The 288,358-nt window shown below is 37.2% G+C and overlaps 2 protein-coding genes across 13 annotated transcripts; both read left to right on the forward strand.

Moving 5' to 3' along the window:
- The first annotated feature begins 20,916 nt into the window (after positions 1-20,916).
- Bltp1 (bridge-like lipid transfer protein family member 1) lies at positions 20,917-224,046 on the forward strand. 10 transcript variants are annotated; one of them, XM_077803394.1, is made up of 87 exons: positions 20,917-20,985; positions 21,959-22,055; positions 38,204-38,333; positions 41,064-41,180; positions 43,735-43,813; positions 45,173-45,237; positions 57,724-57,910; positions 58,438-58,519; positions 58,869-59,062; positions 60,861-60,940; positions 62,829-62,979; positions 69,315-69,471; positions 69,916-69,994; positions 72,374-72,465; positions 73,640-73,757; positions 80,006-80,161; positions 80,446-80,543; positions 82,343-82,521; positions 82,684-82,790; positions 83,756-83,964; positions 91,706-91,933; positions 92,632-92,769; positions 97,606-97,785; positions 99,745-99,873; positions 101,845-101,964; positions 102,623-102,903; positions 104,370-104,623; positions 107,001-107,259; positions 108,218-109,055; positions 111,196-111,266; positions 111,791-111,964; positions 114,967-115,087; positions 116,377-116,523; positions 116,880-117,007; positions 117,296-117,495; positions 119,618-119,815; positions 120,523-120,734; positions 123,646-123,797; positions 124,392-124,542; positions 124,708-124,860; positions 126,709-126,949; positions 128,120-128,262; positions 130,775-130,994; positions 131,436-131,594; positions 133,106-133,281; positions 142,751-142,926; positions 146,637-147,343; positions 147,954-148,199; positions 150,221-150,314; positions 152,604-152,654; positions 155,094-155,300; positions 156,681-156,919; positions 158,941-159,185; positions 160,767-160,872; positions 163,085-163,182; positions 164,325-164,510; positions 165,649-165,817; positions 168,505-168,716; positions 172,462-172,660; positions 176,715-176,774; positions 177,764-177,990; positions 179,090-179,220; positions 181,099-181,222; positions 187,950-188,059; positions 188,709-188,799; positions 189,309-189,371; positions 191,602-191,855; positions 193,989-194,204; positions 195,411-195,591; positions 196,133-196,334; positions 197,958-198,119; positions 198,627-198,766; positions 199,841-200,036; positions 203,554-203,754; positions 204,496-204,675; positions 205,975-206,112; positions 206,808-207,065; positions 207,971-208,121; positions 208,486-208,643; positions 208,771-208,963; positions 209,381-209,598; positions 213,603-213,854; positions 214,896-215,099; positions 217,115-217,309; positions 217,713-217,847; positions 220,149-220,311; positions 223,196-224,046. In XM_077803394.1, exons 3-87 carry the CDS (start codon positions 38,237-38,239, stop codon positions 223,329-223,331), a joined length of 14,994 nt encoding a protein of 4,997 aa, XP_077659520.1. In that variant the 5' UTR covers positions 20,917-20,985; positions 21,959-22,055; positions 38,204-38,236; the 3' UTR covers positions 223,332-224,046. The 10 variants fall into 10 exon arrangements, with proteins under 10 accessions (XP_077659520.1, XP_077659514.1, XP_077659523.1 ...); XM_077803388.1 differs by having other exon boundaries at positions 223,115-224,044; XM_077803397.1 differs by having other exon boundaries at positions 107,127-107,259; positions 223,115-224,044.
- Positions 224,047-230,071: 6,025 nt separating this feature from the next.
- Adad1 (adenosine deaminase domain containing 1) lies at positions 230,072-267,041 on the forward strand. Of its 3 annotated transcripts, none has more exons than XM_026381709.2 (12): positions 230,072-230,192; positions 230,717-230,896; positions 231,643-231,831; positions 233,538-233,705; positions 238,746-238,814; positions 242,279-242,404; positions 246,871-246,994; positions 248,995-249,165; positions 250,070-250,299; positions 254,896-255,133; positions 259,124-259,256; positions 266,928-267,041. In XM_026381709.2, exons 1-12 carry the CDS (start codon positions 230,072-230,074, stop codon positions 267,039-267,041), a joined length of 1,863 nt encoding a protein of 620 aa, XP_026237494.1. The 3 variants fall into 3 exon arrangements, with proteins under 3 accessions (XP_026237494.1, XP_026237495.1, XP_026237496.1); XM_026381710.2 differs by having other exon boundaries at positions 230,072-230,183; XM_026381711.2 differs by lacking the exon at positions 230,072-230,192 and having other exon boundaries at positions 230,740-230,896; positions 249,028-249,165.
- The last annotated feature ends 21,317 nt before the right edge of the window (positions 267,042-288,358 follow it).

The raw sequence follows: 288,358 nt of genomic DNA on the forward strand, positions 1-288,358 counted from the left end.
CAACACATGGCCTTTTAAAGGACACTGGATCAAAAGCAAAAGCAAAAGCAGAAGAAAACATCTAGAAGGCATATTTTGGAGATATTGGAGAAAACTGAGTAGTGGACACTGCATCAGATAGAACTATCGTGTTAGGGCTGGGGTTGTGGCACAGTGGTAGAGTTGCTGGCTTGCCTAGCAGGTGTGAGGCACTGGGTTCTATCCTCAGCACACATAAAAATAAATAAAATAAAGGTATTGTGTCCATCTATAACTAAAAATAAAAAATGTAAAAGTAATGCAAAAACACATTTTAAAAAAAGAACTATTGTGGGGCTAGGGATGTGGCTCAAGCGGTAGCGCACTTGGCTGGCATGCGCGGGGCCCTGGGTTCGATCCTCAGCACCACATAAAATAAAGATGTTGTGTCCACCAAAAACTAAAAAAAATAAATAAATATTTTAAAAAATCTCTCTCTCTCTCTCTCTTAAAAAAAGAACTATTGTGTTAAAGTCCTGTATATACTAATGATATTGTAATTATGTAGTTATCTCCTTATTCTTAGGAGATTCTTATTGAAGTGTGTAGGAATGAAGTGTCATGAGATAAATCAGGTCAAAGGATATGTGAGTGTTAATTTCCTATTTGTTCAACTTTCTATGGGTTAGAAATTTTTCAAAATAAAGGGTTAGGGGCATAAAATTTCAAAACTAACAGGACATTCATACACATTGTAAAAATGATTTATTCTATTAATACACAAAGTAGAAGTTTTAAAGTGAAAATGATTTATTAAAATAGCAGTGCACAGGGCTGAAAAGCTAATGGCCGGCAAGGAAGGAAGGTGTACCATCACTGTGGTGGCCGGGGCAGGGAGAGGCGGCAGGAAACTGCGGGCGTGGTTCTGTGTTCCTGCAGCAGGAAGGACAGTGGTGTGCGGAAGTGGTTTTGATAAGGTTGACCTAAGACTCAGCCACCTTCCAGGCACGCTTGGAAGATGATGCAAGAGGGTGAGGGTACCCGGCAGAGGAAGGAGAATGCAGAATGAGGAAGGTTAGGTCCCTGTTGCTGGCTGTCAGCGTTCTGTAACACTCAGGCGGTCCGCGGCTCCTCTCCTGACTCCTGATTCCAGTCCCAGGCCACAGGAAACCCAGGACCCTCACTGTTTCTAAAGTCATATGACAAAGTCCTCCCTTTGCAAGCCTGGAGGGGAAGTTCCAGCGCGTGGCAACACAAGAATGAGATCTGGAGACGAGCTACTGGAGACACGGTGTTTCCTAAGCAGCCGTGACCGTGGGATTAAGTCTAGAAAGCACAGACAGCTCTCTCCAGACAGGAAAGGAAACCATCAGCATCCAGCGCGCCTTTCTCCTGATGCGTCTCCTCACCACCAGCACGTCAGGGTGCAGCCGACCAGAGGCCTGAGTTTGCCTGCTCCCAGGGCAGGCCCACTCTGCTTGTTGCTAGTCTTCCTGGGGCGGGGGACTCTTTCTTCAGGAAAAAGAGACATTCTGTACAGCTCTTCAATGATCTCATTTGTTTCCTGTGCTTTTCCTTTGGTGAAATAATATTTTATACGTTACATATTGGCAATTCTAGTCAGATTCCCTTATTTTTTTTTTTTTATATATTTTTTTTTTTAATTTTTTTTATTTTTTTTTTTATTGGTCGTTCATAACATTACATAGTTCTTAATACATCATATTACACGGTTTGATTCAAGTGGATTATAAACTCCCGCTTTTACCCCGTATACAAATTTCTGTATCACATCAGTTACCCTTCCATTGATTGACATATTGCCTTTCTAGTGTCTGATGTATTCTGCTGTCTGTCCTATTGTCTACTATCCCCCCTCCCCTCCCCTCCCCTCCCCTTTTCTCTCTCTGCCCCTTCTACTGTAAATCATGTCTTCCATTTGTATTCTCTTGACTTACCCCTCCTTACCTCTTATATGACATTTTGTATAACCCTGAGGATCGCCTTCCATTTCCATGCAATTTCCCTTCTCACTCCCTTTCCCTCCCACCTCTCATCCCTGTTTACTGTAAATATTCTTCTCAAGCTCTTCGTCCCTACCCTGTCCTTGTTTACACCCCTTATATCAAAGGAGTCATTTGGTATTTGTTTTTTAAAGATTGACTAGCTTCACTTAGCATAATCTGCTCTAATGCCATCCATTTCCCTCCAAATTCTATAATTTTGTCATTTTTTAATGCAGAGTAATACTCCATAGTGTATAAATGCCACATTTTTTTTATCCATTCATCTATTGAAGGGCATCTAGGCTGGTTCCACAGTCTTGCTATCGTGAATTGAGCTGCTATGAACATCGATGTAGCAGTGTCCCTGTAGCATGCTCTTGTTAGGGCTTTAGGGAATAGACCGAGAAGGGGAATAGCTGGGTCAAATGGTGGTTCCATTCCCAGCTTTCCAAGAAATCTCCATACTGCTTTCCAAATTGGCTGCACCAATTTGCAGTCCCACCAGCAATGAACAAGAGTACCCTTTTCCCCACATCCTCGCCAGCACTTGTTGTTGTTTGACTTCAGAATGGCTGCCAATCTTACTGGAGTGAGATGGTATCTTAGGGTGGTTTTGATTTGCATTTCTCTGACTGCTAGAGATGGTGAGCATTTTTTCATGTACTTGTTGATTGATTGTATGTCCTCCTCTGAGAAGTGTCTGTTCAGGCCCTTGGCCCATTTATTGATTGGGTTATTTGTTATCTTATTGTCTAATTTTTTGAGTTCTTTGTATATTCTGGTTATTAGGGCTCTATCTGAAGTGTGTGGAGTAAAGATTTGTTCCCAGGATGTAGGCTCCCTATTTATCTCTCTTATTGTTTCTTTTGCTGAGAAAAAACTTTTTAGTTTGAGTAAGTCCCATTTGTTGATTCTATTTGTTAACTCTAGCGCTATGGGTGTCCTATTGAGGAATTTGGAGCCCGATCCCACAGCGTGTAGATCATAACCAACTTTTTCTTCTATCAGATGCCATGTCTCTGATTTAATATCAAGCTCCTTGATCCATTTTGAGTTAACTTTTGTGCACGGCGAGAGATAGGGATTCAGATTCATTTTGGTGCAAATGGATTTCCAGTTTTCCCAGCACCATTTGTTGAAGATGCTATCCTTCCTCCATTGCATGCTTTTAGCCCCTTTATCAAAAATAAGATAGTTGTAGTTTTGTGGATTGGTTACTGTGTCCTCTATTCTGTACCATTGGTCCACCCGCCTGTTTTGGTACCAGTACCATGCTGTTTTTGTTACTATTGCTCTGTAGTATAGTTTGAAGTCTGGTATCGCTATACCGCCTGATTCACACTTCCTGCTTAGTATTGTTTTTGCTATTCTGGGTCTTTTATTATTCCATATGAATTTCATGATTCTTTTATCTATTTCTACAAGATATGCTGTTGGGATTTTGATTGGCATTGCATTGAACTTATAGAGAACTTTTGGTAATATCGCCATTTTGATGATGTTAGTTCTGCCTATCCATGAGCAGGGTATGTTTTTCCATCTTCTAAGGTCTTCTTCTATGTCTTTCTTTAGGGTTCTGTAATTTTCATTGTATAAATCTTTCACCTCTTTTGTTAGGTTGATTCCCAAGTATTTTATTTTTTGGGGGGATATTGTGAATGGAGTAGTTGTCCTCATTTCCGTTTCAGAGGATTTGTCGCTCATATACAGGAATGCCTTTGATTTATGCGTGTTGATCTTATATCCTGCCACTTTGCTGAATTCATTTATTAGCTCTAATAGCTTCTTTGTAGACCCTTTTGGGTCTGCTAGGTATAGAATCATATCATCTGCAAATAGTGATAATTTAAGTTCTTCTTTTCCTATTTTTATGCCTTTAATTTCTTTTGACTGTCTAATTGCTCTGGCCAGTGTTTCGAGGACTATGTTGAACAGAAGTGGTGAGAGAGGGCATCCCTGTCTTGTACCAGATCTTAGAGGGAATGCCTTCAATTTTTCTCCATTCAGAATGATGCTGGCCTGTGGCTTATCATAGATTGCTTTTACAATGTTGAGGTATGATCCTGTTATCCCTAATTTTTCTAGCGTTTTGAACATAAAGGGATGCTGTACTTTGTCGAATGCTTTTTCTGCATCTATTGAGATGATCATATGGTTCTTATTTTTAAGTCTATTGATGTGGTGAATAACATTTATTGATTTCCGTATATTAAACCAGCCTTGCATCCCAGGGATGAATCCTACTTGATCATGATGTATAATTTTTTTGATATGTATTTGAATCCGATTCGCCAGAATTTTATTGAGGATTTTTGCGTCAAGGTTCATTAGAGATATTGGTCTGTAGTTTTCCTTCTTTGATGTGTCTTTGTCTGGTTTCGGAATCAGGGTGATGTTGGCCTCGTAGAATGAATTTGGAAGTTCTCCCTCTTTTTCTATTTCCTGAAATAGCTTGAAAAGTATTGGTGTTAGTTCCTCTTTAAAGGTTTTGTAAAACTCTGCTGTATACCCATCCGGTCCTGGGCTTTTCTTAGTTGGTAGTCTTTTGATGGTTTCTTCTATTTCCTCTATTGTTATTGGTCTGTTTAGGTTGTCTATATCCTCCTGGCTCAATCTGGGCAGATCATAGGACTCAAGGAATTTATCTATGCCTTCACTATCTTCTATTTTATTGGAGTATAAGGATTCAAAGTAATTTCTGATTATCTTCTGTATTTCTGAAGTGTCTGTTGTGATATTGCCTTTTTCATCCCGTATGCTAGTAATTTGGGTTCTCTCTCTTCTTCTCTTCGTTAGCATGGCTAAGGGTCTGTCAATTTTATTTATTTTTTCAAAGAACCAGCTTTTAGTTTTGTCAATTCTTTCAATTGTTTCTTTTGTTTCAATTTCATTAATTTCAGCTCTGATTTTAATTATTTCTTGCCTTCTACTTCTTTTGCTGTTGTTTTGCTCTTCTTTTTCTAGGATTTTGAGATGAAGTATGAGATCATTTATTTGTTGGTTTTTTCTTTTTTTGAGGAATGAACTCCAAGCAATGAATTTTCCTCTTAGAACTGCTTTCAATGTGTCCCATAGATTCCGATATGTTGTGTCTGTGTTTTCATTTAACTCTAGGAATTTTTTAATTTCCTCCTTGATGTCTTCTAAAACCCATTGATCACTCAGCAACCTATTGTTCATTCTCCAGGTGATGCTTGCTTTTTCCTTTCTTCTTTTATCATTGATTTTCAGTTTCATTCCATTATGATCAGATAAGATGCATGGTATTATCTCTACCCCTTTGTATTGTCTAAGAGTTGCCCTGTGACATAGTATATGGTCTATTTTTGAGAAGGTTCCATGTGCTGCTGAGAAAAAAGTGTAGCTACTTGATGTTGGGTGGTATAGTCTATATATGTCAATTAAGTCTAGGTTGTTGATTGTGTTATTGAGTTCTATAGTTTCCTTATTTAACTTTTGTTTGGAAGATCTGTCCAGTGGTGAGAGAGGTGTGTTGAAGTCTCCCATGATTATTGTATGTTGGTCTATTAGACTCTTGAACTTGAGAAGAGTTTGCTTGATGAATTCAGCTGCACCATTATTTGGGGCATATATATTTATGATTGTTATGTCTTGTTGGTGTATGGTTCCCTTGAGCAGTATGAAGTGTCCTTCTATATCCCTTTTGATTAGCTTTGGCTTGAAATCTATTTTATTAGATATGAGTATGGACACTCCTGCTTGTTTCCGCGGTCCATATGAGTGATATGATTTTTCCCAACCTTTCACCTTCAGTCTATGTATATCTTTTCCTATCAAATGCGTCTCCTGTAGACAGCATATTGTTGGGTCTTGTTTTTTGATCCATTCTACTAGCCTGTGTCTCTTAATTGGTGAGTTTAAGCCATTAACATTTAGGGTTATTATTGAGATATGGTTAGTTCTTCTATCCATATTTGTTTATTGATGTTACTAAACCTGATTTGTTATCCTCTTTGACTACTTTCCCCCCTTTACTGTCCTACCTCCCATTGTTGGTTTTCAATGTTGTTTTCCATTTCCTCTTCCTGTAATGTTTTGCCAAGGATTTTTTGAAGAGATGGTTTTCTAGCTGCGAATTCTTTTAACTTTTGTTTATCGTGGAAGGTTTTAATTTCATCTTCTAACCTGAAGCTTAATTTCGCCGGATACACGATTCTTGGTTGGAGCCCATTGTCTTTCAGTGTTTGAAATATGTTATTCCAGGATCTTCTAGCTTTCAGAGTCTGTGTTGACAGATCAGCTGTTATCCTGATTGGTTTACCCCTAAATGTAATCTGCTTTCTTTCTCTTGCAGCTTTTAAAATTCTCTCCTTATTCTGTATGTTGGACATCTTCATTATAATGTGTCTAGGTGTGGATCTCTTATGATTTTGCACATTCGGCGTCCTGTAGGCTTCTAGGATTGGGGATTCTGTCTCAATCTTCAATTCTGGGAAGTTTTCTCGTATTATTTCACTGAATAGACTGTTTATTCCTTTGGAATGGAGCTCTGTGCCTTCCTGTATCCCAATGACTCTTAAATTTGGTCTTTTGATATTGTCCCATAATTCTTGGATGTTCTGCTCATGGTTTCTTAGCAGACTTGCTGAGCTGTCTATGTTCTTTTCCAGTTGAAATACTTTGTCTTCATTGTCTGATGTTCTCTCTTCTAAGTGATCTACTCTGCTGGTAGTATTCTCAATTGAGTTTTTAAGTTGGTTTATTGTTTCCTGCATTTCTAGAATTTCAATTTGTTTGTTTTTTATTACCTCTATCTCCCTGTGAAATTGATCTTTTACTTCCTGGATCTGTTTTTCAATGTGATCTTTCATTGTCTGATTTTGCTGTCTCATGTCTTCCTTGAGACTCCAGATCATCTGAAGCATATATATCCTGAACTCTTTATCTGATATTCCATCTGTTGCAGCTATTACCTCTTCTAAAGTTGAGTTGACCTGCATTGCTTGTGGTCCTTTCTTTCCTTGTCTTTTCATACTGCTCGCGTTTCTTTCTGCTTGGTGCAACTGTTGTGTTTTGAAATTTACCCCCTATTTATTTATGTTGCTCTTGTATACTTGAAAAGTCTCCCTTGCAGGTGCGGGCGGCGGCTGTGCCCCAACTCCAATTGGGGTGACGTGTCTACCACGCTGGCGGCTCTCTGGGCCTGTTCCGGGAGTGGAAGGCGGCTCTGCTCTGTCCCTATTCCAATTGGGGTGTCCTGACTACAATGCTGGCAGATCGCTGGGCCTGTTCCGGGCGTGGGCGGTGGGCTTGGCTGGCGGGATTCCACCTAATGGCAGTCCCTAACCTCCCTGCTTGCTAATTAATGGCTTCTCTGAGGCGCCACGCCTTCTGTAGCTGCGGGGCAGGCCGCGCGAATCAGTTGGCCTGGATCTCCGGGGTCCTGCTGCTGGCTGTTTTGATGTTGCAAGCTGTTGGAGAGTGGTGGTGTATTCTTCAGCTTTCCCGGATGGTGGCCACTGACTGCCTGGATGGAGTGTCCGCTGTTTTGATGTTGCACTCTGAAGGAGAGTGGCGGTGTATCCTTCAGCTTTCCCGGATGGAGGCCGCTGACTGCCTCGGCGGAGTGTCCGCTGTGGGGGATGGGACTGTACCGCTTCCTTCCCCTTCTGAGAACCCGTGCTCGGCCCAAGGGTCCGTGTGGGCTTGGCTGGTGGGATTCCACCTAATGGCCTTCCCTAACCTCCCTGCTTGCCAATTAATGGCTTCACTGAGGCGCCACGCCTTCTGTAGCCGCAGGGCAGGCCACGCGAATCAGTTGGCCTGGCTCTCCGGGCCCTGCTGCAGGCTGCTGGGATCCCTGGCACTCTATCACTTTGATTTTTTCTGCTTGCCCCTCCCCCAGCGCTGGCTAGCCAGGTTTCCTTTTGGCTGCTACTGGGAGGAGGGGTTGGAGGTCAGGTGTCTCTGGTTTCCCCCTAGCCTGTATGGAGGCTCAGCTTGATACTCCCTCTCCCGGCAAGCCTAGGAGAGATTTTATGCGAATTCCCGCTGTCTGGGGGGTGAGCTGAATGACACCGACCTGTTTTGATGTCGCACTCTGAAGGAGAGTGGCGGTGTATCCTTCAGCTTTCCCGGATGGTGGCCGCTGACTGCCTCGGCGGAGTGTCCGCTGTGGGGGATGGGACTGTACCGCTTCCTTCCCCTTCTGAGAACCCGTGCTCGGCCCAAGGGTCCGTGTGGGCTTGGCTGGTGGGATTCCACCTAATGGCCTTCCCTAACCTCCCTGCTTGCCAATTAATGGCTTCACTGAGGCGCCACGCCTTCTGTAGCCGCAGGGCAGGCCACGCGAATCAGTTGGCCTGGCTCTCCGGGCCCTGCTGCAGGCTGCTGGGATCCCTGGCACTCTATCACTTTCCAGATTCCCTTAATGTTGCTCTGGACAGCACTTTTCTCCACTATTACAGTAAAAAAAAAAAAAAATATATATATATATATATATATATATATATATATATATATATATATATAATTTAGAGAGAGAGAGAGAGAGAACGCGCACAAGTCTTTTATTCACACAGAAAGCTCCAATAGCTCAGGGCTCCTTGTCCGGATGAGTCTGATTCAAGTCTTGGTGGGCCCACACCTCGAGAGAGTTCTCCCGACATTGCTGTTTGTGCCTGGAGGAGAAGCGAGGGCAGCTACCAACAAGAGCATAGGCCAGCACAGACCTGCTCTGCTGGCTGCAGGCTGCGACATCCTTGTCTCCTCTTTCCCATTCAAGGTCTCTTTCCACTTCCTCTCTAACGCCTCCACTCCGCCCTTGCTGGTGAAAGACGGTCAGAACTCTGCGAGCACACTGTTCAACTGTTAGTTACACCCTTGGCCTTCAATCCCTCTAGAAGCTTGAAATGCGAGGGAAGGTTTTCAGGTGAGACAGGAGTGGGGCACTCAGGGCTGCCTCAGCAAGAAGGCAGGGGTCGGCTTCAAAACTACCTTTCCTCAAGTTTTCCTCAGGATTGAAACGGAAAATTTACCCCTCTTAATGAAGCCTGAGTTAAAGACAGGCAGTCAGCAACTGGGTCAGATAAAGACAATGGAGGCCAATTTGGGTCCAGCAAGTTGGAGACCAGCCTGAGGAACTGCAGTGCTAATGTCTTCAGAGCCCTTTCTCCCCCTTTATCAGGATAACCTGCCCTGCTCTAACCCGTTGCTTAGGTAACCGGTCCCAGGAATTGTCCCCTCCCTACAGGGAGTTGTAAAAGTTGTTAATCATTGTCTCCTGGGCTGCTTCCTGCCTGGGTCACTCCATTTGTCCTTCCCCTGCCCTTCTGCTTCTCACCTGGTGGCCACCCCCTGGGCATCTCCTGGGCCTACCCTGTATGCAGGAAGAGAGACAAGGGGGCAGACTGCAGCAGAACAGAGAGAGTCTAGGACTGTCTAAAAAGGGGCAGGACACCCTCACTTCTTGGGACACCAGGATACCTGCTAGGCCCCCTTCTCCTTCCCGGGAGTCTGTGTTACTCCTTTTTAAATAAACCCTGCTTTACATGCTTGCCTCCTGTGCTTCTCTAATGTTCTACCTCAACATGGGAGGAAGCAGCCTGTGCTGATAACCTGCACTGTCGTCATCTCACACGCAGATATATTAACTATTGTTTTAGCAAAACATTTTGCTGTCTAGAAAATGTTTGGCTTTATTTTTTTCCATTTCATTTATCTATCTATCTTTCTATCTATCTACCTATCTATCTATCTATCTATCTATCTATCTATGTATCTATCTATCTATCTATCTACCTATGTATCTATCTATCTACCTACCTATCTACCTGTTTATTGCAGTACCAGAGGTTAGACCTAGAGACATTCTACCATTGAGCTACCCACCTCCAGCCTTTTTGTTTTTTTTGAGACAGGGTCTTGCTAAGTTGCCCAGGCTGGCCTCAAATTTGTGATTCTCCTGCCTCTGCCTCCCAAGTTTTTGGGATTACAGGCGTGCACCACCAGGCCTGGCTAGAATGGCTGACTTTTTAAAAATATATTATTTCATTCACAAAATTTTAATTTACTATTTTTCTCATAGGAACATAGAGCATTCTGTATCAATTGAAGCTCAGAGGAGGAAAGGGATTTGAAAGGGATGGTGTGGTGTTGGTTGCAGGGAGCTGTGTGGGGTCATTCCACACAATCCTTCCCAGGTTTATAAAACTCATATACGTCCTCAACTAGGTCAAGATCTGAATTGAAAACACACACACAAGGAAGTCAGTACGAGGGCTACATGCTGTTCAGAGGTCTTGAGAAGGAATTTGACTTTTCCTTTGAAAACTTTGAAACTGGTATGAGAGGAATGACACAGTATTTCCAAAACTGTAGCAAGAAGCCAAATGTCCTTTTAAAACAAAATAATTTTCTTGCTTGATTAGCATAATGGGCCTCCTAAACCTCACAGTCTTAAAAGGTTTTTATAGATGACCAATGTAACTCTTACCCCTAGGAATCAGGTATTCCTGTTTCCAATTATGCATTCATAGTTTTTGTTTGCTTTCATTTATTTCTTGGGTGCCTGTGAGGTGAAGCTGAGCTTACCCTGCTTCTCAGTTCTTAGTTCATACCCTTACTCATGTGCTTATCTAACTTTAGGCCTCTGTTCTACTTGAAAATAATCTCAAGGATAAGTGTCCTTAGCTGTATGCTTATTCCTGTAAAATATGTTATATTGGGTGTAGTGATTTTTTCCTTTTTTTTTTTTTTTTGTACCAGGATTTAACCCAGGGGCACTTTACCATGGAGCCACATCCCCAGCCTTTTTTATTTTAGTTGATTTTTGTTTCTGAGACAGAGTCCTGCTAAACTGCTTAGGCCTTGCTAAGTTGCTGAGACTGGCCTTGAACTTGTGATCCTCCTGCCTTAGAGCCACTGGGATTGTCCTGTGCTCCACCATACCCAGATATGTAGTGTTATTTTAATGTGTATAGTTTTCTGCTGCAAATCTCATTCTTAACTCTTAATAATTGTTGACAACTAAGTTGCTGTGTATTAACATAACTTGTATGTAACTATACAGAAATAGGTATTTATATTCATCTATAATAGAAGTTATATGAGTATACCTGCCGCAGTCCGGCTGCAGCAAAATAACCCGGGGGGTGACGAGCAACTTATGTAGATTGATACAGCAGGAGTGGGAGCCGTTTATTGTAGGACAGGAGCAGTATTTATACATTCCACACAGCTTATCTTAATTAGCATAAACTAGATACATCAGTCAACCAATAAGGAATCTCACACTTAATGGCTCGCTGGCGTTACTTCACAAACCACTCCCTCTGGCAAAATGCCAGGCATCATCCTGACTTGTTTACAGACCCTAACATATACCCATCTACCTGTCCAGGAGTGTGTATCTGATGCATACTAGGCCACAGTGTGCCTCTATCATGTTTTGTAATTCCATTCCTCTTGCAGATGGCTTGGCAGCAATGCCACTTGAGAATCTTCAAAAAGAGTCTACCAAGGACCTGTGAGAGTCTTTGTGGGAGGCTTCAGGATGGAATCACTGGATCATGAGGGTGGGCACATACCTATTGATTTTAAGAAGGATCAGACGGTTTCAGAACGGAACTCTGCCAGCTGCACTGTTACTCACTAACGTGGAATCAGTCACCCTTCTTACTTTTGTCACGTGGTATGTTCCTATGGCATCCCATTTGAGAATCTTGTTAGAGTCTGCATTCCTGTGTCCTTGCTATGCCCTCTGCCTATTTTCCAATTATTCTCCCATTTCATTTATACCTCACTCCCTTTTGTGTTCCTTTGTCTTGTTTTGATATTGATCGTTTGTTGATTTTAAATGCTGCAAGTATCTTTTCTAAGACGGTCCACTATCTATCACTGTGATGACCTAACCTGAACAAAGATTGTTCACTTTCTCCTTAATTTTAATGTGGCAAATATCCATTTTTCATTCTGGTTTGTCTGGTGGGAAAACCTTTGTCTAACCAGCCATGCATCACGATGCATTCTGCCTATTTCTCTCCATTAATCTATTATTTAACTATCATCTGTGTCTGTCCATTTGTGAAGGACAAGGTAGGGCCCCAATTGTGGGTGTCTAACGAACCAGTCCTCTCAGCACCCCTGGGGTGTGAATTTCACAGACCAGTTTTCAACATGCACAACACCGCTCACATATTCCCATTTTGTTTCACTGGCCCAATTATTTGTTCTGCTCCAGTATTGTATTGTTTCTTTACTGATGATGATTAATTTTTCCTTAATACCTAGGAAGGCATGCCTTGCTCTTTCCTCTTGTTCCTAAAATTGACTTAGGCATTGTGGGCTTCTACTCATCCACATATAATCGACATGAGCATAGCAAGTTCCTCAACACATCAGCTGGATTTATCAAGGGACTGTGTTGAACTGTTATGGTAAATAGAGTTCATGCTACTTTAAACAGAACATTAGCAGCACAGTTCTCTCTCCACTTGCATTCTTGTTCATGGCTTGCTCTTGCTGGTTTTGTTAATGGCGCCCTATTTTCCATAATAGTTCAAGTTGGAGTGGTGGAGGTGTATTATAGTATTGATACCCTGTAAAAACATCAGTTTTTGAAAGAAAACTCATTTTTGTAGTAGGTTCATGTTTGCAAAACGAAGACTTTTGAAAATCACTGTGTGTGTGTCTGTGTCCTTTGTGAGGCATCTCGTGCCCGGCCTCTGTCTCCAGTGTTGCCCTGTTCAGGGTCCCAGGGCGCTTTCTTTTCCCCAGTATTGGAAACCTGCCGTTTGGACTGTGGGGGTGGCTCAGTGGTCAAGCGCATGTGTCTCACTCAGAGGCCCTGGATCCATCCCCACAACATCCCCCTTAAAAAGAAGCAGTAAAACCACATATGCCCTTGAATGAGATCAAAATGACATGGAGTCTTAAGTAACTCCCATAGGTCCATATATTTAAGGTTTTTCTTTCATTCAAATTCTTGTTGAGTCTGATATTTCTTAGCTCAAAAGAGAGGGGCTTTCAAGGTATTTTCAGATCCAAAAGAATCTTACCAATGTTCACGTTAGCTTCCAGGGAGAAAATTGGTTTATATGAGCTAAGATGAATCATGTTATAAATTTTTGGTTTTTCTAAGAATGACTATTACAGTTTAGGGAAAAAGTGACAGTGGCTTGCTTATGATAGTGTATGAATGAGGCAATAATTCAATTCCATGTTATTGCAGTAGGACTTAATGGAAGTGAAAATATGATTAGAGTGTAAGAAAAGTATATGTGAGAGAATTGTATCCTTGTGTGTAGTAGCAAATAGACAAATTATAATATATTTAATGAAGATGCTAATACTTTGATTTGTGACCTTAACATTATTTACTGTCTACCAGAAAAATTGCAGTTGAGAATTGTATCAACTGCTGTATAATTTTAGTAGAAATTCAATGGTAGACTGCCCAACATTTGAACCACATTGAAACAGGAAAAATTTAAGTTTCAGAATTATTCAATGGGGCATACATGTATTAACTGAAATATATTTTTCTTGTGCTATTTGTGGAGTGAAGAAGATAGTTTCTGTTTCTCAAGATAGTTTGATTCCAATCATCAGAAATGATGGGAGAATTAAGTGAAATTCAGAGAATTTATAATTTTAGTTTGCATATTTATAACTTATAAAATTACAATCAAGGGTGTAGCTTAGTGGTAGAGCCCTGGCCTTGCATGTGTGAGGCACTGGGTTCAATCCCTCAGTATCACCTAAAAATAAATCAGTAGAATAAAGGTATTCTGTCCATCTACAACTAAAAGAAAGATTAAAAAAAATTTTATCTTCATAAGTGGTCTCCTAGAGTGTCTATCTTTAAAAGATCTGTCTTCCAAAAGACTTACGCTCTTCCTCCAAGAGATCAGACTCCTGTTTCCCCGCTTTGTCCTGCTGGGATGAAAATGAGCGTCTTCCAGCTGGAACTGTTTTTTCTGACTGTGGAGCCTGTGACAGCGGCATTTGAAAGGTTCACCTCTTGGCTTCCTGGCTTTCCTCCCACTGCCTGGCCACCCTGTCCCCTTTGCTGACTCCTCTCCCTATCTACCTGATGGATGCTGGGAGGCCAAGCAGCAGGTGCGAGCTGCCCTTCAATACCAAGTTCCAGGTCCCGCGGGCGATCCTTCCCCTTCTGTCATCCACCATGTGCAGACGGTCACTAACATGGAATGTGTCAACTGAAACCTCACATCGGACTTAGAGAATCAAAGGAGTATGAAGGAAAATGAGCTAAACAAGGACAGATTCATGTGTGAACAGAGACCGGAGGCTGCCTGGGTCCTGAGAGCCTTTTGCCATGTGATAAAGGAGCAGGAACACTCGAGGCGGAACTTTGCTGCAACGGGGACAGACCAGTCATTTCCGGCACTGAGCCACCATCCATGCCCGTTGCCCTTCTGAATGTACATTGCTTCCTTTTGTACTTTTGGTACTGAGGACTGAGCCCAGGTATGCTCTACCATGGAACCACAACCCTTTTTATTTCATCCTCTCTGAAAAGCCTCTTCCCTTCCCCTGGAGCCCAGGACTATTCACTTTTAGAACAATTATCAGTGTCCTTAGACTATTATCCATTATGTTAGTGATTTTTAAAATTCTTTTAAAATTTGTTCTAATTAGTTGTACATGATAGTAGAATGCATTTTGACACATTATACATAAATGGACTATCACTTCTCATTCTTGTGGTTGTACATAATGTAGAATCACCCTGATCATGTAATCATATATGTACATAAGGTAATAATGTCGGAGTTCTTCTACTATCCTTCCAACCTCCATAATCCCTCCTCTCCCTTCACTCCCCTCTGCCTAATCCAAAGTACCTCTATTCTTCCCTAGCCCCCCACCCCTTATTGTGAATTAACATCTGCATATCAGAGAAAACATTTGGCCTTTGGCTTTTTGGATTGGCTTATTTGCTTAGCATGATATTCACCAGCTTCATTCATTTACCTGCAAATGCCATCATTTCATTCTTCTTTAAGGCAGAGTAACATTCCCTTCTGTATATATTTACACCACAGTTTCTTTATCCATTCATCTGTTGAAAGACACCTAGGTTGGTTCCACAGTTTGGCTATTGTGAACTGGGCTGCTATAAACATTGATGTGGCTGCGTCACTGTAGTATGCTGATTTTAAGTCCTTTGGGTATAAACTGAGGAATGGGATAGCTGGGTCAAATGGTGGATCCATTCCAAGTTCTCTGAGGAATCTCCATACTTCTTTCCACAGTGGTTGCATCAATTTGCAGTTCCACCAGCAATGTATGAGTGTGCCTTTTCCCCATATCCTAGCCAAGATTTATTGTTCTTCTATTCTTGATAATTGCTATTCTGACTGGAGTGAGATGAAATCTTCTAGTAGTTTTGACTTGCATTTTTCTAATTCCAAAAGATGTTGAACACTGTTTCATATATTTGTTGATCGACTACATTTCTTCTTCTGTAAGGTGTCTCTTTGGTTCCTTAGCCCATTTATTGATTGTGGGCTTTTGTTTTGTTTTTTGGTGTTAAGGTTTTTGAGTTCTTTATGTATCCTGAAGGTTGATAACTCTACTGAGATGCATGTGGTAAAGATTTTCTCCCATCCTATAGGCTCTCTCTTCACTTTATTGAGTGTTTCCTTTGCTCTGAAGAAGGTTTTCAGTTTGAATCCATCCCATTTATTGATTCTTGATTTTATTTCTTGTGCTCTAGGAATCTTGTTAAGGAAGTCAGGTCCTAAGCCAACATGGTGAAGATTTGGGCCTACTTTTTCTTCTATTATACACAGGGTCTCTGTTCTTGTGCCTAAGTCTTTGATCCACTTAGAGTTGAGTTTTGTGCAGGATGAGAGATCGGAGCTAATTTCATTTCTTTGTTTAGTTTCTCCGTGTTTTCCTGCCTTCTCTCATTTTGCTTGAGAACTTTACATAATTCTATTTTATCTACATTGTTATAATACCAACTATACTCTTTACATGTTCAAGTGGTAGCCAGGCCTGGTGGTGCAAGCCTGTAATCCCAGTGACTTGGGACACTGAGGCAGGAGGATTGTAAATTCTGGCCAATTTGGACAACACAGAGAGACACTCACTCAAAATTTTAAAACAGAAAGTTTCTTAAAGGGCTGAGGATGTAGCTTAATGGTAGTAGAGTGCCCCTGGGTTTAATTCCCAGTACAGCAAAAGAAAGAATAAATTCTAGTGGCTGTCACAGTATGTGTAAAATACATGTTTCCCTTCTCCTTTGTGGGTAGTGCTAGGGATGGAACGCAGGGCCTCCTGCACAAGTGCCCTACCACTGAGCTCCACCCTGGCTTTCCTGTATTTCACAGTGTTCCAGGTCTACCTCTGAATTACACCCTGCTGGGGCACACACAGTGCAGGGACCTGGAGCGGTGTTTCTAATCCCTCCGCCCAGTCCTCTCTGAATGTCACTCTTCTCATTTATCTGTATGTCATAATCGTCCAATACTGTTACCACGTTACCTTAGACAAAGTTATTCCTACATCAATTAAGAATAAGAAACATATAATTTCTTTTACCTTATGAATTTATTCTCCCTCCAACACTTTTTAAATGTAAATCCAAGTTTATGTCCCAAGTCATTCTCTCAGTGACTTTAATTTTGGTGCTAATTTACACTTCTCAGGGGTAGCCTCCCAAGTGCATATCAACAGTTATTTGACATGAAAATTAGTGTCAATTTTTTTTTAATCTTAAAGTAAACCTATTTTGGCTAACTGATGGAAAAATGAAGGCTGAATCTGCTATTTAGGTTTAATGTAGAAATTTTTCACAAATAAGCCTAATCTACAGCTATAGGTTTTGACAAAGAATGTATTTAAAGCTCATGAGATGACAAAACACTTCAATTGGATATCATATGAAAAACTATGATGAAATTAACAACTGACCCACAACTCTTCCTGAGTGTGATGGGTTCAACAGGGTGGCTTGGTGAAAAAAATAACAAAAATAATTACCATCATCTGCAAAGTTTTAGTAAATTTCTTTTGGAATAAATGACTGATTACTAGGTAATAAATCTTTTTAAAAATTTTTTTTAATTGTAGATGGACACAACACATTTATTTTATTTTGCTTATTTTTATGTGGTGCTGTGGATTGAACCCAGTGCCTCACACATGCTAGGCAAGTGCTCTACCACTGAGCTATAACCCTGGCCCCAGTAATAAATCTTTTTGCAGCAAAAGATTTCTGATTGGTTTCTAATTCTTAATATTACAAGGACCTAATTTAAACATAATTTTTAGGTAGGTGTGGGTGTGTTAGTGTGAACCTGTGGTCCTAGCTACTTGATAGTTGAGACAGGAAGATCGCATAAACCAGGAGTTCATGGCCAGCCTGGGTGACACAGTGAGTCCCTGACTCAAAATAATAATAGCCATAATAGTAATTTTGATAATAGATTAAAATTCCATTTTTTGGTATATAACTCTGAAGGAGTTCAAATAAGTAATAATGATGCAGTAAAACTTCTTTCATCTCCATTTCTTTGTTTATATGAACAGGGTTTCTCAGTCTCCATAAATTCACATGAGCTATAAAAATAATAATTTTTACTCACATTTTTTTCTTTACATTTATTTTTTGGTGTAGATGGACACAACACAATGTCTTTATTTTTTTTAATGTGGTGCTGAGGATCGAACCAGGGTTCCGCCCATGCTAGGCAAGCGCTCTACTGCTGAGCCACAATCCCAGCCCCTAAGAAATAATCATTTTTTCTTTAAGCCATTTATAAGATTCAGCTGTAGATACATCAATTAATTTGAACAAAACTAGTTTTTTTCTAAATAAGATCTATATTTCTAGTACATTTTACTCTCAAAATAATTTTTATCAAAATTTATAAAATAATCATTTCATTTAATTGACTTTCACTGATAATTGTAATTGTAATTTAGTCCAGAAAAAATTTTAACTATAAGAGCTTTATGGTCATAAGAAATTCTAAAATAAAATTTATATTTATTTACATACCAAAGGTGTAGCTCAGTGGTAGAGCATGTGCCTAGCATGAGCAAGGCCCTGGGTTCTTAGCAGAAAAAAAAAAAAAAAGAAAAGAAAAAAAATATCAACCTCAATAAAAGACTTTTAAACTTTAAGTATACATTATATTAGGACTATGTTCTGTTGGGTAAATACCATAAAATTTAATTCAGAAAGAAAAAGAAATGATATAAAATTTGCAACTATTAAAGAAAGCTTGTCCATTATTCAAGTGAAAGTTAGTTGTTATAAATGATTATAGTATTTAGATCCCATTGAATATGTTTAAGAGCAATGTTTTATTTTAAAATTTCAATATTATAATAGTCTATATAATTGCATTCTTTATAACAATTTAAAGTCACACCTCCGGGTAAAATGGGGGGCTGTCTCTTCCATTCCAACATGGAAAGCAGCCTTGATCACCAGAGACGTGCTGACAGGCTGCAACAAACTTGGGCAAGTAAGCTGGTGAGAGGAGCTCTCGTCTTCCAATAGTTTTTTTTAAAATTTTCTATTTGTTCTTTTTAGATAGACAGTAGAATGTATTTTGACATATGAAACATATATAGGACATAACTTATTTTAATTAGGATCTCATGGTTGAACATGATGTGGAGTTTCACTGGTCATGTATTCATAGATGAACATAGGAAAGTAGTGCCCAGTTAATTTTACTGTCTTTCCTAATCCCATCCCACTCCAACTTGTTTTTACACTTCCTCTCTTAGTGACATCACTGGGATTTATCCTAGGCTAGAGGCTGATTTGGCTTCTCCTTCCTTCCCAAGTTTGTTGTTCTTTGTCTAAAAAGTATAAAAGCATTGAGCTTTGGCCACTCCTTCAGAATTCACTGTGTTTTGAAGGTCCTCATGTACATGGAAATTTAATAAAATTCTGTCCTATTATTAATCAGTCTTTAATTAATTTGATTTCTAGACTCGAGGAGCCCACATAAGATCTGAGAAGGCAAGCATGTTGGTGCACACTGGTAATCCCAGCTACTCAAGAGGCTGAGGCACAGGATCACTAGTTTAAGGACAGTCTGGGCAATTCAGCGAGACCCTGTCTCAACAGAAACAAGGTGGGCGTGTACTCTGTGGCAGAGCACTGAGACTACTATCTTGGCAACTTCCTGTGAATCTAAGATTATTTCACAGTAAAAAGTTAAACATAAACAATTATTAGAGGGCTTGCATTGTTAGAGCAATACTTGAATTCTCTGGAGGCACCCGCTGGTATCCTTACCTTGGCCTGCTGATAAAAAATGTAGGAGACTGGAGAAGGCGGTCAGCCTGGCTGTGCTAACTTAGTGATCCACAGGAAATGTCAGAGAGTTTAACGATTTTCACAAGATTAAAAGCCTTTGCCATAGACAGGCTCTAAAATAAAGAATTCATTTTTATGATGCTGCCTCATGTACACTTGTAGTTACAGGGTACACTTGCTCTTAGGAATGGGAAGGAAGCAGAGGCAGACACTTTCATATCCCTGCAGCCCTCACCTGGTCAGATGAAAGTCAGAGTGCATTTGACCTCCCTCTCAACCCTTTCACCTCAGCTCCAGGGCAGCTTAGTTTCAGTTTGGTTTGGGGAATCTGAGTCATATCTAGGTAATTTCTTGTTCAGAGAACTTGTACTGGGACAATTTCCCTTTTGGACAAGTTGGAAGTTTGGATGCAGCAAACCTGAATCTTTGTGGGGGTCCTAGCCTTACTAGAGATTAAGAGTAACTAGAAAAAGACAATTGAAATTGCTCTTTGTAAAGGCGCAGAAAAAAAATTCTGAAGCATCAGGGCAGTAAAACTGTCCAGGTGGCAGTTGAGTGTAACTAAGACAGGTGCGTTTCTTTTTGACTTTTCTTTAGTCTTTTAAAACCATTCCTGCCTGGCGTTATTTCCATATCCTACCTTGTATATTTTCTGCCTTTAGCTGAAATTTGGTTTCATATTTGTTCTTTTTGAGATTGGAGCTTCCATGTGTCAATCCTTCTTCTGGGAGGAAGTCGGAACGCGAGGTGTCCATGTGCAGAGGCAGTGCACTGTAATGCTTAATGGAACAAACGTTGGAGCCAGGCGGCACGGATTTAAATCCTGGGTCTCCAGTTTGCCAAATTATTTTACTCCTTTGAGCCTGAGATATTCAATTTGTGAAATTTAGAAAAATGGGGATCAGAATACTCTTACAGGGGTTTGAGAGGACTAAGGAGCCAGCTAACTCTTCACCAAGGCTAGTAAATCACGGTTTGCATCCCCGGTTGCCTTCTGTGCACGTCCCACGTCTGCCCCAGGGAACTGAAAGCGTCCAGAGTCCGGCTGTTGCTCCTTTGTTCTTCCTAATGCAGTTTGCACGGGAGCAGTGTGGGAGAAAGCTGTTGGCCTTGGTTCCCCAGCCAAGTCACAGTAAGCGCCTCACTCCTCTAAACGGGTGAGTACCGACCCACTTTCACTAGCACCACAGGAGGCTGGTCCGAGACGGCGTGGCAGCCGTCCACACCACCAGCTCCCGCACTGGCGGGGCAGAGGAGACTGCGCTCTATTCGGGTGGATCCGTTTTATCTCACTCACCGATTCTTCTTCTTGTGGGCCTCCTTTCCCACGGGGGCGCTTCCGTCCCCAGCATCCGGAAGGCCAACGCCTCCTCTGGGGCGGACAGCGCGCACCGCCCAGCGCACCCGCACCGCCGCCGGCTCCCCGGCCCCCAGACTCCGCCCAGGCCGGGGCCGGGGGCGGGACCACCGGCTCGGGGGCGGGGCCCGCGGGCCGCGACCGGGCTCGAGGCGCCGGCGTGCAGACGGCGACGTCCGCTGACGCAGCCGCAGTGCGCCCGGCCGGCGCGCGGACCCGCCCCTGTCCCCGGGCGTCGGAGGCCGCGGCGGGCGCTGACCGGGCGGCCGGCCGGGCGGCGGGACCGAGGCGTGGGGGCGGCGCGGGCTCTGGGGGCGTGTCCGGCGCGTGCGGCCGCCCACGGCCCTCCGCGGGCGGGAGCGGGCGGAGCGGTTCGGCCCGGCGCCCAGGTGAGCAGGCCCGCTGTGTTGCGCCTTCGCCCGGCGCAGGGCCCAGGCAGCCCGAGGCCGGTGGGGCGGGGAGGCCGGGGGCTCCGACGGCGTCCGATACGGCCGAGGCCTGGCCGGCGGGTCCCGCTCGGGGGTCGTCCTCCGGGGGTGTGGCCGGCCCCGCCGCCGCGCCCGGGCGGCCGAAGAAGGGGCCCGACGTTGCGGGGCGAGTGGAGGCCAGTTTCCTCCGGGGGAAGGAGAGGTCTCGCGGCGGAGCCGGTCCGTCTGCCCGGTCCTGTCCTGCTGTCGCTCGGCGGAGCCCGCGCCTGACTTACGCTGGACGCCACTCTTTATTATTGGAGGCTTGGTGCTGGGCATCGAAGCCAGGGCTCTGCCACTGGGCTGCGGCTTGCCCAGCCCTTTCAGTTTTCATCTCGAAACGGCCTCCTGCGTGGCCCGGGCTGGCCTTGATTTTGCCACCCTCCTGCCTAGCCTCCTGGGTCGCGGGGATCCTAGAATTGCGCCACCGCACAGGGCTTCATTCATGGCCTCTTCGTCAGGTCTGATAAACATCTCCCAAGCTCTTTAGGGTTTGCAAGGTGATTTTCATTTGAGAAAAAGTGAGCCAGGTGCTGCCCTAATACAGAGAGGCACGGTTTTTGCCAGCAGGGACCCAACAGTTAGAAAGTTTTCCAGTGCCACACTGGAGTATGCTTTGACCATACAATTTGACCTCCAGAACCTCTGACTCCCACATTCATGCTCTTTCCAGAGAACAGTGTTCTTGAAACTTTTGGAAGACCTTAGTTTGGAAATTCTGTTCTTATTCTAGTTTTAGAAGTATTTCTTGTTTAGAAACTTGAAACAAGGAAATGTAATATTGGACTAAAATTTAAGTATTTCCTTGTGCGTTTGTTTAATTATTTAATTTGAATTTGTTGCACGGCTAATAAAGCCAAAATGCCTGTGTAATTAGTTAAAATGTTCTTTTCAGATTTGTTAAGATGGAACATTGCAGCAGGGCCTTCTGAAGAGAAGATGGAAAAATAGAACTTTGGAGACTGAGAAAAAACTTCACTAAATATTTTAGGGTAAGATTCTTTTAAAAATCTCATTTCTAGTTAAAGCTCTGATGATAGAGCTCTAACTTTTGTTTCTTTTGTGGTTTAATTTGTGTGGTTAGGGAGTGGAGGTGGAGTAGTGGTGATCTGACTGTTGACATGTGATTGACAACTAAGTCATGTAGGTGGGCCTGTACCTTGGCAGGAAGATTTCAGGAAATTCTTGATTTGATCACTAAGTGTCAATATTCTTTTTGCTATTTTGCTTACTGTATAATGTGCCCATGTTTATAAAGGAGTTTTTTAAAAAGTGAAAAATTTTGGTTTGTTATTTGTAGAAAATTGTATATGGGTGAACTCAGATCTATTTTTTTATCATGAGATCTGTGAAGAATAGTAGGAGACATGGTTAAAGATGATTCAGAACCAGTTCATTTAATAAATATTTGTTGTGTTCCATATAGCAGACATTATTCCAGGCTTCTTGTAGTAGAATAGCGGTTGTTATGACGCTGGGGAATACTAGAGTAGTGAATATTTTTGTCTAGAAGGTAACGTTTTGGTAAACTCAATATTTTCGTATTTTATATGCAAGGATATTTTTGGTCTATGTAGAAGACTAGGAAGTGAATACTACTATGTGGTAATTGCTTATATAATCTTTCATCATTTTTTAGTTACTAAAGTAGGGATCTCTACTAGTGCTTTTGGGTACAGTAGGAAACTAGAATTCCTACAGACTTTTGCATACCCTTTCATGTTAAAGATAGTGATAGAATTAAATTTTGAGAAAGATATAACAGAGAAGTGAAATGGTGATGTGGACAACAGTCTGGGTAAGGAGTTGGGGAGTAGTGCACTGGAAAGCCTGGGGAGCAGTCAGAGGCTGCTGTAGTAGTCAGCTGAGGAAGGAGAGCCAGAGTGAAGCAGTGCAGCCAGTGGGGAAGGGTGGAAATGGGTTCACAGATAGAAAGAAGGTAGGATAGATAAGGTGTGTGGACTGAAGGAAAGTGAAGAGCACTTACTTGTAGACACTCCCCTGTTCACGCACATTATTAATGATCAGTAAGTATTTGTGAAATGAATTCTGATACCTGGATTGGGAACATGAGTGGATTCTGGGACCATTTATTGGAGTAGGGAGCAGAGAAAGAGTGATAGATGAGAAACATGATTGGAGGAGATGAGTTCATTTGGGCTGTTAAGTTTGAGGTATTTGTGCCTTCTACGAGATGTCATTAAGTAGTGTATACACATATATATATCTGAGTTGAGAAGACGACCCAGCTTAAAATGTAAATTTTAGAGTTAACATTTTTCTGAAACCTTTTAAGAGTTTTTAAAAAAGTTTATTTCAAGTAGGTGAGCCAGTATAAATTTCTGGCTACAAAAAGTGAGGCTTGATAAAGTGCAACATTTTTCTTGGATGGTATGATTTCTTAGATGTTAAAAATTATCATATATATAGCATGAATCTATATATATTTAGTGCTGGGGATTGAACCCAGGGCTTCACACATGGTAAGATTGAGCTCTACCACTTAGCTACATCACCTGCCCTATGAGTAATTTTTTGTAGAATATATTAAAAACTACCTTTAATTTTTTGATGTGTAATGTTTGTCAGTTGTCAAATCTGAATATTCCGTTTGTCTTGTATTTGCTTTGCTTTTAAGAATCATATTCACTGGTGTTCATGGAACTATTCATATTAACTTAATACTTTCTTGATCATTACTTATGCCAACTAACTTCCTTTGGTGACAAATTTCTGTTATCAGTTAAATGTATGTTTTCCTTTTACCTATTGTAAGGAATAAGACAGATTTTAAGCATTATTCACTTGACATGTATATTTCATTATTTGTGAGTGAGATGTATGCTGTGGGTTTTATGTTTGCTTTATATTTTTAATGCTTTCAGCATTTCTTCAAGGATGAGATGGCCACTTTACTACTTGGAACCAGGGGCAAAGAGATTCAATAACTTTGCCTAAGCTCTCACAGCTTAGGAAAAGATAGAGGGGATGGAACAACATTGTATTTTATTTATTTATTTATTTTTCAGATGAGAAGTTACTTAATAGTCATCTAATCCAATCCTTCATACTTTATAGGTGGGAAACTGAGGCCTAGAAATATGCCCAAAGCCACAGAACTAACTGATGGCAGGTTGATAGATCAAGTTTCTTTTTTAAGAACTTATAGTCCATATGATTCCATTGTACTCAACCTGCTTTCCTTTATTTATAGTAATGAGACAGGAAAGGAGAGAAAGAACCTACTTTTTCTTTCTTCCATGAATATAGAAAATAATAACTTGAATCTATTCAGTCTTGGTAGTGAAGCTGTTGTATATCAATAGTTTTGAGAGTCTTCCATACATCACAATTCTTATTACACATATAGAACACAATTTTTCATGTCTCTGTTTGTATATAAAGTATGTTCACATCAATTCATACATGTACTTTGGATAATGATGTACATCCCAATTCACCATCATTGCTAACCCCTGCCCCCTCCCTTCCCCTCCTACCCCTCTGCTTTATCTAGAGTTTGTCTGTTCCTCACATTCTCCCTCTCCGTACCTCACTATGCATACATTGTATTTTAAACTGGCTTTAAGGCCTAGTCTGTTTTTAAGATACCAAAGGATTTCCATTATTTCTGTTGACTGTTATTTGCCACTTAATTCTATTAGGCTTTAGAACTAGTTAGAAGGTGAAATTATGTTACATATACAATCCTGAGATGAAAGGGATCTGCAACAAGGATTATACTTAATCTGTTTGACCTAAGAGGATTATTTTCTGTTTTGTTTGCTTAAGTGAATAGAATAGGGCATTATATAATTTTGATTTATATACCCAAAGCTGTGTGCCCTGGCTAAAATTGCTAATTTAAATTTGCTTTTGTTGCCTAATATCTTCTTTTAATATTTTCCTCATCTTTAGCAATCTCACGGTTTTTGTCATATTTGTCATTCCTGCTTTACTAATGAGAAAGGTACTCTAATTTACACCAATAATGCATGGTAATGGTCAGTGGTAGATAGTATTGACATACAGTTACATGCTGAACAATGACGTTTTGATCAACAGTGGACACATACTACTATTGTAGTCTCGTAAGATTATAACAGAGCCAAAAAATTGCTATTGCCAAAAGACATCATAGCATTTATAATGTTTTAGAATAATGCATTCCATATTTGTGGCGATGCTGTTGTAAAAAAACCTACTGCACTGTTTGTCCTATAAAAGTATAGCCTGTACACTTATGTATTGTACATAATACTGGATAATGATAATGACTATTACTGATTTACACATTTACTATACTATAATCATTACCTTAAAGCGTGTTCTTTGTATTTAGATATAAAAAAAGGTATGCTGTAGAACTGTCATGTGAGCAGCAGCCTCACGCATCTTGGGTTTATAGTGTCACTTTCTCTTGGGTTTAATTTAGTCTTGTTCTGATCATGAAAATCACTGCTAATTTTTCCAGTCAGAGGTCACATTGAGTGATTAACTTGGAAGCAAACTTAAAGGTGATTCAGGACTTAAAAGGTGGAAAATTATTGGTGATTATTGCTCATCAGTCAGGCATGTACCATTCCACCATAGCTATGATCTTGAAGAAAAGACAATGTGATAAAAGCTGCTAAAGGAACTACTTCATTGAAGGCAACGAGACGAACCAAAATTTGAGAAGGCCTATGTTAGATATGGAGAAACTTCTAATGACCTGGCACAGAAGCATTTCCTTCTCTGCACCCTGACAGTCCTGCCAGAGCAAGTTTGTTTACTATGTTGAAAGAAAAGGACCCAGCTACACTGTTGATTTATTGCTAGCTTGGGGTGGTTTAAGTGATTGAAGAATCTTTCTCCATTACATAATGTGATGGTGAATGGTGAATGTGTGAGATCTGATGTGAGGCAGCTGACGAACTTTTGGATATGCTAGATGAGCTTATTGTGGAGGAAAATTACTTGCCAGAACAAATCTTCAATATGAATGAAACCTCCCTGGAAACAGATGCCTGAGAGGACTTTGATCCTTAAGGAAGGTGAATCAGTGCCAGGTTTAAGACTTTTAAGAACAAGATAACAGCAGGGGCCAGTGTTGCAGGCTTCAAATTGGAACCCATTATGACCTGGCACAGTGAGAGAAGCTCAGGGCTTTCAAGCATATTGATAAGTTCACACTGCAGTGTGCTCCTGTAGGAGCAGTAGTCAGTCATGGGTGACCCACTTCCTCTTCCAGGGTGCCTTCTTGAATTACTGTGACAGTGAAATAGAGAACTACTGTCTGGAGGTAATATACCTTTCAAGATTTTGCTTATTCTTGATAATGGCGACCTGGCACAGAAGTGAATCCCTCATCAGCACCCTGACAGTCCTGGTGAATTTCATAATATCAAAATGTTATTGGTGTATTTCATAATATCAAAATAATCTTTCTCCCTTCAGACCACCTCTTTGCTCCAATCAGTAAATCAAGAAATTGGAGCAGTTTTTAAGATGTAATACCTGAGGACCTTTATCCTGGTTATGGCAACTTAGGGAGACACTGATGTAATTCCGGAAGGGTTACATCTGTCGCCTTATCAAGAACCTTGCTTGGTCTTGGGGTGATGTCCCCAAGAGGGAATGGCATCATTTGGAATAAGATACTCTAAAAGTTTTTTCATGGCTTCAAAGGATTTGCCATAGGTGAAGAGGTTGTAAAAATCAACATGACTATGTTTGAGATGTTGTATTAATCAGCTTTCTATTGCTGTGACGAAATATCTGAGAAAATCAACTTGGAGGAAAGATTTATGTTGGTTACTGGTTTCAGAGGTTTGAGTTTGTGGTAGGCTGGCTTCATTGCTGTGGGCCTGTAGTGAGGCAGCATGGCAGAGAGGACATAGGGAGCAGAGCTGCCCACCTCATGGTGACTGGAAGACACACACACACACACACACACACACACACACACACATACACATTCAGGGACATGATTTGTTTTGTCTCAAGGATCTATACCCTTCAACCAGGTCTCACCTCCCAGTAATGCCATCAAATTATAATCCCTCAATGGATTGATCACTGATGAGGCTGGGCCATTGTGATCCAATCACTTCTAAAAGTCTCACCTCTGAACATGGCTGCATTGTGGACCAAGCCTTCAGCACGTGAACTTTTGTCAGATTATTTTACCCAGGTGTGATTGGGGAGTTCCTAGAGGTTATCCTGAGAAATTGATTAATAAAGAATTATTAGAACCCCAACAGGATCACAGAGCCGAAGAAGCAAGATTAAAGGAAACTGTATAAGAAAAAGAATCCCCAGGAAATTCACAGAGAAGGATTTAATAGAAGCTTTTGTAGACCTCGATAAACACCCTAAAAATTTTAAAAACGTGGACTCCACAATTGAAGGTTTTTATTAGAAGCTTTTATGGTATATAATCTACCTAAAACAGATCTGTGATGAGAAAAAACAACCACAACCAAGCAAACCACAGTGGACACATTTCTGGGAAGAGAGACTTCAGGAAGACCCCAGGCTGGTCCCTCAGAAGGGATCCAGAAGAAGGTTCTGCCTTCCTAGGAGACAGATGACAGTGTTACTGCCCTGAAGACCTTCCATGGGCAAGATGTGGAGGTGGAAGGCATGGTCCTGGTGACTGACTTGTGTAGGCCTCAGCTGAGGTGTCTATATCTTGTGTCTTAGTTTTTAACAAAAAACATTAAAAAATAAAAAAATTAAAAATAAATAAAAATAGAAAAAAGCTTATAGGATAAGGATGTAAAGAAAAATATTTTGTATAGTTGTGCAATGTGGTTGTATTTTTTTCAATTAGAGCATCATAATTTTACATAGTAATTGATTCATTTTGACAAAATCATGCATGCAAGGAATTTGAATTCCGTTCCCATTTCCCATCCCTTTCCTCCCTTCTTCCTTTCTCCTATTCTCCCTGCTTTACTCTATTAGACTTCCTTCCTCCTACACATACATAAAGGTGAAATTCCCTTTGGTATCTTTATATATGAATATGACATGATTTTGTTAATTTCATTCCATTTATTTTCCCCTTTCCCTTCTTCCTCCCTTACTCTTTTTTTTCTTTCTTAATTAAAATTTATTTATAGGCAGTGCTGAGAATTGAACACAGTGCCTCACACATGCCAGGCACGCGCTCTGTCCCTGAGCTTCCACCCAACCCCTCCTCTTACTCTTGTTCTTCTCCATTGCCTTCCCTTTATCTTTTTATGATATTTGATTTCTTCCTCAACTGCCTTCTTTCCTTTGTTTTGCTTTAATTTCCACATATGAGAGAAAACATTTGACCCTTGATTTTTCTGAGTCTGGCTTATTTCCCTAGGCATAGTTTTCTTTAGTTCTGTCCATTTACCTGTAAATGCCATTGTTTCATTGTTTTAGATGGATGAGTAAAACTCTGTTGTATATGTATACCAAAGTGCTTGTATTTTAAGCAAAGTGTTAATGTCAAAAGGTTAGAAAAAGTAAAAAATTGAAGTAAGCTAAGGATAATTTATTATTGAAGAAAGAAAACTGTTTTTTACACGTTAGTGTAACCCAAGTTCACAGTGTTGTTGAAGTCTGCCATGTGCTATGAGTGAAGTCCCCGGGCTTTCACATTGGCTCACCACCCCCTCCTGCCTCACCCAGAGCAACTCTGAGTTGTAAGCTCCATTCATGGGAAGTGCCCTCCTCAGAGGTACTGTTTTTAAAAAATCTTTTATACCATATTTGTACTGTTATTTTTCTGTATTTAAACACACAAATAATTAACCAAAGTGTTGGAATTGCCTTTAGTATTCAGTAGCATGCTGTATAGGTATGTAGCCTGGGAGCGGCAGGCTGTGCCATATAGCCTAGGTGTATAGAAGGTGATCCCATCTAGGTTTTTGTAAGTACACTCTGATATTAGCACAAAACCAAAATCGTCTGACTACGCATTTCTCAAAACATATCCTCATGGTTAAATAAGCATGACTTATCATAAAGATGTATTTGCATTTTAAAAGAGACTTGATTAGTATTCTATTTAAAGGAATGAATGGTGGAACTTGAGGCTCTGATTCTGATGAGTAAAATTTTTGGGGGCAGAGAGGCCCCTTCAAATCACTATGCACCCAATCAGTAATTCCAACTTTTTATAAATTTATTTCAGTACCATCCTAAATGTATAAAGCTTACATATTTATTTAAGTATTTTTTATAGTAGATGGACACAGTACCTTTATTTTATTTTTATGTGGTACTGAGGATGGACCCCAGTGCCTCACATGTGCTAGGCAAGCACTCTACCAACTGAGCTATAGCCCCAGCCCACATATTTGTTTTTTATGAGATGTCCAGTTGCAGTAGACCCTTCTGTGTTTTGTATACTTCTTTGTATAGCATCATGGAGTTGGGAGGAGCATCCCAAAGTCATCAGCCATCATGTCATCTGAGCCATTGGTGAGCGCTCAGACTACTTGTGTCATGTTAGAAACACCTAAACACTCCCTGAAACTTCATTTGGATAAAGATGTTGTGTCTTGTTCTTCTTCACTTGACTTTTGTTTTGGGATGTCCTTGTGCTGTAGGAAAGAGAAGCAGTCTGTCTAGACGGTTCTTCTGTGTTGGTGTTGACTGAGATCTTTGGGTAAGCTAGCTGTTTACTCATTGGTAAGGAGGGGATAGATGGCTTTGAATTTGGTTACTCTGAACGTACCTCCAGAGAGTTTATCATGCAGGTGCACAAATGGGACAGTTGACAAGTTTTCCTCTGAGTGAGTGTTCTGTCACAGGTGACAAGGCTCAGTCTGGCCTGTGGTTAGGCGACATGGAAGCCCGATGGTGACAAGCGCACCACTGGCAGAACTTCTGGAAAGCCACAGTGACGAAATCCAGGAAATCTGTTTATAATGGTGTGCAGATTTGTGGCTTTATTGTATGAGGGATTTGAGTATGATTAATTTTTTTTTCTTATTTTTTTTATACTTGGAGTTAGGTTAACTAAATGTTAACAATTCTCTACTACTTTTTAAATTTTAATTTTAATTTTTTTGTGGTGTTGGGAATGGAACCCAGTGCCTCACCCACGAGTGCTCTTCATTTTTATTAAATTTTATTAAATTTTTATTAAATTCATTTTTATTAAATAGCGTGTGCTTTAAATAGAATGGATTCTGAAGCACAGGTTGTCCTCTGATTTGTTAGGACTAGTTATAAAAAAATAGCGTGTTGGGTTTAGATTTCCCCAGAAGCAAACCATGGGGCATGGTTTTAGAAAGCACTGGTAGGAGAGTGGGGAAGCAGTGCCAGTAAAGCGCATTGCGCTGCAGTCACCACTCAGGGCATCTGCAGCTCCTCGCACTGGGGGACTCTCAGAGGCCAGATAAAATGTCTGCCTTATCGCCAGCCCAGACAAGGGAGATTGAGTGCCGTGCACTGGCATCCTGGCCCTCACTGACACCGAGTCTGCCATTGCTGGCTTGTCCTGGGAGTGCGAGCCTAGCACATCTCAGTGGTCAAAAAGCAGCGCTCAGCAGAGTGTTCCTAATGAGCAGTCTCCTGTGCTCAAGGCACAATAGCATTGGCTGCTGTTAGCAAGCCTTTACAGTGTCCATCATGTGCCAGGCAGTGTTCTAGGTGGCCTGTCTATGTGAGCTCATCAAGTCCCCACATAAGCTTTAGGAAGTAGGTACTGTTAATGTCCTCATTGTACACACGAGGAAACAGCACAGAGATGTTGGGCATTTTGCCCACAGTTACACAGCTATAATGCCAACTGCTATTGAACCCAGGTGGTTTGGTATACAGTCCATGCTTTCAATCTAAACAGTGGGCTCCTTCTGGAGCAATGGAGTGTGAAGCAGGGCCTTTTGGTTTTACTGTTTTCCTTTGCAGCTGCCTCTCTCTCTTTCCCTTCCTCTGGTCTTCCCTTCTGGTGTTCTTTGCCTTCTTTGTAGAAATCCTCTCCTCCTCCTGTAACACAGGCATGCCTCCTCCCATTCATGCACTAAAGGCTAGCATGTAAAGTAATTCTTTTTTTTTTTTTTTTTTTTTTCAGTCCTGGGGATTGAACCAGGGCCTCAGGCATGATAGGCAAGTGCTCCACCACTGAGCTACATCTCTAGCCTTTTTAAAAAAAATTGAGTCTGAGCCATTGGTGAGCACTCAGACTACTTGTGTCATGTTAGAAACAGTTAAACACTCCCTGAAACTTCACTTTGGATAAAGATGTTCTGTCCTGTTCTTCTTCATGCACTCTATCCCTGAGCTTCCACCCAACCCCTCCTCATACTCTTGTTCTCCTTCTTCTCCTTTGTTTTGCTTTAAAAAAATTGAGTCAGGGTCTTGCTAAATTGTTCAGGCTGGCCTCTTACTGTGATCCTCCTGCCTCAGCCTCCTGTGTAGCTGTCATAGAGAGTAGTTCTATACTAAAATGTTGATTGATTTTTTTTCAGGTTATGTAACAAATAACGAAGACTTCTGGGCTTGATAATGCTCAGTGGTTATTTTCCATTTCTTTTTTTTTTTCACGTAGTGCTGGGGATCAAATCTAGGGCCTCATGCATGCTAGGCAAGTGCTCTGCCACTGAGTCACATCCCCAGCCCTTCTTTTTTTTTTTTTGACAAGTGTTTAAGAACCTAAGAAGATGTGATGGTCGAATGATAGGTAACCAGGTTGGTATTTTTGGCCATGGTTGTAAGGAGAGAGAGGCTGAGAGATGTATGCTTGTGTTAAAAACAAAACAAAACAGAACCACAACAACAGCAAAAAAACCCTTTCCCCTCTGTCTTGTTTTATCCTCCAGCCCTCATGCTCGTAGAACTATCACATGCCATTTGTAAAACAGTTGGACAGTACCTATGTCAAGAATAGAAAGTCCTGCTTCATGACTGCTTCTTTCCACAAAGTCTCCTCCCTCTGTTTCTCCCAAAGGTGACTCTTGCTTAGCTTTGCTAATGTTTTTGTAGGTTAAAAGAATCATATCTGGTGTAGAGGCACATGCCTGTAATCCCAATGGCTTGAGAGAATGAGGCAGGAGGATTAGGAGTTCAAAGCTAGCTTCAGCAAAAATGAGGTGCTAAGCAACTCAGTGAGACCCTGTCTTTAAATAAAATTCAGAATAGGGATGGGGATGTGGCTCAGTGGTCAAGTGCCCCAGAGTTCAATCCCCAGTAAATCCTGCCCCTCTCCAAAGAGACTTATATCTGTGTATCTGTAACAAATTATATATAAAATATGTTCTGCATATGCACAGTTGTGAGTTGGGTTTTTAAGAAACATAAGTGGGACTCTATATATCTTGCTTCTCAGCTTGCTTTATTCTACCAGGTTGCCTTCCTCCCAGACATGTCCCAATCCCTATTGGAAGTCTCTCATTCTTTTAAAAAGGCTACATATTACTTTGTAGTAAGGGTATACCATAATTTAAATATTTTCTTATTGATATTTCTCTCCTAATTTCTTGGTTCATTACATATAATGCTTCTGTGATTGTCCTTGAAAAAACACTTTTGTGCCTGAGGAAGTATTTTTGAGGAATGGAGTTATAAAATTAGAATGTCCCAGACAGAACATCTATGCACATTTATAGTTTTTATAGTATCTGAATCATTTTTCTTCTGAAACATCCACCACTTGAGTGATGGGGATGTAGCTCAGTGGAAGAGCACTTGCCTAGCATGTGCAGGGCCCTGGGTTTGATCCGCAGGAGTCCCTCCCAAAGTCTAAGACACTTTCTTCCCATTAGCTCTGTATAAGTGCCCATTTTCCTAAACATCTGCCAGCATAGTTGCTTGCAGTTTTTACTTAGTTCCTTGATGGATGACAAATGGTATTTATCTCTAATCACTAATGATGTTAGTGTCTTTCTTTGAGAATTACTTGTTTGAATATTTTATTCATTTTTCTATCAGATTATGTGTACCTTTCTTATTGATTTTTATTCTAGCATGGCCTCCCTTTTTGAAGGGTCAAATAAATATTCAAAATTCTGTCTCTAAAAGTTTGTTGGTTGCAAGTAGTGGATGTTAGATATTTTTATTTCTTTTATCCAATGGGAGAGAAATAAGATAGTTTTTAATGTTTTCTAGAATTTTATGGGTAATTTATTTTGAAAGAGAATATTTCTTTACATGTTTCAGTACATAAAATGTAGTGAATGTTTCAGTACATAAAAATTGTACATATTATGGGTTACCATGTGATGTTTTGTATATGTATATGTTGTGCAATGTTCAAAACAGAGTAAACACATTTATCTCCTTAAACATTTACCGTTCTTTGAGCAAAAATATGCAAAATGCTTTCTTCTAGGTTTTTTGAAATATAGCATGTTATTATCTATAGTCATCTTAAGGTTCAATAGAACAATAATTTATTTATTTCTCCTGTTTCAACTGTAGCAGTACCCATTGAGCAATTAGAAAGATATTTCATAAAATGGGTGGCAGTAGCAGAGGTGGTAAATAAGGAAGTTTGATAAATTTGTAGTTTTTATAATGTTTGTTTCAACTATTGAACATTCTTATGCTAAAAATTATACCCCTTTTCTAATGCTAGAGAAAAGTTTTGAAATGAACACTAATTTAAGGAAGAATAAAGAAGATATTGTTGAATCATAAAAATATTGATAGTGCATGTTTCATAACATGTAGATTAGTTATTAAATAACAGCTAAAGTACCATTTAAAATGATATATTTGGATACACTGTGTTAAAAAAACTCATTAGCATTGTGAATACAAGATGAATACAACCTACTGATCGTAATCTATGATGAGATGCAAGTCTCGGGCATCTTTGGCCTAAGTATCACAGGAGTGGAACCTTTCTGTCACGAGGCACACAGTTTTGATTTATCCCATTACTGATGGTTCTTACTTTGATCACTTAATTAACTGTTGGCTTTCTCAGGGCTCCTCTTCTCCTTTGTCATTAATAAGTATTTTAGGGAGTGTACTTTGAGGTGACGACTCTCTTGTTGCCAGTCAGTGTTGACTTGATTTTGTGTGTTGGTATGGATTTGTGATACCTTTCATATTAAATGGGTTGTAATCCGTTTCTGTAATTTATTTTTAAGTTGTCCTAGATTTTGTGCTTAGAAATCTCTTGAAGCTGGCTGTGTCCTTTTCACATGTTCCTGTCATTCTTGGAGCCGTTCTTAGCTTTTTTGAAAACAAGGCTCCTCTTCACTTTCCCTGTCTTAGTTGTGGGTCATTTCTTCTAGGGGCTATGATACGTCTTTGAACAGAGCGTTGTTTTTAGAAGCAAGATCTTTGTCATTTTTAGTGGGGTGTTGCTTTTATTTACACCTGTTAGTGAACTTGCACACACACACACACACACACACACACACACACAGAGATAGATTTACAACTCTGTTTATTTCTATATTTGTTTATGTTGAAAACCATTCCTCCACTTCTCATAGAGCCTCCAGGGTTCCTTCAGATTCTCTTCCTTTGCGCATCCTGCAACAGTGAGAAACTTGACCCCATTGTCCTTTTATATACTATTGACTAACCCTTCTCCCCTCTTTCTGGGCCATCTTCCAAGTGGAGGTCCTCCTCCTGCTCCTGTTCCCACATCCCGTCCTCCCTGGCAGCCCTCGTGCCTCTCAGGTTTGATGCCTTCCTCTGGATGCTGACACACAGCACCCGTTGCCCTTTGTGTGCACATGCTCTTTTGGAGAACACTGCCGCGACTTTTCCTCCTCTTGGGCTCCAAGAGCTTGAGCTGGATGGCTTCTCTTTGCCATTGCACCTCCTTCCACTTGGGTTCCACACCCCGTCCCTGGCCTCTTTCCTGCAAGTGTGTCCTTCTCTTCCTGCTCTGGATCTGACATGCTGAGCTGCTGCCTCTGGCCATAAGCCTGTCCACACAACAGGATTCTAAACCTACCCTTTGAAGTTGTGACATTCCATACTGGGCCACTGAGTCTCCCTCTCTTCCCCAAGAATAGATGTGTGCTTTACTCCTCTCCACTTACAGCTTTTAGACTGAATTGTCCAGGAAGGGTAAAGAGGAAGCAAACATTCCTTTTCTATTCACATCTGTTCCTTGAAGATTGTGCAGTGGGTCCTTGTATCAGGCTCCACTTGTTCTTCTTGGACAGCTGTTGGGGCACTACTAACGTGACTGAGCACATAGGAAGTGAGTCAGCACATCATGGCAGAAGGATGTGGCGGAGAAAAGCAGCTCAGGAATGGCCACTAGGAAGCAGAGCTCTCTGGATACTCCTTATACCAGAATATGCTCCTCTGCTTAAGGGCCTTTAGGAACTTTGAGCCAATACTTAAAAGTATTTTTTTTTTAAGTATTTGTTGATTTCTCTTAAAGGCTTTGCATTAATCTAGTATTTGGGGAAAAGTTGGTTAAACTGCGATACTGCAGTTTTCCATCTCTGCAGCTTGAACACTGTTCCTTTGGCTGTGAGTTGGTGTAGCAGGATGTAGTGGTGAGTTTGGATGAGGACTTGGATCTGGATAGATCACCACTTCTTGGGTTTGATTAGAAACAAATGCCCTTTTTTATGTAGAGACCTGATTGCCAAGACATGTTCCTCATTTAACACCTCCTAGGAGTCTGTATGTTTTTCCTCCTTGGGGTGTGCTGGCTAGGCAGTCTTCAGGATGTTAAAAGTAAGTATGAGAGGTTTATTTCATAGTATCAAACCATCATAAAAGTGTTTGTTTCCTCTTTCTCTATCTTTCCTGGATAATTCAGTCTAAAAGCTGTAAGTGGAGAGGAGTAAAGCACACATCTATTCATGTGAAGAGAGGGAGACTCAGTGGCCCAATATGGAATATATAAAAATATATAATATTTGTAGCTTGTTTTTAAAATATCTTCTCACATTTTGTGGGGAAAAAGGCACACTCATACATTGCTGGTGGGACTGCAAATTGGTATAGCCAATATGGAAAGCAGTCAATATGGAAAGCAGTATGGAGATTCCTTGGAAAACTTGGAATGGAACCACCATCAGACCCAGCTATTCCTCTCCTCAGTTTATACTCAAAGGACTTAAAAACAACATACTGCAGGGACACAGCCACATCAATGTTTATAGCAGAACAATTTACAATAGCTAAACTGTGGAACCAACCTAGGTGCCCTTCAGTAGATGAATGGATAAAAAAAAATGTGGCATATATACACAATGGAATATCAGCAATAAAAGAGAATATCAGCAATAAAAGAGAATAAAATCATGGCATTTGCAGGTGAATGGGTGCAATTGAAGAAGATAATGCTAAGTGAAGTTAGCCAACCCCCCCCCCCCAAACAAACAAAGAAACAAACAATTGGTGAATGTTTTCTCTGATATAAGGTGACTGACTCATAGAGGGGTAGGGAGAGGGAGCATGGGAGGAATAGATGAACTCTAGATAGGACAGAGAAGTGGGAGGGGAAGGGAGGGGGCAGGGGGTTAGCAATGATGGAGGAATGTGATGGACATCATTATCCAAAGTACATGTATGAAGACATGAATTGGTGTCAACATACTTTATATACAAACAGAGATATGAAAAATTGTGTCCTATATGTGTAATAAGAATTGTGATGTATTCCACTGTCATATATTGAAAAAATAAAAGCAACTAAATAAATATATATATATATATATATATATATACACATATATAATATATATATTCTGGGTGAATGTTTTCTTCTGAAAAAAAATCTTCTCCCTTAAATTTTTTTAAATTTTATTTTTGTTTAAAAAAGTAAAAAGAATGAAAGCAGAAAATGAATCACCAAATTTTAAGGTACTGGTTGACATAGACTTTTTTAAAGCTTTGAAAAATATGAAAGTGTATTTTACTCATCCTTACACTGTAGAATATAAAGGATTATTAAAAAATGAAAACAGTCTTAATTGTAGCTTTTTTGCCTTTTAATTTTTATACCACTGTTATTAGAAAGCTTTTTGTTATTGAGGTCTTATGTTTTGAAGAAGTGTTTAATTTGTCTCTGTAGGTCATACTATGATTTGGGCAATGTGGAATATGGAACATTATAGTCTGTTGTGGATGATATCTGCCAGTGTTGTCTCTTCCAGTTTTTAACTTATTCTGTAATCATCCAAAATTTAGTGGTGAATAAGCAGAAAATATTTTTAAAAGATTAAAAGTCAGCCATGGTGAATTTCAACGAAAATATTGTCATTACACATTCTTCTGTATCCAGGAAAAATCTACTATTTTTCTATTTTTTATATCACCCATTTCTATTACTCTTAAAGGAATATTAACTGTGCAGTCTCCTTATGATTAAATCTAGTTTTTCCCTCTTTTCTGGTTTATTATAATTTTATTACAGGTAGGTTGGTTTAATCATGTTGTTACTGTATTAACAGCTTTTTTGAATCATAAGAGCTTTACTTTTTTTTAAATAATTTTTTTAAAATGTTGATGAATCTTTATTCATTTATTTATATACGGTGCTGAGAATCAAACCCAGTGCCTCACAGATGCTAGGCAAGTGCTCTACCACTGAGCCACAACCCTAACCCCTTTTAATTCTTTCTTGTAATCCAAATATTCTCATCCTGCTTGTGTGTGTGTGTGTGTGTGTGTGTGTGTGTGTGTGTATATGTATGTATGTATGTAATATATACACATTTGTCATATCTGGTGACAATTTGACAGTATATTGTAGTTTATCCTAAGCATCTGATAGCAGGAGATCTGCTTATTGTTCAGATTCTATCCAGAGTGAATTTGAATTGGGAAGATGATTTCCCCACGGAATAACGAATACACAGAAATGATGACAATTAAGAGGAATTTATGTAACTTAATATACAAATATAATTATTAAGTGGCGGCTTTTGAGACAGAGTGGGTGAATTTGTTTACATGATTAACATATACTCCTTTTTATTGTTAATATAGATATTTCTTATTAGATTTAAAAATAATCATATCTCTCTTAGTCTGCACTCATATTTAGAATGCTAAAATGAGGATGTTACAAATTTGATGTCTTATATTTCAGACAGAAATATAGATTGTTGTTTATTGTATTTTCACATTCTCATTATTTAAAGAAACAAATTGATTTAATATTAAATTCACCTCCGCCCTTACATGATTCTCTGGGAATTTTAAAATTTTGATTCTAAATTTAACCTTTGACCTCTTTTAGGCCTTTAAGTTCTATTCTGGAAAAACTTCAGTAATGGATCAAAGGAAAAATGACAGTATTGTTCCTAGTATCACTCAATTAGAAGATTTTCTTACAGAACACAATTCCAATGTTGTTTGGCTCCTTGTTGGTAAGTAAAAATGTATTTTCCTGTGCTTCATTGTGTTTCACATATGGTTTAAGGATTGCTAGGTTGTAAGCAGTGGTTAACTGAAGTTGCGATACTTAGAATACCATTTATTTATTTATTTATTTATTTAAAGAGAGTGAGAGAGGAGAGAGAGAGAGAGAGAGAGAGAGAGAGAGAGAGAGAGAGAATTTTTTAATATTTTATTTTTTAGTTCTCGGCGGACACAACATCTTTGTTGGTATGTGGTGCTGAGGATCGAACCCGGGCCTCACGCATGCCAGGCGAGCACGCTACCGCTTGAGCCACATCCCCAGCCCACCATTTATTTATTTTAAGTAAAGATTTTAATCTCTCTGTGTTTCTTGAGTATTTACTCTGGAAGCCTCTTTGGAAAGCACTGTACTTTTTCTCAGGCTCCACCTTATCTTAGGCAGGGGTGATGGGAGGAGGAAAAAGACATTGCACTTGAGGTCCTTTTCCTATTTAAGATCACCTTCCTTGGGCTGGGGTTGTGATAGAGTGCTTGCCTAGCACGTGGAGGCACTGGGTTCGATTCTCATTATCACATAAAAATAAATAAGTAAAATAAAAGTATTAAAAAAAAAAGGTCAGCTTCCTTACCTGTACTCAACAGACACAAATGAACACTTTCATTTGTTTAAATATAGAAGTAATAAATCCTCATAGTCGGTCTGTTTTTATAGTAGAATAGAATGTATATGCCTGATTCATCTTTTAATATGTATTCTCACTCCTTGTGTACCTGGTAGTGGGCTCTGCTATTTGTAATTTTTGTATAATATCCTAGACGTTTTCTAGGTGCACGCAAATATTCAAAACAGAATATAACTAAATGGTAGGAGAGCAGAGGGTGGGGAATACGAGTGAATGAATATGAATGAATGAGAGGAAGAAATAGAGAAATAATAGCAGGAAAGGGAGCGAGTACCATAGGCTGTTATTGCCCAGGAAATTTTCATGAAAGTGTTATATTTGATTTGAACTTTGGCTCAGGAACTGGAATGCTAGACAGGAAAGCAGGAAGGGTGAGGTAGGAGAGTGAGGGTGGTGACATTGTTGGTCATCTGTGTGCCTGATGGCACAGCTTGTTGCAATTGTGTGAGGTAGGTTTTTTTTTTTTTTCCTTAAGTTTGTTGGGCACTTGAGGCCTGCAGATGTTAAACTACCTAGCTGTCTTTCTCTGAGGACAGCACAAAGGGTGGGGCTGGGCTATGGGCCAGGCTATAGTGAATGTAGAAGAATTTAAAATACTTAATGATTTATAAACACCTCGTGGTAATCGAGTTACCATTTTCTGTTTGATGGAGTTGAACTCCTATAAATTATTAAAGGAAGTTAAAAAATTAAAATGAAATACCAAATAATAGTATGGAAGAGAACTTCAGAAAAGAAGTGTTGGAGGTTACCTTCTGGTTTAATTAAGGACAGAATTCTTCCTTAATTCTCATGTGTCCCCTTTCTATCACTGACGATATAGCAATAAATAAAATCATTGAGTTAATTAATTTTTTTAATTCCCTCTGATGTTCAAAGTGTGGTTGAGGTCATGCTAAAAGCGAAAAGGCCACAAGATATGTAGTATTAAAAGCATATTTCTCAGCAGATGCCTTCTGTGTTTCTGAAGGGCCCATAACAACCTGCTGCTGAAACAGTGATTTATAGTAAAAATTTGTACAAAATAACTTTAAACTTACAATCCAGTGTCATAGCATCAAAATAACTTTTTAATAAGAGTTTTTAGAAATAATCTTTTGGGCAGATTATAGTAATTTCCTACAACAAAATTGTTACCCTGAGAATTATTACATTTTATTATGACTCTCTCTTGACTGTTTTTTCACATACCTCTTAAAACGTTAGGAACTTCAAGTGATATTGCTAAAAGGTTACACATGTGAACTTTAAATTATTTTTTCCCAAATATAGAAGATAGTTACATACTTTTAGAAAGGACAAATAAAGGAATATTTATTATCGAAACAAAATGCTTTCTTGTGCTATGCTTTTTGTATATTCATGTATATTTTTGTATACTCATGATCTCATTTTGGGGGGAATACAGATTTTATAGGTAACTAAACTTTTTATAAAAAAACTAGTCACATTTGAATATCATTTACTGTAGCATATTTGATAGTATCCATCAGAAGTAGGTTACTGTTACAGCAAAAATTACTGCAAAATATTTAGTATAAGATGATCTGTTGATAAGTGTGCTTTTAGATGAAAATTCTGACTTTTCTGATTTTTTTCAAGCAGAGATTGTTGACTTAAAAAAACTGACTTGTCTCTGATTTAAAAATATCTTCAGTTTTCATTGTTTTTCAAGTGATTGTAGCCTGTTTTGGGAAATAGCTTAGGAATAAAATTATGTGTGAGCATTTTGCTAATAGAGGTGGATATTTTTCCAGTTGTTCACAAATATGGGCTTTCTCTTCCCAGAACTCATTACATGTTTAGCAACTAAAACAGTACAAAGCAATGAAAAAGTAAACAGGGAAGAAGAAAAAAAAAAAGAAAGTTATACTTGAACATGATTTAACTGAACTGATTGGGAAATGTTTTTCTGGCTAATGACTGAAAAGATCTCTAGAGGAAGATTGGATAAGGTAGAATCAACCTGTAGTTATAAAATTCCAGGTACTAAATTTTAAGAGGACAAATTACCATATGGAAGTAAATCTTATCATTTTTTTCCCCTCCCAACAGCTACTATTTTGTCCTGTGGATGGATCATTTATCTCACATATTATAATTCTCGGAATGTTGGTCTTATTTTAACATTGGTTCTTAACAGATTGTACAAGCATGGCTATATCCATATTGGTAAGTTTGTCTAGCACAGAATTGTTTTTCTTTCACATAAACTTAAGATGTGTATTATAAATCTATATTTTATAAACACATACCAGCTTAGCCTTTGTTTTGTGAGAGCTGAAACCGTCTTTAACGCCTTCTCTCTCATGCAGCATTCCATGACTAGATGAATTACCATTTGATTGTCTTTTACCCCATTCTTACTTTTTTATAGTGCTTGAATAATAACTTTTTGACTTTTTTTTTTAACTTAGAAAAGATGCTTATTAAAAGTATTTTAAAAGTTTAGACACATATAAAACATGGAGCCAGGTGTGGGGTGCATACTTCTAATTCCAGCAATGCCAGAGGCTGAGGCAGTAGGATTGGTAGTTTGGGGTCAGCCTGGGCAATTTGAGAAGATCCTGTCTCAAAATAAAATACAAAAAGGACTGGGCACTTGCTTAGCATGCTCAAGAGCCCCGGGTTCAATTCCTAGTATCATAGAATTTCTTATAGAAGTCTACCTTCCATATTAAATTTTGGATGTTCAAAGTTGTAGTTATTTTTTTTTAACATCTGTAAGATGAGATCATCCTGTGTATTTCACTTTGTGCCCTCCTTTATTAGCTTAATTTCTGGTTATTTAATGGTAGAAAGTTTGCAGGTAGATAGAAGAATGTATTTGGGAAAGTGGGACGAGGGCTGACTGGATAGAACCATTCTCATCTTTCTTATATTTGGATACCTTAGTGGACATAAATAAAACTTATCTCAAACATAAGTCATCTTCCATTAATTTGGTTAATCCAGTGATTGAAATTGATGGATGGTGAATTGGTTACTGCTTTGATTTTTTAATGGCTGAGTATATATACTTAAGGGAATTAGCCACATAAATTTCCTACTTGAACCAATGTTCTCATGTAGTGGTTAGTTGCTCAGTACATAGTGATTACACATATGACATTTTTTGTTAAAATGGTCAAAGAATAATGGAAGTCAAGACCTAGAAATTAGACCAGAAACCCTGCAACTGCTAGAAGAAAAAGTAGGTCCAACACTCCAGTATTTCAGCAGAGAAATGACAGGCACGAAGCAACTCAGATCCTGTCTCTAAATATAATACAAATAGGGCTCGGGATGTAGCTCAGTGATCAAGTGCCCCTGAGTTCAATCCCCTAGTTCCCCCCATCCGCCCCCAAAAAGCTTCTGCACAGCAAAGAAAACAAGCATGAAGAGAGAGCCTACAGAATGGAGAACATCTTTGCCACCTGCTTCTAAGATAGGGCAGTTAATATTCTGAATATACAAAGAACTAAGAAAACTTAGCACCAAAAACAAAGCAAAAAACAAAACAAAACAACAAAACCTACAAATAAGCCAATCAATAAATGGGCAAAAGAATTAAATAGACATTTCTCAAAAGAAGAAATAAAATTGGCCAAAAAATGTTAAAAAAATATTCAACATCTCTTGCTAGAGAGCAATCAGGGAAATGCAAATCAAAATTACACTAAGATTTTATCTTACTCCAGTCAGAATGGCAATTATCAAGAATATGAACAGTACATGCTGGTGAGGTTGTCGGGGAAAGGTACACTCAGACGTTGCTGGTGCACCTGCAAATTAGTACAATAACTCTGGAAAGTAGAATGGAAATTCCTCAGAAAACTACAAATGGAACCATCATATGATTTAGCTAGCCCACTCCTCAATTTATATCCAAAAGATTTAAAATCAGCATATTACAGTGATACAGCCACATCAATGTTTATGGCAGCACAATTCATAAAAGCCAAGCCATAGAGTCAACCTGGTGCCCTTCAGCAGATGAATGGATAAAGAAGAAGTGGTCTGTACACACTATGGAGTATTTCTCAGCTATAAAGAAGAAGGACATTATGGGACTTGCTGATAAATGGATGGAACTGGAGACCATCATGCTAAATGAAACAAGCCAGTTCCCAAAAGTCAGAGGGTAATTGTTTTCTCTGATATGTGGAAGCTAATCCAAAATAAGGGGAGAAGGCGGCAACAACAACAAAAAAATAAAACGGGACAAAAAGGGGAAGAGGGAATTTCATCAAAAGAGAGGAAGGATCAGGAGAGTAGATGAAGGGGATTGAGGAAGAGAAAGAAGGGACAGGAAAAGGGAAGAACAGGGCATGAATCTGACCGACATTTCTAATATGCACACATGGATGTGGCATGGTGGGTCCCAGCATCCGTGTATCCATAGGACACTAATAAAAGGAAAAAGAAGTAGACTTTACTTAAAATTAAGTAAAGATTGAATTGACTGAATTGGGATTGATGGAGTGTGGAGGGTGAGTGCTGGGGACTAAACTGGAGCAGGGTGGACACCATGCTGTTGTGATTATGTCAGGGTGTATTCTGGTGTTGGATATTACTAATAATAAAACTGGAAAATCTGTAATACTATAAGGATAGGAATGGAGTGTGAAGAGATTAATTATCGATTAAATTGAATGCTTAAGATTTTAAGCTTTAGGTGCTTTATCATATATAAGAATTACAATATAAAATAATCAATTACTGTTATTCTTCTCTCCTACAACAGGATCCTTCTCTTTCTCTGTTCTTTCTGGAAAAGTCATGGTTCGTGAAATCTATTACATCACAGAAGACATGTCTATTAGGTAACACCATTTAAAAAGGACTCAAAACATGAAATATTGTAAAAATGTTCTGTTTACAATGTTTTATTTAATATGACTTCTTCAAGTAAGCCAAAGGTTAAAATCATTTTCTTGAGTTAGGTGTGGTGGAATGTGCCTGTAGTCCCAGCTGCTCAGAAGGCTGAGGTAGGAGGATCATATGAGCCCAGGAGATTGAGAGCAGCCAATGCAATACAGAGACCCTATCTCAAAAAAATCATACTTGATGAATTGATCTTTTAAAATGGTTCTGTCATTGGATTAATTTAGCTATATTTTATTTAGAGACAGGGTCTCCCTGAGTTGCTTAGGGCCTTGCTAAGTTGCTGAGGCTGGCTTTGAACTCACTGTCCTCCTGCCTCAGCTTCTGGAGCCACTGGGATCACAGTTGTGCGCCACCACGTCTGGCTGCCTAACCATTTCTGATGTAGAATTCCTGGTGGTTATTTGTAATAAAATACAAAGTTCAGAGATGTTGACCATCCATTATCAACATTGGTCATTAAAGTCTTGTCCATTTTTAGCTCCTCTTTAGAGATAAGCTCATAGAATTATTTAGCATTTGTTACAACTCTAATTTTACTTTTAAGAAATACAAATCTGAACGTAATAGGAAATTGTAATGTTTGTAATCTCCTCTTCCATAAGCCTTGAAGAAAGGCCTGCATCCTTTTTGTACCTCTTAGTATTTGTTACTTAGATATTGAAAATTTGGCATTTATTAAGAGGTGCTAGGATTTGTCAGTACTCCTCTCCTGCCTCACTTAAAGCTGTAGGAAGCAGCTTCTGTGCAATTCTAAAATATTTCCAAATCAGAAGAAAGAAAAGAAAAGGAAAGAGGTTATGAGTACATGCTTTTGGAGCATGAGGTAATAGATCATTTATAGAAATGAAGAAGTATCTTTAAAAGTTTCCCTTTAGTGTGCTAATATCATATCCCCTTTTAAAATTTGGCTTATCTATTTAATTTTTATATTTAAAAAATATTATTTAAAATGCAATAATTTTTAGCACTTCATTTTCCTGTTACATATAATGTAGTATTTACACTTTACCCTATTAGAACAATTTCAAAATAATACATATGTGATAAATATATATAATTTTTGTCAGTAAAGAATTTTCAAGAAGAATTCCCTCCCTAATTTAGAGCTACATATGTCTCTTTTCCTTTTTTAACTGGAAGGCTATAAAATATTTTGTTCAGAAAAAAAGATGTCTATTTATGTATGCTAGTACTCTTTTGAGAATTTTGTTTTTTCTTTGTTTTCAAAGTCTACCTAATTTAGAAATGAGTTAAGTAAATCGCTACTTCTCATTTTTGTAATCTACTTTTCTTAGAATTCAAGATGGATTTATCATTTTTCGATGGTGGAAAATGTATAACCCCAAGCAGAAACAACATGGTAAGTGTTCATTTTTCCAGTGTTTAAAATTTTCAGTCACAGCAAAATTTTCATTTACAGATATTTAAATATTGCACATCTTATAATGGATGTTTATAAGAGCAGCAATGTTTAGAGAACTCAGTTTTACCTCTGATTCATTGAAAATTTGTCGGTAGCTTTCCTGCCGCCTGCTTATGTCCAGTAACTTGAACCTACTGTTCCTGCAGGGTTACCCTGTACCCACGCGTCTAGCCTTCCCTCCTGTTCTGTCTGTGGACCTAGTGCGCCTTGACACCATCCCCTCAGCTCCTGTGGCTTTGGTCATTCTACCCCACCTGCCACTGGTTCTGACTCCTCAGTGAGCCTATGGTGAAGAGAGGGGCAGTGCAGGCCCCAGGCTGCACTGGGCTTGCTCTCGCCATCAGAGTTTGCTTCCAAGCCATCTTTTGTGTTCTGGAACAGCTCCTGTCTTTGCCCCAAGCCTCTTTCTACATTAACTGTACAAGTGGCTTTAAGGAGAGTAAGCCCTGTCTTTATTTTCTAGAATTGTGCTTCTCAGACTTTCGATCTCAGAAACGCTTTACATTCATCTAAATAATTGAGGATTCCAAAGCACTTAACTTATGTGAGTTCTGTCTGTCTGTATTTACTGCATTAAAAATTAAGCTGATTATTTTAGAAATACTTTTTATTCATTGAGAATATTGATATCCATTATATATTAAAAACATAATTTATGAAAATAACTTCCAAAACCAAAAAATAATTTAATAGCATTGTTTTATGCTTTTCAGATATTTCTCCTGTATTTTGTACTAGGGATTGAACTCATGGCCTCATGTATGCTAGACAGGTACTCCACCACTGAGCTACATCCTCAGCCATTTTTTAAATGTTTAAATTTTGAAACAGGGTCTTACTAAGTTGCTGAGACCTGCATTGAACTATGATTCTCCTGCCTCAGCCTCCCAGGTAGCTGGGATTACAAATGTGCCTGTACTTGTCTCTCTAATGTTCCACTGAATAGAAGACAACTGGAATTTCACCTCTGCGTCTGTATTCATTCTGTTGAAGTGCCGTCTGTCCTATACCCTTTGGAAAAACTCTACTATCCACTCATGGGAAAATGTGAAATAGTCAAATCTGGATAATATATAATCGATAATATATAATATATATTATATAATCTATAATAATGGATATAGTTTGAACACTTTGGACCTCTGGAAAGGGGTCTGGGGATTCCACCAAAGGCCTCATACTTTTGAGAACTAATGTTCTCGAAAATTGTAGGTGGGGCGTCATAGCATAGGGTCTGAAAAGGATATTAAAAAGATTTTTAACAAAATCTGCCTTTTGTTCCTTACCAGGATCATCTGTGTTTCTTGCACTTGATCATGTTGAGATTCTGAGTCCATTTTTTTCCCTCCCTGTGGTTCTGGGGATCAAACCAGGGCCTGGTGCATACTAGGCAGGTGCTTTACCGTGGAACTCTGCCTCCATGTCAGGATTCTGAAATGAGGGTTAGATTCTCCATTTCATTTTGGAACTTTCCAATTAAATGTTGATTTTTTTGATTTTTGGTGGGCTCACCTAGGCATTTTACCATCATTTATAACTTTATTTCTACAATAAAATAGGTTTAAAATTGTAAAAGTTTATGTGCTTTTCACAAGTTTGAGCCAGCCTAAATTCCTTTAGATTTCACTGTTTGTCCTTTTGACATTACTCCCTTCCCCATGTGACTCCTGCACCCCCTTATATAGTGTGTGTGTGTGTGTGTGTGTGTATATGTGTATGTATGATACACTCTTTCTTGATGAGGTTGGCATGAAGGGTTGGTGTTTGGCATCTGTAGAATTAATGAAATCACAATGATTAGAAATTAGAATAATGGCCAGGCTTCACGTTTGGGAAAAGTTTTTAACAGCTGGAGTTGTTCATTAGATAAGTTTGAACTGATATTTAAGTTTTATCCTATGGAAAAGTATTGTGAGGGCATTTGAAATGGCCTTTTGCAGTTTCCCATCTGTCATTTAGAATGCTGTCTGTAATCAGAAGTCTTTAGACTGGGATTTGAGATTATCTGTTATTCAAGTAGCATTATAACCACGTCTTCATAATTGCCGCAAACATTCTCAGGGGGAAAATTGTTCTTTTTGTCAATATGTTTGTGTACTGGGAATCTTAAGTTTTGTCTTTTTATAAATATGAATAACATTCTAAATGTTGACACATTTTTCTACGTTATTATCCATGCAAGTTTTGTGGAGAAAATATTCTTGATTGTTTTTGTATTTTATTTGGCTGTAAGCCATAAAGGTAGCATTTAAGTAAAGGTATGCTACAGATTTGCTTATAATGCATAGGTGGTTAAAAATCTTTCCTAGGAGCCAAGTCTGTTTGATTCGTCCCAACTTTTGACCCATCCACTTGATAGTGAGATGACCTAGTGTGTCTACCTCTGATGCAGTTTGTAAAGTCTATCTAGTTTGTTCCTTAGAAATGGGTTTACTTTAGGATTGTATTTTTCTGTTAGTCTTGCAGTACATTGGTTATATAATTTGCTCTTTTGACTTAAACTTCTTGTTTTTATGTTTCATTAACATAAGCTATGTTGTTAACAGATTACAGTGTAGCTGAACAAAAATCCTCTTTGTTTATATAACTGGTTTATGATTTTAAAAGAAAAATGTAACTTCTTGCATATTAGGAATTTTATGCTAAATTATTTTCAGTGTTCATGTGAAGGAAGAAAGCTTTAGAGGAATGAGGAAGTTGGGAAGTAGAGGAAGAGGCCCTCTGGGCCTGCTGTCTCCCCGTGCACTTTTATCCCAGGATTCCAGAGAACAAAGTTTCAAAAACACTTGATTTTAAAGCCTCTTGTCAGTTTGGAAATTGCCTAATCGTTTCAAAACCCTTTGTTTTGCAGATTAAGAAGTAGAAATTCCTGTGATTATAAATTGTAGTGCTAGAATAAAAACCTTGTTCTGCTCACTTTGAGTCTAATTCTCCTTATATTATTAAGCTGTGTGTGTGTGTGTGTGTGTGTGTGTGTGTGTTTTGTGGTGCTAGGGATCTTGTTATACACCAGCCATAAAAACATTCTTGCCAATAAGGTCTAAGTAGTTTGGGAATTCTCATCACAAACAGCGATTGTAATGTATGAGAGGAATGAAGACATTCACATTATCCAGAGGCCACCGAAAGTTTGAAGGATAAGCTTAATGGGATTGCTTGCTATAGAGTTTTCATAGCTAATACATAACAAATCTCTGTTTTTCTTTTTTGTGTTTTTGGTGGTGCTGGGCATTGAATCCAGAGCCTTTCTGCTGGAAAGTGGTTCTTTTTCAGCCCTGAGAACTACAATCTTATATCATTTACAAATATTTTTTAAAGAAAGTAGTTAACCTCATTTTATCATGAAGTGTTACATCTTCTTAGAGGGGATTGCTCTTTATCAGAATATGTGAATGAGGTCAAGAGTAACTGACTGAAGTTCTTTATAAAAGAGATAGTTTTTGACAGAAATCTTTAATAGATATTTATTTTGTTTTCATTTTATTGATTATTCTCTTATGTTGAGGGAAGAATTAAAAAATAGGAATGAGAAAGTGGGTGCTGCTCAGATCTGTTTGGAGTAGATATCCCTAAACAACCATAATTAAAGGGGAGTGGAGTGGGAGTGTGGGTGGAGGAACATCACTGAGCATTATCTTAAACATTTCCAGCTTTGAGTTGTCACACAAGATTGTGGCAGGGGGCAGAGTGGGAGGTAGAAGGCTGTTGGGAGTGCCCGTGCCTAGCAGCATGATGGTGTTGGCAGTGAGGAGGGAGCACCAGACCAGTGTGGTGGTAGGGAATCGCAGGTGCAGTGGCTGGTGTGACTTGTGGTGCTTAGGAATGAATCAGCATGTGATTGACTGTGGTGCTGAAGGAGCAATAGAGAAAGGTTTGGAGGAATGTCTTGAGGCAGGCAGGTGCTTAGCTCCTTTCAGAAGTCATGGCAAAGCGCAGTCACAGCTTCCAGTCACACACTGGGGGTTAGTCCCCAGAGCTCAGCTACTGCCCTCCTGGCCTGGCTGCTCCCACCCTCCTGGCCTGCTGTTGGCGTTTCCTCAGTGTCTTCAGTTCTTTTTGTTACTCTTTAAATGTTAGCATAGCTTTGAAGTTTTGAATCTTTCCGTTCTGTATCTGTTATTGTCCATAATTCAGGGCAGAAATGTTGTAAGTTTTTAACATTTTTATGTTTTTAAAGAATATTTGAATTGTTTTGATTTGATTGTTATTTTTCTGTTTACCAGTGGTTTCCAGTGGTGTCTATTTTACAGTGATGTTAGGGGTTGACCGGCTCTGTCAGCTGTCCCTTTCTTAGCTTCAAATTACTTGTCACACATAGTCTTACCCATTTCATAACATTAAGCCTTGTGTACATCAAAAGTAGCAGAGCTGTGATGGAAACAGTCAAACAAGTTTTTCCTTTAAGTTTTTCTTTATTGTGTGGTTGACAGATTCTTATTGTATGTATTTATAGGGTACAAAATGACCTTATTAACTTTGAATACAATGTGGAATGATAAAATTAAGCTAATTAACTTAAACATTTAATATTTTGTGGCAAGAGTATTTGAAACTTATTCATAGCTGTTCTGAAATGTACACTACTCATTGTTTAATTGTACTCACCACACAATACAATTTATCTTAAAAAAAATCAATTTTATTCCTTCTGCATAACTGAGGCTCTATATTTGTCATCTTGTACCCGCCCCCATTGTCCAGTGTCTGGTAACCAACATTCTGCTTTCTACTTCTTTGAGTTCAGTTCTAGATTTAACATAGAAGTGAGAACAGACAGTATTTGCTTTCTCTTTGTTGGTGTATTCATTTAGCACGGTCTCCATTTCCACCCATGGCTGTCACAAATGACAGAATTTTTTCCTTTTTTAAGGCTGGCTAGTATTCCACTGTATGTGTGTTCCACACCTTCTTCACTCATTCACCACCTGGTGGATGGTTAGATCATTTCCGCATCTTGACTGTTGTGGATGGTGCTGCAGTGAGGGTAGGAGCACAGACATCTCTCTGATGCACTAATTTCAGGAATATTGGAGTTTCTGGGTCATGTGGTAATTCTGTGTTTACTTTTTGAGGAACCCTCCCTACATTTTCTCAAGAGGCTGCCCTCATTTTTATCCCACCAGTGGTATACAGGAGTTCCCTTTCTCCACACCCTTGCCAGCAGGGTTTTCTTCTGTCTTTTGAGGGTAGCCATTCTAACTGGTGTCAGGTGACATCTCTTGTAGATTCCCTTTGTGTGTCCCTGATGGTTCCTGATGTTGGGCATTGCGTCTTGTATTGATTAGCAAGTCGGGTCCTTTGAGAAGTGTCTGTTTGGGTTCCTTGCCCTTTTCTGAATCAGATTGTTTCCTTATTACTGGGCAGTGAGAGTCCTTTACCACAGGTGCCTGGGGTCCTTCCTGTTCTGAGCACTCTCTCTCTCTGTGGTCTCTTGTGGCCAGAACCATGCTGTTGCAGATACTATTACTTTTTAGAGTAGTTTGAAACCAAATAGTAGATGTCTCCCAATTTGTTCTTTTTGTTCATAATTTCCTTGGCAATTTTTTTTATGGTTTCATATGAACTTTAGGATCATTTTTCCTGTGTCTATGAAAATTAATGTTTAGACTTTTGATAAGAATTCATTGAATCTGTAGATTTTTTTTGGAAAGTAAGGAGAGTTTAACAGTGTTCTTCTAATTCATAAACATGGAATATCTTTCCATTTATTTGTCATCTTTGACTTTTTTCATTGATGTTTCACAATTTTTATTGTACAAGTGTTTTGTCTCTGGCTAAATTCATTCTTAAGTATTCGGTTTTAAGGGCTGGGTTGTGCCTCAGTGGTAGAGTGCTTGCCTCGTACATTGAGGCACTGGATTTGATACTCAGCACCACATAAAAATGAATAAACAAAATAAAGATAGTGTTTATGTGTAACTAAAAAATATTTTTAAAAAAGTATTCAGTTTTTAAGCTATTGTAAATGGGATCGTTCTTTTGAATGTTTCTTATTAGCATAGAGAAATGCTTCTGATTTCTGTATGATAATTTTTTATCTTGCAACTTACTGAATTTATCAGTACTGTAGTTTTTTTTGTAAAAATCTTGAGGGTTTTTTAAAAATTTAATTTCTAAATTCATTTCATCAGCAAACATTTTCCTTCTCTTTCCTTATTTCTATGGCAAGAACTTTAGTACTTTGTTGCATAGAAATGGTGGGAGTGGTATCCTTGTCTTGTTGTGGATCTTAGAGGACAGGGTTCCAGTTTTTCACTGTTGAGTTAATGTTAGCTTTGGGCTTATTATATATTTCATGTGCTTCTTGAGGAAATCCTGCTATGAAGGTCAGTATTCTTAACAACAAGCTGTCAAAGGTAAAGACATAATGCCAAGTAGCAATGTAGGAATGAACAGTTTGGTATAAATACCTTATTAATCTTGCATCATTCAGGAACAGAATTTAGAATAAAGTATATAGAGGAATGAGCAGGCTGCAAACTAAACTTTTAATAATAGCTGGATAATATTAGATTGTATATAATTATATGTAACATAATGGTGGGCTGTACTTATTATAGTCTAGAAGTTATTTCTTACTGCTTAAGGGTAGATCCATGTGCTTTGATGATTCACCAAGTACTTAGAGATGGTTTACATTTCTTAGTGGAAAATTTAGTAGCCTTGTTGGGGCACATACTGAATGGAACAGATGGCCGCCCTGCCTTTCTAGGAGATAGGTGGGGCTGGTTTTCATTAGGGAGTTTTAGAATTGCTCCATTAGAAGAAAAGTGTGGTATTCAGTTGCCTAAGTCTATACCATAGAGCTTGTGTGGGAACATTTCAGGGAGTCATTTAGATATTTAGGTTGTTCAGAATAGCCCTATTTTCAGGGTAGTTGATTTTAAGCCATTATTTTGGAAAATAATGAAGTATCAGGACCAGTTAGTTGATCTTAGCCTGTGATGATGCATCATAGTGTTTAAATGACTGTGGACCTGGATAAATAGTTGTACATCTTTCTTTCTTTTTCTTTCTTTCTTTTTTTTTTTGGTGCTAGGGATTGAACCCAGGGCCTTATGTATGTGAGGCAAGCACTCTACCAGCTGAGCTCTATCCCCAGCCCCCATATATTTTTCTTAATGAGAAGGAATTCTTAAATTAAGACGTGAAAGGATAGCTGACTGGGTACAATGGTGCATGTCTGTGAGCCCAGCAACTTGGGAGGCTGATGCAGGAGGATCACAAGTTTGAGGCCAGCTTTGCAAATTAGCATGGCCCTATCTTGAAATAAAATAAAAAGGGCTGAGTGGTAGCTCAGTGTAGAGTGCCGTGTTCAAGCCCATGTACACAAAAAAACCAAAAATAAACTACAATGGTAAAAACAAAAAAAAGGATGCCTCTTTCTGTTGTTTTATTTTGTAGACGTTTTAGCCTAATAAGATCTAATACTTTTAAAATTTGTTACATTTGAATCTTATTTGTTGAATAAATTAAATAAATAAAAAACCCTGAGCAGTTTTTAAAAGGTCAGCAGACTGTTTTGTCTTTGGATTAAATATCAATTCTATTCCAAGGCTGTTTGGCAGCATTTCTGTACCTTAGCTTTTGCTTTTTTTTTTTTTTTAATTACAAACAGCATGTGTCTCTATTACATAATTAAATAGCTGTCTTTTTATTCTTTGGAAAATGAGATATTTCAGTGGGTTATTTGCCTAAGAGAGTTGTGTGATTTTATAACATTGATCTGTTTTTTTCCTTAAATTTAACTGCTTAAGTCAAGACTTTTTGTGTGTATATCCTTTAGTATTTAGGAATTTTATTTATCAAATATTTTTTGGGGGCCCATTATGTGATGCCATCATGTTACATGATAGGAAATCCGAGAAGATTTTTGTTTTCAAGGTAGATCACCCTAGCCTTGTAATGTAGGGATGAGATTTCAAAGAGGTAATTGGATCTTTTTTAATAAAAATTTTAATGTAAATTTTTATATATATATGACAGCAGAATGCATTACACTTCTTATTACATATATAGAGCACAGTTTTCCATATCTCTGGCTGTATACATCATATATTCACACCAATTAGTGTCTTCATACGTGTACTTTGGGTAATAATGATCATCCCATTCCACCATCATTAATTACTCCATGCCTCCTCCCTTCCCTTCCTCCCCCTCTGCCCTATCTAGAGTTCGTCTGTTCCTTCCATGCTCCTGCTCCCTATCCCACTATGAGTCATTCTCCTTGTATCAAAGAAAACATTCGGCATTTGGTTTTATTCTCATAGATGAGAAAAATGAGGCCTTAGGTCACAGCATCAGTAAATGATCATATATTCCTTTTACTGTTTATTTACCTCTTTATTTAGTTCTGGAGAATCATTGCAAACATCCCCAACTTACTGTTTTTAAAAGAGCTGTGTGTTTGTGTGTGTACTTAGGCATGTGTGCATGTTCCTAAGTGGGAGATGCATGCCTTTGGAAGAAGTGGTGGTCAGTCTGTGAGGGTACATGCACCCTGCTGGGGTCATGCTCTTGCTGTTCTGGGATGGTGCCCTGTTTGTCGTGGGCCTTTGTGTTCATCTGTGAGAATGGAGCTGAGTGCGCTGGTAGTTGCAAATGTACATGGCAGGCTCTGTGAGAGTATGTGCATGTGTGTGCTTGTCTGTTAGTTTCTGAGTCTGCACATGAGTATACCGTGTGTACTTGCCCACTCTGTGCAAGAAAGCCTCTGAACATGTGTTCTTTTCTCTGTGTTTCTGTCTGTGTGGGTATCTTCAGACACCCTGTCTCTGCATCTCTCTGTGATATTGGGGTAGTATTGGGGGGCTGGAGAGGGCATTTCCAAGTAGAATACTCCTGGATGGCAGGAAGCCTGGTACATTGACAGAAAAGGTCCTGGGAAGAGACCCTGCAGAAAACAGCAGCCATGTCAGCTTGGAGAGCAGTCAAGCTTGGAGATCTGATTTGTTGTTTAATTGTACAGCTCTATGGCTGGAATATTACTAATGCAATATAACAAACAAAAAAGGTGTGATGTCAACTCAGGGAAATGTTTCTTTAAAATATAAGACCAAAGGGTACATTATAAATATTGAGGAACTTGCTATTTGATACTTCCCAAAGTGAATTTTTGAAGGAAAAGAGTGATCTCTAGACCACTTGAAGCGGTTCAGTACAATTTACATTTTGCTCAGTCTTATTTAAAATTTCCAAGCCCATTTTAAATTCAGTGATTCAACAAATATTAATTGAGTATCTCCTATGTACCAGAGACTATTTTAGACACCAGGGATATAATAGTGAATTTAACAGGGGGGGGGGGAACTTCTCTAGTAGAATTTACATTCCAGTAGAAGAAGTGACAATATATGACAAACAATGTTAAAAAGAAGCAAGAAAAACGTGGTAAGGAATGCTGATGGCATCTTGCAGTGTTTTGGTATTCAGTACTTAGTGTACATCAGTGTGCCGTACATAACACATTAAAAAATTGATACACTTATCTCTGTGCACTCTTTTAGTAAATTAATGGTGCTCTTTTCTTATTCCTGTTTCATTAAAAGGAGGGAGTCTTGTGCATGTACAGCAAATTAGAGGTGAAATGGAGAGTAATACTGTTTCTATTTTATAATCCCCGTTTGCTTATTCATCACTGCTGTTCCAGTTAGGGGAATCTGGGTTCTTAATTGTCCTCATTGCTGCTTCTCCATCTTGTCCACTGCCCTTCAGAGCACATTCTTAATGATCAGGTCATTCTGGGATTGTTAGTAAACTGTCCTGTGAGTAAATTTGAAAACAAATGATGTAAATGAGTTTTGAGGTAAAGTTCGGTTATATATAAATTTGAAGAATTTTTTAATCATTCCTACTTATATAGGTCTATTTGGGAATAAATTATAATATTCTATTTGTTGGGTTTTATACATTGTCAGATCTATTTGTTGGCATTTTGTTTTGCTTAGGAGTATGATGCATAAGAAGGTGCTTCATTTTTCTTTGTGAGCTTTTGTGTACTAAGCCTTTTGTGTACTAAGCCTTGTTCTAGGGACTGAGAATCCAGCAGTGGGAAGAGTAAGTCCTGTCCTTGTCAGAGCTGGCTTAATTCAAGTTGGGAGGATTATGATAATAAGTAAGTGGCATATATAGCATCAAAGAGTGCAGGAGGGGAGTACAGCAGAGGAGAAAATACAAAGCTCATGAGCCCCTGGGTGGGAGTGCTGACTGTCAGGAAGTGCTGCTTGATAGGGAAGCCATGGTGGGCTTTGTGGTCGAGCCCAGTTGAGGAGAAGCACGCAGGGAGGCAGGGAAAGAGCCTTTAGAGTAGAAGGCAGCACAGGGAGTCAGGACCGTGGATCCTTAGCATTCTATGATCACTTAGGAGATGTGGGGTTGTCATAAGATGGGAAAGCCACAGGAAAATTTGGGAGCAGAGAGGACAGAATAATCTTAGGATTTAAAAACTCTGGCTAGTGTGTTAGGTTTAGGTGTGAGGGAGCAAGGCAGAAGAGGGCCGCTAGCAGGGCTAGTGAACTAGGTGAGCGAGACAGGGGCAGAGAGTGGCTGCATTCTGGACATAGGCTGAAAGAAAAGCTGGCCGACCAGAGTGGCTGGTGATCTCTGAGCATCGAAGGAGACAGGCAAGGTGTTGGGACCCCAGCAAGAGAACCCACTGGCTGCTGATAGGAGGGGGTATGCGAGATAGTCAGGTGTGTGCGGGTGTGAGGAACCTGTGAAGCAGAATTGGAGATGTTGAGTCGGTCTGCTGCTGGGCTCTTGGCCTGGCATCTGAGGAAGGGTTTGAACCTAGTGGGTGATGGAGTTTGATTTACTTGCTTAAAAATGTGTGATGTCATTCATTGTTCTCAAGCAGTGTACGTACTGATCTTTTTATTTCAACAAATTTGACATACAGCAAGTACTGGGATGAAATGCTTGATGTGATTTAGGGGTTGGCTTGGCTGTTAGTCCTGTGGTAAATCTGAAGAAGTAGGAGGACCATAGGTCAAAGAACTACTTAAGAAATTACTGGGAAATTCCAGCTCCTGAGCATTAGTTTCTTGAAGGGTTGGGTTTGTCATGTTTTCCTCGGTTGTTCTAGGAAGTGATGAAATAACCTAGATTGGAGTACAGGTAATAGGATCACTGTCTGGAAAAGAGCGTTGCTGCTTCCTTTTCCTTAGTTTATTTTAAAAACAAGTGGTATATTATTTTTAATTCGTTAGTTTAAAATCTAAATTTATTTCAGTATTTGGCATGTCATATATCTTTTGCAATAGCTTCCAGAAGTCATTATTTTTGGTGAAGCTTGGTATTTTTGAAGGGTGGGCCCCCCTTTTTAAGTCACTACTTCACCTGCTTAAACTGAAAGTCCATGACAGCTCACTGAGTTTCAAAATTGAATGTTTCTGACTGGTCATCTTATTTCAGTTTTTAGTTGAACTTGGTAGAGGCAAAAAAGGATGAAGAGTAAAAATCATGTCTCAGAAAATGTGCCTGATTTTCTTTCAGAACAAGGAATCGTTGTCTGTGGTACTTTTCTCCTGACATTCTTCATTTGATTTGCGATACACTGCTTTCAGCAGAAAACAGTGCCATCCATCACGGTATAGGCAGACTCATTAATTAAAACAGGTTGAGTACTCCAATCGGAAAACCTAGAATTGGAAATGCTCCAGAGTCTGGAAAGTTCTGAGCACTGACATGAAGTCCTGACCTCAAGTGGTGGGTTTCAGTCAAGTGCAGATGCACAAAGTATTGTCTAAAATCGCCTCCAGGCTGTTTTTATAAGGTGAAAATTAAACAAAGGAATTTTGTGTTTGGATGTGGGTCCCAGCTCACATTTATTTCTCATATATTCGCAAATATCCCCAGATCTGGAAAAATCCAGAAGCCAAAACACTTTGTCTCAAGCATTTAGGGTAAGGGATACTCCATCTGTTGTTGTTGAGACTTAATGTAATTATGTCTTTTATTTGAGAAGGTTATTGCTCAGTCTTATCATTCAGAAAATGTTCTAGTTTTGTGTGGTTTTTGAAAAAATTTATGAAAAATTCTAGTTCTTATGCAAAAATTCAAATACTAATGTGACATTTAAATGTATTCAGAATTATTTACTATGTATATTTTAATATAAAATGGCTATATAAGGGCAGCTTTACTCCGTAAGTGGCACTTTATTTTTCTTAGGATAAACTCTTTAAATTTTGTCACTATATAACCAGAATCTAGAAACTTAGTTGTTCATAAAGTATTAAATTATAACAATGATATCAGCATTTTTCTTTCTGTTGCTGTTGTTTTGTATTTTAATATGTGTTTCTGTGTTATAGAGTGATACTTAAAACAATAATTTGAGTTACTTCAACTGTGAAAAAAAATTAGACTAAAATTGTTAAAAATTTAACTGAAATCTTTTTTTGTAATTGGTATCTTTAGATCCAAAGGCAGAAACCAGATTATACATCACAGTTAATGATTTTGAATTTCATGTCTACAACCGTTCGGATCTTTATGGACACCTTCAAGAGTTGTTTGGTTTGGAGCCAACAATAATTCCACCTAAGAAAGATGATGATAAAACCCGGGAAAATGGGAGAACAAGAACCCAGTCCAAAATTGAAAGGTTCAAAATCATACTTGAATTTTACCAATTTCTAGCATTTAAACCTTTGCCTTTATTAGAATGTCATTGGTACTGTTCACCTAGACACAATCTAATCTTTCTTTTTAATTTAACTAAAAACTTTTTGTTTTTTAAAATAATTATCTAATCATTGCAAATTAAAATAATACAGAATTATATAATGTCAAAAAAGTTGTTTCCCTACAAATCGTTTCTACTTCACTCCATATTAAAAACTACTGATATTAATTTTTTATGATTTTGAGTTCATTTACATGAATGTTTAAGGTACATATGCAAATATTTGACTTTTTTGGGGTGAGTTTCTGAAAATCTATGTTTCCCATATAGTGTGTGTAGTTTGCTTGTACTTCTCCATATCTGTATATATAAGTCCATTTTGTTTTGCCTGCTGGCCACTCATTGTATACTGGGAAGTGCACAGCTGATGTTAATAAAGTATATCTGAGGGAGTATCCTTCAGGTATTTAAGCTTTTCTTGGTCTTAGTTTTTTTCTTCTCTTTAGAGTTAAAGTAAAAACAGAATCTCAAGACCCTGCATCTTCATGGCGATCACTTATTCCAGTCATAAAAGTCAATGTGAGCACAGTAAGTAAATTGTGTTATAGTTAAATGTTTGGTGGGTTCAAAACATAGAACGTTTTATTTTTGCAAATATAACTTTCATTTCTCTAAGTTGTGAAAGAATTTTAGCACCAATACTGTTTTAGGATAAGTTTCTTAGATTGTAAAGCTTATTTATTTATAAGTGTTTAAACTAGTTTGAACTTCACTTTAAATTTCTTCAAATACTGGTATACATTGACCAGCAGAATGATTTAAATAGCATATAGTGCTGAGCTGGAATCATTTACTTGTTCCTTAAAAATGTTTGCTGTTAGGTCAGCTTAATGGAGAAAAAATGTGTAATATATGTCTTTTTATGTACTTTTTTTAGGGACGTTTGGCCTTTGGAAATCATTATCAACCTCAGACTCTGTGCATCAACTTTGATGATGCTTTCTTAACTTACACCACAAAACCACCTTCAAGTCACCTTGACCAATTCATGCATATTGTGAAAGGAAAGCTTGAAAATGTTCGAGTCATGCTTGTTCCTAGTCCAAGATATGTTGGTCTTCAAAATGATGAGTAAGAAAGCCTGATGGAAATAGTAACTTCTTTTGAACTAAGATGGGCATCACCTGGAATCTTCAGTGATCCTTATTTTCTTGCTATAGTTGTGTGATAATAGCTATATTTCTCAGTCTCCTAAACAGTGAACAAGTGATCTTCCTTGTGGAATCAATGGATATGCTGTCTAGCAGTAACGTGTGCATTCAGATATGCTTCTGTATGCCTATAGCTATAGCTCTTCTCCTTCTCTCTGTAGTTTGGAAATTTATTTTGGGCAGTTAAGCCCTGATGTTTGTATAAGAAATGTACATTACAGGTGGATTTTTCTTTTCAGAAGGCATGGATAAATAAATTGAAGAGATTGAAGTACCAATTTTGAGTTAGTGAATGTTGAAAATGAATCAGAATTACTCTTGAAAAATTGGTCAAGTTAGGGTGGTGCGGTTTTGAGACCCATATGACACTTACATCCCAAATTGTTTTTTATCTAGTTTTTGAGGTGTGATTTTGTATTATTCAGTGAAAAGTAGCAGTGTGTATTTAAGAGACATGTTGTGTGGATGTAGCACACTAGACCCACCTCACAGTGGTGAGATGCCCATCCTAGACTGGACTGGTCCCTGAGGAAACAGCAGACTCATGACTCCTGCCTGACGCCAGGCCATATATCCATAGATGGGATGATGGGCTTTTAGGACCTTTGTTTTTTCTCAGCCTCTCTTTGTTTTTGTGCAGGAGCCTTTGGATGAATGTGTGTGGTTTAAGTGTTTATGGGTAGAGTTCCACTGTAGTGCCTCAGCGTTTATCCTTTTATTTTTTGTGCATAGGCAATATGCAGTCTTATAAGGTTACAAGAAACACAGTTATTCCTTTTAGTTCTTACTCTTGACCTCCTTGCTATTACATTTCCCAAGAACTATCTAAAATGATAGAGAGAAGGTTTTTCCTTTTCTAATCCCAGGTGGCCATGGGTCTGCCTGGCCGTGCTTTTCAAGATCATGGATTTGGTTAAACCTCTTCTGGAGTGCAATCAAGTCTGTGTTTTGGGGTACAGGTATAATACTGAATAAATCTGGATTTTTTCAAACCCCAAGTTACTGGAGAGTGAGATCAGAAAGTGTTCTGCTATTAGTAACTTGTGTAAAGAGGTTTAAAAGTATATTTTACATTATTCAAAAGTGTGGAGAGTCATTAATTTTTTTGATTTAATACATATTTAGAAGAAAATTTAGTTTGTATATATTATCAATGATTGAGAAGTTAATTTTGATGAAAAAGATAGATATTATAGTATGTGACAGAAGTTGTTAAAGTTTGTGGGAAATTGAAGATAGAGAAGCATTCATTCAGAGTTAAGTTCAAGGTATTTGCTTTAAATTTATTTCAAGCTGTTCAACTAAATATTCTTAGAAATAAGCAATATTAAGTTGTTATTTTTATTATTTTTTCTTATTTCATGTTTCTGAATGATTACAGCTTATTCTGATAAATCACATGATATTTTGTGTTTGTTTTTAATAGCAATGATTTTAATTTTTTATTTCAAATGAAAACTGTAATTTTTTTTCCCCCTCTTGAGCTACCAGTAATTTACCAATACATTTTCAGGGTCAATTTTATTATTTACCATAATATAGCATGTACCTGGGAACAGTTATTTGGATAATTGTATAGGTGAAGGATATTTTTCCCTTTTTAAGATGGTTCTTGGGTGTGCTTTCCATTTTTCACCTTTTACCACCATTAAGTAGGATATTGAACGTTTTGCTTTTTGGAGGTGTATTCAGCTTGCCCTCACCTCTGCTTCTTATAGACCACCAAGACTGATGGGAGAAGGCTTTGTGGTGATGCAGTCCAACGATGTCGACATCTATTACTACATGGATGAGCCAGGTACTGTGTTTTTGCGAGTATGTTTCATAGTGACAGTTCTCTTCTGTGGAATGTACATATCTGATAATCTTTCTAATCTTCTTTCTTAGGGTATTAAAGGGATCAATAAAATGATAAATGTGGTTATGGGAATGTCTCTAAAAATATGTGTCATTTCTTAGAAGTGTTTTAGACTAAAGAGAACAACATAGCATGTTACTTCAGACTCTGCTTTCATCCATAGACTTCAGCAATTTAGAATGCAGGCAGCCTCTAGTGAAGACCTTGAGGGGGTGCTGTTATAAGTAGGTAGTTTGTCTAAGGATTGAAAAATCAGAATCTTGCCTAGTGACTGTGCTTTGTAGGTGGCTTCCGTGCTTCCATTTGATAAAAGCTAAATGCTATATCTTTTTTTAATGTATATATATATTTTAATTGTAGATGGACACAATAACTTTATTTTATTTATTTTTATGTGGTTCTGAAGATTGAATCCAGGGCCTCAATGTGTGAGGCGAGCGCTCTACCACTGAGCCACAACCACAGCCCCAGTGCTAGATCTTTTAAAGCCCTTTTTTGTACTTCAGCTTTTCTGACCTTTCAGGGGTTTTTAAGGCTCTGGGACTTTCTGGTCTCTTGAGCTGATGTGGGCTCTGATGGTGCAGAAGCAGGGTGGGTGCCTGCAGGGAAGCTGCAGCTCCCTGTCCTGTTAGCCGGCCTTGCAGTTTCTGCTGCCACACTCTCCCAGACAGAAGACTGGCTGATCTGGTAGAGCTTCCCTCGATGAAGCAGTAAAAATTATTAGTTTTATCAAATATTGACCCTTGACTAGAGTCGTCTTAATATTTGGTACGATACAGTGGGTTAAACACAAAGCACTTCTGCCACATACCAGATATTCTGGTGTCTTGAAGAGAAGCATGTATGTGATGGAGTTGCACACCCAGTCATTTCCTTTTTACATGGAACACCGACTGATCTTGAAAGATGAATCAGAGACTTTGTTTTTGAGCTGACATGTGAAGTTAAAATATTGGAAAATTTAGGACTATTTGGCAATATCTCAATAATTAACAGCTTTCTAATGAAACTACCAGTGACACTAACAAGTGTGATTATAAAAATGTTTAAGAGTGAGTTTATCAACATTTGTGAAAGATCAGCGTGGTTATGTGAACTGCTGTTTTCCACATGACCAGTGTGTGCTTGTAAGGGTCATGTGTGGACAAGAGATGCATTCAGAATGCAACACCAGCATAAGACTGCCCAAAGTGCAGTGATCTGGTTTCAGATTACACATTGCGACTCATCTTTAAGAAGGTCTCACTTATTGAATTTTGCTGTCATGTCAAAGAAGAATATCATCCAGCATTAGGTGAAAAGTCTACTGAAATGCTGCTCCTTTTCTGAGTATATGTCTGTTGAGGCCAGGTTTTATTCAAGTCCTTCAACAGCAGATTGAATGCAGAAGCAGCTTTGAAAATCCACCTGATTTCTATTAAGCTAGACACTACAAAATGAAGAACAATACCAAATTTCTCACTAAATTATTTTGGTTTTGAAAATGTAGTTTTTCTTCATTAAAAATGAAATGAAAACTCCGATTTCATTAAAATAGTTATTTTTCATTTTCATACTATTTTTATTTAGTATTTTATTATGTTGATATATAGTGAGTTGATTTTTAAAATAAAATTACTTAATGTTTACAACAAAAATTTATTATTTTGAATAGAACCTTAAGTGGGCTTAACTTTAGTCTCCTTTGGGGATCCTTTTTGGGGTTCTTGATTTTTAAGAATGTAAAGAAAGGTTCCTGAAGCCAACACGTTTAGAACTGCTTATTTAAGGAAACTTCCTAATGGTCTTTTTAAGTAACTGCTTTTAAATTGTGTGTTTTGGAATACAGGACTTGTTCCAGAAGAAACAGAAGAAAGCATTGAAGGAGAAATAAGCAGTGAAGATTGCAAATTACAAGACTTACCTCCATGTTGGGGGCTCGATATAGTCTGTGGCAAAGGAACAGATTTTAATTATGGACCCTGGGCTGATAGGCAGAGGTACTTAAGTAAATTATATCTCTAATAAAGTCTTTCAAATGCATTGAAATAGTAGCTTATTTTTTTATGTGCTGTCTTATGATGGCAGAATAAATTGTCACTAAATATTTTGATCCAATAGTAACTTGTTTTATGGAGAAACCTCAAGCAAGTTGTCTCCAAAAGGAGGAACTCATTTATCAGAAAGATTCATTAACAGCATATTTATTCATTTCTTTGATTTTTCTTTTATATTTATTGAACAGTTTATTTATTAACTCTCTACTATGTAGCAGAGTAATAAAGAGATGGGGGTTTAAAAATAAAAGACATACATACACAGTTCAGTTTTAGTGGGGGAGGAGAAAGCAAGTTGTGTGAAGGGCTGTAAGTAAAGGGTCTTGAAGATGTGCCCAGGAAGGCACTGCATCTGTTCCCAGGGAGGCCGAAACTGATCACTGCCCACGGGGTAGCTTAACCGAAGCTTCTTTCTCACAGTTCTGGAGGCCAAAGGCTCTCCATCAAGGTGGTGGTGAGGCTGGTTCCTTCTGAGGACTGGGAGGGAAGGAGGTGCCCCTGGCCTTTCCCTGGGCTTGTAGATGGCTGCTTTCTCCTGGTGTCTTCATGTGGTCTCCCTTGTGTATGCTGGTGGCCAGACTTCCTCTTTTCATAGGGACACAAGCCATACTGCATCAGGATGTACCACAGTGGCCTCATTTTAATGCTATTATTCTCTAAAGACCCTTTCTCCAAACACAGCCCCGTTTTAGATACTAGGGTTAGGATTTAAACATGAAATTTTAGGGTACAGTTCAGCTTACAATAGGTACATAATTCATATTGAAGATTGGGGAGAGAAGACTTAGAAAAGGCTTTTGTAGAGGTAGCAGTTTAGAGTTTGCTAGGCAAAGAAGGGACTGAGTAATTGAGGCAAATACATGAGAAAAGTGGAGAATTATCCTGTGTTCTACAGGTAAAAGAGTTCTGTAGTAATAAGAAGTAGGGATCTATACTGAGAATAATGTAGAGTGTCTCATAGTTTTTCGTTTTTCTTTCTTTTTTTTTTTATTTTTATATTTTGGGACAGTTTTGCTATAATGCGCAGGCTGTCCTTGAACTCCTGATTAAAGCTCAACTGCTTTTCTGCCTCAGCTTCCTGAGTAGCTGATTCTGTAAGCTTGTGCCACTGTGCCCATCTGACTCAAAGATTTTTATTAATCATTCTATTACCTTAAAATAATTTTTTATTTTTAATATATTATTAATGTTTTTCCACTTATTAAAGAAAACAAAGGGACATTTTTCACTAATTAGGAATTAATTCAAATAGACATTGCTTAATGTTTTTCTCTACATGAGTTAGCTTTCTTGAATAGAAAAGTATGTGTTGAGTCACATACTGAGGCAGTTTTTACTGGGCTATTGATGTGTTAATGAAAGATTTGAAAGACCACTGATACTGATTTTTGATGGTCTGAGTTTTTTTGAATACTTTTTTTTAAAGTTTCAGATTATGCTATGAATGTACTCTTAGTGAGAAGGATATGCCTTGTCAAAGAATATGCTCTTCCTTTACTTACTGTTTTGGTGCTGGGAGTCAAACCAGCATCTTGCACACCACAAGGCAAGGGCTGTTTGTCCTCCTGGTCTTACTGTTCTCTAGTATACACAGCTGTGTGCCTCACTAGTAGTTAATTAACGTTGTATGATAAATGAGTAGTTTGTTATTTGAAAACTCTTGGAATGCGCTAAAGGAGAATTCACTAAGTTCTGGGTTAGGTTGAAACTTGAAAGTTTCAGAGTAAATTCACTAAGTTCTGGGTTAGGTTGAAACTTGAATGTAAACAGAGCTTAAAATTCCAGTTAGCAGATACTTTTCACATTATTGGATTTTAATTTTCCTTTAATGGCAAAATTTTTCCTACAATAAATCATGCTGTATTTGCTTTGTATCCAGTTGAAAAATGAAGGATTTCAGATTCCAATAAGTAAAATAGCTACAGCTATTTCAACTGCATGCAGAAATCTTAAGGGAAATTCATTTTCTTTGGCTGGACTAACAGTTATATATTTTTGAAAGGAAAAAAAAATAGAAGAATGCCTTAAACACGAAACATTTTTATAGTTTTAGCAATAGAATGAGGTGTGATTCTTCTTAAAATACATTTAATATGTTTAAAAAATGAATAGTGCATATTTACATAAAAATCCTAACTAAAATTCTTATAATACATAATTAAATTCACCTTGGCTACATAAAGTCTTTGTATTATATGGAGAAATAAAACGAAAATTAATATGAGTTAGAAATTTGCTTTCTCAACTCCCTTCAGTATATATTCTTCCTCTGCTAAGAGAGAACAGCAACATACTTCATAACCTGAACTTAGCAAATGCACTCAAGTTTATTCAAGACAAGGATCTGTTTTTCACATACTTTAGTTCACTGGTGTGAGTGAAGTGTGCTTCCTCACTTGCATGTACAAAGTCCTCAGGGAGCCCTCTGCTTTTCTTCCTCCCCGTATTGAGTTTCCACTTGAATATGATCAGCAGTCAACAGTGACTAGTACTGTCATTTTCTTACCATTTAAGTATGTCAGAAATATAGGAAGAAATTTTGGCAGTCTTGCTGTTGAATCATTTGCTCAGAGTTTCGAGGAGTTCTTGATCTCTGATAGGGCATAGTTTTAGCATATAGATTAAAAAAATTTAAAATTTTAAATGACAGTAGAATGCATTTATGCACTTTGATATACGTAGATGAGATATAATTTTTCTAAGTGTACATGTTGCAAAATCATACTGGTCATGTAGTCACATATATACATACAGTAATAATGTCTGTTTCATTCACCTATTTTTCCTATCCTCACATCTCTTCCCATCACTTCCCTCTACCTAATCTAAGGTAACGCTATTCTTCCCTAGGGACCCCCACCTTATTGTGGATTAGCATCCACATATTAGAGAAAACATTTGGACTTTGGTTTTGTGGGATTGGCTTATTTCGCTTAGCATGGTAGTCTCCAACTCCAATTGTTTACTGGTAAATGCCATAATTTCCCTCTTCTTTAAAGCTGAGTAATATTCCATTGAGTATATATATTGCACTTTCTTTATCCATTCATCTATTGAGGGGCACCTAGGTTGGTTTCACAGTTTAGCTAATGTGAATTGAGCTGCTATATACATTGATGTGGCTGTGTCATTATAGTATGCTGATTTTAAGTCCTTTGGGTATAAAACAAGGAGTGGAATAGCTGGGTCAAATGATGGTTCCATTCCAAGTTTTCTGAGGAATCTCCATACTGCTTTCCATAGTGGTTACACCAATTTACAGTCCCACCAGCAATGTATAAATGTACCTTTTCCCCCACATCCTCGACAACACTTATTGTTGCCTGTGTTCTTGATGATTGCCATTCAAACAGGAGTGACATGAAATCTTAGAGTTGTTTTGATTCACATTTCTCTAATTGCTAGTGATGGTAAACATTTTTTTTTTCATATTTTTGTTGATTGATTGTATTTCTTCTTCTGTGAAGTGTCTGTTCTGTTCCTTAGCCCATTTATTGATTGGGTTATTTGGTTTTTTGGTGTTAAGTTTTTTGAGTTCTTTATATATCCTAGAGATTAATGCTTTATCAGAGGTGCATGTGGTAAAGATTTTTCTCTCAATCTGTAGGCTCTCTCCTCACGTTATTGATTGTTTCCTTTGCTGAGAAGACGCTTTTTAATTTGAATCCATCCCATTTATTGATTCTTGATTTTACTTCTTGTGCTTTAGGAGTCTTGTTAAGGAAGTCAGATCCTAGGCTGACGTGGTGAAGATTTGGGCCTAATTTTTTCTTCTGTTTGCTCAGGGTCTCTGTTCTAGTGGCTAAGCCTTTGATCCACTTTGAGTTAATTTTTGTGCAGGATGAGAGATAGAGGTTTAATTTCATTTGGCTATCTTTTCTTCAGTGAATGTTTTTGGCACCCTTTCTAGTATGAGATAACTGTATTTATGTGGATTTGACTCTGTGTCCTCTGTTCTGTACCGTTGGTCTACAGTTCTATTTTGGTGCCAATCTCATGCTGTTTTCGTTACTGTAGCTCTGTAGTACAGTTGAAGGTCTGGTATTGTGATGCCTCCTGCTTCACTTTTCTTGCTAAGGATTGCTTTAGCTATTCTGGATCTCTTATATTTACAAATAAATTTCATGATTGCTTTTTCTATTTCTATGAAGAATGTCATTGAGATTTTAATAAGAATTTAATTAAATCTGTATAATGCTTTTGGTAGTATGGCCATTTTGACACTATTAATTCTGCCTATTCAGGAGCATGGGAGATCTTTTCATCTTTAATTTCTTTCTTTAGTGTTCTTAGTTTTCATTGTAGAGGTCTTTCACCTCTTTTGTTAGATTGATTCCCAAGTATTTTATTTTATTTTTTTGAGGCTATTGTGAATGGAGTAGTTTTCCTAACTTCTCTTTCAGTGGATTCATTGCTGATGTATAAGAATATGTTTGACTTATGGATGTTGATTTTATATCCTGCTACTTTGCTGAATTCATTTATGAGTTCTAGAAGTTTTCTGGTGGAATTTTTTGGATTTTCTAGATAGAGAATCATGTCATCAGCAAATAGTGAGAGTTTGAGTTGTTCTTTACCTATTTGTTTCCCTTTAATTTCTTTCTTTTGTCTAATTGCTCTGGCTAGAATTGTAAGGATGATGTTGAATAGAAGTGGTGAAAGAGGATATCCTCGTCTTGTTCTAGTTTTTAGCAGGAGTGCTTCCAAGTTTTTTCCATTTAGAATGATGCTGGCCTTGGGTTTGACAACTATCTCTAGTTTTTCTAGTGTTTTGAATGTGAATCTGAGCTATATTTTGTCAAATGCTTTTTCTGCATCTATTGAGATGATCATGATTCTTGTTTTTAAGTCCATTAATATGATGAATTATTGATTTTTGTATGTTGAACCAACCCTGCATCCCTGGGATGAATCCCCCTACATCGTGGTGCACTATCTTTTTAATATGTTTTTGTATATGATTTAGCATATAGATTTTGATGTTAATTCTACTACCAGTGATTCTGAATCTTCGAGGTATTATTCAGCTTTATGATAATTTCTTCTTATGATTTTTTCATGACAGTTTGAGAATAGAGTCTATTAGATTGAAACTTAATTTGTAGGTGATAATTTTGACAATGTAAGCATTCCTGACATTGGCTGTTTAGTGCTTTTACTCAAAGTGCTTTTATTGAAGTATTTCCGCACAAGGTCCTCATCACCTAGTGAGATACATAGGACAGATGTGTGACCCCATCAAACCTGTGAGAAAGTGGGGCTTCAGAGAGGTTAAGTGGTTTGGGGAAAGTAGTGAAGCGACAGCCTCAAAAATTGAGGTCTAGATCAGTTGATCATCCTACTGCCCACTGCTCTTGTCCTTCTGTTAACCCCTGGAGTGTGCAGTCATCTAGAAGTTTTGTTTTTGTTTTTGTATGTTTGTGTCCCTTAGTCAAAACATTTGCAGAACGTAAGTTTGTTTTTATTTTCATCTAGTGATGTGAGTCATGTTAGTCTTGTGAGTCTCTATTTTAATTTTGTTCTATTCAACAGTTTTTTTTCCCCTGTCTTTTATTCCAAGTACCATTTCCTGTCACTGCTGACTCCTTCCCCAGCCCTCCTATCTCCTCTGAGTTATTAGCAGCTTTAGGTTAGTGCTGTAGCATAAGACACTGGTTTTTCATCAGACAATAAGGGGCAGACAAATAACTAGAGCCTCGGTTTCATTTTTTTTTTTAAAGAAATTTGTTGCTTTTCATCCTCTTTATAGTAATTATTAAAAACAGTGACTATGGAAATAATAAAAACTCTTCATGTGCCACACACTGCTCTGTCTTTTCCATGATGTAGTTCTTTAGTCTTCAAAACCACTCTAAGGTCTGTTACGTTTTTCCTGTGTTAAGGATGTGGAAGCAGTTCAGGGCTTCTCAGAAAGGTTAAGTAATGAATCCAGGGTGAAATAATCATTCTAATTAAGCTATCCTTTGTCAGTTCTGTTCTTTTCTTTTTTTTTTTTTTTTTAACCATTTGAACAGTTGAAAAACTTGTAAAATATTTTTAATTGCTCATAACAATTCAATAGTCAAAATTAGTCTTGCCTGTGTCTCAGCTGGGTCATAGAATATTTATTAAGTGTGAAAGCTCATTGATCTCTGGAAGTGTAAAACATTGAAGAAAACAGTCTTATTTTAAAACAGGGTAACAATGATAATGTAAAGATACAATGTTGATTTGGGTCTCTTCTCGGAGACTATGTTGTTTAAATAACAGGACATTGCTCTTTCTACTTTCTCATATAGGGATTGCTTATGGAAGTTTTTCTTTCCACCTGATTATCAAATTCTGAAAGTCTCTGAAATTGCACAGCCTGGAAGACCAAGACAGATTCTTGCTTTTGAGCTACGAATGAATATTATTGCAGATGCTACAATTGACTTGCTGTTTACTAAAAATAGGGTAATAACTGTTATAATGAAGTGGAAAATCTTATTTAGAATCTGAAAACTATTTTTTAGAATATTTTCCTTTTGACTTATTTTATACTTAGATTCATTTCCATGAGCTTCTTCCTTCTTCCCCCAAATAGTTAAATGTGTGCTGCTTTCATCATAATTTTACTACATGCCCAAACTAGAAGAGTTGATGGCGATGTTGGTGATGTTAGTCAAGCTGCATGTTCTGTTCTGGTTCATCATCTGAATGAACCATCTGAACTTTCATTCATTAGCCAAATGAAAAACCTGGCTGAATTGTTTTTGTGTATTTTTAGTATAAATTTGAACTTTTGTTTTTATTGCATATCAATTGATAATTATTTCTTCTGTGATAATAACTAAAAAGTAAAGATGATGGGAATATAATGAAAATCTTATTTATATGAGTTAAAATTTCTTTTGGCAGGAAACAAATGCTGTACATGTGAATGTAGGAGCTGGCTCATATTTAGAAATTAATATTCCAATGACAGTTGAAGAAAATGGTAAGATATGATTATTTTTAGTTTTAAATGATTAGAAAAGTAATAAATAACAGTTTTTAATCCTCTTAGAGTGATATTAATAGGTTTTAATTTTAAACATTTTAATGTTTTTATCTTTTAATTAACTATTGTTTAGTTAATATGTAAAAACAGAAGATTGTATTTATAAGGGGTACTGTGTGATGTTTTGATGCATTTATTGAGTAATATTCAAGTTAGCATAAATCTGTTCGTCCCTCAAACACTTATCATTTCTTTATGGTAAAAACATTCAAAATCCTTTCATCTAGCTTTTGAAACACACAGTATGTTATCATTAACTACAGTCACCTTATTGTGTAACTACACATCAGAACTTCTTAGTCCTCTTCTGTGTATAATGAAGCACTCATTGATACATCTTTCCCCATCCTCCTCTCCCCTGTTTCTCTCTGCCCTCTCTCTCCATAGCCTCTGATAACCATCATTTTACCCTCCACTTTGATGATGTACATCAACTTTTTAGGTTCCTCATGAGTGAGATTATGTGATAGTTATGTTTCTATGCCTGACTTATTTCACTTATGCCTCCAGTTCCATCCATGTTGTTGTAAATGACAGAATTTCATCCCTTTTTATGGCTGTTCCATTGTGTGTTTCATTCCAAGAAAGTGAAATACCATTTTCTTATGCATTCACCAGTTGGTGGACATTTAGGCAACTTCCATTTCTTAGCTCTTGTGCTGCAGTGATCATGGGTGTGCAGGTGTCTCTTTGACATAGCGATTTTATTTCCTTTGGATACGTACCTAGCAGTGGGATTGCTGAGAGATATGGTGGTTCTTTTTAATTTGTTGAGGAAGCTTCATATTATTTTCTGTGATAGCAATACTTATTTATATTCCCATTAGCAGATGTGGGACTATTTTAATAATTTGTTGTGCCTGTGGTTATTAAGTTATTACATAATTAAATTATTTGCCTAGAGAGAAGGGGACAATTTTCTAATCAATTTAGATCTTAAATTCTGTTCAAGTTTCAAAAGAATCATCCTGCTAAGTCCTGAAGGAGAGGCCTGAGATTCTATAGGATTGGCTGATTCAGAGTAGGCAGTTGGAAAGAAGCATCTGTTAGAAAGACCTTACTTATGGTATATGATAGGAAAAAGAAAGCAGTTTGAGTTTGCACAGAATTGATAGCAGTTTAGTTAAGGGAGTGCATCTATCTTTTTAAAACTGATGATTGCATGGAAAATAGTATCTGTACATTTTAGTACAGTGTATAAATAATGGTACGAATAATGAATGACACACCAGAGTAAGGGGAGTCACCCAGGATGGAGGGGATCAGTGCTTGAGCATAGGGTTGTGGAAGGTTTTGCACTCTTTGAGTTTGGTATCTAAGGAAAGCCCAGTTAGGTTTTTGGGTATAAAGGTTAGTTGGCTTTTAAGATGACTCTGTGGCAGGAAAAGGAAAGGAAAATGTAAAAATTAAGTCCAAAATGGTTATCAGATTCAGGTGTTTGGATGAGAAAACTAGGCTCAGAACAGGATGGCTGTGGAACTAGCCATCTGTTAATGACTATAAATTAATGTACATCCACGAGGACTTCATCAAAGAAGGAAATGTAATGCTAATTTTGTTGAAAATGGCTGTATTATTGGGAAATTGTTAATACTTTAGGATTAAATATTGTTTGGATATAATTATATATGGAACAGTTGAAAATGATAAAAACGTGTACCCTTTTGTTAATGGAAAAGAAAAATCATCGGAGCTGCAGTTATAGTAAGTAGTTGGAGACTGTCGTTAAGAGAATAGACATGCATAGTCAGTCCTTTGTGTCCATGGATTCTGCATCCATGGATTTAATCAACTGTGAGTGGAAAATATTAGGAAAAAAATTCTGTGTGTACTGAACACATACAGACCCTTTGTTTTCATTCCCTAAACAACATAGTATAACAACAGTTTACACAGCATTTCCATTATATTAGATATTAAAAGTAATCGAGAGATAAAATATATGGGAGGGTGAGTGTAGGTGACATGCAGATACTATGTCGTTTTATATGAGGAACTTGAGCCTGTGTAGACGTTGGTACCCACAGGGATTCCTGGTGCCTGTTCTCTGCGGATAACCAAGAGTCATCTGTGGTGTTGCACTGGAAAGGAAAGCGAGGATAGATACTATGTGGAGATGGGAGGTTTCTTCTGAGCTGTCTCAAATGAGAAGGATCCCCTGTTATGTTAGCAAGCTCCCTGTCATTGGGTATATTTAGTGATCGATCACCATTTTTCAGGAATTTCTTCTTCCTGAGGTTGCAGGAGTTGGTTCTAGTCTAGAACTCTTAATTGCATGATTTTTTTCTTGTTCTGATTGTTTGTTGTGTTTATTAGGTTATACCCCTGCAATTAAAGGGCAGCTGTTACATGTTGATGCCACCACCAGCATGCAGTACCGGACCCTTTTAGAAGCAGAAATGTTAGCAGTAAGTCTGAAGTGTACGATTATGAGCAAACTTGGTTTTCATTTTCTAATATAAAATTTAATTAGCCAGGAAGTCATTGAATGACCCGTCCTCAAGTTCGAGGACCACCAGGTGTTCTTCACCCCATCCTTGAGAAGAGAAGTCGATTCCCAGTGCTCTGGGCTTCCTTTGGCGTCTCTCTGTGGCTCTGCTTCTAGTGTGTGGGAAGTGAAAAGAAGACAACGAAAAAGAGAAGAGCCATTAGAATATTGTTTTCAAGCTTGATTTTTGTGGCTGGCCTCATTTTCCTTTCTATATAAGGTTATTTTTCACCATGTTCCTGGCCCTGTTGGATTCTTCCTCAGGGCTTACATAATGTTCATTCTGCTTTTCACTTGATGAATAAGGCAAAAGGAGGAGAATCTTACTGATACTCTGGATTGCTCTATGTGGGAACAGAAGCCTGGTGGAAATGCCCATGATGAAAATTGCAGGATGGGGACTCGCTGACCACGCAGATATGTTTAAAATCAGAGAATGATGACTGTAACAGCAAAAGCTGGGGTGGGATAGGACAGTTGGTATTCCCAGAAGGTCCTTTAAACAAACATCTCATACATGACATGTGTACATTAACAAGGAGATTTTCCAGATACCAAGATCGTTTCAGATACCATAAATATATGTTAAACTTCATATTTAGCATTTTCATGAATTCTTGAGCTGCTGCTAGAGAATGCAGGTTGTGTGGCAGTGCTGCTCCTAGGCAGGCAGCTTTATGCTTTACAGAAATGCCATCCTTAGGAGAAATATTAATGCCATTAGTGTGACAGTGTGCATTGCACTCCACCCGTCCTCTCTCTGAGCCTCTCACTCCACAGATGAGGGAGAGAAAGGAGGAACTGGGGGCACTGGTTGCTACCCATTGGCTTAACTAGAGTCCCGTGTCAGAACTTCAACCTGATTTGCCATTGTCCAAGTTTTTTGACCCCTTCATGGCTTCATAGGAGCTGGATGTCACTGGAGACACTGACCTTCAGCCTCAGCAATATTAAAATCTCTAAGGGACCTTCTGTTCAGCTCAGTAGGAAAATAAATTTTAATTACTCATCAGCGTGCGAGCCTTCATTTCTAATGCTGTGCACACAGTGTCACATTTCAAGCTTTAACGTTGTTGCTAATGTTTGTCCTGCAGTTCCACATCAATGCCAGCTACCCCCGAGTATGGAACATGCCACAGACGTGGCAGTGTGAATTGGAAGTTTATAAAGCCACCTACCACTTCATCTTTGCACAGAAGAACTTCTTTACAGGTATTTCTTAGTAAATACAGGTATAGTAAAATTTATCACAGCTTTTTTGTCTTCATTTTACTTTTAAATTCAATATACATACTTTGATGACACAGTTCTTACTTTATTTTACAGGTAATTTTAGGCTGAGAATATAAAAAGGAAAATTTAAATATAGGCCTTTTATGTTCTAACACAATTAAGAAAAAATATTATCCCAAAATTGAGTGTAGAAGGAAATTAAAGAACTCAATTTAGGCTAGTGTTTTATATCAGTTTAGTAAGGGGTTAAGATGAGGTTGGTGAATCCATTTTTCTGTCTTCCCCAATTAGGCATCAGTATAGCTTCATTGTTTCATTTTAATTATTGCAGCTTACTATAGTACTCAAATAGACAAATATTGTTGTTGTTATTCTTAGTGTCCCTGTTTAACTTTCCCATTGGCATTTAAATTGATGCTATCTGTAGTTGAAAAAAGTTCTTTACCTCTTGCTATCTATACATATTTTGGGAGTGTTAATGACCAAGTCTATAGTCTTGGCCTGTGAGTAATAATTATTACTCCATAAAAATAAGTAGCATTTATTGATCTCTTCTCCATAAGTAACTCCACAGGGTTGGTTTCAATGGTAGGATTGATGGTGACCCCATGGAAACCTAATATTGCTTAACTGTTTGTTCCACCCATCCACCCAACTGTCCATCAGTCATTTACAAACTTATGGTCTGTGCCGAGTGCCAGTAGTGTGTTTGGGGTGTGGTAGAGATTAAGGCATGCATCCATAGTGCTGTCCTGACATTACTTACCAGGGCGATGTTGGCTACTTTACTTCATCGTTTGTTTCAGTTGCCTTATTTGTGAAATAGGAATAAAAGTTTCCATTCTACTTTGCTATTGCTGGATTTTTGGCATGTTAAAATGTCTTCTACTGTAACATGTTCCGTCCTGAGTCCCCTGTGCTTATTGTCGTTTGAACAGGAGCCTCACCTGTGGACCGGCAGAGCTTCTGCCTTGCTGGAGTTAGGTACTGTTTGTGAAGGCTTGAGGCAGTGTCTGGAGTGTTCTACTCAAGTAGGAATTTTGAGAGTCCCTGCAAGTTAAACTTTTGCAAGTGACATGAACACTGAGTGAATACTTCAGTTCATATTTATGAAAAAATGTCTTAAGGAATTTGTACATATTAAATAATTGAGTCCTCACAGAATGAATTTCATTGTTATCCTTATTTACAGGCGGGGAAAATGAGTTAGAGAGGTGAAACAGTTTGTTCAGAGCTTACAGCTAGTAAGGTTGACTGAGCGGCGTTCCAATTCAGTGGTCCCTTACATCAGCTACTTTTGACTGTAGCCTTTCCCCTCTTATTTAAGATTTTGTAGTTTTAACCATGAATCTTTTAAAATAGATTTCTATTTTCACGTACTTAATCCTTCTCTTAGTGAATATAAATTGTTCATGATTTTAAAATTTTCTTTTGTAGTAGCACTTTCATTTAAACTGAATATTTGTTATTTTTAAATAGCCAAGTACACATTTTCTAAATTACAGGAGATTTTCCATACATTATCTTCTTTCTGTGACTCCAGTTTTTATGCTTCACCTTTTTGAAATTTACTCCTTTGGTTATATTTTTCCTAAGATTCATTTGGAGAAATTTAAAATTATATTGAAAGGAACAAAAATAGACATTATCATCATTTAAATTCTCCTCTTCCAGGCTTAATAGCTTAATATTTGGTCATATTATATTGTTCTTAAAGCTACAACTTATTCTCTGAAATAGGGTGACTCTGTGGAGTAGTATTGCCTTAGACTTGGAGTGAGCATGCTTGGGCATGGTGCTAGAATTCCTTTCTCTATTAGTAGAAAACTACAGGAAAGAAATTAACCAGGAAAGAAGTTAACCATCGGGTTATGAGGGAATGCCTGTTTCTTTTCTTTTCTTTTTTTTTTTTTAAAGAGAGAGTGAGACGGGGGGGGGGGGAGAGAAAGAGAGAGAGAGAGAGAGAGAATTTTTTTAATATTTATTTTTTAGTTTTCGGCGGACACAACATCTTTGTTTGAATGTGGTGCTGAGGATCGAACCCGGGCTGCACTCATGCCAGGCGAGCGCGCTACCGTTTGAGCCACATCCCCAGTCCCATGCCTGTTTCTTGATAGCTGTTCCTATGCCAATCACTTATTAGTAAGACAGACTTTTTTCTCATCAAGTTCTCAAAGATAGCTTTATGGGAACTGTAATAGTGAGTATCAGGAGGGATAACTTGAAGCAAAGGTAGACACTAAAGGCTCTTCCAAGAATACTGAAATTTGATTTACTATGAGCAAGGCTCTAATATCAGGTGATTGACATTTCACGGGGTGTGGTATTAACCTAACAATTTAATCATGAAGTCAGGCTTGGTGGGTTTTTCAGGTGAACATTTAGCTGGCCATCTTGATAGCTTCTGAACTCCTTGCACAGTTGAGGAGGGTAGTCATGAAGAATGTGCTTTCTTTTTCTCCTTAGATTATTTGGTAAGACCATTTGGTAATGAAAGAAGCTTTTGGTGAAAGAGAAATTCATGTTGACGTGCTTCTTGAGTTTCCTAATAAAAATATTTTGACATCATAGTTTTAAAATTTTTCAGTAAGGATACTGTAAAAACCATATGGTATGGAAGCTCTATTATGGAATAATTTGTTGAAATTTTAAAGAGGTTATTAAATTAAGATTTATTAACATAGAAATTTGCTATTATCTTTATAAAATTTCAGATGTTATTAAAATAGTAACATTTGTTAAACTAGTAATTGGCAAATAACTTTACAAAATTACATTGGTTTCCTGAGATAGTAGGTTACTTGAATTTATGTTTATTAGTAACTACATCTTATTCTGTTAACTAATAGTAGTGTAAAGTAGAGAAATGTAATAGTATACATTCTACTGGTTCAAAACAAGCACTAAACGTGGCATCTGCCCACAGAGAATTATGGGCCTGTTACTCATGGGCATCTTTTGTGTTATATTATTAATCTCAAGTTCATTGGCGTGTGCACTAGACAAATGAAACACTATGAGACAGTATGTATGATTAGGGTAGAAGTGAATGGTGAATCTCATAAATGCATGTGAGACCTAAGCACAGAGGAAATCACCATCTGCTGCAGGTAGTTGGAGAAAATAAGGATGAGTATTCAGGTCGAAAATGGTGTTTGTAAATGAACTTGGTAATTAACTAAGATTAGCATGGAATCTTGCTTTTTGCATAGCATGTTCATTTGTATCATCTTCACATGACTCCAAGGGAATAGTTGTTGTTATTATCCATAAGTGAACAGTGAGGAATTCACACAGAAACAGTGAATGACTTGGGCAAACTTCATGAAGCTAGGAAGTGGAGGAGACATTTAAGAACAATTTTTGGACTGCAGACCCTGGTGTATATAGTTTCTTGCTCAGGTTAAAGGTACTTGTTTTCCTTCAGCAGAGAGGATATGAAAGCAGTACAAGTCATCACTGAGAATCCAGTGGGGATGGGTTCCAGGATCCCATGTGGATACTAGAATCTGTGGATGCCCAACTACCATTTTATGTAAACTGCACATATCATTCTTAAATCACTGCTACTTAGAATACCTAGCACAAAGTGTAAATGCTATATAAGTATTACACTGTATTGTTTAGGAATAATGACAAGAAAACAGTTTCAGTGCCTGTTCAGTACAGATGTAGTTTTGACTTGTGCTTGATTGAATCCATTGGTGCAAAACCCCTTGATATGGGCTGACTATACTTTATACAACATAAGAGGTCTGAGTAACAGTCCTACACTGTAAATTTTTACCAGGGAGAAAAGTGAGGAAACCAGCCTCATGAATAATAACTTTTACTGAGGAGTTGGCTAATCCCAGAGATTATTTTACATTGCCATAGTACCTAAGTACCATGCTAAAGAATAAGGTTTGGAAGTAGGCTAGAGCCAGGTTAGTCAGGCATGGCAGCTCTGAAAAGCAAGGGTTAGAAGTGAGCATTGTGTGAAGGATGATGTTGCATGAAGTGAAGGTAAATTGGATAAATAGAATTTTCTCATTTTTATTAGAATAGATTAAAGCCATATGCCTTTTATTATGGATATAGTGAAACTCTATGCTAATTAATATTAAGTTGTTGGAGCTTGATATTAAATGTATTATTTTGCCATTTTAATAAGGCAGGAATTTCCCTCTAATATATGTACCTGTTCTATATGTGGCAGCTAGATTTTAAATGGATTCCTATGATACATAAGATAAATATACTTAAGATAATCATTATTGAATTTCACTCATGCTTTTCAGTTTAAAGACTCCCCTTAAGAGTCAAAGAAAACTAAGTAGTAGTAGACTATAATTTTCCTTTAACTATCTTTAATAAATGTTACCACTGTGGAGTGCTTACATTTTGCTAGTTATTTTGTTAAAATGTCACACAAATCATCTCTGTTCTCCTAATAAGTCTGGGAAGTTGTCCTTGTTCCGTAAAAGAGAAAACTGATAGGATTGACCCATAATGTCAGGATTGCTTAGCTGGTGGAGTAGAGCAAAGCTTCAACCCAGCACTGTCTGGCCTCATAGTCGGTGTGGCGTCAGTTTGCTTCCAGTTGTTCCTTTGTTCACAGGCACGACACTGTGCCGTGGCACAGTGTGAGCACCCAGATGAGCTCGATGGAATTCCCTCTCCCTTTTTCAGAGAGAAAGGGAAAAGGGGAGAGAATTTCATCAAAAATAGAAGGAAGGTTTGTGGACTGGAGAAGGAGATTGAGGGGAGGGAGGAGGAATGAGATACGGGAAGAGAAGTGGAGTGACTGTGTCCGTGGGTAAAATGAGATCGATGTCGTGTACATTCACAAGGCACTCACTAAAAGAAAGAAAAATACCCCAAACCAAAAACTGTTTGTAACTCGCAGAAAGATCAGTCAAGTAGAGGAAGGAATACGGTGGGGAGGAGGAGGGAAAAGGAGGAGGATGTGCTGGGGGCAGAACTGAAGCAAACCACATTCCACACTCTTATTATGTGAACATGAGTCCTAATATACATGTCACTAAAAAGGACCCGCTTCTTTGTTTTTGTTTTTTTTAAAGATGAGTGTGACACCTCTGTAAAAAAGATATTATTGCTGGGAGTATACAGTACATATAAATGATATGTAGAAGAAAGAGTTTTGGAAACCACGGTGTAGATCAGAGCTAATATCTTCATAGAGAGAGCTTTTGCTTCTGCAGTTAAAAACAAGAAAACAAGGTACCAGAAGATAAATAGACTAAGTTTATGAACACAGTTTTACAAACTAAATTAAGACCTATAACTCATCAGCAATTAATAATTTTTGATGATAAATTCTAAGAAAACCTAGCTATGTTTTATTCACCTTTAAATTACACCATGTAGAGCCCTGTACACAGCTAAATGCTGAGTAGATACTTGTTTTGTGAATAAACATTAAAAATGTTCAACTATATTTGTAATGAATAAATTCATTTAAAATGAGTCTATTTTTTCAGTTATGAAATAGCAAGACCACCTACTTCTCTTACCCCATTAAAAAAACCCAGAGACATAGGTAGGAGTAAGTATGATGCAGCACAGCATATGAAGAAATATGCAGCGTGTGTGCATTTCAGGTAGTAGTACAAGTGGTTGATTCTTTTGGGAAGCAGCTCGGTGCTCTGTAACAGCCTTGAAAATTCCTCAGTTTTGACTCTGTGGTGCCCTCTCTGGAATCTGTTCTGAGAGTAATCCACTATGTACAACACCTTGCACAAAAGTACACACTGACATGTTATATGTAGCAAAAAAAATTGGTGAGAGTCTAAATGTCCAAGAGTGTGGAAAACAAGTCTTGAATGGTAAATCTCTTTAATAAACAAAATTTATGTAAATGTGAGTAAATTAACATGAGAAGGTATTTTTCAGTGAAAAAGCAACACAAAACATAGTATAGTATAAAAAGCCATATAGAAAAAGAATTAGAAGGAAACGTATTTACAGCATTGAATTATTTATGAAATATCAGGCAACATTTATTTTTTTCTGTTTTCAAAAATTTCTTGAGAAAATAGATTAGATGAATAAAATTTTAAATTTGAAACTGACTAGTAACTCGTTTAATAAATTTTGTGAAAATATTTTAGTATAAAATTCTTTATACCTACAGAGGACAAATTCATTTTGACTGTTGTTAGACTGTATGTATTTGTTTTTTTCTTAATTTTATTTAACTTTGTTTTGTACCCCAATGTTCTTAGATTTAATTCAAGACTGGTCGAGTGATAGTGCTCCAGACATTTTTTCATTTGTTCCCTATACATGGAATTTTAAAATCATGTTTCATCAATTTGAAATGATTTGGGCTGCTAATCAGCACAATTGGATTGACTGTTCCACTAAACAACAGGAAAATGGTAAGAAATTTAAAAAAATTAGGATCAGTATTTTTATTTCAATACATAATAACAAAGAAAATTAGTATTGATTTTGTAGTTTTAATAGGTACTAGAATTGTTTTTTTTTCCTTCATTATCTTGTGAAACTTTCAGGACCATTTCAGAATATGCTTTGTACTGAGTGTCTTCTCTTACGTTTAATTTTGTTTAGGTATGCAGTTAAAGTAATACTTATATTTAAATTTTATTGACATTAAAAGTAAATTTACTACTTCTTTTTTTTTCTTTTTTTCTTTTTCTAGTGTATCTGGCAGCTTGTGGGGAAACACTGAACATTGATTTTTCTTTGCCTTTTACGGACTTTGTTCCAGCTACATGTAACACCAGGTTCTCTTTAAGAGTACGTATCACTGTTTGCATTGACAGTTCTATGGGCTTACCTTTCCTCTCCCTTGCCTGTCTCTTTGCCACCCTAAAGCGTTTCAGTGTTCTTCCAGCGTCCCTAACATGAGTGTCGTGGAGTTCTTGTTATTTTATTTTCATAGTTAATAGCTCCTAAGAAATTGACCAATTAAAAAAAAAAAGTCTCCAGAGTTGTTTATTTTCTTGGTGCTCAGTTCTGATCTCTGTAGCTCATCTATATTCTCTTAAGAACCTCTCCTAGCTATAAGGTCTAGTAACTAATTTTATGCTTCCCTATGTTGATTGCTAATTGTAGCTGTGAATTCAGGGAGAACAACCACAAGCTCCTTCCTTCCCTTTATCTCAAAGGCAAGTTTAATGTACTTCTTAACTCATGATTTTGTGGAAGATCTAATTTTAGGGGATGGACAATCAGGAGTAAGTTGTATTAATGTTTGTTATGGTGGCAAAAAAAAAGTAGCAGCAGTATTAATAGGAGCAGTTTACGCCTAATACATATTTTTTAATCACATTTGCTTTATTTAATACTAATGAAATACAAAATGAGCAAACACCTTCATATTCTGTTAGTGTTAGAAGTACAGTTGTCAAAACAAGTAATAAAAGGCAGGATCACAGAGCACACCTCCAGAGGCAATGCCATATTTTCTTTTCTTCTTTTTCTTTAGGAAATAGCATTTATTTGAAAGACATAAAGCAAAATACCTTTTTTTTCTTACAGTTTTTAAAAATTATTTCTTACATACATCACAATAGAGGAGTGCATTACATTCATAATATGAACTCTTTCCCTGTAGTAACTCATGTATTTCTCAGAACAAGCCTTTTGAGATAGTCATTGCTGTTACCTACATTTATAGATTGGAAAACAGAGAAACAGAGTTTATACAACTTGTCCTGTAGCTAGTAAGTTGCCAAGTTGGATATTGAACACTGGCAATATAGAGAAAAAAGGGAAACCCAGTTATGATCCTTCTGGTATGCCAATTAAGAGTTATTCAACATCAGTTGAAGAAGAGACTTATTAAAAATTAAAGGCGATGATATTTGTATTAATTAGCTTTGTATTGCTATGACCAACGTAACTAAGAAGAACAATTCAGAGGAGGAAAAGTTTATTTTGACTCATGTTCTAGAGGTGTAGTGCATGGTTACCCGAGTCCGTTGCTCTGGGTTTGAGGTGAGGCAGAGGAACGCAGCAGGCCAGGAAGGAGCCGGAGGAAAGAGGCTCAGGGCAGATGCACTCTTGCAGGACGAACTTCCCTCCTGCTTGCCACGCCCTGCCTGATGCAGTCGTCACCAGCCAGTCCATGCAGACTAGAAAGACAGGTCATGTCAGAGCTCTTCAAGTCTAGGCCCTGCACCTCTGAACAGTCCTGCATCAGCACAGGAGCCTTGAGGGATGCCTCACTCCCAGCCATAACAATACTGCCTTTCAAATTTTGAAGACTACAGAACATGTTCCATTTGAGCCTGTATTAGTGAGCTCCTCTCCCCCCAAGTGAGTTTCAGATAAAATATTCACGGGTCACCATGAAAGATGATCTCTTTACTGTTATGTGGAAACTATACTGTTCGTCTCTCTTTTTTTTATTGTCTAAAACCTAAATAATTAGGTTTTAGACAATGTAAAACCTTATTCCAGGCATTTATCATTTAAATTTTATTTCCATTTTAATTTGTTTTTAAGATTATTATAGTTTTGGCTCTAAGTAGTGACCTGACATATGTATGTACTGAACTTATTACTTTGGGTTATTATGTATTGTGTTTTAGGGAGAAGATGTTGATCTTCATTTGTTTCTACCAGATTGCCACCCTAGTAAATATTCATTATTTATGCTGGTAAAGAATTGTCACCCGAGTAAGATGGGTCCTGACGCTGGTATTCCTGCTGAATGCCAAAGTGGCCAGAAAACAGTTAAACCAAAGTGGCGCAATATCACTCAGGAGAAGTGAGTACATGACAATCAGAGACCTAAGCGTTTTGTACTTACATGTGGAGAACATTTCTTCTTCTTTAAAATACTAATTATTAAGTTTCATTATCTGTACTTAGTGGCTGTATACAATTAAAGGAACAAGTATCTGACCAGAAACTTTCTTATTCTTCAAAGAGCTGGTTGGGTTGAGTGCTGGACTGTTCCAAGTGTACTGCTTACAATTGATTACACCTGGCATCCAATTTATCCGCAAAAGGCAGATGAACAGCTGAAACAATCATGTAAGTGCTTTTATGTAATTTATACTTTGAATTAGTGGTTATTATGATTGATAATCATTAAAAATACAGAAAATAAAAAATTTGGAAGTGCATTTATTCTTCTAAAATAATTATATAAATTTATAATCTGCAAAATAATTTTGAATAGCTAACCTTTATTGAGCATTTACTATATAATCAGGCACTGGGCCAAGTAGTTTTCTGGCTTGTATTATCTCATTTAATCCTTATCACAACTCTGTGAGGTGGATATTATTCTCAGCTTGGAGTTGAAGAAATAGGCTTCTCAAGACCTGCCACTCCAATGCAGCAGAGCTGAGTAGGAAACAAGGTGTGTGAGAATCTGTGTATTTGGGAAGCCTCAATTGAAATGCCTAAATCGATTTTGTTAAGTGTTAGTTTCTTTAATGCATTTTGAAAACTTTCATGTAACTTATATTTTCCTGAAGGTAATTTTCCCTGTTACCTGAGACACAAAAAACAACAAGAGTCAAGTGATATTTTCTTTGTTTCTTTTCCCAGTGTGTTAAGTTTCAAAGAATAGTGTTGATAGTTGTTTACATGTGTGGTGACTTGATAATGTCATTCTGTGTCTTACCAGTTATTTATGTGAAAACAGCTTTGTAGTTTAATGCCTGAATATACTTAAGAACTAATAGTAACTCAAATTTATATTGTAGGGACCTAATGAGAAAGTTGCTTATGTTAACAGGAACTTTTCATTGGTTCTATGCAATCTGATATATGCATTTACCTCCATATTTCAATTAAGTCTATTCTTTGCTTTCTTAATTTTTAGACCCTCAGGTCTGTTTGTATTATATTACTGTAGATATTATCAAGATTATTTGATTTTGCATTTGCTAAGTATTATGTCTTACTGAATATTGGCTTGAAGAACTTCTAAGAGGTAATTCTCTCTTTCTTTAAACATTAATCTCTTCTTCTTCCTCCATTTATGCCAGTGTCAGAGATGGAAGAAACAATGCTGTCTGTGTTAAGGCCAGCCCAGAAGGCTGCAGACAGAGTGGCTTCCTCTCCCTCTGCTTCTGCACGCCCTCCTGTTGACCCCGCAGAACTTCCGCCTGATAAACTTCATGTAGAAATGGAGCTCTCCCCAGATTCTCAGATAACTCTCTATGGGCCTCTGCTAAATGCCTTTTTATGTGTAAAGGTATGATTTTAAAAGAACTTCTATTTTTTTGAATTTATTTTATTTATGCTAATTTGTTATATGTGACAGCAGAATGCATTTCAATTTTTATTATACAAACAGCACAATTTTTCATGTCTCTAGTTGCACACAAAGTAAAGTCATGCCATTCATGTCTTCATACATGTACTTACGGTAATGATGTCCATCTCATTCCACCATCTTTCTTACCTCCATACCCTGTCCCTTCTCCTCCCTCCCCTTTGCCCTATCTGAAGTTCATCTACTCCTTCCAGTATGAATCACTCTCCTTATATCAGAGAAAACATTCAGCATTTGGTTTTTTGGGATTGGCTTATTTCACTTAGCATTATATTCTCCAACTCCATCTATTTACCTGCAGATGCAATGATTTTATTATTTATTGCTGAGTAATATTCCATTGTGTATATATATCACATTTTATTTATTTATTCATCTACTCTGAAGGGCAGCTAGGTTGGTTCCACAGTTTAGCTATTGTGAATTGTGCTGCTATAAACATTGATGTGGCTATGTCCCTGTAGTATGCTGTTTTTAAGTCCTTTGGGTATAGACCAAGGAGTGGGATAGCTGGGTCAAATGGTGGTTCCATTTCTAGATTTCCAAGGAATCTCCATACTGCTTTCCATATTGGCTGCACCAATTTGCAGTCCCACCAGCAATGTATGAGTGTGCCTTTTTCCCCACATCCTTGCCAACACTTATCATTGTTTGTATTCATAATAGGTGCCATTCTGACTGGAGTGAGAGGAAATCTTAAGAGTAGTTTTGACTTGCATTTCTCTAATTGCTAGAGATGTTGAACACTTTTTCATATATTTGTTGATTAATAGTATATTATTTTCTGAGAAGTGTCTGTTAAGTTCCTTGGCCCATTTATTGATTGGGTTATTTGTTTTTTTGGTATTAAGATTTTTGAGTTCTTTATGTATCCTAGAGATTAATGCTCTATCTGATGTGTGAGGGGTAAAACTTTGCTCCCATTCTGTAGGCTCTTTAGTCACCTCACTGATTGTTTCTTTTGCTGAGAAGAAGCCTTTTAGTTTGAATCCATCCCATTTATTGATTTTTGATTTTACTTCTTGTGCTTCAGAAGTATTACTAAGGAAGTCACGGCCTAATCCAACATGATGGAGATTTGGGCCTACTTTTTCTTCTATTAGGCGCAGGGTCTCTGGTTTAATTCCTAGGTCGTTGGTCCACTTTGAGTTGAGTTTTTTGCATGGTGAGAGATAGGGGCTTAATTTCATTTTGTTTCATATCGATTTCCAGTTTTCCCAGCACCATTTGTTGAAGAGTATATCTTTCTCCAATATATGCTTTTGGCACCTTTGACTAATATAAGATAACTGTAATTATGTGGCTTAGTCTCTGTGTCCTCTGTTCTGTACCTTCAGTCTACCAGTCTGTTTTGGTGCCAACACCATACTGTTTTTGTTACTGTTGCTCTGTAGTATAGTTTAAGGTCTGGTATAGTGATGCTGCCTGCTTCACTCTTCTTGATAAAGATTGCTTTAGCTATTCTGGGCCTCTTATTTTTCCAGCTGTATTTCATGATTGCCTTTTCTATTTCTGTGAGGAATGTCCTTGGGATTTTGATTGGAATTGCTTTAAATCTGTATAGTGCTTTTGGTACTATGGTCATTTTGACAGTATTAATTCTGTCTATCCAAGAACAAAGGAGATCTTTTTATCTTTTTAAGGTCTCTTTAAATTTCTTTCTTTAGTGTTCTGTAGTTTTCATTGTAGAGGTCTTTTACCTCTTTGGTTGGTTCCCAAGTTGTTTTTTTTTTTTGAGGCTATTGTAAATGGGGTAGTTTTCCTCCTTTCTCTTTCATATGATTTGTCACTGATGTACAGAAATGTCCTTGATTTATAATTTATGATTTTATATTCTTCTACTTTGCTGAATTCATTTATTAGTTCTAGAAGGTTTCTGGTGGAATTTTTTGGGTCTTCTAGGTATAGAATCATATCGTTGGCCAATAGTAATAATTTGAGTCCTTCTTTTCTTATTCGTATCCTTTTAATTTCTTTCATCTGTCTAATTGCTCTGGCTAGTGTTTCAAGAACACTTGGTGAAAGACGACATCCCTATTAGAGGGAATGCTTTCAATTTTTGTCCATTTAGAATGATGTTGGCCGGGGACTTCACCTAGATAGCTTTTACAATGTTGTAATAGCTTTCTAAATGAAAATTAAAGGGATTCACAATAGCTTGATGGATGATTTAAATTTTTGAGGATAAGTGATGCCTGTTCACTGGACTTGTTGTGCTGGAATCCACTGCAGTTATTAAAAAGAACACTCCTAAGTTTAGTGTTTTTTAGTTTGAAGCATTTAGTGTGCCAGCACTAAAATAATATTTCTTTTTTCAAGGAAATTAGATAGAGGGGTAACAGATATCTGGACAGTATATCTGATAGAGTAGGAAAGATATGTGGACAAATTTTAACACTTACCTGAGAATAATTGAGAATGATTTGTACCAGGAAAAGTCTATTTTAAGTGAATCTATTTAAAACAGATGATAAGTTGCATGCAGTGGGACATGCCTGTAATCCTAGTGGCTCTGGAGGCTGAGACAGGAGGATTGTGAGTTCAAAGCCAGCCTCGGCAACCGTGAGGCACTAAGCAGCTCAGTGAGACCTTATCTCTAAATAAAACATAAAGTAGGGCTGGGGATGTGGCTCAGTGTTTGAGTGATTCGGAGTTCAATTTCTGGTATCCCCCCCCCCAAAAAAAAAATGACAGCATTTCATGATAAATAATGAGCCAAGATTTGTTTGGATCTTTATTTTAAAAATGAAAGCAAATCTATGAAAATAAGTTTATTGCAAGAGTATGTCAAATTTAGTTTCTGAATTAATATGCACCACTTCTTAGAACAAAGAATAAATCAAGTGTTGATTCGTTTGGCATAATTTTTCCACTGAAACTATGTAATTGCACAGTGTGATAGCACTTTAAGGTGTAGCATGATTATGAAGAAAGGCTATTTTTAGAAAAATATTTGCAGACTTCACCTGTTTTCCAGAGATTACTTTAATTCTTCTGTTATTCAGATCACACTTAAAAACAGTCTCCCTGGTGTCACAGTGGTTCTTGTTGTTTTGCTGTTCTTTTTGGTAATGAACTCTTCCAGATCCTTGTTTATCACTGGAAGCTTTGAGGAGAGCAGTTTTCCAACATCATTTAGCAGCAGTTTCACCAAATTTTACATTTCCCCAGAATTTTGCACTTTTACTTTGCTTTAATTTTCATTGAACTGTTGGTTGTTTACCATGTCTGTGATCAGGAAGAGATTAAAAACACCATAAACAGTAGGGTTACTCATGGGAGGGATGTTAGAGTGGGTCTAATCTTACATTGCTTATTTATTTGTATCCTGTTGCAGTTTCACAGATGCTGAGATTTGGGTACTGAATACTTAGTTAATAATACAGTAATAGTGGTAATGAATTCTGGAGAAGGGACTAGGGTGGTCAGGGTTGGACAAGGAAGGACAGTCACAGGTGTGGGTGAGGGCTCTTAAGACAAAGTACTAGGTGACTCGGGCTTGAGGCACATAATGTTAACATTTGAGTTACTGTATTTATTAAAAACTGTTAGGAAGTGTCAGATAGCATGATGTAAGTTAAAAGGTTCAGGGTACGTGTTGGTAAGATTTGTGGAAACCTGGAGCTTTGCATGGTTACCCTTTCTTCCCTAGCATTTAAAAAGGAGATTCCTAAAGGAGTAAACCTGTGTGTTCAAAGGGGAAAATGCACACATATACACAGTGTTTTCTTTCTTATGACCACTGTTTCACCTAAAATATTCTTCAAATATTTCTCCCAATATCTGACTTTCTTGGGATTGCACATTAATAGCTATAAAAGGGTTATTTACAAATTTAGCTATAATCTCACTAATGAGGCTGATTTATATTTTAATTAAATGTAAGTAATGATTTAATTAGCAGGTGAGGGTGGTCACTGCAGTATAATATCAGGTTTTGAATATTATTAGATATTAACTTTGTTTTTGCATTGCCATGTGCACATTGAATGCCAGTTTTTTATTTTAAAAGATTTATAGTAATACATATTTACCAAAAATAAGAGGATTGTAACCAAGAAAAATATAAAGAAAGATGTATATGTCTCCGTTTAGATTTCTTTATAAATTCTACTCTACAGATGTGGCTTCTGTTGATAGTTGCTTATGTTTGGATACGTACTTTTTAGTAGTATCAAAGTTTGCTAAAGAATGTATTTTGGAGATGGGATTGTGGCTCAGTAGTAGAGTGCTTGTCTAGCATGCATGAGGCACTGGGTTGGATCCTCAGCACCACATAAATGTAAAATAAAGATATTCTGTCTGCCTAAAACTAAAAAAAAATAAATATATATAAAAAGAATATTGGTATGTGCATTCACCAAATTAATTTAGAACTTGTATAAACTATCAAAGCAAATTTAAAAATTTCAAGTTTTGACATACATATTAAATATATATTGAAAACATAATAGGCAAAAAATTTGCCCAGCCCAATGAACTCTGCTTTTTATAAGGAATATATGTAATTTTTTTGTTTCTGTCTTTGTGTACCTTAAAATTTAGTGCTGATATAGTGATATTATTCTACCTTAAATTCCGTTTCTTTCTTTCTTTTTTTTTTTTTAAGGAAACATTTGCAAATGTTTATTAATTGTTGGTGACTGATGCAGGTTAAATGAAGGAAGAGAGTTTGCAGCATGGAGCATGTGCTGAACAGGAAACAGATTGAAGGGAACTTGTCCCGACAGGGAACTTAGCAGTGGGGCAAAGTAGAGGAGAGATGCCCACAGTGATACTCTGTGTGTGTGTGTGTGTGTGTGTGCGCGCGCGTGTGCGCGCACTGAGGCAAAAAAGTCTGGAATTAAATACCTACATCTTTGGTAGTCCCACCTGGAGCAAAGGAAAGGTAGTGCTGGTCAATACAGAGAATATCTGACAATACTTGTTTTTGAAAATAGGCACATGGACACACAGACAGATGAATGCATTAGGTATATGTCTTGCTCAACAAAACTCTAATATCAAACAGACTGCAGGGCACACAGCAAGAACAGTGTTAACAGAATACATAGCATATAGTAAGAACAAATAATGTTTAAGTTTTTAATGTTGCGAATTCTTCCTTTCACTTGCTAATACACCTGAGGGTCAGGAGTTGGAGAGTTCACAGCCATGCCTGTGACTGCAAAAGGCCACCACATTTTGCTTCTCATCACAGGCAGGTCACACCCCTAAAGAGAGCAGTCTTCTCCTCAGAGTCTCTGATCTCTTCATATGCCCTGAGGCACTTCCTTTCCCAGGCTCTGTGGCTCCAGATACTCCCACTGTCTTTCCTGGGTCCTGACGCCCTCCCTTTGCTTCCCAGAAGTCCTTCCTTTCCCAGTGGGTGCAGTTGTCTCTGAGACTGTTTGGAGCCAGCTGCTTCTGGCCCTCCCTTCAGATCCTGTTCTTCCCTTGCTGGCTTCTGGGGCATCTCCTGGCATTTTCTCTGTCGTATGCCAGAAGCACTCTCAGGTGATTAATCCTGACTTCCACGGTTGTGGCATTCATCAAAATCGTCACTCTGGGATTCTCTGGTCTTTCCGTTAGAACTCATGAAAGCAGGAAGGGTGGCTCTGAGACCTCTCAGAGACCGAGTGATGGCAAAGGGCATTTGTTTGTTTTAATGTATTACTTATGTTTTAGTTAGTATCAGTGTTAGAATTTAAAAACTTTAGAATTTAGGCATTTTGCATACATATGTGTCATTTTTGAGTACATTATTTCATGTACATTCTATGATGAAATTCATATATAGGTGAAAAACTAAGGGAGTGTGAAAATCCATGTTAACTGAGATTTACTTAGTTATCAAAAGTAAACACAAAGAAATTATAAAATCACAGTATTTGTGAGATTATGTTTAAAAAAGTGATTTCCAAAATCCACCAAAGAAAGTGATCCTGGCATTACCTCTGCAAAGAGCTCTGCAAAAAGACTGTGTGCTGAACATGCTTTAACATCTGAGAAGATTTGATGGAGCCGCGAGGCCTGCTGCAGGTGTGGACAGCATGGCCGCTCAGCGCCAGCTTGAAGTCATTTTCAACATGTCAGAACCGGGTGTCTTTTCTTCCGTTGTAGGCAGGGTTGAGTAACAGTACACTGAGACTACTTTCCTGGGTGGAATTTGTTCTAGCTTTCCTTAGTAGAGGAAGGGAAAGCGTCACAACATAACCCATCAATTATAGCAGAAAGCCCCCTCTGTGTGCCTGTCAGCACTTGTTCCTAGTAACTGGGGGTTAAGGGTGTGTGTGCAAATGTGCTTTCCTTTTTAAAAACAATGCAGTAGTCTTGGGAGGCATTTGCAGGTAAAGTCACCAAAGGATGTTTTCCCCTGTACCTGCCTCTGGAACTCATGCCTACTGCAGACCTGCTGAGCCAGTCTCCAGGACCAAGAGATACGAGTGCATTTTGAAAAGGTTCCCAAAATATCTAAGTGATAACTCCCGTTCTGAATTCTTTTGAGTTTAATCAACAGTGAAGGCTATTTCTGTTTAGTTGTAAAAATTATATGTTGGGTTTGAAGATACAGCTCAGTGTTTATTTTACTTTATATTTGTGCTTGAATTTGTCCATGCTTCAGATCTTTTTTTTTTTTTTTTTTTTTTTTAAGCAGTGGACAGCAGAGAAGAATACAGGGAAAACTCCTGGTTTTATGAGTCAGTGGATTTGGAGTTTGAATACAGTATTCTCATTAGTTGTAGGACTTTAAGACCTTCAACGTCCTTTCCTAAGAAAAGATGTTATAACCTGGTGTCCATAACCCTAGTTAGAAAACAAATTTGTCAGTAACTCTGCTGCAGAATTTATTGAAATACTGATTTGGTCCCCCTTTAATAGATAACAGTTAACAGTGTTAGCAAGACTATTTAACAACTTTACTACTGATAGGTTAAATAAACAAAATATAAATTCACAGTCAATGGGAAAAAGATGATTTCAGTTGAAGCTAAATCTGTTTCTTAAAAGTCAAATTTTAATTTCTGATGCAAAAGAAATCACAAATAGTTGACACACTTCCACATTAAATAACCAGTGAATTGTATGAAAGGAAATTTGATAACTGTTGATAACATTTATTTAATCAGTAACTAAAATTAGACATTCTTATTAAAACTGTTAAAACATTTCTGGATAAATATTACAACTGGATAATATTTATTAAGAGTCATCCAAATTGATTTTCACTTTCCTCAAAAGATGTCCCTACATATTGCCTTGGGCACTATAGAGTAAACACTGAAAGTTATTGAGCCATAAAAACTTTCTTTTTTCTTATTTATGGGGCTGGGAATGAAACTCAGGGCTTCATACGTACTAGGCAAGAGCTTTGCTATGGAGCTGCATCTCCGTCCCACCACAGATCTTCAGAGGTCTCTTGAGGAACTATATTATGCTTTCTGCTATAATTGGGGAGTTATGTTGTGACACTTACTATAAACTCTATAGTTTTTTACTTTTTGTGCTACTGAATAATTATTTTCTAATGTTTTTTCAAATTATGAAAGTAGACCTGACATTTTCATTTTTAATTAAATATACTAGGTGAGGGTGGTTCATAGTTTACGAATTCAGGCCCACGAATGAAAGTATTACTTAGCTCTTGTAATGCCAGCTTGTTTTTTCTTAATATTTACAGGAGAACTACTTTGGGGAAGATGACATGTACATGGATTTTGAAGAGGTCATCTCCAGCCCTGTGCTGTCACTGTCCACATCATCCAGCTCGGGATGGACTGCTGTTGGAATGGAGAACGAAAAGAAGGAAAGTGAAGGTTCAGCCAAGCCAGTTCACCCTCTCACCCTGCGTCCTTGGGACATTACTGTACTGGTTAATTTGTACAAAGTTCACGGGCGTCTTCCTGTTGTAAGTATTTACAGATCAAGAGAGTCCTAACAGTGTATTAGGGCATCCATTCAGCATAGGAGTCTCTGTGTGTGTTCCTGGGTGCAGGCGCACACGCGCATACACACACACACACACACACACACACACACACACACACACACACGTACATTTAAAAGGAAACAGCTTAGATTACAGAAATTTAGACTTTATCCCTTTCACTGTTAGAAAGCTGGTCTAGGACATCACATTTTCTTAGTTCTTGTCTCCAGACCCCACATCAATTTGGGTCCTTATGGTGAACCTGTTACAAAATCAAGCTCAGGCATGACCCCAGAGGATGAATTGGGCAGAGGTGTAGATCCAGCCCAGCATCTTGGTTCACTCTGAGAATGCCCTTGGCACTCACGGGGCTTAGAGACTGACTTGGACTGAGATTGTATGGCCCCAAGAACCAGGAGCATTGAGATCAGGCCATATAGGGAGGAGAAATGCCCTGGAACAATTTGCTCCATTTCACATGCCAGCACTGTGTAGCAGAGAAGGCACCTCTGGTGCCAAGGGCAGCAAATGTCCTTGCTTGTGCAGAATAGTTATTTTTGGTGACATATATTGTTTTTCCCTTTGAAAAAGCAAATTCCCTTAATCATGAGAAGTGATTTTGTTTTCCTAATATTCTGTTCCTCTTTAACTTCTTCTGTCTTGTGGTACTTTGTTAGCATGGAACTACTGATGGTCCTGAGTGCCCTACTGCTTTCTTGGAAAGACTATGCTTTGAAATGAAGAAAGGATTTCGGGAGACCATGCTGCAGCTTGTCTTGTCACCCTTGAATGTGTTTGTCAGCGATAACTATCAGGTAATATGAAAGGAAAGGTGGTAAAGAATTAGAGACTTATTTTTAGTACTAAGGGGGTCAAAATAGTGTGTTAGCTTCTGTGCCTGGAATATGTGGCTCTTTCAGTTAAAGATTTATAACTGTAATAAGGAGTTCTCATGTCTGTGTGTGTGTGTGTGTGTGTGTATGTGTGTATGTGTGTGTAAAACATGTATAAAATATAAATGTGAGTTGTTTCAAGAGTCTCAATTTTCTTTTTCTGTTTTTCACTGCTCCCATTTATGTGACACCAATCATATTTTATCTCTTGTTTTTAGAAATGGAAAAAATACTTTCTAACTCTCTACTGTAGAAGGGAAAAATTACCTGTTCTAAACAGTACCATAAACATTTACAACATGTGTAGCTACAAGCCAATGATTTATTCTTATTCATCTAACATTAGACATTTTTTTTGTATTTCTTCACCATATTTAAGAACCTCCTTTGGGAAAGAACCAGTGATATTAATCAAACGGAGAATTGATTGTATCTCTGGCTAGATTATCACTTTTTAAATTATTTTTTAAATGCCAAGTAGCTTCTCTTGGTACCTACTACTGATTTAAAAAAAATTATTTTTTAGTTGTAGTTGGACACAATACCTTTATTTATTTTTTTTATGTGGTGCTGAGGATCGAATCCAGGGCCTTGCACGTGCTAGATGAGTGCTCTATCACTGAGCCACAACCCCAGCCCCCTACTACTGATTTTAGGGAACTTCCCTACCTCTGTTCACATTATATGATTTAGGAAATGGATTTTTTTTTTGGTCTCTCTATTTTTAAAATTTGTTCTTATTAGTTATACATGACAGTAGAACGTATTATGACATATCATACATACATGGAGTATAAAGTTCCAATTCTTGTGGTTATACATAATGTGGAGGTACACTGGTCATATATTCATACATTAACATAGCAAAGTTATGTCTAATTCATTCTACTATCTTTTCCATTTCCCATTCCTTCCCCTCATACCCCCTAACTGATCCGGTGAACCTCCATTTTCCCCATTGTGATTCAGCATCTGCATACCAGAGAATATTAAGCCTTTGGTTTTTGTGGGATTGGCTTATTTCACTTAACATGATTGCCTCCAGTTCCATCCATTTATCAGGCAAATGCTGTATTTTCATTCTTCTTCTTGGCTGAGAAATATTTGTTGTGTGTTTATATCACATTTTCTTCATCCATTCATCTATTGAAGGGCACCTAGGTTGGTTCCATGGCTTAGCTATTGTGAATTGAGCTGCTATGAACATTGATGTGGCTGTGTCACTGTAGTATGCTGATTTTAAGTCCTTTGGGTATATGCTGAGAAGTGGGATAACTAGGTCAAATGGTGGTTCCATTCCAAGTTCTCTGAGGAATCTATTGTTTTCCAGGGTGCTTGCACCAATTTGCAGTCCACCACTAATATACAAGTGTATCTTTTCCTTCCACATCCTTGGCAACATTTTTTGTTAGTTATATTCTTTATACCTGCCATTCTGACTGGAGTGAGATGAAATCTCAGTGTAGTTTTAATTTGCATTTCTCCAATTGCTAGCGATGGTGAACATTTTTTCATATATCTGTCAACCATTTATATTCCTTCTTCTGTGAAGCATCCGTTTAATTCCTTTGCCTGTTTATTGATTGGGTTATTTTATTTTATTGGTGTTAAGTTTTTTGAGTTCTTTATATATCCTGGAAATTAATGCTGTATTTGAGGGGCAGGTGGCAAAGATTTTTTCCCATTCTGTAGGCTCTGTCTTCAATTCTTGATTGTTTCCTTTGCTGTGAAGAAGCTTTTTGTTTGATACCATCCCATTTGTTGATTCTTGATTTTACTTTTTGCACTTTCATAGTCTAGTTGAGAATTTGGTTCCTAAGCCAACATGATGGAGATTTGGGCCCAGGGTCTCTAGTCTAATGCTTAGGTCTTTGAGCCACTTAAGAGACAGGTTTTGTGCATGGTGAGAATAGGGATCTAATTTCATTTTATTACATATGCATTTCCAGTTTTTCCAGCATCATTTGTTGGAAGAGGCTCTCTTTTTCTCCAGTGTATGTTTATGACATCTCTGTCTATGTTTATGTGAGTTTGTCTAAATGGAGAAAAACTGGAAGCATTCCTTCTAAAAACTGGAGCAAGACAGGGATGCCCTCTTTCACCACTTCTATTCAGCATAATCCTGGAAACCCTAGCCAGAGCAATTAGAAAAAAGAAATTAAAAAGATACAAGTAGGAAAAGAAGAACTTAAATTACCACTATTTGCCAAGGACATGATTCTGTATTTAGAAGACCCCAAAAACTCCACTAGAAAACTTCTAGAACTCATAAATGAATTCAGCAAAGTAGCAGAATATAATATTAACACCCATAAATCATTTCCATCCTTATATATCTGTGATGAATCAACTGAAAAAGAAATTATCCCATTCACAATAGCCTCAGAGAAAAGAAAATATTTGGGAATCAATCTAATAAAAAAGGCGAAAGACCACTATAATTAAAATTGAAGAAGACCTTAGAAGATGGAAAGATCTCCCATGTTCTTGGACAGGTAGAATTAATATCGTCAAAATGGCCATACCACCAAAAGTGCTATACAGATTTGATGCAGTTCCTATTAAGGTTCTAATAGTGTTCTTCATAAAAATAGAAAAAGCAATAATGAAATTCATTTGGAAAAATAAGAGGCCCAGAGTAGCCAAAGCAATCTTTAGCAAAAGTGGAGCAGGAGGCATCATGATACCAGACCTTAAATTATACTACAGAGCTCTAGTAACAAAAATAGCACTGAAACAGACCTGAAGACCAATGGTACAGCATAGAAAATGAATTTTAATACAAGACAAATAAAATTATAAATGGGAAGATGAATCTGACAGTCCAAAATCATCAATAGGTGGTCATTCTTATGAATTATATGTGGTAAGTGAGCATTTTTTTTAAACAGCATATTCCTTTTCACTCTTTAGCTGTAGCTATGTTTTTCTTGATATAATTTTAGTTTACTTTCTTGGACACAGCTGAGATTGTGATAGCTAAAAATCAATACATGGTGTGTTTTAGACATTGTTTTTGGTTGTGCCACAGAATGGGTGTTTCCTTCTTTTAAACTTTTTTGATTTTTAAGTAATTACAAATTCAGAGGAAGTTGGCAAGATAGCATAGAGACACACCATGTACACCCTTTACCTTGTGCTCCCCATGGCGTGAGACTCTTATGTAATCATAGTGCAGTGTCAAAACCAAGGACATTGATACTGGTTCAGCATGTATTTGTAGTTCCGGGTTGTTTTACCACATGTATAGATTTGTATAACTCCACCATTGTGAACTCCTCTATCTTCATAATACCAAACTTGCATAACAGTTTATTTTAGCCTTAAAATACCTCTTGTGCTCCTCTGCAATTAGTGGTTTATAAGAGCTGGGGACAAGTGTATTGAGAGGAAGTAAATCCTCTTTTTTTAATTTGTTGAAGAAATTAATAAAGAGAAATGGGGAATCTCTTATGGGCGAGTTCTGAGCATCTTAGTTGAGTGTTGGTTTGTTTGTGAGTACTTAATAGTGCTTTACTTTTATTTTAACCACTGTACTTTCAAAAAAGGCCTTATTAGACATTAAACAAAACAAAAGAAATTATTTTTAAAGAATGCATTTCCACAAATGTGTTGAAAGCAAGGAACACTAACCCTATGTGATGGCCCCCGCACACAGAAGAGGCAAATATGGCGAAACTAGGTGCAGAGACTCCTGTGAGCTGTCTCAATGTAGAATGGTGTCTTGAAGGTCCTCAGAATACTTGTGAGGAAATCTGACTCCTCAGTCAGCAGCATCTCTTTTTAGTATTGTTAGGTGAGATACTTAGGGAACAAGACAGAAATGGTCCTTACCTAAGGAACCTGGTGGAGAATATAAATATGGAGATTAAAATAAATAATTCATAGTGTAAAAGTGCTGGAAGGAGAGGTAGACACTGCTTTGGAAGCATGTAATTGTTTGGAGACAAGAATGTGGTCAAACTTGCCTTTTGAAAGGCCCCTGTGGTTGTTGACTGAGCACCGAGATTCAGAAGTGAATGCTGGAATGCTTGTCAAAGTCCTGGCAAGAAGAGTCATAGCAGTACAGATAGAAGAAAGTCAAGGGTATTTGCTGAGACAGACAACAAATTGTGAGGTAGGTTCTACAGAAATGGCTGATTAATGAGGAAGGCATTGCCTAATGTCCTTGATCCTGTGTTCTTAACAGTGGTCTGTGGAACTAGTATTCCATGGAATGCCCTGTTACACTTATCCTTTTTCTCTCTAAATGTGTCTTAGAAATTTTCTCTCACTATAGAGTAAGTATACAATTATTCTCTGCAAGATAAAAGCTATTCTTTTATTTACATAGTCCTCAAAATCTTCATGGATCTGGGTGACCCTCCCCTCCGTTCTTCATGTTTTGGTCGTATTGGTCTTTATTCTTCCCTTTTTTTACTCTCTTGATATTTTAATGTCATGATTCCTGGCCTTCCCTCAAAACATTGGGCTCTGGCATTCCTTGTTAGTGACCTAGTTTCTTTTTCCTGGAGGCAGTTACCAATCAGACCAATTAGGACTTAGCTATCAGATTTTTGTTGTCGGGCTTTCAGAGGTACTGTCACTGACGTAGCTGAGGGCTCATAAAGATTGTCAGACGTAGCTTACTTCTGACAATCTTTATGAGCCCTGAGTTGTGGTAGCCTGATTTAGAGTAGTGTCCAGCTCCAGGAGGGTAAAGCAAGTATGAATCATGAGGCGGTTTTGAGGTACTTCTTACCATCTTCTTGTTTCCAGCAGCGACCGCCCGTGGACGACGTACTCAGGGAAGGGCACATCCATCTGTCAGGTCTGCAGCTGAGAGCACATGCTATGTTCTCTGCAGAAGGTCTTCCTTTGGGAAGCGATTCCTTAGAGTACGCCTGGCTAATCGACGTGCAGGCTGGAAGCCTTACAGCCAAGGTCACTGCACCACAGGTACGGTCCTCCCAGCACTGTGACCTAACACGCCTTCTTTTCCTTCCTCCCAGCTCTCCAGGACAGCTTGTGTGACATGCAGTGATCACTGCGTTTCCACTGAGGAGGTTCTGGGGGAGCGTTGGTGGACTGTCCTCCTTGCTGTTCAGGACTTTCTTAGCAGTAGTTGAGTCAGAGGCAAGGGTCACTTTCTGAGCTAGATATAATTGGCAATACTATGTAGTTCTAGAGATAGTCACAAGAATTTGAGACTTTGTCTTTGGGAAAAACTCAGGATGAGAACTATTCTAGAAACCAGATTAATATATTTTTCAAATTATACTAGTTGGCCCTCTGCAATTACAATAACCTTTGGTTTCCCCTAGTATATAGAATAATTTTCTAAGAACTTTGCTTTCTAGTATATTTCTTAAGTAAGCTTTGAAACTCACCCTTGTGTTGCTGAGGATTCTTGTCATGTCCCAAAGCAAGATCATATAATCAGTGCATATGACCTAGTCTTAATGGATACTGGTTTTTGAAATAAAGGATTTACTAACAAGTAAATTTGGTCTTTAGAGCTAAGTGTGGTCCCTTTGGATAAGTTCATCCCTAACACAATCTGACTGACTTTTACAAGGCTCAGAAGCCTTAAGGATTATTTAGTTCTAGAAATAGTCCAACTTTAATTGAAGAGCTGTGTTGCTGTAATGTTTTACCTGTTGAGACATATATTTATGATAATATGAATGCTTGGTATTTTAGGACTGGAATGTGGTATAAATGTTCATACTCCATTTTGGTAAAAAGTTACAGAATAGGTATGAAACAAAGAATCAGGTGGTAGCAGGAGGGAGGTAAACCAAGAATCCAAGTACCTTGTATACCTCAAAGAAGCTGTAGTAGAAGGGCAGTGACACTGATCTCCTAAAAATAGTAGGAGAATGAATGAAGTTGAAGGCGGTATTTTGGAGTTGGACAACATCTTAGTATAATGTTAGGATATAATGACATGTAAAAAAATGGGTGAAAAGAAATGAATATATACAGAAATGAATGACAGGAAACATTCAGCACTTACTGGCTTTGTAACTGTCGTCTTCTTACTCTTCCCTGTTTCTTGTCCCTAAGTCTTCAAGTACAAACTTGTATATAACAGGAGCTTGTTCCTGATGAGAGGATAAAGTCATGCTGAACCCACAGAACTGGATGCAGTTTTATTCTGAGGACTAAGAGTTCCTGTGTTTATAAACCATCATTATAAGATAACCCTTTCTTTCTGCACTGCACTCTTGTCATGGATTGCATGCCTCATGAACCTGTAGACACTTTAATGTCTTATCATCTTTGTGTGTCTTAAAACTGAAATTCATGTTTTCTAGTAGTTGAAATTATGAACTGCTTTGGGGGGTATAAAGTAATGTATAATCATTCCTCAGTATGTTTATTGTTTAAACAGCTTGAATCAGTTATAAAACTAAAGGGCTTTTTAATTTAAACTCTAGATTTGAAGAATTGATATATCATTAAACTTTTAATTACATAAACAAATGTGCCTTATAGTAATTCAAAATACCTAGTTTTCCAAAATTGTAGCTCAGTATGATAATGATAATTAAATATCAAAAAAATTTACATCAAAGTTGTTTATTATGAGACAGAATTTTAGGTGCTTTTGTTTGCAAAGAATGTATGACTTTGAAGAAAATTGTTTGTTTTGAAAGTTGCTGAAGGGGAACTTTTCAGCTGAAATAAAGTTCATTTTGGTGATGCATTTTACCATTCACAAATGAAGAGGAACACAGGTTTCCCAGTGATGTCGAGGTAGAGGAAGCTCTTGCTAACAGGCAGGTTATCAAGCAGCAGGTGTAAAGCAGCCTTTGTGCTCTTTCAAGCCAGCTGATGTTCTTCATGGGTTGCTGAGTGCCAAACCCTGTTTAGGTGCTAACCGTATTGTTACCCTGTCCCTGGTTATCTTAGTTGGCGTGTCTCTTGGAGTGGGGACAGACATTTATTTTTCATGTGGTGTGCCGGGAATATGAACTGGAAAGACCAAAATCTGTAATCATATGTCAGCATGGGATTGACCGTCGAGTCTGTGAGTCCAAGGTATGTTAACAAATGTTAGCAATATATACACATGTATGACTTTTTTTTTAAATGGAAGATCAAGATTCAGTTTTAACTAAAATGTGTATAACCATGAAGTAAACAGTATAGTTTAGCTTTTTTTTTTTTTGGTTAATTATTGTGTAAATTCTTAGACACTGTATCTAAAATATGAAAGAATTATTAAAACATGCACATTCACGCATATATATTATATTTTTACTGTTAAAATTTTTATCTTAGTGTATTATTTGCAATATGGCTGTGTCTGTAGAAGATTTAGAAATTGAAGCAGCAGGAAGGAACAATTCCTTATGTGGCTTAATTTGCAGACCATTCTGGAACTTGCCTAATATCCTACAATGTGATTAGCAATGTTGGACATTGGCCAGATTTCCCGACTCCAGATCTCATGCTCTTTTCAGGACATGGAACTGCCTTGGTATATGTCATTATGGTTCCTTCTCAGGATTTAAAAAAGTAGACAGTGATCCCTAGAATGTGCACAGTGGCACTGAAATGTGTGGTGTTTTGTGCAGTAAATACTCTCCCTGGTGAATTTGGAATGGGGACTTGTTTCCAAAAACCTAGAAATTATGGAAATTTGAAAAGTGTAAAAGAAAACCATTATTAACAATTTAGTTTTTCTTTCTTATTTGGATTTTTTTCCATACAAGCTATATTTATGTGCTGTAATATTATTGTGAATTAAAGTAATTTATTGTGCTTTTAATTTTATGTCTGAAAAAGTCACACTATGCTTACGTGCTGATAATAAAGGAAATAGCTCTTTAAGTTTTGATAAAGTGTTTTTCCTTTTGGGAACTGTCCCCTTACTTATATGTCAGGCAGTTAGTTCTTATGGATAATTCACACATACTTTTAGGTTCCCCCCTTTAACTCAAAGCTTTTATGTGGCATGAAATTTTTTAAAGTCAAGTATATTGGGGTATAATTTTACATATAGTAAATTCACCCTTTTTAAGTCGACTGGTTTGAGTTTTTGACAAATGTTCTAATCATGTGAGTAATGATTATCACCAGTAACAATAGAGAACATTTCTGTCATTTTGAAAACTTCCTTTGTGTCTCTCTGCCTTTGTCTGGAGCAGATAGATCAGGGCAAAGCATCAGTGTCCCGAAGGCCCTGACTGCAGTCCTGGTGGTGCCTTAGTGAGCATGTTTACATGCTGGCGTGTCAGGACTCCCTTAGTCTGCCATTTCCTCAGGTTTATTGAAGTAGGTGATGTGCAGGCTTCTTCCAGCCTAGGCATTACCAAATCTGTATTTTGGGAACAAAACAAAGTTAAATTTGTGTGGATTGTCCTAGGTATCACCGTGATATTTACAGTTGATTTATCTGTGGATGTGTGAAAACAGTATGTGCAGGGTGGGGGGTATTCTCACAGGGAGTTTATAAGAATTGTCTCTCATGACTTTGTTTACCAATTTTCTTGGACTATTCTTTTTGAGTCTTGGCAACAAATTTATGTGTATTAAGTGAAATAGGTTTGCTACTTGGCAATTTTGATGAAAATGGCAGTTATATAAGACTAGTGTTCTATTGGGAACACTTAGATTGCTGATGGCTTTATTTATCATTCTAAGAGAAAGAAATTTAACTGACTGATTACTCCCACCCCCATACTGGGGATTTAACCCAGGGGCACTTTACAACTGAGTTGCATCTCCCCCATCCCCCTCTTTCAAATTTTTTTTGAGATAGGATTTTCCTAAGTTTCTTAGGGTCTTGCTGAGTTGCTAAGACTGACTTCAAACTTGGTATCCTCCTGCCTCAGCCTTTGAAGTTGTTGGAATTACAGGCATGCAACACCTTGCCCAGTTAACCTACTGATTAAAAAAAATACATATAACTAGAATTTCATTTGTTTAAATAAGGAGAGTTTAGTTAAGTATCACAACAGTGTGTTGCTTGTGATGAATTAATTATACAATTCTTTTTCATTTTAGTTGAGTTGTATTCCCGGGCCTTGCCCAACTTCAGATGATTTGAAATACACTATGACTCGTTTAGCAGTAGATGGAGCTGATATTTATATTGTGGAGCATGGCTGTGCTACAAATATAAAGGCAAGTGTTTGTCTTTTTCTTGGCCTGTGTAATTTTTTCTTTTACTATGCCAAACCTTTATATCTTGAGGTATAACACACTTTATAGTTTGTCATCTCACAGACTAGCACATAACTTTAGAAGATATCTTCCTGAGTTTTACTCATTCATTTTGTCTTCCTCTAGTGTATTTTGAAGTACTTTCACCACTTTTTAATTCTAACTGAATTATTGTGACATTGCTGTATGAAAGTGTATATGCCAGTGTTGTAAACAGGTAGTGCCAGAGGATTTTGCTGAGTACTGGCAGGTTTGAATATTCCTGTTTCTTGCCCTGCTCCTGGGGACATTGGTTTGCCACCTATGCACTCTGGGTGGCTGTTGCGCACGGTCTTGTTGAGTGCCTGTGGCTCCTTTCCTCACTGCCCACCGACTGGGCGCACCTGTCCTTTGATGGCTCTTGCTCCTCTGCCTCTGTCCCCTCTCGGACATTGCAGCTCTGCTTCTCTTCTATTTGTGAATTTGCCTTTTCTGTTTCCCCCCTTTCTAGTATTTTCCTTTTTTTCTTCTAAATATCTTTTCCCTCTGCTTGAAATGATTGCCTGTTCTGTAGATGATGCTAAGTTACTTAAAAATACAGAGGTTCTAGTTTTTTTTCATTTGTTTCATTCAACTTTAGATGGGTGCAATTCGGGTTGCAAACTGTAATCTCCACAATCCATCTGTCGGGGAAGGAATAAGTGCTGCAATTCAGGATGTTCAAGTGAGACAGTACATTGAGCAAGTAAATAGCTGCAGAGTTGGACTTCAGCCTGCAGTGCTCCGGAGGGCCTACTGGCTTGAAGCTGGGTCAGCCAATCTAGGACTTATTACTGTTGATATTGCATTGGCTGCTGATCATCATTCTAAACACGAGGCACAAAGACATTTCCTAGAAGCTCATGATGCCAGAACTAAGAGGTAAGTGAAAATTTTAAGAATGGTAGCTGTCTTAGGTTCAGATAAAAAGTATTAGAAAATTATAGAGAAAATTTTGTTAGGAGTGGAATAAGGGCATTTGGATTAAAGACTCAGCATGATGACATTGCTGTACTTCAGTGAACTTATAAGAACTTTTCACTACTTTTTAATTCTAACTGAATTATTATGACATTGCTTTATGAAAGTGTGTATGCCAGTGTTGTAAACAGGTAGTGCCAGAGGATTTTGCTGAGTACTGGCAGGTTTCGAACATTCATAACCTTACCTCAAAGAATTTTGTTGTATATCTTTCCAGGATTTTAGGTGTAGTTTTCTCATACTTCAGATATGTACACTTATACTTTATACTTTAATCTTTTTAAAAATTTTTTAATATTTTTTAGTTTTTGGCAGACACAACATCTTTGTTTGTATGTGGTGCTGAGAATCAAACCCTGGCCGCACGCATGCCAGGCGAGCGCGCTACTGCTTGAGCCACATCCCCAGCCCCTATACTTTAATCTTATATGGTTTAAAAAACTGAGACTTTTGATATGCATTACCAAATTACTTCTGTGAAAAATTATTTTAGCCTACATCCCCTGGATTTTAGGAGAGTCCTGTCTCACTGTGCCTTTGCTACCTTTTGAGGGTTTATGATAACTGAAAGGTTAGGTCTCTCCTTATTATACATTTCTTTACTTCTGAGACATTTTTTTTCACATACTAATTAGCTGTTTTGACTTGTCAATATCTATTAATAGTTTGTGTTCATTTATTTGAGTATTGATATTTTTCTTACCAATTTTTTTTTTGCTACCAAGGATTAAACCCCAGGGTGCTTAACCTCTGAGCCACATCCCCAGTCCATATTCTCAAAAACTAAAGAACCTGGGTTTCTTGGTTGGTTGTTGCTCAGGAAGCCAACCTGGTGCAGTGCTTGTTTTCAGTTAGGCTAAGTGGCAGAGCCAGGTGCCTGTAAAGCTGGGGAAGTGACTCCTGGGGACCTCGGGCATTCCTTGCAGCTCCTTAGGCCAGCTTCAGAACCGTGTTTGTCAGGAATTGTGATGAGCACAGATCTTGTGCTACTTATAGGCTTCGCCTGTCAGGGGGTAATTTTTATTTTTTTAAATGTATGAGTTAAAAAACTGAATTAAATTTATTTTGAAAAATAGAAAATGTGGTTGTTTTGAGAATGTTTTAAACCTGGAGCTAATTGTCTCATTTTTTAATTTTGTATTTGCTTTTTTAATTCTTTGCTTTTTAAATATATACTATATTTATTATTATTATTCTACTTATTTCCATCTCACTGTGGTAAAACTGCTTTTTTTTTTTGAAAGGCAAATGATTAAAAAGATATACCACAGAAAAACTAAACCTTTTTGTTTGTGTTTATGTTATTTTAATAAGAGTTGTGTTTTTTTCTTAATGCGTTCTTTTCTGGGTCTGTCTGATTGTGTTAGGTTGTGGTTTCTGTGGCCTGATGATCCCCTGAAGAACAAGAGGTGCAGAAACAAGTGTGGCTGTCTCGGGGGCTGCAGATTTTTTGGTGGCACGGTGACTGGCCTGGATTTCTTCAGACTCGAAGAGCTGACACCGTCCAGTAGCTCTGCATTTTCCAGCACAAGTGCTGCAGAGTCTGATATGTATTATGGACAGTCTCTACTGCATCCTGGAGAATGGATCATTACTAAAGAAATCCCCAAAATCATAGATGGTGAGAAAATGTGTCTCATGCTAATCTTTTATTATCTCTACTCCTAAGCTATCCTGAGAGAACATCTGTGTTACGTTGTTCAAATTAATTAATTTGAGGGGTGTTGTCGGTAGGATTTAATATAATCTCTATTTTTTTTGCATATACTGTAACAAAAGCCAGAAAAGACTAATAATTGTTTTCAACGTTACACATGTCCAAAGTAGATCTATTCAGATCTCTTACTGTTGACATAGGTGGCTTTCCTCACAAAATTTAAGCTAAATATTTCCTTATATATTATTATTTTTCTATAACTCAGCTTCCAGATATATACTGAGGAGTAACTGTCCTTCAACTTTGTTTTACCAGCCTCTTTTTATAGGAAAATGTATTGACAGTATCATTTGTATTATTGGCCCCCATGTACCAACTACTTTTGCAATACTCTTAGTTTTCTTTTAAATCACTAAACTTAAACATGTGAGAAGGAGAAATCTGGTCTTTCATTAGAGTCCTTGGGATAACTTTTAAATCCACTAGTTTGGCATTAACAGTACATGCTAGCTTTAAAGGGTCTTAGATTGAACAACTTTGGAAACAGATGTTTCTTTGGATTTTTTAGTTATGTAATCATCTGTTAAGCATAACGTTTATTGTTCAAGTTGCTGTGCTGCAAAAATGTGAAATGTAGACACGTTTGGATGTTTCACTAACATTTAACCTTTTTTCCTTAATCTATTAAAAAACATAAGAGTATTTAGTTCTGCTTTTTGACAGTAGACCAAAAAAAAGGGGGGTGGTGAGGGAGCTGTAGTTTTGATTTTAAGAATCTTGTCAGATATATTTCCCCAGGTATAGGTGTTAGAAGAAAGAACTGGACCATGTATGTTCAGTACCTGTTTAAATGATTATTCACTGAATAGTAGTACATAGCCATGTACATGCTATTGTAAGATCATTTTACTTCAGCAGTTTTACCAAAGTAAGAGCAGATTATCTTATAAAATCAGCAAATAACCAAAACTTCTTGGCATTTAAAGGGTAACGATAGATTTTCGATTTGTTGAGTCTCCTGGGAGCCGAGTATAGCTGTCTAGTTTCAGGCTAGAATAAAGAAGCCACACTAATAGAATTGAGGGCCCACTTAGTTCCTCTTATGTACAAGTGGATTGAACTCGTTCTTCTTTCCGTTTCACATTTGTAGTTGAAGTAAATGTTGCTTCTGTTCTAGGTGTGTAACTCTTGTACCCTGAGTTCTGTGTGAAACTGCATTCCACTTAGTAGGTCCCCTACTAGCAGGTTCCTTTTCTTTTTCCTTTTTTTTTGGCACTGGAGGTTGAACTCAGGGGCATTCAACCACTGAGCCACATCCTCAGCCCTATTTTGTGTTTTTTATTTAGAGACAGGGTCTCACTGAGTTGCTTAGTCCCTTGCCAAGTTGCTGAGGCTGGTCTCAAACTTGAAATCTTCGTGTCTCAGCCTCCTGAGCCGCTGGGATTATAGGCGTATGCAACCAAACCTGGCTAGCAGGTTTCTTTCCTTGGGTGATGCAGGGGTGGCTGGAGGAAAGAGATAGTTGAGCAAGAGGTAGTAGCCCCCCCCCAGCAGCCGCAGAGCTCTTTTTTTTAATCCCTTGCTCCTTCCCTTATGTGACACCCCTTGGGGCTCTGATGAAGCTTAGAGGCAGCTGTGCTCCACTCTGCTGTGAAGTCTTATTCTTTCATTCATAGAGCCTTTGAGTGGGCGCTCTGTGTCTGAGGCGTTGCTGCAGGCACTGGGAGTACATAGGTACGTGAGAAACGGTATAATCCTCGCTCTCCTGGTCTCATTGACCTTTTAATCGTAAATAGGACAAAACGTTTAAAAATAAGTAAATCTGGATCAAAGGTATTCTGTGTTCTTGGTGTTATTCTTGAAAGTTTTCTATAAATGTGAATTTTTCTTTTTCCCATGCTGGGGATTGTGCCCAGAGCTACATGCTAAGAATGTGCTCTGCTCTACCCGTGAGCTACCTCCCAGCCTTAAAAATGTTTAAATAAAAGATTAAAAAAGGAAAAGGTCACCATATAGGACTGTAGATAATCTTTTTTTTAAAAAATTTTTTAGTTGTACATGGACACAATATCTCTATTATTTATTTATTTATTTTACTTGTTTCTGAGGCTTCAACCCAGTGCCTCATGCATTTGAAGCAAGCGCTCAACCACTGAGCTATGACCTCAGCCCCATATGCAGATAATCTTCCTACTGTTTTTCACACATTACTTCATGAAATTAGATACTTGCTTTTTTTAAAAAATGATCATACTTTAAAAAATGGAATCACATTGGCATATTTTTCCTAAATTGCTATTGAAATTTTTATGTTCACTTAAACCATGTTTTATTTGTTTAGGCAATGTGAATGGTACAAAAAGGAAGGACTGGGAAAGCAAGTCAGTGGGAATGGAAGTAGAGAGAAAAGCTCAGCATCTGAGTCTTCAAGTACCACTGAGATCTCACAGTTCATCCTCTTCCTCAGAGGAAAACAGCAGTTCCAGTGCTGCTCAGCCTTTGTTAGCTGGTGAAAAGGAAAGCCCGTCTTCTGTTGCTGACGACCACTTGGTTCAGAAAGAGTTCTTGCATGGTACGAAGAGAGATGATGGCCAAGGGAGGTCAGTATTCAATTAGATTTAGAAACTTGATCATGATAGGAGTGTAATTACTTAAAATAGTGATAAGAAGAAAAACTTCTTCCCTTTCTACTCCTTAACTTTAGAAAAATTGTTTTGTACCTGAACATAATTACATATTTTAAAGTGTTAATCTGTATTTCAGAGTAAATTTTTTTTATTCATGAATATGACACACACGCACACACTCTGAAGATATTATAAAAATACAAAAATCAGTATTTCTCTTCATCTCACTGCTCAGAATGGATCATTATTAGCATTCACGTACTGTTCTCTCATCTAGTGAGTATTCTCTGGTCCTTCTCTGAGCACCGTAAGGGTCGGCCATTCCCTTCTCGGGAAGCACAGTCGCTTAGTGACTGGATGGTGCCTTTCCCTTTTCCTCCTCCTTGGGCTCCATTGCCAGGCCCTGTATTTTTCTTCCTTCCTTCTAGTTTTACAGCCTGCCACTTGTTGAGCACTGTTGGCCCCATGAACTTCTGTGTTTTTAAAGTTGTGGTTGGACACAACCCCTTCATTCTACTCATTTGTTTTTATGTGGTGCTGAGGGTGGACCCAGTGCTTTCCCCGAGCTAGGCAGGTGCTCCATTGCTGAGCCCTGTGTACCATCTTCTCCATTAGATTCTCTACTGTTTCCCTAGACAGTCTCGTTGCTGTTTGGCTTCACTATGATCTTTAGCTAACATTTTTTAAGGTAAAACTTCAACCTTGAAACCTTTATAGATTTATTGTAAAGCCACAATAATTATTTAAGCTGCTCAGTTGTTTTTTGGAAACGTATGGGGGATTTGAACACATATTTTGCTACTTTGGATATGTTAAAATTTCAGATTTTATTTGTAAATGCAGAATCACTAAAAAGATTATACAGGTGATCTCTGTTTATGCTTACATTATATGAGACTGAAAATATTGATAGTTTTGCTTTCTGTTTTAGCATTCCTACAGAAATTTCAGGAAACAGCCCTGTGTCTCCTAACACTCAGGATACATCAGTAGGTCAGTCTCCTCTTAGATCTCCTTTGAAGCGACAAGCCTCAGTGTGTTCCACCCGACTTGGAAGTACTAAGAGTCTTACTGCTGCTTTTTATGGAGACAAACAGCCTGTTACAGTTGGAGTTCAGTTTAGTAGTGATGTCTCTCGGAGTGACGAGAATGTACTAGACTCGCCAAAGCAGAGGAGAAGTTTTGGTTCATTCCCGTACACACCATCGGCAGACTCTAATTCATTTCATCAGTATCGATCAATGGATTCTAGCATGTCAATGGCTGATAGTGAAGCCTACTTTTCTGCAGCTGAGGAATTGGAGCCCATTAGCAGTGATGAAGGCCCTGGTACTTATCCTGGCAGAAAGAAGAAGAAAAAGCAAGCACAGCAGATAGACTACAGTAGGGGTTCCATCTATCACAGTGTAGAAGGGCCACTTACTGGCCACGGAGAAAGCGTTCCAGACCCTCCAACTCTGCCATTCAAAACTCATCCTTCCCAGGCTTCGTTTGTTTCTGCATTAGGTGGAGAAGATGATGTTGTAGAACATCTATATATTGTGGAAGGTGAGAAACCAGTGGAGAGTGAACAGATCACTTCTCAGCAACCTGTGATGAATTGTTACCAGACTTACCTTACTCAGTTTCAGGTAATTAATTGGTCAGTTAAACACCCAACCAACAAAAGGACCTCTAAATCCTCATTGCATCGTCCCCTTGATCTGGATACACCAACCAGTGAAGAAAGTTCCTCATCATTTGAACAGCTTTCTGTGCCAACGTTTAAGGTATACATCAAATCATTAGTTTTTAGCAACGTGTTTATTCAGAAAAGTAGATTTTTGAGAAGTTGTTTTCAGAACTATTCAGTCATTTCGGGTAGACTTTCTTAAATTGTAGCTTCCTGTATAACAGTTAGATCTCAGGATTATTGATGAGTATTATGAACTTAAGCAAATTGAGCAATGGTTTAAGATTTTATTAATCTAGTAAATTAACATATGGTCTGTCCACATTATGTACTACTCCTAAGGTTAGAATCAACTCTTTCTCTGTGAAATCATAGTTCTGCATCTTAAAAATAAGATTTTGGCATTCTTTATAATGGTTGCCGTTCTTTCTACTAATCCTTGCTTTCAGTCAAATTCAGTTCCATTCACTCCATATTTGAGTTCTTATATTTTTGTATCAATGTGATTATTACCTATTATTGTACTGTATCCTGTAAGTCACTTTTTTAGTAAAACTAAAAACATCTCAAAATAAATTCAGCTATAAAAAACTACTTTTAGAATGAAGAATTATAAGGGAAAATTTTAGGATATTAATGACCAAAATCAAGCATAAAACAGAACTGATGAATGATGTTCAGCAATCTTAGGTAGTATGTACTTCTGCATGCACACATTTATATATATGTGTGTAGATATGTATTTCATGTCTAACTTTTAGTGTATTCAGTCCTTCTTGATTCAGATATTACATTTTACTTCGTGCTAGGCATTTTGTACAGCGGTGAGGGAAACAGACATGGAGCTTCTAGTTGAGAGGTGGGAGACATACAGCTGGTAGATGGACAGGTTAGAATTTGGTTTCAAACCGAGAAGGTTGTTATGGTAATCAAAGGCTGCTGGATTAGAGAATGATGGCGAGGAGCTACTGAGATGATATTGACATGGAAGGTAGATGAGGAGGACTTGTGGATGAGAGGACTGGGGGAGACCCTGCATTTCAGGTGGAGGCCCTACTGTGGGAAAGGGTTGGTGTGAGTGAGAAGCAGTGAGTGCAGAAGTCTAAACAAGGGCCAGGTTGTCCAGTTCTTGCAGACCTTTGCACCAGGAGTTCTGATGTTTTAATTGCTTTGGGAAACTCAAGAGCTTTGAGGAAACAGATGTGCTATTGTGTACTTGGGTTATTAAGTAGAATTAAACTGTCCTTGGGAGAGGACTCGGGGGTGGTTTAGGAGGTCATGAAACTGGTTTGTCTAGGAGATGACAAAGGCTTGGGGTCAAGGCACAGTAGTATTGACGGAGGTCCTGCCAGCGATGGACATTTGAGTGGTATACAGAAGTAAGAAGCTTTAAGTGATAGTTATGAAGCTTTGGTTTTAAATTCTGCCCGTTTATTATCTTGTCCAAAATAAATTTCTCTTACTGAATTTTAAAATGTCCTTTTTGTTCCATGAAGAAATATGTCAGTATATGACTTTTTTCTGTATAAAACTGGATTGTACACATGTGCAGAATAGTACTTGACAGGATAGGATTTTTTCAGTATTTACAAAACATTTCTAGTTTGGCTAAGCAGGCAAATCTCTGGAGAAGATGAGTCAAGGAATTCATTCTTTAAACAACTTCAAATGTAGAATATAATGTTTTCTCCATTAAATCTAAGTAACCAATTGGCATTTGCTAGAGTTCAGTTTGGTTAGATTCATTTATTCATTTTATCTTTTATGAATATAAAATATAAGTCTATCTTTTCCTACAATCTTAATGTTTCTCTGGGTCTCTTTTGCTTTGAAGTGGAGCAAATTATATTCTGCACATGTGTGACTGTAATAATGAACTCTAATATTATGAATAACTATAATGCATGAGTAAAAACATCTAAAAAATTGGTTGTGCTAGGAGAAGACCACAATGAGCTTCAGAAACTCTCTATGTAAAACATCTGTAGAGGAAAAGAATTTGCAATACTGTTGTATTCCTCTTCATTGCTTAACCCTCACAGCTTTACTCTGGCATACAGTTACATAAACAGGAATGAAGTTGGGTATTTTCTGTGATTGTTTCAAATGGTTAGACATTCAGGTTGAATATATCAAAATCCTATTAACAAAGTATATGGATGTTCACTATACTGTTAATGCCATTAAATTAGAGAAATAATATTAAAATTATAGACTAATACCTTATGTTATTATAGGTTATCAAACAGGGGCTCACAGCTAATTCTTTGCTAGACAGAGGCATGCAACTTTCAGGATCGACTTCAAAGTAAGTAAAAATGGCATGTAAGTTTGAAATCAGTATTCCTTGATTATGAGAGAGGTGGAATTGATTCTGAGTAATAACCATTCTTGATGAGGTCAGGCCTTATTTTAAAACAAACTATCCCCCCAAATTAAGCGTTTTTGTTTGTCATGGCTTTGACTGTATTTAAAAGCATTTGCAGTATGACTATAAAACATGCTATGAAAGCCATAGTGTGGCAAATGAAAACTGGGGACTAATAAGAACTCAGTACTATGTTTTTCTTATTTTAGAACAGCTTCATTAAGTAAATACATTTTAAAATGATTATCTCATTTAATATATTAGCCATCTTTAACCATTTGTATTTCAGTACCTCATTGGCCAGTCTTTGAAAAGTATTTGGAATGTGAAATATCAAGTCCAATTCCATGACTTTTCACCAAAATAAATGCAGTTTAAATGTTTCCTCATCTTATGGAAGTTCCTACTTCTATTCTTGTTCTTGGTCCTTCTTAAATATATGCTTTGCTTGTTAAATGGCACAGTACACCATATACTCCACTGGAAAAGAAAACTGTTGATAACACAGATGATGAAACGTTAACGGAAGAGTGGACACTGGATCAGCCCGTCTCTCAGACCAGAACCACGGCCATAGTTGAAGTAAAGGGAACCGTGGACGTTGTTCTGACTCCACTGGTGGCCGAAGCTGTGGACAGGTACTTTGTGTCAAAATGCAACTGTTACTTTTTGAAATGACACATGGTATATTTATGTTTACATAGGAGATTGTTTCATAGTTTTTTTTGGATACAGTTCAATGTATTTTAGTAGCAAACTTACAGGAACAGCACAGAAGACAGACAGCATTAAAGACATGGACTTAGTTTCTAACAGTGAATGCCTGGGATCTACTGTATGACAAAAATGCTAAGAACCCCACTTAGTTGCCGTCAATAAGAATTTTACTTGTTTAAAAAAATCCCGATGCTGGCATTGTCCAAACAAATCTAACAGTTTTATTTATAATTGTTATACAGTTGGATTGCTGAAACTTGTTCACTGAAACATTTTGACTTGCGTTAATGCTTTATGTCTCGAATTTATGTTAAAAATTCACACCCAAATGGAAATGGAAAAATGGCTAATACCTATTTTCTGTCCCCTGTTTTTTCCATTCTCAATCATATACTTAGGTACTTAGGTACCTTTTGACCCTACGGAAAAAAATATCTAACATTTAGAACTACCAATAACAGGAAGAAGAGAAAAAGTGTTTTTTGAGAATGAAATGTTTCCCATGGTAGTGGATTCCTAAGCACGTTCTCTGTGTATAGCATGCTAGTTGGATGTCTTCTGGCATAATTGTTTCATATTTGGCATGATTAATACACAGTTGGGGTCTTCAAAAAGGCCAACTAGATAGGCCTCAATTGCCTCCTGCAAAGCGCCTATAGCTGTGCCTTGCAAGTGCAGATGTGTTTCGAAATCCTGAGCAATTTCTCGCACCAGATGCTGGAAGGGGAGTTTGTGAATCAGAAGTTCAGTGGACTTGATCAGTCTTGTCAGATGTGTTTCCTCACCCCTCCAGTAGAGGGTCCATTCTTGAGATCGGCTTTTGTAGCCAGTTGTTTTCCTACGTGCTTTACCACTGGTTGGTTTGCAGGCTGTCTGCTTTAGCATGATAGAAAGACCTTTGTACTTATCCCCCTTCTCGTTCAGCTGGAGCTTGGTGGGCTAGAGGTGGTGCTGGTGTTAGTGAAAGCTGTGAACACTGGTAGCTTTTTTGATTGAGTAAAAAAATGGATGTATGTTTAAAAAGGTCTGTGTTTTAGTGATCATTTGTTACTTTCTCAACCAAATAATTAAATCATAATGATTATTCTATTGATATCTATCTATCTATCTGCATTGGGTTAGTGGCCAGATACTCAGGAACTAATTATTATCTCAAATTCCCATCTAGTTAATGAAAGAATAAGAGGAAATGATAGATGTTCTGCTTGCAAGCATCCTGCAGTCTTCCTAGAGTCGTAAAACTAAAGTGAACAAAGCTGAAGTGGAATGCAGAGTTGTGTGGAAATGCTGAGTGCTGAGTGTTAGGGAGAGACAGGATTTAGTTGGGATCAGTTCTCATGAAGGTCTTTCTTTTCTGCAAAGGCACATAGTTTTCTTTGATAACTTAAATTTTTAAGATTCTCAGGAGATCTCAGACAAATTAGGAATATAGGAAATCTTCAGGAGATGATAAAAAAATAAAACCCACCAGTTATAAAAAATCTATTAAGAATGTATTGGAGACTTCCATGTGACACCTGAAACTTTGAGACTACTAAAAGAGAACGGGGAGACACTTGAGGACACTGGTATGGGTAGGTAGCTTTTGGACAAGACTCTTAAGAGCACAGGAAACAGAAGCAAATGTGACACTCAACAGAAACTCACAGCAAAGGAGACACTCAACAGAGTGAAAGCACAGCCTGCAGAGTGGGAGGAAACACACCTGTCAAGACTGAAATCCAGAGTGTACGTGGCAGCTGAACATAAATAACTCAGTTTAAAAATGAGCAGTGTATCTAAATAGGCATTTTTTTTTTTTTTTTTCTGAGAGTACCTCTGGCCCACAGGTATATGAGAAAAGGTCAGCCTCACTAACCCCTGGGAAATGCAGATCAAAACCATGGTGCGATCTCGCCTCATCCCAGTAAGAATGACCATCATGGAGGATAGTGAGTGCCTGCAAGTCTGTGGGGACAAGTGGAGCTTTGCACCCGTGGGTGGGAATGTGCAGTAGCACAGGTGTTACGGAAACCACGAGGGTCCTCACAGAATTAAAGACCAGCACCCTGCGATCCAGCAGCCCCACTGCAGGGTGCTGTCAAGTGAGGGAGTCCGTGTGTCCAAGGACGGCTGCATTCGCGGGTTCCCTGCAGCATTCTTAGCAGTCAAGGACAGAACAGCCTGAGTGATCAGACACTGTGGTCCACATACACAGTGCAATACTGGCCACTGTAGGAAAGGGAGGTCCTGTCGTTTGGGACCCCACGGATGGAACTGGAGGACTTTATGTTGAGTGCAGGGAGCCAGGCACAGAACCACAAGTTCTGCTGGTCTCATTCAGATGTGAATCCAACAAACTGATCACGGAGAAGGAGAAGAAAGCTGGTCACCAGAGGCCAGGGGGACTGGGGGAGAGGCAAGGCCGATCAAGGGGCCCTGAGTGACAGCTGGATAGGAGCAAGACGCGATGGTGTTGTGTTGCACGGCAGGGTGGTTTCAGGTGACAGTAATGTGCTGTGCATTTCAGAAAGCCGCAAGGAGTTGGAAAGTTTTTACCATAAAGAAATGATGGATTTCTAAGGAGATAAGGATTTAACCTTGGCATTACACAACATATACGTGTATAGAAACAACACATGTTACTGCATTAATAATACGTATAATCCTCATGTTTTTATGTATTGGTTAAAGAAAAGGAGTGATTGAAGAGCAGCACTAAGATTGGCTCCTTTAAAAATTAGAGAGCTTTGCCTACCTTGTGGGCCAACGAGGTAGAAGCTCATAAATGTCTCACTTGTGTAATTTCAAAAAATGTGATTGAGGCATTTTTATTTCAACATTGAAGAGTTGTAAATATACAAATGCCTGATTTCACTGATGAATTAGGTCATGATATTAAATAATATTTAAATTTTTAATTTTCCTTTTTTTCTTTCCTCAGATACATTGAAGCTATGGTTCACTGTGCTAGTACCCGACATCCAGCTGCAATTGTGGATGATCTCCATGCCAAAGTCCTTAGGGAAGCCGTCCAAAATAGCAAGACTACCTTCTCAGAAAATGTAAGAGCCTTTTATTTTAATGGGCTTAGAAAATTGAGTCCTTATCATGTGTGTAGAATATCCAAACTTGGGAAATATGGATGTATGAAGAGATTGTTAGCAAGTTAAATGGAACCACGTGGACATGTTCAAAAGCCTTGATGTCATTGTACTATGATGAAATAGGAATAAAAGTACCTATTTAAGAAATGAAGGGAGCTGGGGCTGTAGTTCAGTGGCAGAGTGCTTGCCTTGTGCTTGTGAGGCACTGGGTTCGATCTTAGCACTGCATAAAAATAAGAAACAAAGGCATGCTGTTCATCTGTAACTCCAAAAAAAGAGAGAAATGGAGCTTTTTTCTTTTATTTTGAAGTACCTTAGATTTGAGGCTTTTCTGAAGACCCTTGGTCCTCAGGGAAAGACTATTCTTGAGGACTGGTACCTTACTTTTTTAAGAAGCAAAGATGCTCATGTTTCACTTTCCTCTGCATCAGCTGACTCTGACATCACATTGTCCTGCATGAAGTCATGGCCTCCTGGTGTGTGACAGCCTGTGCATGCCATGGCTCTAGCCATGAAGCTAGTTACTTAATAGTCAGATCCTGTGATCTTCTGGTGATTCCATTTGGCATTCAGCTTATCTGTATCATATTTGGATTAGGGAGCAGAGAAGAGGTGAAAGTGTGACTGATTATTTTTAGTGAACCAATTAATCATTATATATTGACATTTATGTGATAGGTAGGATAGAGGAATATGGAAAAATGTAAATTGGAACAGTTCCCAACCAACATGGAGTCAGTCATCAGAACAGATCTATCTTTAAGCCAGTAGTAGAGTTTAGTGATCCTAGAAAAACCAATCTATTACTATCTGGTTCTGTCTCTCTGTAGACTTATTTCTCTTGACCATAGATGACTTTTCTCGACCTTATAGCTGGGTCTGTTTCCTAGCTCTTCCTCCTCTTTTTTATTTTTGGCACCATAGATTGAACCCAGGGATGCTTAACCACTGAGCCAAATCCCCAGCCCTTTTTAATTTTTATTTTGAGACAGTGTTGCTTAGTCTCAGAGACTGGTTTTGAATTTGTGATCCTCTTGCCTCAGCCTCCCAAGCTGCTGGGATTACAGGCATGCACCACCATGCCTGGCTGTTTCCTAGCTGTTCTAAAGGTTTGGACTTGAGGGTGGAGTGTTGAACCAGTAGCTGGCATGTAGATAGGGCTGGGTGCTCAATGAATAAGAAGTTATTGTGGATGCTGTAGAAATTGTGAAAGGCCTAGGAAATAATTCTGTTTTCATTCATTTTAGTTATCGTCCAAACAAGATGTCCGAGGAACAAAAACTGAACACCCTACAATAGGAACAACTAATCAAGGACAAGCACAGACAAATCTTACAATGAAACAAGATAATGTAACAATTAAGGGTCTACAGGCTAATGTTAGCATACCAAAGGTAACACTTGAATGTTTAAAAAAAAAAATTGTTGAAAAAATAGAGCTTTGCATTTACCAGAGTGAGTGGTATTAAAGAGTTGATAAAATCAAAAACATTTTATTCCTTTGATGATATAATATAGATTTAATATATTATAAATGGCTTACTTAAGCAGAATATTGAGCAGTATTTAAAATGTTCCATGTCCTCCCCATAAAACATTTATTACTATTCCTCTCTGGGAATTTATGACCTCCTTATCTTCCAGTGCATAGTTGTGCCTTCATCTTTGTAGCTACTCCTTTTCAAGTGTTTTATGGTTAAGTAATAACTTTTGATTTTACAACTCAAGTTTGTGATATTTTGTGTGTTAGGTAAACTTATGTTTGTTACAAGCCTCAGTGGAAGAGTCTCCAACTATAGCTCCTAGTAGAAGTGTGACTCACGTGTCCCTAGTGGCATTGTGTTTTGACAGGATTGCTACACAAGTTCGTATGAACAGGTAAGACAGAATTTATTGAGACATGATAATTTTTCTAGATACAAACATCTTTTTAATACATTTCTGAGAATTATAATGTTAAAACTGTTTTGGGCTCACAGATAAGTAAAAGTGTGTTTTTAAAAGTTTGTATTCTATTTATTCTTAATATTTTTCAGTGAACATTGAGTAATTTGTTATTAATACTAAGTTAGTTAAAATAGTGGAGTGGTTTTTTAAGAAAGCCGTTTAGTTAAATATTTTCACAGAACTATATCATTTATATATGCTTTTTTCTTTTTCTTAAAGAGGTGTAGTTGAAGAGACCTCAAATAATGCAGACCCTAGTAAAACAACAAATTTTGATAGATACGTTCATGCCACTAAGATGCAACCTCAGTCATCTGGATCCCTCAGATCAAATGCTGGAGCAGAAAAAGGGAAAGAAATTGCTGCCAAGTTACATGTTCATCGAGTGCATGGTCAGCTCAGGGGTCTTGACACAGCAGGTAAGCTCTGTCGCATGTAGGGTTTTCCCTGGTGTGTGAAAACATAAGAAGAGTTTGCAACAGAGAACATGAGCTTTCCCTTTGAATATTGCTACAATTTGAATGTTATATAAGGAAAAGAAATGCATTTCTACATACATGGAAGGCATGGTATCTGACTTCTCAGTAACTCAAATTCAGTGTATAGTGGAAAGTAAACTTTGGTTAAAAAAAAAAATGATGTGGCTTCAAATTATGAATGTTTCTTTCTCCTATGTATTTTCTTCATAGTAATTGTTTGCCTATTACAAAAGAGAGTGGTCAGTTGTTTGACTTGTTTGTAGAATTTCATGAAGATTAATTAATTGTAATATTAGCAAAGTCCAGGTAGCCTGCACTTATGTCTGGCAGCAATAAAAGTGATAAACATTCCTCTTAAAGTCCCTGGTAAGTACAAGAAGTATATGTAGCATTTTACTATTTTGGGCTCTAATGTGTTTTCTCATTTTGAGGTTTAAATGACCTAGTTTGTCAGATTTGATCCAGGGGGAAAAATGAGTTTGTTAGTCTTATTTGAGATGATTGCTTTTGGATGGATGACCATTCCTGAATGAACAAATGAGTTCCTGGAGTTTGCACTCTGCATTCTGCAGGTTCTGAAGGTTTCATGGCTCCTGTCTACATTCTGTCTCTATGTGACCACTCGGACTTTTTCAAGACTTATTTCACTATCTTTGTGTATGAGGCCAAAATGTTTGACCTAGGGATTGCAAGAAAATTATTAACTATCTGAAATCTGTAGTCCTAAAATTGGTATAAACAACAACAAAAACAAAACAAAACAAAACAAACAGTGGCATGAATGTTAAGAGCTCTGTAGTTTGCAATGATGGTAACCAGTTTGTGCTTGGTGGTATTCAGACTGTAAGCAGTACCTTAAGTCATTTTTGATATCCATCATCCAGAAGTACTTCTCATCAAAGACAAAACTCACAGGTGGACTTCTCATCAAAGACAAAAATCCCCAGGTGGACTGTTGTATAAATATATAGGAAAAATGTAAATGTCTTTACTTAATATGTGTGTTAGAAATTTGTTAGTAATCTCATGACATTTGCTAGCCATAGGGAGTTGAAGTAGTTAGGTGTCTGAATGCAGTGTTAGGGGATTCATTTTTCATAAATTCTGGAACTTTGATATATTTGTATTTCTTGATCAAGAAATCAAAGTGAAATTCAAGCTAAATCCTTACCTTATTTGGTAAAGATTAGAGTATTCATGGGATTAAAGACAAATATCAGTAATTCAAAAATAAGAAAAGTATAGGAAAACATAAGCAAATATTTGCTTTCTAAACAAGGAAGGTTTTCAAATTTTAAGTGCAAAGAAGGTGTTTACATATGATGGAATAATACATAGCTATTAAAATTAAAGAATTTTTAGTTACCCGAGAAAATTATATCATGGTTTCCTGCTATATGAAAAGTAGGATCCAAAGCCAAGTTTGCAAAATTATCTTTGAAGGGCTAGAAAGTGTTTACTTCAAATATAAATAAGTTACCTTTGGGTGGTAAATTTATATGTGTTTTTTTTTTTATATATTCTCAGTTTTTCTTTTCTGTGTTCATTATCTGTAATCAGAGAAATGAGAAGATATAAGATAATAAAACCTCCCAGGCACTGAGGATGGTGGTTTCCTTTTTGTATCTGTAAACAATGGAACCAGGACATTTTTAATGAATTGTAGTGATTAAATAGAAGCTGTTTAGGAAAAGCTGCGATTTTCCTAGAAAATAGTTTTTCCCTAATCCTGGGTAATTAATATATATATATATGTGGTAAAATGATTAAAAGTGGTTTAAATTACTTTACCATGAAGCTGAATTATTTAGGAGCTTATTGACTACACATCTAGAGTACCCTGTAACCTTTCAGATTTATACTAATTTTGAGCAATTACTTACGAATTATGGAATTTTCTTTTTAGGTAGCAGTCTTTTAAAAGTTGGCTCATTTGTTTACTTTCCTGTCTTTTTGGCAGAATATTAATATACCCTTTTAGGACAGCCACTGTGGCAAATGTGTAAATTTAAGTATAAACTATCTGTCTTTAAAAATATTCATTTTGTTCTCTTAATAATAGACATTGGGACCTGTGCCATCACTGCTATTCCTTTTGAGAAGTCCAAGGTTTTATTTACTCTTGAAGAACTGGATGAATTTACTTTTGTAGATGAAACAGATCAGCAAGCTGTTCCAGATGTAACTCGAATAGGTCCCAGCCAAGAAAAATGGGGTTGGATAATGTTTGAATGTGGACTTGAAAATTTAACCATAAAAGGCAAGCTTTTGTAATTGTTGTTGTTGTTGAACTGGTTAAGTGAGGGGCAGTTGGGACCCCCATTTCTGAAATATTTTAAACAGTTGGGACTTTGAGTTACCTGAATCCACATAATAAAGCCGAAAGTAGTGTGATGTCTGAGATTATTTACCTGGAGTGGGTGCCCTATCCCAATTGCTCAAGTGAGGTGTTCCCTCCACTGCATTGATCCATAGCTAAAGGCAGAATGTCCACTCGTATCAAACAACAACAACAAAATCTGTGATTCAGAAAAACCTCCTAAGTGAAATATATAGTCACCCACCTGTTTGAAAGCTTGCATCTTTGAAAAGTTGGTCTTTGATTTAGTAGATATTATTAATCCTTTACTCAGAAAAAGATATTGAGTTACACACACACACACACACACACACACATATATATATCTTCTTAAATGTTATTGAATAATTTTAAAATAGGAGCATTGAATAGTGGTAAGATTTTTAGATATAGTCATTGGTTATATTAGTTCCAATGTAATAACTAGTATTAGTAGTTATATGCTTATAGTTATTTACCTGACAGTTCAATCATACATCACATTTATAGATAAGGGCAGAGTCTTAGTGATCAAACATGATCTTTATGAAATTTTAAGTGGATAGTGTAGAGTTCAGCATTGAAATATGGGTATCTTCTGTTCTTAGCAAATAAATCCCCTTTTACAGGAGGAAGACAGTCTGGTGCTGTTTTATACAACAGTTTTGGAATTATGGGTAAGGCTAATGCCACAGAAAGGGGTGGAGTGCTGACATCCAACAATTCTTCGGATTCTCCAACTGGCAGTGGCTATAATACCGATGTCTCTGATGATAATCTTCCATGTGACCGGACAAGCCCTTCCTCAGACTTAAATGGAAACTCTGTCTCAGATGAACAAGTTGGTGAATTTCTAACATAATAATGCTTTGGAAAAATAATATAGAAAGCTATACTCTGAAATCAGAATTGTTAGTATGTATTTGCTTGTCTTCCCTGTTTTGGACTCATGCTGTCTGCTCAGTGTGATAGCTTATTGGCGAGTGTACCAGGACTGTGGCACATTTCTGTCCATCTTAGTCTTACATAGCACCTTGTTTATGTTCTGTACTGAGTAAGCTGTGTGGTCTGAACTTGAGCATAGATAAGTTTATATCCAACATAATGTTTACATAATATTCTGCAAATGCCACATACTTCATAAACATTTGTTGAATTAATAGAATTTTAAAAGATGGGCCTTATATGTTTTGATGTACTTTGGCAGTTGTCACTTTTTATTTTTATGTTTTGGGTGGTTAGCAGTTTTTAAGGAAATTACAAATATAATGGCTACACACTGAAGAAAATAGTTGGGAAGAACCTAGCGGTTCTTTCTCTATTATCGTGTATTGAAATGACAGCAGTTCAGGGCTCTCTCTGAGCTCCTCCTCTCCTTCCTGAAAGTCCTTGGATTCTGACTTTCCCTTCCATGGGTTCTCTGTCTTGTCTTGGTCTGTTTCCTCATGGAGCTCTGTCTCCTGGTGTATGAGGTCCCCCTGGGTTCTGTTGTTGGCTCCTCTCTTTTTCTTGATGTTGATCTACTCCCTGACTGGTTTCATAGGCCAGGCCCACAGTTTAGTGACACTCCTTCTACCAGCAATGCTTTTGGCACTAGCTTTTTACAGAACTGTGCCTAGTGGCTTTTTACACTCCTGCATTTAGATGTGCCATAGGTGCCAGAAGTGCCAATCAGTCTAAAACCAAATTTATTGCTAATTTGCCTGGACCTGCACATTATTATAATTAATTGTTTATTCCTATAAAACCCCTCCTTCCCTCCTTTTAAAATCTCAAGTTCTGTATCTTTATATACCCAATCTCTGGCTCTTTGTTTCTGGTCTAAAACCTATGAGATGAAATGTATTTTGAGATATTAGACTTCTATTTTTATTTGCACACTTTTTTGGGTGTTAGGGATTGAATCCAGGGTGTTGCACTTACAAGGCAGAAGTTGTACCACCGAGCTATTTACCAGCCATACATTTTTTAAAAAAATAAATTTTATATCTGTCTATCTATGTATCTATATATATCGGTGGACCTTTATTTTATTTTTATATGGTGCTGAGAATTGAACCTAGTGCCTCACACTTGCTACCACTGTGCTATGACCCCAGCCCCATGGATTATTATTATTATTTTAAGAGATGGAGTCTTGCTGTGTTGTGTAGACTGGTTCCAACTGCCTGTACTCAGGCCATTCATTCTCGTATCTCAGCCTCCGAAGCAACTGCACTTTAGGTGTTTTTTTTTTTTTTTAAAGAAAAATAAAAGCAACATGGAATATGTACTACATGTTACATAAACTCATAATGTGATGTGAGACAGCATTTCATCTTTAAATATTTCTGCACAGCATTAATAAAAACATCAAGCCAGATAAATAGTGTCTCATCAGTTCAGATTTTATTGTCCTTTTGTAAATCAGGTTTTTGAAACTTTTTAGATTTTAGAATTGCTGATAAGACTTTGAACACTATGATTATTCTTTTTTTTTTTTTAAGAGGGAGAATTTTTTTTTTCTTTTATAGAGAGAGAATTTTTTTTAATATTTATTTTTTAGTTTTCGGCGGACACAACATCTTTGTTTGTATGAGGTGCTGAGGATCGAACCCGGGCCGCACGCATGCCAGGCAAGCTCACTACCGCTTGAGCTACATCCCCAGCCCCTGATTATTGATTCTTGCTGTTATAATTACTTGTGACCCTTAGGATTCTAAGTTCTTTTTGTGGACATGCTTCATTTATTTTCTTTCTTTCTTTCTTTTCTTTCTTTTCTTTCTTTCTTTCTTTCTTTCTTTTTCTTTCTTTCTTTCTTTCGTACCAATGGTGCTTAAACACTGAGCCACATCCCCAGACCTTTATTTTATATTAGACACAGGGTCTCACTAAGTTACTAAGGGCCTGGCTAAGTTGCTGAAGCAGGCTTTGACCTTTTGATCCTCCTGTCTCATCCTCTCAACCTTGTAGGATTATAGGCATGCACTACTGTGCCTAGTGTATGTGTCATATTCTAATCATACTATCAAAACAAAACAAAAAAATTTTTTTTCTTACCTAATAGTATTTAAAAGCAAATTACAGATCTGTAAATAGATATAACTGGTAGAAGACCTTTTTCTTTAATATTATGCGACTTACCTCCCTACATTCAGAAGAGTGATGATTGTCCATTTCAAAAATATCATTCATATTTCTCAGTATAGATTCAGATTATTAGCTACAAAATGGCGAAGAATTTTTTTTTATTATAAAGTGGTATTTAAGTACATGCTACAGTAGTATTTTGGGGGATACTCTATTTGCCAGTTTGAAATATTGTGTTAAAGTCAAGTGGAAGTGGACTGATTGCAGAGACCTTAATTCTCTGAAGTATTCTTCAGCTTAATAAAAGTCACATGGTCTCTGGCAAGTCTTAAGACCCCTTTCATTAGCTGGCAAAAGTAGCGGTGAGTATCTATAAGCAAATATAAATGAATGAAGAATCGAAGAACTCAGTCGAAGCTCTCGAGTTCTTGTATTTCTGATTTACATTTTATAATGCAAGTGGTTTTTGCAATTGTGCTCCTTGGAGCTTTCAAGTTTCCATAGATATTTCTCAGGTTGAGGTTGAGCAAGATTCACATTGTCTGTTTCATGTAAGAATGCTATCTGTAGAAAACCTAATTAGATGAAAAGGTTTCCACACTGAAATGCCAGTAAACTTCTATGTTAGTATTTTTAAGGTATTAATTATACATTAACAAGTTTTGGCATTTTGTGTGGTATAGGATGAAGGTGTCGAATCTGATGATTTGAAGAAAGATCTGCCCCTGATGCCTCCACCTCCAGACTCGTGCAGCATGAAGCTGACCATTAAAGAGATCTGGTTTAGTTTTGCAGCTCCCACCAACGTGAGGTCTCTCACACACGCGTTTTCTAGGTACAGGTTTCAAGAATCTGTGGTCTGTTGGTGTTTCTTCTGTTTTTCAGTTAGCATGTAACTCTGCTTCACCTATTTTTTTGAATTGCTTTCCTGATGTAGCGAATTCAGAAAGTATTAGGGTTGCCCCTTTTTCTTCCTTTCTTCAGACTTTTTTTAAACATTATTCTCATCTTTTGCAACCCAGTTTTTTTCCTAGTGATTTAATTTTATTGTTATTTGTCATCCTGACTTAGACTTTTGATCCTCTTTTCACCTCTGACAAGTGAAAGTAGTGTTCCTTTCTTTTCTTTTTTTTAATTTGTTTTTTAAGTGGATGCAATGTATTTATTTATTTATTTATTTTTTGCAATGTCTTTATTTTACATTTATGTGGTGCTGAGGATCGAACTCAGTGCCTCAAGCATGCTAGGCCAGAATTCTACCACTGAGCCCTTTTCCTTTCCTTTCTGTTATCCATTTTTCATAATTCATCAGTGGTCAAAAGGAAGAAAAGTAATTTTGCTTGAATAAAATATACAGTTAGTTGTTATGGGAGGTTGTTTGAAATATAAATTTTAACAGTTACCTGTAACCTTGTATTGCTTTTAAAAGGCAGCTGAACCTCTTAAGCACTGCAACTCCAGCTGTTGGTGCCTGGCTTGTTCCCATTGATCAACTCAAGTCGTCCTTAAACAAATTAGAAACTGAGGGAACCCTGAGAATCTGTGCTGTCATGGGATGCATAATGACAGAAGCCCTAGAGGTAAGTCTACCCATAACATCAGGTTATACATATGTCACTGAAAATAATGTCTCACTGTTAATCCTTGTTGGAAAATGTCAGATCTGAAGGTTCTAGTTACTAACTATCTCTTATTATAGAATCTTTCAAACATATCATTCTAAATCTGTGATTGCTTGATTTCAGAATAAAAGTGTACATTTTCCCCTAAGAAGCAAATACAACAGGCTTACGAAAGTTGCTCGTTTTCTCCAAGAAAATCCTTCCTGTTTGCTCTGCAATATCCTTCATCACTACCTACACCAGGCAAATTACTCCATCATTGATGATGCTACCATGGTGAGCTCCTGAAACCAAATGTTAGCTTTAAAGAGGCTGCCATTCTTGATACAGACCACTGACCTGCAACAATGAGGTCAGTAAGTTTAGATGCATGTGGAAAGTCCAAAGGAGAAATCTGGGGAGAAATAGATTAATGGTCAACATTGTGGTCAGATGGTTGATTTCAGGGAATTAACAACACAGCCATATTAGAAGAAGTTGTGGACGTGGATGAGATTGCTCCGTGGAGTAAACTGAGTGAAAAGCTGGTTAAGGATGGAATCCCCCAAAATGCTGAAATTTAAAGGAATAATAGGAGGGTTGGATAGAACTACACAAAATGTGGAGGAAGGAGAGGCAGGAGAAGCAGGAAAGCTGTGTCTTAAAAGCTACAGGAATAGAGGTTTAAGCAAGAGAGTGATCACCAGAATCAGATTTTACAGCAAGGTATACTGAAATAAGAACTAATAAGAACTAGTTAAGGATTGAGATAAGAACATACAATTGTGCAAAATAAATATCATTCCTCTCTGCCTGTAGAAGAGCATACAGCATATCACAATCAAGGTTTTAGAGCTTTGTGGATACGCCTTCCTTCTCCAGGCTCTTGGCAATAGAGCATAACCAAGCATATTCAGCCAAGCTAGAGACAGAGTTTTAGTATTATCAATGGCCAGGCAAGCCACAGGCCATGCAGGTCAAGAACCTCTACAAAGCAATGGATTTTTAATATGTGTAATATGAATTGTAATGTATTCTGCTGTCATATATAACAAATTAGAATAAAAAAATTAAAACGACAAAAAAACTAAAGATATTTAGACTGGCATAGCTCTTGTACTTCCTGATTGTGGAGGACTGAGAAGTCCCTAGTACACTTGCCCATCTAGTCATAGGTAGAGGAGTTGGACCAGAGAGAGGATGGCAACATCTCTTATGGATGGGTGCTTCACCAGGTAGCTTCCCCTGTGAGGGAGAAGCACAGGATGGCCCTTGTCACTTGATTGTAAAAATGAAGAGGCATGCTTGTGGACCTGGTATTCCTTAGGAGTAAGTGGGCCGAGTTAGTAAATGGCTCCCCTTAATCGAATTGTCTATTTCTCCTACCAAGAGGAATTACTGGAAAGAAGAGTAAAGAATTAGATAGATGTTTTCTCTTTAGATTAAGGTGCTAGTAGGAAAATAGCCAAAAGTTTCATTCACAATCATCACCCTGTGGGGCAAAGTGGCACCTCATGTCTAGTGTCTTCTTTCACCTGCTGCTGCTGTATTGTTTTATGACAGAAATGTGCAGCGCTGTATTTAAAGACTGGCATCTGTTAGCTTTCTTTCTGTATAATGAAGTACCTGAGGTTGGGTGCTTAAGCAAGGAGATTTATTTAGCTTACCGTTCTGGAGGTTCAAGGACATCCCAAGTGTGTCTCTGGTGAGGACCCCTTAGTGGATTGCAAGATAGCGGGAGTGTGAGTGAGAGGGAGGGATCACATGGCAAGATGCCAGAGATGGAAGGGGCCAGACTTAATTTTTTTAAACTACCCTATCTTGAGAATGAAGAATCTCTCCAGAAATGCATTAATGTATCCAAAGAGCAACACCTCAGTAGTCTCCACCAGGCTCCACCTCTTATAGATCCCGTCACCTGTCTACACTGCCACTCTGGGAACCAAGCTTCCAATACAGGAACCCTGGAGGGGTTCTACAGTCAACTTGAAATCTTGGGTAACTTTGGACAAGTTGCTTAACATCTAAGTTTTAGTTTCTTCCACTCTAAATGAAGCTTTCGATATTTAAATGAACAAATGTATTCAAAGCACTTGAAGGGCAACTTCCTACTTTAGTTGACATTCACCCATGTCATTGTTACAGAGTGATGGACTTCCTGCTTTGGTCACTTTAAAGAAAGGCTTGGTTGCACTGGCAAGGCAGTGGATGAAGTTTATTGTGGTGACACCAGCTTTTAAAGGAGTCAGCTTACACAGACCAGCTCAGCCCCTGAAACCTCATGCAACTGTGGACCATGAGCATGAAGACGGACTTGGGCTGGATAATGGGGGTGGTCTTCAGAGTGATACCAGTGCTGATGGAGCAGAGTTTGAATTTGATGCAGGTAATTTTGTAAGCCTCAGCTGCATATTTTCTTACCTCTAACAGGATATTTCTTACAGTCATCATTGTCTGATTTTATGCTCAGTCATGTGCATCTTGTATAAATAAAGCTAATATGCCACTTTACAAGGTATCAAGACCCTTTTGTTTTTCTCCTTTAGTTATCAATGAATTATTAATACAAGCATATCTTTTAGCTGAGTGGTACACACTTGGTAGCACAGTACTCGTAATGATTTTAATGATGATTTTAATAATTTGTGTCCCAGATTTGAAAATATTGTGGCCTAATTTAGAAGCATGGCTTTTTATTAATCCAAATACATGATGGTAATTTCAGAATCTTTTTGTGGACCTGATTTATATAAGTTAGTTTTATGAAATATAATAGCCTTCTCCTAATCTACCAGTGCAAAGATATCTTTGTGTAACAAAATGTTATGAGTGAAACCTGCAAATTTTCTTTTTAAAATAGTATTTGTTTATCTGGTTTTAAAGGTGCCTTTGTCTTATTCCCATAAATAAGTTTGGAGGCCTACACTGAATCTACAGATCTGTTAATTCAGTGCTGTTTCATTCTTTGCCAAAAGTTAATTTTTATTATTATTATGACATGTAACATCAATGAAAATTTATTACAAATGTTTTGAAAAAATATTAAAAGTCATGGGAAAGAAGAGTAGTCCTAAAATTTCACAACACTGATATGTTATATTTTATCTAGCTACATTAAAAAATGTTTAGAAAGTGAATGTATTATAAGGAATAGGCTGGGTTTTATTTATTTTCCAATATTTCAAGTATGCTCAAAGTTGAAAGAGTCCTGCAGTGAATATCTTTTCTCATTACCGATAGGTGTCTCTTAGTCCATGACAGTCTGTAATTTCTTGAGCAGGATTGAACTGGTATTTGCTGTTTGTGTCATTTGCATGTCATATGTGAAAGATTGAATAAAAGTTATTTCTTTCTTTCTTTTTTTTTTTTTTTGCGACTGAGTGAGAGGATTGGGATTTGGGAATAAAGGAGAGAAAAGAGTAAATTTTACCAGATTCTATAATTAATTTGTCACATCATGAAAGTTGAGTGTGGTTATACAACCAGAACAATGAGGTTGATGTTTCAAGGAAGGGTGTGGTAATATCTGACTTGCCTCTTCCTTCACCCATTTCAGCCACAGTCAGTGAACACACAATGCTGCTAGAAGGAACAGCCCAGCGGCCACCTCCAGGTAGCTCTGGACCTGTAACGGGAGCTGAAATAATGAGAAAACTTTCCAAAACTCACACCCATAGTGACTCTGCATTAAAAATAAAGGTGTGTTATTGCTGTTGTTGGTTATTCAGACTTCAAGAGAAGACCTAAAATTTTGTTATTTCAAATTTAAATATTAGCTGTCCCCCCTAAATATTGAAATGATTCATTATGTTGAAATGAACTTGATTAGTAGCTTTTAGGATATATATATATATATATCCTAAAAGAAATAGATATATTTCTTCCTTCCTTCCTTTCTATTCATTCATTCATTCATTCATTCATTTATTTGGTACTGGGGATTGGACCCAGGAGCACTTAACCACGGAGTCATATTCCCAGCTCTATTTATTTTGAAACTGGATCTTGCTAAATTACTTAGGGCCTTTCTAAGTTGTTCATGCAACTGCAATCCTCCTGCCTCAGCCTTCTGAGTGGTTGGGATTACAGGTGTGTGCTATCATGCCTGCCAGTATATATATTTCTTTGAAGACTGTATGGTCAGTAATTACTCTTGAATAAGATATGCTTTAACTTCAAGCCTTCATGCTCTCCTTTGACTTAATTAAATACAGTGTTCAATAAAGTTCAGTGTTGAAAATGTTATTGGTCTTGTAATATCAGTTTTAACAAGAAGCCCTTTAGGCAGTGAATGATCAGTATATGGTTTGGATTAGGGTTTTTATGACTTTGGCTGTGTGGCTTTGCTTTGAGAAGTTCTGAGGATGCTTAATAAGAGAGAGCATGTAGCCAAATGGCTCGACATGCCCTGGTAATAACTGTGTTGGCTTGAATCCTGTTCTGTGCCTGATAAGCTCTTCATTGCATCCTGTGTCTGTCGGTTCCTCTTCTGCCCGATGGGTTCAGTGCTAACTCCTTTGTGAGAAGTAACTGAATTTAGACTTCAAAAGTGCCGAGAAGAGGATTGCCACTTAATAAGCTTGTGTTGTAGTAGGTCATTTTTTCTGCTCATTTGCTTTTCTGAATGCTGAAATCAATGGTTAATAATTTTGCTTTCTTTATTTAAAAGTCTACCTACATTTAGGAGACTGGGGTAGTATCTCAGTGGAAGAGCACTTGTCTGGCACATGTGAGGCACTGGGTTCGATCCCTAGCACTGTATAAGAATAAATAAATAAAATAAAGTTTTTTAAAAAGTCTACTTACTTCCATACACAGAATCCATAAAAGAAATAATTGATAGCCAACATTAAAATATAAAATTTCTATACAGAAAAAAATGTAAACAAAATAGACACATGACAAAATACTTTTTTCCAAAAATATAAAGAATTTGTCCTAATCACTAAGTAAAGGCCAAACACCGAAAAGAAAAAAAAATTGTTAAGGACATAAACAGGCAGGTCACAGAAAATGTATGTACACATGTGAAAATGTATTCTCTTATAAATAAATATAAATTAAAATGAGATTTCCAATTTTTCCCTTTCATATTGGAAGACTAAAACTTTTGATAGTGTACATTGTAGGTTAAGATGTAAGAAAACAGACTCATGGTGTCAGAGTGTCAGATTATAAGTGCAGTGTGAAGGATTTGGGGAAAGAAGTTAGGGATTACAACTGACCATTCTCTTGTAGGTAATATTAGTAAATTTTCTTCTTTTGTGAGCTAGAAATTATTTCCAGCTTTAGAGAATGTGGGGATTAAATAAAATAATGCACAAAACATGCATTATTTTATTAGCATGTGTTTCATATGTTGCAAGTGCTCGTCTCTGCCTGCGTGGACACTCTTCCTCCCCTTTTCTCCATGTAAAATATACAGCCCTTTCTGCTTTCCCCAGAGGGTTAGGACTTCACAGGGTTTCACAGCACTGTGAGCCTTTGCCTCCACCTCCTGCTCCTATGAGAAGGTTCCTTCCAGGTAGGAGGAGTCTGTGATGACTTCAAATAAGAAGCTGTGGGAAGGTGGTGAAAGTAGATAGCTTTCCATTCATGAAGTTTCTGTGAGTTCCTAGACTTTGCTTTTGATGGTAGCTATCTTGTTACAGATCATTTTCAGTAAATATATTTTTTAGTTAGTTTTTGTGTAAGGGTGACTGTCCCTGGGTATTACTTTGCTGGTTCAGTACATAAACAATGATGGAAGGAATTATATCAGGCCACTTTTTCCTTCTGGCCATAGAGATTTCTCCACCAACACCTTACCCCTAACTTTCTGAAGCTCTGTTGCCCTGTCTCCTGCTCCCCAGGTCTTAACTAGCATTTGATTTCCCACCATCCGTTCGACAGGCTGTGCTGTGGACTTTGAGTTGCTTCCTTTAGGAGGGAATTAATGATACATGGTTAAAATAAGGCAATATGCTTCACTATAATATCAACAATAAAAGTGGCCCTGTGTAATGTACTGTGGAACATTATTATTACCGCAGAACATTGTTGTTATAGTACCTGCTCACAGGTATCTCCCATTTATCCTGTCCTGGTGGACACAGTCATTTTGGCATCAGTGTACAGAACTGCTAGCAGTAATGGCAGCGGTCATGGTAGTTATAGTTCTCTGTAGTCATTTTTATATGCATGGGAAAGAATGCTTTGTTGCTCCTTCTAGGGCATTCATCCATATCATTCTCTGAGCTACACCAGTGGAGACACTGCCACGGATTCCCCAGTGCATGTTGGACGCACAGGGATGCCAGTGAAGGAGAGTCCAAGGAAGGAGAGCCTGCTCAGCTACCTGACCGGCAGCTTCCCCAGCTTGCACAACCTTCTGGAAGGCACCCCTCAGAGAAGCAGTGCAGCTGTGAAAAGTAGCTCCCTGACAAGAACAGGTGCCTCTCCTATATGTGGCCATTTCAACTTTACTTTTTATGGGGGAATTTTTAAAACACCTTTCTTAAAATATAATACTTTGGTCACATAATTAATCTTTCATATAAATATTACACTTTATTTTTGAGAAAATACAAGACAATTGTGTTGTTCCTAAGTTTGGTTGGTTTATATTTTTAAATTGTAGTGCCATCTAAAGTCAACATGGGCATGTGATATGGGTTTTGGCCTGACTAACTAACGTAGAATGTCTACCCTGTTAAAGTAAAACTAAACTGTTTATTAATGCCTTAGTATCAAAATGCCAACATCATGCAGTGAGAGTTTGAAAACATCTGGAAAGGAGGGCATTTTAACCTTTGTGAAAATAATTATCTGAATCATACTTTCTGTCTCTATGTGCATGAGTAATTCTGTGCTCAGTAAGACCTTAATTTTAGGAAATTCAGTGGCCACCGACATGCTGTCTGAGCATCCCTTGTTGTCTGAGCCATCGTCTGTGAGTTTCTATAACTGGATGTCAAATGCTGTGGGTAACCGAGGTGGGGCAGTGCAAGAATCTCCTGTCACAAAATCAGGACACAACAGTCTTCCAACAGGTATTGGATTGTCATATTATTTGGTCTAAGTGGCATACCTACTTACAGCAAAATCCCGTTTTTCAGAGGACAAAAAGTGTCAGACATTTAAGTACCATTTGGTTAAAATTACCCCTTTTATAAATGCATCTGATAACAGAGTTAGCAGAAAGGTTGGTGAGCAGTCACAGTTGCCCTGTGTGCTTGTAGAAAGGCAGCTACATCAGATGCGAGTTGTGTAAAATTTGAAGAGTTTAATATTTCCATTTAGTGTGGCGGTGTTGCTTTTTCAAAACAGAAAATGAAGCCATTGAAGAGAACGCAAAGTCTAGCATTATGTACCTACAATGTGGAAAATATTTTTGGATTACCCAGATCCCTCGGAGACACAATCATGCAGTGAGAGTTTGAAAGCATCTGGAAAGGAAGACAATTTTAACCTTTGTGAAAATAATTATATGAATCATATTTTCTCTCCCTAAGTGCATAAGGGATCCAGATCCCTTTGAGACACAAATATTATTCCTACCATCTTTATAGTTAATAAATATTTAGTGAAGTCTAAAGGAGTACTAGAAGAGTAAAGTAAGGTTCCTTTCCTCAAGGAGAGAGACAGAGGAGGGCCATTTATTTTAAAGAATATGTGTATGTTGGAAGAAGACTGGCAGGCCATTACCCAAGGAAGTAATGGTAGCTATATCCAGAAATATACGAAGACCTACCTTTCCTTTTCTGTTTTTCCAAGTTTACTTAATATATTATTTTCTCGTATATAACATATACATACATATGTATACTGTATGTGTGTGTGTGTGTGTAAAGAATAGCAAAGTAGTCTTTGATGCTGCTTAAGGAAGGCAGGTAAAAATCCATGTACCAGCTATTTGAATTCCAGGTAGTTCTTCAAACACACCATATGAAAGAATGAAAACTGGTTGATGTGTACGACTTATTCAGCCCTTTTTCTGGCTAGCATGAACCTCCTTTATTCTGGAGCTAAGCTTGGTTCTGACTGAAAGTGGGTTCTTAGCACTGGCCCTTGACTGAAGAAGGTGAAAGAGAGCTTGATGCTTCTATCTGGTGCTAGTTGCACACCATCCAGAGAGAATATAGTTTAAATTTCAAGAGAACCAGGAAGGAACGCTTCCCCTCTGTCATGAGAGCTTTGCCTGCAGGTTAAATGATAAAGAGTATTCAGAGGAAAGAAAGCGTGCTATGTTATCTCCTTCTGCCCTAGAGACCCTAGCTGTTGCCCCGCTGTACTTGATTTGGCAGCCTGCTACTGCTTTAAAATTCTACATTTTGGACAGATAGGCCCTACTTTTGTATAAGGATGACTGTTATTTTCTGAAAATTTAATTTTCATTAATAAATCAATCATCTATGTAAAATAACCTGAAAGTACTAATGTTTTTTACTTAAATGGTTTGATAATGTCACTATAGTACTTTCAAAGAATCTAACTTGTTGTGCCCTTTTATGTTTTTATTCACAATAATTTACATTTTATTACTGAAATTTTATTCTGTTAGGTGTTGCACCCAATCTTCCTACAATACCCTCAGCCTCGGATTTCAACACTGTCTTGTCTAGTGACCAGAATACATTGGATGGGACACATTCTCAGCATAGCACTAGTCAGGATGATGTGGCAGGTGTAGAAGAAGCTAACCAAGGGTTTCCTGCTGTTCAGCTAGCTGATGCACAGGTGAGCCAGTCTGTTTTCTATACTTATAATGATTCCTCCTTTGGCAATACTTAGCCACTGAAACCGTAAAGCATTGTGTACGTTGGAGTTCTAGTGAGAATTTGTATGCTCTCCCTGTTTGCTAAAAGCCTTCATGCAAATAGGAGGAGCTTTAAAACAGTACATGGATTAATTGTGAATGCATTTAAGTATCTGTAGTTGACCATCAGAGAAGAGAGCCTCATAGTAACAGTTTTTGTTATTTTTAACAAATTGGCTGAATGACATCACTAGAAAGTTTAATCATTCCCATGGTCTTTGGTACAGTGTTAAGAGTAAGTTCACTTTACAGAGAGAACAGTTGGGAGATAGTGATCTTAGAACAGAGAAATAAAGTATACATTTAGAAATGTATACATGTAGAAATATAGTAGTAGCCATGTGTTAAATGGATGAATTAGAGTAACTAGAATTGAAAGGTGAGTTATTGAAATAGTTCACAACAGAGGTAATGAGACCCTGAGCTTCAATGCCTCTGGGTTTGAAAAGGTAAAGGAGAAATATTATGGAGATCTCCTTTAATCCATTGAAGTCCCATTTCCCAGTTTTGTGAATTTTTCAACGAAATTGACACAGGTGGATTAAGATAGGTTGGAAATTGTAATGTAGAACTTACATATTATTAATATTAATGACATCATTAATGAATATTGTCACTAATCATTTAGTTATTACTTCCCTCAAAAGAGTAGAAAAAACCATAAATATCCAAAGTCACCATAAGTAGTATATGTGGGCTCAGTTGAAGTTTTCATAGGTGTGCCATAAATGGGAGAGTAGATTAAATGGGGAGCATGAGGAGCAAAATCCTTTGGAACGTGCTTTTTAGTTGGACCAGAAGGCGGCGGGAGGTTGGGGCAAGAGCGCTGAGTACTGAGAGGCATCATTTTGTCATGAGAAGGCTGGAACACATCCACATACCTAACCAGCCAGGGGCAAGGTCGCAGCAGATGGGCAAACAAGGTGTGGGGACCTGGAGCCAGCCGCAGAGACGAGAAGGGACCTTCTATCAGGGTCTGGGGCAGGCAGTGAGGGCGGTGTGCAGCCCAGGAGTTGCTGCCACTGCTCTCCTCAGCCTCCTCCTGACTCCCATAGAACATTCTTGCTCACTGTTTTTCCTGAAGCTCAAAAACCCCGTCTAAGGGACAGGTGCCATTTATTCATGAGAACCAGGTCCACGCTTTCATTTATCTGAGGTTGGTCCCAGTGACAATATTATTTCCTCCTCAAAATTCAAACCATCCTCCTAGCCATCTTTATCACCAGTTTATTCTCCCAGCTTGATCCTCCGTACTCACTAGGGGCTTTGGTTTCTGACTGAATTTGGTGTGCACATTATTAGCCTCAATGTTTCTCTCACAAAAGGAGTTCATTTATGTATCATTTATGTCAGCCATTTAAAAATTTTCATGACGTTTATTTCTCTATAATATGAGTAGTTTTTAGGGACTTGCTAATTTTCTTCTTTAGAAAAGGGAGAGTAGGAAAAGGGTTTTTTGTTTGTTTGTTTGTTGTGTGCAATAGATTCATTGTAGTATTAGTGTCCAGTATGTGGTTTTAGAGATTCTGTTACATACACGATTCTAAATTCCACCAAGAACATTAATATTAAATAGTACAGTAACATATTGTGTAAAGTGAATTCTTTGTGGAACACATATGGAGGTTCCTCCAAAATATTAGAAGTACCAGAGGCTCCAGCAATATCCCACTACTGGTTATAAATGCTGAGGAAATTAAATCAGTATGTCAGAGAGACATTGATGCTCCCATTTTCATTGTAGCACTATTTTCCAAGAAATGGAAACAACCTATGTGCCCATCCACAGAGGAATGGGTAAAGAAAATGTGGAAACTATACAGAATGGAATACTATTCCGCTAGGAAAATAAGAATAGATCCTGTCATTTTCAACAATGTGGATGGAGCCAGAGATCATTATGTTGTTAAGTGAAATAAGCCATGTACAGAAAGACAAGTGCCATATGATATCACTCATACATGGAATCTAAAAACATTGTTCTAATTGAAGTTGAGAATAGAACTGGTGGCTTCCCGAGGCTGGAGAGGAGGAAGGGGAGGGGGTGGATGAGGAATGGTCAATTAAATGATACTAAGTTATATTTGCATAGGAAAAAGAAGTTCTGGTGTTTGGTTGCACAGTAAGCTGACTATAGATGATGATAATGTACAGTGTATATGTTTAATCTCTAGGAGATAAGATTTTGAATGTTTTCACTAAAAAGAAATAAGGTTGGAGGTAGAGATAGGTATGTTTACCCTGATTTGAACATTACATGATATATACATGTTTTGAAACATTGTATAGTACCCCATAAGTATGTAAAGTTTTTATGTATCAGTTAAAAAATTTAAAAATTGGGTGAGATGATTTAGACATGTGTGAAGTCTGCACTGAATGGGTTAAAGACCTCACCAGTGCTCCCTGGCAGATGGCAAATAGTGCTGAAGATCTAGCTGCAGGTTTGGGTTGAGTTAAAGCACCAGTGACCCTTGGGCCGAGCACGGGATCTCAGAAGGGGAAGGAAGCGGTACAGTCCCATCCCCCACAGCGGACACTCCACCCAGGCAGTCAGCGGCCACCATCCGGTAAAGCTGAAGGATACACAGCCACTCTCCTTCAGAGTTCAACATCAAAACAGGTTGGTGTCATTCAGCTCACCCCCCAGACAGCGGGAATTCGCATAAAATCTCTCCTAGGCTTGCCGGGAGAGGGAGTATCAAGCTGAGCCTCCATAAAGACTAGGGGGAAACTAGAGACACCTGACCTCCAACCCCTCCTCCCAGTAGCAGCCAAAAGGAAACCTGGCTAGCCAGCGCTGGGGGAGGGGCAAGCAGAAAAAATCAAAGTGATAGAGTGCCAGGGATCCCAACAGCCTGCAGCAGGACCCGGGAGATCCAGGCCAACTGATTCGCATGGCCTGCCATGCGGCTACAGAAGGCGTGGCGCCTCAGTGAAGCCATTAATTAGCAAGCAGGGAGGTTAGGGACTGCCATTAGGTGGAATCCCGCCAGCCAAGCCCACCGCCCACACCCGGAACAGGCCCAGCGACCTGCCAGCATGGTAGTCACGACACCCCAATTGGAATAGGGACAGAGCAGAGCCGCCTTCCACTCCCGGAACAGGCCCAGAGAGACGCCAGCGTGGTAGACACGTCACCCCAATTGGAGTAGGGGCACAGCCGCCGCCCGCACCTGCAAGGGAGACTTTTCAACTATACAAGAGCAACATAAATAAATAGGGGTTAAATTTCAAAAACACAACAGTTGCACCAAGCAGAAAGAAACTCGAGCAGTATGAAAAGACAAGGAAAGAAAGGACCACAAGCAATGCAGGTCAACTCAACTTTAGAAGAGGTAATAGCTGCAACAGATGGAATATCAGATAAAGAGTTCAGGATATATATGCTTCAGATGATCTGGAGTCTCAAGGAAGACATGAGACAGCAAAATCAGACAATGAAAGATTACATTGACAAACAAATCCAGGAAGTAAAAGATCAATTTCACAGGGAGATAGAGGTAATAAAAAACAAACAAATAGAAATTCTAGAAATGCAGGAAACAATAAACCAACTTAAAAACTCAATTGAGAATACTACCAGCAGAGTAGATCACTTAGAAGAGAGAACATCAGACAGTGAAGACAGAGTATTTCAACTGGAAAAGAACATAGACAGCTCAGCAAGTCTGCTAAGAAACCATGAGCAGAACATCCAAGAATTATGGGACAATATCAAAAGACCAAATTTAAGAGTCATTGGGATACAGGAAGGCACAGAGCTCCATTCCAAAGGAATAAACAGTTTATTCAGTGAAATAATACGAGAAAACTTCCCAGAATTGAAGAATGAGACAGAATCCCAAATCCTAGGAGCCTACAGGACGCCGAATGTGCAAAATCATAGGAGATCCACACCTAGACACATTATAATGAAGATGTCCAACATACAGAATAAGGAGAGAATTTTAAAAGCTGCAAGAGAAAGAAAGCAGATTACATTTAGGGGTAAACCAATCAGGATAACAGCTGATCTCTCAACACAGACTCTGAAAGCTAGAAGATCCTGGAATAACATATTTCAAACACTGAAAGACAATGGGCTCCAACCAAGAATCTTGTATCCGGCGAAATTAAGCTTCAGGTTAGAAGATGAAATTAAAACCTTCCACGATAAACAAAAGTTAAAAGAATTCGCAGCTAGAAAACCATCTCTTCAAAAAATCCTTGGCAAAACATTACAGGAAGAGGAAATGGAAAATAACATTGAAAACCAACAATGGGAGGTAGGACAGTAAAGGGGGGAAAGTAGTCAAAGAGGATAACAAATCAGGTTTAGTAACATCAATAAACAAATATGGATAGAAGAACAAACCATATCTCAATAATAACCCTAAATGTTAATGGCTTAAACTCACCAATTAAGAGACACAGGCTAGTAGAATGGATCAAAAAACAAGACCCAACAATATGCTGTCTACAGGAGACGCATTTGATAGGAAAAGATATACATAGACTGAAGGTGAAAGGTTGGGAAAAATCATATCACTCATATGGACCGTGGAAACAAGCAGGAGTGTCCATACTCATATCTAATAAAATAGATTTCAAGCCAAAGCTAATCAAAAGGGATATAGAAGGACACTTCATACTGCTCAAGGGAACCATAAACCAACAAGACATAACAATCATAAATATATATGCCCCAAATAATGGTGCAGCTGTGTTCATCAAGCAAACTCTTCTCAAGTTCAAGAGTCTAATAGACCACCATACAATAATCATGGGAGACTTCAACACACCTCTCTCACCACTGGACAGATCTTCCAAACAAAAGTTAAATAAGGAAACTATAGAACTCAATAACACAATCAACAACCTAGACTTAATTGACATATATAGACTATACCACCCAACATCAAGTAGTTACACTTTTTTCTCAGCAGCACATGTAACCTTCTCAAAAATAGACCATATACTATGTCACAGGGCAACTCTTAGACAATACAAAGGGGTAGAGATAATACCATGCATCTTATCTGATCATAATGGAATGAAACTGAAAATCAATGATAAAAGAAGAAAGGAAAAATCAAGCATCACCTGGAGAATGAACAATAGGTTGCTGAGTGATCAATGGGTTTTAGAAGACATCAAGGAGGAAATTAAAAAATTCCTAGAGTTAAATGAAAACACAGACACAACATATCGGAATCTATGGGACACATTGAAAGCAGTTCTAAGAGGAAAATTCATTGCTTGGAGTTCATTCCTCAAAAAAAGAAAAAACCAACAAATAAATGATCTCATACTTCATCTCAAAATCCTAGAAAAAGAAGAGCAAAACAACAGCAAAAGAAGTAGAAGGCAAGAAATAATTAAAATCAGAGCTGAAATTAATGAAATTGAAACAAAAGAAACAATTGAAAAAATTGACAAAACTAAAAGCTGGTTCTTTGAAAAAATAAATAAAATTGACAGACCCTTAGCCATGCTAACGAAGAGAAGAAGAGAGAGAACCCAAATTACTAGCATACGGGATGAAAAAGGCAATATCACAACAGACACTTCAGAAATACAGAAGATAATCAGAAATTACTTTGAATCCTTACACTCCAATAAAATAGAAGATAGTGAAGGCATAGATAAATTCCTTGAGTCCTATGATCTGCCCAGATTGAGCCAGGAGGATATAGACAACCTAAACAGACCAATAACAATAGAGGAAATAGAAGAAACCATCAAAAGACTACCAACTAAGAAAAGCCCAGGACCGGATGGGTATACAGCAGAGTTTTACAAAACCTTTAAAGAGGAACTAACACCAATACTTTTCAAGCTATTTCAGGAAATAGAAAAAGAGGGAGAACTTCCAAATTCATTCTACGAGGCCAACATCACCCTGATTCCGAAACCAGACAAAGACACTTCAAAGAAGGAAAACTACAGACCAATATCTCTAATGAACCTTGACGCAAAAATCCTCAATAAAATTCTGGCGAATCGGATTCAAATACATATCAAAAAAATTATACATCATGATCAAGTAGGATTCATCCCTGGGATGCAAGGCTGGTTTAATATACGGAAATCAATAAATGTTATTCACCACATCAATAGACTTAAAAATAAGAACCATATGATCATCTCAATAGATGCAGAAAAAGCATTTGACAAAGTACAGCATCCCTTTATGTTCAAAACGCTAGAAAAATTAGGGATAACAGGATCATACCTCAACATTGTAAAAGCAATCTATGATAAGCCACAGGCCAGCATCATTCTGAATGGAGAAAAATTGAAGGCATTCCCTCTAAGATCTGGTACAAGACAGGGATGCCCTCTCTCACCACTTCTGTTCAACATAGTCCTCGAAACACTGGCCAGAGCAATTAGACAGACAAAAGAAATTAAAGGCATAAAAATAGGAAAAGAAGAACTTAAATTATCACTGTTTGCAGATGATATGATTCTATACCTAGCAGACCCAAAAGGGTCTACAAAGAAGCTATTAGAACTAATAAATGAATTCAGCAAAGTGGCAGGATATAAGATCAACACGCATAAATCAAAGGTATTCCTGTATATCAGCGACAAATCCTCTGAAACAGAAATGAGGACAACTACTCCATTCACAATATCCCCCCAAAAAATAAAATACTTGGGAATCAACCTAACAAAAGAGGTGAAAGATTTATACAAGGAAAATTACAGAACCCTAAAGAAAGATATAGAAGAAGACCTTAGAAGATGGAAAAATATACCCTGCTCATGGATAGGCAGAACCAACATCATCAAGATGGCGATATTACCAAAAGTTCTCTATAAGTTTAATGCAATGCCAATCAAAATCCCAGCAGCATTTCTTGTAGAAATAGATAAAAGAATCATGAAATTCATATGGAATAATAAAAGACCCAGAATAGCAAAAACAATGCTAAGCAGGAAGTGTGAATCAGGCGGTATAGCGATACCAGACTTCAAACTATACTACAGAGCAATAGTAACAAAAACAGCATGGTACTGCTACCAAAACAGGCGGGTGGACCAATGGTACAGAATAGAGGACACAGTAACCAACCCACAAAACTACAACTATCTTATATTTGATAAAGGGTCTAAAAGCATGCAATGGAGGAAGGATAGCATCTTCAACAAATGGTGCTGGGAAAACTGGAAATCCATTTGCATCCAAATGAAGCTGAATCCCTATCTCTCGCCATGCACAAAAGTTAACTCAAAATGGATCAAGGAGCTTGACATTAAACCAGAGACACGGCATCTGATAGAAGAAAAAGTAGGGTATGATCTACATACTGTGGGATCGGGCTCCAAATTCCTCAATAGGACACCCATAGCGCAAAAGTTAACAACTAGAATCAACAAATGGGACTTACTCAAACTAAAAAGTTTTTTCTCAGCAAAAAGAAACAATAAGAGAGATAAACAGGGAGCCTACATCCTGGGAACAAATCTTTACTCCACACACTTCAGATAGAGCCCTAATAACCAGAATATACAAAGAACTCAAAAAATTAGACAATAAGATAACAAATAACCCAATCAATAAATGGGCCAAGGACCTGAACAGACACTTCTCAGAGGAGGACATACAATCAATCAATAAATACATGAAAAAATGCTCACCATCGCTAGCAGTCAGAGAAATGCAAATCAAAACTACCCTAAGATACCATCTCACCCCAGTAAGATTGGCAGCCATTAGAAAGTCAAACAACAATAAGTGCTGGAGAGGATGCGGGGAAAAGGGCACTCTTGTTCATTGCTGGTGGGACTGCAAATTGGTGTAGTCAATTTGGAAAGCAGTATGGAGATTTCTTGGAAAGCTGGGAATGGAACCACCATTTGACCCAGCTATTCCCCTTCTCGGTCTATTCCCCAAAGACCTAATAAGAGCATGCTACAGGGACACTGCTACATCGATGTTCATAGCAGCACAATTCACGATAGCAAGATTGTGGAATCAGCCTAGATGCCCTTCAATAGATGAATGGATAAAAAAAAATGTGGCATTTATACACAATGGAGTATTACTCTGCATTAAGAAATGACAAAATCATAGAATTTGGAGGGAAATGGATGGCATTAGAGCAGATTATGCTAAGTGAAGCTAGTCAATCTTTAAAAAATAAATACCAAATGACCCCTTTGATATAAGGGGAGTAAACAAGGACAGGGTAGGGACGAAAGTTTGAGAAGAAGATTTACATTAAACAGGGATGAGAGGTGGGAGGGAAAGGGAGTGAGAAGGGAAACCGCATGGAAATGGAAGGCGATCCTCAGGGTTATACAAAATGACATATAAGAGGAAAGGAGGGGTAAGACAAGATAATACAAATGGAAGAAATGATTTACAGTAGAAGGGGTAGAGAGAGAAAAGGGGAGGGGAGGGGAGGGGAGGGGAGGGGGGATAGTAGAGAATAGGACAGACAGCAGAATGCATCAGACACTAGAAAGGCAATTTGTCAATCAATGGAAGGGTAACTGATGTGATACAGCAATCTGTATACGGGGTAAAATTGGGAGTTCATAACCCACTTGAATCAAACTGTGAAATATGATGTATTAAGAACTATGTAATGTTTTGAACGACCAACAATAATAAAAAAAAAAAAGCGCCAGTGAAAGATGTCATTTTCTCTTGGTGTGCTTAGATGCACAGCTATGGGGATAGGTATGATGGACAGCAGAGGCAGGAAGAAAAAACTAGGTGAAGAGGTGTAGTCAAGGAAGTTGCTGAAATGCAGTTTAAGTCAAGTTTATGGGGAGAAAGAAGTCACATACCTAAGGTAACTAACTGTGGGTCCGGTTTTCTGTGTGGCTGATGAAGTCATTCAGAATGATAAATTGAGATGGCAAAGAAAAAGTCAGAAACCACCCCCCTAGTGAGTGCAGAGGATTAGCCTGGAGCATAAATTGATGATTAATATTAAGAAAGATGGAGGATGATTTCAGCTTTGTAGAGGGAAGAATTTTCCATTAGGATTGATGTAGGACAATTGAAACTGTAGATTTGGGTCTCATTGAATAAGTGTACCTGTCAATTTAGACAGGATTTTTAAGCATCAGGGAAAGACCACTGTGGGAGAGCATACTATGAGAGTCAGGAGGTAGCTGGGCAAAGCAGAGTACAGCCCCTTAGTGGAGTTGTGGGAGGAGGAAAAGAACCGTGCAGCAGGGTCAGTAGTTAGAGATTATAGTGCCGTCCTGCTGGACACCTACAGTTGCTTCTGCCGGATAACCTGTTAGTGACTGGGAAACTTAGTTAACTAGAGATTTAACCAGAATAATGCAGTTCCGTAAAAATGATTACAATGTAAAGGAAGGACTGTTAGAAACAAGTGTTAGATGACTATTACAACCAAGCAAGTGTTCGTTGTCTTTCAGGTCGTTTTTAAACCTCTTCTGAGTCATACAGGCATCCAGTCACAGGACACAGTGCCACTCTGCTACCGAATGTACTTTGGAGAACACCTTTCATTTTCGGGGACTTTGGACTGCCTCAGAGCAGATATTGTGGATTCAGATACAGCAAAAGAGAGAAAAGGCAAAAGAGCAAGAAGGTATCTTTTTGCATTTTGTTGTTTAATTTTGTGCAAGAATCGTACCTCCTGTTTGTCTTTTAACTTTGCTTTCTTCTAATCCTAGTGACAAAACGATTCTAATATCTTATTTAGAAGATAATTTCTGTTTAATAAAGTAGGCACATTTTAAATGAATTAACTTGTTCATTATGTTAACTTATTGAGAGGTCTATTTTAAAGCATTTTAATACCATGATGGCACACATACGAGGGTTGTCTGAAGTGCATTTCTTGATACAAGCATTCAGTGTTAACTACTTGGCCTGCAGCAGTGGGGTATCTGTGGCCTTATGGATTGCAGTTTCATAACTGTTTAGGATTCTTCACTTGCTGTCTGAGTTGACTTGCAGCAGGTGGTGTTTTGAATTAGGAGCAGCATGGAGACCTCACTGAGAGTGCAGCCATCAGAAACTGAGCCAGAGCCCGAGTAGCCTGGTGGGAGACAAGCCGTCTTGTGCTGCAATCTGTATTCTTGAACATTGACAGTCTCTTAACTGCTTCACAGGCAGTGGGACGCCCACTAACAGGACCTAACTGATCTTGGACCTTTCATGAGTAGGAATAGTGGGGTGGGCTATGGTCCCAGGTAGCATTTGTGACTAAAAGTTTATGCAACCTTCAGTTAATCCTATTCATGCGTTTGCAAGGTGGTAGATTAGAAGTAAAGAGCACTTTTATTCAATATATAGCTATGTAAAATATATTTTTCACTTGAAATATTCTTTTGAATACTTTTTATAACTTAACAAAATTAGATTTTATAAAATTTCACAGAGTGATATAGAGAAAATTGTGAATTTCTTAAATTTTGTTTCAGGTCAGAATATCTGAGGATTTCTAATATCACAGGAACACCAAAATTGCCTTGTCTTTTCTATTAAATACAGGACTCCTTGCCATTCACAGTGGAGTGGTACCATGATAGTAGCCACAAAAGCTGAGACTGATTTTAATTAATGGGAACGAAGTTGCTTTTAAGACCTTGAAATGTTTGTTAAAACATTAGAAGTTTTATGTTAATTTCACATGTATAGAAAAATGAAAAAATAACACTTAATACATAGTAATATAGAACATCAGAAATGTTTCTTTGTAAAACCTCTCAAAGGATATTTTGCACAGTTCTTTCCTTCTCTCTGTACAGCATAGAATACTGAATGAGCATCTTCTCTGTGCCTTGGAGAAATGTCCTACTCCTTTGTAAGCAAGGGTCAGTTGGTTCCAACCCTTTGTCTTCAGTGTCAGGAACTGTGTCTTGAGTAGTGTCAGCAGTGCTTCCTCTGGATGTCTTCTTACTTCCCGCTTTCCTCTGTAGGTCAGTGCGTTTACCTTGCCATTTCCTCTGGCTGCACACCTAGTTTTTCCCCAGAGTGAACGAATCAGCATTCCTATGGTCCCATGGTCCTATGTCTTTTCCCACCCCATTTATACTGAGTTGAATTTCTCTACCAGTATTACCAGTGTCTTTGTTTAATTTTCATCTTTGTTATCCAGCTTCTTCTGATTACTGAGGATTTATCACTGGGCAACCAGGGGCAACACAGCTAACTGCTGTGTATAGACTGAAAGCAAATGTGCATTGGTCAATCACTGACAGACTGAGGGAGTGACAGTGATAAATGTCTGTTGTTTGTATAGTGAAGACCTATAGCAAGCCTGTCCTCAGAGTAAATACCATAGTGATTGAAGTTTATTCAAATTTGAACCTAGACAGCAAAACATTAATACCTATATGTACTCCCTGTCTAGGGTTGAAAGATCTGAGCTAAAGTTGTATTTCTATTTGTAATAGCTGGCTTTCACAAAATTAAATATATTTGTATGTGCATGTATCTGTTCATGCACACATACATTATATACATGTCCATGCATGTGGATCACATGCAGGTGCTATGGAATCTATACATAATTAGACAGATGTGGATTACATGTACATGCAATTAGATTCTAGTCACAGCCTTCTTCTTTTCAGGTCAGAGTATCTGAGGAGTTTCTAATGTCACAGGAACATTGAAATCCCCCCCATCCTTTCTATGAAGTGCGTGTCATACTGGTGGAAATTAGACCTTCCTCCAACTACATTTCCCTTTTATGTTCCCAGAGAGATTCTGTGCTCTCTGAACTGAATTACCTTTGGTCTAGTTGAATTTAATATTCCTTTTAATTTTTCTGCTATCATCTCAGTTCTGAATGTTGTACACTCTCACAACAAACTCGTTATTGGCTTTTATTTCTCAGATCTCCTATAATTCCATCTGAAACTCTTATTACTTATTTGGAGACCTTAAATGCACTGTCCTTTTCCCGTCATTAATTTCAGTCTCACCTGGTTTTGTTTTTGGAAGCACATTGTTCATTGTGCAAATTTTTGTACATTACTTTTGGGTCCTAATTTCTTGTGAAACACATATAACACTCCCACTAGGCTGTACAGCCAGGGCAGTTATTAAACATTTAGCATAGAGTCTGGAATGTAATAGATTCTCATAAATACCTTCTTATCCCTGCTGTCTCCAGTCAAAGTAGTTTCAAATACTAAGGATTAAAACATATTTTTGCATTTTAATTGTGTTGTTTTTTTTTTTTTCATGCTGAGCCCATGCCAGCTCTTTGTCTCCAAGTGTTCAGTCATACTCTCAGTTGTTTGGCTTTTTTCCCCTTTTAAACTTGAGTTTCCTGGCTTTAGGATTTTCTTGCCATTGTTAAAAACTTGTTTTAGATTCTTACTTTGCAGTTCTGATTCTCATTATCAGAGTTTTCCTTTTCTTACCACATAGTCAGCATTGAATGTGGGCTTCCTCTAAGGTTGTGCAACTTCATGAATTACACTAGGATGCAGCACTTTTCTTATTAAGTAAGCAATACTAGTATTCATTAAGGAAATGCCATTTTAAAATTGTAAATTCTTTAATTGGGAATATTTTCAAAGTACCTTTTGTTTTTTGTTATTGTTTGTTTGTTTGTTTTGGTAACTGAAAAGGTTGATGTTTAATTTGACCTTTATAACTGTACAGTCAGAGTACACATGAAAAGGAGTGGGAAAATAACCTTTTTAAAAGTTTTGGTATTTGAGATTGTTATTGGTAGTTGTTTTATGGAAATTTGAGATTCGGGGGGTTTAAATTAAAATTGAGCTTCATATTCTTATACAAAAATCTTTAAATAGGATTTTCCAAAATAATTTTTGTACAAGATTTTAAGTATTTTTCATGTATATTTTTTATTTTCGTTTCAGTTGCTTTTCCTCTCCACGTAAAACTTGGTAAAGCATGCCATGGGGGTTTCCTTTCTAATGGCAAATAAAATTCCATTAAATATGAAGAAATTAAATATGTAGTTTAGTACAGAGAGGGTGGAGAGGTTAAGAGATATGTTCTAACTGATCTGTAATTATAGAACCATCATTTCTACCATTGAATGGCAGGAAAGAGTTGTTTTATCGCTTCATTGAAATCATTTCTTAGTGTAGGAAGACTGACTTTGACTTAGTAGTTATAGAGTAAAATCCATAGGGAAGACTGTCTAGTGAGAAAAACCGTAATCTTGTTGGCTGTCTTGCTTAAAATTATTTATATGGCTTATGCCATATTTCACCTTGGAGATTAGTCTGCTTACAAATTTATAAAGATGTGTAGTTCTAGAAAAAAAAGTAAAGCCTTGTCCTTTTTTTTTTTTTTTTTAACTCTTAGGCAAGGGCACGTGAATCTTCCTCCACTGGAGTTCAAGCCAGCACTAATGTTGGAAACGTTTAGCATCAGTGCTGTGGTAATGGAGAAGTCTGTATGCACACCTCAGAACTCCACCAGTGCCCTTTCCTTCCACGATCTTAACAAGCGCTATTATAATACCTTCCACTGCAACTTCACTATTTCCTGTCAGTCAATTAGCCAGCATGTAGATATGGCTTTGGTTCGTCTCATTCACCAGTTTAGTACAATGATAGATGATATCAAAGCAACTCAGACTGACATTAAACTTAGCAGATACACAGCCGGATCAGCTTCCCCAACACCCACTTTCAAAACCAGAAAGCATCGAGATTTTCGTTCTTCTGACTTCAGCCGCAGTTCTAGAGGAAGTCTTAATGGTGGCAGTAGAGTAAATAATGCAAAGAACAAACGGACCAACAATGAGAATAACAAAAAGGAATCCCGGAACAAAAATTCATTAGGCAGATCTGAAAGAAGAACTTCAAAAGTGTCTAGGAAAGGTTCAAAAGATGTGGTGGACCACATGACTATTCATATGGATGACTCTGATTCAATCACAGTGTCAGAACAAAGTGAGCCTTCGGCTGAGTGCTGGCAGAACATGTATAAGCTGCTTAACTTCTATTCACTCATCTCTGATCCAACAGGAATATTAGAAAAATCTTCAGAAACATTTGGACCTGCAGGTAACAGAAATTTTAGTGATTTAAAATTATCTGTTTATAGAATAACAGTAATAAAAAAATCAAGTTGTTCATCCTGGAAAATGTTTTGGATGGATAATTGAAATGCAGAGAAATTTGACACTGGGGCTGGGGATGTGGCTCAAGCGGTATCGTGCTCGCCTGGAATGCTTGCAGCCCAGGTTCGATCCTCACGCCACATACAAACAAAGATTTGTGTCCGCCGAAAACTAAAATAATAAATATTTTTAAAAAATTCTCTCTCTCTCTCTCTCTCTCTCTCTCTCTTTAAAAAAAAAAAAAGAAAGAAATTTGACACTGCCAGGAGAATAAATAAACATGGCCTTCCATTTTCATACTGCCTTGTTTCCCATCTTTCCTCCCTCACATAGGGTGCTCTTAGGGATTCAGACAAACTAGATTTCAAATATCTGGCTCTGCTATTTACTTTCAGTAGGAACTTAGAAAATGTTGTTTTGAAAAGATTAGATCGTTTTGGTGAGGAAGAAGGCTTGTTGCAAATGTGAATGAAAGAAAGATGGGATGGTATATGCAATGTCCTTCCATTTTTCAGTTTTCAGGTCTGACAGTGTATTTCCATTTACTTTAAAAGGAGTGCGGAGCCCTACAGAGCCAACATGTAAAGTTGTGTTTGAGAATGAGCAAGACACCAACAGTTTGACCAAGACACAGAGGAAACGTAGCTTGGTGAATTCTGAGCCTCAGCACGTTACTCTAATAGTGTTTGGGATTGGAATGGTGAACCGCACGCATCTAGAGGCAGACATTGGTGGGCTGACAATGGAATCGGAACTAAAGAGAATCCATGGCAGTTTCACCCTGAAGGAAAAGATGAAAGGTATGCTGAGGGTCCTCCTACCATAGTGCTGCTCTGCTCAAGAGATCCAGTGGGCCAGAAGTCCCACTGGGCCCCTTTCCTTCCAGAGATGAGACTCCAGGTTCTGTGGTTGAGTCTTAAGGACTCTGAGTGTAATTGAAGACCAGCAGGTTGAGGCAGCTCTGAAGTCAGTGAAAACATTTGGGAACATAAATATCTAGCTAATATGTTTAATACCAGAGGCACTTTATCTTTGAAAATCTTTTAATGTCCACTAGTAAGAGTTCTCTAGTAACTGAAAATATTAAGAAAATAAGAAGTTTGTGTATTTGCTTTTATTTGTTACTGCTATAGTAATTTTATAACCCAGTACTCATTTTGGCATCATGTAAGAAGTCATTGCGAAAGCCTGGAGAGGGGGTGCACATGGCAACCCCAGGTATCATGAGGATGAGGCCACAGGGTCATAGGTTTAAGGCCAGCCTAGACAATTTAGGCCCTGTGGCAAGTAGGAAGAGGGCTGGGGCTGTAGCTCAGTCACCTGCACCCCTCCCCCCCAAATTTCATTAGTTGATAGAAAATTTCATGCGTTCATGAAAATGTACCGTACATCTCAAGAGTGATCACACAGGTATGGCATTTCAGTAAATCTAACAAACCACCATGATTTTATGTGTCATAAAATAATGTTGCCCAATATATAATGTTGCCCAACAGTTGCTGTTGATTATAAAATGCATCCTGGTTTCTGAGATGCTAAAATAAAAATAAGTGCTAACATACATACAGCAATTTGAAGCTAAACTTTCAGGGATTCCTTCACAGCAATGACTCTGTAATATCAGCATCTTTTCTTTCTAGTTGTGAAGATAAACTGACAGGTTATTTTATATGAATAAAGGAATTTATGAGTCATGTTTTTATTAACGATTTACAATATGTAAGATTTAAATAAAAGTTATTTTGAGCCTACTTTTCATTGTATATTCTTTATATTTATTATTTAAAAACTAAAATTATACTGATAAAAAAATTCTCTGAAGAAACTATATGGATTATAAATTGCTAAGGAAAATATAAACACATCAGTCCTCCTTAGGCATATAAGCAAAGGACATAGTATACCAAAGTTCATCTGGCTGAGCTGACATAAACAACTGGTTTGACTTCAGTGGTTGAAAAAAAAAGAGTTATCAGTTGTTTATCTATGGGTTTAGCAACAAATTAAGAATGATAATTCCCAGTTTGGGTGAAAATTAGGGAAATGGTTATTTTCATTCACTTCTAAATAAATTCAGATTGCTTTAACTTTCTCAAAGGTTAATTTGGTACTTTTTATCAGAATCTTTATATAAACTATATGTATGCTTTGACTCAGCAAGTCCAGATCTACACACCATTGTAGAAGAAAAAGAGTCAGACTGTGTGAAAAGATGTCTGAACAGAGAATCAGCCAGAAGTCTGGCATTAAAGAATTGGCTGTTTTTTGTTTGTTTGTTTGTTTATTATATTGTAGAATTTATTAATATGAAAAAATGACAAATGAAAAAAGTGGGAAGTGATATATATATATCTCATTTGGTTTTGAAAGTAATAAAAAGATTGATACCCTATGTTAAAATCATAGGAATTACATAGACCAAGGGTGCTAATTATGGATTCTTTTTCCTTTATTTTTAATTTTTAAAATTTTTCAAATTTTCTTACTAAGAAAATTTAGAAATAAGCTCAGAGAATACAAAATAGTATTATTTCTGAGCTTAAAAATGCTATTAGGGTTTTGGTACCAAAGGCTAGTTAATGCAAGAAAGGCATATTGAAGTGTGTATTTTGCAGGTACTGTGTATGTGTATCTGATTACAGAGAAATAAAGACCTGTAAGGAAATTTTCAAAAAGTATTTCCAAAATACTTGAACAGATTTTATCATAACTTTATAGTTATCTTTTGTTACTGAGTATATCATGAATAAAATGAAATTTTAATATGAAGTATAGTTATCTTATTTCCAGAATTCTAATAATTGTTTTTCTCATATTTAAGATGTTTTACATCAAAAGATGACTGAGACATGTGCCACTGCTCATATTGGTGGAGTTAATATCGTGCTTCTTGAAGGAATTACCCCAAATATACAGTAAGTGTGTTAATTGTTATTAGAGTCTTTCAGAAAATTTGATATTCATTGGATGAGCTCATACTTAGTAGATTTTTAGGTTTATACATAAGGATCTCAGGCACTAAGATTCCAAATGTCATTAAGAATATCACCAAATAAAATGCTCTTAGGAAAGTAATGTTTTTTTCTAAAACAGTTTTTGCTACCTGTTTAGTCTCCCCTACCCCTGACAAAGCTAACTCCCAGTACTTTGTAAGTTTGTCTAACAGGAAAAGTGATCACAGAACAAATTTCAGTTCACATATAAGATGAAACAATATTATAGGCAAAGAATATAGACCATATCTTAATATTACATTAAGTAGTGTTGCTCATTCACACTTGATTTTAAAACTTTCTCTTTTCATTTTTGCTTTTAATGAATTTAGCCAAAAAGCTTATGGAATCCTTGTAATAGTATAGGTAGCCATGGGAGGGAGTACCCAGGAGTGAACCCATGGTGCTTAACCACTGAGCCACATCCCCAGTCCTTTTAACTTTTTATTTGAGATAGGGTCTCCCTAAGTTGCTTAGGGCCTCACTAAGTTGCTGAGGCTGTATTTGAACTTGGATTCCTCCCGCCTCAGTCTCCTGAGCTGCTGGGATTACAGGTGTGTGCCACGGTGCTGGTTTCCTGTGTTTTTATTTTGACTTTGTTCTGAATCTTTTCCCTTTAAGTTCTGTTCTTGGTCCTGTTTGGAAGAACTCTGTTGATGATCACCTTTACACAGGGCATTCAGACTACTAATCTGTGATCAGCACATTTAACTATTTGACTTCTTCGTGTCCTTGGTAGTATGTACCTTTGCTCCTAATTTCCTTTCGTGGAACAGTTTTCTACTGTGACTACAGTGTGTTTTGATAACTTAGGTCAGGTTTTGAGCGCTTGCTCTTCTTGCTGTCACAGCTGCTTACTGTGCTTCTGTTGTCCTGCAGTGCATCCAGCATTCTAATGGATGACTGAATGGAAGCTTTGGCCATAGATTGACTAAGAAGAATCATCAGTTATAGCTCTAGTCATAGTACTTAAAAGTCTACCTGATGTGGTGACTGTCTTGGGAACATTCCCTGAAGTGGGTGTTTATAAGTGGGTTGTCACTTTTTGCCATGAGTGTTGATGATTTCTTTCAAGCAATCATCTTAGGTTTAAGTCTTGCTGGAATAGTTTGGACCCATAAACTAGCATCCTTATGGGTCTAGATCACGTTTCCTAAGCAGTGTTCTAAAAGAAAGACCAGGAAATACCAGTGGTTGTGAGAGATAAGATCTTTTTCTATTTACTTAGCATGAGGTCGCGGGGAGTGTTATTATCTGACATGAAAATATTAAGAAGTGGGCCAGGAACCTCACATCAGTTATTCAGTCTACACTGCAATGCTGTGAACGGGTGGTTTTATCCGCACTTTTTAGAACAAAAAGTTGAGGTTCAGAAAGATCAAAACATTTAAAATCATATGTTTAGTCTGAAGAGATGCCAGTACCTATTCTACCAAGTCCTGATGCTTATGTAGAAAGTCACAGAGGTTAGAGCCCCTGATCTCCTGATAGACTCTTAATTTGAAGGGCCAGGGTTGCTTTAGCCTTCTCAGGAAGTAAACTGAGTTTCTTTAGATGTTGCATATGTCATATGTGCTCTGTCCCCTTGGATTTCTTCTTTCTAGTATCACTTAAGAGAAGGGCTTCAGATGTTCTCTCAGCTTGTAAATCTTGTATTTATTTACAAAACAAATTTTTTTTTTTTTATACTGGGAATTGAACTCAGGGGCACTTGACCACTGAGCCACGTCCCTGGCCTTATTTTTGTATTTTATTTAGAGGCAGGATCTCACTGAGTTGCTTAGGGCTTTGCTTTTGCTGAGGCTGGCTTTGAATTCATAATCCTTATGCCTCAGCCTCCCAAGCCACTGGAATTACAGGTGTGTGCCACTGTACCCAGCTTACAAAACAAATTCTGTAAAAAATGTTAAAACAAAGATGATATTTCTTGACCCTACCCCACAGTAAAGTTCACTGAACTGTTTTATTTGAAAAATAAAAGTTATTCATTCATCTCTGCCATTCTTGTAGTGTTGAGTTAAACATTTCATTTCCAGTTGCAATGAAAGGAAATGGAATGAAAAAGTAGATTAGAAAATACTTTGAAGGAAAATTTTATGAGTGGGAAGTCAGAAAAGATTTCCAGGTGATTGTCATGTTGTAACTAATTCATATGAATGTTTATTTGCTTCCCTTTTGTTTTCCTGCTTTCTCTTGAATCTTCATCTGTAGACTGGAGGATTTTCCTACATCTCCTACAAGTACAGCCAAACAAGAGTTTCTGTACGTCATATTCTTTTTCATGGCTTTGTGATTGATGTAGAATCATATAGTTTTAAAGATAAGTGTCTAAATTACCTTATGGCTGTGAATATATATAGTTATTATTCCACAACTTTAACATAGACACTTCAGTAGAGTAAAGCTTACTAATGTTTAAGGAAAACACAGGTAAGGGCTACCTGTTGGGTAATTCCTACCTTGTTTTATTGTTGCCGTAGTTTGTAACATTGTAGTTGTGTGGTTTTTTTTTTTTTTTTTAGGCATGTTACTGTTAAAATGTCTCTTATTACAAATACTTGTTTATGTTTGATATTATTAAGATAAAGAAATTTCACTTTTCAAATTTTTTTTTACTTATTAAGAAAATTGTTATTAAAACATTAACAAAGATGGGAAGAATTTATTGTCCTATTGACACTTTTTTTCCTAGGGTTTTATTATATGTGCTTTTATATTTTGAGTGACTTAATTTGACCCAGTGTATATCTGGTATTTTTTGATACTGAGCTAATTTAAATATTTAAATAACATTTAAATGTGTTTAAATATTTAAACTTTCACCATATTTAATCCCAAAGTTATAGCAGCTAGAGATTTCTTTTTTATTCATTTTTATTCACTGAATTCTCTGAATATATTAATACTGACTTTAGAGAGAATGCTCTCACGGGATTAAGGTCATATCTACTCAACAATTATTGATTAGTTTTTATACTATGTGCTAGAAACTAGTGTAGGTTCCAGAGATGTAGCAGTAAGAAAATAAAGAAGTGGTCTCTGTCATGATACCACTTAGATACCCCTCCTTCCTTTTAGAGTTTTCTTCTGAGAGAAATATGTAAGGTGCAGTGACCAAGTAGAAAAGAAATTCCAATGATTTTTAACAGTTGAATCAATAGTAAATGATCACTATACTCCACATCCTAGAGATTTTTAGAGAGTCTTGAACCAAGGTGGACAGTGTAAGCCAAGTTGCACAAATAGTCTCCTTCTCCCTGTCTCTGAAGTCTGGGACCTGCTGGGGGTGGGGTTGGAGCTAGAGCTAGTGGTTATGATGGTGTGGGACCATCATGTCGTCCAGCTCCATGGAATGCCTCTTGAAGTGGTGCACTATGAATGGGCTCCTCTAGTAATGGGCAAGGCAGAGCCCCCAGGTCCTTAATACTTAACATCAATATCTCCCCTGGAAATACCTCTGTTGTGTCTCCAGTAGGAGAGCTCAGCCCTATTTGCTTCTATTCTGACTTTTGGTAAATAATTGAGAATGCAGTGTTGCATATGCTCTTATATAATTAAAAGTGGTATTTTGGGAAGCTTCCTATGTTACAGAGGGAAGCAGTGAGGTAAATGTGGAAAGTATTTTCAATTTATATTTTCACTGAGTGGCAAAGAACTGATTAAAATCTGATTTGTACTGAGCAAGGCTGCTATTCCTAGTTAAGAATTAGGAAGTTTTATTGGCATAGATTGGCATTTCTTAGGGTTGAACAACATGATGGTCTACACCAATCAAACTGAACTAGAAACTGAGAGGGTGCTCTTGTCAGAGTGCACCTGGAAAGGATGTAAGGAGACCTGTACTAATGAATGAGATAGTTTATAGGTTGCCACTGGGAGTTATCAATTGATAATTATAATTCTTAAAGAGAGTTGTTACTTAGTCAAGGCCACATAACACATAGTGTATGTGTGACTTTTACACATGAAAGAAGTGATCAGGGTCTAACATGGAGATGATAAAAGCATGTGGCCTGATGGGTGTTCCTGAGGCTTGCATGAGAATTTACTGCAAGTGCCCAGGAAGGCTGATGAAAGGATGCATCCACAGTGCTAGTCCAACTCACATGCTCCACCAGGTCCACTGTAGCCTCACCTGCAACACCCACAGTGCCCAACAAGGAAGGGGGCTTTTCCCGTTTTGCTTTTACTTCATGAGTTCAGGCGGTAGGGCTTTTAAAGTGCCTGGCTTGCCTTCAACTTTTTTTTAACATAGTAAGTGATTGTCAAGAGTGATTTCTTTGACTCTGATTAGATTTTAGAAAGCATAGTATTTTTTTTTCCTTTTCTTTTTAGCATCTTTCTCTTGTTAGTGGTTGTACAAATCTCTAAGTTGGAGGAGGGGAGTTTCTGAATGGGAACAAAAGTCAAGTGGAATTTTGTGGGCACATGTATGTAATGATGTGTCAGTGTTCATGCTTTTACTTACATGTGAGCACATATTCATTTTTCTATAAATTTCTATTAGAAGTTATTTGCTATTTAATGCAATGTGCAATAAATGCATTTAATATTTCTGGAAAACATTTCATCAGTGTACAATTTAACAAGAAAAATCTTACTTGCCTCATTGAATGATTTGTTTTCCTCTTGTTCTCAATACTTCTTCAAAATTTCTGATTGTTTGGCTGTATTGTAATGGTTCTCCTCCTCTGTTGGTAGAACTGTGGTGAAATGTAGTATTGCCAAGTCCCAGGCCCTCTACAGTGCCCAGAGGGGACTGAAGACAAACAATGCAGCTGTGTTCAAAGTAGGTGCCATCAGCATCAACATTCCTCAGCACCCTGCCACCTTGCACAGCATGATGGTTCGGAGTTCTCACCAGCTCTCCAAGCAAATCTCAGACCTTATCAGACAGCCTTCTACAGTGTGAGTGACCCCACCGTTCCCGTTCGATGATTCTGTGTGATACCTCAGGATTTTCTTTGCCTGTTAACAGAAGTTTGAGAAGATGAAGATACTTCTAAGTATTGATCATGTGAACAGTAGGGCAGGTAGAGAGTAGTGAGACGTGATCATGGATGAGTCATGTTGGGTGTCATCAAGTACTGCTTCAGAAATATAGGTGCCCGTGTTCTATGTTGCATTACGAAGCTGAAGAGAGCCTAGGGGTCTGCGGGTATCCAGAGGGGTACCATCAATCCTTGTTTGCTTTGGATTCATTGAAATTAAGAGATTGCAGTGGTCATTTATGTCCCATGCATGGTTTTGTGCTGTCCGTTACATGAAATTGTCCTTTGTATTTTCATATGTGAAATTATTGTCCCTCACATGAATTATTTAAGACTGCATTTAATGCCACATAAATATTTAAAAGACAGCAAATCTGACCTTTGCACATTAACTTCTTTCCCTGTGCCTGTAGCCATTATTTATGGCATATGCATTGCTGAGCTTTATTCTTGGTCTCTAAAAGTTGTAACTAATAGAAATATATGTAAAATGAAGACAACATGTCTCATTATGTCTCTCTTCTCCATCCTGTGAAGAGGGAAGACATTAGCATGTCTTTTGGTGGTATCCTGGAGCAATAATTTTTTTTCCAGTTTTCTCTAGCTCTTTAATTCTCAACATAGTAATAAGTTACAGCTGAAGTTGATCAAGTAGTGAGAATTTAAATACATTTCTTCCATGAATGGAACATGGAATCCAGAATGTGTTCATGTATTTTAGTTTTAAAATACTCAAAGTGATTTTTCCGTGTTATGATGTATTGTCAGTAGGGGATAATAGTTGAAAGGTCTGTATCCAAACTGATTGGGTTCAAATCCTAGCTTTACCACTTCTAGTTCTGCCTTTTCATTTGTAAAGTATAGGTAGTAGTAGTACCTGCTCAAGGATTTTTGTAAGATAAAACTCAAAAAAACTCTAAGAGCAATATCTGACACTCAAATAATTACTGTTATTGTTGGTGGTATTATCATTGGAATGGTAGTGCTACTAGTGGCAGCATATTAACAGAATTGCATTAGTAATGGTAAATGGGTAATAGAAACGCAGTGGGGTAAGTCATAGAATTTGGAATCAGAGAAATCTTGAGTTTAAATTCCAGTTTTGCATTAATGATAGGAGTCACCTCAGAAGTGAAGTACAGCATTTCAGGAGTCACTGTTGTTATTGCCTTTTGTCTGCTTTCCAGATCATAGTTGTTCAAGGCTGTTTTTCAGTAAGAATTCCAATGATTTTATATAGTAAAATAGTAGCTGTTAATTTTGAGTTTTGAACAATTGTTTTCTTCTTGGTTTATAGCCAACAGCCTATGAAAGAAGATATTGCAACTCCACTGCCCTCTGAAAAAACCCCAACAAGTGTTAATCAAACTCCTGTTGAGACAAATGAATTTCCTCAGCTCCCAGAAGGCTTGGAGAAGAAGCCTATTGTTCTTAAATTCAGTGCCATGTTAGATGGCATAGCCATCGGAGCAGCACTGTTACCGTCTCTGAAAGCAGAGTATAAGATGGGAAGAATGAGAAGTCATGGGATGACAGGTATCACTGAATTCTCAATTCAGCTGCTGAAAATTTATGAAGTTTTGAGAAATTAGTAATAATATCTTGACAGAAAGGAAACTTTGGTGTTATAAATGTTATATAAAAATGTCAAAAGATTGAACCACAGCACTTGGATTTTATTAATGATATTCTTTAGTCAGGGAAAAAAAAAAAAAAAACCGCCAAGAGCTTTCCGTTAGGCAGAGGTTCTGTTTGCAGGTGATACTCTTCATTACTTCTCTCTGCCTTTTATGTCTTTTATGTCCTTTTCTTGCCTTATTTTTTGTTAGTCTTATTTGTTTGAGGAAACCAGCATTTCACCAGTGAGTTCCTATTTGCTGTGCATGTTTGCTAGATTTGCTCCATCAGATAAAGAAAATGTGCTCCATCCCCTAGTGTGCTGAGTGTCTCTGAAGAATAATTGGTGAATTTAAATATTCTGTTCACACAATAAATTAATTTTTTAAAGCACAAATACATACATATGTGAATACATGCATTTAGAAAAGTGTGTGCATGCATACCCCTAGCATTTCAAGCTTTGGTTGTTAAGAGGAGTTTTCCTAAAACCAATTAGACCTTCATATTTTCAGAAACAGAAGCACTGTAAAGTGAGTTTCCAGATTTGGTAGAGTCAGAAGTCTTAGGCTTTCAATTATTGAAGGCCATTAATAACTGGTAGTCAGACTTGTTTTCATCATTTATTTGAATCAACCATGAAATACGAGAAGCAAGTCAGGAATCAGATAGGGCAGTTTACAACTAGAAAAATGGAAATATTTTAAGAGCAAAGTGATGTATTGTCAAATATTCAGACAGGTAAGAAGTCCAGATTCTTTTGAGATGGAATAGGAGGACAAAAGCAGTAGCAGAGCATGTGCACTAGTGGTGGATGGGCCATGGCTGCAGCCTGAGCTGCTCCACATCTTCATCCAACTGTGTGAGCAAGGGAGGTGGTTGGTGTGGATGGTCCCCCTCCTGCAGCTGGCAGGTGAGAAGTCAGGAGTGTGCCTGGCTGCAGTGCTGAGCGGGAGGAGGTCAGGGCCATCCCAGGTGCTGCTGGGGTGAGTGAGCGCTTTCCTGCTTACGGCTCTTTCCACCTGTAAACATTGTGGTGTGGGTAGTGACTGTAGTGGATGTGGCCTGTGATGTAGCGGATGTGCTCAGGGGAGAGCACTAGGTGTCTGTGTGGGTCACATGGGCTGTGTGGTAATGTCTGAGTGGGGATTGTGCTGGTCTGCAGGAGTGCACACATGTAAACACGTCATACACTGAATGGGCAGTAGCAAGTCTCAATTGTGGTAGGCTTCTGCTGCCCTTATAGACCTCCAGGGCAGTTAGGGACATGCAGGCTGAGTAATGGTCGAAGTAACATTTCTATATTTATTTATCAACCATAGTTGATTTAAAGTTTAAGGCAACAGTAAATGAAAATTCATATCATATCCTTATTTCTTAAGGTCAAAGATACATGTATTTGTACTTGAAACTCTATGAATGTTCTCAGAGTTTAGTTTAGTTTAACTGGTTTTGGTTTTTGATAGTTTTCACTACTTTCCACACTTACTCAGGATTAGGAGACACGTTGTCGACTGCTAATGTTGTCTGTGAATGAAGAAGCATTGTGGGGATGTGGGTTTGGTTTTTTTTTTTTTTTTTTTTTTTTTTTTTCCCTTTAAGGAAAATGGACTAGTTTCTCTCATTATAACTCCTCTGTGCTCTGTGATAGGGTTCTGGCCTTCTCTGATATAAAGAACATTTATAGATGTTTCTCTGGTACCTGATATCACATTGGGCACCTAAAAGGCTTAATACTACTTGCTGATTGACTCTGTAGAAACCATACATATGTTTAAAGATAAGGGAGTATTTTATGAGCAAACTTAAAATATCTTTTTATATATTTCAAGGACTATGAAAGGTCCTTACATTTTTCTTAGAAATCGCTTTTGCAAAGGCGAGGAGTTGGTGAGCCAGTGAGCACCTGCACAAACAAGAACTTTTCTTATTTCTTTTAGGTGCACAGACAAGGTTTACATTTGAGCTGCCAAATCACAGATTGCGTTTTACTTCAAAAGTGTCAGCCACAGATATGTCAACCATTCCTCCTTCTGCCAGTCTTAACCTTCCTCCTGTTACTATGTCAGGGAAGTACATAATGGAAGAACATGACAGCTACTCTGATCAGGTGTGGAGTATAGATGAACTGCCTTCTAAACAAGGGTACTACTTACAGGGAAATTATCTACGTTGTGTGGCAGAAGTAAGTTTGCTTTTAAATTTTATTATTGTTTGTAATTTGCAAGTTCAAGATTTAGATATACCAAAATATGTGTTGATCCAACTTTTAAGGTTGCAAACCTTAAGGTTAAGCATGAAATCATTTGTTCCCACAGAAGCCTTCTCCATGAAATTATGGGTAGAGGCATGTCTGTCTATGTCTTGTTTTTTTTCTCTTTCCCTGTAGTTTAATTGAAACATGCTTTTTAAAACATACTAGTCATCTTTGAATTTTACATTTCTTACATTGAGTTTAATGTCAATCTTGGCATTATTTTCATGGCATATTTGCTTCTTGAAGGCAAATTAGCAGCTATTATTCAAGAGATTTTATATCTATTGACTTTTGTAGTCCTTAAATCAACCCTGTAAGGTAGATATATTTGTTCTAATTTTGCAAGTTAGGAAACGGAACTTTAATGAGGGTACACGATTCACATGAATATATGTGATTATTAGTGATAAAGAGTCCTAGAGAAAGATTTACTAAGCTCATATAAAAGATGGCATCCCTGATTACATCATCATCATCCTCATTTTTGCTTGTATCTGTATAAGCAAAAGTTTCAGAAGCACTTGGATGTGTCTTTCATCTGATTAAAAATTCTATAAGAAAGCTGTTTGGATTCTTTGATAGAAATATTAGTCTTAGGTATTAATATTGATGTATCGTCTTTAGACTCTACTTGTCTTAGCCCAGAGCAATTAAGCTTTCTGTAATTCCTCACTTAAAAGTGCCAAATCTATTGGGCTAGGGATATAGCTCAATTGATATAGTGCTTGCCTCGCATGCATAAGGCCCTGGGTTCAATCCCCAGCATCACCAAAAACACAAAACAAAAAACGTAGTGCCAAATCTATTTTGCTCTTTTAATTTTTGATCAAAATATTCGGCCTATCAAGAGTGACAAATGATAAAACATTTTTCTTAATCATAAAGATGTTTAAAACTCTTTCCTATAATACTCAACTTCAATTATGGGCTGCTTTCTATTTAATCTGTTAATTAGCTAATTCCTGCCAGTAGTTAAATGCCTTGTACTAATTATAGGGCACAACTTAATTCTGGCATCTCCAGTTTGCTAATTCACTCAAGTATAATCCTGAGACGCAGAATTTTCATTATTGTATCCTTAGCATTTAATGTGGTACACGGAATAGACAGTCAATACATCACTGTATGAATAAATAAATTTATTTACAATGATGCTTGTCTGTGGTTCTAAGATCACAAAAATGAATCATTAAAAATCTTCCTCTAGGCAAAATTTTAATTTTGAAAAAGTTATATATAGTTAGAATATTTTTTGTTTTCAAAATATTTCTTGCACCTTAATTACTGGTTTAAAAAAAAAATAACATTTTGGGAGTGGCCCATATCAGTGTTAGGCCAATAAAGTATTAGAAACTCTGAATATTTTAAATCTTTCTTCAATATATTGATCTCAAATAGTATGTATTTAATCATCTCTTGTAAGTTTTGGATGATGTTTTAAGAAAAGGTGTAGACTAAGATGGTATTGTTAGTCTATTGTTAATCTGATATCCTGGTTCTGTTTGGCAGGTTGGTTCCTTTGAACATAATCTCACAACTGATCTTCTGAACCACTTGGTGTTTGTACAGAAAGTGTTCATGAAGGAAGTCAATGAAGTAATACAAAAAGTTTCTGGTAAGATGATCTAGTATCCTCTAGTATAGATGCAGGTTTGAAATAAAACTTGATTGGCAGTGAAAGGAAAGTGACCATGATCCTCGGAGCAACCAAGAGATCTTTATTGTGGTGGTATCTGATCAACAGGGAAGGGAAAGAGAAAGAAAGAGAGAGAGAGAGAGAAGGAGAGAGGGAAGGGTGTAGAGCAAAGCGCAAGAGAGAGAAAGTGAGAAAAGAAAGAGAGTTCTAGCAGGAGAGAGTTTTTATAGCCAAAATCTAATGGGGTCTCTGGGTCTGCAAGCTGCCTTATTGGTGTGCAGTGATTGGATCATACAATGGTTGCTAAAAGTGTCATCTTCTGCCCTTAGGCACATGGGGCAGGGGTCAGATGTGGGTCTCCATTGCACCAGACAGGTAGGGGTTGAGAGTCCAGCCTTGAGTGGGGTTGAGTATTCAGCCTTGAGGCAAACACGTGATAAGGAACCAGATGGATGGGGGTCCAGTGTTCAGCCCACCCTGAAGCTAACATTTGTTCAGCCTGCTCCGCAACTAACAGGCAGAACAGGAGCAAAATTAGATAGATCCATCAATTGATTGTAAAAGCAGATTTTCTTTGGAATTTTATTCTTACTACTTACATAGGGAAAGTACCAGTTATTCTTTATTTCATTGAGCAAACAAAAAACAGCCAGTTTTCAAAGTAAGCGCCTGTGGTGCTTGATCGCATGTTGTATGTTTGCTGCACCTCATGATTATATCAACCTGAGCAGGCCCTGTCTGCAGAGCCACTGGAGAAGCTGAGAACTTTCCTGGCTGGTATCACCTGTTTGTTGAACAGTGTTTAGTAGCAATGTTCTTAAAAATCCTCAAAATTTAGTTATTATTCTGTTTATAAAATTTAGTTATTATTCTGTTTACTATTTTTCTCTCATGACTTAATTCATTATATAATTCCAAGTGGAAATTTTGACCCTGTATAAATTATCTTGTGTCTGTGTGTGTGTGCGGGGGGGTGGTGGTGCTGGAGATAGAATACAGGGCCTTGTGCATGTGAAGCATGCACTCTTCCAACTGAGCTACACCCCCAGCCCAAATTATCTTGACAAATTACATCTAAGAGAGACAGTTAACTGATTCAGTAGTTACTTACTCAAACCTTGAAAAACTTATGGCCCCAAGCAAGATGATGAGGAAGTTACAAATGTGGATAATACATTTAGCAGGCTTTAGGGAACTTGTACCTTGTTGGGAAGATTAGATGTTTTTACATGTGCTAATACAAAGTGTGAATGAACGAGAGAGAAAGTGTTAAAGGTATGAAGGGGAAAGAACACTTCATGGAAGAGGGCTTATCATTGAGGCCCTAATGGTGAAGGAATGATTTGAACTGAGGTTTGAGTATGTTTTACTTTTGATAGTTGAGTACATTTCAAAAGAAAATGAGACCGTGAAGAAAAATTGCAAGAAACTGGGAGAGAATGATATATTTATTTGCTGGCTTAAGAAAAGAATTGTGGGAGTATTAAGAAAATTGTGAAGACATGCCACTAGTTGTGAGGAGTGTTGGAGAAAAGACAGAAAGTGGAGAGTTGGATCAACAAGCAGCACTGGTGTCTAACTGTGTTGAGGAAAAAGACTGAGGGTCCATTCAGTTACTGCTTGCTGGAATCTGAAGATAGATGGTCCCTGCACTGAGGAACTTAGTCCAGTTGATGAGGTAACAGGTAGAACAGAAGTGTGAGTTTTTGAGACATGTCACATGAGAACGGATGCATCACGGAGGCTTTGAATGAGCTGATATGCAACAAGGGACTATGAAGAGCACTTGGCACATGATAAGCGCTCAGATCAACTCACTCTGTCTAGGTGGCAGGGTTGGTGGAGGTATGTGCTTAGTTGAGAAGGCAGATAGGAGTGAATTGCCAAAATCATTATAGAAAAGGGAGTTCAGGGAACAGTGACCGGGTGGGTTGTCATTTAGAATTCAGTGGAAAGCTGAGCCTCAGGATTTAGTGTTTAGAGAAAAGCAATGGAAAGTAAACACCATCCGCTGAAATGAGGGAGTGCAAGATTTCCGAATGATGTGGCAATAGGAAGAGGCACATTTGAATGAAATGAGGGAGTGAGACATGGTAAGCCCAGCCTGTCTACCCATTCTCCCAAGATACAGATGTATTTTTTCCTTGTAGATAAAAGTAACCCAAACCTTTAGTTTCTTAATCTCTCTTAGGTGGGGAGCAGCCTATTCCTCTCTGGAACGAACATGATGGAGCAGCAGATGGAGATAAGCCTAAAATTCTCCTCTATTCTCTGAACTTGCAGTTTAAGGTAAATTTAAATTATAGTGGTACTTTTAGAAGTGCTGTATTACTTAATATATGCTTTTCACAAAAATTTATTTAATACGTAAATTATCAAATTGAAAATAAAATAAACCATATAATAATAATAATAATAATAATAATAATAATAATAATATTAACTCAGAAAAAGGGTTTAATGATTGTTTGAATATTCTCTAGGACTTTTTCCTGCTGTTTTTTTTTTGTTTTGTTTTGTTTTTTGCAGTGCTAGGGATTGAACTCGGGGCCTCTCACATGCTAAGCAAGCATTCTACCACTGCGCTCTATCCTCACTCCCTCTATTAGTATTTTTATATATGTACATATTTATCTATTTTTAAAAACTTTGGGTATCTATCCATAATAGAATTTTTAGATCAACTTTATCTTCCTGAACAGCTGTATTATTTGTTCTACAGTTGTAACTAACTTAATTACCCTCTTCTGATCAACATTTGATTTTTCTAGTTTATGTAGTTGTAATTTATTCTCCAAGAGATAGTCTGTATAGTTATTCAATTAACAGTAATACTGTAGGGATAGAATGCATTCCGACCATGCATGAGGTCAAGGGTTCAGTCCCCTACATAGGGGAGGAAAAAAGACTTTAATTGGAACCCTAATATTTCCAACGGTTAAAATATTAGTATTCTTAAAAATTATTCTTACCAAATAGTTATTTAATTTTAATATATTAATGAACTCTCTAAATTTTAAATAGAAAATACTATAATGAAATTTAATAACTCAAAAAATCTTACTGACGTGAGAAATTAAGGAATGTTGCTGGAGGTGGGGCAAGAAGATCTCGAGTTAACAGCCATCCTTAGCAATGGTGAGGCACTAAGCAACTCAGTGAGACTCTGTCTCTAAATAAAGTATAAAATAGGGCTGGGGATGGCTCAGTGGTCAAATGCCTCTGAGTTTAATCCCTGGTACCAAAAAATAAAAATAAAACAACAAAAAAAGAATGTTGCTGGCTTATCAGCTCCTTGGACAAATCCTGTACATATTTTTAGAACACCACTGTTTTATCTATCAGATATTGAAAGACTGCATTTGAGTGAGTCTACTACATTATTGATTTAAGATTCTTTTCCCTCTGCCCCATAACATATAATCTTCTAGGGTATCCAAGTAACAGCCACAACTCCATCAATGAGAGCTGTGAGATTCGAAACTGGACTGATTGAACTGGAGCTATCTAACCGACTTCAAACTAAAGCTTCACCGGGAAGTAGTAGCTATCTGAAATTGTTTGGTAAATGTCAAGTGGATTTAAATCTGGCATTAGGACAAATTGTCAAACATCAGGTGCGTACATATTATTGGTATTAGTGCTGTGGCCTTGTGAGTTTTGCATATCAGTTGGGACTACTTTAACTTATGTATGACTGTATTTATAAAGATATTTAGATAATTCTCTACAATTTCTGATTGTAAATTCTAATGAAGGCTTTCTTATTTTTTAACTCATTTTAAAGGCCTACAATTTTTCTGTGGTGTTTCATCAAGTATTGTGGAAAGTATATTGCTGCAAGTGTAGTCACATGAAATTGAATCTTAGTATCTTCATACATATTTCTCTCTTTTTTAGTTTGTTAAACATTTTTTATTTCAATGTTTGTTATAAAATTAGTACCTCAGTGTTTGCAAGTTTATAGTTTACCCTGAGAATATTTTTACATATAGTAATGTTGGATAGGAAAATTATTTTTAAAAGATCAGTTACTCAGATTTTTTATTTGATGAAAATTGCTTTGATGCTTATTGGAGATATTTTTAGATTTGTTTTCTTTTTGCTGAAAATTATGTCCGTTTTAACCATTTTCCACCTCTTTGATTTGAATGACCAATTAAAAAATGCCAAACCATTTTCCACCTCTTTGATTTGAATGACCAATTAAAAAATGCCAAACCATTTTCCACCTCTTTGATTTGAATGACCAATTAAAAAATGCCAACCACAGTTTGAAAATTGAATGGCTACATTCAAGATTATGTGGAGGAAAAAATGAACAGAAACATTTTGTTTCTAGAAAAACATTTTTTCAAATGGAAATATGTTTTGGGAGCAAGAGTGTCTGATTATTTTGAGACATTTAATATATGCTATTTGGAGTATGAACCTCATCCTAGCTTTTGTATGAACTTCATGACTTTGTATTTGCTTTTGCTTTTTCCTTGCAGTGTTAACCCAGGGCCTTATGCATGCTGGTCAAGTGCTCTACCACTGAGCCATACCCCCAGCCTAATTACCTCCTGTGTGGCTATTCATGCTATGTCTTAATTTCACAAGCATTCAAATATACCAAATATAAGGACTGTATCATTGATGAAATTGAGAAAAATGTACTATAAGTTCTTTTGAGGCACAATATCAATAATGATGTTTAGTTTTATTAAAACATTTTTAATTATTTGATTTTACTGAGCTTTAAATTTGTTTTAGGTTTATGAGGAAGCTGGTTCTGATTTTCATCAAGTTGCCTATTTTAAAACTAGAATTGGATTAAGGAATGCCCTTCGAGAAGAAATCAGTGGTTCTTCAGATAGAGAAGCCGTGCTCATTACTTTGAACAGACCAATTGTTTATGCCCAACCTGTGGCCTTTGATAGAGGTGAGATTGAGTTAGTGATTGCTATCATAGAAATATTTTGATGATGCTCAATAAAAATGATCTGTGTGAGCTAGGGGTGTGGCTCAGTGGTAGAGCGCTCGCCTAGCATGTGTGAGGCAGTGGGTTCAATTCTGAACACCACGTATAAATAAACGAATAAAATAAAGGTCCATCAGCATCTTAAAAAACTCCTTCAGCCTTTATTCATTTATAATCTGAATTGCAAAGGACTTCCCTGAAGCATTCTGATATGCTTCAGAACAGTGATAAGTTGACACCCATCTAATAATTCTAAATTTCTACTTTTACAGTTTTTAGAATCTTTTTTTAGCAAAGAAATTTTTTAGACTTGTTTATCAAATGGAAACAAAGGAAATTTAAAAATATTATTTAATGTGATGAACATTATTATCCAAAGAATATAAATGAAGACATGAATTGGTGTGAATATACTTTGTGTATTCACATATACATACCCATAATAGAGCAGAAAATTCCAAAATGCTTCTAAACTGTGTAATGTTTAATGGTAATCCATTTCTCCCCCTTTTTTTTCCTCTTTCCCCTCACTTCCTCTTATGTGTAATTTTGTATAACAATGAGGGTCTCCTTCCATTTGCATGCAGTTTCCCTTCTCTCTCCCTTTCCCTCCCACCTCTCGTCTCTGTTTAATGTTAATCTTCTTCTCATGCTCTTCCTCCCTGCTCTGTTCTTAGTTGTTCTTCTTATAGCAAAGAAGACATTTGGCATTTGTTTTTTAGGGATTGGCTGGCTTCACTTAGCATAGGGTAGAGAGAGAAGATGGGAGGGGAGGGGAGGGAGGGGTGATAGTAGAGGATAGGAAAGGGGGCAGAACACATCAGACACTAGTATGGCAGTATGCAAAACAGTGGATGTGTAACTGATGTGATTCTGCAATTTGTATACGGGGTAAAAATGGGAGTTCATAACCCACTTGAATTAAATGTATGGAATATGATATGTCAAGAACTATGTAATGTTTTGAACAACCAATAATAAAAATTTTAAAAAATGGTAATGAAACTTCCAAGTTATATGTAATCAAATAAAGGTATTATGTCCATCTACAACTAAAAACAAGCTTTAAAAAATCATCTGTGATTTACCAATGTGAATGCTCAACAGCTAAATGTCTCCTAATTCTGAAAGGTGAACATCCAAAAATAACTCCTTGCCTTTATGCTTCAGTTTTTAATTTATTTTACATTTTAAAGTTTTTTTGCTTTATATGGATAAATAGAAGTGTCTGATTTCTGAAATTTAATACTAAAATTTTTAGTATAGATAAATAATACACTCACATGTTTTGGCACTGTATTTACTCATTTATTCTGTCTACATTTAGACAATAGGATCCCTGCCCTCAAGGAACCTAGTTCAGTGGAAAGTCGAGACCAAAGTGGACACAATTGGAGTTAGAGATGGCATGTTCTAAGGTGTGAGGAAGTCTCCCTGTGGTGCTTAGAGAAGAAACAGGTTCTTCACTAATTTTAAAGCTATAGTTTTCTGGGAGTGATTTTTTATTATTCAGTAGGATTGTGCAACTGTTGAGGTTTACTTACCATAGTAAACCTTTACCAGCACTGATCTAACTTTTCTTTCTGCCTCCCCTTAATTCTTGAAAGCTGTGCTATTCCAGGCCAACAAGGAGAGGAAAGCTGCTCTTGAGTGCCTTTGTGTCCCAGGGCTTAGCAGGGTTCCTGGCATATTGTAAGAACAAGCGTACGTTTGCCAGAAGAGAATATGAATAAATGTATCTGAGCACTGGGGTCTAGGAAAATAGTGCATTGATTTTCTTAATCAAAAATAATGGGAAAGAAGGCTGAACAGGTAGAGTCTCACTAGTGTGGATTTGGCAAGTATGTTTAATGTGTTTAACAGGCAATGAGCCATTTGTGAAGCCAAGTAAGATTTCATTCAGTAGTAGCCTTCTTAGACTGGTGCTGAGATGTTTGTTAGGGAATTGCCCTTTTGACAGTGTTAGGATGACATTCTGTTTTGGTAAATCCTATGCATGTTTTTCATGTCACATTTCACCAGGCTTTTGTCAGTTTTCACCAACAACTCAAAGTCCTTTCTATGCTTGGTGTCTGTGGCACAGTTCTTCCTTTTCCTCCTGCTTCTCTGGCCCCTCCATTTTTATTATCTTTTTAGACTTCTCCTTCTATATGGTGCCATGAAATGAAGAATTTTCTTAAGATCTCTTGTTAACAAACTTAAACTGTCTTTGACTTCTCTCTCTAAATTAAATTATTTTAATGTGTATTCCCAGCATTATGTGCCTCTGTTTTTAGTGAGTGTTTAAAAGTTGTAACAGTAAGCCCTGTAGATGAGTTCAAGGACCATGTCTGTTTCTACCTGTTATTCCACCCAGGGCCTGGCATGTAAGGGGCAGTATACAAATCTAGAGCAAATGAATGGACCTGGATTTTCTTCTTTCTACTGCCATTATACAACTGCTTGCTTTCTGCTTCGTTTTTTCATTGGATATGTTAAAAATTGTTGACGTATCCTCTTAGGTTCTTTCTAATTTTAAAGCTATAGTTTTCTGAGAGTGATTTTTATTATTCAGTAGGATTGTGCAACTGTTAAGGTTTACTTACCATAGTAAACCTTTACCAGCACTGATCTAACTTTTCTTTCTGCTTTCCCTTAATTCTTGAAAGCTGTGCTGTTTTGGCTGAATTATAAGGCTGCCTATGACAACTGGAATGAACAGCGAATGGCCTTGCACAAGGACATTCACATGGCCACAAAGGAAGTGGTAGACATGCTGCCTGGTATTCAGCAAACATCAGCCCAGGCCTTTGGCACTCTCTTTCTCCAGCTGACTGTGAATGACCTGGGAATTTGCCTGCCTATCACCAACACTGCTCAGGTACAAGGAGTCAGGTCATGTTCCTTTTATTCAGGACTAAAATCCAGGCATTTCAACTAACCATTTCTAAGAGTACTGAGTAAAGCAGTATCTTTTTAATGGAGAACAGTCTGCAGCTTGAGTTTAATGGTCATCAAGTAAGTCTGAACTCCTTCAGCCTTTATTCATTTGTACTCTGAATTACAAAGGACTTCCCTGAAGGACTCGGATATGCTTCAGAATAGTGATTAATTGACACCCATCTAATAATTCTAAATTTTCACTTTTATAAATAGTTTTTAGAATCTTTTTTTGTTGTTTTTTTTTTTTTAGCAAAGGAATTTTCTAGACTTGTTTATAAAATGGAAACAAAGGAAATTTAAAAATATTATTTAATGTGATAAATATTATTATCCAAAGTATATGAATGAAGACATGAATTGGTGTGAATATACTTTGTGTATTCACATATACATACCCATAATAGAGCAGAAAATTCCAAAATGCTTCTAAACTGTATAATGTTTAATGGTAATGAAACTTCCAAGATATATGTATATATGGATAAAGCAGGGATATTCTTTTTGTAATTTTAGGACTAAGTCTCAGAAATACATTCATGTGTATGAATGGGAAAAGGCTCTGAGCACCTGTCAGGCAGGAAGTAACAGTTATAACCATCAAATCTATATTTACTATGATAATTTAATTTACTTTAAATAACTTATGACCAGTGTTGGATGAATGTATCTTTTAGAATTCTGTTTGGCCAATAGTGTTAAGAAAAACTTTGGACTAAAGATGGGTAACATTGACATGTTGTGTTTAGGAGCTGTAATGTAATCACTTTTTAAGTGGTTTTAATTAGTGCATAATAGTTATACATAATATTGAGGTTCATTTTGACATAACAAGCATGAAATATAATTTGCTCTAATTCAGTCCCCAGTGCTTCCCCTTTTCCTTTCCTCCTTCCTCCCCTGTTCCCCTTCCTCTGCTACTGATCTTTCTCCCATTTATTTATAGTTTATTTTTTAAATTAGTGCATTATAGACATCCATGAAGGTGAAATTCGCTGTGGTGTGTTCATGTGTGTGCATAGGATAGCTTGGTCAGTTTCACGCCAGCATTCCTCCCTTTTCCTGTCCCTCCTCCCTCCTGCTCAGTCCCCTCCTCTACTCCTCTGATTGTTCCTCTGTTTTCACTGGGTCCCCAACCCTCGCTTTTTCTTATTTTTCAAAGAAAGAAAGGAGTTACCCATCTTTGAGAGAAAACATTGGACCCTGGACTTTCCGGGTCTGACTTATGAAATACGGTAGTTTTTTAAATGGCATGAGGGACAGAAGAGCTCAGGCTGTACACACCAGGAGTGGGTGTAAAAGAGTGCTCCCAACAAATAAAAGAGCGGCCACGTATATATATTAGAACTTTGCACATTAAAAGAAAAAACAAACATGGCAGATGCATTTCCATCCATCAATTATTAATTTAATTTGTTTTTTTAAATTCGTTTTTAAAAATTTATATATCACAGCAGAATGCATTACAGTTCTTATTACACATATAGAGCACAAGTTTTCATCTCTCTGTATATAAAGTATGTTGTCACCAATTCATGTCTTCATACATGTACTTTGGATAATGATGTCCATCACATTCCGCCATCATTGCTAACCCCCTACCCCCTCCCTTCCCCTCCCACTTCTCTGCCCTATCTAGAGTTCGTCTATTCCTCCCATGCTCCCTCTCCCTACCCCACAATGAGTCAGCCTCTTTATATCAGAGAAAACATTCGGCATTTGTTTTTTTGGGATTGGCTAACTTTACTTAGCATTATCTTCTCCAACTCCATCCATTTACCTGCAACTACCATAATTTTATTCTCTTTTATTGACTGGGAATTGAAGGGGGGGGCATTTTACCACTTCGCTAAATCCCCAACTCTTTTATTTTTCTATGTTCTCAATAAGCTGCTGAGGGTCTGAGTTGCTGATTCTGGCCTCAAACTTGCAGTTCTCCCTTCTTGGTCTTCTGGGTCACGGGGATCTCTGGCATAGGCCACTATATCTGGCAGTAACAATTTAATTTTTGGAAGTTATCTTTATAGGATGCTTTATAATAAGTGTTTCTAGACTTGACTCTTTCTAGATTTTCATCTATATTATTATTTTTTCATTTTAAAAATAAGTTTTACTGAGTATTAAGTGGTATAATATTATTGAACACATTTAATAATTCTATTTTATATATCTGTTTATGTGTAACAGACAATATATGTGCAATTAAGTTTATAATAAGTTAATTTCATGCAATAACATTACATTTTAAGTGAATCAAACAATTTATGTACTGAAAATCAAAGCACGTTGCAGTGAGCTCTTTTCTAGATATACAAAGGAGTGAAAAGTGACTGATTTCAATGCAAAGGTTGGAAGTAGATTTTGTCAATTAAAGGGGGTAGGACTTGGGCAATTAACTGAGCTCTCTATGCCTTTTTTTTTTTAAGGCTTTCAGATATTTCCCCCTGGGGGTTTACTTTTTTAAAAAGTTATTAATTAATCAATTAAATTAAGCATATATGAGAACGGAATGCATTTTGATTCATTGTACACAATTGCAGCATAACTTTTCACTTCTCTGGTTGTACACCATGTAATGTCGCACCATATGTGCAGTCATACATGTACCTAGGGTAATGATGTCCATCTCATTCCACCATTTTTCCTGCCCCCATGCACCCTCCCCACCCTTAGCTCCCCTTTGCCCAATTAGTTTCTCCATCGCCCCTCCCGATCAGGGATCATCATTTACTTATCAGAGAGAACATTCAGCTTTTGGTTTTTTTGGGATTGGCTCACTTCACTTAGCATGATATTCTCCAGCTCCATCCATTTACCTGCAAATGCCATAATTTTTGTTTTATTTTAAAGCCAAGTAATATTCCATTGTGTATATACATGCATTCATCTATTGAAGGGCATCTAGGTTGTTTCCACAGTTTAGCTATTGTGAATTGAGCTGCTACAAACATTGATGTGGCTGCATTAACTATGGCATGCTGATTTTAAGTCCTTTGGGTGTAGACCAAGGAATGGGATAGCTGTGTCAAATGATGGTTCCATTCCAAGTTTTCTAAGCAGTCTCCATACTGCTTTCCATATTGACTGCACCAATTTGCAGTCCCACCAACACTGTATGAGTGTGCCTTTTCCCCCACATCCTCACCAACACTTATTGTTGTTTGTGTTCTTATTAGCTGCCATTCCACTGGCGTGAGATGAAATCTTAGTTTTGATTTGCATTTCTATAATTGCTAGAGATGTTGAACATTTTGTCATATATTTGTTGATCGATTGTATATCTTCTTCTGAGAAGTGTCTGTTCAGTTTGTTAGCCCATTTATGGACTGGGTTTTTTTGTTGTTGTTGTTGTTATGTTGAGGGTTTTTGTTGTTGTTGTTGTTGTTTGATTGATTGTTTTACTTCTTTTTCTATCCTGGAAATTAGTGCTGTATCTGACATGCACGTGGCAAAAATTTGCTCCCAAAGTGTAGGCTCTCTATTCACCTCATTGATTGTTTCTTTTGCTGAGAGAAGCAGCTTTTTAGTTTGAGTCCATCCCATTTATTAATTCTGGATTTTATTTCTTGTGCTTTAGGAATCTTGTTAAGGAAGACGGAGCCTAATCTGAGGTGATAAAGATCTGAAGATTTCTGAATTTAAAAATCATCACCTTTGTCTTACTTTTTCTTGAATGTCTTTTGCAGTCTAATCACACTGGGGACCTGGACACTGGTTCGGCCTTAGTATTGACCATCGAAAGCACTCTCATCACTGCTTGCTCTTCAGAGTCCTTGGTTAGCAAAGGGCATTTCAAAAACTTCTGCCTTCGTTTTGCTGATGGCTTTGAGACATCGTGGGATGACTGGAAGCCAGAAATCCGTGGGGATCTGGTAATGAATGCCTGTGAGTGTCTTTCATATTCTATGTAAGGTTTAGAGTTTTAAAAAAATAAAACAGAGTCTTTATTTTTTTTTAATAAAGAAATGTCTAAGTATAGAAATGGTTTTTGACTTTGTGAAATAAGGGCTATTTCTAATGAAAGGTGACAAAATGTATTTGTGAAAAGTAGTTGGGTAAATAAACCAACCTAGCATTCCTTTTGTGGTATGACATTTGAGTCTTCTGGTATCCATCCATGAATGCAGCCAAATAAAACCTCTTTGTTCCTTCGGAGTTTTGAAAGATAGTAATAGCTGTATGAGACCCAGCTCATAAAACACAGAGCAGGTTGTACATTTCCAAGACTAGGAGACCTTGATTCATATTGATGCGAATAAATCTGTACATCCAAATTTTTAGGAATATAGTGTGATATATGAATTTCTCCAATTCCATCATATTCCAGCTTTTGTATATAACTAGTGCTGTGTTGTAGGCTAGTTTGGAGTTATATCATTTATTTGTTGTCTATTTTAATATTTTAAATTATATTGCAGCAGAGTTAGTATAGCATCATTAGTCTTAATAATGAAAAAAATTACACTTGAGAAATTAGAGGACTGTGAATAAAATCCCCAGCCAATCTTGTAAGTCAGGCAGTACTTACTTTTTAGGTGATATGCCATCCTCATTTATGCTTTGGACTCCCGCATCTTTAACTGGTGGAAAATCTTTCCAGATCTGTATTTTTTTTTTTTTTTGAGGAATGGGGAAACGTCTCATTTTTATGCTAATAATTGCAGTTCTGCATTCAATATTGACTCAGACTTAGATAAAATCACAGGTGAAATTCTTGGTTTTGATGTGTAGGGAAAGAAAGTTATCTTTCCTTCTACCCATTTAGGTTTTCTGTTGAGCTCCTATAACAAAAGACAGACTAATGACAGAAAGCATAGAAATGTATTAATGTAAGTTCTATGCAACATGGGAGCCTTTATAAGGAAATGAAGACCCAAAGAAATGGCTAACCCTGAGTGTTCTTGTGGTAGATTGGATGAGCTCAGCTTGATAGACAGAGAGCTCAGCAGGACCCCTGTGTGCACAGTCCTCTGTGTGTCCCTATCTTTGCCTCCAGAGATAAGAGCCTTCCTGCAGGGATAGGGAGGGACCTCCCCATGACTGCTGACCTGCTTTAGAGGAAAAGCAGAGCACTTCTGTATTGGCAGGTGCTCAGATCCCTTCAGCTTTGAGTAGTCAGTGTACACCGCTACCATATTTTGGGGTAGTATGTCCTGAATCACTTTAGGTATTTTGCATTTAGATAATTCATAGGTTAACCATGGAATTTTTTGGAAATACTTCAGGTTTCTAAGACTTGATACCAAATACTCATGCCTGTTATTAAAAAGACCAAAATAGCCTTCATCAGAAATCTTTACAGATTATCATTTTATAAATAGTTGTGGTTTTAAGAATCATTATAGCATATTTATGTCTTTTGTTTTGGGGGGGTTCTTACTAAAGGCAAAAAGGCAAAAATTAAACCTATCAATTTTTATTAAGGTATTATCTTTACCATCCTTGAATTAATTAAAATTAATATAGTGTATTTGGGAGAAAAGTAAAGGTACCATTTCCTTAATAGTTTGTCTGTGGGCTCAGTGGTAGTGCACTCGTCTAGCATGTTTGAGGCATTTGGTTTGATTCTCAGCACCACATAAAAATAAATAAATAAAATAAAGATAGTGTGTAGATCTACAACTAAAAAAATATTTAAAAATAGTTTTTCTTAAAGTGCTTAAGAAATATGAAATAAAAAGTATTTCTCAGGGGTGTGGTTGTAGCTCAGTGGTAGCATGCTTGCCTTGCACATGTGAGACATTTATGTTCCATCTTTAGCATCACATAACAATAAGTAAAATTGGGGCTGGGGATGTGGCTCAAGCGGTAGCGCGCTCGCCTGGCATGCGTGCGGCCCGGGTTCGATCCTCAGCACCACATACCAACAAAGATGTTGTGTCCGCCGAGAACTAAAAAAAAAAAATAATAAATATTAAAAATTCTCTCTCTCTCTCTCTCTCTCTCTCTCTCCTCTCTCACTCTCTCTTTAAAAAAAAAATAAGTAAAATAAAGCTATTATGTCCATCTACAACTAAAAGAATTTTTTTTAATATTCCTTAGACTCGGAATCAAATCATGTATTTAAGAAATGAATAAATAATATTCAGGGCCTCCATATATTTTTTGCCAACACTACAGAACACTAACATCCTGGGCATTGTAGTAGTATCATAGACTCGGTTTCAGAGTCTTTTTTAACCCGCTGTTGATCAGGTTTCTTGGGAGGATGTTAAAGGGGATAGTTGTGTTATTGACATATAAAAATTATAAATGATATTGGATAAGTTAGTTGATTAGTGTCTAGCTTTTATTGATAGTAAGTATATTTGGATATAACTTTCATTTAAAATTTTTGAAGAAAGATGAATATAGGACAAAGAAATAAGTAGTGATCACATTATGCCTTAGAATTTTTGTTTTTTACACAGGTTGTTTTAAAAACATGCTTTAGCAAAAAAAAAAAAAAAAAAAAAGTGATCCAGTAAAATTTGCTTTCTAGGTGATTTTGGGGGGGGGGATCAACAAAAATAAAGACAATTTGTAAGAAGAGTTCCAAGCACCGTGTAAGTAGTTAGATTAGACCCATCTCATTGCCATGTATGTGGACCAGGTTGGGCAATTCCACCAGGAATTGCCATCCCAGGCGCAGTCACTGGCCCTTGTTAGCTTTGCGTCTCTGGCACAGAGAACCTGAGCATGAAGGGGACAAGCCTCACATTTTCTAGCCCTCTTCTTCAGGATTTTGTTCCTCAAAACTCCTGTTTAATTGAAACTCCTTATTAATAAGTTCACCATGGCTCTGTGTCCTGTGAATTTATACAATTTTTAAAAAAATAATCTGCCACTTCTTGGGATAGGACTTCCTAAAGTTTTCTATGCCCTTTTTTATTTACCTCTTCTTAATTTCATGTGGCCTCAGTTATGTTGTTAACATTTCAAAGGGTTTTGTTTTCATTCTAGCATTCTTGGATTTGAAAGGTTAATGTAAATTCTGATTTATACCTGTAGAATATAGAAGTAAATTAAGCAAATCTTTACCTGAAAGCCAAATCTAGGATTTTCTTAATGTAGAATTTGTGTGTGAGACACAGGTAGTATATGGTTCAAAAATATAGATTGTAAAGTTATTAGTAATATTTTTTAAAGACATAATATAAATTGTCATTTAATAATAAGTAGACCCTTTCTTACTAACTGAATTGTAGCATGAAAAAATTTAAGGAATGTCAAATTCAATACCAAAGTTCATAGAAAACAAATGGCAAGTAAACACTTGAATTCCAATTTAGGATCCAAAAGGAGTCATAAGAGGACATTTCATTTTAGACTGTGTACTCTGAAGTTTAGATTGACATTCAGTTTCTAATAAGGATTACTAAGAAAGGCCTTAATTCTATCTTTAGAGTTTACTTTCTTAAAAAAATTTTCAAGCATAATATGTCCTTTATGGTTGAAAACTGTTGAATCTATCCAACCTCTCTTTTAAGTTAACAGATTAAAGATAGGTGATATTAAGTATTTCCTAGTTGGAATCAGTTATCTTCTAAGAGTAGCTCCATGACCTTGAGATTGGCATCATGGCAGTCATTTTCTCTCATAAAAAGAAGACAAACTGATGGATCATGTCTTTGACCTAATACAGGGGTTCTGCTGTTAAAAAGTCATGTTTAAACCGTTTGCATTCTGAAGGTACCATTGATTTATGCTGGCACAGATTGTCTTGGCATCCTGGATGTTGGTGGAAAGCCATCTAGACTCTCAGAGCCCACCACATGTTGTGACTCTGCGGAGGAAATCATGTGTAGCTGCAGGTCGGTTGTGGAATAGGTCTGCTGCGTCATTTCAGGAACCCTCCATCCCACAGATGAGGGACTGAACCCACAGGGCTCAGTCATTGGATATGCTGTTTAATCACAGGCTCATTTTTACTGAAAACTATTTTGGGGTCTTTTTGTAGGTGTAGTTCCAGATGGTACCTATGAAGTGTGCTCAAGGACCACAGGACAAGCAGCAGCTGGTAGGTTCATAATCAGTATTACTTTTGCTACATATGTCATGTAAAGTGTGTATGTTTTTATTTCTCTTTTCGTAAAGTTGGGCAGGGTGAACTTAAAGGTAGATGTTTATTTAAGGGCCCTTAAAATGTTGAAGAGGTGGAAACTGATGGGTTAGTAGCTTTGCCTTTTCTGCGTGCTATGTCCTGTTGTCCTCCCCAGCCTTAGCCTCAGTGCTGATCCTGAGTAAGTGACTTCAGAACTGGAAGTTAGGAACCTTCCAGTAGCACTCTCAGGAGGAAAGGGTGATCACAGAAGCGCACGCACTCACGCGCACACACATTTGTCAGGACTCGTAGCCACAAGTGACCACAGCCCACTCGAACTAGCTGAACCATGAGGGGAGCTTATCAAAAGGATATTTGCAGATTACAATTAAGTTTAGGAATTGCCATCTGCCATCTCAGGGAAGAGAATTAATGCAGACAATTCAAAGACCCTCAGAAACTGCTGGGACTTAGATCCAGCTGTCATATAGCTTGCTCTAGCTCTTGCTCTTGCTCTCTGGCTGCCTCATTTCTTTTTTATCATTTTTTTTTTTAACTGATAACCTCCATTCTCCACTCTCAGTCATTAGAGAGCTCAAGCTCAGAAAAGATTTTTCTTTTTCCAGCTTTGACATTTACCTAAACTAATTACCTATTAATTCTGTCTAATGAAGTAGGGTCATGACAGTCCCTGATATCACCATGGAAGGGCAGTTTAGGGGTAGAAGAGGACATCTGTACTTTTCAGGATCAAGGAGGATGCTCTACAGAGGAGACAGTAGGTGTGCACTTAGTACTGTACAGGTAATGGAAATTATGCATAAATAGCCTAATTTTTATGACAGATTTAGGTGAAAAATACTAGTTACAATATGTGGCCAGCATGTACTTTATTACTTACACATAGGATTATTTAAATTCCTGTAGTCAGTATTTCCATAAATGTCCCTTCTTCACCTGAACAGACAGCAGTAGTGCTGGGACCTGGACTCTCAACGTGCTGTGGAAGATGTGTGGGATCGATGTCCACATGGACCCTAACATTGGCAAGAGGCTCAATGCCCTGGGCAACACCCTCACAACACTGACTGGTGAGGAGGACATCGATGACATTGCTGACCTGAATTCAGTGAACATAGCTGACCTGTCTGATGAGGATGAAGTCGATACCATGTCTCCCACTATCCACACTGTAAGTGAATTCCTTGTTGGGAATTGCAGGAGTGGCTTTTACATGACACAGGGATATAATTAGCTCAATGTTATTTATATCATCGTTGCTATTTATGGAGGAAGAGAAGGGAGTGGTGGTGCCCTGCGTCTCTGTTTCATAATGTTGCCCTTTGAGTTCTGCGTTTCATGATGACTTGTCATCCAGCTGTGCCTCACCTGCAGGAGTGTAATGACTGTAAAGTGAAGTGCAGGCAAGTCTCTAGAGACAGCCAGGAGATGGGTGGGTGTTTAGGCTCTCTGGCTGCCTCATGTGAAGAGATGCTCATAGACATCGTGGGGTTTTTTGGTGATGAAAATGTTCCCAGCCAAGAGAGTGATAATGATCACACAATTTTGTAAATATGCTAAAACCCATTGAATCGTACATTTTAAATAGTGAATTTTAAATGGAATGTGAATTATATTGTAATGAAGATTTTTAATAAGAATCTCAAAAAAAGCAAAGTGCACACACAAAATGAAAGTATACATTTTAAAAATACGCATTTCCATCTATACTATACAACCTATAGTAGCAAATTATTTAGTTGTCCTAAAGAAAACTACTCTGCTTTCAATCTGGTATTGATTTTTAGAAATTATTTTAAGCATTTTTTTTAACTATTATACCACAGAATAGTTCTGTTCTTGGAAATAAATTCTTTAAAAATTAATATTATTGTTCATTATTTAGAGTTCAGATGGAAATTCAGTAAGTGGAGATGGCCACAAGCTCACCTTTGGGCAGCGACTTGTAAATCACCTACTAGGTCTGACACCCGCAAATCAGCGCTATTCTGTTCCTGCAGAGTTTCTGTGTGACCCAGAGATGTGGGGCTCCCATCAGTCTAGCCAGTCTCATTTGAAAGCATGCAGAGCACATTCATGGGGAAATGTAGGTAGCAATTAGATTGCTTATGAAAATGAAGGGATTCAAATCAATGAAGAATGCCAATCATCTTAATGTATACAGCTTTGATTCTTGCATGCATTCTTTGATTTAGGTTGTTAATTTTGTAGTATAGATTTGTTCTGTGAACTGACTGGGGATGTTGATACATATGCTTTTGGTTTTTCAGGAAGCTGTAGATTATCGAAGACAAGGAGCATCCTCTAGCCAGCCAGGAGAGCTCAGAGGAAGAAAAATTGTGAAGCGTTTAGTGGATATTAGAGAACTGAATGAACAGGCCAAAGTAATAGATGACCTTAAGTATGTGTTTTGACTTTTAGTTTAATGCAGTATTCTCTAATAATAGAACTACAGGATACTAAATATGGAGGAAACTTGATTTGGGGTAATACAAACCCTTTAGTTCATTAACAAGATTACCAGGCTCCTGAGAAGTTTAATAATTTGCCTGAGATCACAGATTCATTGGTGGTAAAATGAGACCTGAAATCCTAGTCTCCTGCTGTTCACACTCATTTCTGACCAGTTTAGACTGACTGTATCACATGTACATGTTGCCACATATGCATATACACTCTCCTGTGTCTTTTCGTGCATTTACAAATGTATGCATTACATATTGCTAGCACTATTTTTTGAAATGAAATTTTTTAAATATATATTTTTCTTAGTTGTAGATGGATAAATACCTTTATTTTGTTTATTTATCTTTATGTGGTGCTGAGGATCAAACCCAGTGTCTCACACATGCGAGGAAAGTACTCTACCACTGAGCCACAACCCCAGCCCTGGAATGAAATTTTTTAGAGAAGAAAAAATTACCATTTGTTAACTGCCTATTGTGAGTTTGATATGTCATCTCAATTTATTCACACATAAGATGGCACCCACGTTTATTGATGGAAAAATTGGCTCAGAGTAGTTAAAAAATTGAAACCTGACCTTGGGTGTATCTGATTTGAAAGTTTATTTTTTCGTCCCATTCCTTGCCTGCCTGAATTATCAGTTCTTTAGAATTAAAGTAGGAGTAGAAATGAGTAGGTAGTGGTAATCTTTTCTCTCTGTTTCTTATTGAATATTACTAAGTAATACCTCCTTTATAAGAATAAATATTCTCTTTGCTGAACTTTGGAACTTTATCTTCCCAAAAGTTAATAGTCATGCCTCATCTTCTCTAATCTTCATACACCTGTATCCTGTGGTTGGTTGTTTGTTGTGCATTCAAAGACTTATTCACAGATGCATTTTATACAGTGAAAGATGTTGCCTAAAAACTTGTCTGGAAATTACCATGTACTGATTCACATTTTCTTTTCTCTTTTTTTGGTACCAGGGATTGAACCCAGGGGCACTTAACCACTGAGTCACATCCCCAGCCCTTTTTGTATTTTATTTAGAGATCAGGTCTCAGTGAGTTGTTCAGGGCCTCACTAAGTTTCTGAGGTTGGCTTTGAACTCCTACCTCAGCCTCCTGATCTGCTGGGATTACAGGTGTATGCCACCACACCCGGCTGGTGATTCACATTTTCCTGTTGACTTTCATTACAGTTTGTTTTATTCTCAGGGGGTAGGGGAATGACTTGAAGCAAAATATATTCGTTTTTCCAAAATATTACCAAAGGCTTATATTTTATGTAGAATTTTACACACTTTTTTTTTTAAACAGAGTGGTCTATTTATTTGTTTATTTATTTATTTTTTATGTGATATTAGGAATCAAACCCAGTGCCTCATGCATGCTAGGCAAGCTCTCTACCATGGAGCCATAACCCCAGCCCTGTTAGAGACTTTTGATACAGCAGTGGATAAGAAGCATTTCCTCAGCTGGGCTCGGTGGTACATGTCTATAGTCGCAGTGACTTGGGAGGCTGAGCAGGAGGGTTTTAGGTTCAAAGCCTGCCTCAGCAAATTGGCAAGACCCTATCTCAAAAAAAGAAAGAAAAGAAAGGAATGAGAATGTAACTAGGTGGTAAGTGCTCCTGAGTTCAAGCCCCAGTGTTGGGGGACAGGAAGCATTTGTTCAGCTGTTACATGGGTTGTTGTTTTGTTTTACAGTTTTAGCCTGTTCATACATAATCATTGTATTCTGACAAGTGAGAGAATGAAAAAAGAGCAAGTAAATGTCAGTTTTACTTTGTTGCTTCTTTACAATAATGGCCATATTTGCTTGGCGTTCAGAAAATTAGGTGCAAGTGAAGGAACCATAAACCAAGAAATTCAACGGTACCAGCAGTTAGAATCTGTGGCTGTAAATGATATTCGAAGAGATGTTCGGAAAAAATTACGGAGGTCCAGTATGAGAGTGAGTAAATGTTTAAATGTTTAAAAAGAGTAAATGTTTAAAAATAACTTTATTAGACTTTTTCTACCATAGCTGTGGCAAAGCCTATGTTCCCTTTTCTTGCACCACTGGGGGCCATACCACCTGATGTGCACGTTTTAGACCTGTTCTGTACCAGGCACTGTTTATTAAAGCACTTTCCATTGAACATCCTAATCCACTACTGTCCTGTGAAGTGGCTCTTAGTATTTTCCCATTTTCAAGATGAGGAGACGGGGGCACAGAGGTCAGGTAATTTGTCCAGGAGTATAGAGTCTCACGTAAGGTATGTAAGAGTGTATATAATCTGGCGATGTGACCACTGACCTGGGGAGGACGGGGTGAAACCCAGGTGGTGGGACTCCATCTACCTCAGGCCCTTGTCCCTGGGTTTTCCCTGTCCTTCATGATATCACACTTGCTTCTTAGTCGCTAATGTGAACTCTGTGAAAAACATGAAGTCTTTGGAGATGTCTCCTCTTTCCTACCTGAATTTACCTCAGCCATCACTTTCCCCATTTCAGCTTTATTTACCTTTTAAAATAAATATGGTTTATTGAGCAGTTCACAGCAAAATTAAGAGGTAAATATAAAGATTTGCCTGGTAACATCTGTAATTGGAAAATGTGAAATCCAAAATGCTTGAACATGGAAACCTTGAGTGGTGTTTTCTTCTAGGTGGTGTCTAGTGTCTCTTTTCCACTGAGATCTACAGTCGTGTGAGGTGATCCTGGTGAAGAACACAGGTCCACTGCGGCCAGGTCCATGTGTCTGCATGTTGAGGCTCAGCTATTCCTGCACCATGGGTTGAAAAGGCTGTCTGCTCAGGGTGCTGCCTTTGTTCCTCTCATAGAGATGCATTGACTACACTTGGGTGGTTCTGATTCTGTCTGGTTTGTTCCATTGATCTGTTGGTTCATTCTTTTGCTAAAAGTACACTACTTGATTAGGGTAATATCAGTATTACAGTTTTGTTCTTCAGTATTGTGTTGACTATTTTGGGGTCTTCTCTCTCACCCTATGAACTTTAGAATCTTCTTGTGTACATCCACAAAACAGCATGCTGGGATTTTGATTGGGATGGAAATGAATCTAATTAAGTTGCAAGAAACGGACATCCCAACAATATTGTGTCTTCCAACATGATCATAGAATATTTCTCTCCCCATTTATTCAGTTTTTTTATTTCTTTCATCAGAGTTTTATAGTTTTCCTCATACAGATCTTGTTCGTGTTTTGTTGGATTTATAATTAAGTATTTCCTTTTTGTGGATGCAAGAGTAAATTATGTTTCTAATTGCAAAGTCCACTTGTCCATTGTTGGTAAATAGGAAAGCAATTGTACATTAACTTCTGTGTCCTGCAACCTTGCTATAATTGCTTATTAATTCCAGGACATTTTTGTCAATTCTTGTAGATTTTTACATAGACAATCATGTCACCTGTGAACCAAGATAGTTTTATTTCTTCTTTCCTATTCTGTGTACCTTTCAGCACATTAGCTAGTCCTTCCAAAGCAGTGTCAAAAAGAGAGGCTGTTGTTGGTCAGCTTTCCTTTACTATGGCAAATACCTGAAGTCATCACCTTAAAAGGAAGAGATATGCATTTTGTCTCAAAGTCTTAGAGGTCTCAGTAAATGGCCTCTTGGCCCTATTGCTTTGGGTCCGTGGAGTCACAGTACAATATGGCAGAAGCTAGTGGCAGAGAAACTGGGGAGTGGGGGGAGGGCTGAGGTCCCAACATCCTCGTCAGGGGCCTGCCCCCATGACCTAACTTTTACTAGACCTCAGCTTCTAAAGGTCACACCATCTCCCAGTGATCCAGGCTGGGCATGGGGTCTCCAACACCAGGCCCTTTGGGGGACGATGCAATCCAGATCCAGGCTACAGAAGGGGAGTTCCTTACCCACTCCTAATCTTAGTGGAAGAGCTTTGAATTTACTGCCATAACTATGATGTTAATTGTATGGATTTTTGTATATATTCATTATCAAATTAAGGAAGTTTACCTTTGCTCCTGGTTTGGTGAAAGGTTTTATTCATGTTGGATTTCGGCAAATATTTTTCAGCATCCATTACTATGGCTGCATGACTTTTCTGTTTTAACATGGATGGATTACACTGATTGATGTTTGAATGTTCAACCACTGTTGCATACTAGGGATAATTTCTACCTGGTTGTGGTGTATTATTCTCTTTGTACATTCTCTTTGATGGGTTTGACTTGACTTGCTAAAACTTTATGGAGGATTTTTACATCCATATTTAGAGAAGATACTGGTTTATTGTTTTTCTTTCTTGTAATGTCTTTGCCTGGTTTTGGAATCAGGCAGTGTGGCCACATAGATGAGTGAGGTCTTATTCCACTGCTCCTACCTTCTGAAGGAGATCGTGAGTAAATGGTAACATTTCTTCTTTAAATGTCACTTGCACCAGTTGCTTTCTGTTTTAGAAGGTTATTAGTTATTAATTTAGTTTGTGATAGACATGGGCCCATTCAGATTTTCTATTTCTTGTGTGAATTTTGACAAATGATATCTTTCAAAAAATTGCTTCATTTCATCTGGCTTATCAGATTTTGAGGCACAGAGTTGTTCATAGTATGTCTTGACTTTTAATGTTCATAGTCTGTAACTATGTTCTTTCCTTCCTTTCTAAGTAATCCAGTCTTTTCATAGCCTCTCCTATTGATTTTGTTGGATCTTTTTAAAGAACAAGGTTTTGGTTTTATTAATCTATTGATTTCCTCTTTCAGTTTTGTTGCTTTTTGTTTTTAATGTTTTTTTGTTCTTAATTGGATTTAATTTCTAATTGCTTTTCTAGTTTCCTAAGGAGGAAGCTCATGCAATTGATTTTTTCCCCATTTTTAAATTTGTTCTAATTTGTTACATATGACAGCAGAATGCATTTCAATTTGGTGTACATAAATAGAACACAATATTTCAATTCTCTGGTTGTACACAATGTAGAGTCTAGGGTAATGATGTCTGTCTCGTCTTTCCTGCTCCCATGTCTTCCCCCTCCCCACTCCTCCCCTTAACCCAATCCAAAGTTCCTCCATTACCCCCATCTCCCCATTATGACTTAGCATCCACTTATCAGAGAACATTAGGATTTTGGTATTTGCTTATTTCACTTAGCGTAATATTCTTCAACTCCATCCATTTATCTGCAAATGCCATAATTTTTCTTATATTTTAAGGCTGAGTACTATTCCATTGTGTACGTATACCACAGTTTCTTTATCTATTCATCTATTGAAGGGCATCTAAGTTGTTTCCACAGTCTAGCTATTGTGAATTGAGCTGTTGTAAACATTTATGTGGCTGTGTCACTATAATATGCTGATTTTAAGTCTTTTGGTAATAGACTGAGAAGTGGGATAGCTGGGTTAAATGGTGGTTTCATTCCAAGTTTTCTAAGCCATCTTTATACTGCTTTCCAAAGTGGTTGCTCCAATTTGCAGTCCCACCAGTAGTGTATGAGTATGCCTTTTTCCCCCACATCCTCGCCAACACTTATTGTTGCTTGTGTTCTTCATGATTGCCATTGTGACTGGAGTGAGATGAAATCTTAGTTTTGATTTGCATTTCTCTAATTATTAGAGTAGTTGAACATTTTTTCATATATTTGTTGATTGCTTGTGTGTGTGTGTGTGTGCGTGTGTGTGTGTATTGCTTGAGAAGTGACAATTTATTTTAGATCTTCCTTCTGCATTCCATGCATCTCACAGATTTTCATACATTGTGTTCTCATTTTATTTTTAAAACATTTTAAATTTAAATGTCTCTTGCGATTTCTTCTTTAACTCCATGCTATTCTGAAGTATGTTGTTTGATCTCAGTGTATTTTTGGATTTTCCAGGTAGCCATCTGAGAGTTGAAGGGACACACACATAGACATATGTCATATGTGTATTATATACGCCTGTGTGTGGGGGGGGCGGTTGTTCCATATCTCTGTCCATGTGTCTCTCTAGTTTACATTGTTGTCAGAGAACATACACTCTGTGGTTTCTGTTCTTTAAATTTAGGTGTGTTTTGTGGCCTTACAATGTTGTGGTCTGTCTTGGCAAATGTCCTACTTGTACTTGAGAATAATGTGTATTCTGCTGTCATTGGATGAAGTAAACCTGCTATACCAGTTGATTGATGATAGTGTGGAATTCAGCCATGTCCATTCTTACAGTTTTGTGTTCCATCTATGACTGCTGATGATAAACAAGCACTGGAGTCTGCTTCTCCTCATATTTCTGTTAGTTCTGCCTCACATAGTTTTATGCTGTACTGTTAGGCACATGTATGCTGAGGATTATTATGTCTGCTTGGAGCATTGGCTCTCTTAATAGCATGTAAGTTCTTTATCTCTAATGACTTTCTTTGCTCTGAAGACTGCTGTGTCTGAAATTGATACAGTTACTCCCTTTTTCTTTTGGTTAGCATGTATTTTTTTCCTTCATCCATTTGATATATATATATATATATATATATATATATATATATATATATATATATATATAGATGCATCTTTAAATAATTACACATTTGTGCAACATAATGGCAGGGATATATTTTGAGAAATGCATTGCTGGGCAATTTAGTCATTGTGTAAACATCGTGGAGTGAACTTCTGTAGATAGGTGGTATTGGTTTTCACTTGACATGAATCCTGGTGCAGTGAAGAGTTGCACTAAGCATGAGGTGTGTAGAGGCTGCTGCTTCCCAGCGGGATTTCAGCACCAGAGGAGCACTCTAAACAATGATGGCCAAGCCCAGTCACAGGAACTAGGAACACAGGTGTTTGTCATTACCTAGTAGTACATACGCATAAGATCGCACGTGCTCTGCCTTCATATCCTGGCAGCTCAGTCGGCTTGTCCACAAGTACACAAAGATGAAATGTCCTTATGCAGTGCATGACGTTTTAAATTGTCTGTGTAAATGGGTTTCTTGTATCAACGTATAATGGGTTTTGTTGGATCTAGTCTAGCAGGCTTTTTCTTTTTTTTTTATTCTAATTTGTTATACATGATGGCAGAATGCGATTTATTTCACATTACACATAGAGAGCACAATTGAATTTCAAGTCACTGATTGTACACAATATTTTCACACCATTCGTGTCTTCATATGTGTGCTTAGGGTAATGATGTCTAACTCATTCCACGATCATTCCTACCCCCTTGCCCCCTCCCTTCCCCTCCCTCCCCTTTGCTCTATCTAAAGCTCCTCCATTCCTCCCATGCTCCCCCTCCATTGCCATTATGAGTCAGCCTCCTCATATCAAAGAAAACATTCAGCCTCTGTTTTTTGGGGATTGGCTAACTTCACTTAGCATTATCTTCTCCAGCTCCATCCATTCACCTGCAAATGCCATGGTTTTATTCTCTTTTAATGCTGAGCCATTTTAGACCATTGATTTTTGAAGTTATTACTGATATCATTTGATTAACATCTACTATATTTGTTATTGTTTTCTATTCATTGCCCTTATTCCTAGTTCCTATTTTTGTTTTCTCTTTTTTTTTTCTTTCTTTTGTGGTTAGTGAAACTGCATTACATTTTTTTCTCCTTTTTTAGCGTTTCAGTTATACCTTTTTTAAACATTATTTTAGAGATTGTCATGTAGTGTGACCCTTGACTTTCTGAATTTGGCTTATTTCACTTAACATAATGGTCTCAATTTTCAATCATTTTCCTGCAGATGACGTAATTTCATTTTTTTCTTTATGGATGAATAAAACTCCATTGTGTACTTGAACCTCATGTTCTTTATCCTGTTGATGGATATATAGGCTGGTTCCCCAGTTAGGCTGTTATGAATTATGCTGCCATAAATATAGGTATGCAGTTACCAGTAGTATAGTGACTTTAATTCTTTAGGATAAATACCGAGGAGTGGTATTGCTGGATCATATAGTGGTTCTATGCCTAGTCTTTTGAGGAATCCTGTAATTTTTTTCTCAATAGCCAGAAACATACAAACTGGCCTTTGGTGATGCAGTGGTAGGGTGTCAGAGGGAGCATAGTATTTTATCATCCTCTGATTAGGCTTCAGTGTTTTAGTGAGCTTAAGAGACTGGACCATCAACAGCTTTGTCAGTTTTTTTCTTCCAGCCAGGTACAATGGCCCACACCTGCAATCCCAGCAACTCTGAGACAGGAGGATCCCGAGTTCAAAGCCAGCCTCAGCAATAGCGAGGCACTAAGCAACTCAGAGAGACCCCTGTCTCTAAATAAAATACAAAATAGGGCTGGGCATGTGGCTCAGTGATGGAGTGCCCCTGAGTTCTACTCCTGGGACCCCAAAGGAAAAAGAAAAAAGTTTATTTTTCCAGTTGAGGTGGAACAATGTGGCTAGAGCTGATTGGAGCTTGGATTTTCCTTCTTCTGGGTCAGTTAAGCTGTGATAATACCCCCAGGGCAGGTTGGGCCCTGGCTGACTGGCTTCTCCCAGAGTCAGATCTTGCTAAGAAGAATAGAGGACAGTGGCTCCTGTTTGCATTGCACAGTCCTCCCAGTTGGTGCTAGAATCTAAAGATAGCTGAGTGCTGCTCTGCTTTGACTCACTGTCTTGTTAAGTGGCATTTAAAGTCACTTAGGGGGAAACAGGGTAATTCATGAAGTCAAATGTTTTTCTTATCTGAAGTGAAATGTTAACAGTAAATACTTGTCTATAGTCACTTTTTTTTCCTTTCCCATTTTATTAGGCTGCTTCTTTAAAGGATAAGTGGGGATTGGGTTATAAACCAAGTTATAGCCGATCAAAAAGCATTTCTGCCTCTGGAAGACCACCTCTCAAGCGAATGGAAAGAACAAGGTATTTTGTATTTCAGCCAGTGAAACAAATAATAAAATCACTGAGTCTATTACAAAGATTCATTGCTCCCCCCCCCCCGTATTCTAATTGGAGAAACTACAAAACTAACATAATATAAATGGATCTCATTGGTAAAATAGCAGTCATCCTGGTTAAGTTTTATTTCATTTATTTGAGGAGTTCCTCTGTCACACACCACAGTGCAGTGATGCTTTTCAGTAATGAAGTACTCCGCCATTTAAACAAGTCCTATGTGCAAACTTAGACTGTCCAGAGAATGGGAATGTGCACACTAGCCGCTGCTGCTCTCTCTGTCAGGATAAGAAATGTACAGCTGCACATCTGTTCAGCATGTGAAGAAATGGAAATTGTACCTATTGAATTAAATACTGCTTCGATACTAAATCACTATGAAAATAAGAACGATACATCCTTTTTATGGTTTGATTTTAGATAATCTTGAGTTAATCAACACGTTGAGTTGTTTTCACAGGATGATAAAGGTTAAGAAATAGAATGTCAGTAGTTTAGTCCTTTAATAAAGCAAATACTTAGAACTAGAATGTTAATGTCATTAATAAGACTTTTATGAAGTCCAAGAATTTTTTCGAGAATGTTAGTGTTTTATAACTGTATATTTTACTTACAGTTCTCGAGTAGGAGAAGCTGAAGAGCTCCCAGAAATCAGAGTGGATGCAGCATCTCCTGGGCCCAGAGTAACTTTTAACATCCAGGATACAGTAAGAGAAATTATATTTGTTAGAAACATACATTGCTGAATAGTTTCTACAAATTGCAAAATGGCAGTACTAATGCAGTTTCAAGATACTGATTCTTGCCTGATGTGAAATGAAGATGGTATGGGGTGAAGTGTCTGGCTGTATGAGCTGAGAGTCACACTGTGGGCCTTAGAGTTTTACCTGCACAGTGAAGAGTCCTAACTGCTTGCTCTCAGACAGAAAGGCTTTTGTTGAATATTTTTTCTCGAAAACAAGAATTCACATTGAACTATGTGTTTTACACAATTGTGATGTATTTGTGTGCAGTACTTATTTATGTATTCAAAATGTGTATATAGGTGGTGGCAGAAACCAGAGGGGCAGTTGGCTTCAGAGATGCATTGTAATTTCATAGCATGTTCAATTTTATGTTAAATTTTTTTTTTGTGTGTGTGTATTTGTTTACTTTTAAACCATTGTTTCTTGTTCACATTTTTTTTTTTTACTTTTTTCTTATTATTTTAACTAAGTTGAAAAATACAGTGTGGGGAAGTACGCCACAGTCCAGCTGTCCTGGGGAAGGGTATTTTCAGGTACTTACTCAGATCAACATAAATTTTGCTTCAAAACTAATTAATCACCCTGAAAATCTGCTTTCAAAATGTCTTCCTTTCATTTCACGCTAAACTCAGAACCTCAGAAATTTTCTATTTTACATAAAATTGGTTTGAATTTTTTATCATGTATATATCTCATAAGTTCTTGCATACATATACTTTAGTTTTGTTCTTCTATATAGTTTAATATTGTTTTGATCTTCAAAATTAAAAAAACTAAAATCAGTTTATCAAATCAATTCAGTCAAATCATAAACACAGAACTGCAGTTTATTAGTTATTTGCTAATCCCGAAGAAAATCTCTTTCACTTACATTCAACTACAAAGTGAATGTGTTTTTTTTAAAAAAAGTAAACTTTAATAGTTCAAACTAAAATCAACTCTAACTCAGGGCAACAAAATAATCATCAAATGGCATTTATTTTGAATGACTGATATACAAGTATTTATAAAATGATCCATTTAAAAATTTATTCTCATGTTCAATACAGTGTGAAAATGTGCTACATAATCATTCAAAAATGTAACATTTTTATAATTCAGTATTTTCCTAAAATATATCACAAAACTAAAAGTGAAAGATATAATATACCAGGTATATAAGTCTTCTTCTAGAATTTTTCTTTAAAATTACTTTAAAAAGTTGGCACTTATTCCAAATATATTTTGTTTTTATTTCCTTCCTCTCTCAAGCTCGGAGTTTCAACATATATCCCATAGTTATACTAAATTCAATCAAATTGGACTTTATTTTAGAACTATAATTGTACTATAGTAAGCTTGATGAATATTTCCTATATTCTAAAAAACGAAAAGCTTGAAAACAAATCATTTATGTGAATTAAATGAATCCAACAGGTTATTCTATTTTTTTAATTTTTTTCTTTTTAATGTATTTTTTTAGTTGTTAATAGACCTTTATTTTTTATTTTTGTTTATATGCGGTGCTGAGAATCCAACCCAGGGCCTCACACATGCTGGGCAAGTGCTCTACCACTGAGCCCCAGCCCCAGCCCTTTTTTTTGTTTGATTTTTGTTACTTTGCCATGCTGGGTATCAAACCTAAGGCCTCATGTTTGCCAAACAACTGCTGTATCACTGAGGTACATACCAGCCCTAACTGTGTGCTTCTTGAAGGCCTTAATACTTGAAATGATTCATCCTGTTTTTCAATAACAGTGTATACTCTGCTTGTAAAAAATATGGAAAGTCATAAATTAGATGATAAATATAAGATTAGGTATTAGATTTGCTAATTATAAATTGGGAAGTAATTAAGGTATAGCTACATATAAATACAAATAACAGATTGTTTTCTACATAAACTTACCCTAGTTTTAAAAGTTGAAAGATAATTCCCACAAACACAAACCTGATGTATTTGTTTACTTGACAACATATTTATTTTATAAAGTGAAGAACACCTGGTCTTTGCAGATATTTGGCATTTTCATTGTAGGATTGCATTATGAATTTTCTTTAGGTAATTTGCTCTTAAAAACTACTGAAAGCTAATTTTTAGGAACAAATAACACCACCTTGCACATTACACTTTAAAGAGGCTGATCATTCTTAAATGATGCTCAGCTCTCTGAAGCTGGAAATCAAAATTAGGTCATAGGAAGTATTGTTGGTTTTGTTGACTCACTTAAAAAACAGTGGCCTCCAAATAAAATTCTGGGTTAGAGACATGGTGTTTATACAGACTACTATGTTAAAATACAGCATCCTGAAGTTGGGTTCAGGTACATGTTTTAATATTCAACTCTGTATGTGCCTTTCCTCAGCCTATGAGGGGCTTGTTGTTTAGAGACCCTCAGAGAGCTCACAAGCATGAGGGACCAGAGTGACGCTGTGTCTGCATGTTCTTCTTACTAATTGAGCTTGCCATTCTGATTTTTGGTCGATCATGTTTCTTTTGTGTCCATATGTTTAACTTCTGCTTTTAAAGAATTCCAGTGTTACTAATCAGTGCAATGTATTCCTGTAAAGTGAAACTTCACTCTAATTTTTAAAGTGCTGGTGGCATGACTTTCTGTGGTTTGACCCACTTTCTTCCTTTGTGTGCCATTTCTTGTGTTCATAAATCTGACCTTTCTTTCAGTTGAGTGAGGATATTGAGGAAATAAAAATGTTTAAAAATGTTTTTTTCTTGTTGTAATTAAAAATGGGCTTGAAATATGATTTTTTTTTTTTTATAATCAGTTTCCAGAAGAGACAGAACTGGACCTTTTGTCAGTAACTATTGAAGGTCCATCTCACTACTCATCAAACAGTGAAGGGTCCTGTTCCGTGTTCAATTCTCCCAAAACTCCAGGAGGCTTTCCACCAGGCATTCCTTTCCAACCTGAAGAGGGTCGACGAGATGACAGCTTGTCTTCTACCAGTGAAGACTCAGAGAAGGATGAAAAGGATGAAGACCGGGAGAGGGAAAGGTTTTATATTTACCGAAAACCCTCGTGAGTAGGCCTTTGAAATATCCTTAGGTGGTGTTCCAGATTTCAGAACTAAATTTTTAATTTAAAGGGGTTTATTTAGATTTTAATATTTTCCAAGATAAACCCTATCAGGAAAATGGTAGTAAAAATGTGGTTATGAGTTAAAGGAGAAGGCTGTACTTCTCCTGACCTTAGAGAGTAACAAATTGCAGGGAGAGGTACTATAAATATAGTACAGTATAGTATAGTATAGAAAAGAATCGTAGTAAAGGGGAAATGTTTAGCAATGGATGAAAGATTCAGCCAATTCTTGGAAGAAAGAAATAAGCTGAGATGATGAGCATGTATGACCACCACTCAAATGAGGTGGTAACAGTAACAGTAAAAGTTTGAAGTGGCAGTAATAATGGGAAATTACTAGGCACAAGAGGAATATAGTTAAAAGTTGGTCTATTAGGGGATGTCTGCATTCTTCAATTTTGTCAATTCCGAGCTTTGTGAATTCTTTTCTCCTTTTCCTTGACTGAAACCACTAACTCTTAAATGTCTTTTATCAATATATTTTGGTTTATTTCCTTATTTTTCTGTAATACATCCTCAAATTGCTTCTAAGAAAAGTTGTAATACAGATCTACTTTCTTCATTTTTTTGTATCTAAAATTACTGCTAATTCTTGTATTTGATTGATTATTTGGTTCAGTGCAGAATTCTAGTTTGACAATTATTATTTTTTAAAAATTTTTAATACATATTTTTAGTTGTCGATGGACCTTTATTTTATTCATTCATTTATATGAGGTGCTGAAACTTGAACCCAGTGTCTCACACATGCTACACAAGTGTTCTACCACTGAGAAGGCCCAAGACTATAGGAGCCCGCCTGTACCAGGCAGCTGAAACAGCAAGAGGCCAGGACAGCACTGGCTGCAAAGGAAGCTGCTAGTCAGCAGGGAGCAGGCTTCACTTATGCAGCGAGCGAGCAAGCTCTGGAGATCAGCTGTGCAACACAGTGCCCACAGATATCACTAAGTGTTCTTACCAATATAAGTTTCTAAAGACATCAAATTTGTAACATCCTGATTTTTAGCATTCTAAATATGAGTGCAGACTAAGAGAGACATGATTATTTTTAAATCTAATAAGAAATATCTATATTAACAATAAGAAAGGAGTACATGTTATTCATGTAAACAAATTCACCTAGTCTGGTCCCAAAAGCTGCCACTTAATAATAATTATATTTACATATTAAGTTAGATAAATTCCTCTTAATGGCCATCATTTCTATGTATTCATTATTCCATGGGGAAATTATCTTCTCACTTCAAATTCACTCTGGATAGAGTTTGAACAATAAGCAGATCTCCTTCTATCAGATGCTTAGGATAAACTACAGTATAATGTCAAATTGTCACCAGATGTGACAAATGTGTGTATACACATGTATGTGTATATTACATACACACACACACACACACACACACACACACTCAAGCAGGATGAAAATATTTGGATGTGTAAGTAAGAAATAAAAGGGTTTGGGGTTATGGCTCAGAATCTTGAATCCATTCTGAGTTGACTTTTTGTATGGTACAGCTTACGGTATACCCAGTGCCTCACACATGCACCAGTTCAGATTACACATGTGGATATCCATTTTTTTCCCCAACAACATTTTTGGTACTGGGGATTGAACCCAGGGACACGTAACCACTCAGCCAAATCTCCAGCCCTTTTTATTTTTTAATTTTAAGACAGGAAGAACATTTGGCATTATTTTTTTTTCCAGTTTTCTGTCTTTTATTAAAAGCAGAAAAGTAGCATTTAAATTTTATCATTGAGAAAATAAAGACTCCCAAATATAGTTCAGACAGTGTAATAAAATCATTAATAACAGGGATTGTGCCTGTGTCCTTGTCACCTAGCACATTGCCTGGCATGTCATAGTTACTCAACACCTGTTGATTAAAAAGTGTCTCCTTCAAACTAGGAAAAAATGGTTCAGTTAGTACGTCTGGTTGAGTAATTTGTGTGAATTTATAAAATATTGAAATTATTTATGTTTTATAGCTTAACATAACATACTGGAAAGTGGTTTATTAAAAAGAATTCCCATTTTACTACAATGTAATGATCAGATTTCTTTTTCTCTAGGCACACTTCTCGTAAAAAAGCAACAGGCTTTGCTGCTGTTCATCAGTTATTTACGGAACGCTGGCCAACAACACCAGTCAACCGAAGTCTTAGTGGCACAGCTACTGAAAGAAATATTGATTTTGAACTTGATATACGGGTTGAAATTGATAGTGGAAAATGTGTACTCCACCCAACCACCCTTCTACAAGAACATGACGACATAAGTTTGAGAAGGTAAGAAGTTGATTGAAAGAGGTACATGACTTCATATGTTAGAAAATCTATTCGCATATCACTGAATTACACCCACCTTTTCCCCCAGTCTCAAAATGCAGATTTTAAAAGTAGGTGATCATAATTGTAGAGGCCAAGTGATTATTTGCATAACATATAATTTTAAAAAATTAAATGCATAGTATTTTCTGGCAACTCGAAGTGAATGTCTGATTTAGAGTCTGGCAAATCTGTTAATTAAAATAGTTGTACCTTTATGATTCTTCTTTAAGTAAGCATGAATTTTTTGGTGTCTGTCCTTGTACTGTGTATATCTCTATTTTAAAGAACAGTTCAACACTGGATTAGTGAGAGTTTTGATGAGTCATAAGGAAATAAGAAAGACTGGAAAGCAGTTGTGCAGTAAGGCCTCATTAGGCTGGACTGAGTTCAGGGTATAACTATAACTTTACCATTTGCTTCCAGTCATTAACTAATGATGACATAAACAGATTTAACATTAGATTTTTTTTTTTTACATTTATTCCCTGATCTAAAAATGAACTATTTAAAAAAAAAAAAAAAAAAAAACAAGAATAGCAGAAGGCTGGCAGCTGTCAAAATGGGATAATGGGCATGTGGGATTTCATTATACCATGTTCACTTTTGTAAACTGTCCTGTTTACTGTTTGAAATTTTTCATAAGCAAAACATTTTAAAAGCCTTTTATTATATAATTAAGCTTTTATAAAAATGAGAGAAAATAGACACTTTTTAAATTTTTTAATTTTTTTTAATTGTCAGTGGACCTTTATTTTATTTATTTATATGTGGTGATGAAAATCAAACCCAGTGCCTTACACATGCTAAGTAAGCACTGTACCACGGAGCCACAACTCCAGCCCAGCCCAAAATAGAAACTTTAAACAGTTAAAATCTGTTACAGATGTAATAGTAATGATAAAAAGAATGACTTTTTTATTGGGATAAAATAATCCATAATTAGCTTTCAGCCTATATAAATATGGGCAGTGTCGTTTGGTTCAGCCTCATGTGTTCAAATGAAATAGCTGTGACCCTAGGAAAGAAGTCACTACCCCCTGTGGCTATGAAATGAGCATACTTCTGTTTCTTAAATGGAGGATAGCATTTTATTTTCTATTTGACAAAAGAGGAGGAGATAAATGTGTCCTTTTTTAAAAAGATAAAACATTTTTTCCCACATAGGAGTTATGATCGAAGTTCCAGGAGCTTAGATCAGGATTCTCCTTCAAAAAAGAAGAAATTTCAAAGTAATTATGCTTCCACCACCCATCTAATGACTGGCAAGAAAGTGCCATCCTCTCTGCAGACCAAGCCCAGTGACTTGGAAACAACAGTGTTCTACATTCCTGGAGTTGATGTGAAGGTAAAGACCTAGATGTTCAGGACAAGAGATCAAAGTGGATGACAGTGATACTTTTTTTCTATTATTTATATTCTTTTTTTCCTCTGGATATTAATGAGACTTTCTGACTTTTTTTTTTTTTTTTGCTTAAAATATATTCTGAACATAAGAGCATCTAAGTTGTAGGCTACTGCTTCATCTCTATAGCTTTTTCCATGAAAATTTGGCAGACAGAAGTTATCTTTTTTTAAATTCAGTATCATATTATACTTGCTAAACCTTGCCTAGTGCAACTTTATTGAGCAACTATTTTTTTAGATTCTAGAATTATATAACTGTAGTTTACTAGACTGAAAAGAACTTCTAATGATCTAAAGTGATCTTTCCAGTTTTAAAAATAAAAGGCATATAGTCTTTCCAGGATTGCAGATCTCACATGTAAAAGCTAGAACTGCATTTTTGGATCCTGAGCCAGTGTTCTTTCTACTACATTTTTATATTTCATGGTTTTTCCTCATCTGATACTGTTTCAATTTTGAAAGTGTATCTTTTTTCAATACAGTTGCACTACAATTCTAAGACGCTAAAGACTGAATCACCTAATGCTTCCAGAGGGTCTTCCTTGCCAAGAACACTCTCCAAAGAGTCCAAGCTGTATGGTATGAAAGATAGCGCGACATCTCCTCCTTCTCCTCCTTTACCTTGCACTGTCCAGAGCAAGACTAACACCTTACTTCCTCCCCAGCCCCCACCTCTCCCCTCAGGTATTTAGAATATACTCTACTTTTTAATCATTTTTTTCTTAATTTTCAGTCATCCTACTTGCTCTGTTGAGACTTTCAAATTCACATTTAAGGAAAAGAACATAGACTTGTAAACAATGACTGTGCAAAATTCACAGATAGAAATCTGGGCCAACTATTTGTGGCTGTTTCTCAAATTTGATGTTACTTTAGAACATCAGTTTTAATCTTGAGGTAGTTCAGTAGCTCAAATTTTTGTTCAGTATATATTTAGGAAAGAGTGGTTCTGTATAGTTCAGATTTGGGAGATCTGATAAGTTATCAAACTAATAATTTAAGACAATTTGATTTAACTGCATTTATCAGTTATCTGTTATGAGATAGCAGATTACCCAAAATTTAGTGATTTTATAATCTCAAACACAGTTTCTATTGATGAGCGATGCCACCCAGTTTGGGGGATCTGACATGTGGTCTTCCATAAGGTTGGAGTCAAGATGTTGTCCAGGCCTGCAGTCACCTGAATGGGATCTAGGGCTGGAGAATCTGCTCCCATATGTTCCAGTCATGTGGCAGCTAATAGGCACCTTGATTCCATGCCTTGAGGCCTTTCTCCTGGCTGCTGAGTGTCTATAAGATATTGCAGTTAATCTCCCTCAAAAAAAAAAAAAAAAAATGATCCAGAAGAGAGCAGGGCTCAGTGTGCAATATCTTTTATGGTGTGGCCTCAAAAGCTGTACAACATCACTTTTGCAATCTTACTGATGAGATAGATCATTATCGGGGGAACAAGGGTATGAACACTGGGAGCAAGGATAGTTGCATATCATCCTGGAGTCTGCCTACCACATAGCACAGGAATGATACCTTAGATCCATGGTAAAATTTCCAAAAGGGGGACTACCAAACATTTGTCACTGGGAAGACAACTTGATATATGAACCTTTTATGAGTCAGTAAAGAGTCATGATGACAATACCTAATATTTTTATATCACTTTTCAGTTGCCAAGTCTCATCTGTATTCATTGCAAATATTAGAATCCTGTTTTATAAATGAGGAAGTTTAAAGCTTGGGTTGTGAACATCTGTTCTAAGTTTACACAGCTAGTAAATGTTTGTAGTGGAAACCTAAGCTAAGTCTTTATTAGATATTCCTACTCATTCTACCGAAGTGGAAATATTTAGTTAAGGAAGAATGAAAGAAAGATAGCATCATATGTTAAGAAGCTTTATAATTGCATACAGGCTAAGCATAGGAAAGCCTGAAAATAGTGACATTTTTCCTTACTTGCCACTAAATATTGTAAGTCAAGTTTCTCTGTATCTTCTTAAATAGACAAAAGGACTAAAACTAACAAAAAACATAGCAAAGTATAAAATTGAAAAATTGGACCAGAATTTGTGACCTAGAGCAAGTAAGAATAACCATTGTGTTGTACATCATTAATGATCATTGTATTCTAACATTAATGCATCATTTCCATCAACCTGCTATTTTTACTGTTTTCTTCTATGCTTTTAAATAAGGTACTTCACCTGATTAAACTGTCATATAATTCTGCTGTATCACAAAATTCATATCTTTTATTGGAACATTTTATTAAATTTCCTTAAGTGTACCTAATATTTACAAATGTTCTAGCCAAAGGAAAAGGAAGTGGAGGAGTAAAAACAGCCAAGCTCTATGCCTGGGTAGCACTTCAGTCATTGCCGGAGGAAATGGTTATTAGTCCCTGCTTGTTGGACTTCCTGGAGAAAGCTCTGGAAACAATCCCAATTACACCAATCGAAAGGAATTATACAGGTAAGCACCATCCTTATGTACTCACTTCATTGTTACCTGTGTTTTGGGACCCCATTGCTTAGCAGTGTTTTTTAATGCTATTACATATTACAATACATTCAGTTATAATTAAATAGATAAAAGAATTACAGAGCTGAAAAATTCCCTGAGAGATGATCTGATCCTCATTTCCTTATGAAAATGGTTCAGTCCTGTGAGGTTTTATGATTTCCCCAGGGCCACAGCTAATGGATGACAAGGTCCACAACCTCAGGTTCTACATTAGAGTGTCCTTGAGGGCAAAGGTATAATAACTATTTCCTTTGTGCACTTTGAGTGGCAGGGGAGTTTCTTTGGGAGACTGAGCAAGAGGTTTGAGGAGGGGAAGATGTATAGAATGGTGAGCTTCAAAAGCAAACGTTCTGGGTGTTCTGGCCTCGGAGCTGAGCACTGAGTATAAGAGAAAAGAATCTTATAATAGTTTGCTCTTGATCAAATAATAAAACTTAAAACTAAATATTTTAACAGCGGTTAGCTCACAAGATGAAGACATGGGGCATTTTGAAATACCAGATCCTATGGAAGAGTCAACAACATCACTAGTGTCATCCTCAACGTCAGCATACTCTTCCTTCCCCGTGGATGTCGTGGTGTATGTGCGAGTTCAGGTGATAAGCTTCATTTATGGCTTTTCAAAGGAAAATATTTTCCTTAAGTATATTTCAACATTATTTCCCTTTGAAGTTTTCTTAGCCATAGGCTTTTGGACCTTTAATAAATTTATGATGGTTTAGAGGTTGCCTGAACTTTGAGAAGTATATGTAAAATTTTATGTATAACTCTACTTTGTTTCTGAAATGTTTCATAGATCATTGGATTTTTAAAATTTAGATCTCATACTTTTGTGGCAAAAATTTAAATACACATTAAAATCCCTTTAAAATATTTTATGCCTTTTTATTGTACACATTTAGTTCTTACCATGTGATACAAACTATTAAGATACAAGGTCACAACAGTACTTTTGTTTGGATTTCTGCTTAGTTAGGTCATTTTATTTAATATTTTATTCTAAAACACAGTCCTAGCAAATATACTCCTTTGGGAGTAAAATTGTTAAGGAGGAGTTGAAAACCTGTAAACCTCTCAGTTTGGTTTATCTCAACTAAAATTTTATAATCAAGCTAAAGAAGAAAAGCAATGCTGAAGGTGATCTGTTCCAGCTGTTTCTTACAATAGCAGTAGGCCAAAAGGTCTTCAGTGTGTAATTCTGGAGGTTTGCACTCACTTTTTTGAAGGTCTGAAGAAAACACATGAGTAAAGAGTTTAGGGTAAATAAAACCTTTGTTACTAATAAAATGGTGGGTTTTTTTTTTTTTCAAATTTTAATATAAGTGAGATTACTTTTTAAAAGACTGGATTAAGAGCAAGTATAACATAAGGATAAATATTTTCAAGAGTTCTGAATTATCTCAATGTCTAAATATTGCTCAGAGATGACTCTTCCGATATTTAACTTTTCAAAAAGGACACCATTTTGTGAATATACTTTGGCTCGTGGATCATGTTTCTGAAAAAGTGATGACGTTAAACATAACCCTTTTAAGTGTCAAATGAGTAGACATGATAAGCTTGGTGTAAGTGGACTAGAATGGAATTTGAATGTGACATCTGGAGTCCAACAGGAAACTTTTTAACTGTATGGTTCCTGGAAACCTTTTCTGGCTTTTTGCTGCTGTTAGCCCTCGCAGATCAAGTTTAGCTGCTTGCCAGTGTCGAGAGTAGAGTGCATGCTGAAGCTGCCGTCCCTGGACTTGGTGTTCTCCTCCAATCGAGGGGAACTGGAGACTTTGGGTACAGCATGTCCCACAGAGACCTTGTCCCCTGGGGGCACTGCTCCTCAGAGTGGAACAAAGACTAGCAAAACTGGAATACCAGGTAAGCAAACATTGTTTTACTTCTCTGGCATAAAGCCAAATATAACATTTGAATCAATGTTATAATAATAATTAATATGTTTTAAATTTTGAAAAGGAGACTATTTAAGAATTAGAATATTTCCAGAAAAAAAAAAATGTATAGTATACCAAAGTTTTAAGTATACTTCATGTGTTAGTAGAACTTGAGTACCGTTTAGTTTACATTTTTAGCTAAGTAGCAATTAGATAGCATTTTGGTTTTGGTTTAAATGTACACACTATAAGCACTATGATGTGACTAGTATGTCATCACACATTCAAAGTTTGGAAAGTTTTCTTTGATGCCAAGTTAGATTTTAATTTAAGAATAGTCAGTGTTACAAATGGAAAATAAGAGACATGCTGTTGTTTATAAAGATTTCTTATCATGCTGTGTCAAAATTGTGTCAGGTAAACATTTATATTTTTTAAATGGCAAATTGTGTTGTCTGGTTCTTGTCTATTGCATCAAAAGTGGTTTTTTGGGGTTTTTGTTTTTTGTGGTGCTGGGAATTGGGCATGTGAGGCCCTTGTGCATGTGAGGCAAGCACTTTACTAGCCCCGAAACTTTTGTTTTTAAAATATGACTGATGATTTCCTGATAAGATAGATACACCTCAGTAAAATCTCAGTGCTATTTCTATCCTAAAAATTATGTAGTGGTCACAAATGTAAACGATAAAGAATTTACTGAACATTTTTAAAACAAGAGGCCAGATTGAATGAAAGTTGATGGGAGAATTGAAATATTGTTTACACAGTGGTTCTTAACGGGGTCTGGGATGTTTGGCAGTGTGGGAGGCAGTATGGATTTTCTTAGTTACAGCCTTTGACTTGAAGCTAGTGGGGAAGTGGGGTGCTGCTTAAATGCCCTGTAGTGTCACCACAACTCCTCCCTCCCAGAGAGTTATCTGGTCTCAAATGTCAGTAATGCCAACATCGAGAAAACATGCATTAGAGTAAAAAGTATAAAAACCTATTCTCCAGTTTTGAGAACGGCATGAAGACAGGGGAGAGGTGCCACGTCCAGCACGCCGTTAATTCAGAAACCTGAGGGGTGGTGGGGGATAAAGACAAGACAGAGAGACACAACTAGGGAGAAAAAGCCGGGGTCAGGTGGGTGACCAAGCCCTGGTGAAGCTTGACTGACTCTGAGATAGCTCAGCACATTTATTATATAGTTTCCTCATCAAAAGGTTAATTATGGGAAAGTTTCAGCATAGCAGGTAATCTGAAGGACGCAGGACTGGCAAGACATTAGGATCATCTTGTTTTGTTCAGAATCCTCTATCCCCTGGACAATGTGCTGAACTCAAGGCCTTGACTGATAGAGCCACACATCTTTGCATGTAGCCACCCCTGGCCACTGTTGCCATAACAACTGGAGCATCTTGGCCTGCACCTTTGCACAAGTAGCTGCCAGTACCAATGCAGCCACGGGAGTCAGACAGGCCATGATTTATATCACCAAACTCCACAGAGAGGGAAGCAGCTTTCTGATTTTGAAGGAAAAACAACAAACTGGGGGTCCTGTTTTTGGAGCAGTTATCTTAGATTCAGAACTTTACCCAAATAGTGTATCAAGCATCAATAGGAAAATGCTTTATCTCTAGTATTTACCCACCATACTGGGGAAAGGGTTAAAACACACATTTGTTTTGCTGTGTGAATCTTTGAAAGTTTTTACTACAAATTCAGGAAACTAAACAATTGATTTCCTAGAAGCAAGGTTTTTGCTATTTGGTCACCCATTAGATTGAAATTCTTCTGCAGTTGGGAGATGTTACAGTGGTAGTGTTGGCTTTTTAAACCATATTTTCATAAATGTAATTACTCTTTATAAAATAATGGGGAAAACAGAATTATTACAAATGAAATGAAAGTAGGAAGTACCAGCCCTTGATCATAGGTTACCTGTGTCTCATCCACTCTCCCACACTGTTGGAAGGTTGTTATCTTTTCTCTCAGGCAAAAGTGAGATATGGTTTCTTCTTCTACATTACTCTTTAAAATTTGAAATATCAGAGGCATTTTCCCCAAATACAAAACATTTGTCTGTAAAGTAACTTTAATGGTTAGTTGATATCCCATAATTTTGATGATATGTTTGAGATTCCCTGGGTTTCTTGTTTTATTTGAATTTTAAAAATAATATTTAAATGAACATTTTTGCATACAAATATTTACAAACAAATTCTTAAAGGGGGAATTTCTGTGTTGGACAGTGTGAACATTGTTTAAGTGATAGGTTTTGCTGTCCAGTAAAACAGATGTGTGAGAATATCAAGCTCACTGTACCATTCCCAAAGCTTTTATCTTTAATCATTGTCAATGTGATGGAGTAAAATGGGATTTTTATTATATTAATTTGCATTGTATTGCTTTATTGGCCATGGGGGAGGGGTTTGTAAAATGTGCCAGGTTATTTCTCTTAGAATGTTCACCTTTCTTCGTGACAATGTCATAAGCACCGAAATTATTACAGGAGTATTGTACAGACACACAGTGCCAAGAATGTATAGAGAAAGGACCATGGCGCAACAACTCTGTTTATGCCTGCATTTTAGGTTGCTTTAGAAAATAACAAAAATGAAATGCCACCTCTCATTTTATAAAAACATTCAGGAAGGAGTGATGATGAGAGTAAATTGTAAGTGTGATGAAATCCATTCCTTGAAAGGATCTTTACTGAATGTGTGTGCAGGTCAGTGCTAGGAATTAGATGTACACACAGAACACAGCTAATTGAGATGGTCTTGCTGAAGGGACAGATAAGAGCCAAGCACACAAGCTCATTTTGGGTGGAAATGTGAAGCAGGTATGATTCAGCCAAGCAGAAGGTTGGAGGACTGAGCTCTGCAGGTAGAGAGTTACTAGTCCATGATACAGGAAGGACCTTTGGCAACTTTGGAAAATTGGAAGGAACTCTGGAAAGTCAGAAGGAAGTCTGGTCTGGAGGTGGATTTTGGAGTCATCAACCAAATCATATGGTGTATTTTCATATTTTCATGTTTAAAGCATATTTGGAATTATCCCATCCTTCCTTGGTAAATGTCTAAGAGAAAGAGCTTTTTTATTTTCTACCTTTGCGTGTCCTGTTCTTAGACCACTGTTAGCTACTAAAATGTGGACTCCAGCTATATGATATGGATTTTTTCCCAGTTTGCTCTTCCCTCTGTGCTTAAACTCAACTCTGGGGCTCTTTCATTGCCTCTTTCCAGTGGAGCTAAGAAATGGGAAACTGTAATCGGCCAGAAACACATGTTAATTGTTGTTTTAAAGGTGAACAGAGTAACCCGCCTTGATTTACATTGTAAAGTCAAGGGAAAATGTGTCTAAGTCCTCATTTTGTTTTAGGGATTTAAGTCTATTGATATATTAGCGTTTGAAGGTTTCCATTTTATTTTCCTGTCATGTTTTGTATCTTGGAAATAAATAAGTAGCTTTTTAAGATTGTTATGGCTTATAGACATTTTGGACTTTTCTGTTCACCTTAGGCTCATCAGGATTAGGCAGCCCTCTGGGCCGAAGTCGGCACAGCAGTAGTCAGTCGGATCTGACCAGCTCCAGCAGCAATTCCTCTGGCTTGAGCTTCACTGCGTGCATGTCCGACTTCTCCCTGTACGTGTTCCATCCGTATGGAGCAGGGAAACAAAAAACTGCTGTTTCTGGCCTCACACCTGGATCAGGAGGATTAGGTAAACTATGCATGTTTGATCTTTTTCAAATTTGTAGCATCTTTTCAAAAGCTTTTTCAGGCTTTTCAAACTTTCTTTTCATAAATCATAATAATGGATATAAACTAAGATCAGAAGTTTTTTATATTTTATCTATTTGATAATATTAATTTTGTCCCTATTTCACATCTTGTAGAAATATGAAATAAGGAATTTGAGTAAATTAACTATATGTGGATTTTAAATTGAAAATATTTTCTACACAGTACAGTAATCTACTCAGAAATTAGAGTTTACGTGTTATGTTTAAATCTTACCAAATCCACATTTGTACAGGAAACTATATTCTTAATAAAGTAAAAATTTTAAGTGCCTCCGTCATGTTTGTTAATTTAAAATGAGAATTATTATTTAGGTCAATTATTTACTGAAATTAAATTTTAATGACATTTTCCAGTACAGTCGAAACACTAAAAATGCATAAGATTTTGCTACGATTGCTTCACTTACATTTGGACAGATAATGAAGACACACATTCCATGTCAGTTCCAACTTTTGCCATTGAAGGAGGGGTTTTGAGAGTCCCTCATTCTGTGCGCCTGCTGGGAGGACACTGATGCTCATGAGATCCTCTGCCACAGCCACTAGCTCATCTAAGTGATTGGGGTTGATAGCATACTGCAGTGTGGGGGATTGGCTTCATCTAGATGGATGACCTTGTGTGTAAATAGGTGTGGGGTTTTTTTGTTGTTGTTTTTTAGGGAACGTGGATGAGGAGCCCACTTCAGTCACTGGTCGAAAAGACTCACTCAGTATAAACCTTGAATTTGTGAAAGTGAGTTTGTCTCGAATAAGGCGTTCAGGAGGTGCCTCATTTTTTGAAAGCCAATCTATAAGCAAATCTACAAGCAAAATGGACACTACGCTAATAAATATATCTGGTATTCAGTTTTTTAAATTTTAATTAAGGTATTGTTTTCCAGAACTAATAATGACCTCTGCTTTCACCATTTAAATATGAAACATGCTTAATAGCAAGCTTTAGTGGCAAGGCAAACTCAGGGGGAAATGGGCTCAGACCCCAGTGCTGTCTTCAAGTATATCAGTGCGGGCAGTATTGGCACTGTCGTTTTTAGTTAAAAAGACATTAGGCAAAGCCAAAATAGGCCTGATTAGATAACTGAAATGCTTCTTCACTTCCTCTCTACCATGAATTGGTAACATTTCTGACTTTTCATTTGTTCGTTGGATTTTCTAATTGAGAGTTTTGTGGTAGCAAGAAAGACGGGAGGGGAAAGATGCTTGAGGCTATTGAATCTCACCAAACAATAGTGAAAGGAAGCCTGAGTTGTGGCAGTGAGAGCGGAGAGCAGGGAATGGCTCAGGAGGATGCGGGAGAACCCTCAGCCTGAAGGCAGGCTGCTAAGGAGCAGTGGAGGGGATGGGGAGCCTCAGGCTTTAAGCCCAGGTGATCAAAAGGAAATTGATCAGTGGTAGAGCACCTGCCTAGCACATGTGATTCACTGGGTTCAATCCTCAGCACCACATAAGAATAAATAAATAAAATAAAGATACTGTGTCCATCTATAACTAAAATATTTTTAAAAAGGGGTATTGATTCCACTAACTTAGATTGAAATAAAATGGACAGAAAAGAAGGAATTCCTGTGGGACATATAAGGGACAGGGTTGGAGAGGCTGGGGCCAAGGCTGGCTCAGGGCCTCGTGGGCACATGTGTCCTGCAGAAGCTGCAGAAGGGGAAGAGGAACACGTACATTAGGAGTGGAGTGCTCAGAGAAGAACCCTCCAGAAGGAAATTAATGGTCCCTGCGCACAGTTCTTAGGTTGCAGGTCCCTTTGAGGAAGGTGATATCCTAGCTCATCCTGTTGGTACATTTTGCATATTTGAGATAAGTCCTATATTAAAATGGAAAGCTGGCTGAGACTGTTTCCTGAGAAACAGTGATAATATAATCCAACTTCAAGACAGTGATAATATAATCCAACTTGCTATCACCTTAAAAGAGGAAGTGGAGCTAATAGTCCCATAGTGCATTATTTCTATAATTGGTGGAAGGATATAGTAACTTGTTAAGCATAATATATAGCTTATTTTGATATTTCATAAATTGTACCATTAAGCATAATTCATCTGTATGATATATCTGATACCCTCCATGTAAAAATATTGAAAGTCTTGGAAATCTGTAAGTTCTAACAATTTTTATTTATGTATTAGCTGTTTGTGATATAGGGTCTGCCTCCTTTAAATATGATATGCGCCGCCTCAGTGAAATTCTGGCATTTCCAAGAGCCTGGTATAGAAGAAGTATTGCAAGACGTCTGTTCCTTGGAGATCAAACAATAAATTTGCCAAGTAAGCTTGTTGTGTAGCTATAATTAGGTTGCTTTTAATTTTGGCTATAATAGTAGTAAGACCCATCCTTGATGATAGAAACTTTGTTCTCCTTGGTAAATTGTACCATGTGATACAGTCAGGCATTCGAAAACCATCTGTTGGGCCCTTCTAACATGTCAGGTACCAGGGGCACCATAGAATCCAACAGAAGTCTTGCCCTCTCAGATCACAGTGTAGCTGACATTTTATATTCTATAATAATTATGCTGTGATCATCATAAACTCTGGAAATGCAGAAATATATTTTTTAACTATCCAAATTAATTATGGTTGTTTAAGGCATGGAAAACAAAAAAATGTTGGGAACATGCTGCTGCTGTGCCTTCGCTTGTCCCTTGTTCTAAGATAGTGTTGTAAGTTTTTGCTTAAGCAGATTTGTAGAAGTGTAGAATATGTTTAGCCTAATAGAGTGGAAAATACAAGAAATGCTAGGACTGGGTCTATTTCCTCACCTCTTTGCACTTTTCATAGAGTTATGTGAGAATTCAGTACTGTTTTTTTACAAACTGTAAATTGCCATCTACTTGCCAAATGGGGAGCTAGAAGGAATGTGTAATGTGGCTAGAGATGGTGGATAAGGTAAGTTATTTGATAACATAGTAACTTTGCTCTGTTTCTTTTGTATTTTCTTTTGTTTTCCACTCTTGCACTAGCTTCTGGGCCTGGAACACCTGATTCCATTGAAGGCGTAAGCCAGCACCTTTCCCCGGAATCATCAAGAAAAGCTTACTGCAGGACGTGGGAACAGCCAAGCCAGTCAGCCTCCTTCACCCACATGCCTCAGTCACCTAATGTATTCAATGAGCATATGACGAACAGCAGCATGTCACCAGGGACAACAGCACAGAGCCTGAAATCACCTGCTTCCATAAGGTCAAGAAGTGTGTCTGATTCTTCAGTTCCTCGAAGAGGTGACACTGCTCTCTTTATTACAGTAGCTCTCCAGTGTTCCCAGATAAAAATCTTAGTCACTCACAGACTCCTGCCCCAGTTGGCGGGGGATGCATTCTTGAGGCTTTTATGATAATAAGTTAGGGAGAAAAAATCCACAGAAACAACAAATACCAAATACTTGAAAGTTCTGCCAGCAGAAGAGATCAATAGATGGCTTGTAGCTCCTTAAGGAACTAGGAAGAGAGGAGAACTGCATTTGTGTGCTCCACATGGCACAGTTGTTTTCAGAAATACACCTATAGTCTCATAAAACTCCCAGAAGATGCTTGGATGTTAAAAGTTAATCCTTGTATTTGTTTAGTCATTCTTTCATTCAATCAGTACTTTTTAAAACTGTATGTACTGGGCTGTGGCCTTGTACTTGTACCTCAACATATAAAAATGGGAGATGCAGTTCTATCACCACGTCAGATGAGGTATGAGCAAGTGCAGGGTTTCTTTTACATACTGAGTTACTTTGAATGCAGAAGGCAGGTTCTCAGCCAGCCTCTGCATTTCAGAACAGTCCCTGCTGTTGAGTCCTCTATTCGACAGCAGCATCGTAGGATTTTTCTCCTTGCTGAAGAAAGCCCGAGGGTGATGAGTGGTGTGTGCTCCTCTTCTGCACACAGCCACATTCCTGCTGTGAAGCGGGCCATTGAGTCCTGTAAGCTTCCAAGAAGTAAGGTTGCTGGGCTCGGTAAGCATTCCAAAAACATGTTGTTACTTCAGAGGCAGTGTGACAGCTAATCCACATTAGGTTTCAGTATAGGAATGTCACATCTTTACCTCTGGATCATGGAGATGAGAACAGTTTCTGCTTTGTAATGGACTTGGCACATATAGGAGCGAACATGTATTTCATTTTTCTATCTTCATTCAGATTCACTTTCAAAAACATCAACTCCTGTTAACAAATCAAACAAAGCAGCAAGCCAGCAAGGGACCCCGTGGGAGACACTTGTCGTGTTTGCCATCAACTTGAAACAACTGAACGTGCAAATGAATATGAGTAACGTGATGGGAAATACCACGTAAGCTATCCAGAGAGAAACGCAGTTGTTGTCATTGTCCTCAGAGTAAAGCAGTTCCACCCTTTGTGTAGTACTGAAGAGTTTGAGACAGTGCAGACACCAGCTAGAGATACAAATGCTTTCGTCCTGAAAATGGCTGTATTGTAAGGATACCACAGTATAAAACAGCACGAAACCTGTTCCAAAAGGGGGCGGAAGTTATAAGGAAAATAGAGTCAATTTCTACCTAGGAAGAAAGCTTCATCATCACTGCTACCAATAGTTTTTTAAGAACTGTTGTTTCATTGTCAAACTTAATCTGACTCCCCTTTTAATTCACCATATTGGCAACCATCTCTTTAACAATGCTTTTTCCTTTTTTCAGTTGGACAACTAGTGGTTTGAAGAGCCAAGGTCGGCTGTCAGTGGGAAGTAATCGAGATCGGGAGATCAGCATGTCTGTTGGGCTGGGGAGGTCACAGTTAGATTCTAAAGGAGGAGTAGTTGGAGGGACCATCGACGTCAATGCTTTGGAGATGGTTGGTATGTTGAAGTTTCTCGACTCATGTAGCATACTTTTAAAAATTACATTGAAAAATGCTTTTTGAAAACTGATTTTTCTGTTTTCCCATAAATGTTTCTGTGGAAAGTAATTATGTTTTTATTTTAGCTCATATTTCTGAACACCCAAATCAGCAACCCAGTCACAAAATTCAGATTACCATGGGTTCCACTGAAGCTCGTGTTGACTACATGGGTTCAAGTATCCTCATGGGCATCTTCAGCAATGCTGACCTTAAGCTTCAAGATGAATGGAAAGTAAACTTATATAACACACTGGACTCAAGCCTGACTGATAAAAGGTATATTATTCTTTTTTTTTTTTTTAAATACTAGGGATTGAACTCAGTGGTCTTTAACCACTGAGCCGCATCCCCACCCCTTTTTATTTATTGAGGCAGGGTCTTGCTGAGCTGCTTAGAGTCTCACTAAGTTACTGAGGCTGGCTTTGAACCTATAGTCCTCCTGCCTCAGCCTCCTGAGCTGCTGGGATTACAGGCGTGCACCACCACACCCAGCTCTGAACACTATTGTGACTGTTCTTAATGCATTTTTTTCACCCAGTGAGAAAAACACAGGCACTTCATTTGTTGTTCAGAATAGTCTTATATTATGCAACTAATACAAATGAAAAAGTTGAGTGGGAAAGATAATTCTTCTTATATGTTTAAGTTATCTTCTGTGGGATATATGATAAAGATTATGTTTTTATGTTCTAGTGAGATTTTTGTCCATGGAGATTTGAAATGGGATATTTTCCAAGTAATGATATCAAGATCAACAACACCAGACCTGATAAAAATAGGCATGAAGCTCCAGGAATTTTTCACACAACAGTTTGACACCAGCAAACGAGCTCTGTCTACTTGGGGACCAGTTCCTTATCTTCCACCAAAGACAGTGACTAACAACCTAGAGAAAAGTTCACAAGAACAATGTAAGAATTAGAATTAATTTTTTGTATATGCTTTATCTTTCACTAAATGTATTCTTTTTTTTCAATTTATTTTTTTCTACTTTGTTATACATGACAGCAGGATGCCTTTCAATTCATGATACACAATGGAGCACAACTTTCATTTCTCTGGTTGTACATGATGTAGAGTTGCACCTCGTGTGCAGTCATACATGTACCTAGGGTAATGATGTCCATCTCAGTCCACTATCTTTCCTGCCCCCATGCCCCTTCCCCCACCCTCCCCTTTGCCCAGTTGAAGTTCCTCCATTCTTCTCATGCCTTCCCCCGACACATTCTCAGTCAGCATCCACTTTTCAGAGAGAACATTCAGCCTTTTGGGATTGGCTTACTTTGCTTGGCATGATATCCTCTAACTCCATCCACTTACCTGCAAATGTCATAATTTTATTCTTTTTTAATGTTGAATAATATTCCAATGTGTATATATACCACAGTTTCTTTATCTAGTTATCTATTGACGGGCATCTAGGTTGGTTCCACAGTTTAGCTATTGTGAATTGAGCTGCTATAAACATTGATATGGCTGCCTGACTATAGTATGCTGATTTTAAGTCCTTTGGAGTGGGATAGCTGAATCAAATGGTGGTTCCATTCCCAGTTTTCTAAGGAATCTTCATACTGCTTTCCAGAGTGGTTGCTTTAATTTGCAGTGCCACCAGCAATGTATGAGTGTACCTTTTTCCCACATCAGTGATGAACCCTCTGAAAGAGAAATTAGAAAAACTACCTCATTCACAGTGGCCTCAAAGAAAATAAAATACTTGGGAATCAGTCTTAACAAAAGAGTTACCTATAAAGGCCTATAAAGTGAAAACTACAGAACCCTAAAGAAACTGAAGTAGACCTTCGAAGATGGAAATATCTCCCATGTTCTTGGATAGGAAGAATTAATGTAGTCAAAATGGCCATCCTACCAAAAGCATTATATGGATTTAATGCAATTCCAATTAAAATTCTAACAACATTCCTCATAGAAGTAGAAAAAGCAATCTACTTTCCAAATTTATTTGGAAAAACAAGAGACCCAGAATAGCCAAAGCAATCCTTAGCAAGAAGAGTGAAGCAGGAGGCATCACTACACCAGACCGTAAACTATACTACAGAGCTATAGTAATGAAAACAGCATGGTGTTGGCACCAAAATAGACCTGTAGACCAACAGTACAGAATAGAGGACACAGAGACAAACTCACATAAATACAGTTATCGTACCAGACAAACACACCAAAAACATACATTGTATTGTATTCTTAATTAAAAATAATAATAATGTATAAGCCATATTTAGGAAGTAACCTGTAGCTCTTTATCCCGTTTACTCAGAAAGAGACTGACCTCCTACCTGCAAGTGAGTGAGAGGCCACTTGGGAAGTCATTTGTCCTTATTGTCTCCTTTCCCTGCCACAGCTCATCTGCAGTCCTGCCCACCTCATGCCCCTAAGTATTGTTTATGACAATGTCATGCTCTGGTTTGGAACACTGGCTATGCATTCAAAATAGCTGAGTTTGGATTTATTAACTGATATTAGATAGATTAATATTTTTCACTCAGTAATTCAGTAATTGGCAAATATTTATTAAGCAAAAAACCTGTGTTTAGGTACTGTTCTAGTCATAAGAGATTTAGTAGTAGGTACAATCCCTGCCCTCATGAAGCTTATATTATAATAGGAGAGACAGACCATAAATAATTTGCTAATTAAATATATGAAATAATTTAAGGTAGAGAGAAGTGCTGAGAAAAGAACAAAGGGAAGAATATAGAAATAGAGACTAAAATCATGGCATTTGTAGGTAAATAAGTTGGAGCTGGAGAAGATAATGCTAAGTGAAGTTAGCCAATCCCAAAAAACCAGAGGCTGAATGTTTTCTTTGATATGAGGAAGCTGACTCATAATGGTAATGGAGGGGGAGCATGGGAGGAATGGAGGAGCTTTAGATAGGGCAAAGGAGAGGGAGGGGAAGGGAGGGGGCAAGGGGGTAAGGGGGTAGGAATGATGGTGGAATGAGATGGACATCATTACCCTAAGCACACGTATGAAGACACGAATGGTGGGGAAATACTTTGTATACAGTGACTTGAAAAATTGTGCTCTCTATGTTTAATATGAAATTAATTGCATTCTGCCATCATGTATAACAAATTAGAATAAATAAATAATTTTTTAAAAAAAGAAAATGCTAAGATATAAGGATAGCTACTTTAGAATGGGCAATCAGGGAAGCCTGTTCTAAGTGAAATTTTGGTAGAAATGTGAATGAATGAAAGAGTGAAGCTGAGATCTGGAGGAAGAAAGCTCTGGGCACAGGGTTCATGGAGGGTCTAAAGCTCCTATCATGTGAACAGACTTGGTTCATTTGAGAACCATTAAGGCAGGCACTGTGACAAGTGCCAGTGAGCAATGAGGAGAATGGTGAACATGAATTCAGAGGTGTAGACCACAGACAGGATTGTCAGTCATTGGAAGCTGTTGGAGTTTTGAACATATATATTTTCACTTCTTAAAATATGCCTTTAAAAGCATCATTCTGGCCATGTGTGGAGCAGTTGAGAGTGGCAGTAAGGAGAGGTTTCAGTGATTACCATTGTTAAGTGAGTACTCCCACTTCCACCCTAAGGCGGCCACTGCATGAGTCCAAGCAAGAGGTGATGGTGACTTTAACTGAGCTAACAGTGGTAAAAGGGGTGAATAATAGTCAAAATAGGATAGCTTTTTAATAACTTTTTATCACAGAAGTATTACATGAGCATTGAAAAAATAAACCTAAAAACTACAATCAAAAAATGAAAACATTGCATTCCACACACAAATTGACTCTGTGAACAATTTAGAGCACACACTTGGATATTTTTCTGTGCATCTATGTACCTATGTATACGTTTGACAAAAATGTCTTTGTTTTATTACCCTTTCCTAATTAACAGTCTCCAACTTTCTATTTTGCTAATTATGTATGTCCTATGGCACATTCAAGTTTCTGTGACTGACCTGAAAAAAAAGAAATCCTTTTACAAGTGGTCTGCCCAAGTCAGTATATCCAGTTCAAGATATGAGTTTGGATCTGGTTGTTCTCTTCCTTTACTCTCTTATTTGGTATGGTTGCTTTTTGTGTGACCCAGCTTATTAAAGGGACCTGGCTACTTATCCTACAGAATACCCTACTTCTAGATTTTTGTCAGTGTCTTCCTTGTGGTTGCATTCATATTGTCCTCTAATCCCTATATAAACTAGTGTTGATACCAGGCATTTACCAATTGGGGGATGTTCTATAACATGTCCTTGTTTTGAAAAACAATCATCAGGTGTAGGCAATTATTTTAGATTAAAGAAAACTAAATACAGTACATGATCCTTCATTAAATCCCATATGAAAAGTGTGGGGAACAAGCAAAAAGAAAGAACATCCTAGAATAAGTGGAAAATAGAAGTATGAATTTGGTGTCTGCTTTGTGCATCTCAGATTTTAATTTGCATCTCAAACCTTTTTACCATGCAGATCTGAAGCAGTAGGCATGAAGTAGACTTGATAATCTGCATTTCTAATAAGCTCCCAATGCTCCTACTCGTATACTCACTTCAAGCAGAGTAGGCAGGGTGAGGAAGAGTAAACAGCAGAACTGGACTCTCCACAGTCCTGCTTCTTCACTGAAGGGTCAAGGTGGAATACTGAGTTTATAGAATCATTTTAGTTGTGTGAGAATTTTGCAAAAGCACTTTGTAAATCGTGAATCAGAGTCGTAATTACTGTTAGCAAGTTACTGTTTTCCTTGGTTCTGTCCGTCCTCATGTAGCTCCTTTTCCCTGTCTCTTTTTTACTTTTGCTTAATGATGGCCCGGCGTTGTATCTTCATTCATTATCTGAGTCACTTTCATCTGTAGAGAGGGGCCACCTGCTGCCTGCCTGGTCCATTCAGGATGCTTATGAGGCAATTCAAGATCAATGTTTTTGGTTTTGTTGCAGTGCTTGATGCAGCTCATCATCGACATTGGCCTGGAGTATTGAAGGTGGTATCAGGATGCCACATATCCTTATTTCAGATCCCATTACCGGAAGATGGAATGCAGTTTGGAGGATCAATGAGCTTACATGGAAATCATATGACACTGGCTTGTTTTCATGGTCCAAATTTCCGTTCAAAATCCTGGGCCCTTTTTCATTTAGAAGAACCAAATATTGCTTTTTGGACTGAGGCTCAGAAAATCTGGGAAGATGGTAAACTGACATATACTTTGATGTTTTTCTGTGCATCTGTATACCTGTGTATACTTTTCCAGACTATGATTTTCTGATATGATTATAAACAACAAACCACTTTTCCATTCTCAAATCTTTTGTCTATTTTTTTATATTTCTGAAGTATTATCATGTACCTGGAATATTAAGGAGTTCATTGCCAGTGTATCAATGAAGTCTGGAACATGTCAATGACATATTTCTGATCTTGCTATCTTACTGTTTCCTAAAGTTGGTGCTGCTGTGTATGGCCTTAGTCATGATAATAGGTATTATAAGTATTCCTATTAAAACAAGATCAATGTTAGTGCACGCCTATAATCCCAGCAGCTTGGGAGGCTTGAGACGAGAGGATCGTGAGTTCAAAGCCAGCCTTAGCAAAAATGAGGTGCTAAGCAACTCAGTGAGACCCTGTCTCTAAATAAAATACAAAATAGGGGTGGGGATGTGGCTCAGTGGCAAAGTGCCCCTGAGTTCAATCCCTAGTAACCCCCTGCAAAAAAAAAAAAAAAAAATCAAACATAGTAGGATGAAGGAATTCTTGGCCATTAAAGACTATATTTTAAAATTTGCAGGGAAGGCTGTGCTTTTACCTCTCTAATTATAGTGATAAAACCCAGTTCTTTTGGACTTTGATTTTTTTCTACTCAGTGGTTCTTAATGATGAAGGATGTAGGAGGGAAAAAAATGGTTGATGCTCTTTATCTCACTAGGAATAAATCTAGTTGCAACTAAAAGAATTATTTGTGTTTTTTCTCATTTATTCTTCATTTTATGGCCTTCCCTGTCTACATATGATTTTAAGTTTGTTGCTCTGAGGCCACAAGATAGCAAGGCCACTATTTCTTGAATCTAATATAGTTTGTTACTTTTAAAAAGTTACCTTTTGGTGCTGGGATTGTAGCTCAGTGGTAGATTGCTTGCCTAGCATGTGTGGATTCAATTCTCAACATCACATATAAAAAAATAAAGGTCCATCAACAACTTTTTTTAAAAAGTTACCTTTTTCTTTTGCTCTAGGTTCTAGTGATCATTCTACATATATTGTACAAACCTTGGATTTTCATCTGGGCCATAACACCATGGTTACCAAACCATGTGGTGCCTTGGAAAGTCCTATGGCAACAATAACCAAGATCACACGGCGTCGCCATGAAAATCCACCCCATGGAGTAGCAAGTGTGAAAGAATGGTTCAATTATGTTACAGCCACCAGGAATGAAGGTGAACAGCTTGTCTTGGAGAGGGATTGCCTTTGTGTTTTCCTTCTGGGGTTTGGTTGACTGTGTTTAGAATCTTAAGAGGAGGTGGAGCTCTCATTTCTTTACAGGTTCTCACTTTTTATTCAGGTCAACATGGTGACTGTTTGGTACATGAACCTCTGACCTGGTAGTGTAACATTTCATGGGCTCAAATTATTTTATGATTCTTGTTTATCTTTTGGGGAAAAAAAAAAAAAGGAGGTTCATTGCTTTGCTAGCAAAGGAGAAAGCCAGGGGACTCCTGTCCCAAAGGCTGTGATTCTGCTCATCAGCGGGAACTTTTAAAAGAGGCTTTTAAAAAGGTGATTCAAAGGCTGCATTCCATGTGTGCTCTGTCTGGAGTTGTAATTCACTTGTTAATTTGGGAGACAGTCATTTCTGAGGTCTTCTGGTGCCATCTCCAAAGTGTGGATCATTTCATTCTTGTGGTGGGTGTGTACCCTGTCTAATGAAAGAAGATAATCCTATTTCCCCTGAGATTAGGAAGGGAGAGACTAGGGAGGAGTAGCAAGAGAGGAAAAGAAGGAAATGTCAATTTTAAAAATAAATTGCAGTGGCAGAGAAGCCAGGGTTATATTTGAAGCATGAAATGGACTCTGTTACACTTCCCCACTGTCAATTTCTGCACTCCATTTCTGTGGAAAACTGGGTGATGACATCTCCAGAGTGCTTCCTGCTGAAAGAAGGCAAAGTTGGGGGCTGTGACCCAGAGTCCTTGTTCTCTGTCAGGTGGGGCATGGACAGTTAAGGGCATTCTGCACCAGAGCAGCCCACAGGGGCATCAAATTATTTTAAATGTAACTGAAAACATTCAAAATAAGATTGGTTTTAAAAAAAGAAAATGAAGTTTATTATATTGGGGGATATTTTTGGAAAGTAATATTGAAATATATTTTGTATTTACACTAAAAATTGGAGGTTTGGGAAATGATGATTAAGTAACAAAATGTCACAAACTCAGGTTCTACATAGCTAGAACAAAACAGAAGTTAGTGTAATATTCCTATTAAGTCATAAGTTTTGTTTACTTACTTACTGGTACCAGGGATTGAGCCCAGAACACTTTCCCAAGTTGGCTGAGGCCACTGAGTTGCTGGGATTGCAGGCCTGTACCACCAACCCAGCTAAGTCTCAAGTTTGAAGAGGTGCTTTAGTGGGTGGTTTCTGTTTTGTTTTGTTTCCCCATTTGATTAGATATGCTAGTCCTGTGGTAACATGGTCAGGTAGCTCTTCCTTTATGGTTGTTTTGGGGTTTGTGTTTACCACATTCTTTTTATCAATCATCTGATATATTGGAAAACTGAATAGATTGAAACACATTGAGGCCTGAACGTTTGACTTAAATTTGACTTGGATCCCATGGGGAATAGATATCATGAAATAGGTGGCCCTAGGGATTAAATAGAAACTGTTACAAAATCAAAATACAAAGGAAGGTGAAAAAGTAAATTAGAAGATTATGTCTGTGTTTACTATCCTACCTTCCAAAGGAATGGGATTCTTTTCAACTGGGCTATTCCATGGCACTGTTAGCGTACTGAATTGATGTCTGTGTACCTAGAAAAATACTTTTATAAGACAGCAGTAGTATAATCATAGCACATGTATGTGCTATTATTAGGTACTAGAACTTGTATCTAATTTCAAGGTCAGGATCATATTTAGTCCTGAATTCTGAGGTAATGCATCTGTAGAGACTTTGGACTTAATGAAATTCAAGTTCAGACATGTGAAATTCAGTTGAAAATAATATTCATTTTAAAGTTTGAGAAACCAAAATATATTAGGTTTTTTCAGAATCACGTTACAAAGCTTTGGTCTTGACAAGTGATACACACGCACACACGGCTGCATTTTTAAACTCGATTCTTGGCAGCTTTTGAAATGATTGACATTCTGTGTATTCTAGTCTCTTGAAAGCCAGAGGCTCTTCAGTGCCTGTTGGTTTGACTTTTTATCCTTATGTTCTGCACATAGAACTAAACTTGCTCCGCAACGTTGATGCTAATAACACAGAGAATAGCACTACTGTGAAGAATTCCAGTTTGTTGAGTGGATTCAGAGGAGGTTCTAGCTACAACCATGAAACAGAGACTATCTTTGCACTACCAAGGATGCAGCTTGACTTTAAGTCCATCCATGTTCAAGAACCACAAGAACCTTCATTACAAGGTAAGTGGAGGAACCTTAGTAACTAAGGTTACTAAGAAAATCCTGAAGGAACAAGCTGTTTTCTAACAGGTTATTTGGTAATATTAGCAGAATTTTAATGAAATTGATTTTATAAGTCACATTCATTGATATTCTTACCATAATATGTCCTCTGACAAATATTTAGCCTGTTTGTGCCTGTTTCTCCCAAGTGAAATGGGGAATAATAATTGGACTTCATTACCAGGCTTGTGAGGAACATGCTTGATAGACCACCACCCTTCTGTTGATCACATGCAGATTGCTTGTGATATGTAGTTGCATTTCAAGTGGGCACGTGCAGGCGCACTGCTTGCCTCATTATTAAAGGGAAGAGGACTCGTGTTACCAAGACTTTCACTGTAACAGAACTTCACCATTGCAGATGCCAGCCTAAAGCCAAAGGTGGAATGCAGCGTGGTGACAGAATTCACGGACCACATCTGTGTGACCATGGATGCTGAGCTCATCATGTTTCTCCATGATTTAGTGTCAGCCTATCTCAAAGAAAAAGAAAAAGGTGGGCTGCATGTTTTTTTTTTTTTTCTTTCAAGCTGCAGCAAAGGCAGCTATTGATGCCACTTAAATGGATTTTTATGGTCTAGTGCTAAAAGGGTGGACTATATCTCCTTCCTCAAATATCAGTAAACAGCATTAGCATGGCTGTCGTGCAGGCTTTAAGTATCTACTAGCACATGGCACTTTTTCTAACTGTATCTGACATTGACTGATGTTTTATACTTTGCAGTGTTTTCCTGTACAGAATGTACATTTTCATACATTTTCAGTTAGTCCTTGTAAGAGATTTCTCCAAAGTAGGAAATATTGTAAGTTTAAGTAAAATGACTAAAAAGAAACAACTACATAATAAAATAGTGTTATGTAATTAGAAAAAAAACACATTGAATTAGATTGATCTGTTTACTTTTATAAACAAATTATTTGGAACCCAATGGTGGTGGTGTTCTGTTTTCATGAACTTGCTAACATGGGCTTGTTCACTGGGAACTTAAAAGTTTGCTCATGAAGAAACTATAACAACCCTAAAATAAATTCTATGTGGAATTGGTATTATAGTACCTTGTAGTTGTTTAAAAAACGAGGTAGGGGCTGGGGATATTGATCAGTTGGTAGAGTGCTTGCCTCACATGCACACGGCCCTGGATTCAATCCCCAGCACCACAAAAAAAAAAAAAGAGGCAATTTGAAATGTGATATGTAATGCTCTCCAAAATATGTAGTCATTTATTCATCCAATATTCACTGGACAATTGTTGCAGTTCAAATATGAATGTATACAATAATAAAACAACAGCTTCTATCTTGGAATAAATGTAATTTGTTCAGATCACACTATAATGTTTCATTTTTTCATGAAGAAATTATGCAAAATTTGTCCTATATATATTTCAGGAATAAAAAGAACACATTGAAAGTTAGCATAGCATAAATTGAATTGCTCTTTCATTACTATTCAGTCAAGATGTGCCAAAATTCAGTGAGACAGTAAAATCAATAAGGTGCTTGGAAGCAGTCTGTCAGACCTCAGTTGGAACTTCGAGTAAAATGACTGAAATCACATAACAGGCAGCATTACATAAGCAGATCCAGTCTTCACATGCACCACCAATGTGCACCAGTAACTGGTAATCCTTTTGTTTTTCCCTCTGATTTGGTATTTAAATTTTAGATAGCGTAAAACAGATTATAAAACTTGTGAAGTTCAGAATAAATTTCTAGTCTACCTTTAAAAGCCTGCCAAACTTATGTCTCTCAGGTGCTATGTGAAACCTTTTGGCATTTGATGAAATATTGTGTTGTTCTTAGACTGTCATCAACTATATTTCTAAAACAAAAATCTCTTTTAATTTAAACTGTTGTAAAACATGATTTCAATGGGAATCAATTTACAAAACAGTATTATTATCTGTGGGGATTGCAATTATAAACATCTTTTAATACCTGTAAGCATAATTTTTTTTTATTATAAACTAGAAGCAATTCGTTTGGGCAAAAAAAGCATAAACATTCCTGAGAAAACACTGAACAGCATGTAAGACTGGACCAGAAGAATCATTCTGGTTCTAGAACATCAAGATAAATTGTAGTCCTGTAACCACCAGCAATAATAAAACCTCAGGGATCAGACAGGCAGTAAGTGAAGACACCCACCCACGTTCTGGCATAGTGGGAAAGTCGTCCTACAGCTCATTCCCCACAAAAGTGTAACTGGGGCTGCATAATGCATATCAAATGACCTAACTAATCTTTTTTTATGTCATTTGTGTCTTGAAATTTGTGCTCCAATAAAAATGCTATATTTATTAAATAAGCTGTCTTAGATTTGATTTATGACAGCCAATCTAAAATCTAATCTTTTATAAAACATTTCCTAGAGCATTCACTATAAAAAATAAAAAGACTCCTTACATGAAAAGCTCCTAGGTTAGTACCACTGTAGCCATCAACATACGGAAACTGTAGAATTATTGTGTGGTACGTGACTATCTCAAGCCGTAAAAAGCAGTCGTCCATCACCAGCCACCTTGAGGAAATCTGCAGCTACTAATCTGAGTGCCCTGTGCCTGCTGTCAAATAAACAGCTTCACCGTGGGTATTGACGTTTTCTTCCAAGAAGTACTTATAACTGGTCCTTGTTTATGATATACTTGAAATGCTACTTTTTAAGAAATGTGATTAAATGAGGTTTGTCAAGGTCATGCATACAAGCAGAGATGGAGCCAATTATTCTGTTCCTATGGGGACTTATGATGATTCGTAAGATGCATATTTGTAATATCAACCTATGATTTCATTACAGCCATCTTTCCACCTCGGATTTTATCTACTCGACCAGGACAGAAAAGCCCAATTATTATGCATGATGATAGTTCTGACAAAGACCGAGAAGACAGCATCTCTTACACCACTGTGGACTGGAGAGATTTTATGTGCAACACATGGCATCTGGAACCCACTCTTAGGCAAGTAACGGGTGTGCATGTTTTACCCTTACCTAAGGCAACACTGCAAGGAAAAGGCTGACCATAGCATAGGTCAAACATGGTTACCAAAAAACATGGAGGGCTGGAGAGTAGCTCAGTAGGAGAGCGCTTGCCTAGCACGTGTGAAGCACTGGGTTCGATCCTCAGCACCACAAAAAAATAAACAAAGGCATACTGTCCATCTGCAACTACACACAACTACAACTACACACACACACAGTACATGGAGAATTTGGTCACTGGTGATCTTCTACTTCTGATGGTGACTTCAGCATCTCGCTCCTGCTTTCCTAAGTGATTCTGTGTGAAGCATAGGCAGCAAACACTGAGGAAAGCTCATTGCTATCAGGTGTGCTGGTGACATTTGGGAACATCTCCTCCCACTATCACTGTTATATCTCAGTTTCTCAACCAGGACATTGTTTTCAGGTGTTTCAGGTAGCTACAGATGCAGTCAAAGCATACATCATCATTAAGGAATCATTTCGATTTCCTGCTGCACACATGTTGTAACAGTGCAGTAGAACCTGGCGTCACAGTGTCCTGATTTGATATTAAACAGTATAAAACCATGGTCTAAAATGTTGAATTTAATGCTGTCAGATACAGGTTCCCTGACTGACTCATATTGTCATGGTTCCAATTGTATCAACTTGTTTTCATATCAGAATTTTAAAAGCAGTTTCTAGTTTTAATGAAATAGTCATTTCACTACTGGTACTTGCTTTATGGGTTCACGTTCTTTCCTATTTTTTCCCCTTTCCTCCCATCTGCTTTGTTAACCAAATTATAACTATCCCCCCCCAAAAAAATATCCATCCACCCCAGAAAAATATTCTAAAAAAAGATTTAGATTTTATACAGTTATTATTCAGACATTTATGGCACAAAACAATTCCAAAATAATTATATTATATAATGGAATCTGTATAAGCAGAAACTGTTGACTTTGTGTGCTAATAAGTAATACACATTCAGTAAAATCTGTCATAACCAATAGCAGAACACTCTGATGGGAGAAACCAACATTGTCATTACTTGTGTTTTAGCCTTTTTGTCACTGTGACAGAACACCTAAGAAAAACAACCTAAAGGAGAAAAGATTTAATTTTGGCTCAGGTTCTCAGCATTTCAGTCCATGGTTAGCTGGCTGTTACCGGCTGGTGCTGAGGCAGAACATGGCGAAAGGGTTTTGTACAGAGCAAAGCTGTCCCCCCATGTCAGTCGGGAAGCAGAGACAGACACTGCTGCACTGGGGACCAACCCTTTAAAAACACGAGCCTTTGGGGAACATTCCAGATCCAAACTGTACATGCAGGAACAGTATTGAAATTTTGCAAAAGTCCTAGTGCAAAAAACTATCTGAAAAATCTGGTTTTATTTGCAAGTCTAAATACATAATGTAATTGATAATTGACTATCTTTTAGAGTGTATTTAAATAGATTATATATGAATTTTCAAGACACTATAAAAATAGTTGCCATATTCTTTTTTAAACAAACTAACAATAATTAAGTAATTTTGTATAGTGGTATTGAACATGCTTAACAGCTCTGCTGTAAGCTCAGCATAGTAATGGAATGATCTAGGGACAAAAACCTATCCTCTCCTCTCTTTGTTCATTTCCTCTCTAACCTCAGCAGGGTGGTCACACTGGTTAAATGAGTTAATTAGTGCAAAATGCTTGTAACAGTTTGAGTTTCAGGAGATCTTTGCTTGCTATCCACCACTGGAGCTCAGGGCCAACTGAGATAGTGGGGGAGCATGGTTGGAAACAAAAGGGCAGTTGTGGTGCTGATGGAGCCGGAAACAGTGGAAAGCCACTGCTGGATATCTGCCAGCAAGTGGCTTTCTACTGCAGAGTCCAGGATGAACTTGCCTCCAAGGCTTCAGTGATGCAGAACTCCCCAAGTGGGGTGGGGTAGGGGTGCCTTGGATTTGTATAGTCAGCAGATCTATGTACTTACCTCACCAAGAAAGCACCCAACACCTGTGGCTAACCTGTCTATTAGGGGCTGTCCTTGAAAAACCTAGAACAGAGAGAAAATGACTAAAACCAGTGGTTTTCAAGAGAAAAGCAGGGAGGAGGGCACTGAACTGCACTATGCAGTTCCTCTGCAAGCTCTTTCAGTGAGTGTCTCACCACTCAGAGGCAACTGTCATTTCTCCACACAGTGGAGGGCAGTACCCGGCATGGGGAAACCACTCTGCACATGGCACTCAGTAAGTTGTGCCTTTTTGCCTTGTCATGACAAGCTTGTGAAACCTCTTTAACCCAAGGCACTTTTTAAACTGACTGAACACTATTGACTGCTATAGTAGGCAATGAAGGATTGTACACCTGCATTATTTTCAAATGCTAATATTAAAGTAAATGCCCGCAGTCCGGCCTGCAGCAAACTAAGGGGGGGGGGCTGCACGAGGAACTGGTGTACATTGATACAGCAGGAGTGGGAGCCATTTATTGTAGGACAGGAGGGGTATATATACATTCCACACAGCTTATCTTAATTAACATAAACTAGATACAGCAGTCAACCAATAAGGAATCTCCACACTTAATGGCTCGCTGGCGTTTCTTCACAAACCACTCCCTCTGGCAAAATGCCAGGCGCCGTCTTGACTTGTTTACAGACCTGAACAGTAAGTACAGGAATTATGGGCTCAATTATTCAAATGCCCTGAGTATATTAGGGAGGGTCAGTGATGTTCTTGGACCTGCCATCAGGACTATGTTAGGGCATTTTACCCCTTAACAAATATCATTTATAATTATTGTAGATTAATTTCTTGGACTGGAAGAAAGATTGATCCAGTAGGTGTTGATTACATTCTTCAAAAATTGGGCTTTCATCATGCCAGGACAACCATTCCTAAATGGCTTCAGAGAGGAGTCATGGACCCACTGGACAAGGTTCTGTCTGTTCTTATCAAAAAGCTTGGCACTGCACTACAGGACGAAAAGGAAAAGAAAGGAAAAGACAAAGAAGAACACTAGGAGAGTAACTTGATCCATGAAGATTTGAGTGTGTCCATTAAGTTTTGCTACACTGGAGTGTTTTTTAATTTAAATTATAACTTTGAAATAATTCTAATTTTGTGGCCATTGTATTAAAAGTTTGCAAGTTAATGTTTATTCTAGTTCCACCATTCTGTGTACAGTGAAGTATTATTGCATGATAATGTAAATTTTGTGATGAACTAGATTAAAATATACAAATTTGATCATTAGGAGTTATAATTGTATTATGTGCAATATGATTCCTGCATCCTTAAAATATTTGCAGAATAACTGTGAATTCTCTTGTTATTGGCCATAACTTTTAGAAAAAAATTCTTGTTGATAATGTGATGGGAGGACATTAATTCCTTTTTTTTTTAATGTAGACTTGTATAAATATCTATATGTATATAGTTTGAGTAATTGTGTTATGATGTTTACCACTAAAATATTGTTTGTAATTATTGTAATAAAGTCACAATAATGGTTTCAGTCTATAACTGTTTGGGGATCTTTCTCACCTTTCATAGTTTATCATTAATAGAGGTCCATCCTGTGTCACAGTCATCAAATATTTTTATAGGTGACTGATTAATAGTAAGTAGCTCAAGGAAGAAGTTGTCAGGGCCCGACAGAGGCTTCAGAGACAGCAGCTGCTGTTCCAGTCATGGGTGAGAGCCAGCTGCTCACAGCTGTTATTATACTATGCTCCTGACATACGTTTATATGTATTCTTTTATGCATATGGAGGCAGTGTTATATGTAATGTACATACATGTATGATGTACACGTGTAATTTAAAAAAGAGTGGCAATATCCAATCACTCAAAGGTAGCTATAGTGACCATGATTCAGGTTGGTTGGAACTCCAGCTGTCAGTGCAGTCAGTTTTAAGATTGGGTAAATGGGGGACCGGGGATGTGGCTCAGCGGTAGAGCACTCACCTAGCACATGCGAGGCGCTGGCTTCAATCCTTGGCACCACATAAAAATTAATAAATAAAATAAAGATATTTTAAAAATTGAGTAAATGGTAGAACTGCAGAACACAGAGCCAGGGAAGGGCTCAAGAATACCCTTGCACAGATAGACAGGACAGTATTACTTCTGACAGATTAGAACAAACTCCAGAGGAGCAAAGGTGCTTGGCAAGAGTACACGTCTAGTAAGCATGAGTAGGGGAATTAAGACTCAAAGGTTGGACTCTCACAGCCATTTGGTAACAACTATAACTGAAGCCCTAGAATCAGCCCCTGATTCTGTATTCTTTATGCTGTATCATCTTACCGTCTGCATCCTCCCTGCTCACCCCAGTATACTTCATTCATCAAGTTCACCAGAGAAGCGGTTCTTGGAACTAGGGTGTAAGAAAACACTGCCAGAAAGTTACTTCATAAAACAAACTAGAGGTTAAAGAAATTAGTACCCTCAGTATCATTTTTAGGTTTTAATTCTCGGCTTCAAAGATAAACAGAATGCCAGTAGTTCTAAATGATAATTTTCTGTGGCTTTCAATATTATTGGTATGGTCACCAAAATATAATATAAATTTATCCAGTATCTGGCACTTCCTGTTAAAAGTGGTATAAAAAGAAGAGCAATTCTAAATAAACCTATTGGGTTGAGGTGTAGCTCAATGATACAGCATATACTTGGCATGTTTGAGGTTCTTGGTTTCAATCCCCAGCACCAAATAAAAAATAATAAAATCTTTATTCAAAAGACCTATGACTCTGTTGGATAAATCTTTGAGACAACCAGCACATTTGTTCAGTGCTGTTGGGAATATAATTTGGTACAACCCCTCTGAAGGACAGCAGGTAACACCACAAAGGCATGTCATCTCCTAATAAAAGCAGTCTCACTGGATACACTTTCATATGTGTGAAATGATTATACAAGAATATTTAGTATATAGCAATATTCTTTGTAATAAATGGCTGGAAACTATTCAAATGTCCATCAAGAATACAGGTTAAATACTGGCACATCCACTCAGCGGAATAGTATGGTTTACTCTTTTTTTTAAATATTTTAGTTGTTGATCGACCTTTATTTACTTATATGCTGAGAATCGAACCCAGTGCCTCACACATACCAGGCAGGTGCACTACCACTGAGCCATAGCCCCAGCCCCGTAAGATTTACTCTTAAATGCAAAATGCAACATAGACCCAAGCTGTGTAGATTATAGTTTTCAGGTAGGCCATTAAAATTATTTTTTGAGTATCATGTACCTTGTTTTATTCTAGTGAATCGCATGATACATGCATATCATCTGTAAAATTTCCATAATGTAATGCTCCTATATGTAAAACTTGTGCTTTTAGGTTCACTAGAGACCTATAATTTGCAATCTGTAGTGAACAACCATTTTTAAAACTTAAATCTGACATAAAGCAATAATCTTTTTTTAAATTTTTTTTATTGGTTATTCAAAACATTACAAAGCTCTTGACATATCATCTTTCATACATTTGATTCAAGTGGGTTATGAACTCTCATTTTTACCCCAAATACAGATTGCAGAATCACATCGGTTACACATCCACGTTTTTACATAATGCCATATCTTGTAAAATATAATTAAGAATTATTCAAAATGAAAAAATATAATAGAAGCTCAAATTTTTATTATTAGGTTCAACAGTAGACTATCAATTTGCTATAAAAATTTCTAAGGCATACTCTTGATTTCTGTACTTGTCAAAGAACTCTGAACAGGTCCTGGAGTGTCTCGATCCGTGAACCAGTTTCACAGAACTGCTTTTAAATCACCTCTCCATCTTCACTATGGACTGTTGCCTATTAACATTCTAAAAGAAAAACCCAGCCACATAGGTGGACTGGGCATTTTCTTTTTTTTTTTTCCTTTTTAATATTTATTTTTTGGTTTTTGGCGGACATAATATCTTTGTTTGCATGTGGTGTTGAGGATCGAACCCGGGCCGCACGCATGCCAGGAGAGCACACTACCGCTTAAGCCACATCCCCAGCCCAACTGGGCATTTTCTATGAGATGATAGTGCCATGCCCAGATTCACTGTGACCTCTGCTCCTCTGCTCACCAAGAGCTAATACTCACCAATCTCACCGAATTCATTAAAGAAACTTTCTAATTTTTTCTTTCGGGGTTTCAGGCTTAGAATCATCCTCAGTTGGTCAGTACTCAAGTCTGACTTTAGGGAATTTTGTCTACTTACTTAGATCAGAGTTGAGCATCAAAACCAGGAAAAGTTCTGCACTCATGTTCCAACATCTTGCTCAGCTGGTGACTTGTGGAAAAGCTTTCACATAACCTACCAGATTTGGGGAGGCATTTTTTTGGAACAAAGTGATATTTAAAAAGCATAAAGAACAAAAGGTGGCCATACTAATCAGTATAATAATTGGATAAATTAGTAAATGGGAAATAAATGAACAGCCAAGCCTAACAGTGCTAACTCCCCAAACCCACATAAACCACAATCTAACACTCTGGTCCACATTATTTGTATCTTCATCCACTTCTTAGATCTAAGTAATGTAATTTTTATTAGTTCTTCTGAAAGAAAAATGGAAAATGGGTTATGGTTGGTTAGGAGAAACGAGAGTGGGAAGCAGGAGACCTGTTAGCCGACTATTGTACAAGTCCCAGCAAAAATGACAGTTGCTTGGATGAGAGTGGTCACCATGGAAATGGCAAGAAATGGACACATTCAGGACTTGTGGAAATGGCCAACAGAACTACCTGAGGGAATGGGAGCGGGGAAAGAAAGGATAATTTGTGGACATGGCCAGAAAATTTATATTAACTAGATTAATCTCAGGAAGAGCACCCATTCCTCAGACTAAGGAAGCCTCTCCCAAGACACAGGACTTGGCCAGCAGAATGGAGCCCCGCCTTTCCCTTTGGCTTAGTACCCTTTACCACCTTACTACAGCCTTGCACCTAGATTTTTGGCTTGTGCAACTTGGTTAAAGACAGTGGCGTGTACTAATGAATTCACCATCATGTCCAATTCCCTGCGTTTTCCTGGCTAAGGGTAAGGAAGAGTCCCATCAAGATGAAAGATGAGCGCACTATAGTGCAAGTTGTCAAATGTTGCAAACCACATGTAGTTTGGGCCATTCAATGTGAGGCTACACTGACATCAGTATTCAGAAATATATGGAAGCAAGTATTCAGAATCTGGTGAATTTTCATGTACCCAGTTGGTAATAGTGATATTTATATGGTATCAAATCTGAGGTTTTCTTATCGAAACCAGTACATAAACAATGTTCAGAGTAATCCTGAAACATGAATCATTTAAATCACACTGACATACCTTAAAAATTGAACAGTATTGTTTTTCCTTTTATACGTTAACTCACTGGGGATTTCTCCAAATTGTGGATCATCCGACCCAGAGCATAAGTTGGGCAAGTCTCAATTTTAAGCGTATTTTAAAAACTGTCTTCCAAATATGCCATCTCTCTCAAACCTTCATGTGCTAAACTTGACATGCTAATTGTGCTGAAATAAAACAGAAAAAAAGCCCCCTCCAGTAGGTATGTGGTGTGCTGGGGTCTGGGGAGCAGGGCCTGCATGAGCTGGTGAGCACTGTGGCCCAAACAGAAAGCCGGCCATTTACTTTGGTTACAAAGTAACTACTACTACTAGTAAAATCAAGGCTCTTTTAACCCTGTACTCCCAGCTTCCAGCCTCCTGGCTAGATAAAGATACATATTAAATATTGTGGACTGAATGAGGACTAGTCTATGAAATAACTGAGCAGTACTCATAAAATGTAGGTCGTGAAAAACAAGGGAAAACTGAAAAATTGCCTCAGACTACAAGAAATTAAAGAATGCAATGTGGTCACCTGAATGCTGTCAACTATGGATGTTAGCTGAAAAACGTGTGAAATCCAGTTAGTGGTGGTATACCAATGTGATTTCTTAGTTTTCACAAATGTGCCATGTTATATAAGATAACTTAGGAGATGAACTCAGCCATCTTCACAACTGGTCCATAAACCTAAAGTTTTTCAAAATTACATATACATAATTTTGACCTTACTTCTTTAACCCCTTGAGTTTCTACTTCCATTTCAGGTTTCCTCTCACAGTTGATCCTAATGTAATCACATCTCTCTTTACTTAGCATCATCTTTATACTTCTTGGGAACACTTAAACTTTTAATTCCCTGTAACCTAGTCTCTAAATGTTAAGAAAAAAATCTGAATTATAATTATTAATGGGCATTTGATCAAAGCAATGTAATCAACACATATTGATAATCACTAAAGGAAAATACACTTTTATTGAAAATGCATTCCATAATGGAAGGGATGGAATTTTTTCCAATTTCAGCATGTATTTATGGATGGATGTGACTTTTTGCTACAATGAGGTAAACCACCATCAATTTTATTGTCCTTTTCCTTCTTTCGTTTTTAAGAATAAATTTAACCCTTGAGAAAACTTCTCCATCTAAATAGTAGATGGTAGTGGAGAGTAAGCTGTGCCTAACCCCAAGTTCCATTTTGAGAAGCACTAGTTTGCTATAAATGACTCCACCTTGAATACAGGTGCCAAGGCACAAGGACTTTAACCTTGTCTGCACAAGCAAAAGGCCATGGGCGCAGCACCACTTTAAGGCACATTGAGGCCAACTTACCAAACCCAGCCAGGAGCACCTGCACCCATCAGGTCAGGAACCTCAGACACGGGAGCTCATCGACCTCACCAGATGAAACACCCCCATCCAACACTCACAAAAGGAGACCCCCAGGAATGGACACAACGGTAGCCTGACCCGTCACCTGGTCACTCATCATCAGCCTTGCCCGAGAAAATCGCCACAGAGACACCTCTGCCTCTCTGTCCCCTGGCTTCAGCTCAGCGCTGTTGGTCCTCCTGTGCGACCACGCCAGCCAGCTGCCCGACGCCGTGGCCATCGGCTCTCTTCCCGGCCTGTGCTCTAGCACCGAATCCGGGAACCCCGCGGCCAGCGGCCTTGGCCTGCCTGACCTGGTAGCCCTGCCGACCCAGGACGAGTGACCGGGGAAGACGCGGAGGTTCGGCCGTCCTGGCGCACCTCACGACAGTGGCCACCGAGCCTGGGGCAACGTCACCCGCGGACACCCGGGGCAGTCTGCATTACTGAGCCCACTTTCGGCGCCTTCAGGTAAGGCCTCCCTCGGCGCCTCTGGCGACTTTTACGACAGCAAAGAATTCAAGATCCACACCGGGTTTGCCCCCCCACGTTGAGGCGGCCGCTCTCCTGGTACTGCCCCCACGTGGCACCGGCCGCTCGGGCCATCCGCGCCGCCTTCACGGCCGCCCTCTGCCCGCCGGCGCCCTCAGCGCGGCCACGGCACAGCGCGAGCTGCGGAGGCCGCGGAGGCCACGCCGGCCCGGGCGCCCGCTCTGCCGCAGCTGGGAGAGGCCGGCGCCCCATGCCGGAAGGCCCAGGTGGACACGCGGCGTCCTGCGCAGGGGCAGCGGTCCGCCGGCAGCTGCAGGCCGTCGACGTCTCCGGCCGTCGACCCAGGCCTCATGGCAGCCCGGGACCGGCGCGGATGCGGCCACACCGCGCAGGCGCGAGCGGGGGCGGGCCGCGGGGACCGTTGGTGATTGGACGAGCGGGTCACGGGGGCGTCGACCCGGGCCCGCAGGGGCGTGCGGCGGCTTTGAAAGACGCGGCTGCGGCAGCCGCGTGCACGGGCGCAGAGCGGCCTGAGGCGAGCGTCGACGCCAAGAAGGACGCCATGGCGGCAGCGGGCGGTAGCCGGCGAGCTCCGGGCCTGCGGCTGGGTCTGCCCCTGGCCGCGCGCCTGCCCGCCGGGCCCAGCCGAGAGGGCGGCGGGGAGGACGGCCTCGGTGGGTGGCGTCGGCAGAGAGGGGGCGTGCGCCCGGCCTTGCTGGTGTCCCTGCGCGGGCGGCGTCCCGGGAGTCCCCGCAGCCGGGGGTTTGCGGCCTGCGTGGGCGGCGTCCCCGGGCCCCCAGGGACCCCAGCCCTGGAATTTGCGGGCGGTGCCCCTCGCGGTCATCGCAGTCCTACAGTTTGCGGTGCCCCTTGGTGTCCCCGCAGCTCTGGGGATTTGCGGCCTGCGTGGGCGGCGTCCTCCCGTGTCCCCGCAGCCCCATGATCGAGTCCTCAGCGGGTGGCTTTGCTTCCTGTGCCCCACATCCCCGGGGGTGGGGGTCGCCTCGGGCCCATGTCCCCTCTCTCCTGGGAAGCAAGGGGTCAGCGCCTGCTGAAACGCATAGCAGTCTGAAGAGGGTTGGCTGTGGTCATGGGAGTGTGTGAAAAGGCATTTGTGGAAACTAGGGTTTGGGGGTTCTCCCAGAGTATTTCGGCTTCGCAGTATTTTACTCTTTTCTTCCCCTTCCAATTTTCTCATGGTTTGTAGGTGAGAAAACGTCTGGCAATAATGACTGGTTTCAGAATTCCAGGGTCCCTAGTTTTGCTCAGATGCTGAAAAAGAATTTGCCAGTTCAGCCATCAGCCCAGACTGTGACCACATCCACTGGATACTCCTCGGACAGCTGCAGCTTGTCGAGTATGGCATCCAAGGTTACACAAGTGACCGGTAGGACTTCTTCATTTGTAATCGTGCCCCAGTTCTTAGGATTCTGGGATGGCGAATAAGTTCCCTTGAGCCTCTGATTTGAGTGTGCCCTGGATGCTAGGTGTAGACATTTCTCTGCAGCTGAGTCCCACCTGGAGCCTCTAAGCTGATTCCCAGCCTCTAGGAGGCCTGAAGAAGCTTTCCCCGTCTCTCCCTTAACTACTCATTACTGCCTTGACTGCTAAACCATTTCAAGCGTGTCATTGTCTTTTTGATGTGAGGCTTTGGGTAAAGGACTGGATTTACATTAGTTTGTATTCCAGAAATCACTTAGCCAATTGTTACATATAAAGCAAGGGCTTATACTTGAAAAATTAAGTGGAATTTGTTGTACTGTTTGAATGTGACAGGCAGTATAAAATAGTGGATGAGACCCAGAAACTGGGTTATACTCCCCACAGATCTGGATCTTTCTCCATTCTAAGCCTTAGTGACATCATCTTTTAAAAAAGGCATAGCCTCTGAAGACCTTGACATCACTAAAATTCCATGCATTTTCAGTATTAATATGGTAACATTTCTTTTTTCAAAATGGTTTTATTATGTCAAAAGATATAATATTGTGCTTGTCTTGTGTGCCAAAACTGTACAGTAGAAACAAAAAAAAAATGCATGTGATTGTGTATCTTCCATTTTTGAGGAGGATTTTATGCTTTTGCTCACTTTTGTATTTTAACCAAATTGACCATGTAGACATTTATTTTTAGGTAATTTTCCAGAACCATTGCTTTCCAAAGGTCTTTCATCTATTTCACATCCTGTCCTGCCTCCAAAAAAAATACCTAAGGAATTTATAATGAAATACAAACGTGGAGAGATAAATCCTGTGTCGGCCTTGCACCAATTTGCACAAATGCAGCGGGTTCAGCTTGACCTTAAGGAGACTGTAACAACAGGCAAGTGCAAAGTTGTCTGGTTATTACCGTGCTAGAAAATGGACACTGAAGTGATGCTATGCCAGTAACCTTGGGTAACAAATAGATACATTGAGAAAACACCACATACTATATTATAAAAAAAATGGGCTTAATCTCTGTGTAACTTAATGCTTTCTTGCATTATTCTCAGACTGTCCCTGGAAAATGTAACCCATTGGTCATTGTAAGAAAGACAAGTGGATCAGTTGTTTTCTAGGAAGAATAACTCAAAAACATGACCTATTGATTGCCAATGGGTTCTTTTTTTGTTTGAAGTATGATTCAGTAGGTTTGGTGTTGAGACCAGAGTATCAATATTTTTAGCAAGCTCTATATGTAATTTAGATTCATGGTAAAATTTGAGAACCTGGGTTATAAACAGGTGACACTGATAGACTCTGCATTTGACCCAGAATGCACATTAAAAGATTTGGTGTGTAATAATATCTCCTTTGTACGAAGCATCTGGGCCACTTGTTAAATATACAGAATGCTGTGTGGTTTGGTAAATTTGAACTGAAACACAGGTGATTATAAAGGAAGAAATTCGGGAAATTGAGGTCTTAGATGGGGGAAAACAATTCACTCAGTTGCCCTCAGGAGTTCCTGGTAAAGCCTTAATGTAAAATTAAAAAAACAGTGTGCCAGGTGTGGTTGCACAAGCCTATAATCTCAATGGCTCTTGAGGCTGAGGCAGGAGGATCATGAATTCAAAGCCAGCTTCAGCAATTTTGCAAGGCCCTAAGTTACTTAGCAAGATTTTTTTTCAAAATAAAATATAAAAGGGGTTGGAGATATGGCTCAGTGGTTAAGAGCCCCTGTGTTCAATCCCCTGGACCAAAAAAATAAAACAGTTAATGTAATGTGATGGTATGTGAGGAAATAAGATACTGGATTTATGTGCATAGTCATTGTATCTAGCCATCCATAACTAAAGACTAGCGATGTAGGCTCCTAAAGTTTCTAATACCAGTAAGTAAAACTTGAAACAGAAATTATTGATCTGTGATTTTTAAGAGATAATTCCATTTTGTTTTCATTAGGCAAATATGAACATTAAGTAAAAGTGTAAAAATAATCCTAGAAATTTTGGAGGACTGGACATCAAGTTTAATTCCTTAGGATATCTTCGTTATTGTATTTTGGGATTTTTCTCCTGGTTTCCCTCCCTCAGCCTTCCCTGAGCTGTAGTAGTTTGAGCTGTTTACCATTATGCCCTGAAATGTTCATAGTTTTCTTCAAAGGGATTCCTTGTTTCTGGAGCTTATCAAAATATCAGAGTAATCTAAAGGTGGGAGAAATTCCCCTTGTATTAACAATTTTAAAAAGAGTGATATTAACAGAAGTCTCTACAGTGTATCTGTCATTGGTTGTTCAGTAGATATTTGAGTGATTACCATTGCCAGGCGTGACATTCCTGTCATTCCATGCTTGACATGTATTCTAAAGTTGTGGTGTTGTTCACTCTGGATCTGGAGCCAACCTAGCTTCTTGAATTCTCTAAACTAGTTCATGGGCCCATCTTTCTCTATTGTAAACCCTTATTGGCCAAATAAAAAGAATGGTTGGTGTTTTAGACTAAATTTTACAGAATATTTTTACTAGAATGTTTTCCTATATACAAACATTATTTGCAGGAGTGTACTGTGAGTTACTGTAGCAGTCATTCTGTGTTCTTTTTCTAGGTAATGTTATGGGACCATATTTTGCTTTTTGTGCTGTTGTGGATGGTATTCAATATAAGACTGGACTGGGACAAAATAAAAAGGAGTCTAGATCCAATGCAGCAAAGTTAGCTCTTGATGAGCTTCTACAATTGGATGAACCTGAACCAAGAATGTTAGAACCATCAGGTAAATACTCTTTATTACAAAGTATTTGGAAAATGTATCATTTTCCAGGAGGAATTACCTAAAGATTGATGTTAATGAAGAGTTACAGAAAAGAACTTACTGGATTCACTGATATATTTAATAGTAGTTGAAATGCTCTTTGTTTATTTCAGTACCACAAGTCATTATGAATGTGGCTAAACTGTCTAATAACTTGTCAGATTATTAATTATTTCTAATCCTGAAATGTGTTTTTTGTGTAATAGATTCTTACCAAGGCACTTAATTCTGTATATTTAGTACTAAAAGGGATTTAATGCATAGTTTACAAATTTTCCTGTATTAGATTTAGTAAATAGTTGTTAGTTGAGAAAATGATGACTGAATGGCAAATAGATTAAGAATGTATATTCCAGAATTAGATTGATAATATTGAAATGTTGACCATGGGCCATCACATGAATTGCCCTCTAAACCCAAGTTTCATTTGACAGGTAAAAACAATGAAGTTAACTATATTCTGTGACTGTTACTATGATTAAATGCATACAAAACACTTAACCAGTGCCTGGTGAATAATACAGAATCAATTGATAGTAGGTCTTATTATTAACTATTAGTTTGAAGAATATGTTAACAAATTGTTATTGTTTTTGCCAGTATTGGCTTCATGTTAAATTGTTTTGATTTACATGTAAATGAGGCAACTTTTAAAACATCTTAATTTGATTTTAAGCAGTGACTATAAATTCATTCTTTATAAACACAAGTCTGTTTATTCTACTAAAGCCACAGCCCCGCAGCAGCTTTTCTTTCATTTCTTAAGGTTCTTTAAGTTAAATTCTTTATATATTTTAATTGTTATTGTTTAATTAAAGCAGTTTATTTAATAATAAAAAACAAGTAGTTTGGCCACACCTTATGAGGTGTGTTTTAATGTTTTTCTCACTGTTTTTCAAATAGCTTGTCATATTTTGGATTTAGAGATAGAGTATTTTCTTAATTTTTATATTTTTCTGATTTAATATTTAGGGCAAGGTATGATTTTGGTAAATGTCTTAAGTTTTGACATATAAATGTCATTTTATTCTTATTATTCAGGTATGACTTTTTACATGTTATTTGACCTACAAAAGAACATTGATCACTAAATTCACTTTGTTAAAAATTCAGTTTTAAATTATTCCTTTTGTCCTACTTTGTACGTATGGGTTGTTTTCTGGTTTGCTTTCAGCAGGGGGGTCAAGGGTGGCATTTTTCCTTAATACTCATGTTCTAGTTATTTTTCATGTTTGTCCAACACCTTTAATTATCCTGGGTTTTTTGAAAATAAATTTGTATTAGGTATATAATTGCTTTTTGGCATGATCAAATAATGTTTTATTAGAAGTGTAACATTTGTATTATCAAGATTATCTAACAATCATGCTACTTGATTTCTTTGTTTCCTATTTTTGTCATATGGATGATATTTTGACTTAATAGTTGGAAGTTAATGACTCAACCAGAAACTTGTATTTATAATACAAAGTCATTTGTGACAATTTTGAATTCTTACTTTATCATCTAATAATTTTGCTTATCTGTGTTTATTCAGGGTCAGCACTGAATTATGCTGTGATGAATAAATACTACCAATGTGTGGCTTAATGACTTAAGATTGATTTAGATTTTTTTATAGTTATGTCTTTGCCTATCCAGAATATTTAACAAGTAAATGTGAAATGCAGAACCTATGATGAAGAATATTAAGACATTTCTTTCATTTGTTAATAGGAATTCCTTTTATAAAATTATTTTATCAGCTATCAAACTGCCTACATATACTTTGTACCCAGTAGTATTTTCCTGCTTTCCTTCCAACCATAGCATGCAGTAGAAATCTGTTTTTAGGAAATACTATGTTCCAGAAACTGTGGTAGTCTTGACCTATCCCCTGTCCTCTAAGAGCTAAATACTTTTCTGAAATCAAGTTAAAACATATTTAAGAACTGGGAAATAATATATAATAAGGTTGTCTTTCCCCTGTAGTTGTTTTAAACAACTGAGTTAAAAAATTTCTTTCTTGAGAAAGGATGTAGAATAAAGAATTGAGGATTTCTTCTCTTTACTGTCTATTGACTTTCTTTTTTTTTTTTTTTGTCTTTTATACTTAAAAATTTGAAAGCTGATCATTAGTATTTTTTCACACTTCTAAACTCATCACTGTTTGAAAATTCTTTTTAAATTTTTTTTAGATGTTGATAGACTTTTATTTTATTTATTTATTTACTTATTTTTTTATATGTGGTAATGAGAATTGAACCCAGTACCTCACACATGCCAGGCAAGTGCACTACTGGTGAGCCACAGCCACAGCCCCAGCCCCCTGAAGATTCTTTTGTGTATCTTTTTTCCAGTATTTTAAAGTAGATTTTGTTAACCGTATAAATTCTTCTCAAGGATGATGTGATTGATTCTATTAAGTCTTGAAAATCTAATACTTTTTGACATGTTATAAGAGTCTGATTTTTAAGTTTATTGACTTTTTAATCATTTAAAAAATTTTTCCAGGCATGGTGGCGCATGCCTATAATTTCAGCAACTTGGGAGACTGAAGAAGGTTCAAGGTCAGTCTCAACAACTTGGCAAAACCCTCAGCAACTTAGGGAGACCCTGACTCACAAAGGGGCGGGGATGTAGCTAAGTGGTAAAGTGCCCCTGAGTTCAATCCCCAGAAACAAAAAAAAAAATTTAATTGTAAAATATACTTCAAATTTACCATCTTAACCATTTTAAAGGTACAGTTCAGCAGTATTAAATCCATTCACTTTGTTATTCAACCAATATCCAGAATTTTTTAAAATTATTTTTAGTTGTGGATGGACACAGTGCCTTTATTTTTTTGTGGTCCTGAAGATGGAACCCAGTGCCTCATACATGCTAGGCAAGTGCTCTACCACTGAGCCACAACCCCAGCCCCCAATATCCAGAATTCTTCATCTTACAAAACTGAAGTTATACATGCATTAAATAACAACTCCCTGTCTCTTCCCTAAGCCTTTGACAATCACCATGCTACTTTGTGTCTCTGTAAGAGAAATCGGGTAGTATTTGTTTGCTTTTTCTTCTGCAACTGGTTTATTTCACCTAGGATAATGTCCTCAAGCTTCATCTAGGTTGTTGTACATGTCAGAATTTCTTTGCTTTTAAGAGCTCAACAATATTCATGTGCATTCCATATTTTATTTATTCATTTTTCTGTTGATGGACATTTGGGTTGCTTACATTTTTTTGACTCTTCTGAATTTTTGTTGTTGTGATTATTGTGTATAGATATCTTGTTGACATCCTGCCTTCAGTTCTTTCAGTTATATACCCAGAAGTGAAATTGCTGGATCATTTGATAAGTTTTTAATTTTTTTGAGAAATCACCATACTGTTTTCTATAATGGCTAAACCATTTTATTCCTATCAGCTGTGCATAAGAGTTCCAATTTCTCCACATCCTTGCTTTTTACTTATTTTTTGTGTTTTACTATGAGCTAATCCTAATGGATGAGAAAAGTGGTATTTTATTGTGGGCTTCACTTTATTTCCCTAGTAGTTAATGATGTGAAGCATCTTTTCATGTCTTGTTGGACATAGGTCTGTCTGCTTTAGAGAAGTATCTATTCAAGTCCTTTGTTTATTTTTCAACTATGCTATTTTTTGTTGTTGAGTTTAAGAATTTCTCCATTCTGGATATCAAACAGTTATCAGATTTGCAAAAATGTTTTCCCCATTCTGCAGGTTTCTTTTTCTCTTGATAGTGTCCTTTTCTGTATAAGTTTTTAATTTTGACAAAGTTCAATCTTTTTTTTGTTGTTGCCTGTGTCTTTTGTCATATCCAAAAAATCATTGCCATATTTAATGTCTTGAAGCTTTTCCTCTGTTTTCTTTTAGAGTTTTATAGTTTTAGCTCTTATGTTTAGATCTTTGATCCATTTCAAATTAATTTTTGCATATGATGAAAGGATCCAACTTCACTCTATTGCACCCAATTCTCCCTGTGTTATTTGTTGAAAATATTGCCTTTGGCACTTTTGTTAAAAATCATGTGACCATATATGCACAGGTTTATTTCTGGGTTGTCTGATCTATGTCTGTCTCTATGCCAGTAATATCCTATTTTAATTAGCCTTGGAGTAAGTTTTGAAATTAAGTTGTTTGAATCCTCCAGCTTTGTTCTTTTTATTTCAAAAATTTTTCAACTATTTTTACATGGCATTTTAAAATGCAGAACATCTTGTGCAGTCTGGTTTTATTTCTTTATTGAGATTATTTGTGCATAATAAACAGGGCTTAATATCTACTTAGCCACACTCACTCAAGTAAATAGAATTGAATCCATCTTTCTCTGAGTGTTTAAGGTTCTGCTTTTCTCAAGTCTGGGTGTATAAACTTAACTATAGTTAGCGTTTCTCTAATATGAGCCCTAAGGTAACATTATCACTAGTTCTTTGCTCAGTTTCCCATCTTACTCAAATTTTAGTCTAGAGTACGAATTCTTTTTCCTTTGTCTTTGTGAATGATTTTTAAGAAATTGGCTACTTTAATTGGGATCTTAGCTTCTGGAGCCATGTCACTTGTTTTTTGTTTGTTTGGTTGGTTGTTCCTCTGATTTAGTGTCATGTTCTTGTTTTTTGGATTCCTTAACTTTGGGGACCGAATTGGAGAGCAGTTGCAAGGAATGGCACTAAAAGCATTGAGAACTTTGACGCATTCTCCTAGAAAATAGCCTGGTAAAATAGTATTTAAAATGATAATTTTTACTCATTTTTAATAGAATATTCATTTAAATATTTTCTACAGTATTATAAATAGAAAACTGTTCATAAGTATCAAAAAAGACTGGTTTGATTTGCACAATGTTGCAACTTTTACAAAGCAATCTATAAGAAATTCAAACTTGTTTGCATATCTGGTATCAAAATGCAAAATACTTTATCAAGGCTGAGCTAATGAGCATTCAATGATCTAGAGTTCGTAGAAGCTCTCTGGAATATTGAAGTTTCACGTTTCCTGATGTTTTGTTTGCAGGTCCTCCTCCTATCCCTGCAGAACCTGTTGTTACACCTGAACCAGCTTATGTTTCAAAAGTACATTATGGTAGGAAAGTCCTTTGTGATGTTCATTTTTAGAAGATTAACTCAATTAAAATTATAATTAATATGCATAGGTATTAAATGTACATTAACATTGTATCATTAAAACCTTATTTCCACCTCTGTAAAATAAAAGGAAAATTTCTATGCTAAAAATGAGAGAAATGAGGAGAGATTAAAGGAAGGAGTTTCCTCTTATAAGGAAGATAGTTCATCAATTTTATGTTATTGCTTTTTTTTTAAGAATTCTTTGTTCTGATTATTCTGGTTATTAATGTAAACCAGTGGCTTTCTGGAGCTTGATGTCATTTGGCACATTCATTTCAAATAATCTATTTACTTTGTTCTAAAGCCAGTTACAATCACTCAAGCCCAGGAAAATTACAACTTAAATTTACTAGTTGTGTGTTCTTCTATCAGTTACTTCTTTGTATACTTGAATTTTGTCATTTGTAAAGTGGCCATTACAGTAATTATCTCATAGAGCTACTGTGAGGATTAAATGAATTCATACATATGAAATACTTAGATTAGTGCTTGACACACAGTAGGTACTCACTTAAACAGTAACTTTTTTATTTTATTATAATGTCTCATCACTTTCAATATCGTATGGTAGTTGTTAATGTCCTTTTCCTGTTAGACTGTTATTCTCCTTGAAAGCAGAAATTTTTTCTTGAATTTCTCCATTGATAACGTGTCATACTGCAGATTTTAAAGTTTATAATGTTTGTAAAGTGAAAAAGGAAAAAAAGCCATTCTTCCATTTTCCAGGTCTGGAAGTTAGGATTTGAAATTTTTTATGTGACCTTTGTCTTCCATTGTTTTTCTAAGGCAATGAAAAAGGCTTCACAAATTAGTATGCTTGCCATTGAGTAAAGAACCAGACCAAGGAAAATACACACATTCAAAGGACAAATCCACTAGTAGTTAGATATGGTCACTTAACAGTCACTGGAACTGATGAACCAGAAGAGCCATGAGGGGTCAGTCCTACAGCAGTGACTTCTTAATTTGGAAAGAGGCTCTTGTCTTTCAGCCTTTGTGGACATTTTTAATGACTAATGAAATAGATCTCAAGAATGGGCAATAACAGATTGTGTTAACTGTGAATGAGGAATATGTAGTTTCAATAAAAAATAGGAGTAGATTATGCTTTACAAAGCTTAGGGCAGGAGTCAAGTATCAGAAAAAGGAGAGCAAAACATCATCCTTTAACCTTGGGGTAAAACAGGAGCTGTGTTAAAGCTTTTGAAAGAAAGAAAAAAAAAAGCTTTGAGAATGATAAAAATCTTAGTACTCTCTGGTCCAGTTATTAAATAGTCTTTCACAGCCTATTTACCTTGCTGTATGATTCTAACTGGACTGTATTTTCCCTAAAAATAGAAGCATTTTGGCTCTGAAGATAGGTTTAGGTCACTCATGATATTTGAATAACACTTGAAGTTAACAATTTTTTTTTTTACTACAAGTGGTTAACTGACATTGTGTGTGTCATCTTTTTACTTCCTCCTTCATTCCCAATAACTTGTGAGACTATTTTACTCCCTCAGCAATTAGCACATACGCATAGGGAAAACAGTATTATACTTCCTTCATATATGTGCTAAGAAGATATTCATGGAGTAACTAATTATATTCACAGTATTTGTTATTTCATTTAATACTAAGATCAAGACGTATACTGGTGTATTGGGGTGTGTGTAGGGGCTGTTATTTGCAATGCTGGAGTCAAACCCTGGACCTTAAACATGCTAGGCAAACGCTCTACCATTGAGCTGTATCCCCATCCCTATCTCCCATTGGTATATTGATTCCCAAATGTTTTTGATATTTTTAAACATTTTCTTGCCACATGCATAATTCTTATTTGGTTAGTATTAATTATGTATTTTTCTATATCATCTCAAACTAATTACTAACTTCATAGGACATGGTTGAATAAATTATAGTCCATTTGATTTTGTGGAACCATTAATAAGAGTGAAATAACACTAATGTCTCTTTTGATGTCCAAGATAAAAGTAATATGAAGAGTGGCGTTTAGCATACCCTAGTTATTTTTTTAATGATTCATGTTTACATTTATACATTGTTTCTTAAAATAACCTTAAGAAACTGGTAACAGTGGTTTTGTATCTGGAAAGGAAAACTTGTGAATGTATACCTTGTTTTGAAAAAGAATAAAAAAATCTTTTTTTTTTAAACATGAAATGGAAACTGCATATTCTGTACCATGAGTTTTGTAATAAAGAGGTACTAGTCCATTCTTTATCAGAGCTCCATTTTTGTGATTAATTTTTCAAGTGTTTTAAATTTTTGATAATATGCATTTGCCTGTTTTGCCACAAATAGAGTATTGATTAACAAAATGCAAGTTTCCTGTAATTACGAACATATATATAGGGTACCTGAAAAATAGTGTATCCAGTTAGGAGAATATTGAGACTTGCTAACATACTTCAGCATTTGTGCCTTTTAGATGATAGTGGTTATTAAGGAAATAAGAATTTCTACAGAAATTATAATTGTACACTTGAAATATATGTAGCACATGAGAGCAAAATTCTATTTTTTTTTATTCAGTGGATCTGAGCCCTTGATAGACTATCAGCATACACCATGAAACATGCCATAACAAGAGCCATCATTAGTTTTTGACCAAACTTGGAGAAACAGTGCATTAAGTGCTGCTGCAACTCATTCTCTAATAATGAGTCTTCACTAGGAGTACACAATTATATATACACAAAGGAACATGATCAGGGCCTAGAATCTCAAAGCAACTCATTGATGTTTATTATTTATAAATTGTTCTAGTATGATCCTAGTTTCTCAAAAGTGTTTTTTAAGATATATATATATATTATTTTTTATCAGTGGACCTTTATTTATATGCAGTGTTGAGAATTGAACCCAGTGCCCCACACATGCTAGGCAAGCGCTTTGCCACTGATCCACAACCCTAGCCCTCTTAGTACTGTTTTAGCCTTCCTACAAAGTTGAGTTCTTTAAAGTGCGAATGCAGAAGTATATCAAGTCTAGATGCTTAGTGGTTTGCCATGGGTCTCAGTGGGGCAAATTCTAAAGGAGTATATTTTGATTGTCACAATGACTGGAGAGTATTTTGCCATTTGGCAAGATATTGGTCATCTTGCAATGTTCGAGACAGTCCTCTACAATAGAATTGCTTTGTGACATGACTGTCAGAGTAAACTCTGAAAGTATAAATCATAGTCCTCTAGTAAGTACTGACAAGTCTTTTTACAAGAAATATCTAAAACCCAATAATAACTTGTATTCTTTTACAATTGAATATTTTAAAATCCCAAATTGACATGTTAGAAATTTGCTTATGTCTTTGTAAATTAACTAATTTGAATTTGATTCTAAAGTTATAATAAAAATAAGACATCTCTGGAAAAACAAATGTTCTTCAAATTCATATTGCTTTTAAATTTTTTCTAGAAGGGAGACATATCCAGTATGCAAAGATTTCACAGATTGTTAAAGAAACATTTAATCAACTAATTTCTAGTCATTCACAGTATCTGAAATGTAGCAATTCATTGGCTGCTTTTATAATTGAAAGAGGTAAGTCCAGATATTTGGGACATTAGTTTGTATAACTAATTGATCTAAACTATACTTTAGTAATATTTTAGTTAACTATCTTTGCCTCTATTGACCATGATTTTGCATTGATTTAAAGTGACCTTTTCTAGTAGGTGTGAGTCATTCAATAAACACAAATCTCCTCAAATACAGAGATTAAACATCCTGACCAGGAATCAGAACTGAAAAATGATAAAAAGGCTTAACATTTTAAACCTTAACCACTACCATCCCAAAATCTAATCCTCATTTTAACAAACATTAAAAGGGACTATAAAATTTAGCATTTTCATTTTCAATTTAAAAATAGTAAAATACAGATGTTGTGACATTACAATTCTAATTCTTTTTTTTTGTCCTTTTATGTTCTGGGTTGATCATAAAGAATTTGAGTTTTATACTAACCCATGAATTAAGCATTCATAAGGTTTGAATAGAGTAAAAGAAAAATTGGGGGAGAGAAGAAAGCGTGAGGGAAGAGCAATGGAAAAATGAAACAATGAGCAGATAAATTTATTGCTAGTACAGAGTAGTATATGTACAGGAGCAATACACAGTGTAGTTAGCTTATAAAATGGGGCCAGATTATGAAGTGGCTTAAGAACTAGTCAGATGTAGGTATGGTAGTAATCTATGAAAGATTTTAAACAATTGTAATTGTTGGGAAGATTAGTATCAGCTCTGCAACTTCAATTTAGGCAAGTTATATTCTAGTCATCTCTGCTTCAATTTTCTTATTTCTACAAATATGAGTAGAATAGAAACTAACACCCACTCATAGGGTTGTTAGAATTAGATATGATAATGTAAATTTATTTAATACACAGTAGTTGGCATTTAGTAATCAATAAATTTTATTTGTGGTGATTAAAGTAAATGAATGCCTAAGTAATAATTGATAACAAACCTTTTTTTTTTTTAAATGGGAGTTGAACCTGAATTAAGGAATCACAATTTAGGTGATTGTGATAGAGTGCCTACATTAGAATTGAGATGGACAAGAACAGGAAGGAGTTTATATTTCAAAATAGATATAAAATGAAGGCAATGATGAATGATAGATGAAATAAGATGAATAAAAAAGTGTCATTTCAAGTTTACATAGAAAAATAGTTTACCTTATACAAAATGGTCTAGAAGCTGGTGTGAGATTGGGTAGAGAACGTGGGAGAATGATAAATGTAGTTTTAGAAAATATGGGATGGGGAAGCCTGAGTGAAATCAAGCCAGCATTCTCGGAGTAACTCACAGGACATATAGAAAATATATTCTTAGATTTTATTTCCATGCCTCATTACTTAAAAAACCTTTACTTTACTTTATTTATTTATATGTGGTGCTGAGGATCGAACCCAGGGCCTTACATGTGCTAGGCAAGCACTTTACCACTCATTACTTTTAATTGGGTCTATAAGAAACTGTCAGATCCAATCATTTGTCTCTCCCTTGCCTGTATACTTTCCTGTATTTGTATTTTTCTCCTGTAACCATGGAGGAGGGAATCTCCTTTTATAGGTTAATTCTTTCATGTAAATTTGGATTCCATTTCCTCTACATCTTGATGAATTTTTCTTTTGGTTATATCCTCTTTTTTCTTGTATTATCAATCTTCAGTTTCTTTCAGAAGCAGTTCAGGTCAAATAACAGAAGAGGGAAAAAAAGCTGAATTCTTGGCTGAGTTTCGTCCCCTCATAACAGCTTACATCACCATTCATTCTAGAACTTTGCTGACACTGCATAATTCCATTTAGGAGAGGTTTATAGACCTAGTTCTGGAGTCATAGTCTGCACTCAAAGGTCCATATTCCCTCTTGGGATGAAAGCAGAGTCTGTCCCAGGTGTCCCTGCTTTCATCTTTCCAGTAGTATGGAAAACTGTCTACCCAAACTTGTGTCTTGGAAATAAAACAACAACAAAAAAACCCTTTAAACCCTTGGTACCTTTCCTACTTAAATCCACACTCATCCTTTTATCTGATTTTGTAGTCAAACTTAAATTACTTACAGCTCCTGTGTCTAACTCTACTCCAGTTTAGCCTTTTTCTCTTCTAAGATTGATAATAGTGTAACACCTGCTCTCATTGAGCCTGGAAACTAATCTTGTCAAGGCTGCCCTTACCTGCATGTTGCAAAATCTAGTGGATTTTGTTACCTGTTCACATGACTTTCTAGAGACAGTCAACACAGTTTTACCATAACTTGGTTTTTCTATCATACCAATACTCTCTAGGTTTACCTGCCCTCCACCCTCCCTCCCCCAAACTGGCCACAAATCTTAAGAATACAGTGTTATTAACTGTAGTCTCACCAGGGTATACATTAGGTTTCCAGAATTTAATCATAACTGCAGTTTAGATCCTTTGACCAGTATCTCCCCATTACTCATGTCCTTAATCACTAGTAACCCCCATTTGTAGATTATATATTCCATATACAAATAAGATCATGCAAATTTGTCCTGTGTCTGGCTTATTTCATTTAGTATAATATGTTCCAGTTTCATTTGTCATTGAAAATAAGATTTCCTCTATTTTGTGGTATGAGTGTTGAACTTAGGACCTCATGTATGCTAGGCAAGCATTCCACTACTGAATTACATCCCCAGCCCAATATTTTCTTAAGGTTGAATAGTTGTAGTACACACACACACACACACACACACATATAAAATGTGAGATAAAGTGTGTATAGATAGATCAGTTTATCAGTTCATGTGTTGACATACACTTTGGGATGTTGTTAATACCTTGCCTACTGTGAATTGTGCAGCAGTGAACATAGGAGTTCAGATATCCCTTCAGGATCTTGTTTCCTTTGTATGTATACCCAGGATGGGATTGCTGGACCATATAGCAGTTCTGTTTTTATGTCCTAAGAATCTCCACTTTGTTATCCACAATGACTATACTAATTTTTATATTTCTCACAACAGTTTATAAGCATTTACATTTATCCATATCCTTGCCAAAACTTCTTTTGACTTTTTTGACAATAACTTTGTAGTAATCAGTGTGAGGATATCTTGGGGGTTTTGATGTCCATGTCTCTAAATAGTGATGTTGAATACTTTTCAGAAATACACCTGTTTGTAAGTCCTCCTTGGAAAAATCTATTCAGGTCCTTTATCCGTTTTTAAATATTTTTTTAATGAAGTGTAGGATATTAAAGTTTCCCTGGGTATGTGTGGAATATTTTCTCCCATTCTGTGGGTTGCCTTTTCATTCTGTTGATTGTTTCCTTTGCTATGAAGAAAAGAAAGGGTGATCCTGAATGAACCCCACATGCTTTTTCCTTCCTTACCTTCAGTGGGTTTTCCCATAGCTCTTGGTTGGAGCCCGCAGATTCTGCAGCGTGGTGCACAGTGCTGCTTCAACCTCACTGCCGCCATTTCCTCCATCCTGCTCTGGAGCAGCTGTTCTGGTGCTCTCTCTGCTCAGGGTGGTGTGCTTGTGTGGTTGCTGGCTCCTCACACCACAGCTTATTAGGAAAGGATCATGCAACTATTTGGCATGAAGTATTTGATTGTTTTTTACATCAGTTCTGTGTTTGTTTCCTTCCATACGCTTACCACAATTTGGGGTTTGTTTGGTCTTTTTTTTTTTCCCCCTCTCCCAGAAGCTTCATGAGGACATGTCTTGCTTCATATGTAAATCCTAGCATCTGCTTCAGTGTCTGATAATTTCTAGGACCTCAGCAGTTTTTGTTGAATTAGAAAAAGTTCTTCAGGTAGTTGCAAATGTATATTGAAGTTTGTTTGAGAGTCTTAAGACTAGAGATTTTCTGAAATCATCACGGAAGTAAAAGAAGGACAATATTTAAAAGGAAATATTTATGGAGAAAAGAGCAATGAACTAGTCAGTAGCTGTTGAAAGGCCCTATAGATTACGGGGTGGGGGGGTGGGAAAGACTGCCATTGAATTGTGGATTTTGGAAGCATAGAATTTCATGGGAATTTAAGTGGGCACAGCAGAATGTGAATGAAGCAAAGCTACTGGAAAATGCCTATGGTTTCTTTTTAAAACAGTTTGAGTAGAACAGAGAAAACAATGTGGTTCATAGAGAATCTGAGTGGATTTGAGAGGCATTTTATATAGACAGTTTTAAATAGAATAGCAAATGAAGCCTTTTAAAAAGGTCACATAAATCTAGAGGAGGAGGAAATAGGGGCATGATGGAAAGCCCTATTTTCAAGGATACTTGGTGATTCTGTTGATTCTGTGGCAAAAATTTAGATAAAGAACCATGATATAAGACAGCTGCCTTTTTGAGATATTAAATTTTGCGTCTTAAAAAGACTCCTAAGAATCTTATTTGAAATTATGGAATTATTTTTTCCATCTTTTTGGTCAATATGTTTTACCCAGTTAAAATGGTAGGCTAGAGGTGGGGTTGGGACATAGGAAAGAGAGTTAGAATAACTTGCTGCTGTTAACCTTTTCCTTTCAGTGGGACATCATGAAGTCGTGGCTGTAGGCACAGGTGAATACAATTACAGCCAGTGCATAAAGCCAAATGGAAGAGTGCTGCATGACACTCATGCTGTTGTTACAGCAAGAAGGTCTCTCCTTAGGTAAGGTAATGGATATATTTAATACCATCAAATATCAGTGCTCTCAGCCTGAAGTAAACACATATAAATATCTTTATTTAAAATTGGAATTTTGCTGATCATTGATCCAAGGATATGACAGTTTCTTCATTATCCCAATCATCTAATTATTTTCATGATAACCTTTGTAGATCTTATAGTAATTGCAATGTCTAATGTGAATTTTGGTGACTTCCATTAAGTCCTTGTGAACTAAGTTAAGAGTACTAAAGTTTAAGATAAAAAAAATGCTATCACTTTACTGACTAAAGTTATTGGAAAGTCTAGCTTTAGATTTGCACCAGTGCACTCGATCTTTATTTCACCTCTCAATTAGCCGTACTTATCCAAGGATAGCACCAGAAGCTGACAAGATTCCAACTTATGAGTACAATGTGTAATTTATCATCTAGCAGAGTGTTAAGTAAGGTGTCTGTCAGGCTGATAGATAACCAAAGAGAAGGAAAGGGACCAGACGTACATATGCCTAGTTTCTTTTTCTAAACTCATCAGTTGCTCTGCTCCTTGCAAGAAGAATGAAGAACAGATGAGAAGCCAGAAATGTTATACTCTAAAAACTTCATGTGAAAACAAACTGTGAGAAATGGGAAGTACCACTAGTATCTACCAGCTTTTGGTTCTCCAAAGTTTACTTTAATCAAACTTCTTATGGAAATTTTCAAATACAAATGAAAATAAAATGATAGTAAATTCCATTTCCATTATTGTGCTATTTTTGTTTAATCTCTGAATTCTCACTTGTAAGTGCTTTCTTGGCTGAAGTATTTAAAAATAAGTTTAGGAATATCCTACCTGAAAAATATCAGCATGTATCTTTAATAAGAAGAAAAGAATTGTGTAATATTAAGTCATTGGAGAAGTCCATGAGGATCTTCCTACTCCTTGTCCTCCCAGCCCCCTTTGGTGCTGATGACATTATTTGACCTCTGTAAAACTCTCACTTTTGCATTTATTTCTGCCTGTGTTTGGCATTGTTATACACTGTTGCTTACTTTTTTATTACATATTTCCAGTGGTGTGCTTGAACAGAGTACATTTTAAAATCATGGTTTTTAAATAAGCAAAGTAGTTTTTCCTAGTTTAATTAGTTATAGTCTTTGAGGAGATCTGCTGGTTTTTGTTGTAGTGGTGGGTGGGGGTTGTTTTGTTTTGTTTTATACTGGGGATTGAATCCAGGGCCATTTAACCACTGATAAAAATCTCCAGTTCTAGTTCTTTTTTATTTATTTTTTGAGACAGTCTCATGAAGTTGATGAGGTTGGCTTTGAACTTCAGTCCTCCTGCCTCAGTCTCCTAAGCCACTGGGATTACAGGTGTGCACCACCATATCTGGCCTGCTTGACTTTTTAATACAACTTGTGGTAGTCATTATATTTTTCCTATGCTGTTTTTTCCCCTTTAAAACCAATAAGGAGCAGAACTCCTATTGTTGTTAATGGTGATAATGTTGTTGAAATAATTTGGGTAGAGAAGGGGCTCTTCACTTGAGATTGGGAGCAGAGCCATCTGAGAAAGAAGGGAGGAATCAGTAGAGCAATGGGTCTTTTGCAGGATATGATAGTGGAAGACTCAAATATGAAGTGGAAATGGAGACATAATCAAGGCTTGGTGTTTTACTGCATGTTACAGGGCAGACTGGCTTCCATTTGAGGGCTTCTTAATTTTTCATTGAATTAAGAGTTCTTTATTTTATGAGTTCTTATCTGTATTAAAACTTTGAGGGGCTGGGATTGTGGCTCAGTGGTAGAGAGCTCACCTAGCACCGGCAGGACCCGGGTTCAATCCTCAGCACCACTTTAAAAAAATAAAGGCATTGTGTTGTGTCCATCTACCCCTAAAAATAAATAAATATAAAACTTTGATACAATGGGGACATTGTTTATGATATACAGATTATAATGCTCAATAAGAAACATCTTAAATAATTTTATCACTTAACAAAATTAAAACATTTATTTTAGGTACTTTTATAGACAGCTTCTACTCTTCTATAGCAAAAATCCTGCTATGATGGAAAAGTCAATATTTTGTACAGATCCAGCTTCTAATCTACTCACTCTGAAACAAGATATCAACATTTATCTGTATATGAACCAGTTGCCTAAAGGATCAGCCCAGATTAAGTCACAGCTGTAAGTATAAGGGAAGTTGTTTTTAAAAGACAATAGGATGGCCACTGCATATTTTCTGAAACTGTAGACACAAGTACATTCAAATGGACCCATTGTTATTTGTGGCCTGCAGGGGGCCACAAATACTTTTGCCACCTTTTTTCAACTTTATCTATAATATGACTTGTACTAAAAAATTTCGTGTACTTCACTTTCTATGCTATTGAAAATGTCCTTTCTACTTTTAAGACTTCACAAACTTTTGTGAAGTGTGCATGTTTATATATAAATACAGGAGTTAGACAAAATTAATTTATGGTCATAACTTCATTGTTTTGTTGAATAAATAGTATAAAGTAGTATAAAATTTTAAAAGTATAGGCAAGCACCATGAAGAAAATAAAATTTGCCTCAAGACTGACCATCTAGAGAGAACCATGGATAAATGTTTTGATTAAAAATCTTTCCAGTAACACATTTGAAAATAAGGACAACATTTCCTAGAGAGAAACTGAATTTTAGATTTTATTATTTTATCAATTAGAGGTGAATCTTGAATAAAAATTGTCAGTTTTGTTTCTATTTTGTAATTCTATAGTTTTAAAAAATTTGTGTACAGAGGAAGGAAATGACTAATTATGATAAGAACAAAAAGTAGTTTTTAAGTTGATTTTAAGGTACATAAGAATGTTGATAATATAAAGGTTGGGCTGAAGTTCTGAGTATGGCTTATGTCCGTTTTGTATTAATCTTGTGGAAGAGTGAATCCATTCCTGCTTTGTTTGGTGTTTGATTCTGTTTCTGTTGCTGAAATTCAGTGTACACTAGCAAATTAAACCTGGTAGAGGACAACGCTTAGTAATGTCTGTATTTTACTTTGTCAACTTTTTTTTTTTTTTAAAGAAATTTGCTTTTCTTTCTCCAGGCGTCTTAATCCACATTCTATATCTGCATTTGAAGCCAATGAAGAACTGAGTCTCCATGTGGCTGTTGAAGGCAAAATTTATTTGACTCTTTACTGTCCTACAGATGTTGTTAACAGAGTGAACAGTATGTCCTCAAGTGACAAGTTGACAAGATGGGAAGTGCTTGGTGTACAGGGAGCATTGCTTAGTCACTTTATACAACCAGTTTATGTCAACAGCATACTTGTTGGTGAGTGGGGTCTCAGTATCTCCTGGCTTCTTTCACTAAAACTCTCTGTCCTGTGCTTGTAAAATCAGCTTTCCCATGCAAGAAACTTTATTTAAGGTGAAAACTCAAACCCAGCTATTTGTTTTATAGTAACTTGTAATCACACTTAGTATATAACTTTTATCATTTATTAGAAGACCAAGAATTAACTTTTTAAATTAGCAAATTAGATGTATTCTGTCTTGATCTTATGTTTTTGTTCATGTAAAATTTAATCCTTCCCTATTTATTTTGGGAGAAGATGCTTCCTTGAACTTCTTAATGTAAACGCTTATATTGCATTTTACTCCTTCTGACATACAATATTAAATGCCTTTTTTGGCTTTTTCTCACCCTCCTCTTTTTATACATTTGATTATGATAGATGCAGATCCATTTAAGTGGTCAGATGAATATAAAGTAACTGGATTACAAAACAACAAATTACTAATTGACTGCTCTCTTTGGGGGAGATAGTTCAGATGCTAGATTTTATTTGAAAGGCATTTCAGACATTAACAGAATTTTGTCTTATTTCTGTAGTTTTCACATGGTCTTGGTGAAGCAATTAACTGCTGTCGCTTGACTCTGATCATTGTTAGTTTTATAAAAACAAATGCATGTGCAAGCTTTAGACCCTTATGTGGGTAATATTTTTATTTTTAGGCAGTGCTGTTTCAGTATCTTTTCTTAATTTTTGTAATATTTCATACATATGTATTTCTAGTATTTTATCCCTCATTTTCTGTTTTTTGTATTTATTGTCAATATGAACAATTAGTGCTTTGTTACATCCTGCTTTTTCATTTAATAATGTATCCCAAAAAGTTTTATGTATAAGTATATAAAGAATTTTTTAATGCTCATGGCTATATAATGCATAAATATTATCATTGTTTAAATAATTGATTGAATTTTAAATGTTTTTAAGTCTTTTGCTGCTACCAAAATGTTACAGTGAATAAGCTTTTTACATTTGTTTTTCACACATGTAAAAATATCTCTAAGATGAATTTCTGGAAGTGGAATTATTGGTCAAAATTGTGCATTTGTAATTTTGAAAAATATTACAAAATAACACCCTGATATTCCCATGAACAACCTATGTGAGTTCTTGTTTACTCAAATCCTTAAAAGTGGTTGTTTCTCAGTCTGCTTTTTCCAAATGTATATTGTTGATGAGGAACCATTTTTTTTTTAGATTTAATTTGATTACTAAGGTTCTTGTTCATTATATTTTATTTTAGTCACTTCAGGTTTTTGTTTTTTTTTCAAAATACTTCAAACTTTTCTGAATCTTAGGAAAGGCTCTTTTTGATCTTAATAAGTGTCTGAAGTGTCTAAGACATCTATGATTTTACTAGAATCACAGCTTTGGTAAGCAAAATTTGTCATTTGGATGATTAACTCCATATTATAGTTTCTTTAAAGCATGAGCATTTATTTATTTACATATTTATTTACATTTATTTATTCATTTACATATTTGTTTGACATTTTTAAAATTTGTCATTTGGATGATTAACTCCATATTCCATATTATAGTTTCTTAAAAGCATGAGTATTTATTTATTTATTTACATATTTATTTTGTGGTTTGGGATCGGGGCTTAAAAATTAGATCTGGTCATTTTGATTGTCATTTTGCACATAGATGTGGGGCATACCAGGCAGCAATAAAAATAATAGGACTTTGGAAAATTGCTTCTGCTTTTTTTTTTTTTTTTGAGATAGAGAATTTTTTAATATTTATTTTTTAGTTTTCGGCGGACACATCATCTTTGTTTGTATGTGGTACTGAGCTTCGAACCCGGGCCACACGCATGCCAGGCGAGCGCGCTACCGCTTAAGCCACATCCCCAGCTCCGCTTCTGCTTTCTTTATTGGCATCTTTATGGGACACATCTGAAGCTGATTGATAATGTGTGGTTTTCCTAAATACAGATTTCTGGACCTCTTAAGTTCCATTTGGGGAGCAAGGATTACAAAATCCAGAAATATATATATATATATATATATTTTTTTTAAAAAGTGATTTGGATACAAATATCTAAATGGTTCACCCTTTGAGCCATTCTCAGTGTCTAAGTGTACACTGGAAGTGTGTGATTTGAATAGCTAAAAGAATCTTGGGAATTAATGGAACTTTATTAGTCACATGGTCTGTTGTATTAGATATTAGATATGACTTCATATCTAATATCTAGACTCTTGTGCCATTCCAGATAGAGGATCATCTAAGCCTAGCTTTAAAGTATCCAATAATGTGGAGTGCAGTTTAAAGACACCCAGTTTCATTAATGAAACAGCTCCAATCTTCAAAACATCTTTATTTAGAATTGAAGTATGCTTCCCTTTCATTCTGTACTAAGTGACAATAAAGACTGAATCTAATTCTTTGAAAAAAACATGACCTTATTCCCTTTCTATCAATACTTTTAACATTTTTATTCTTCAAAACCTATGTTAATGTAATAGAATGTTAACATTTTAAAATAATTTTACTTTTTGAAGTTTGTAGAATGCTTTGTTATACAAATGCTCACTTTGTCATTTTTGCAGTGGTTGTCTTTTTAAATTTAAAACATGGGGCATGGGGATGTAGCTCAGTGGTAGAGCACTTGCTTAGCATGCACAAGGACCTGGTTTGGTATCTAACACTACAAAATAATAATAAAATATGGGGTTTAGGCTTGCATTAAAGAGGCATTTACTATTATTTGACTAGAAAATGATCCAGAATAATCTGGAAAAATAATTCACTTTGCTTGGCTATTGAAAAATGATTGGATCTGTATTTGTTTTCAAGCTTTTTAAGGTTCATTTTACAAATTTGCTATACACAGCTAAGTTCATCTGTCTAAATATTTAACAAATGTTTGTTCGGAGATATTTGTATCCAGGAGTCCTTTTCATATATTGATTCAAATTGTACGATTGTTATGTAAAGACCAAATGCTGATTTTCTGCTGGAGAAGGAATCTATTTTAAACATAGTTTATGAACTTTTAGGAATCAGTTCATAACCTTAGAAATTATTATTTAGTTTTTTCAGGTCAATAATAAGAGGTTCAGAATATTAATAAAACATTTGCCCAGAGTCATTTAGTTTGTTTATTATAGAGCCTAAATGGAAACCCAATCTGCGACGTCCCATGCTGAATTCATGGTAGAATTTTTTTCCTATATTAGCTGCTCTCACATCTCCTATAGATTAGATTTAACCTTTGACTTCAACCTTTGAGTTTCATGTTATTTCAGATCATTTCAAATGAATCAAATCAAAATTTCCCAGTTATATAATTTTGGAGGTATATTTTTCAAGGGATAAGAGTGAACATCAAGAAAAAAATTATACTTCAGATATAGTAAATCATTAAAAGCATTCATGTATAAAGGAAAAATGTAAACTATTAATGGATGTGATTTTTCTACTACATCATTAGCTTTTATGCTTCTCATTAAAACACTTAAGTAAAACTAATTCTTGCTGAAGGAATCTTACAAAGTGAGTTTGACTTATAGGATTTTTCTCTTTTGCACCTGTTTCTTGCCTTTTTTTTTTTTTTTGCATAACCGCTGTCATTATTACAATATATAATTAAATAATACATTTTCCTTTGAATCTGTATCTTCCCTTTATTATAGATCCAGTACCTGTTCCTCTGACCTTAGTTTCTTCCAGTTTTTCTCTGTGCCCAACTTTATCTTTAATTTGACTAGCCTTCTAGCCTCCATTTGTCATTTTCTTCTGATTTAGAACACTCAAAGGAATGCTAAGAAAAAGGATGTCAAAAGCAGACTTATCTGCTTTTGTTCATTTTCTAAGGCTTATGTGGTCACAATGAGCATAAGTCCTAATAACCACCTCAACAATTCCAGTGATGTGGAAGCAAAACTTTGTGAAATTTGTTGAATGGTACATAGATTTCTATTGTGACAGATTCTGACCTTCTAAGAACTACATCTACTTTTAAAGTATTGTTTTCTAAATAGAAATGAGGGCTTCCTATTTTTTATTTGAAGTTGGAGCAACCTCCCTATTTTATATTAATGACACTGTATCTTTCTGTGATATCTTCTTCAGCAATTGTAACTGAGAATTTAGAGCTTTGGGCATTGGTCAGTTTTAACTAGACATGGTCATTAAATTACTTTGTATTTTGGAGCATTATGATCCTGAAACAGCTGTAATTTATGGCCCTTGGATAATAACTCAACTTTCACCAACTATTTCTCATTCAGATTTATAAACTGAATTATATGCTGATTTTATGCTGTAATAGAAAATAAAGACAGAATGAGCCAATTGTCAGGTAGAACCTTATAAAAAGTAGTAGTTTTTTTCTGGGCCAATGCTGACTCTTTGATTTTATTTACTAGAATGACTCATTTTCTCTAAGAATATTTTTAAAATACAAATTTTGTCATGAATTGCTTAAAAAAAAAAGTAGGAAGAAAAGAAAAAGATTGAAAAAAGAGAAATGGGCTTTGGGTTGATTCTGTTTATTTTTCTTAGACATTTTTTAGCAAAGTCTTTTGATATTGAATTTCTGAGTATTTGTTTTTGCTTTCTAGGTGATGGGAATTGTAGTGATACTAGAGGTTTAGAAATCGCAGTCAAGCAACGTGTTGATGATGCGCTCACTTCAAAGCTTCCGATGTTTTATTTGGTCAACAGACCTCATATTAGTTTAGTACCTGCTGCATATCTACCTCAAGTGAACTTGGAATATAAATCCCTGAGTATGAATTGGGCACAAGGGGACATTTCTTTGGAGATTGTCGATGGCCTAAGTGGGAAGATCACTGAAAGGTTAGAATTACAGATTTTTTAAAAAATTATATATTAAGTAAAAGAAGATGTTTTGATTGCAATTTCTAACTTTTTAATATGATTTATTGAATTCTGAACAATAATTATTATTAATCAAGTGTGACAATGTTACAGGCATCATACTAAATCATTTTTGTTTTCCTGGTGAGAAAACAGGGCCTGGAGAAGTTATATAGCTTATTGAAGTTACATAGTAAGTGGTGAGGCCAGCATCAGACCCAAGGAGCCTGGCTCCAGAGTGTGTGTTTCTCCAGGTATCATTTTGTGATAAGCATTACAATCATGTGTTTGTTCTAAATATTCAGTTTCACCTGTTGAATCTGAATTTCTGGATTTAGGGCTCAGAAATCTGCATTTTAAATGTCTTCTCCCAAACATTGCTTATGTACTCTCAGGTTTGAGAACTATGCCATCTTAAACTGCTTCACGATAACCCTGTAGATTGGGTAGTATTGCTCTTCTTTTCTAAGTAAAGAAACTAACATTCAAACTAGGTTAGTTTGCCTAAAGTCACCCAAGTAGTAAGGCTGGCAGCTGGGATTTCAATCTGGACATTTTATTTCCAAAGACCTGTTCTTAATCATAGTGCTCTATGCTGTTTTTGTAATATTCCTGCCCCTGGTGCTTGGGTAAAACTGAAGCCCTTCTTTTAATATGAACATATATTTATATTGAGTTTATAAATGATGTTAAAAGTTTAAAGGGTTAAAATTGCTTTTTCTATGAAAGATCTCGTTAAGGTCATGTACAATTGTTTCTTTGTGTGAATCTACTCAAGCATGATAGTGATTACTTCAACTAAGATGAAAATGCCATTTGTTCTTTGGATCATATGTATGTAGTCTTGACTATACACATACAAACCAGATTTTCTATGAAAAGACAAACTGTTTACTACAAACAAAAGAATGGCATAATAAAGATGAAATTAACAACTAAGAAATAAGCTTAATACATGTATTATAACCAAATATTTGCTTAAGTGATTACAAACAAGAAAGTGAAAGATAAATTGTACCTTGTTCAATATTTAAAATATATCTCCAACAGAATTACTTCCAATAAGACACAGAACACTTTAGTAATAAATGATATGATTCATAAGGAAGTCAGAACAGTTATGACTATATGTAGCAAGCAATCAATTTATTATCAACATTCAGAAAGCAGAAATTGCAGATGAGGGAAAATATTTCTATAGTTATTCACCTCACTGAATCAGTTCTTGGTAGATCAAGTAAACAAAACAACAAGCAAGGATATAGCCATTTTAAATGACCATTGAGTATAATTTATTTTAAACACTACAACTTAAAAATATAAAATAGCTGGGTGAGGTGACGCACACCTGTAATTCCAGCAGCTCAGGAGGCTGAGGCAGGAGGATCAAATAGCCTCAGCAAAATCAAGGCATCCCCCCATTCCCCCAAAAATATACTTGTCAAGAATATAGACAAAAATTGACCATTTCTTGGGCTACACAGAAAAACCAAAAAGTAGAGCAGTGTAAGGGATATTCTCTGATTATAACGAAATGATGTTATAAACAACAACAGAATGCTAGACATTGTTTTCATTGGGGGAAATTTTTTTCTGATTTCTGGTTCAAAAGAGAAATAAAAACTGAAATTGTATAATATTTAGAAAACAATGTTGAAAGTATTACCTATCAAAACTTTCAGGATATACATTTAAAGCAGAGGAAAAAGTCAAAGTCTTAAATGGTTTATCAATAAATAATGGAAATAGATTAAGCAAAATGAAATAATGAACTAGAAATGTAAAGAAAATAACTAAAACCAGAAAAAGACAATTATAAAAAATGATTCTATGAAAAATCACTAGCTAATCTATAAAATAATAGATGCTAAGGGAAAAATTAAATATACAGTTAAAAGAACTGTACTTTGTTGGACTACACAAATATAAACCTGAGTGAAATGGATTAATTTCTAAAAGTATTTCCCAAACTAGAAAAATCTAAACATCTTTATGGGAAAATTAAGAAGGTACTGTAATTCTTCCTAAAAGAAAGCATCATTATTAAGTAGTTCAGAAGAATTATTTAATGAACCTTTAAATAGCATGTACTTCCAATGCTATGTAAAAAGAGAAAAACATCAAAATACTTTTACAAAGCTAATGTATCATTAATATTTAAACTTGAAAATTGGTGCCCCCACAATACACACACACACACACACACACACACACACACACACACACACACGCGCGCGCGTTAAAGGCCAAGCTCCCTAATATCCAAGCAGAATTGACAATTTAACACTATAAAATAATAATATACTTTATAGAATCTCAATTGAAATTTTTTCTAGGGCTGCAAGAATATAGTAGCATGATAGAAATAATACCAGACTAGAACATCTTAATAGTTTGTCGTATTTACTGATCCAGGGAAAAACACCATACCATATGCTCATCTCTAAATTCTAAGAGGACATATATAAACTTCTACAGCTATTCTAAATAAAGGTATTCAATCAGAAAGGAATTAGTTACGTACTTTGATTACAGGACAAAATGTGCCTTTATTAGCCTCCAAATATTATCAGGATTGGTGATGAAATATCAGAAGTATTGCCACTGACATCTAGAGTAAGATATGATTGTTTACTATTATTGCTATTATATAGCATTAATACATTTGGACAAGGGAAAGAAAGAAATAAGAAAAAGAGGTGGTAAAACTATCACTTCTTTTGTTATCATTTTTTGTTGTGCTGAGGATTGAACCTAGAGCCTCACATATGTTAGGCAAGTACTATCTACTAGTGACCTACACACTCAGCCCCTCGGAAGATATCATTTATGCCTGAAAATCCCAAGAAATTTATCTGAAAAACTACCTAAATAGAAGTATCATGATAGAAAATTAATTTGCAGAGTCAGTAGATTCACACCGAGAGTGTATGTTAACATTTGCTACTTACCACCTACCTCAAAACTTAAGTACTTGACTTTACATAACTATTTGTTACTACTTATAAGTTCTTGGGTCATCTGAGTGGTTGAACTCCCCTTGCATCTGGAATAGGCTGTGGATCCAATAAAAAGGTTAGTTTGGCTGCTCTTGGAGGGACAACTGGACTCTGACTCGTGTTTTCTTACCTTCATATGCCAGCAGACTGACTTCGCGTATGAAGGAGACTCGAAAGAATAAGAATACCAGTCCCTTGAGGCCTACGCTCAGAACCTACATGTTGTCTCTCTCATTTACTAGCATAAATTCAAGTGGAAGAGAGATTATCCACACTTACTGATGGTGGATCTGAGAAGTTACATTGTAAAGAGCAGGAAAAATGAAGAATTTTAGCAATTTTATATTCCATCACAACAACTAATGAAAACATATAATGAAGGAGCAAAATTACAACATCAAAAAGGTCCATGATCTGTGGACTCTTTATTAGAATTATAAATGGCATAAACATCTGTGTGCACATATACAAGTGCAAGGATTGTAAAGTAGATGTATACATGTTATTTTTTTAAGTTAAATATTTTTTTGGCAGAGAATGCACTGTAAAATTTCAAGAGAGTTGATGTATGTACATGTACCCATGTAACTATCACCCTGGTCAAAATATTGTACATTTTCATCATCCCAGAAGATAATTTCTATGCTCCCTTCCAGTCAATCCAAGGGAGAACCACTTTTTTTAATCATCCTAGTATTAATTTTACTTCAAAAAATGGAAATATCCCAAATATCAATCTTCTGCTTTATTTTTAACATAATACTATAATTTACAGCTAATTTAAGAGAAATTAACTTAAGGAAGTAAGTAAATATTCAGAATTTTTATGTAAAAACATTTCACTACATGCATCGTACATAATGTAATTGGGATAAATAAATATTTGTAGACTGTTGATTTTAATTCCTACAGTGGCCAACATAAATCACTAAATAATGATTAATGAATGTTTTGTTCCTCTCTACTTTAGTTCCCCATTTAAAAGTGGTGTGTCAATGGCAAGTCGGCTTTGTAAGGCTGCAATGTTAAGTCGATTTAATCTGCTTGCCAAGGAAGCTAAAAAAGATGATTTACTTGAAGCTAGTACATATCATGCAGCTAAGGTAAGGTCCTTAAAAGAATGAAATTGATAATAGAAATAAAGACAATATTGTGGTATTTTATGATTATGATATGTAGCAAAAGCTTGTGAATAGTTCCTGAATATAAAATAATATGTGTAGTGGTAAGATTAATTTTTAAATGAGTATGCTGGAAACTGGATATGTGCATACATGTTACCACTTAAAGAAGTTCCCCTTAGTGTGATGTATAGTTACCCTGACAACATTCTACAAAAACCTTTTATATCATTCCCAGAAAAGTAAAATAACATCTTTCCTATTTATGACATTGTTAACATAAGCATACTAAGTATCTTAAAGTGATACATAATTTAGTATACCCTTACAAATTTATTTTAATTTATTTTGTTAAAGTTGTGAAAAAGCTTTGGTATGAGCATCTAATTTGGATCTGGTTTAGTAGGTGATATAGCTAGCCTTTTTTTTTTTCTCTTTAAATTGTTTTTTTCATACAAACATAATTAAAGTAGAAAATTTTGAAATTTTTTTAAAAATACAGAGGTCAGGCGTGAGACCCTAGGTTCAATCTCCAGCACACACACATACACACGTGTATACATGTGAATATGTTCATATGCACATATGTATATTACTTGTAATCCTACCTCCTTTTCATAGATAATACTTAAACTTTTAATGTAAGAATATTACTTCACATATATTGATATTTGTGTATGTTCCAAAATAATTCAGGTTGTACTGGATATGTTTTTAAATTTCATATTTTCATTATTAAATATAAATTCTTTGATAATCTAATTTTGCTAATACAGTATTCTATGAAACTCTTAATTTCATCAGTACTTAATGATCCAACTGTTTGTAAAGCAGTTATACTAACTATAGTTGTATGTGTATACATAATATAAAAGCTTATCTAGATAATTTCTGATTTTGGTGGCATAAAGAGGTTATAAATCTATAAAAACAGTATAGAAAAACACATTCATGAGAGTTGATGTATGTACATGTACCCATGTAACTGTCACTCTGGTCAAAATTGTCAAAATAATCTTGTCAAAAACAATCTTTCACAACTCTGGAAATTGACAAAAAGTAGAAGGTGAAGAAAACAAACAAGGGGCTGGGGATGTGGCTCCAGCGGTAATGCACTCGCCTGGCATGCATGGGGCGCTGGGTTCGATCCTCAGCACCACATAAAATAAAATAAAGATGTTGTGTCTACTGAAAAACTGAAAAATAAACATTAAAAAAATTCTCTCTCTCTCTCTCTCAAAAAAAAAAAAAGAAAAACAAACAAACAAACAAAAAACATTGAAAAGCTGCTAGGACTTTGGGTGAGAGTAACAAGATTTTTGCCTCCTTGCCTGGGGTGGTTCTCATCCTCTTGTTCCTCTCTAGTTTGAGTGGCAAGAACTGTGGTTTTACCAGAATGAGGCTGCCACTGAAAGCGTAGATTACCACCAGAAGGGGTAGACTTGATCTAGGGTATGGGATGAACAGTTGTGGTTTTGTCAGCTTCAGGTGCCAAACTTGGAAGGAAATGAATAGGGAAGACTGACACTTTGCTGGCCAGAGGCTGCAGTCCTGAGTGAATGCAAGTGCTAGACCAACTAGCAACTAGAAACTTACTCCTGAGGATTTTGGAGAAGAGGGAGAGAAACATTTTCCATGTTCTTTGAACTGAAAAACTGCCTCCATGTACATGGGAGAGTCAAGAGAGCCCAGCAAATAATGAAAACCAAGCGATACTTGAGAACTGGTTAAACATTAGATATACTCCCTGCCACATATCAATTGATCAGAATAAGAGGGAAGCCTTAGTGTGTTTGAGTACAGCCTTGGCTAGAATCATTTGCTTATTACTAAGGTACACAGACAGAAAGCAACCACTAGGAGGCTAGGCTAAAACATAAAAATAAGAATAAATATCTATGAAGAGACTACAGCAGCTGTACACAGTGGTGAAGACAGATTTCACAATGAAAGCAAAGAAACTTAAAAGTAGTAACAAAAAATTAAAATCATACAAAGAATGTTCTAACCATGATGGAATTAAAGTAGAAATTAACAGAATGAAATCTGGGAAATTGCCATATACTTGGAAATTAACATCTAAATTATTTGTGACTCATAGAAAATTACTAAATATTTTGAACTGAGTGAAAATGAAATACTACATATTAAAATTTAGGGTATATGACTAAAAGCTTTAAATGCTTATATGAGAAAAGAATCCTAAAATGAGTTATTTGCACTCCCCACCTTAAGCTAAAAAAATCAAAGAGGAGCAACCAAAATGAAAGTAATAGAAGGCAGGAAATAACGCAGATCAGAAGGTGAATCAATGAAATTTAAAATAGAAAAAATATCAATGAAAGCAAAAGATGATTCATTTTTAAAAGTAAGCAAATTTGATAACCCTTTATCTAAACAAACAAGAAAAAAATAAGGACTAACACAAATTATGAAAATCTGTAATGAAGGAAGGGTTATTACATATCTCACAAAATTAAAATAATTGTGATTGCAAATTTTTACCAACAAATTGGAAAGTTAAATGAAATGGACACACTTTCTAGAAAGGCATAAATTTTAAAAAAAATTTATACAGAATTAAATAGAACCTAATTGAGAAGTTGCACTATTCTTTTCCCAAAGAAAATCTCAGGCTTTACTGGCAAATTCTACCAGACATAAAGTACAATACAAATTCTTCAAAATCTCTTTCAAAAACTAGGGAGATAACATTCCTCCACTCATTTCTCAAGGCCAGTATTTCTGTGATACCAAAACTGGACAAAAACACAAGAAATAAGAACTACAGACCAGTATCATTTCATGAACACAAATGTAAAAATGTTTACCAAGACATTGACAAACCAAATTGAAAGTATACAAATGATTATGTCTAAGGAGTTTTATACCAGAAATGCAAGGTTGATTTGACATCAGAAAATTATTTGATGTCATGTATTATTCATATAATAAATTCAAGTTCAAAACTCACATAATTATCTTAAAGTACATACAAAAATATATCTAACAGAGCCCAACACCCATTCACAATCAATATGCAGGACAAATAAGCCTAGAAATGGACTTACGCAATTTCATAAAGGGCATCAATGAAGACTCTTTCATTGACATTATACTTAATATTAGAAGCCTGAATATCCCCTCCCCAACCCAAGATTGGGAAAGAAGGCAAGAGTTCTCACCACTTAGAGTTCTGTTCATCATAGCCAAGGGCAGCAAGGCAAGAAAAAGGTGAAAAAGGGGATAGAGAAAATGTTGCCTCCTTCCTAGATGATGATGTCATTTTGTAGGTTAAAAAATCCTTTGGAATGAAAGAATAATTACTACAGATATAAAGGAAAAAAAAAAGTAATTGTATGTGATTGCCAAGAAACAAAACTACATCATATGTGAATTTAGCAAGATCACAGTATAAGAACAATATATAAAAATAGTCTGTCTATATCCCAGAAAAAAAAAAGTTTCATCCACACAGCCTCAAATATAGACACAAGGAGGAATAAATTCAACAAAAGAAGAAGTATAAGACCTATAAACTGGAAATGATAAAACATTGCTGAGAGAAACTAAAGGAGACCTAAATAAATAGGGAAATGTAGCCAGTATTCATGGATTGGAAAAGGATTTCACTTCTGTTTAAATTAGTCTGTAGCTACAATGCAAAATCAAAATCCCAGCAGACTTTTGTGTAGAAATTGATGAACCAATGGTAAAATTGATATGGGAGTAAAAACGACACAGAAAAGCCAAAACAATTTTGAAAAAAGAACAAATTTGGAAAACTTACCCTATCTAGTTTCAAAAGTTAACTACAAGCATAACTTGAGGAAACCATGGGTTTATTTCTAAAACCATGACAATAAAGCAAGTCTCAGAAAATTTTTTACTTCTCAGGCCATACAAAATTTAAATTTATACTGTAGTCTATTAAAAGTGAAATAACATTATGTCTTAAAAATGTACTTATTTAAAAATCTTTTATTGCTAAAGTGCCAATAGTCATCTGAGCCTTTGATAAGTCATAATATCTTTGCTGTTTGTTGGAAGGTCTTGCTTCCATGTTGATGATGGCCAACTGATGAGGGTGGTGGTTGCTGAAGGTTGGGGTATCTGGAACTTAAAATAAAACAACAGTGATGTTTGCCACATCAAGTGACTCTTCCTTTCATGAAAGATTTCTCTGTAGCATACAATGGCAATGGATAGCTTTTTACTCACAGTAGAACTTTCTCCAAAATTAGAATCAGTCCTCTGAAAACTTGCTAGTGCTTTATCAAATAAGTAAATTTAAAATTCAGAATCCTTTGTTGTTTCAACAATGTTCACTGCCTGTTTGCCTGAAATAGATTTCATCTCAAGAAACACTGTTTCTGCCCATCCATTTGAGCAACTCCCCATCTATTAGTTTTACCATGAGAGTAGAGCAATTCAATCATATCTTCAGGCTTCTAATTCTAGTTTTCTTGCTATTTTTACCATATCTACTATTACTTTGTTCACTGAAGTCTTAAACACCTCAAAATCCTCCATGGGGGTTGAAATCAGTCAACTTTTCCAACCTCCTGCTGTTGAAATAGTGACTATGTCCCATGGATCACAAATGTTCTCTATGGCATCTAGAACAGTGAATCCCTTCCAAAAGGTTTTAATTTACTTTGTCCAGATCAATTAGAGGAATCAACTTCTATGGCAGCTATGTAGCATTAATGAAAGTGTTTCTTAATGATAAGACTTGAAAGTCAAAATTACTCCTTGACTCATGGGCTGCAGAAGGGCATCATGTTAGCAAAAGTGAAAGAAAGCATTGCCAGTGTTGTTGCAGAGCTCTTGAGTGACCAGGTGCGTTGACAGTGAACAGTAAGATTTTGGACAGAATCTTTTTTCCTGAGTAGTAGGTCTTAAGGAGTGGTTTATAGCCTTTAGCAAACCATTTGTAAACAGGTGTGCTGTCATCCAGGCTTTATTGTCAAATTGTAAATGACAAGCAGATTAGATTCATTATAATTCTTAACTACTGTCAGATTGTCAGAGGGATAAATAAGCCTTCAACTTGAAGTCGGTAGCTGTGTTAGCCCCTGACAAGAGTCAGTCTGTCCTTTGAAGCCAGGCATCGACTCTTCTTAAAGCCTAGGTGCTATCTCCTTCTTTAAGGCTATTTCATCTACATGGAAACTGTCTAGTCACCATCAGTTATCATGGCTAGGTCTTCTGGATAATTTGTTGCAGCTGCTTTATCAGCACCTGGGACTTTGCCTAGCAATTTTTTGTTATGGATTTGGCTTCTGACTTTCCTGCTGCAGTTTCCTCACCTCTCGACCTTCATAATTAGGGCCTTGCTCTGGTTTGAGCTTTGGCTTAAGGAGATGGCATGGACTGTTTAATCATCTCTCCAAACCACTAAACCTTTCTCCATTATCAGCAGTAGGGTTGTTTAGCTTTCTTTTCATGCATGTGCTCACTAGAGTAGTCCTACATGGACTTTTACTTTGCATTCACAACAGAGCTCACTGATGAGTGCAAAAGGCCTAGCTTTCAGCCTGTCTCAGCATTTCACATGCTTAACTTTTTTAGCTTAAATATTTCTAGCAATTTAAACTGATGGATGTTATGTTCCTTCCTTTGAACACTTAGAAGCTGTTTTAGGGTAATTGACCTAATTTCAGTATCATCTGTCTCAAAGGCCTGAGGGAAGAGAGAAAGATTGGGAACAGGTATCAGCAGAGCACAGGGACACATAGCAGGTGTCAGTTAAGTTCGTCCTCTTACAGGGGCACAGTTCGTGGTGCCTCAAAACAAAGATCACAGATCATTTAAACAGATATATTCATAATGAAAAAGTTTGGAATATTAAGAAAATTACCAAAATGTGACAGACATGCAGTGAGCACATGCTATGGAATAGTTGTGCCAATAAACTTGCTTGACACAGGTTGCCATAGACCTTCAGTTGGTTAAATCATGTGCACGTGCACACAGACACACAATACACACTCACACACACACACACACAAAGTGGCTGAGAAGCACAATTAAATGAAGCACAATAAAACAAAGTGCAACTGCATAAAATAATAAAGCAACAGTAGTTAAGGCAGTATATTGATATAATCATGGACATATAGATTCACAGAACAAAAATAAATCCATGTGGTCAATTGATTATGTACAAAGTTGCCAACATAATTCATTGGGAGAGAGAAATAGATGATTCTAGAATGGTGAGTGTATTAGACCTTTTTCCATTAGTAAAACAGTATACCTAAGGCTAGGTACTTTGTAGAGAAGTTCATTTAGCTCACATTTTCAGGGTCAGAGAGCCCAAAGAGCACAATGCTGGCTCTGATGCCCTGGGGCTCTCTTGGCTGTGGCAGATGGCAGATGGTATGTTAAGAGTGCATTCAAAAGGGAGAGATGAGGGCTGGGGCTGTAGCTCAGTGTAGAGCACCCGCCTCTCACCTGTGAGGCAGTGGGTTCCATCCTTGGTACCACATAAAAATAGAGAGATTTGGGGGAGGGAGGTGCTATGGCAAGACAGGAGGCCAGAGTAGCCTGAGAAGGGGCCAGGCTTATTTTTTCATAACACTCTTCTCCCAAGACCACTGTGGAAAGCAGTTCACCATTTTCTTGTGAAGGTAAACATTTTTACTGTGTGCTGCAGTAGTGCTGCTTTGGATGTGAGGAAAAAGCCTTGTATTTACCCAGACTCATGTGAACATTCATGGCAACATCGTTCCAGTGGTCAAAACCTGGAAACAATGCACACATTCAAAAGGTGGTAAATGCATGAACAAAATGTGATATATCCATACAATGGAATATTAACAGCAATAAAAAAGAATAAACTGAAAAGTGAGACAACATGAATGAATAAGAAAACATTATTTTAATTGGAAGAAGCTGGACAAAACAAATGAAATTTTTAGAAAAAACTCAGGAAACAATAGATTTGTGATTGCCTAGGGCTAGCTAGGCCAAGCACAGGGACACAGACTGACAGCAAGCGGGCAGTAGTGAAGCTCTTACAGGCGACTGATTTGTTTATAGCTGGATTGTGATGGTATTTGCATACCTCAATAAATTTGCTGATAACAGCAAACAGTACATTTCAGTGGGTGAATTTTATGTAAGTAATTTTAAATAATTTATACTTCATTAAAGGTACCTGTTTAAAAGTTCATTTCTGTTTGTTCATTTATAAGAAAATGAAACAGATTATTAATGGCAGTTATCTATAGTTTGAGGATTATAGGTACTTTTCATTTTTTTATATTTTTTGATTTTTTTCAAAAATTTTTTGAGCACATTTACTCTTTTATTTAAAAATGTTAAGCAAAATCTGTCAGGGTGTCAGATAGGAAACTTTGTAGCTTAAAAATAATATTGAAAGGGCTGGGGCTATAGCTCAGCATCAGAGCGCTTGCCTAGCATGTGTAAGGCACTGGGTTCCATCCTCAACACCACATAAAAATAAGCAAATAAAGGCATTCTGTCCATCTACGACTACAAAAAAATTTTTTTTTTAAATTGAAGTAGCAATTCAAAAATTTGTCATTAGTTCTTTAAAATGTAAAGTTGTACACTAGGGCTGCTTAACTTTTCATAGGTCACATCTGCTGGTTTAGAATAACTTGATCTTCTCTCTCTCTCTAGCGTCTGTCTGGCTCATACCAAGAGGCTAAAGCTTTACTGAAGTCCTACTTGCAGCAGCACGGCTATGGCTCCTGGATCGTGAAGCCCCCCTGTGTAGAGCAGTTCAGTGTGTGAATTGCATGGCCACTGGCATATTAAAAACCTTTTATTTTTTGGTGTGTTTGACTGGTAAAACTGTTTTTTAAATAGAGGTTTTCAATTTTCAAAATCAGAATCTTGGAACAGCAACATCCAGCGATTACTAAAATTTGTACATATTCATGTCAACTTGCATTGAACCATTAGGGATTTTTCTTTTTTTTAAGAATTACCTGATAGGACATAATAGAAATTTTACATTTGTTTTTTTACAAACATAAAGCCATTACTCTTTTCGTAGTTTAAAAGAGAATTCGTCGTCTTAAGATTTTCTTTGAATCTCTTTATACAGCTATAGTAGTCAACATTGTGTCCTGGTGTCTCACTCAAGTTTGGTGTTTTTTTTTTTTTAATTAAAAAAAGAAGCCAAGAATAAAAATAGTTATTAGTCATTTATTGATAAATTCAACAGGTATTTGAGTGCCTAATATTTGCTAGTTGTATGCTAGATGATAACAAAAATCCATGACTAAAACATGATGATGCTAGATGATAACAAAAATCCATGACTAAAACACTGAAACATCTCTCGGATCAAAGGAGTTCATAAATGCAGACTGCACATAGAAATGGAGAAAATGTTAACCAAGTTAGGAAGTAGTTTGGTGAGTTATTATGATTAATAGAGAATTTTCATATATCCTTTAACATTGTCTATTTTCAAGTATCCTGTAGGATCTGTTTATACTAAATATGATTTAATCCTTTATAATTAGTGGGATTTCTAATTTAAAAGTAAATATAAAAGATAGCTTTATATCTGTATTTGTTTATACAGCAATTAGATGAAAAGGGAAAATTTAGCATATATGTTTTTAGTGAAATTGAGTTTGTCCAACACCTTAGCTGCTTTATCCTATTGCTTACTTTTCAGAGATACTTCAAACATTACTGGTTCTCAGTTTTCTCCCCTTAGCATCCATCTTTACTAAATTTGTGGTCTCCCACCCAACTTATGATCTATTGCAGTTTCTTACAATGTAGGTTCTTTCATTGTCTATTCTAAGAGAATGGTAGGGTTTAGTTAATGAGGAGTGAAGTTGTTTGGGAAAGAATTTCTGTCTTTCAGTGAGCTAGACTCTATGCTTAATAGGTTGGACCATGTGAAGTTATCATTTTTTTAAAAAAATAGTTTTTTAAAAATAGCTTTATTTTATTGACTTGAATAAAATAAAGCTGTTTGACCCAGGGCCTCACATGCTAGGCATATGCTCTACCACTGAGCCACAACCCAGCCCTGCAGTTGTCTTTTTTGTGTGTGTGTGTGAGTCAAAGAGGATAAACTATGGGCAATCTCATATGGATTAACATAAATATATTATACATTTAATTTCAGTCAATTATGTGATATTTATTGCCTCTTTGTCCAACTGGTCTTTCCTTGTTTAATATTTTTTAATCTCTTTACTAGGCTCTTTGCTTTCATGGCAGATTTCCAGCCTTTATTTCCATTTCTTGATAGAAAATTTGCCTTTGAAAATAAAAGATCTCTGACCTTCTCTTGACTCTTCACATTTTTGGGCTTTTGAACAACTTCTAAATGCAGAGTAAAACTTTAAAAGTGCTCAAAAGGCATAATATAGTTGGATCGACTCTCTTATGGCTCTAAAGTTACAAGACAAACATTGAAGAATGAGTAAAATTTGGTAGGCTAAAATTTGAGAGATTATAAAGGAAATGTTAGTGTTCAGGGCTAGAATGTAGAAAAATTGAGAGTTAAATCTAGCTCTTTGGTAGAAGGGAGCCTTTCAAGGGTTTTATATAGGGAAATGAAGTGTCAAAATAGCATTTTCTTAAGATAGAAATTTTGGGGCATAGAAAAATAGAGAAAAGCAAATGAGTCCACATGCCCACTACCAAGCTCCAACCACTATTAAAAACATGGCATATATTTCCCAGGCTGGAGTATGGGAAGAGCAGATGTCAGGCATCATTTCATCTGAAAAGCACTTTGATAAACGTAAAAGATAAGGACTCTACAAGCACACATACACAGGATATATAACCACATTCAGTTAACACACCTTAAAATTAGTGGTAATCCTATTATAAATGATACATAGATTGCATCGGGATAAATATATTTTTACAGTGGAATTTGTTAAGTATTCTATACATTTCATTTAAATATGACCAAAGAAAAAAATTCCCTCAGTCCTTCGTAGAGTTCTCCACAATCTCAGTTTTGCTTCTTATATCTTGCATCTTATGTCATTCTACAGGTTCCCCTATTCTATATACTGAAGTAGTATTGAATCTACAGGCTTTCAAATTTAGATTTTTACCAAGTATACTTCAGAGAGTTATTGTGAACTCTCAGCAGAAGACACCCTGTCTGGGTGGTCTCTTTGTGAGATTAGCAGCCATTGATGATCTTCACCATTGTCTTATTAGGGGTTGCAAATAATACTCAGATTCTCTGATTACTTGCAGTGTTTCTATTAAAATAGCTTTATAGATTGTTTACCTGGGGTGTAGTTGGTACAGAAAAAGCTTGGTTGTTTTCCTCTTTACATTTTTTTAAATACTTAGTTTCCTGTCATCCTTTGATGCTGACACATGAAGTGTTAGACCAGGACGCAAGAAAAGACCACTGACTACAATTAGAATCAAATTAAAGCAAGCTTATTATTTCGACCGGCCGGGCTGCTTCTCCCACCCAAAACCTCGGGAACCAGACAGCAGCCGAAGTTTTCCTGCGGCCCAACTTTATAGCCCAGAAAGTTACGCAAAGGGGGTTACAGATAACAAAACTCCGATGAGCATGACACTAATGGTAGTTTACATTTTTGCTGGCCCCGACATCAGAATTTATGAAGGTCATTAGAGCCTCAGAGAGGGTCGGTGTCTGGCCAGGGAAGGCCAAAATTTGTGAGGCGTCACTAAAGTTTCAGAGAGGGCTGCTAATCTGGTCAGAGAGCCAGGCATGGGTGAGTTCAAGGCACGGGCAGGCATTCCAAGCAGGTTCAGAATTTGCAGTAATTTATCGTAAAGCCGAAATTGTCTTTTCATGGCTTTGTGGCGAGATGGCTCCCAAGTTTAAGAAAAGATCAGGTTGGGTCTATCAGAAGATTTTTTTTGTAGTATATGCATCCATGATTTTAAACATACTTTTATTCAATCCATTACAATTAGTATGCACATTGGTAATCAAATTGTCTTTCCTTTGATTATATACGTGTTCAAATATTTGTCTCAGAATTGATGTCTCTGATGCTATTTTGAGTAATATCACCTGGTATTCTTTCCAGACACTGCTAATATATTGACATGCAATTTATTTTTTTATATTTACTTTGTAGCCAGTGACATTACTAAATCAATACTGGTAGTTGTAGAGCCTTTGAGATTTTTCTTCAGAGTCATTTGTGAATAATGATAGGTCTGTTTCTTCTGCCCCAATCTCTTCCTTCTGATTTTCCTTTCCTGCTTGTTTGTATTGGCTGTGACTGCCTGGTACCATGTGAATGAAAAGTGGTATTCTGTGGCAACCTCATCGGATTGACACCTCTGTCTTGAGCATGAGTCACATAGTCTTCGAGCACTTTCTTTTCTTTATGCCAGAATTTTTCTGCCTTGTCTTGTGAATTTGTTGCCCCAGACTTGGACTCAGCCATTTCTTCAAAAAGCCCTACTTCCTTTCAGTGGAAAACGGCATTTAGAAACCACAGTTTGGACACTAAGCGTACCTGTTAATAGTGGATTGGTAATTTTTCCTAAGATCTTTTCAGTGAACAGAGTTTAGAAATACACATATGTAAGATAAATGAATATTGTGTTTATATTGATGTTTTCACTTAAAATTAAGGTACAACAGATTTTTACTTAATTTCCTCAGTTTTCTGTATTTGTTTCCTTTCAAACCAAAATCTTAATCCCTATTGATAGGAACATAATATTTACTTTTTTACATGACATACATGCAGAATTTTTAGAATAACCATACCATTGGTTACTTCAATAATAATATTGAAAAAAATGTAAAGTTGTTTTTTTCTTCAGAATATATCCTACCACATATTATGCAATTAGATCAATGCATTTTAAAATGGTAACTTCTGTGGTGGTGTGCAACCAAGGTACAATTCAGACTTTTAATTTCATTTGGCCTTCAGTATTTGTAAGTTGAAATGTTATATGCAGCTCTCCCACCCCTTGATATTTATTCAAAAGAACTAAAATCAGCATATTATAGCGAGACAGCTACTTCAGTGTTTATTGCAGAACAATTCACAACTCACATGCTCATCAATAGATGAATGGACTAAGAAATTGTGTTATATATACACAATGGATGTTTACTTGGCCATAAAGAATGAAATTATGGAATTTGCTAGTAATTGGATAGAAATGGAGAACATGGTGATAAGTGAAATGTGCCAGTCTCAGAAAATCAAGGGTAAAATGTTCAATATGTAGAAGCTAGAGCAAAATATAGGAAAGTAGAAACGGAGGGTCAGATATCATAATGATACAGAGGAGATCAGTAGAGTTGAAGGAGATTGAGAGGGAGAAAGAAGGGGAGGAAATATGAGGTGAATTTTTTAAAATAATGCTATGTGCGTATGTAAATAAGTGGAACCAACCAAAAATAATGTGACTGTGTACACCTTTAATCCCAGTGGCTCAGGACACTGAGGCAGGAGGATTGCATGTTCAAGGTCAGCCTCTGCAAGTTAGGCCCTGTGAAAATAAAAAATGAAAGGGCTGTGGTTATGATTTAATGCCCACTCTCAATGAATTAATGAACGAATAGATGAGTCAAAGGAATATCTGTAGAGAAAGGAGTATGGGGGGAGGGAGGAGGGAAGAGAAAGGAAGAAAACTAACTGAAATCAAATTTCATGAATGTATGAATTTGTCAAGATGAACCCTAATTTTTAAAATGGAAGTTTTGAAATTATAAAAACATGCCAATGCTTAGCATGCATAAGGCCCTGGGTTCAGTGCTCGGGTACCAAGAATATAAAATAAAGATTAAAATATGGGGATGGAATCAAGATGGGTGACTAGAGGTGCCTGGCTCACTTCCCTTTACAACAAAAGACCAAAGAAAAGTTAACAGCTATTTGACTGGAGTGGCAGTGGGCATGTGGTTGAGATGTTGCAGATCAGAGAGATCCAGGATGGTCTCATGAAGAGGGGCGGAGCTAAGCAAGGAACATCTACTGCCCTGTCTCCTTTGCTGAGTGGGAAAGACTAAGCAGCCCTACAGCAGTCACTCCAGACAGACTGGCACATCTGCAGTGCAGAAGCCTGCTACGCTCAGAAAGAGACCAGCCCACCTTGAATCCCACCAAGGCTTCTGCTACATGGTGGAGGTTTTGAAATTACATGCATAAGCCCCTAAGCATGCATAGACCACTTGAGACTCTCCACATGGGGTCCTGTGAAGCAGCCAGGCAGCTGCCCCAGCAACTCAACAGACCCAGCCCTGCAAACCAGCCAGATGGCCCTACCTACCCTCCTGTGGCCCTGGAAAGCACCTGGGTAGCCCACTCAAAGTGGCTTGGCTTACACAGGCCTTAGACAAGACAGGTGGCCTTGTTTACCCTCCTGCTCCCCTAAAGTCCTGGAAGCTCAGCCACCAACCCTCAGCCCCAGGAAACAGCTGAGGCTTCCTTGAGTGGCTCAGCCAGCTGAAACCATACCACGTCCTCCTGCAGCTCCAAAAGCTGGTAAGCAGTCTATCCTAGAAAGCTCCACTCTTAGAAGCAGACAGTCCCTACACACCTACCCTCAGCCTCAGGAAGCAGCTGGGCAGCCTGTCCTCACAGCCCTGTGATGGTTGCTACAAGTCCCAGGCTTTTTGTTTGTTTGGTACCAGGGATTGAGCCCAGGGGACAACCACTGAGCCACATCCCCAGTGCTTTTTAATTTTCATTTGCTAAGTTGCTTAGGGCCTCACTAAGTTGGTGAGGCTGGCTTTGAACTCATGATCCTCCTGCCTTAGCTAGCCTCCTGAGCCACTGGGATTACAAGTGTGCACCACTGTGCCTGGCAGTTACTAGGTTCTACTCCTGCTTTGCTCTATCCTATGATTGTGAGCCACTCATTTCAATGCACCTTCTCCAGGCTCTCCAGTGAGTCGTGAAATTGACACTTCCTCATTTCTAAACTTTTTCACTAAATGTTTAATTTCCTCTTTACCACTAAATCCCTGCTTTACCTGAGGACCCAAATTCACCAGAAATCCTTGCATGTAGAGTTGTTTTACAACTCTGTGGAAGTATAATTTATATATAGCAAATTGCACATTCAAGCTTGTCAGAGGTGCATACACCTCTGAAACCATCAGGTAAGGAGTATATCTGTTGTCTCAAAGTCTCTCACACCCTTTTATAGACAACCCCCCCATTCCCCCACGCTAGGAGTTCTTTTTAAAGTACACACTCTTACCCAGTGGAGTGTCTTGCTTAACCTTCTAAGCCGTAGATCCCTCTTCCTCATCCAAACCCACCTCTGTGAAAGCTCATGCACTAAGATCAGGCCTCCTGCTCTCTCTTCACTGTTCTGTTGTGTCGGCCTTCTTTCAACACCCTTATTGTTCAAAAGCTCTATGAAACCTGGCTCACTGCCACCATCCATCTCTGCACTCAGTATTTTCACGGGGATCTCATCAACCAGCATTTCTGTGTGACTCAGCCTGCTCTGGTCTCTTGAGTCCTTGCCGCCTCACCTTCAGTGATCTCAGCCAAAAAGTATCATGGTTCCACTTCAGACTTCGACATCACCTTTGACTGACCCCTCCACAGTGTTTATTTCAGCCGTCCTCCTCTCTGACCACTAGCCCCTGTCCTGTGCCCCCTTATCCTTGGGTGTTTGAGATGTCAGCCACCTTTGTGACTGCTTACATTCCTTGGATGTCTACCCCCTCGCTTCATGTGTGCTGGGGAACTCCAGAAGCGGTGGCTTGGAACCTGGGAGGGCTTGAAAATAGCATCTCACTTCCATTTAAAATGAATAACTCCGGCAGCTCTCACTGTAAATGACGTCAGGCAGACATCCAGGAAATAGTCAACACCAGGTAAGCCGAGGGTTTGCTTTCTTTGGCATGAGCCTCTGAAGGTTCCTGGGAATCTGAAACTCTTCTGGTTGTCATCATTTTCAAAAATGCCCACAAATCTACGAGGGCACTTAACACCATCTTTTACTCTAACCATATTCCCTACTTCATCTGCCTCCCATTTTCTAAGATGAATATTGTCTACCTTTCCCTGTGTTCTCACACCTATAAATGACTTCTGCTGTCCCCATCATTCAGTTGATGGCTCTTCTTGCTGTTTTCTTTGAGAAAAATGGACATATTAGAAGGTCACATGGTACACTGAATCTGCATATCTCCACAGATTTTATTTTCAGTTTTGTTCACTTTTGAAAATGGAATCACAACCAATCCTTCCCTCCTGTGAGTTACTCCTTTTACCTTTTGTGGACTTCTCTCCACAGTTACTTCCTCAGGCCTTCATTATGGTTTTCTCCTTCCCTACTAAATATTTACATCAAGCTGTAAACTTACTCTAGGTCTATTGATCTAAAATCAATTTACCAACTACAGAGTTTTCATTATTACTGATCTATTTATCCTCTTATTACAAAAAGTTTTAAAGACATTTTCTCTTTATATATACACTGTCTCTTCTCCTGAATCTCTGGTTTTCAATCACAGTGACACAGTGAAATAAACAAAGTTTAATGTGAAGAATTATTAAGTTAATATCAGAATAACTACAAGATCTAAGAACAGTGCGTGTCAACCCGATGACTGAGAGAGGGGTCATGCTGCTGTGACAAGGTATGAGAAAACTGGAAGTCATAACCAAGCTATAAGGTAAGAGAAAGAAAGAAGGGTATCTATTTGTGCCACAGCTATAGAAGACAAAGTTCTCTTATCAGAACATGGAACACTCTCTAGGACAGACGATGTATTAGAACACAAAACAAGTGCCCACAGATTTTAAAACAATAATGAAAATCTTATATCTTCTCTGACCACAATGTAATAAAACTAAAATTAAAAAAATAAAAGGAACTTTAGGTATAAGAAAGTAAGATTTACCAATAACAGTAATTTGACTCAGTAATAAGAAGTCTCCCATGAAAGAAAGTCTCAGGATCAGAGAGATGGCTTCCTGCAAGTTCTGTTACATATTTAAGAAGAACTGATACCAGTTATTCTTAAATCATCCCAAAAAGCTTAAAAGAAATTCTCCCAATCTCTTTTTACAAGGCCAGCATTTCCCTGATATCCAAACTAGGTAAGGACAGAACAACAACAACAAAAAGCTACTGTCCAGTATCCTCGATGAGCAAAGATGCAAAACTCCACGATACAATACTAAGTGAACCTAACAGCAGTTTTTAAGAAACTATTCACCATGATCCAGTGGGACTCACCTCAGGGATGCAAGAATGGTTCAACATACACAAAGCAATAACTGTTAGAACCCATCAACAAAATGAAGGACAACCCCCAGCATCATCTCGCTAGATGCAAACAAAGCACGTGAAAAAAAAATCCAACATCCCTTCATAATAAAAACCATCAAAAAGTTTGCTATGGAAGGAGTATACCTCCACACAATGAAGACTACCTAAGATAAACCTCAGCCAGCATCTTCCTGAATGGGAAAGCTGAAATTGATTCTCGATCAGGAGTAAGGCATCATTCTTATTTAATATAAATTGGAAGTCATAATCAGAGCTATAAGGTAAGAGAAAGAAGGGTATCTAAACAGGAAAGAAGGGGGTCAATTATTCCTGTTTGCAGGCAACATGATTTTACACAGAGAAAAACCCTAAGACTCCACCAAAAGAAACTGTTATTACTGATAAATGAATTTTGTAAGGTTGCAGGAAAAAATCAACATATAAAAAATCAATAGATTTTTTACACCAGTAATGACATTTCTGAGAAATAAGAAAGGAGTACCATTTACAACAGCTAAAATAGTAAAATACCTACAATAAATTTGACAAGGAAGTTAATACTCTCTACAATTAAAATTGCAAAATACATGAAATAAATTGAAGAGGATTCAGTGCAGTTACTATCACATACCAATAACATTTTTTACAGAAATAGAAGTACTCCTGAAATATGTATGGAATTTCAGAAGACCCTGAATCACCAAAGCATTCTTAAGAAAAAAGAAAAAAGTTGACTTTTAAGCATTGTATAAAGTTATAGTAACCAAAACAGCATGGTATTAGTATAAAAACAGACACATAGACTATCTAGAATAGACAATCCAGAATCTTCTCATCAGCACATTCCACTTATTTATTTATAGCCTACTGATTTTTAAATTCTTTTTTATGTTTTTATTTTTGTTCTTTTTATATGAAAGTGGAAAGCATTTTGACGTATTATAGAGACATGGAGTATAACTTATTCTAATTGGGATCCCATTCTTGTGGTTAAACATGAGGTGGAGTTAAGCTGGTCAAGTATTCAAACATGAACATAGGAAAGTTGTCTAATCCAATGAATTTATATTCCTTCCTCTCCCAAACCTTATTTTGTGTTAGCATCTGCATATAAAAGAGAACATTTGGCCTTTGAGAGGGGCCCCGGGGGCGGGGGGGGGGGGAAGGATTAGCTTATTTCACTTAGCATGATAGTCTCCAGTTCCATCCATTTACCAGCAATTGCCATAATTTTATTCTTCTTTATGGCTAAGTAATATTCCATTGTGTGTATATAAACCACATTTTCTTTATCCATTCATCTTTTGAAGGGCACCTAAGTTAGTTTCATAGCTTACCTGTTGTGAATTGAGCTGCTATGAACATTGATGTGGCTGTAGTGTGCTGAGTTTAAATACTTTGGGTATATGCCAATGAGTGGGATAACTGTGTTAAATGGTGGTTCCATTCTAAATTTTCAAAGGAATCTCCATACTGCTTTCCAGAATGGTTGTACCAATTTGCAGTCCCAACAGCAATGTATGAGTGTATCTTTTCCCCTCATCATCATTATTACTTGATAATTGCCATTCAGACTGGAGTGAGATGGAATTTCAATGTAGTTTTAATTTGCATTTCTCTAATTGCTAGAGATGTTGAACACTTTTTCATATATTTGTTGACTATGTATTTCTTCTTCTCTGAGTGACTGTTCAGTTCCTTTGCCCATTTATTTTGTGGTTTTTTGTTTGTTTGTTTGTTTCTTTGGTGTTAGTTTTTTTGAGTTATTTATATATCCTGGAAATTAAAGCTCTATCTGAGGTGCAGATGGCAAAGATTTTTTTCCCATTCTGTAGGCGCTCTATTCATGTTTTTGATTGTTTCCTTTGTGGTGAAGAAACTTTTTAGTTTGATACCATCCCATTTATTGATTCTTGATTTTACTTCTTGCGCTTTAGGAGTCTTTTTTTTCAGATTGGTATTATAACATTTATTAAAATAATGCTATGGGAGTCTTACTGAGGAAGTCAGTTGCTAAGCCCATGTGATGGAGAGTTGGGCCTGCATTTTCTTCTGGTAGGCACAGGGTCTCTGGACTAAGGCCGAGGTCTCTGATCCACTTTGAGTTGGGCTTTGAACAGGGTGAGAGAGATGGGATAAATTTTATTCTCTTAAATGTGGATTTCCAGTTTTTACAGCACCACTTTTTGAAGAGGCTATCTTTCCTCCAGTGTGTGTTTATGACACCTTTGTCTAATATGAAATAAACGTAATTATGTGGGTTTGTCTCTGTCTTCTATTCTGTTCCATTTGTCTTCATATCTGTTTTGGTGCCAATGCCATGCAGTTTTTGTTACTATAACTCTGTAGTATAATTTAAGGTGTGCTATTGTGATGCCTCCTGCTTCATTTTTCTTGCTAAGAAGTGCTTTGGCTATTCTAGGCCTCTTATTTTTCCAAATGAATTTCATGACTGCTTTTTCTATTTCCATGAGGACAAAGAAAATTTAAACAGATCCATTTCAAGCAATGAAATTGAAGACACCATCAAAATGCTACCAAAAAAGAAAAGCCCCAGGCCAGGCAGATTCCCAGCCAAGCTCTACCAGACCTTCAAAGAACTACACCATCGTTCCTCAAATGACTCTATAAAACTGAAAAGGAGGGAATACTGCCAAACTCGTTCATGAAGCTAGTATTACCTCTGATACCAAAACCAGAAAAAGGCAAATCAAGGAAAGAAAACTTCGATCAATATTGCTGATGAACATAGATGCAAAAAAACTTAATAAAATACTGATAAATCACATACAAAATCATATTAATCTACTGATTTTTAATTAATTTTTGTTTTAATTAGTTATACATGACAGTACAATGCACTTATATACTTTGATATATCATACTTAAATGGGATATAATTTCTCATTTTTCTGAGTTGTACATGTTGTAGAATCACATTGGTCATGCAGTCATATATACATAAAGTAATAATGTCTGTTTCATTCTACTGTCTTTCTTATCCCCACATCCCCTGCCTTCCCCTCCTTTCACTTCCCTCTACCTAATCTAAGGTAAAGCTATTCTTCTCTAGTGCCCCCTGCCTTATTGTGAATTAGCATCTGCATAGTGGAGAAAACATTTGGCCTTTGGTTTTTTAGATTTGGCTTATTTCGCTTACCATGATATTCTCCAACTCCATTCATTTACCTGCAAATGCCATAATTTCATTCTTCTTTAAAGCTGAGTAGTATTCCATTGAGTATATATACCACATTTTCTTTATTCATTCATCTATTGAAGGACACCTAGGTTGGTTCCATAATCTAGCTATTGTGAATTGAGATGCTATAAACTTTGACGTGGCTGCGTCACTGTAGTATGATGCTTTTAAGTCCTTTGGGTATAAACTGAGTGGGATAGCTGGGTCACATGGTGGTTCCATTCCACTGTTTCTGAGGAATCTCCATACTGCTTTCCATAGTGGTTGCACCAATTTGCAGTCCCACCAGCAATGTATGAGTGTGCCTTTTCCCCCACACCCTCGCCAACACTTATTGTTTCCTGTATTCTTTCTTGATTATTGCCATTCTGACAGGAGTGAGATGAAATCTTAGAGTAGTTTTGATTTGCATTTCTCTAATTGTTAGAGATGTTGAACAATTTTTCATATTTGTTGATCTATTGTATATCTTCTTCTGAGAACTGTTTATTCAGCTCAGTAGCCCATTTATTGATTGGGTCTTTGTTTTTTGAGTTCTTTATGTATCCTAGAGATTAATGCTTTATCAGAGGTTCATGTGGTAAAGATTTTCTCCCAATCTGTAGGCTCTTTCTTCACTTTATTGATTGTTTCCTTTGCTGAGAAGAAGCTTTTACATTTGAATCCATCCCATTTATTGATTCTTGATTTTACTTGCTCTTTAGGAATCTTGTTAAGGAAGTCAGATCCTAGGTTGACGTGGTGAAGATTTGGGCCTATTTTTTCTTCTGTTTGCTCAAGGTCTCTGTTCTAGTGCCTAAGTCTTTGATTCACTTTGAGTTGACTTTTGTGCAGGGTGAGAGAGAGAGGTTTAATTTCACTTTACTACATATGGATTTCCAGTTTTGCCAGCATCATTTGTTGCATAGGCTATCTGTTCTCCAGTGAATGTTTTTGGCACCTTTGTCTAGTATGACATAACTGTATTTTTGTGGGTTTAACTCTGTGTCCTCTATTCTGTACCATTGGTCTACAAGGCTATTTTGGTGCCAATAACATGCTGTTTTTGTTACTGTAGCTCTGTAGTATAGTGTAAGGTCTGGTATTGTAATGCCTCCTGCTTCACTTTTCTTACTAAGGATTGCTTTAGCTATTCTGGGTCTCTTATTTTTCCAAACAAATTTCATGATTGCTTTTTCTATTTATTTGAAGAATGTCATTGGGATTTTAATAGGAATTGCATTAAATCTGTATAACACTTTTGGTTTTATGGCCATTTTGACAATATTAATTCTGCCTATCCAGGAGCATGGGAGATTTTTCTGTCTTCTGAGATTTTCTTCAATTTCTTTCTTTAGTGTTCTGTAGTTTTCATTGTAGAGGTCTTTCACCTCTTTTGTTAGATTGATTCCCAGGGGTTTCATTTTATTTTATTTTATTTTTTGAGGCTATTGTGAATGGGGTAGTTTTCCTAACTTCTGTTTCAGTGGATTCATTGCTGATGTACAGGAATGCATTTGATTTATGGGTGTTGATTTTATATCCTGCTACTTTGCTGAATTCATTTATTAGTTCTAGAAGTTTTCTGGGAATTTTTTGGATCTTCTAGATAGAGAATCCTGTCATCAGTGAGTAGTGATAGTTTGAGTTCTTCTTTACCTGTGTATTACTTTAATTTCTTTCTTTTGTGTAATTGTTCTGGCTAGAGTTGTAAGGATGATGTTGAATAGAAGAAGTGAAAGAGAATATCCATGTCTTTTCCCAGTTTTAGAGTAAATGTTTACAATTTTTCTCCATTTAGATTGATGCTGGCCTTGGGTTTAGCATATATAGCTTTTACAACGTTGAGGTATGTTCCTACTATCCCTAGTTTTCTAGTGTTTTTAATATGAAGGTGTGCTGTATTTTGTCAAATGCTTTTTAAGCATCTATTAAGATGATCATATGATTCTTGTTCTTAAGTCTATTAATATGATGAATTATGTTTATTGATTTCCGTATGTTGATGCAACCCTGCATCCCTGGGATGTACCCCCACTTGATCGTGGTGCACTGTCTTTTAAATATGTTTTTGTATGCAATTTGCCAAAATTTTATTAAGAATTTTTGCTCTGTATACGGGGTAAAATTGGGAGTTCATAACCCACTTGAATCAAACTGTGAAATATGATGTATTAAGAACTATGTAATGTTTTGAACGACCAACAATAAAAAAAATAAAATAAAAAAATAAAAAAAAATAAAAAATAAAATAAAAGTAAAAACAAAAAAAGAATTTTTGCATCTATGTACATCAGGGATATTGGTCTGAGGTTTTATTTCCTTGATGTGTCTGTCTGGTTTTTGTATCAGGGTGGTATTATCTTTGTAGAATGAGTTTGGAAGGGTTCCCTCCTTTTCTATTTCATGGAATACTTTGAGGAGTATTGGGGTGTATTCTTCTTTGAAAGTCTTATAGAACTCTGCTGAGAATCCATCTGGTCCTGGGCTTTCCTTGGTAGGCTTTTTATGGTGTGCTCTATTTCATTACTTGAAATTGATCTGTTTAAATCGTGTATGACCTCCTCATTCAGTTTGGGAAGGTCATATGTCTCTAGAATATTTTCTATTAGATTTTTTCTATTAGAGTATAAATTTTCAAAATAGCTTCTAATTATCTTTCTGTATTTCAGATGTATCCATTGTAATATCTCCTACTTCATTTGTATTTTAGTAATTTGAGTTTTCTCTCTTTTTCTCTTCATTAGCATGGCCAGGGGCTTATCTATTTTATTTATTTTTTCAAAGAACCAACTTTTTGTTTTGTCAATGTTTTTTGTATTCTATTTCATTGATTTCAGCTCTGATTTTAATTATTTCCTATATCCTACTGCTTTTGGTTTTAGATTTCTTCTTCTCTTTCTAGGACTTTGAGATGTAGTGTTAGGTCATTTATGTGTTGACTTTTTATTCTTTTAATGAATTCACTGAGTGCAATAAACCATCCTCTTAGTACTGCCTTCATAGTGTCCCAGAGATTTTGATATGTTGTATCAGTGTTCTCATTTACCTCTAAGAATTTTTTTATTTCATCCTTGATTTCTTCTCCTACCCATTCATCATTAAATAGTGTATTATTTGGTCTGCATTTGTTGCAGTAGCTTGTATTTTATATTTTATCATTGATTTCTAATTCCATTCCATTGTGGTCTGTTAGAATGCAGGATATCATTTCTTTTTTTTGTATTTACTAAGAGTTTATTTGTGGCATGGAATATGGTCTATTTTAGAGAAGGAGCCATGTGCTGCTGAGAAGAAAGTATATTTGCTTGTTGATGGATGGAATATTCTATATATGTCTGTTAAGTCTAAGTTATTGATTTGATTATTTAGTTCTATAGTTTCCTTATTTAGTTTTTATCTGGAAGATCTGTCCAGTAGTGAGAGAGGTGGGTAACGTCACCCAGTGTTACTGTACTGTGGTCTATTTGACCCTTGAGATTGAGAAGGGTTTGTTTGATGAACATAGAGGCTCCACTGTTCAGGGCATAAATATTATAACTGTTATGTCCTGCTTACATATACTTCCCTTGAGAAGTATGGAGTGTCCTCCTTTGTCTCTTCTGATTAACTCTGGTTTGAAGTCTGCTTTATCTGAGATGAGGATGGAAACCCTGCTTGTTTACACAATCCCTATGAGTGACAAGTTTTCCCCTCCTTTCACCTTCAGCCTGTGATGTCTTTGCCCATGAGGTGAGTCTCTTGAAGACAGCATATTGTTGGGCCTTGCTTTTAATCCAGTCTGACAATCTGTGTCTTTTGATTGATGAGTTTAGGCCACTAATATTCAAGGTTACTATTGAGATATGATTTGTATTCCCTGTCATTTTGACTTATTTCTGGTTTCGATTTGTCCTAGTTTCTCCTTTGGCTGAATGTCCCTTTAGTGTGGAGCCTCCCTTAGCTGGTTTTCACTTTTTTTCCACCTCATCCTCATGGAATATTTGTTGGGAATGCTCTGTGGTGTAGCTTTCTAGTTGTGAATTCTTTTAATTTGTGTTTATCACGGAAGGTTTTAATTTCATCTTTAAATCTGAACTTCATTTTGCTGGATATAAAATTCTTGATTGGCATCTGTTTTCTTTCAGAGCTTAAAATATATTATTCCAGGACCTCCTAGCTTTGAGGGTCTGGGTTGAGAAATCAGTCAAAATCTGAATTGGTTTCCCCCTAGACGTAATTTGATTTTTCTCTCTCACAGCCTTTAAGATTTTAGCTTTATTCTCTGTGTCAGTCATTCTCATTATAATGTGTCTTGTTGTGGGTCTAATATAATTTTGTACTTTTGGGGTCCTGTAAGCCTCTTGTATTTGATTTTTCATTCCATTCTTTAGGTATGGGAAATTCTCTACTATTATATCATTGAAAAGATTGTGCATTCCTTTTGGTTTATATCTCTGCTCCTTCATCTATTCTGATAACTCTTAAATTTGGTTTTTTCATGTTATCCCATAATTCTTGGATGTTCTATTCATGGTTTCTTACCATCTTCTCTGCAGACAAAATGGAGTCACATTTGCTTCTACTATCACATTCCCACTGGATTTAGTAGGTTTCATGTCAATCTTGCACATCATTAGGCCTCAGTTTCTTTTTTATCCTTCTGAGTCTAAGGGACCACACTGGGCTCACAAGACCATAAGTCTGACCTCACCTACTTTCTTGTGCATATGGTTTCAATCAGTGGCCCTGGCCTTGCAAGTCCAGGTGTTCTTTTTCTTCTACTCCATCAAAATAGTGGGTTAATAGCTCAGACTTATTGACAGTTTGGAGATTTAGGCAATGAGTTCGAAGTGGGACCCGGGAAGCACAATTTTTGGGGAACGAGGAGTGTCTCACTTATTAGTTGGGTTGTGAAAGCAAGAGTGCATGGTAATTTCAAGATTATATATTTTGTCTCCATTGTCTGAGGTTCTGTCTTCCAATTGGTCTAGTCTGTTGGTGACGCTTCCTATTGAATTTATAATTTGGTTTACTGATTCCTTGATTTGGAGGATTTCTATTTGTTTTTTTTTTCATAATATCTAACTGTATTGAAGTGATCTTTCACTTCCTGTATTTTTCTTTGATTTCACTCTTTATACTAACCTTTACTTCACAGATCAGTTTATATACAATCTGAACTCCTTCTTGGACATTTCTTCTACTGTGTTATCAGTGGCTTCTGTTGTTGAAGCATCTTGGTTTGTTTGGGGCACTTTATTCCCTTGTTTTTTCATGTTGTTAGTGTGTTTTCCCATCTAAAAGTATGGATCTAAGGCAGCATAAATTCTTCCCTGTAGACCTATAGGTTCCCTGAAGGTTCCCAGCACCTCATCTTTAAAGGTGAGACCAATAGCAACAGCACCCAGTGTACACAATGTATAGCCTTAAACCTAATAGCTCCCACCAAGGCGTCTACTGCTGTCTCACATTCAACCACAATGATGAGTTCAGAAAATTTGTTAAAACAGTTTACAATTTCAAATGGTGGATGAGAGGACAGAAGTAGTGTAGTATGCGATGTTCATGAGATAGGAAGAGAGAAGTCAGAAGTAAAAATTCATAGGAAGAGTGGAAGAGGAGCCGACAGAGATTGGCTGTGGGTTGGAGAAAATCTAAGACAGTAGATGAGAGGAAGAATACAAACAAAGAGAAAAAATTTAAGCCATAAAAATGTAACAAAAATGTAAAACACCATTCATATATCATTGTCCTCCACACACTGATACATAAAAACATATTGTCCCAAATATGGTAGAGAGATTAGTGAATCAAAAAATGAAATAAATAATTCTTGCTGGAAAGTCGAACTGTCTCAGTGTTCAACAGTTTCTCAGCCCTGTCTCTGACATCCCTCGGGATCACCAAACCCAGATCAGCCCTCGAAAACCCAGTCCCTATCCCACCGATCTGGGCTTCAGATACATCAGGCTCAGCCACCTGCAGTCCCAAGATCTCAGTGCTGCTCCTACTTGCAGAGACCACCAGGATACACTCATGCAAAGGGGCAACCCTGAGATGCAGCAGCAAGACAAGGGCCACCAGCACTCTCAGCAGGAAGACCCCAGGCTCCTCTGAACCACAGGCACCCCACACTGGACCTGCAGGTTCCATCTGGGGTCCCCAGACAGAGGCTCTTGTGGTGGTGAACCTGCTGGAACCTGGGCCCAGACCCTGGATGATGTCCCAAAATGGGTGCAGCCACGTACAACCAAACCTGGAGCCTCCCCTGCAGCAGTCCTCTTGGCCGTGGTAGCAGCGGTAGTGGTGGTGGCTGTTGGCAGCAGGCGCGGGTCACAGGAGGAGCAGCTGCAGCTGCGGGGGCAGCGTCACCAGGAGATCTGCAGGGATCAGCAGCAGTGTCACCTTCAGTGCATTCGGATCAGGGGTGTCTCCTGTGGCAGAAGCACCCGAAAAGAAGACCTCCAGGTGACCTCAGGCTGGCAGCAGTGGGATCAATAGATGCAAAAAATTTTAATAAAATACTGGCAAATCACATATAAAATCATATTACTCTACTGATTTTTGACAAAGATATAAGAACTTGGAGACAGGAAATTCTCTCACTGAATAGAGGGGGCAAATTGGATCTTCATGTATAGAGAATTCAGATTTCTATCTCTCACTATCTTAAAAAGTAACTCAGAATAGATTAAATACTTAAATATAAAAAACTGAAAATAATAGAAGAAAACACTTCAGGACATTAGTCAGGGCAAAGACTTTTTTGGATATATCCCTCAAAGCCAGGCAACAAAAGCAAAAATTAACAAGTGTGCTGCAGTCCAGCTGCAGCAAAATAACCAGGGGGTGACGAACAACTTGTGTAGATTGATACAGCAGGAGAGGGAGCCGTTTATTGTAGGACAGGAGGGGTATATATACATTCCACGCAGCTTATCTAATTAACATAAACTAGATACAGCAGTCAACCAATAAGGAATCTCCACACTTAATGGCTCGCTGACCTTACTTCACAAACCACTCCCTCTGCAAAATGCCAGGTGCCATCTTGACTTGTTTACAGACTCTAGCATTTTCCCCTTTTGTTTAATTTAAATAACGACCATATTGGTTTTTACACAAACACCATAAATAATCTGCTACAAGCAGAAGGGGAGGATACAAAATGCCACAATACCAAGCCAATTGATGGCTCCAAGTAAGAAGCCTTTGGAAAAATTATACCAGCAATGACACTGTTAGCAAAGATACCGAGTTACAATTTGTTGTAGATTACAGTTTGTTGTCTCAGTCCAGGTAAAGCAGTGTCTCAATAGATTAACTCACAGTCCAGGTAAATGACAGTCCAGGCAAGTTCTGCAGGCAGGTAGCTTAAATCACAGTCCAGGTAAGTTCTGCAGGCAGCTAGCTTGATCCGAAGTCTTGTCCGGTTCTTAGCAACACTGGAAATTCTTCCACCTTCATCTTTACTGGCACTGGGATGAAGGCAGGAACTCCGGATGGTAAAGAAAATCCTGTAGTATTCCAACAGGCGCTAAGAAAACAACCTATTGAACAATTTAGTACATTATCTCAAGGTTTTTTACATTTGGAATAAGCCTTAATAGTGCTCATTACTCATTAGCTTCCAGGTGTGGGAGAACCATTGTAGCTTAGTTATTGGCATTGAAAATGACCAAACATCAGGGACCACAGTAGTGTCTTCTGCTGGCTGTAGCATCCCGGGCAGCCCCAGAAGGCCCCAGGAGAGTCTGGGGAGTGTCCCAGACTCAAACTGCTTCTGGGCACCGGGAGCAAGAGCCTTCGAGACTGGGCCTCCGGGTCAGGTCTAGATTTGGGCTCTTGGCAGTGGAAGAGCCAGCTGCCACCGCTTGGAAAGTCCTTGCTATGATCTGTGGGATAACTATGGATATTTCAAAATATCTAGTAGAGAGGGTTTGAGAGTCCCCAACATAAAGTAATGACAAAAGTCTGGAATGATAGATATGCCAGTTACCCTGATCTGATCATTAAAAATGGTCTGCGTGTGTCAAAATGTCAAATTTTGCCCCCAAAATATATACAATTACTATGTTGTCAATTGGAAATAAAAATATAATAAAACCCAAAAAGTATAGACAAAAGATTTGTAATATATGATACATGCAGAGATATATAGCTTTTATCTCTGTTCCTTCCATCCCAAGAGGGAGTATATGCTAATTCTCTTTCTATAAAAATAGATACACACAGCTGGGAGCAGTGGCCCACACCTGTAATTCCAGGGGCTTGGCAGGAGGCTGAGGCACGAGAATTGCAAGATGAAAACCAGCCTTTGCAACGTATGGAGGCTCTAAGCAAGTTAGCAAGAACATGTTTCAAAATAAAAAAGGCTGGGGATGTGGCTCAGGTGTAAAGTGTCCCAGGTTCATTGTCTGGCGAAAACTCACACAAACACACATAGGTATACATTACGTGTACTTACATAAATCATCATTTAATTTTTATCATGTTATTTTTAATATAAATATATGTGTAGTATGCATACAGAATATATAGGGAGGGATGCTTGCTGGCTTTTCACGCCTTGCTCTCATGGTGTGCCAGCAGTGGTTTCTTGAGGTTGATTAGAGAAGAAGAGACTAAAAGGCCAGGAAGTCAGACCATGACTGAGGATGACTCTCTCAGACCCGGGTTGTGACCGATTATAAAGGTGAAAGTAAGTCAAGCAACAGAGGGGGATGGGATCTAAAAACACAACATCGGAGACAAAGGGGAGGGATGGGTCCAAGACAACCCTGTGGCTTTGAGCTGGTGGCTGGCGGTACCCTTCACAGCAGTAGAGAAGTCAAGAGTGGAATCTGAGTTAGCTGAAAAGACTGAAAATCTTACATATATTTTAAAGGTGACACAGCTGGGAGCTGAAAATTGTCAGTTGAAAATATTTACCAATTTAAAATAAAATAATAGAGTCTTTGAGGAAGTTTTGGAGTAAAGATAAAAAGTTGGGAATCATTTGCAAAGAGGAAACTATTGAAGCTGTGAGAAAGTAGGTTTGTCTGTTCTCAGGGAATATGAAGAGTTCTGCAGTTAGAACCTACAGGAAGACATAGTTGGCATAAGAGGAAACATGGAGTTTTTGACAGGTGGCAAGTGATGCTAGCAGAAATTCCAAGAATAGAATAAACATCCTCAAGTGCTGCCAAGGGAACAAGAAGAATGAAAACTACAAAAATATCACTGGTTTTGCCAACTAAGAGTCTGCTGGTGACTCAGAAAAGGATTTGCTCTAAGATACTCTGATTGCCCATACAGAAAGGCCCCAAATCTGCATTTTAACAAGATTACAGGTGATTTGATGCAGGAGATACTTGCATCACTTGTGAGTTAGCTTTCAATTACTGTAACAAAATACCTGAGGTAAGCAACTTAAAAAAGAATAAATGTTAATTTTGACTCACAATTTTGGAAATTTCAGTTAGGGCTACTTGGCCCCATTGCTTTTGGGCCTCTGATAAGGTGGTACATCATGTTGGGAGGAAGCTGCTTACCTCATAGTGTCCTGGAAGCAAAGAGAGAGGAAGAAAGGGATCAGGGTCCCAATATCCTCTCCAAGTGACACCCCAGATTCCTTTCATTGTCCCACCACTTCCCAGCAGTGCATGGGCTGGGGACCAAGGCTTCACACAAGGGTCTTGAGGGAGAGTCGAAGTTTAAA

The sequence above is a fragment of the Urocitellus parryii genome, chromosome 10 (assembly GCF_045843805.1).
Source record: "Urocitellus parryii isolate mUroPar1 chromosome 10, mUroPar1.hap1, whole genome shotgun sequence".
In the NCBI taxonomy this organism is placed as follows: domain Eukaryota; kingdom Metazoa; phylum Chordata; class Mammalia; order Rodentia; family Sciuridae; genus Urocitellus; species Urocitellus parryii.

Bases quoted from the DNA above. Each gene is read 5' to 3' on its own strand.
- Bltp1 (XM_077803388.1), top strand. From the start codon at position 38,237: ATGGATCAAAGGAAAAATGACAGTATTGTTCCTAGTATCACTCAATTA. The intron at 124,543-124,707 runs GTAAGTCTACCC...GCTTGATTTCAG, and splicing joins TAATGACAGAAGCCCTAGAG to AATAAAAGTGTACATTTTCC. The intron at 181,223-187,949 runs GTGAGTAAATGT...CCATTTTATTAG, and splicing joins TACGGAGGTCCAGTATGAGA to GCTGCTTCTTTAAAGGATAA.
- Adad1 (XM_026381709.2), top strand. From the start codon at position 230,072: ATGGCGGCAGCGGGCGGTAGCCGGCGAGCTCCGGGCCTGCGGCTGGGT. The intron at 230,897-231,642 runs GTAGGACTTCTT...ATTTATTTTTAG, and splicing joins CAAGGTTACACAAGTGACCG to GTAATTTTCCAGAACCATTG. The intron at 249,166-250,069 runs GTAAGTATAAGG...TTCTTTCTCCAG, and splicing joins GCCCAGATTAAGTCACAGCT to GCGTCTTAATCCACATTCTA.